Here is a 260,391-nt window from a genome sequence, read left to right as displayed (position 1 = left end):
ACAGTAATACTTCCGTCCATGGGAACTGAGTCAATGCCATTCTGAAATGGGCTTTAACCCTCAGTAAATAATGATCTGCAACACAGTAGATACTTAAAAAAAAAAATTTACACCAAAAGCATTAACAGCTTGATGATATTATTCAAGAAGTCCAACTGTACATGCTTTCAATATTTCTTTTTCAATTACATTCCAGTAATAAGCAATGACTTCCAAGAAGTTTTATGCTGCTCCAAAGAGCAGCAGTTCTGCTCTAAAGAGCAGAACTGCAGTGGGGAATGGGGAGGATGTGGCTGCTCTCGGCAGAGCTACGTGAGGCAGATACCTGCACGCAGGGATGCTGGCCCTGGCCCCTGGAGCAGGATTAGCCAGCGCTGGGAACATCACAGCCCTTCTTCCCCAAGCGCCCTCGTCATTCCCTGATGCCTCTTGCCAAGGGCCTGGTCCCTGATCCTGACTCAGTTTCAAGAATCCTGCAGCTTATAGCAAGTCTTTAAGCTGCTGTTAACGTGAAATCGGTTTAACTCCACATTAAAAAGTATAGTACTACTGCATGAAGTTTCCCTTAAGAAAATCAAAGTAGTCACAGCAGCTCATCTAAGCTGTCTAACAGTTCAGAAAGAGGATCTATTTCCTGGTGTCACTGTTGTGATTGACTGAAGAGAGATTTCGGTTAACCTCGATAAAGCATCGGACATCTGGACACACCAACAGATATATCTTCCTGATGGGGATGCAGAAGAGACCACAATTTTTCTGTTAAACAAAAAAGCAACATTTGAAGAAACATCCCCAAAAGGAAAGCAAATGCAGGGCTATTATTTTATTCCTAGGAACTTATCCTAATTTACATGTGAAAGAAGCATAAGGCACATGGCACGGGGCTGCCATCACCTAGCTTCTTCAAAGGTCTAAAATAGTCATCTAGTTTAGTGGGATGGTGGTGCTGTGCCTCACGTGGCCCCTCTTGCCCCCGACTCTGGCCACCCTGATTTCTGTAACCCAACGCACCAGCACTTCTGATCTCCACCAACTGTGAGATTTTCTTGGATTAAACTAAGGTAAAGAAAAAAGGGGATGGTTACACTTACTTCATGTTGTTAACAAGGCCATGCGAAACAGCATCCATATGGAAAAAACATTGTATTTCTCCTCAACCATCAAAAAAAAAAGCTGCTGTTTTCCTAACTGAACTGCATCTGTACGTGCTGCCCGTTAGAGCCGGAGCTCTCCACAGCGATGAAGTGGCACATCGAGCAGCAGGATGGGGTTGGACGCAAGCTAAAGCCAACCTTGAAATTAAATCTCAAGTTTTAGAACCATATGAATAACAGTAGGGGAAGAACTACTCATTAATGCCATTTATTTGTCTACATGTTACTAAAATAATAGCAATTTGACATTAAAATAATAGCAAACTGTCTCATCTTCCTGTCAGGAAACTGAGACAAACAAAAATGAGTTCTGTTCAAATGCCCTCATCCTAAAGGAGCATTAAGGCAGTTAAAATTTGCCTTTTAGGGTTCAAGATGCAAGAATTCAAATGACTGAGAATAGCACAGTTCAGCCTATTTTATTGAAACAGAAAGAAAATCTCTAGCACTGAAATACATATCCACTTCTTCTCAACCAATCCTTTTAGAGATTTTTTGTTAAAGTCAAAGTAAATTGAAGTGAATGGAGCTTGTTGTACAGATATTTGATACGCTGCTGCTCAGCAGTACTTACTTGTTAAAACAGTGCTACTAAAGAGTACTTGCCAAAACCGTGAGAAATGCACACAAACAAATGCTTTTGCAGACCACAGCTTTGATGTAATTCAATCTGAGCAGATCTGGTAAATCCATCAGAATTTTTCTTGTATGTCCCTGTGGTGATTTACTGATCAAATATGGCAATTCAGTTTAATGCAATACACGCTCAAATGAAAAAAAAAAGTTTATAATACAGGATTAATACCTTCCTGAGAACTTGATGCAGAAAAGCATGGACCATTCAGAGATACAGCCTTGTCTGAAGTCTGCGATAAGTGCTCAATACCAGGTAAAATTCGGTGCTAAACACTGTGAAATAACATAAGGTTTACGTAGCCATCCCACAGAGAGAATTAAATTAGTAAGCAGAAGATAGCAAGGTAGATTAGAAGTTGTCCTTCAAGGAGTACAGATACTTTCTTCCGTCTTTTTTCCTGAAGATATATTGACAAAACCGCCTCTGGAACAACTGAGACAACTAAAAAAGCTGAATTACAACAGAATATACAGGCTAGCAAGTTTGGACTCAGATATCTTACTGAAAATAACTCTAAAAATAAGGTGTAACAGTGAAACAGTTAAAAATGCAATTAAATTTCTCTTCATATTCTGACAGCCTATACACAGCACTGCAAAATAAAGCACCGTTTTTGGTCATCCAATCTTTCTGAAGCCTGAAGAAAATAAAAAGGAGCAGAACTAGTCCAATATGAAGTATGACCACACACTATGAATGATACTTCACAGAAGCTAGCAGCACTCCTCTACCAAATTACTCTGCTTTGATTTGTAAACCTCCATCCCTGCTTGGGAGGAAGGATGGAAGACACTGAAAGAAAGGGAAATCGCAAGCAAGCAATCCAAGCAGCACATCCCTACCTCTTGCTGAGCTGCCACCCTCAGGAGGGCTGGGTGTTCCTGCGTGTAGCTACAGAGCTGCCTAGCAAACAAATCCGCTCCTTCACAGGCAGAATACAGAGATGGCAAAACAGGAGTCTGCTGCTCACAGAGCCATAATGTCATTTAGAGCTTCCTTAATTAGACACTCTAGCAGGATGATGCCAATACTAATGTTAATTGCTGTGAACAGATTTAACTCGCTCGTTTGAAAAAAAATCTGCCCTAAAAGCTTACCGAGTCTGTTTTGAAAAACAACATGTCTCTCATTTTAAGCAAGATTTGGAAATAGAGAAGATAAATAGCTATGCATGGACTCCAGGTCCACACATGGGATTTCAAAACTGTTCATAGAAACAGAGACAAGCAGTGCAGAGAAGTTCAGTGTGCAACAGCCTCTGTCGCGAGGTGGCCAGCACCCACAGACCCACGTGTCGGCACCCCAGACGTCACTAAATTGCCAGGAAACAAGGAGATCAGTTCCCCCAAAACTGGGGCCTCTCTTTGGAAGGTCGTCAGACTTCACAGAAAGTACGCTGTCCTTTCAGTATTGGTCATCACTGGGATACTTTTTTAAGTGAGAAGAATTTGCAACATCCCGTAGGGATTTATGGTGTAACCAAACATTGCTCCTCGAGCCACTCGGTGGAGCTGGACACGCAGATCTCTCATTAAGAGCCCAAACGCCCCAGTCCTGATTCTGCATCTGTGCCTCCGATACGGGAAGAAGCCTTTTCCTCTCATTTCAGGACGCACTTGCTGATCAACACACAGACAATATGTGACCACAGAATAAAGTCAGAGTCTGCATGCAAATCCCAGCCTCAGCCTCACTGGAAAGTTGCAGGGTTTATTTGCTTTCCCTACTGAATAATTCGCAGAGATCCTGAACAGGCAGCAGATGCTTGACTACTACAAATGCTTTTAAAGCCGAAGTAAAAAGATTTTGATTTTCCATCGTTCACTTCTACCAGACAGGAGCCGCGAAGAGGGAGTTGGGCAACTCAGGTGTATGGAAAATGCTGGTGTCAAGGGAGAAGGCAGGTTGGGATGACTGAAACAAGCGGAGTATGGCCAAGGATGATAAACAAACTGCTACTGAAATGCATTTGCCTGGACTGATTACGTTAATTTCTCTGCTTGGAAGGTGCGGTGGCCAGTGCCCTCAGACCGAGCATTTCCAGTTGTATCTAATCCCGGCTGAGAGTCCCTGGCCCTGCACAGCTCCCACGTAACTGTACAGGAGAGGTGGGAGAGAGCATCTGTCCCTCACACCATTAAAAATTTGTTAAACAACTGATTTAAACAGCTAAGCACAGGAGATTGTCCTACAAAGGGATATTAGCATTTCCACAGAGACAGGCCGGTAAACAAATCAAGGCGAAAAGGTTAAAACTGCCCCTACTTAACCCGCTGTGGGAGGTTTGAATTCCTGTGATTCTCCCTCCTTCCCCCAAGGAGGAGAATATAAAAGCTTGTACAAAGTCTGGTATGCAAACTGGAGCAGGACAGAAAGACATTTCGGATTTTACCTGAGGATAAATACAGCAGCAGTTTTCTCTCTCTCTCTCTGAAACTTCAACTTTGAGGATTAGATTTTCCCTTTATTTGGTTAATCTGCCAGTGCCTCACATCAGTCCAGGTATAGTCTACTACATAACACCAGGATGCTCAACACCCCGGGAAATTTCTCTAGAATAAACCTAATTTGAACTGCCAGGAGGAGCAGTCAACATCAGCATATATGAAATAAAAACAAATGTATCAATAAAAGAAGAACAAAAGATCGAGAAACTTGCCCCTCGCATTGTGGTCACTGACTTTGTCACTTGCTTTACTAGAGCAAAATATAAATAAAGGAGTAGGAAAAAGATCTTCCAGAGCAGAAAATGGTCCCTGTGATGAATGATGGAAGAAAACGCACAGAATACATCAATTTTTAGCAGAAACTTAACAAAGGCACTCAGATTACAAATTTGTTTCAGTTAACCTTCCAGATCCAGAAGTAAAACCATGAAAATATCCCTTCAACGTCAAATGCAGAAAAAAATGTTTGAGAAAGTGAAATAAGTAGCTTCTTCAAAGGCAATCGATAAAAGAAACTGTGGGAGAATTGTGACTAACGAAGTTAGAAACCCCTTCGGGTATTGCTGCCGCCAGAGATAAGACCATAGGGGAACCAGTGTAATTCATCAGAAGGGGGTTGCTGGGGATCAAGTGGGTCAGAAACAGCAGGATTGGGGAATCATCCCCAGGAGACCGGCGAGTAGCGCATAACTGTGCTCCCGTGGGACAAAAGTACGGTGAGGGAGAGCCGTTCCCAGCACACCCGGAGGTATCCCTGCTGCTTAGCGGGAGGCCAGCAAGTGAAATGCTACTTGTTACTGGGGACGAAGGGCAAATACTAGGAAAAGAAAAAAATGCGTATGATTTAAGCTAAGTCTAGTGTTAAGAGATGCATAAACAGATGGAGCTGGCCAAGGGCCAGACAGGCAAAATATCAGAAATTTTCATATTAAAAGTTTTGAAACTGGATGTTAAGAATTATCGAAGTCTTCCAAAAATTGACAAATTTCTTGCTGAGACCAAAAAAAAGGGAGGGGCAGAATCAAAACTACACTTTTACTTGAAGAATTACTAGTTAGTTTCAACACAAAGCTTTTGCGATCTACTTCTGTACAATTCTGCCAAAGGTAAAACATGCTTCTAACTTAAACTGTCATTCGTCCTTGGACAGAGAGAATTACTGACCAGCACTTCCCCAAAAATGAGAGCAACTAAAAGCCCTGCTAATCTTCAGAAATCAAACTAAAAAGGGACTTGTTTCCATTTTGCTGAGTAACAGCAGTTACTAAGGGGTCCAACAGCTGCTAATCTTCACTCCAGCATCTTCTGCTCAGTCTTCTGCGATTGCCACCTCTGCTTTGGCTGCTAGCATTTACGATCCCTTTGGGGAACGTTGAAATATAAGCGGTTCAGATCAAAAGGCACCGGGGGCAAGGGGGTGGGAAACAGATGCAAGGATTAATGGCCCCAGCACACCCGAGTCTGCCCAGCCTCCAGGAACTGCACGTAAGAAGGGCTTTACTGACCACGACTGACCGAAACGAACACCTTGAGCAAGAACTGTGAGGCAGCAGTCGGTGTCTGGAGCGGAGGCGGCTGCACTTTTACGCATCAGCTAAGCCCCTGCTGGCTGCCCAGCCTCGTCGGATTGCAGAGCTCACCGGCTCGCTGCAGGCATCGAACTGAGAGGACGCTTACATGCAGTGTGATCTGGTTAAAATCCTCAAAAGAGTTCTCTCAAAGTGTTTTTTTTTTTTTTTTTTTTTTTTTTTTAATACTGCCAGATTGGTTAGTGTTGTCTGTGTATCCCATGGATGGTAATAAATTAAATTTAAATGAAAGGGAGGGAAAAGACCAATGGCATGCTGTGCTATGCCATCTTCTGAAAAACTCATCTTCTACATTTTTAATGGGTATTAATTATTATTTATTGTGTACTTTTATATACTTTACGTAGCAAACTGTGTGTGTCTGAGCCCAGATTCTTCTTACATATTCCATCTATTTATTTATTTGCATTAAAAAGATCCCTTTGGAGGTTTTGCTGACATTTCCGAAGGAATCAAGAGTAAAAGCAACTGCTGAGTTCACACCACCCCATCTGTGTTGGCAGCAGAGCACCTTGCCCCCGGGCAGCCGCAGCCCCACCGCACCGCAGGTACCCCACCGTGCCGCGCGCTGCCCGTCTTTACCTTCACTGCTGAGGGCACCTTCTGTAGTCCTTTCTCGGAGAAACCGTTGTGCTGAGTCAGTCTGTAACCTCCAGCCTTAACACTTCATTCTACGTGTCATCCTTTGCTTCTAAAAACGTTCACGACGAACAAAACTCAATTAATCCTCAGCTTGTTCAAATGTGCCTCCCAGTATTGCTCTCCAGATGCACGTTACATCCAGTCACCTCCTCCAGGAGTCCAGGAAACGACGTTATCCACAACAAAACACCAAAACCAACCAAGCTGCCCGTTTCCTTTCAAATTTTTCCTAAACGTTGACCGCCCTTGTCTACGTTGCAACAAGTCACCAGGTCGCCGCAGAGTTGGCTTCAAACCAGGCCACCAGTGGCAGAAACCCAGCTCGCCCTCCTGTCCGCGCTGAGGACAGCCTGCGCCTGCTCCCTCCTGCCTTGCCTGCCCGGATTAGTCGCGAGACCGCTAATCACAAAGCGCCGCAGGCAGAAGTTGCCTGCTGCAGGGCAGCTTGGGTCGGTGCTTGCAGCTGATCAAGCCTGGCAGCATCTCAGGCGACCCTGCTCGAATGAACGGGGGGCTCCGGGGAGCGGGAGCTTCCTGCCGCTGGGATCACGCAGGCGGCAGCCAGAGACAAGAAACAGAGCCAAGATGAAGGCGGATGAGGTCGGCAGTGCCGGAGGGCCCCTGCGTGCGTGCCCCGGCATGGCTGCTGCAGGCAGGGCGGGCAGCCCTGGCCCACGCTGCCCTGCCCCATCCCTGCGGCACCAGAACATCTCGCGCCGGGCTGCAGAAACCCTGCCTCCCGTCGCAGTACAGCTTCCCCCAGACAAAAGGCTTTTTCCTCCCGGGATCACGGCTCTCGCCCCGTCTCAGGTTACCCGTCTGTGAAGCAAGGCCCCGTGCACTGCACGAGCAGGGCAGGCTCTTAAACTTCGTTAAACATGAAGTGAATACTTGAATGAGTTCACTGCTGAGCATACCTGCACCGCCAGCTCCTTCCCACCCCACGTGTCCCGAGCCCCCGGCGGCCACGCTGCACGATCTCTGCACGCTTCATCACCCCTGCGCGCCGCCTTTCACGCCGCCCTTCCTCACACGTTCAGATCACAACGAGGATGAGATCTGAGTGCACGTTTCCTGCAGGCAGACTGCTGATTACTGAGGGATAATCAGAGGATTTATATATCTACTGCCAGCCTGTTGCAAGGCTTTATCACCATATTGTGTCCCCCAATACTAGGGCCATCTTTTTTCCTCTCCTCAGTACAAAGGAAAGATTTAACCTTGCCCTCCCAAATAAGAAACACGTATTAGACACTACAGCAAGTCTTAATGAGTCACTTGATTTCAGGAACAGCACTGAAGTAGAAAACTAAGTTCACTATTGTTAAAAAAACTAACACTTACTTTCATCTGCTTAGTCATATTATCTTTATATACTTGACAAGCATAAGGTTTTTCTTTGTAGACCAGCATTTTGAGGATATTCTCAACTTCAATTTGGAAATCATTGCTCAAGATTTTACAATTTGTAACCCAAATGTTCTGTTAAATTACATTTAACTTTGAAAATGTTTCGTTTGCTTGAATAGTACTGTGGAAAAGCAAGACATCAGGAGACAAGCTGAAAATCAAAGTGTCTAGTTGGTGACCTGAACTAACCCCTGTGAAACAGGCAGGGGCCCTTTCAGCTGTTTAGGAGGACTTCCAAAATTCTCATCTCTTATTAGAGAGACGTGCTCAAAGTGCAGCGACTCCATTGCTCCGATCAGCCTGTACATTTTACTTACAACTCCCCACGTGAAACACTAAAGAGCCAACAGCAAGAATCGCCTACTCCTCCTTCGACCTTCCCTCTGCAAACATGCAATGGACTGTCTTCTAGGGGAAGGCCGGCTGATCTGAGAGGCAAGGCTTTCTGAGCCCAGCACTGCAAGGTACTTTTATGTCCCAGTGTTCATTTCTGCGGCATAACACATGGCAGCAATTTTGGGTTTTTCTATGTGCAAATGTGCTGGCTACCATCCAGCCCTGCTAAAACGGGATCAAAAAGTAAAGTAACTGTCTCTCTCCAGCTGTTTCTGCCCCTTACATGACAAAATAGGAAGGGACTTTCCAAGGAGCCACACGGATCCTAACACTCGCCTCTGCCGACGTATCAGAACAGACCCTCACTGCACTGGAAGACGCCGCGCTGACGTGAACGTGCCTCAACACACCAGACCAAGGTACCAGGAGGAAGGAAATTGGCCACAAGCTACTCTCTCAGCCTAGGTGAGGTATGGGAAAGACAACTATTATTTCTAAACAGAAAGATAACATTCAACTATTTCTACGATAAGCCAAAATAAGCCCTGAAATACAGTTCTCAGGAGCATTTGCAAGAACTGCAGCTTAATGTGCTCTGTCAATAGTCTTGTAATGATGAACATCTGTAGGAGAAAAAACTGCAGGATTGCTGAACTGCACCTGAAAATATGCCAGTTTTGCATGTAACACAGGATACTCAACCTGAATCCTCATACCAGTTGCAATTCATTTGTTAAAGACAGCAACAATTAAAAAAAACTGCAGGATACAAGAAATCAGAAACAGCAGAGTATCACAAGTTTCCAACAGAAATTCAATTATCAGATGTCCATAAATGCAAAAGCAATGCTAAGCACAGTTAAAATGCTGCAAAATGAGGCTTCAGTCTATGTTCTGCGTATTCAAAAAAGCTAAACTTATGCTCTATATCATGATGCCCTACATTATATAGTGGATAAACAGAAAACGGAAAGCTATTTTTGCTTTCAAAACAGTTATTTTGGTATTATTTTTTTCCCCTCTGCTCTTACTGCTTTCCAGTGCAACACGTCTAATGAGAAACAGTGCGTGGAAATATAAACAAGTTTGCTAGGAAGACTCTGGGAGTTTTGATAGCTGAGTAGAGTATTTATTATTTATGCTATTTTTTATTGTTGCACTACAGGGGGAATGGAAAGTCCCAGCGGAATTTCTATTTGTATTATTTCTGCTTTCTAAGAAATATTAACATATAAGCATTGACTGTCCTACCCACACATTTCCTAATAGATCATAGGCTATAAAACTTAAGTCACTCAAAAAGAAAAAAAATTACCTAATTATTTTATATATTTTTAAATATAAACTGCACTGAACAAGTGCACTCAAGGTAAGAACCTGACCAGGTTCACAAAGTTTACGGAGAGGCAAGAGGGAAAAAAAAAAACCCACGTGTTTGTGCACACTGCCTAGTAAAATTACGTGGAAGTTAACTGTGTTACATAAATTCAAACAGATATTAGCATAGTACATTACTCAGCAGACAGATGGACAAGAAACCATTAATATCGCTCAAAGCAGTAATTTCAACCTGCACATTAAAAACCATCACGTTGACAGCCCAATTTCAAATGCTGGATCTGTGCAGGTGCACCGCTGCAAGACAGAGCACACCGAGCCCCGCACGGCACGCACAAGGGTGCTGCCGGCTGCGCCGCAGGACACGGGACGAACCGGGACAACCGTGAACAAAGTCTGGCGTGGCACTGCCCAGGCACTGCGGGCAGCAGCTCCGTTCATCGCCCATCCAGCCCTGCTTTCCACACGATAGTTCGGCACAAATTCACCGCTGCTCCTTTTGCCACTGTTACTGCGTAGTGCTGCAGCCAGCTACTTCTGCCATTTCATTACTGGAGCAAGCACAGAGCTTCAGGAGTCTATTTCATTCTACACTATTTTGCATGCAGATTTATCATACAGAACATTTAGCTTCATAGATGCCCATTATTCTGAGCGTTACTTCGTAAGAGTTCAATTCATCAATTCCCCCATACTAGAGTTTTACGAGGCGGGGGGGGAATCTATGAGCTGGGATGAGCTTCTATTTATTAGTCTGTTGTAGCAACACCCTCCAGGTTCAGGCTGCTGCTACAGTACAAGGCAGTCCTGGATTTACTGCTTCCCATAGAGCATCCTGGATGCCTTCAGAACTACAGGTAAATTGGACTTTCAGCCCCTCAGTGTTGATGCACCAGTGAGACCTGGCTGAGGCTCACTTTTACCAGCAACTGGTACCTAAAGACAGACTTAGAAATGGCGAGCCAAAGCAGTGGGAAGTGCAATCAATTTCCCCTCCAACGTAAGTGTAGATTGTTAGATTAAAGCAACATAAAAAAAAAAAACATTATAATCCTTCTTCTAGCACTCACCTTTTTCTTAGATCCTGTAAAAATCTGCATGCCTCTGGCAACTACCTCACACAATGGCCACTCACTGAAACTAAGATGAGGCCTGTTTCTCATCTGTGCAACTGCTTTCAGATAAGGCACCAAAAAACACCTTAGCAAATATTCCAACAGATGTTTCAGCGTGCCTGCAAAGATGTTTTCATCCTTGAATGTGTCTGAAACTCTGAAAGACATTTCTTGTGTGCTCACATGTGCTGCTGAACTCCAAATCTTAGAACAAACCTCAGTCCTTTCCTCAGTGTCTTTAAATAAATGGTGCTGAAAGTTAGTAACGAAGCATGCTGTACTAGTCAACAACTTGTACGGAAGTAAAGGTGAAAAATATAATTTGATTGCAAAAGATCTTTTTTGAATCAGTTAACAGTGTAAGTGCACCATGATCCTAAGATTAATTACCATCTTCCTTCAATCATATTTTTATTTTGTGAAACATCTCAACTCATCAAGCATGCATTTTCTGTGTACTCATATGCAATAATTAGTGTTTTTATAGTATCTCCTAGTCTGATGTAAACAGTTAAGATATTATACGGTGACTCCATTGAGATGAATGAAGGGGAATTTTATGCATGTTATTTCAATGAAAAAAATATTTTGTTTGTCTGACTCCAGAAGAGCCAAGAAAGGTAAGTGATAAAAGCACCAGCTTAAGACTTTTTTGAACATAAATTCAGGCATTTTAATGTATTTCTCAGTAAAGCTACATGAGTTTCCATGTAGGTTATTCATACATATTATGGCACTCAGACTCTAACAGGTATTTAGATACCTAGGATGTCTAGGTTTAAAAGAAGTTTGCTAAAACTAACTGTTTTTCTAAGAAAACACTTCTGCCCTCAGCCTTCAAAAACTCATCATTTTCCTTAAAGTTTGCACCAAAATACAATTGTTCATACTTCACATTATCTGAATAAGTTGTCCCGATGGCCACATTAACGTAAGTTTGGAATTCTAGTGATTTGTGAACACAGAAGGCAGCGTATTACCCACTTTCAACGAAACAAATTGTGTCCTGCGTCTTAGTAATTATAATATAGAAAATTAATACTTGTGTTGTCCATTCTTTTTTTGGACTAAAGTCTTTGAAGTAATTACACATGCTAGCTAGGAAAGAAGTCAAATTTAATTAAAGGAGGCTTACAATGGTAGCATTTTCTCCATGTAAGGCATTATTCTGACATCTACTGGCCTGGTACCCAACCATACATTTTAATACACAGCATTTGTTATTAAAAAGGAGCATATATATTAATCCAAAGATAAGAACAATTAAAGGAACACAAATGACATACATTTAAAACAGGCCCATATATCTTCATATAAATCTCACAGCCCTGCCAATATTTTGGTAGGTTTCTATTGCTTTCTTAACTCATCTGAACTACTGTATATCATGAGGCTTTAATACAAGCAGCTTTAGGGAAGAAAGTTACATTAGGGAAAGTTGTGACAAGTAAAAAAAAATCCAAGAAGTTTTTTTTTTTTAAAAAAAAAAACTTTTACTTGCAAAATTAAGCAGCATGCTATTTTATGATTTATATTTGAATTTAAAAAGACTAATTAGACTGAAATAAAAATAAAACCTAAAAATGGCAATTCTATAAATAATGAAAATTTTGATTTCACTAGACTTTAATGAAAAACATTTGGTAATTAAATACTTGCTACTGTTCATTATGTTGATGAACTTTATTAGGGTTAAAACTATAACAAAGTTCATCCTAAAACATTTTGCAATGCAAAATTATTTTCACTCAAGGAGTGTCTCGTAAATTGAATGCTAAGAATTACAAGCAACCTTCAGAAGCAGACACTCACATTCGTAAAACTTTATACATCTTTTGGAACTAAGATATTTATACTACTAAAATCAAACATGCATTACTTCCCATACATTCTGGTATCATGATTTATATTACATTATGTAACACCATTCTTCTAAACAGCAGCAGTTTTATCATACGTTTGCCCCATTTTCTTTGGATTTCTGATCTTTATCTTCATTCTTCACAACATCCTTTAAAAGAAAAAAAAAAAAGAGAGAGTAACAAAAGTTCCAGAAGTGAGATTTCTGATGCAAGATGTAAAGCAGTGTAAGGGTAAGGTAGTGTGCTGCATCTACTTTTGATACTGTGTGAACTGCCTTACTCAATTTAGTGTATCCCTAAAAAGCTAATGGGGCATACTATTAAATGCATCTTGTGAGCTTGTAAAGAGAAGTATAAAAAACATCCCCAGAAGTCTCACCTTGTATTCCTTTACAGGCTTTAAGGGAAAAATCAGATTTTTTTCCTGCAAAATCCACTATGCTAAGATAATATATAACAGAGCTAATACAAAACACACTTACGTTGATTGGTTAGCTCTCTGAAAACCCTAGGGTTACAAAAAAAATTCATCACCAAAATATCAGACAAAGGCTATTTATCTGAGCTAAGATCTTAGGAATAGGGGGTTATGTAGCACCTTCAGCAGCCAGTTCTGATGGAAGTGGCAAGTCCACAAGCTGCAGTGCAGCACAGGACTGACGACAAAGTCACTGACGACAATTAGATGGCTGCAAGGTATTTCTACATCAATTTAATAAGCTACTATGACTGATATGATGCTTCAGTTGTATCCTACAAGAAAAAAAAGAAGTCAAAGACTTGACAAGGATCCTAGTTTGGTTTTTGAGCCTCTGCAGAGTCTATTGTCTCCTCAAAATAAAGACAGACACAACTCCAGTTTGCCACTGAGTAGCCTCCAATAACCGACATCTATTCAAGCCTTATTTAACGGGGCTTCACAAAATTCCTGGGATATACACAAGTTATTTTCCATATAGCGAGAGACAGAATTAAGCAATTTGTTCAGGCTTGTTTTACTGGAATAAAAAACTGAAATACCTAAATTTTGCCTTGAAAAACAGAAGTCTTATTTCTAACTGAACAGAGGGGAATATAGAAAAGTTGCACTGAAAGGGTCCACTAAAATATTATGATGGCTTGGAATTTCTATTTAAAAAATACATAAAAGCTCAGCCAGGAACTTCTTATCTTCCAAGCTTAGAAAAGTATACTGTGTGCGTACATATGTATACACACTTCTTAAAAAAATTAGTACCTCATTTAGCATCTCATACAATGTAAGGTATTACTGATTCAAATTCACATAGAAATTTAATTCTGAAGTTTTTGTTCATATTTAGTTTACCTAAAAATTTAAATTTAGTTTACATAAAAGTTTACATACAATAATCAAAGACGGAATTACAAAAATTCTAACCTGCTTAAGAACACTGTGTATTTCATCCATAACAGTAGCTAAGTTTTTGATTGTCTTATTCAGCTGACTCTCAAATTGCAGATTTTTATCATCCGAGATCTTTAAATTTTCCTGTAGTTGGCCAAGATCCTTTTTGACCTCTTTGAGTTCCGTAGATAGATTTTTGTTAGAATTCTCCAGCTGAAGTATAGTCTTCTCATCCTCATCTAAAATTAAAGTCAAAGTCACTTCCTAGGCTATGTACTCTGTGTCTTAACATTCCATTTACACAACACCAAAATTATTAAAAGAACATTTAGAGTATATTGTGTTACCATTTGATAATATGCAATTCTGACTACATTTGAAAAGCAGTTTTATATTTAACTTGACTGAAAGAGATGAAAACGATTTCACTGTGTGCAACAACTGTACTCCAACTGTTGCTGGTGTGAAAGGGCTTCCAAGGGCTTGGGAAATAATAACAAAAAAAAACATATGACAGTGTGCAAATAACTAAGAACACTGGGTCACAAGTATTACACATTGTTTTATCTGCTAAAGAAGTCCTACAATTTTGCATTCATAGAAGTACTACCTTAAAAGCAGTGCCCCACCTGTTTTTTCTTCTAGTAACTGAAGCTTTTGTTCTATCTCTGCCCGCACTCTTTCACTTTTCTCCAGCTTCTGCAAAAGGCTCCCAACATCCACCATAGCTCCATTGTACACTATGAGGCCAACATTTTCCTCCAGCGTTTTTGATTCTTGCTTTATTGTAGGAGATGGTAACAGTAATCTGTTTCCTACAATTGATTAAGTAGTATTAAGAAATAATCATTATATCATTTTTCAGTTGCCTACAGTTAGTTCCAATGACCAACCTTAAGAACATCTTTCATTAGTTTAAAATAATACACCATACTAATTCAGGAGTCACACCTCTTTAACATTACAGAATCAAGATCTTAACATGGTTTCTTCATATGCGTGAAAGAAATACAGATTCACGAAGTTTGGTCTATCCCTCGCTTCTCTCCTCTTTCCTCCCTCTCAGTGCCCCTGCCCCCCCCCAAAGTATTATACTCTTCCATGACATTCTTGCATTCCTTCCTGCAGTAACTGTCTTCCAAGAATCAAGCAAGCTCCATTCTACTACCTGCAGGACCTGCATTGATCTTCATGACTGCAAAGATACTGTAAGAACATGTAACGTTGTTAATGAACATTCAAAATTAACCTCAGTCCCCCTTTTTGGTCCAAAAGATATTCTGAGAATTTATGCTATAAATATAATCCAGGACTTGCTGGAAGTCAGAAATATTGTAGTTCATGAACTGCTCAAGGTTTACTTTTCTCAAACAGGTAAATTCTCTGCAGACATCTCAAAACTCTCGTATCATTTGCACAGAAACAATTCTTCATGGATTCGTACAATCCAAAAAAAAAAAAAAAAATACTACCTAACATATCTTCCTGTAGTTCTTCAGACTCCTCTTGATTTTCTTCATCTTTAGAAGTATCTGTTAGTCTTCTGTAAAAGCAGGATTCTCTAAGTACTACTTTATTAAGTAGCTTTTTGACCTAAAACACAGCCATAGAAAGCAATACTATGTTACTCAAGTAATGCAATGAGTGCTAATGCAGAACAGTCAGCATACTACCTAAACAGGTGTTTTATTTTGAAACCCTACTTCAAGAAATAGCAAAGCATTATAACATATTGAGCTTAAAAACATAAATAAGCTAGGAAAAAGTTTTTTGAGACACTTAGCCTTATTAAGAACTGGAAACTGTATCTTTTCATCGTAAAACAATTCACAAAACATTAAACTAGAGCATCTTTGCAACTAGAAAGCAGGATACCTAGAAATTAAAGTATATAAGCAACAGCCTTCAGAACTGGTTTCTACCCACATCCTTAGAGCATTCCTTGTAGTATTTTCAAAGACATTTCTACTGCTATACAAAACCTGAGCACGTGACAGGTGTAGTCCAAGAGTGTACAGTATCTCCTCCATGTCCTTTTCCAGAAGATATCCACAGTGACTTTGATCAAAATAAACAAAAGCCATCAGAAGATCCCTATTAACAGTTATCATCTGCATCTTGTCTTTCTCCTACAAAACATTCATTGCGTGGCCATTAGGAAGTTACAGTATCATTTTTCCATTGCCTACTAGAAACGAGTAAACATTTAAGTTAATAAGGAAATCTTCCTCAGTTCTTGTTATCATTTTTTTCAGTTAAGTAATTAATACAACTAGTATTTATCTCCTGGGCACAAACATAACATAAGCAAAGCATTTAGGACAAAACTTACAAATATTTAACGGGACTAGAGCACAATGGACAACAACATCTGGCAGATATAGCTTCCTTTTGTTCAGATTAGCATGCCAAAAAGCCTGAAAAATTAACCTAACTTAAAAAAAAAATGAAGTTCCCATAGCTATGTAGTGAATGATCATCCAGGTCTAACAGCTGTGACCATTCTGTACTGCGTGTTTTGCCATTACTCATATTCCTACATTTCTTAATTTTTGAGAAACAAAAATAGTCAGAAACCTGTTTTTATTCTTGCACCTATAAAGTTTATGCATAACCAATCCTATTTATGCTCTTTCTTAATCTGAACTGTGAATGCAAGCTACTTTTCTGTCATGGTAAGGCGAAGGCACACATCTCCCTATAGGGAGATAGGTAAATGCTGCATAATGATTACATCCTTCTTCTTACAGGGATATGTAGAAATGCTACCTAATGATTCCAGGCATTATAATTGGCAAGCCAGTTTTCTTTAAATCAAGCTAAGCTTCTGCTTTTCTTACATAAGAACAGTCATTGAAGACTGGCTAAAATAATCATATTCACTGCCTCTCATGTGCACGTGCAGCCCTCAGATCTTTCCGACAAATCAGTATCTTCTAAGAAAGTTTCTCCAGCAACTTTCACTCAGCAGGCATTTAAACATAGTGAAAGTTGATTTTAAGAATCTTGCCCAAAGCTGTCACGTTCACTGATTTTTATATATGCAATGTTTCAGTCTAGAAGTGTTAAAGGAAACCAAGGAGTGAAAATAGATTCTATTATGAGAATAAAGGTCAGCTCTACTTAGGATATCTCTAACAAGGTTATAGGTAGTTGTTAAGAAACGTGCTAATTACTTTGTCTTTAGACGATCTCTCTTTACAGTGCCTATTCCCCTCTCTTCTGTCTTCTCGTTTGTTCATTTCCTCTTCATCCCGGTCTATAAAAAAGAAAGAAAATTAAACATATTCACAGCAAATGTTTCTACAGTTATTATCACAAAGATACATGTTTTCATTAAAAAAACCCAAACATCTGGAAATATAATATTTCCCCAAACAAAAGAAAGATCAAATGGCATTTTAAGTTAGTCTCGCTATAATTTCATTTTTCTCCTGTCTTACTTAAACATAAGAGACTTACTAATTTTACCGTGTAAAATCTTAAGTTTTCACACACAGGACAGAAGAGAAGAAATAAATGATTATGAGGTCAAAATAAGTTGTGCCAACATAGTATATTTAAGTGGTGCAAAAAATCACCCCAGTTCTCCCTAAAGGGGCTTGGTAGAGTCAGCATTCAGCTACGGTTGTTCCTATTAGGACAGAACTAATACTGTTTACTGTCAAATATTTTACATCATAAAAACTATATCAACCATGTAATTAAAAACATGTGTTTACGTTAACGTCTGAGCGAGATTTTTCATTACTGGTATATTTGATCCTAACTCTTAGATTCTTCAAATGTTAGTGATTACAGCACTTGTTAGATGTGAAGGACAAAAGTGTTTTGTTGTTTTCGTGTGTTTAAAAGCAGACAATACTAACTGCATCTAAAATGAAAAAGAAGACTCTGACAACTGCACAGATGAACTATGCCATGCAGCTCTGTGCCTTGTATATAAGTTTTTGGTCAGAGAATTATGTGCCAAATCAAGCTTCAAGAAACAGCTCACCTTTCTTGTGAGGAAAACTTTGAAAAAATCAGACACTGCAATATTTGTCTATTTTTGCCAACATGTTTCTGAGAACCACAAGCTTTTTCATGTACCTCCATGGCATGCTGGATATATTCTCACCAACTCTGACTGGAAATGGCACAAGGACAGCTTATGGGAAAGAGCAGCACTTGTACAGAAGAGAATAGCCCACAGAACTCGCGTAGGGGCCAGATAATAAGCAAATAAGAGTTATTTGGAAACCAGAGCACCAAGTTTTTAAGGTTGGTGCAGCTGAAACGCTGAAAACGTTAGCTAGAAATGATGGGACTGCAACTAAGCAGTTTAAAACCACATCTCCAGCAAAAATTGCCCCCTCCCCCCCCCCCCCCCAAAAAAAAGTACAAACTAAAAATCCCACAACATATCTTTAGTCCTTCCTGCATCTCTGAGCAGGGAAAAAGGGGAATTGCTGCTCCTTGGAGACAGCAAAGTTCCCCAGCCCCTTTTCCCATTTCCTTGGGCAAACAGAACTCCACCCAAACACAAACCAACTCCTCACAGCATCATTTAAGAAGAGTCCCACACTCTACATTCTAGCCTAATAAAAACAGGACGACATTAGGAATAGAAAGTCAGGCATTTAAAAAGTGGCTTGGTTTTTCAGAGGTGCTGAATACTCACATCTCCTACTGACTTCAATGGGAGTTGCGAGTGGTCTGCATTCTGAAAAAAATAAAACCACTTCTATATACATGCCTTACTTTGCATACTACAGCTACAGTTTATATAAACTATATTCATACAACGCCTAGCATAAAAGGCACTTAAATCTTAAGCAATCTTAAGCAGATCTGATCAGAATTAATTCAATAAGATTAGTAGTCTAATAATGAAATTTTAGATTTCTAGTTCTAGTGCATTCTCCACTTTGAAAGAACATTCAATGGCAATAAAAAGACTTATCTTTCCTTAAGACTTATCTTACCTTCATCTTCATCTTCAACATCTTCTGCCTCCATTGGATCATATTCTTCTTGATTATTATCATCTTCTGTTTCCTCTTCATCTTTAGAATCATCTTTCCTTTTATCTTCCCTCTGAAACAAAAATGAATCAAGCCAGAACTAAAAAAGCAAAAGCAGTCTCACTACATTCATTCAAAATTTGATTATGTTCATATTCAGTCACCAAATTAAAAAAGTATCTACAAGCCTTAAGTGATACATGTTAGTTAAAATATCCTAAAATAAATTAAACCTATAAATTTTTTTAATGACTATGACAGAAGCATATTTAAATAGATTAATGAGTCACAAATTAAGTAACACGACAGAAATAGCTTTAGAAAATAACAGTGAAAAACCCAGAAAACAGTTTAATCTTGATCCATGCAGGATAGTAGTTTATGTGAGCTAGCTGCAGACCTTCTTTTCATCTCTATCTTCTTTTTTATCTTTGTCATCTCCTGATTTTCTCCTCTTGGGTTTTGGTTCATCATTTTCATCATCTTTTTCTTCCTTTTTTTCTTTTCTCTCATCTTTTTTGCCTTTTTTGTCTTTTTTGTCCTCCCTCTCTGGGAGGGAAACCAGGGCCTTGTAAATTCTAACACCAAAATCCCTTTGAAGCATTTCATTAAAGAGTTCTGCAAACAATGAAACCTGTATACAAAGAGGAATGAAAAGGAGATAATGAAAAGATTTTTTTAGACTATATCTATATTACACATTTGTAACACTTAAAATTAAATAGCTACGAATTGCTGTCTTACCAAGTTTTCATCACATCAGTAACAAGTCTGACCCTCAATAAAATTTTATCTGGTTTGAACACAGATACCTTAAAGAACTTTATAAAATGCTTCTTTCTTGTACTGTAGTTTTTACGACCTAAACTAGCACCCATTTTACTGTATAAATTATAAACTCATTTCTGTATGTGAAAGCTTGCACATTTCTCCTGGGTGTCTTGCAGTGACAAAACTGCTGTTCTAAGCTATGTATCAAAGGCTAGGCTTTTTTTTTTTTTTTTTAATATGTATTGCATAAAAAAAATTTTACTTAGGTTTTATTTTGCCACACTATCATATACTGCTAGAATTTAAGAAAAGAGCAGTTACCATGCAGAATTAAAAGAACCAAAAAGTGGCTGAATTATAAGCTTAATATATTTAACTGGAAGGCATCAGCTTTTTCCTCAATGCAACACTCTAACATATAACTCACTAAAAAGTTGCTTTAATAGAGTACCATGACTGAAATACCTCAAAGGAATGCTCTTTATTATCTTCCAATCTATAGTCCAGAAGAACACTAAGAGACATAATGCTGCAATCAAACTTTCCACTCTTTGCTGCCCAGTTAGGATGTACAATGATCGCTGGCTCATCAGGCAAGATATATCTCCTCTCTCGCCGTTGACGTTCCATTTCCTCTTGTCGCTTTCTTTCCTCTTCCTAGAGGAGAGAGAGGAAAAAAAAAACAAAAAAACCCCACACATCATATTCCAGAGGTGAAATTTCAGCCTATGTATTAGCTTTAAGGACTCACTGTTTTGAAGAGAGTGAGGGAAAGCCTAAGCTGCTGAACACAGTGCAGATGACAGGCAACTTATGTGGTCAGAATTTCTAGAACACGTACTGCGTCCACTGCCTCACCTAAAAAGACTAGCAATCTGAGCAGCACAAACTGGGGCATGCATTGTGGTTTAACCCAAGCAGCAACAAGCACCTTCCAGCTATCTTACGGTGCTAAGCGCAGTGTGCTTACTCCATAGAGAAGGGAGCCAAACTAATTCATTTCAAGATCCAGTATACAAGTTAGCAAGAGGGTCAAGGGCTCTTTTCTGTTCGAGGTGTTTTGTGAGATGTGCAGGGAAATCTTACTTTATCTTAAGATAGGAACAGTAAAGGCTTCTTGCATCAGTTTCCCACAGATATGTTCAACACAGTTTTAACAATTACTAGATGAAAACTCACTCAGCTCTTTTGGTCATGAGAAATAGAACCTTTACAGATGCAACTGATGCAAATGAAACAAAAGGCTAAAAAAAAAGTAATACCTCAAGCAGCTTACTGATTACCTACCGAGACGGGAGCCTTAAGTGTTAGAGAATGTGTGTATTATAAAGCAGGGTTTTTTTTGTTTGGTTGGTTTTTTAAGAAAGCAAGCACCAAACAAACATCCCTACTTGCAGGGACACTGTGGCAAGGAACCCCAAGATAGTGCAGCCCTTCTAAGCTGCAGGAGAAGCTGGCAATTCACAAAAATAGCAAACACATGGCCTTTGCTCTCTCACCAAGGGAAAGGCTTACACAAGTAGATAAAATTTCAAATTCAATCATTATGATTAGCAGGTAAGATGACACAAAAGGCAAGTTTAAAACACACAATAACTTTTCTGTACATTCATGCCCCTTTTCTGCAGTTGGCTTCAACCTTATTGCATGTATCTTGTTTATCTTCATAATATAGTAAGCAAACACCAAAAAGCATTGAAACTACTAACTGCAAAACGTAAGGGGAAAAACAGCAATAAAAACCCTGCCTTTCAGTACATAGGGAGTTTATCAAGAGTGAAAATTAAAGTTTCATAATAAAGATAAACCTATGCAAACAATTAGCTACACAAAGTAATTGAACTGGTTGAGTCAGTATAACCTTTCACAGACTAAAACCAAACAAAATACACAAAACAACCCCCAAAACCACACTTTGGTAATTCACTAAGGCTTGTATGCTGCTAAATGCTAATACAATTAAGCAGCTGCCTTTCATAAAAGTTTAAAAAGTTAATCTTGTTAAATGTGTTCATCTATTCACAGTAAGTGTAGTTTTGTTTGGGGGTTTTGCTTTTTTTTTTTTTTTTTAATACGTTTACAGTCTGGTATTAATTCAGACATCCTTACAATTGCACATTTCAGTTGACTTTGTTGATATTCAAGATTTCACCCCAATTCAACAGTTCAGGTTATAGAAAATGTTCCCAGTCTAGTCAGCTAAGAACTACAAAAATCTCAATACAACTAGGAATAAATCCTGTGCTTTTTATATTTATTTAAACAATTTTTTATATGTAAGATTTTATGTATTCAGTAATAATTAAAACCAAACATGTCCAAAACCTAACCTCTTTGTCATCTTCAGACTTCCTATCCTCCTCCTCTTCCTCTTCTTTCTCAGACTTCTCTAGCTCCTTTTGCTCTTCTTTTTGTTCCTCTACTTTCAGCTGCTTTGTCAGTCGAGCTATCAGCTGAGATTTCAGTCCTTTAGAGCTAAGGGTTCGACTTTCTAATTCTTTGCGAAGGTCATTTACCTGGTAAATAAAAGCTCTGTAAGTGGTATCAACCAGTGACACTGCAAAACATCTGCAATTAGCAGAAAAGGTGAAGTAAAAATTAAGTAAGAGCACTGAAAGTCAACTGTATTTTTTTAAATCAGTTCTGAAAAAGTAGTATTTACTGATATAGTATATTTAAAGTTGTGTTCTTCTCAAAGAATCTGATTTTTGAAGGGCTTTTCCCTAGGGCAGGGAAAGGATTTGGTAATTTAATACTATTACTCCTTTCAAGGAAGCTTTTTAATATGTCTCCTAGCATACATTTTTGCATATTATTGTCTTTTTAAACTAACATTAAAGTATTTTAGACCCCACATTTTTGCATTTAAGTAGATATGGCCAGATTACTGCAGAACTTTCATTTTCCAGTTAAAAAAAAAGCTGTATCATATGTGATAGACTTAAGTTGTACAAAGCTCAAAAGCTCAGAAGAGTTTGTTAGCTATATTTGCTTATTTAAATCAGAAGTCACACTTGCATACTGCAATGCCACATCTAAGTCGCTTACCTATAAAATTAGCAAAGAAGATAAAACACTAACGAACACTCTTCTGCAGTCAAGGGAAATAAAACTGTATTTTGGATCCTGCCTTAAAAATGAACATGTACAATTGAATCAAAAAAGTAATTACCTTCATCGTTTTTGGATCCAGTTTAGACCAGTGTGTAGGCGTAGAGATCTCTTTAGCTTCTCCATCATCCTTTTCCTCTTCATCCTGACAAATAAAATTAAAAAATTATCATTCAGAAAGCTTGAAAGCTTTTCATTTACTTTTTAAATTCTGTTGCTGATCTGTGCAAGGTCACAACTGTTTCAGATAGTCTTCTCCTAAAGTTATCATTTAAACAAGTTCACACATACATTCTACCACTTTATAAATTATCACAGTGCCACTCAGCCAATACAAGCCAGATCTGTGGAACACAAAAGGGTGATAAGCAACACCACAAAGAATATTGGGGTTACACAGACACTGCTGGTCTCCATTAACCACACAGTGTGTGATCTTCCCCCAAATTTTAGAACCCCAAAGTTACTCTTTGTTCAGTCAGACCTTCCCTTATTCCAAGATGCTGATCAGTCACATGGCCTGAAATTCAGATTTTTCAGACTAACATTTATTCAATTTCAAGTATCACAATTAGAACTGGCCACAAGAGACAATTTAGAAATTTTAGAAAATGGCAAAATGTTTAGAGACAGCTATTCATAAACTGCATCTCACTCAACAACTGGTCCCAGATTCCAGCAACTACTTCTACGATAAAAGTTTTCTGCGCATCATAAGCACAATTTAATTCCATTTGTGTTATCAGCACACACATTTTAAATTAGTATACTAGCTGAAATAAAAATAAAAAACAACATTCACTACACTGCTGAAAGCTGGTTTACCAGTCATTGTTACCAGTTATGTTCCTCCTATGTATGTATGTTGTGTAGTATGTGGTGTGCATTTTGTGCCTGTGTTCCTGTGCCTGTGAGAAGCAGAAATAGAAAAAGGGATTAGCGTTCAGTGCCTGTTCTCCATCAGCCTCCTTGCGTTCACCCTGAAGCTTCTCGACCAGCTGCTGCTTGTATCCTCGGGAGAGGGTTTCCCACTCTGAGCGGGTGGGAAGGCAATGCCAAACATCCGGGAAAAATAAAACCACTGTCTCCACATGAGCTGGAACTGTACGCCCCTTGTGGGTCTCCTCAGGGCGATGGTAGCGAATCTCTGCAAAACGGTACCTGTTGCAAGGGAAGAAGCATGTTGGAAAAAAAATTCTACAATACATTTTAAAGAGCCTAGATCACTTGTAGCACATCAAGCAAAGAAACTTTGCTGCAAGACCTTGAAGTTTATCTAAAGAAAAAAATTATGGAAGCCATATTTTCTCTTTTGGCACATTTGTACAATCTATCACAATTTAAAAGAGGAATCAGTTACAAGCTCTTTGATGTAACTTGTTCTATAGCACAAGTAGGTTTAATGTGCAAATGAAGAGTTGAAGCACTTCAAATTTAGCATACAATATATTTTGCTTGCATTAGTAGAACTGCAGTAAGTGTTGACACAGGACAAATACTTATCAAGAGAAAATATGGCTATAACCAACAGCTAATTATTTATAACAAAAGAACAATGAAATGAAGTTCTCTTGACGATCTTCTCCAGCTATGCACAAAACAAAAAATATTTTCAACATACGTTCATTGAAAAAATTACAGAGTAACATGTCAAAATAAATTCAGAGTTTTTAATTAGTTCTTAATGCATTATTCAGCGCAGTTGGCACCAATCAAGCTTATTACAAAACAGAACATCCTCTGTGTAGTTTACCTGCTCTACCACAAGCAGCTGACAAAGAAAAGGTGTTTTCACTTTTTTTTAAAGCTTTTATAATAGACAAGTATCTCTACAGTGTACTTGGTTTTGCAGCACAGTACTTACCATTGTGTGCACACACTTAAGTCAATCCCTGTAAGAGCCTTGCAACAACGAATAGCCGTCTTTATCAGCACCGAAGGGTCCTTTTCTGGATCAGGTCCATCCAGTGATGGGGACCAGTGTCCTCCAATAGCCATAGCTTCATCTTTGCCTTTCATACCCACTAAAAACTAGACAAAAAGAGTCTTCTGAATGTTCCCCTGCTAGGGGGTAAAAAGTCACTTTCCCAAAGCGTAAAAAACATTTAATAGCACACACACTGAAATTCACCACTAAACTATTACATTATTTTGAATTTTGAAAACAAAAGTCAGTCAAGAAAGAGTTCAGTTTTTTTTTTTTCCACAGAGTATTTCAGAAATGGAATAGGTTTAAAACATCATCACTCATTCTTGTTCTGCAAGACTCTCCATCCAGTTTCTTTAGGTATATAGGCTTATTCTTTTGCAATTATAAGCTTAACAGAAGAGACAAACATATTAATTCAAATAGCATTTTAATTCTAGCAGATACATGTATAGATGTTCCTGCTTAAAAGTGATAAAAAGCAAAGCTACAAAAGATAAAAACCACAGAAGCGTTATCAGATCTGTAAGTTCAAGTACTTCCACTTGCTTTAAGACGATTAATTAGGAAAACAACAAATGTGTTGTCTTGAAACACTAAACACTGAAATTACAACAGTTTGTTCATTTTAATGAAACGGCTAAATTTCAATCAACATGATATTTAATTAACTGTTGCTTCATTTGTATTTTCTTCACAGCTGGGCTCTTACAGTCTATATGCTTGCAAGAAAGCCTAACAGAGTTAATTATACAATAGATTTATCTAAATATCCATAGTTTGACTAAGTTGAAGAAAGCAGTAAATATGAAAGCAATGATGATAAAGTGACATACAAACTAGATCTCCTCAGAGGAAAAATGAAGCTGTCATTTAGCCTACAAACTCCTTCCTTATCAAGAGGTATTTTAAAGCTTGTAACCAACCTTTATTGCCACGAGTATCTGGCACCGAAGCATATTTACCTTTACAAGTCTAGCAGGATGCTGAAATCCATCACGAAGTTCTTGGGGATCTTCAGCCAGAGCACATGACTTATGATAGAGATCCTCCATACTAGGACTAGCCATCAACATCACCTGTTGTGTAAGTCAGATCAGTCTTGTGAAGGTCTCCCACTATGACTGGTAAACAAAGCCCACAGCTTGCAAGCACTTACATACCAGTACTTTTCCTTAAGGCCACATAAACCAGCGAATTCAAAGGTTAAGAACACAGTTGTAGAACTGAGGCTTAAAATGCTAGTCAGAAAGATCTCTTTCCCTCCCTCACCATTCCAGATAAATGCAATGTATGATCTTATATAACAAGGGACTGAAAGTATATAAAAGCAGCATGCAAAACTACGATACTACTAAGCACATTATCACTGAATGTACTAAATAAAGAAGCACAGTGAGTACATTTCTGGTTTCAGCCATTGACTTCTTCCATTTTGCCACAATTACAAGGCCAGTTACTGGCCTACCACACCTCAGTCTCTTCTTAGCACCCCGTTAGTCTAGCCAAATCTAATAAAGTTGCTTTCTAACCTGACCAGCTTACTCTTATGAAACGGGCACGCTATTCCTCCATTAATGAAGATACTTTGAAGCTTAACTTTCAGAGAGTTCTTGCTAGATCGAATAAAGCAGTATATATCATACTTGAGCCACAGCTTCAAAATTTTTACAGGCAGAAGGCAAGAAGTAAATCTTTCGAACAGATTAAAGGCAGCTTTGTTTCTAAACATATCTTTGATGTTAAATACTTTTAAAAACAGATTGACCTAGAAATCTCAGACGTATTATACTGCAAAAGCTTTCAAATGGCACAGTTTTTAGAAGACTTTTTACACTGACGTCCTTTATGCTTCATTATGGCCCTTGATACAAAATTATATATTTGGATAGCTTAACATGCTCGATGTATTTTCATCAGGATACTAAAGACTGCGATGAATTTGAAGGGAGTAAACAAAACATCACTAAATGTGAGAACAAAAACTGAAGGGGGAAGAAGGAAAGGGCTACATTAACTGTTCAGTACATACTGCCTCAGGACTACGCTCAGATCCTGCCGGAGCTGGCTTTCTTGCCTATGATTAAATTAGTGCAACACGGTGCAGTGAATGCAAAAGAAACCTCAGTACAAAGAAGATGCAACAGAGAAACAAACCAAATTTCAATCATGGTTCTTCAAATTCTATTGAAAAGTTTAAAATGCTATTTTTGTTAGATCATTGTAGCATATTTTCAGCATAGTTGTAACCAGGTTTTTGCCTTATAGGTAGAAAAAATTTGTAATACAGGAGGCTGCACAAACCTTTGCACTGTACAGATGATCCGCATCAGGTGGATCAAGGACAGCAGCATTTTTATCTATAGGATCTACTTCTCTATGCATTACGTAGAAATTACAGTAGTTTCCGAGCTGAAATGGTCTAGACATAGGAAAAGCATCCACCCATGTAAACTGAGCATCAAAGAAATCACTCGGGATATACAAGTTCTGGTAACGCCGCCTCAGTTCCATCATATCACAGCTACGGCTGAAATAGACAACATTTTTGAAAGATATAGCAATTAAAGAAAACAAGAAAAGCACAGCATTAAGAGGAATATTCACTGGAAACACAACCACCTTATACCTAAACTAGAAGAGAACTATTTCGAACTGTAAAATCTTTAGACCAGGAACTACATGTGAAGCTGTGAAGAGCCACACATAGAAGACTTAAAATACTTGATAATTTTGATCATTTAAAGAGTCACGTATAAATTACTGAAGTCTGAAAATGACTAACTACTAAACACTCTTTAGTTAAGGTGTCGACATATTAGGGAATATTTAATAAACAGGATAATGAAAATATTTTGCAGAAGCACTCAAAGATAAGAAAGAACCTAGTAAATTTATTGTAAGGTTCTCTGTCATTTACATATTTGATTTTTCTTCGAAGTTCAGATCATTACCTAACATTCACTACACATTTGTGTTGGCACTGCTCACAGTAATCTGTATCCCCTAATAAAATGAGATCTTCTAAGTAAAAATCTGGCATAACAAACATACCAGTCCAATGAAAACTTGGAAAACTGAACCGTGTAACGTGGAACAACACGTCGCGGCCTTCGAGGCGATCTCTCCCTTTCTCGTCGAGGTGATCTCTCTCTGGAGCGTTTTCTTTGGGGTGATCTTTCCCGGGACCTACGTCTCTCTCGTTCTCTTTCACGACTTAAAAACGCATACAAGATGTATATATTTTTTGCAAGCTAGTAACAAAAAAAGCTTTCTAGAACGTTACAGCACAATAAAAGCTAGAACTGTCACAGATGATTCATAAATGAAAACGAGAAGTTCTGAGTAATTTGTTTCAGTACATTGTCTCTTCTTTAAAAGAGAAACTAAATATGTAGCTCTTCTGCTACAGACAGACAAGAACTCTTTACCAATACCTACTGGTAAAACTGCCTGTATCACTGACTTAATTTGGAGCAAAAAGCTCAGCTCTGTTAGAAGACTAAATAATAATCAAAGCATTCTATAGAGATCTGACATCAATAACGTACCTCCTGTCATCTTTTCGGTTTGGCATAGCATCTCCTCCTCTGTCATTCCTCCCAGAGAACCTGGACGGTGGGTCTAACCTTCGAGCTGGTTGAGGCTGTGAAACTATACGAACAGGAGGCTGTAACAAGCCAGCTGAAACAAAAATTTAAAAGATTAATACATAGCAGGGGGCAACTGTCTACTCCATATAATTAAAAGGATTGACTTTACAGTGGTTTTGAAAGATACCAGTGAAACAGCTGTTGAACAGCAAATAAATCACTAGCAAATAAATCTAGCCCACCTGCAGCAAACAGAGCCCTACACTCTTCCTGATAAAAACATAAACACTTTTCTAATTTCTTTTAAAATAAGTGAAATTTGTTTGAAGTATCTGAAGATGGAAATAATAGAATCTAAAAGGTTATTGCCTTCTTACAGCAAGAACTTATAATCATAAATATCTAACTCTTTATGGGAAATATAATTGTTTGAAGACAGATATACTACATACGAATTGAGCTAAAGTAAACCTAAAATTTATTTTTGAGGCTGCTAATAGGCAAAACCAACCAGCTTCTTTGTAAAAATTACTCTTGAATCAGTAGATTACATGACTGCATTAATCCCCCAAAACATACTTTTTGTCTTAAGACAGTAAACATTTAACTGACTAACTGTATATGGAGGAAACGTTACTAAATACTGCTGAACCTAGGACCAATTAGATTGTAATAAGCATTTATTCAGAACAGCTTTGCTCAGGTGGTAGTTTAAGAACCTCTCCCCTTACTTTTCTTGTAGGTAAGGAGTACTGTAGGTCTTATTAATCCTACTGCTTATTCTTCAGGCACACAAAAAGCAAGTGACACAACCACTTTAGGTTTTAATCTGTCATGTTCAGCAGCACCCATTCCCCTAAACACCAACTTGGCTAAAATAAAAAAAAAAATAACTAATAGAAATAATACATTTTTAAGAACAGCACTGTGGGAAACTCAATCTTGATGAACACTCCAAAAGATGCTGAAGAATTACTCCAACTAACATTTTAAACTCCTCAACTTGTCTGTTAAACTCTCAGAAAAAATAAAAATACACAATTTTGTTTTCAAATTATGAAATCCTATGAGAATAACAGGAAGCCACAGGAAGTTCACTAACCAGGTGATTCTTGAGCTATTACAGGTAACACAATTTGCATATCTAACTTCCCACAACTGTATTCAGACAGTCAATGATCCTCCCCTTCTATAGGACCCTAGTCACATAACTTCCCTTGTTACTTCAGTCTTCTGAAAACATCACACTAAGCACAGGGAGAAAAACTTTGTAAACTGAAGGAGCACCTTTCTGCTGCGGCTGCTGCAGTAACGGCTGAGGCTGTGTCTGAAGCAAAGGTGTGATTGAAGCAGCTGATATCTGTGCCTGCAACAAAGACTGCGGCTGCGGCTGTGCCTGAACACTGAATGCAGTCTGCTGTGCAATGGGCTGAAGTACTGCCGGAGGTGTCTTGAGTAAAGGCTGAGCTTGGGTCTGGTTCTAACAGAAGAAGAGGAAACAAGCTGTGAAAGAATTTAAACTGCAAGTAGTCTAGTATAAGTTAGACCGAGTAACCATCAATACCTGATTTGGAAGTGTCTGGATCCTTTGTGCATTCCATTTGAACGGCATGTTAGGATTATAGGTAGCTTCTACCAAAACTCTGTCGCCCACCTGAGGTGTCTTTCCTTTAACAGCACTGCAAATATTGCAAAAAGCGTATTGTGAGAGTCTTGCTGATCTACAGAAGTAGTTTTATATTTGAAAGTTGTGTTTGAAGTTGGGGGAAGTAGTGGTAATTCATAAGAAAAAGCTTATAGAAACAGCATCTACCCCCTGATTCAGTGAAACCACTATCTACTTCAGATAAAAATATGTACAGGAATTTAATTCCTGTCTTTGGTCCAAGATTATAAATTCCCAGATTGTACCGGATAAACACACACAGATAGAGAACTATATGCATTTCCCCATCTCAAACGCTTTAATTTTTATATTATAAGAACTTAGTATCTTCTCAGTCTCGTAGTTTTGGCTTTTACATGAAGAAAATTTATGTAAGAAACTTAGATCTAGAAGCTATTAATTTACTCAACCATCTGACTTTCAGTGTTCATAGAAAAACAATACTGACTGCAGACATTATTACTGGAACCACAGAATTAGACTGCAATAATCTAAAACCTTTTATTTAGTATCAGAGAATACATCTGCAAGCAAGTATTTACACCTTACCTCAGCTGGAAAAAGACATCTTCATCCACAAAACCAAATGTATCATGTAGCTTAGTAACTACCCCAGTGAAGACACGCTGCTTTTGTGGTTGAGTTTGCTGCTGACTTGACCGAGGTGCTGGATAAGAAACAGTTATCTGGGCTGCTGGTTGAGGAGTAGACAAGCTAAGACTGGTAGGCAGTGCAACAGCTGGCTGTAAGCAAAATAAAGCAAACCCTATAAATCTTATAATCTGCTGACATACCTACAAGGAACAGTTCCTTTACTCAAGTAGACAGGAGTTTAAAAACCTCCTCAAAGCAATTATTCTGAATGGAGATTTTCAGAACATGGAAGTCTATTTTAAGATGACTTTTTTTCTACTTGAAACGCAGACTGGCTTTTCTTATCCTTTTCTTTTTTTTTTTTTTTTTTTTAAATACATACTTTTCCCAAAATACATACTTTGTCTAGAGGAGGAAAAAAGAGAGAGAAAGAAGACTGCGTTATTATCTGCAGATTACCCATGCGATGAGTCTGAAGAGGGGATAAGCTCCTAGTTTTGCTAGGGATACATGCTTAGAGATCATTTTCAATTCACATACCAACTGTATTGTTATAAAGTCAGCAAAGGGATTGAGACTAACAAGAATCCTTCTTCTAACTTGAAAATTTATGTGCTTGCCTTACAAAAGCAGAATAAGGAGGCAGAACAAAAGTTTTACAGAGTAATATAATGAAATTAAGTAACCTATTTTTACTTCATACTTTTTTAAAAACACATTTGAAGATTAAGTGAAAACAGAATGTGAGCAATTTACAATGTGCTAAATGGCTGCGTGTTTTATGCCTGTCAAGCTCAGTAACATTATTTTCAAGCGTCTATATACACATATCGCAATACTGTTAACACAGGCAATTAAATTCCTCCTCAAAGGAGAGGAAGATTTTCCTAATTTGTTACTTACTGCAAAACATTGAACACCTAAAGTTCAAACCAAAAAAAGTAATCTAAACACCTATACCCTTTAAGTTCAAGGAAAAGTGTATGCTGCTCAGAAGTTATTAGAACCAAGGCAATGCATATTTTAACATCTGCATAAAATAAACCTGTACTAATAAAATATCCATTCATATTAGTTTATTTTACAGATTAAGCCATTCAAGAAGTCACAAAGTTTGCACTCTTGCATTATCTGTGTTTGGGGATGAAGACCAAACAATAAAACCAAACTAACCTGGGTTAAAATGGTCTGCTGAGGTTGCTGCAACTTAAAATAAATAAAAAGTTATAAATTAATTTTATATGCTTAAGGAAACTGTACAATTTTACCTCCTCTTTACAAGTAAGTTTTTGCTTAATCTGAGTCAGTTAATGGTCCTTTGGGGTTTGGTCATTTCAGTAGTTTGCATATCCATAAAAAATGTGTTTATGTGGTTAATTTTAGGATCACATGATCCAGGTTTATTCAGTTAGCAGAAATGCTCTTTTTCTTGTAACTGAAAAGTAATAGCAATATCAAAAAAGTTTTGGCAGCTGAAGAAGGTTAGGCCTGTAATTTTCATGTTCATTTCTTCTTTTTCAAAATCTGGTAAGCTCAAAGATGACAGTAAGATATGTAAAAGGGAACTTTTTTGGACAGCATCCCTCCAGCAGTTAAAATACATGGCCCTGTTTAGAGCAAAGTTTAGCAGGAATCGTGTACACATGGAATGGTATATTTTTAATGTCCTGTTTGCACGATGTTAAGCAGGCTCCCATTCTGGATACATCTCTCCATGTTTGTTAACTTCAAGATCTCTTTCACTATAAAAAAAATATTACTTAGTTTCTTTAACAATTTCCTATACAAGGTTGATTTTGGAGACAAATCCTGCAAGACCCACAACCAACATTATTTTTTAAAGTTATTTGCAATGTACACAGTAAGAATCAGACAAACCTGTTGCTGTACACTATAGAGAGTCTGCTGAGGTTGTGAATATTGCTGAAACAGATAAAAGCAAAATATCTCATAAACAGGAATTATTATTATCCTCAAAATGCCAAATACAAGTTATCTGTTAAGCATGTTTTAGATGGAAACTATTCACATTTAATAACTGTATTATAAAACACAACTAATACTATCAACATATATTACCCTTATAACAAATATTCTTAAGACTTTAGACTGGACATCTGATTTCCTCTTTCTAGAAAAAAAATTACTTTGGCAATTTTTGTTAAACCTGACACTTAAACAATACCTAGGATACAGCATGAAATCTTGTGAAATGCTATCAAGGTAACATATGGTGATCAGAGATGCTCAGAACTTTATAAACGTTCAGTTTAGTGGCAGCAGAACTTTTTCCTGAAATGCTCTCTGCAGCTAAGATTAAGCAGAAATTTTCCCACCTTCACAGATTAATACTACTATCGATAGCTCTAGACCTACAGTACTGCTGTTTTAACTTGGGTTTATACTGTAAAGGTAACATTATCCACTTGCTTTTCTCCTGGATACTTTAACTTCACACACACAAAAATCACTGTGTCTGTATTATTACAGTTCACACAGACAATAGCAAGTACTTCCTTCCTTACCTGCTGTAATGCAGCTGCTGCAGCTGCAGCTTGCTGCTGTAAAGCAGCTGTCTGAGTTAGCTGATAGTTAGTTGGTGTTTGGGTAGTCAGGCCCGCTGCAGCCAATGCCGTCTGCTGGGTGTATATTGTAGGAGAGGCTCCAAGCAATGATGGCTGCTGTACACCAAGAGCAGCTGAAAAGAGAATAAACACGTAAGCACTAAGAGTAACTTTAAATAAATAATGTTTCTGGCAGTTGCAGGATTGGAAGCAGGATGTGATGCTTCACTCCTAAGTTCATAAAGTAGATAAGCCCAATGCCAAAAATTAAGATAAAGCATTAAACCTTGCTAGCTTTTCTTCTAAATTTAGTTAGAATTAGTACACCACAGTAGAGGCACACAGACTGTTTGATTTCCTTCTGTCAAGTTGCTTATGATTTTACAGTTCTAGCAGTTGTGCTCCACATGCCATTGTTTCTGATCCAAAATGAAGCTGTCATTCGTGATCTGGGGAGGCAGCAGGAGACAGCTTTGTAGTTTGTAACCATCTTCATAAAATATACAAAGATGCTATAATCAACTCAACAGATCCTGAAGGAAATGACTCCCTCTGCCACATCATTCTTTCCAGTAAAGCACAGTTTTTAGAGAACAAGTTGATGGCATCGATCTTCTGGGAATTTCAAAATGAAACACGGTGAAAAAAAAAATCAGTAAGCAACTGTGTAAATAATCATTATGATCATGATGATCTGTATCAAGTATTGTCACATAAGCATTCTAGAAGGTAATACTATTTTAATAATGAAATCAGTAAGCATTTCATATTACAGCAATATTACAGTATTTCCAGTATTACAGGCCTTTTTTCCCTGGAAAATTCAAACTTGATTCACTTTGAAAGCTAAAGCAGCCAGTTATTTCTCCTATGACATGCCCTCCATTCCCCTAATCCTCTTCCTTACTCCTTCTCCCTCTATCAGTTCCTCTTTGAAAGTATACTTTAAATCATCTAGAACCACACTTTCACCTGGAACATCACCACAATTTAAACAATTCTTTAAGCCTAATAATAATAAGAAAAGCTTTGCTGCTGCATCCTAGGACAGCTTCCATTTTCTTGGCTGCATTACTTTCGCTAGCTCACTCAAGGCAAATAACAAGTGCGTTAATCTTTCTCCTCTTATTCTCAAATGCGGAACAGAAATTCCTATTGGCACACAAATTCACTTAATGCTATTACCTTTGAACCCATTTGACTACCCTAGCCATCATTATTCAGTCATGTGATTCTAATATTATATTGTATTGTGATGAAGATGGGAAACATTGTCATCAAGCTGGTTTCAGGAGCTTCTCCTACTTTTTGAAGGAAGGATACTCACAAAAATATTAATGTGCTTGGTCCCAAAACCAGATCTTTGGTTACTCTGCTCTGCCTTTTTGGTTACACTTGCCATTATGACAGTTTTCCTTCCAGCAGGACCCATAAGCATTTCTCAACCCACATTACTACTCTTATTCCATCTGCTCCATTTAAATAAAGATTTTGCCACCACTGCTGTCACTTTCTTAGCTTTCACTATTAACTGGGTGCCACGTTATCTACAGCACTGCATATCAACCTGCCAACAAAGAGCAAGGTCAGAAGGGTGTTTAGAACCCCCCAGACTACTATCTATTACTACAGATGTTTTTCAAACTGTTTTTCAAAGACATGTCCTCTTCCTACTGACTTGGGCTCAAGTATTTGAAGAGTTTAATCTGACCATCTTTTATTTACGTATCAACCAAATCGGTTCTGATAAAAATAAACAATCATGTTTGCCATACTAGTAAAAATAAATAAAAATTCCATAGCCAAAAACTGACTGCATGTAGCACTGACATCTGACTGCATATTATGACTACTGCCAGCAAACATCTTCAGTGACAAACAATAGCCTCTTAGGATTTGTAATTACTGCCCAGTAAGTACAGTGCCAGAAACACCTTCCTTCAAATTAAGTCTAGTAAACAATTTCCACTAGCACCAAACACTGCATGACATTGAAGTCAGGAAGGGCTTCAATACAGATCAAAGTCCTAGGCCACAGCATCCTTCCAGGTAAAAAGTTTCTGTTGCCCCAATTTCAGAAAAACAGAGTATTTAGTGGTCTCTCTCGATGCTTAATTCCAGAGACCCTTTAAGATACAGGAAACATCTTCAAAGAACATAGATATATCCTCATGGTAAATGATACAAATTTATTAGGATTATAATAAAGGAGTATCTATCCAGGGATTTGAGTGTTTTTCACAATTGTCAGGAATTGTGGGTTTGGGGTTGTTGGCTTCTTTTTGTTGTTGTTTGGTTTGATTTTGACTCCCCCCCCCCTTCAGACCTGCAAATTCAATTTTAGAGAGCAGATAGTCATTCAAAAGTAATATTGCCTTAAAAAAGTTTCTTCAAGAGTAACACACATGCAATCTAAATGCCATATAATCCTCTCTCAAAAAAATCCCACCAACAGAAGCCAGGCAGTGTATCATTACAGGACATCCCTTTACAGCAAGCCAAACTGCATCAGCTACTATTTCCTAGTAGATCTGAGAACCACAGTCCCAGAAGAGCCACAGGGAGTATTTTGGAGAAGCATCTCACTACATGCTTGTCCTATACTTAGGCTCTTCTTTAGAGATCTCATATAGGCCACCAGGAATAAGCTTCAGGGACTTTTTTTTCCCCCCATCAGGTGCACAGTTCTTTCATTCTAATGCAACAAAGTCTTGATCGAGTAAAGAAGATAATGCTAATTAATCAGAATTAGGCACAGCTAAGACTTTACTTTTACTAAAGAAAAGGTTTCAGAGTAAAATTAAAGTTCTATGAAAACGGGCTTCAGTATGCAACAATCAATCTTGAAGGTGGCGCATACTAAGCACAGAGATTCAAAACCAAAAGACATGTTGAAAATCAGCAGCTGAGAGAACAGAAGGGGCTTCTCCTTGAGGGGTGGGATGAGGAAACTACTCATCATCCTAAGTCTACAGATACACTGACAAAAGAAAAAAAAATCTATGTAGGGTTCAATTTTCTGTAGCAGGCATCATTTAATTTAATTTCTTCTTTTAACTATGCTTAACCAGCATAGCAGGGACTTTATCCTGTTTTTAATCATGTGATGCATGGAACTATTAGACAAAGTCTTGAGAAACAATTTCACTGTGTTGCAAGTAGGAGTCTCTCGTCATACAAAGATCTTTACTGACACCTGGAATTACCTGCCTGCCTTTTAATACTAGAGGCACAAAAGTAAATAGTAAGCTATCTCAAAGAGATTCCAGGAACCCCTCATCACATGCATATCACTCTACAACTATGTAGCACTGTTGCTCCTTACTAATTAAAGGCCCTAACTAGCAGAGTTACTTGTTCATCAGGGATTGCCAAGACAACATGCAAGTCAAAGTGAAAAAAATAACTGCCAATATTACCTTTTTGCAATTATAAAACTGAATTTACAACATTATCAGTAAAGATGAGTAAAACTAGTTCATCACTTGAATACAACTTAGGAAAGAGCTATATAGTATACTGCCAGTGTTATGAAAAAAATGAGACCCATTCTCCTCCATATGCGAACATCTGAGGCTTTGGAAAAGGAACCTGATGCTTGGATAAGCAGACACACATAAAGATATATATACACTTTTTTGCCAATTCTCTTAAAATATACCAATCTTTGGAAAGCATGCAAGTTTTTAAAATCAAGTTTACAAATATTCAAACTTACAAGAGCTTAACACAATGCACAATCTACAAAACAACTTCTTGGGCTTATCCGCAGGGAGAAGTAGTGCATGCTATTCAACATGCCTGAGCACTGACAGCATGTCTCCTTAACAGGCAAGTAACCTGGCAGGACAGACATACCTTCATGCGGAAAGGAGACTACTCAGCTGCAGCCGAGTGGCGTACACACTGCTCTTCAGCTCTCAGCAAGACCAAGGAACACTGTATTTTAAAAATAACGGCCACCTTCTCTCCTATGCACTAGCAATAAGCATTGCCTATAAAGGAGCAGGGGACAGAATACATGTATGGGTGCTGAAACAGGAACTGGGTGGCAGAATCCTGGGGACTGGACAGCATGGATGGGAAAAAAAAAGAAAGATGACAAACGAGCAATGGAGTATTGACTGCAGTAGCAAAAGGAAGGTACTGCAGAAACGAAAGCAAAGATCTAGTGGCCTTGCAGAGAAACTGTGGAGAATATACTGTAGCATGAAGAGGAAAGGTGGGACTACTGCAAGAGGAAGGCAAAACTGCAATCAAATGAGTCTTTAATGGCTCACGCATTTTAAGTCAGGTGCTATGGTATCAGATGCACAGCTAAAAATCCCTGGAGATACTGCCCTCACTGAGCTGGTGAAAAAACTCTCAGAGCAATTGATGCTGACTAGCCTTATCCCAATCAAATTTTGCATTTCATTTAATTTAAGAAGGCAGAGAAGTACACTAATCAAAGGCAGAGTCATATGTATAGCAAAGGTATAAAAAGATGTGAGTTTCTAGTGATCTACCTCTGCTTCCTCTTCTCCAGAGCCCCCTTCTGGTCCTAGTTCAGGGAGGTCTAAGATGGCTGCCAGCTCCTCCCCTTTAGCATTCCAGTAGCTTTCTCTCCAAAGAGGGACATGGAGTATGGAGTTGGCCCTCAGCTCAGCCTTGCACCACCACTTTTGGTGCACAGTCTTGAGAACTACCGCTGAGTCAGACACTGGAACCAAAAGCAAAGTTTGTCTCTCCCATGTTCACAATTCCTACTTTTTTCCTTCAGCTTGTTAAAGTTTTTTTTATAGAAAGACAGTAGTACCAGGGTATGCAGATGAGCCATCCAAGGAACAGGCACACTGGGACTGAGTACTATGAAACCTATTGTTAGGAGAGGGGAGGAAACCAGTTCCTTGAGGATATGCATTAAGACTGGATCAACATCCAAAGGAAAAAAGAGTAACTTAGGTAAAGAAAACTGAGTTTGGAGAAAGACTTGTGTTTCCCCCCCAAACACACACATACTCCACCCCTCCAAGGAGCATCAGGCAATCCCAAATTTTGCTAAGCTTCAGAAGTAAAATACTCACAAAGGAAGTATGACATTCAATTTCCTATCAGTCAAGAGTAAGATGCAAAAGACAACCACAAAAAGGACAACACTATAGAAAGACATCTCTTTAATAATGCTACTTCCCGTTCTCATATTCTGAGATCCTGAATCCTCAAAGTACCACAGCTTTCTCTAAGCCTTTCTGCATTAGACTATTGAACTACAGAAATTAGGAAATACTTCGAATTCAGAAGAAGAAAAGTAACCCAGCACTGGAAATGGAAGTACCAATATTCACTGTGTAGTAAGCTTCACATTGCTGTGTTAAAACCTTTTCCATTACAGAAGAATCCATGTGAAACATATACCAAGATGTAGTCAGCTAAGCCTTCAAATACACTAGCCTGTGATTCCACAAGACTACATAACTAAAACATAAAGGACACTATGATCAGCAGAGCAATGCCTCTGGTTGTAGTGATCTTTGAGTTCTAACTTGGCACAAAAACCATAATTGCTTCTTTTCCCCAAGAAGTAAATCTCAAAGACCTCTCCACTATGTGAAGCACGCCCAGTACATTAATAAAGGCAAAGTATTTTGTAAACATTGATTTAAGCTGCCCTGGGAATGAAACACAGGCACCACGTAAAAATATGTAATGCCTTATTAGTGCTATTGTTATTTAATCCACATGAGTGCATTCTGATGAAAAGTAATTCGATTTACACAACTTTGGATACAAGTAACTTAATTTTACTGATCAAGATACTCAAGGAAAATTCAGCTATGATTCTACTAATTACCCTACACAAGAAAATATACATAGTTAATCTTAATCAGTGATCTTTAATACCTTCATCATATAAGAAACATCCAGCATATACTCCTTCAATAGAATTTATCAATAAGTTAGCTGGCATGGAGCCACTCTTCACTGCATACCCAACTATGGAATCTCCAAATCTACTAGATGTCAGGGTTCAAACATCATGTTATATGTAAACTGACCTGGCTGAGATACTGCAGTGGCTGTAAACTGAGTAGCCCAAGGGGGATTCTTCTGTCCTCCAAACTGAGCCATCGTGAAAGGCAAAATCTCCTGGGTGTCTATCTTCTATAACTGCAATCTATTAAAATAAAGCAGCAGCTACAATCTTCAAAACATTTACCGTCGGCCTATTTTAATTCTGGGTCAAAAAAAAAAATCATGTTGAAAGATTATCTTCACTTCTCTAAACCTGGTTGGCAACATACATTCTTATTACAAGTGGCAGAAACAAAAAGTTGCAAGACAAGTTATGATATTTTCCTAAGAAGTGATCTCTACCCTCCCACTCCTAACAGTGAGACTAATGCTATTTAAATTCAAAAAAAAAAAAAAAGTATTGAAGTTTACAGTGAGACTGGCAGAAAGGTGACTCTGCAGAACGAAGGGTTTTTTTGTTTGTTTGTTTGTTTGGATGGTTTTTGGTTATGGTTGCTTCTGTATCGCCACTTAGAAGCGAAGCCGGTGGAAAAAAACACCACATGCTTTCGGCCATCACTCGGTTCCGAGCAAAGCGATTTCCTTGAACAAGGGCGAAAAAGCAACGCGAAAATGGCAGAACGCTCACCCAACTCCACAGCATACCCCCTCCCCCCTGAAAAAAACCGCCGGGGTCATCATCGCACCGCACGAGCCGGTCCTTTTCTTCAGTTTTTAATTTACTTTTTAAAAAAGAAAAAAAAAAAGAAAGAAAAAAAAGCCTAACCAGGACTAACCCTTTTTATTACGCGCGCGCAGCTAGAACACCGCCGGCTAAACCGGGCCTAGGCGCTTCAAAGCGAAAAAAAAAAACCACACATGTATCATGCAGGAAACACAGAGGGCCCGGCCGGGGGAGGCCGCGGGAGCGCCGGGGCGGGGGGAGGCCTACCTCACAGCTCCGCCGGGCCTTCCCCCGCGCCCCGCCGCGCCGCCAGCCAGCCAGCAGCGCGGGCCCCTTGGGGCCTGCTCGGCGGCGGAGCCGTTGGAGCCGTTGGAACCCCCCCCCCAGGCCTCCTCCCCCTCCTCGCTCGCGCGCGCGCGCGCACCCCCTCCGCCGCCGTCCCCGCCGCCGCCGCCGCCGCCAGTACCTGAGCGGCGCCACGCCGGGCCTGCCGGGAGCCATTTCAAAGCCCTCTGAGGCTCGCACACCGAGCGCGCCCCCACTGCGCAGGCGCCCCCCGCCCCCGCGCCCGCCGGCGGCCCGCGGCGCACACTGCTTACGTTCAAACGCGCGCCCGCCGCACGTGCCGCCGCCGCCGCCACGGCCCCGCACAGTGCGGACGGCCGGTAGCGCGCAGGCGCACAAGGAGGCTCGCGCGCCGCCGGGGGGGGGGGAGGGGCGGGGGTGTCCTGCGCGCGCGCCCGCCCCGCCGCCTGAGGAGAAGCGGCCGTTAGGCCAGGGGAGGCGCCTCGGCGCCATGTTGGCTTAGGCGCGCCGCCATGTTGCTGCGGGTGTGTGGGGCATGGTGGGGCGCCTCAGCCGCGGCAGTGCTATCCTGCGCCCACCCCCACCGCTGCGCTGGAGCTCTGCAGGGTGTGGGGGGAGAGAGGGGGAAGGCAGAGGGGCAGCCACTGCTCGGCCCTCCCCTCGGCCCTCCCCGCGCTCCTCGGGCGGCTCGGGCCAGAGCGTCGGCCGCAGCCGTTTTCTGGCGCCTCTCCCACGCCTCAGGGCGCCAGTGCCAAGAGCGGCGTGCAGCAGGGCTGCTGGTTTTTTTTGGGGTTTTTTTTGGTTTTTTTTTTTTTAATCGTATTTTCTCGGCCGAGGGGACAAAGGGAGCAGCGGCTCGCACACGTGCATGCAGGCAGCCTGGCTCGTCCCTGCGAGAACAGGCTCGTCAAAGCCCTGGGTGAGGTGCTTTGCCTCTGGAACAGCAGCCAGAAGCAAGAGCTTTTGCAGTGACAGCAGTGATCTCCCTTCCCTCACATTCCATAGATGCTCTAAAGTATTCCATATCTGACACGGTTTTTCACCAGAGTTTGCTTCGAGAGAAAATACACATGTAAGTTGTTACTCAGCAATTGAGTAGGAGTCAACAGGGCATGCTGTGTGCAGGAAAGTGGGCCTTCAGAGTGTTCACTTGATTAAAAAAAACCCAAGTTTGATGGAGTAAAATCTGTGCTTAATAGATGCATTGAAAGGCAACAACATCAAGCAGTTATTTTTTTCTCTCAAGGGTAAATTCAGGTCATTTGCTGCATTACCTTGTAGAAGGGCAACTAGAAAAAAAAATGGCCACCAGGTAAATATAAATTTATTTCAGTATTTTGTGTCCAGTACTACTTTGAGGTAGGTCTGCTGTAGAACCTCAAAGGATAGGGCAACTTAGGCTTAAGCCATAACCACTTACAGGGTTTAGATGTTTTACACTGGTAAGCATTGTTCTTAACTGAAAACAAAACAAAATACCATTTTAAGCCTTATTCATGTCTACTGCTAGCATTCCTCCATCATATTCTTCTTTAGACTATACAGAAGCTGTACTTGACCTGGAAATAGGATTTAGAGGCTAAAAACATAGCAGGGTTCTCTCCCATGCTATAAATTAGAAGGATGGGGCAAAACCGTTAAATACATTGCAGCAAATACCAGAATTTTGGAAAGTATCTTTGTTCTTCAGTCTTTTGTCTGAAGAAAAAAGCGCACGACTCTCATTGATGCTCATAGAGAAAACCTTAAAAGTTCATAGGAAACCAGAAGCCTGATTTCCTGTTACCTGAAGTAGTATATGACTTCATGTGCTCTTTTCCTCTCCACATATATTTTGCTCTCTTTAGCTGGCAAATGTTGCCGTTGCTATTTTTGGTATACAAATGACTCCTGTTGATTTCCATTCTCTTTTCAAGATAAACCACACTGTTGTGACATTGTTGTAATGAATAACAGTTGTAGTAGAAAGGCACTGCCAAATGAGTACATCTAGTCTCATTTCCTAAAACAAACAAACAAAAAATCCCATAGGCTTAAGTAATTGCTCTATTTCTCTCTCTTTTTTTTGCAATTCCTATGTATCTTTTAAGTACATTGGACAATTTCTACCAAAAATGGTAAAGGGGCAGAGGTGTAAATGGTATGAAATTTGTAGAAATTTGCTTAAAATAATCAGGCAAGTTGAGAAAAGAGAAAATTAGCAGGGAAGAACTGTAGAGCATGATCTTCATCCAGCCTCTCTGTAGTTAAGGGAGTTAAGGATAACCTGGGGATACTGTGGGGAGAAAATGTAATATAGAAGGAGTATAAACAAAGAACTTCATATGCTTTGTGGAACTGTTCGTATATTTAACAAAGATGAACAGCAAAGAGCAAAGAATAGAACTTTGGTATCAGGAAATTATACCTAGTAGTGAGATCTCATAGTGCAAATAGCTTCTATTTTGGATCTCTGGCCTTTGGAACTCAGCTGTCTGTGCTTTGCCCCCCAAGCCATTAAAGCTGATCTGTGGCACCTTCTGCAGTGGTGTAAATGTCCCTTATTACCACAATTTTTCTGAAATTAAAACAGCTATATTCTTTTGAACAAGGGCTCAGCTGGTACTTAATTAAATACTGCTTTTTTTAAAAAGAGTTTTAAACTTTTTTTTTTTTTTTAAGGTTGTGACTAAAAGAGCTCTCAGAAACACCACCACCTCTGTGTATACCACTGTTAACACAGTCATAGAAGTAAGTATATTTTCTACTACCACAACATCATCCAGCCTTACTGATCCAGCACTAACTAGTAGAACCAATAACTGATATACTGAGAAGTATAAACGCTTAATTAGCAGGTAGAAGCATGCTGTTCTTCATATTGGGTGTGGGTGGAATGCAGATTTAAAAGTGGTTATCATGGGTCTCTAATGAGCATACTGAGTAGCTGAAAAAGCCATTGTATGGCTTGCTTTGAGGCAAAGGAGCTTCTCCATTAGCTCAAGGAATATGAAATTGTACGTTTTCTGCAAATAGTATCAATTTTAGACTTGCACTGATGTTGACATATATCAACATTTGCCACATTGTGTTTAGTGTTTGGTGTAGTAACTCACTTTCAACTGAAAAAGGAAAAAAACCCCTAAAATTAATTATTGAAATAGCAACATTTGCCCTTAGTGAAGCTGACTGATGACTCCGACTTCAGATCCCCTAGATCTTGAAGGAGCAGAAAAATAATCACATTTATCATCAAACAAATCTTTACTATCTTCAAAATGCCCCTAAGGCATCTCATAACCATGATTGTATCATGAACTTACTTGTTGCTGTACAAAAGCATCACAAAACCAAGTGTTTGCCGCAGAAGTTTTACAATCTAAAAGGAATGACTGAGTGAGTATCAGCAGCAAATAGTAATTCTCATCGCTTTTAGAAATACATTGTATTTCACAGCATTGGAAAAGTAAAAGTCCCATTTTTCCAAATAAAGGGAAATACAAAAATGGTTATAATGTTTTATCTTTCTTTTGAAAATGAAGACATGGGTCAGGCTGTTCATAAGGACAAGATAAGGACCGTATGCTTCAGAGAGAAGTTTCCCGAGTGCCTGGCCTAGCGCAAATGCTTCAGTATTACTTTTTACTAAATCACTACACATTATTGACACTGCAGAGTTCCACATCATGATAAAGGTATTATGGCTGACCTGATTTATAGTGTCCTTCATACAAAAAAAATTAACAACCCCCTGTCACTATACACCAGCAACAGAGGCTCTGTGATAGTTTTGTGTATTATATTGAAAAAAAACTCTTCTCTGAAATACCTTAAGTACATGCTGTGAAAGAAAACTACTGAAGGAGGCATGTTAGAGGCTCTTTTTTGTTGGGGGGAGGGAAGCAAGTTTATCTGTATTAATACTGTGTGTTTGAACAAATTGCAGGGGGAATTATAATGTTCTAATAATATCTAATGACAATCTGTGCAATTGAGAAGACACAGCAATTAGTGTTTCACACCAAACATGAAATTACAGGGAAGAAAACTAGTAACAATCAGTAACTGGGCACATTATATCTGTCTAGCTAATATAAGACCTTTGCCAACTACAGAGAGATGGTTATTTCACTGAATTTTGATGGTGTAAACCATTATATTGCTTTTGTATTCTTGTTGAGAATAGATTATCGTGTGTGTGTCACGTTATTTCTGGAGCCTCTTCTTTGTAGCTGTTGATAGGTTTAGTTGCATACTTTCTTCAGAAAGTCAGCAAAGATCATTCAGAAATTCAAATATGCTTTTACCTTTCCAGATATCCAGTAATACCCGGAAAATCTGATGGCAATAGCTGTTCAGTCAGTGGCTTTTTTGATGCTTGAATTATAGGAGCCAAGAGTAGAATATAAGCTTCTGAACAGATTAACAGATTTTTTTTTCTTGCACGGAAATTTCTGTCTTAGTTCTTTTCTGAGATCTCACATGTACTGAAGCTTTCCATTCCCTAAGCACCTGAAACATTTTGTTCCATAAGTTTATTACATACTACTATACAAAGCATTTAACAAAAATATTTCTGAACTTGCTAGACTCCTCAAAAACACAGGAGGGATGTCATAGCAATCTACCTGAGGGGGTTTAGCAGATTGCAGATGTGTGACATGCGGAACGTTCACCCCTACCGCTATAAGCCCTTTAAAAAAAAAGGATAAAGATCTTATGTCATGGTCTGCTATGTCCAGGCAAAATCAAATGGGTTCAGAATGAACTTCTGACAAAGCCCGAGCTTGTTTAATTTATGCTAGAGGATTTATATTATTTTTATTTTTTTGATGCTAATATACACCAGGATTACAAGGGCTATCACGTACAATATAGTTAACTAACGAAGTTCTTGTCTTAGGGGATTGGCAATTATTCAGTAAAATAACTTTAAGACTGTGCTTTCAGGAAGCTCAGAGAAGAGAATTTTACCTCATGGTGAAATTCATTAGCACTTGCTGATGTTACAAAAGTATTGGAGATCTCACTCTGAACAACATCCCATTTATAGAACTTTTATGGAAGGGCTTTTACTGAATGAGTTCTTTGGGGATTTTAATTTAACCGTTGCTGTTCTGAGTTAAAAAATGGCATCTGTGCATCCCCTGAATTCCCAGATTTTCCCACATCCTTCATTTTATATGTCGTATGTTTTTAAGATTGGGTGCACTTGTGACTTTATTTCCTTAAATTTAAATTAAGAATGCCTGTATTTGATACAAGATTGGTCCTTCCTCAATTCAAATTTGAGCTTATGTGCTAGAAGGCTGAATCCCAGAATATTTTACAGTTCATCCCACAGCTGTCTGTTGCTATTCCACGTAGAGGTTGGACACAGTGAAACCATTAGGGGATTAATGTTGATGTAGCACATTTTACTGCCTTTCATACCAGTCACATCTCTGTACCAAGAATAAGGGTTTCTGCATTTTGCTGTAGTTTGTATAGATTAAATACAGTATTTAAAATCATACTGTGATCTCTGTAAATGGCTAAAGTGAGCTAAAGCAGCGCATAGAACCGTCAGCTAAAGCAATTGGAATATACAGTAGACCCAAGAAGAGAGGATATGTGTTTTTGCCAAAATAAGTAAATGAAGTTCGACATGTTTCAGCAAATAACGTAGATGGTATTCTGAGATAATAGAGGAGTGAACAGATTGACAGTATTGGACAGGTGAAATGTAGCCTGGACACCACCTCGGTGCCCTGTTACTGAGGCTACTGAACGCTTGGTGAGATAACTACTAAAAATATTTGTGTTTTAGTTCTAGAAATCAGCTGCAGATGCCTGCAGGGTCTGTGGTGTTTGCAGCTATTCTTCTGTCAAATCCCATGAAATGTTGGCTTTCTTTCAGCTGAAGCAATGCTTCTTTGCTTGAGTGCAGTTATTTTATGTAAGCAATTGGTTCTTGGTTCTCCTAACAAAATACTTACCAGACTTTCTTCCTGAGTACTCCCATTTGATACCTCAAAATTCCAAGAAAATACATTCTTATCATCAAAAACATTTATCAGAAGAAAGCTTCCATTTCAAAAAAAGTTTTTGAATAATCACAGTTAATTTTGAAGTTTCAGAGAAACACATCCTTGCAAAAGGGGGAAATCTCCGGTTGGAAAATATAACTGTGCCTTTAAAATTAATGTAATTTTTAAACTAAAATCAGATAGAATTGGTTTCAGATTTTGTGATTGTTTTGTTTTTGCATACAATTTCAACACTTTAATCACAAGTACTTACTGAGTCTTACAAGGTTCTTAGGGGAGTATAGGATATCTTATATCTAATTTTGGTTGAAGTAAAAAAACATTGTGAATATTAGCTTTGTGTGTGGCTTCCTGTCTAGGGAGAGCTGTAATACTTAGATCTTTCCTCATGATTTGTGGAAATGAAAAGAGGTACAATTTGTGTTGACCAAGGAGTATAGGGAAAGTTGCCCTGATCATATACAAGTTTTAAGGATTCCTTCCTTCTTACTCAAGCTGACATGTATTTGAGCACTTTGAGGAATCTTTTTTGCCAGTCTGTAGAAGCGCGCTAACTCTACCTTTCACAATAGCTAATTTACCACAAGATTATAAGAAGATACATGAGAAATCCCTTCTCACACACAAAATGGAATCTGATACCTCTAGAATAGGCTTTTCCTAAAGCACTCAAAGACAGATGGGAAGAAAAATCCTGATCACTTTTAAAGTCTTAGTTCCTTTGCTTGAAAAAGCAGGAGGTATTGAGAGCTGAGACCTAGTTTCCCATCTACTATTGCCTGCAATATGTAGTCTCTTTCTCGAGCAGAGCAAGAGCTGGAGGACAGGCAGATACAGCTCCCACCGCAGCGCAGCTGAACATAGGGATTCAGAGATTTCACTTGCTTTGGACCACGCAGGCTGCGACAACAGGAACAGCCTCAGAGCTCTGCATACCATAACGGCTCCTTCAGCATGAGAAGGCAACGGAAAACTCTACTCTTTAAACTCTACTTCCTACTCAATTTTCTCAGGCACAAAAGAAATTACACACACAGGAACTGCTTGCCTGTGCGCATTGGAGTGAAGTAGAGCCTGTGGCCCCTGCAAGGCTTGCTGGAGAGCACACTGTTCTGGGAAGCATTCTGCTTTTCCTGGCGTACGCTGGTCAGGCCTCGGAAGAGTTACAGCTTCAGGAGTGCTGTTAAGTAGTGGCGCACCTGAGCCACTCGCAGCTTCAGGATTTGCAACAGCCCAATTCATCTCATCCTTTCAAAATTTGTAGCAGCTGTGACACAGGTCAGTCCTTACAAGGCTCTTCTGCTAGCGTGGAAGGTAGTTAGGTCTATCATGGAAGTGCTCGCTGGATGAAACAAAGGATCAGTACTGAATTTTTCTGAAGGGCTTTCTCAAAGTGAATGGAGTTAAGGTCACCATTGTGCAAAAATGAAAGGCTACTTACAAACCAATGCCACAAGAAACTGAACTGCCAACTTGTTTTGCCATAGGAAGTAAAATTTTTACTATTCTGAAATGAAATATGAGGCTAAAGCTTGGTGCCTCCAGCCACAATTCTGGGCTACTTCAGGATCAAACAGGGGGAGAAGCATTACCCAATTTTGTTGTGAATAAAGAGAGATGTGTGCATGCTGCAGTGGAGATTATGAGTCAGTTTTGGCCTAGTGGAAGAAGACAAATTGAAATTTTAAAGAACTCAACTACTAAGAATTTCATATAAAAGCAAAACTGTATTCTGAAGTAAGTGTCCTGGACTGGAATTAGAGGCCCATTTTAAGAATCACAGTTCATCAAATGGTTATTGAAATAGCTGGCTTTAGATTTCCGTATTTTTAACACCTTTTTCAGCGTGCCTTAGATAAAAACACAAACAGATATTTATTTTAGACCATCTAGGCCATGTACTAAACCAAAACATGATTAATTGAAGCACTGTCTTGCTTGTGCTAAAATTAGTTTTGAATATCGAGCTCATTCTGATGTGGAGAATCCACAGAAAGTCCTATATATCAGGTAACATCCATTTTGAAGATAAAAGTTAAGTTTAGATGAAATAAAAGGCCTTTCAAAGATGAAACGTAAAAGGCTTTGCATGACCTCATGTGCATTGGGCAGCCTTCCTTTTTGTAATGAGTAATCCTACAGGGTTATCCAGAGGAATATTTGTAAGAAACGAAACGTAAGTCAGGCAGACAATAGTACATAACAGCAGAAACTGGCATTAGTATTATCTGACAGTTCTCAAACCCCGGTAAAATGCGCCGCCATTCTAATCTTTATCAGGTATTAGCGCACTGTTGAACAGTGTAATACAGCACCAGCGAGAGGTTTGTAAACTTGCAGTTTAAACTGTTGTAACAATTAATACAGTTTTTAACAGCTATTACAATTTGAAGTTCTACATCTTAAAAATGTAAAAGCAACCCAATGCGTTACATGAATATTCTATTACCTGTCTAGTTGATGATACAAAAATTCTAAGACATGAAAATGCCCTGGTTCTTGGGGTATAAGAGATAAATTAATATTTGGCAAACTTTCAGAGATGGTAGGGCCAATAACTTTGGTTTGGTTTTGCTCCTGCAAGTTATAGGTGAAGCCGTGTTTTAAAATCTCTGTATGTAATAATATACTCTATAGTACACGGAAAGATTTTATTAGAATAATGGCTAGTCAGAAATGGGGCTCTATCTGGGAATAGACTGGGCAGTGGGAACCTTGGGGAGGGCAAGATGCAGTTGGCTGCCAGTACCTCAAAGGGAGCTGGAAAACGCTGCTGCTTATAGGTGCCTCTCTGGAGACGATGCTCGTGGGTCTGCTCCCGACTCTTTCTAAGTGCCGTTCAGAAGCTGCAGCCTGTCTCAGACATCTGTGCTGTACGTTACCAACCCCAGTTGCAAGCCGTGGAACGTGCGCTTCCATCGAAAGCTGGTGTGGCTTAGAGAGGGCTTGGGGCGGGCTGGGAAATCAGTCGCTCTAAAACCCCTTCGTGATTAGCCTCTAAAAGAGCAGGGAGTGACAAAGAAGGGTAAAGGCTTTCCTGTTGGATTACCACATCTGGTTCCCAGGGGCTACGTGCACCATACTGCTTAAGTTATTTTATAATATAAGGAGTTATTAGAGCCTGAGGGTAGTAGCATTTTCCTGTCTTTTGGGAGATTCCTTTTTTTTTTTTTTTTTTTGGAAGATTATTGTAATAACAGCTTTTGCTTTTGCATTTACTGGAGACCAAATGTTTCCCTTCTTTCCCTCACATCTAACGAACATGAAATCTCTCTAGCATTCTTGTTCTGCACTAACATGTTAAATAGGAAAGCTGAGTAGAGCTGAGGACTGTTGTGTCTCCAGAAAAAAAAAGAATTACCCTCTCATTTGGAACAAATAAAATCTGGACTGCTTCCACCAGATGGGAATCAAAAGCCACATTCCTATAACCTTGCTCGGCCAGACAGGGTTTGTCGGAAGACACTTCATGTAAGAGTGTTCAGAAACGTTTTGCTCGAAAGAAAATGAAGCTCTGAATTTTTTGACTGCTTCTGTTGCCGTAGGCTCTGCCTGGGACAGTTCAGTCCCGCACACAAGCACAGGTAGACTGGTCACCCAGGGATCGGGCAGCTGAATGCTGTGTGCCCCCACCTGTTCCTGTCCACTGCAGAAATCTCACCGATCTGGTAAGCCCAAACTGCAGTCCTCTGGCACCGAGATAACTCATGAATGTATTTCTATATGTAGCACAGGTTATTAGTGATCAGAACATAAATGTTTGCAGAGGAAATGTTTCAAAAGCTGAAAATACCTTTATGAATACGTGTCTTACTCTTCCAAGACAACCTGTTTTACATACTACAGGGCAAACAACGTAAACATAGTACACAGAATCTACAGAATATAGTATTTTTTATTAGAATAACTTCTTGCTATTGTCAGAATCTCTTTGATGAGGTTTTCAGTGCCCTCAGCTATACTGCAAAATGAAACTATTTCTAGGTCTAGAATCACTAATTTTTTAACTCCCATCTAAAATTTAAAACAATGTAATGGTTTTAAATGGTCAGTACTAAGCTTTACTACATTTGTATGGCATCATATTGTGTATTATAAACCAGAGCAGTAACCTTGCTATAAACTGTATGGTACAGGCTTTGCTGGCCTAAATTTTCAGACCTAACTCTAGTTACTTCAGCGTGACTTTGTTTCAGGGGAATCCAATTTGTGTTGGGAAACAGCATTCTTTTATTTATGAAAGCATTTTACAACAAGGAAAATGCAGGAAAGAAAAATTAGACGACTAAGTGCAAAATAGAAGTATAAAATTTATTTAAAACCACCCACAAAGTTCTGTGTAATCAGGAATGATACAATTTGTAATAGTCTTTTTAAAAACTCATGACAAGATTTAAAATATATTTTCAATTACAGTATTCATTTAGCCTTATTCAGTTAGGACAATAAAAAATGAAAGTTTACGTTCTAAACAGATGAGACACACAAGAAAAAAAGAACAGAACAGACAATTTCCACAACAACAATTTTTACATGTATGTTTCAATACTAGTATCAACATTTCAATGCATCTTGCTACATAAACATGAAATCATGTACAACAACTGCTTGCACCAAAAAACATAGCTTAATTAGATCTTTCAAGTAACATGCAGTCACAACTCACAAGTCTTCAAGTACTGCTGGTAAGGGTTCCCTTGTCTGCAAAGAAGATTTTAAGGTTCAGTTCCTCAGCTAGTGTAACTCTTCATAGCTCCATCAGCCTTATGAAGCTATGCTCAGTTAGACCAGGAGAGAATCAGGCCCCAAATATTTTTCAAGAAAGGAAGTAACTTTTATACTTTCTCCTGTAAATACTGTGACATAATGAAGTGCTTTTTCTTTCTGATTTTTTTTCCTCCCTGTAAATAAAATTCTTTTGCCTTAAAAAGTTATTTTATGTTTCAGATCTAAATACAGTAGGTTGGTAACTGGAAATAATCCAAAACCTCAAATTCAGAGCTCAAAAATAAGTATCAATTGCATCCCAAGGAAAGAAGGAGAAAGGAAGAAAAGAGAGGAAGAAAAAAAGAAAATCCTGGCAATTTTCTTCTTGTTTGCTTTGGCATAATATTAATCTTTTAATTTTTTTATAGCAGGGAAAAATTCATTAGCCATAGCATTTTAGTACGGTGTGCCCTTACAAATTAATGTTCTTTCTTACGATACCAAGTTTTGAACAGCATTTATGACCTCGTGTAATACTGTCACATTATGACAAGCTGTCCTCTTCCAAACTGAACAAATACTCTTAGAATAATGAATTTTAAAGCCTGAAGTGTCTAAATGTTTGGATTAGTTAGAACCGGCTTTCTTTTAATGATATTGTGATATCAGGTTTGCTTTTCTAGCCTACAGTAATTTTTCATTTAGAGGACTAGAGATTCACAAAGTTCAGACACTGACTTTTGAGTTGCACGGATACACACAACTGGCATTCACAAAGTTAGTAAAAAAAACTCTCATTAGGCTCTGCAGTATCACTACAGTTTATAAAGTTAAGAATGAAAATACAGGATTTTGTTTCCTGTCAAAAATGTTATTTTCTCTTTTTTGAAAGAAAAAATACTTCATAATTGGAATATAGTGGGGCTTGATGCTCATTGGCAGCAAGGAAGCTTTGCATGACTCAAGCGTACAGAACAGGGCCACCTTTTTCACTGTCTAGTATCACCACAATTAAGGCAGGCAGACAGTGTTGGCTTTTAGCTACGTGTCTCAAAATTCACCCCACTGTGGCAGCATCTCACAGTACTGCACACCCTGTTCAGTCTTAAGTCAGCCAAGAATGCAGCTAAGTAGATTCTCACAATCCCATTTTATGTGATCAAGAAAAAGGGATCAGATGATGAAAAAAAGTAATTATTTGAAAAAAAAAATTCTCACAATTAATAATATTCACAATTCTGTTAATTTCTGACCAGGACGTTATTTTGAGGTACAAATCTTTTACCACATTCTCTTTGTAGACAAGGTTGGAAGAAGCACAGCCAATATAAATGAATACTTATAACCTGTTACAAAATAAACCAGACCAGTTTCTTTTCCACCTATATTTCTAAACTGGTAATAATTTGGATGTTACTGGCCAATACATGTGCAATAGGGATATCATGAAATTGATTTCTGATGATTGTACAAATCGGTCTTTTGGCAATGGTTCCCATTTACACTACTGACCTTTTATACCACAGTCAGTGTAACAGGATATTCCAAAGGACGTAAGCTAAACGGATATCCGTTTAAGGCCCCCTTTATCCTTTTAATGGGATACAAAGGCCAGTAGTATAAATGAGAATCAGGCCCTTTACTCTTTTAAAAAAAACACATTCAAACCCTTGACATTTTTCCATTACAATATTGTAATAAAAATACAGATATATGTGTAAAATATCTATCAATCATTCAATCACAAAACTTTCCACAACAGTAATTAAAATGTTCTGTGGCAACAACTGCAATACTGAACATCAGACTAACAGTTCCCTTGCTCCATTGCAACAGCGCTTCTTTGGAATACAGTTCATCTACTGTAACTGCCAACTCTGTAGATTAACTGCCACATCTGTCCTGCTTCTTACCGTGTACTTTTTTGAGGTCTACAACCTGCATCCTTCCACTTTATAAGGAAAGCTGCTAGGGTGTGCAAAATGTTGAGAATAGCATTGTCAACCTGTCACACCAAACAAGAGTAGGTCACCTTAACAAAACTCGTTTAGCACCACAATCTGGAATTCATTGCAACTACACTGTTGGAAGAGTCTAGCATTTTAATATAAATACGGATGGAAAAATGACGTGTACAATGGTCCAGTAGAAAAAAGAGAATAGATGCTGTTGTGGGAAGAATTAAGGATACAGCATTGAGAAGCATCTCGTGTCATTTAATGCCAAAGCCAAGAGTATGTGGTTAGACACTACAAACAACATTGGGATGAAATGGGAAATTAGAGTGAAAAAAGGATTCTTACATCTTTGCATCTCAGAAAGAGGAAAACAGTGATGCTGACACTCCTCTACCTTTTATAAAAGGCAGATCGTATTTAATTATTTTCTGCTCAAGCAGAATCAGTTCCGCTTGCTGCTACAGAGGAAGAACAGAAAACCCTCATTGCGCCACTCTTTTCCAAGCAGTTCAATGTCAGTTAGGGCATTTAACTTACGCAATACCCAGGCGTCTCACAAGGACTTTGGCTGATCTCTGCACAGGGATATAACCAGGAGATGCAAAGAAACACTTCTGCCCCTGTAATTGCGCATGGTCTACAGAGTCTTGTCTTATGTCAGGATTTGAACAGAACTGATAGAGTAATTCAAAAGAAGAGAGGGCATTACGGAGAGATGCTCGCGGCAGAAGCAACAATACTCAACTTTGGAGAGTCACACCTGTGAGCCGACAGTTTGCTAGTACTGCTAAGTGACTTTTGTTCAGCTACTTGCAGATAAGAGAGCGTAACAATTACATCAAGAGTTCAAAAAATTAATTGGAAATATTTTAATTGGACCTAGAAACAAGAAAACACTGGTAGCAAAAGATGATGAAATGTCCCTCTCTCAGAATGAAAAATCATCAAACTGCAATCAATATTCTAAGCTCCCTCTGGGAGAACATGAATTGAAATTGTTAAAAAACAAACAGACAAACTGCTATTTAAAAGAGAAAAGACGACTGAAAGAAATTTTGGAAGAGTCAAAGAAGAGTAAATTCTTATGGTATTCCTGAGATGAACATTAGCTGATTTACATAGAAAGCAGACAGTTTGGAGGAAAAAAAAATTCACAAGTGGGCTGACATCTATATTGCCACTGCTGAGTACTAAAGTAGATCTACAGAGAGTTACGGAAAACTTCTAGAGTACTTATAAGTGTTTGAAGCATTCAGCAGCAGGTTACAGTATAACCTAGCACTGACTGTCAAAGTAGCTAACCACAGAAGACGATCCCTAAGGACACCCAGCTGAGGAAGGTAGCTGTAGTATCACTGTCATCTCTGCGGATTAGAAAGCAATACTTGCTAACTGATGCTAGTAAATTTAAAAGTTCTTGAGGGAGATAATACAGCGCTATACTGAGAATTAAGACTTCATAATTTAGGAAACAAGTACATAAATGACAGTCTTAAACTAAAAATGGAACTCTCTTCTGAAATAACCAAAAATATTTAATATAGCGGCAAGAAAATAAACATGAAATATGTTTTAAAATCACTCTTTAGAAGAAATGCGATCTCTCTATATATATTGGTGCCTGATTAACTATTACTGTTAATAGTGTTGGGTCTTTGAGAAAAGTGTCAATGGACAGAAGTACTCTGGCAACCACAAATGTGTAGCAAGGCTGGCTCAAAAGCCAACTGTACCCTTCACAGCTTTTTAACTCGTTAATACTTTGTGACTGGTTAGTTTTCCACATTCTCCATCTTGATCCTGGGAAGAACGAGCAGACTGCTGATGATAGCAGTGCTTGCTACCTTGCCTACAGAGAGTAAAGAAAAGGTGACGACGTTTTTTTTGGTGTGTGTGTGTTGGGGGGGGGGGGGACAGTTAAGGAAAACAGTATATGCATGCAGAGAACAGAGGAAAGATTACTGTCCTCAAAGGAACTCAAGGAAACAGATGAATTTGTACATATATCCCTGGCTGTGTGACATGCTGACGCATCCTCAATGCTGAGAAACAATGCTGTAACACAGACGCTGTGGTCCGGTACCGTGGTGCCACAGTAACAGTGCGACATTTTCTCTACAGTGGAAAGCTACTCCCTCCACACTTCCTCCTAAAAGTTAGATTACATTCTGACAAAGTTAAGAAGAAAGCCCAGCAACGTTTCCACGTGTGATTGGACTGTTCCTCATCTCTGATTTTATTATTTAAGATCAGAAGATACATAGCATCATGGGTCACAGGCGGACTTCTTCCATATGTGAGAAGTAAAACACACTGACAATTTTATGGAAGATAAGTCACAAAGATCTTGCTGGTGAAGATGTTTAATGACCACCATGAAGCTGAAAGACCACCATCAAGCACTGCATGAATGCACTGCTGTTATGTATAAGAAGTGCGCAAGTGGACATGCAATTTAGTTTTTCATGTATTTAAGGGTGTAGTTATTTCTTCCTGTTTGCATAGAGATTACAGGATTTCTCTCAAAAATCGAGAAAAGTGTTATATAAAATCCATACATTAGAAAGCTGATGACCACTTGAAATAAGCTCATTTCAAAGAGAGATAATTTTCATAGGAGATTAAGGGCAGTATGAATCTTAAATTTTAAATATAAAACATGCAGATACAGTTTTAGTTGTATGTTACCATAAAATCTCTTTCTTGTTGAGCAACCCTACTGAATAAGAAAAACTAAAAAGGTGTCAAGAATATAAGCCTGAAATGGGTCTGGAATAGACCCAATGGTCTTGCATGCCTTCAAACTTGTAGGGAAGATATTACACCTTTCTACAGACCTTGAATCACTTATCATGGCTACCAGCAATATTACCCATGAACCTCTGTGTTTAACCAAAGTACAACAACTTCTATTCCAAATCTCCGTCCTTCTGTCCTTGCAAGCCCTATTAATTGTGGTAGGACTGCAAGGGTCTGAGTAGGCACAAACTTCAGTCAATAGTATCAGTATCCAGCCAGTTAAATATGAAAATTGCATGGAAGCTTGATAAATTAGCACATTGCAGTCAACAGGGCTGCAGCAATGTAAACAGGACCCAAATTTAACCCACTGAATTTAGCATAATACTGCAATGATGTTAAAAAGATCTTTTTTAAAAAAGTTTTATGTTACAAGTAATCCTAACTACTAAAGAAGTTGCCATTTACTCATGCTTAACATAAAATGTTGCTTAAGATAATAGTTATTTCCTGTTTTACATATAGAGAAGCACTGTCATAGCTCAGATAAGGACTTCTAACAGCAGTCACTCCTAAATAAGAGTTAGCTTAGGAAGTTCTTACAGAAAAATCTGAATACAACTGTTAGAGCTAGCAAGGCTCAAGAAATTGTGAGTTCTTTAAAAGCTTTTTGGATCTTGTGGCTAAAACATTTTATAGAAGTAATTTTTGTTGTTTTCTGTAATACAGATAGTGTGTTACGAATCAGTAAGAGCATAGAAACTGCATGCGTAAAAATCACTATTTAATTGGGTGCTAATGCAGTAATTTCAACAGGGACCCAGTGACTCAAACAGAACTGACTTCTGTAGACAGCGTTACTCCTTTCCTTCGAGCTGAAGATGGAGTGGCCGTGCTGGACTCGCTAGAGAAAGGGACTGGACATTTTTTTTCTGGGAAGTCAAAGGTCTCCCATGTTGGATCAGAACAGTTTTTGCTAGTGTACTATGAAAAATTACAAGGACAGCTATATCCCATGATCAGCCCACATCTGTATCCCCGTACTGGATTTTCACTGAGAGCACAATGCCAGCTGTTAGAAACCAAGTAAAATATCTTGCTCTGACCTAGCCCCTCGCAGCTACCTTAATTTTGGATCCAGCTTCTGACCTGGCCATCCTGGAAGGACTTAACATGTTAAGAGGTAAGAGCAAGTAACAGAGCAGTTGTGTGGGCCAGAAAGCAATAAACCCACAAATTCGCGACTGTTAAGAGACAAGTACTGTTACAAAATGATAACCTTACTAAAGAATATAATTTTGTTTACAAGACTGATAAATACTCTGAAATGTTACAATAAATAGCACACAGTTGTAGAAACAGTAAATAGTTGTATTTTCTTTACTGCAATACAGTAACAGAAAATACTAGCTTCCTGCTATGTGCCACACCAGGAGATGAAGTGGCCAGCTAACCTGCCTGTTAGATATACATTGAAAAAGTAGCTAGGTAAAAGACAGGGAGAGAGCACCGCAAATGATATTTTGTTGTACAGATGATGTATTTTTCTCATGTAAAGTATTCTTTAATAGAGCAGTATCTGTGAGCTTTAGCACCTACCAGTTAATAACATTACTATTACGTTAAAATTTTCTCTTCTAAAAATTCCATTTCAAATAAAGTAGATGTGGACTTACTGATGCAGTCACTCGAGAGGTGACTCGCCAGGGGCTATGTTTGGAGGTATCCGTTTATATGCACCTATTCCGTTTCTCAGTTCTTGGAGGGAAGCTGCTGGTTTTTCAATGGAACATTTTTATCTTGAAGGCTCCAGTCATACATATGTTAAAGATGGACCTTTACAGAGGAAGATTCAAGTAAAAATGATCCACTTCACTGCTTGGAACATCTTAACAGGTAAAGAGATGGCTCTGTGACTTATTAATCTTTTGTAGAAAAATTGTTATTCACATGGGAGTGCTGAATGGTACATGATTTTTCGGTCTGCATTATACAAGCTAAAGCTATCAGCACTATCAGTGAAAACAATAAACTATTCTTTTCTGTAAATGATTTATCATGATGTAGGACAAGGGGTTTCAGATAGTAAATACATTAATGGAAAAGCTAGAGAACGTACAGTACTACTTACCATATGGACAGCTGGAATTTTTACTAATCTTAGGCTCACCAAAAATATACAAGTTTTAAAATGGAAATCTAAGGCACACAAAATACCATAATGATTTGATGTATACTGTATATTACATAGTCAAGAAGCATAAAACTGCTGGTACAAAATGATGGCATAATATTGGTTTTGTTTTACTATTATTTACAATCCCTTCATATCCTCTATTTCAACTAATATTAAGCTTTGAACTAAAATTTGCAGCATACCCGGTTTTACAAATTTTACTTAAAATAGGTAAGATGCAAAGAACGGGTTTAATTCCGCCATCCTTTGCCATCAACATTTTTGTTAATTTTAACAGGAATCTGTAGAATTGAATCCAACGTCATTACATAATGGTTGCTATTCCAGACCTGACCTGGCTCCTGCAAACACTACGCTTGTATACATTTATTCAGGACAAAAATCTCATTGATCTACAGCCATATTTAAGCATTTGTAGCACCAAGGTCCTAACTGGCACTATGTGTTAAAAATACAACTCATCTCATTTTCGTACCGAAACTGTAAATGTAATGATTACAGTTCAGCTTCTCAAGAAAAAAGCACCTTGTCTAGGTTTTAAATAAAGCGGATCTAGGTATTTCATATTCCTTTGTTACAGCACCACTACATTATAATATTATCAAGTATATTATTAGTATATTTTCAAACTGGAAAACTCTAACCTCATTATACCTAAGGGTCACCCAGCCAGGGAGGATCCCGAGGCATAATTAAGGTACAGCTTCATCTCTGGGCCTGATCCTGCAGCTCTCAGTCACGAGAGGAGTCCCCACCCAAACAGGCCTCCGGGCTCCGACGGGACAGGTACGGTTAAGTAGAACGATTCTCATGGAAGAAGGTGCAGGATGAGGTCGGTCCTTAGCTAACGCTGTCATTTGGTAATTTGTTTAAATAAATAAGTTTAAAAAAGAAATACATAGGAGAAGAGAATCAGAAAGAAGAGTGGGATGCTACGGTATTTGAAAGTAATGGAGTGTCTGTTTTTCCTCTGGTTACACAAATATTAATTTTGTGATAGGTCACTTTTTCAACAGAAATGGAGAACATAACTGTCAGACGTTTGGAATGAATACAACAACCCTTTCTACATGAAATGTATAAATCACAAAACATTTCTGTAAAAACAATGGTTAAATTTAGAAAGTCTTAGCTGCTGAATATTACAGATGGGTTATTCTCAACTAAAAATTTGCCATTAAATGTTAGAAATTTCTTACTTTTCCAACACTTATTTTGTATTTTTTCCAAATTATTATTAATTATTTTTTTCAGAAGAGGATAAGGCAACTCTAGGGGGCATTTTTTTTTATCCCAAAAACAATTCTACCCCTGAGGCATTAGGAACATTTGGTTGTTGTGTAACTTAAAATGCTCCATATGAATGAGACTTAAACACTTATTGCTCAAATAAATCGTAAGAAATGCTGCCTTTGAAAAACAAATAATACTCCTAACTCCCAATAGCAACACATGTATTGATAAGATGTTTCTTAATTTCATATTTGTATTATCACTTAAAAATAATAACATTTTCTGTGTTTTATAATGGTTGTTTATATGTAACATAAAATCTTCAATGAAAAAGGGCAAGTCTAAAAACAATCATATATGCTATTAGCATACATACTGCAGCTGTAACAATATGGAACTCTACACAGCAAGAATAAAATGATTTCTTCTGTAGAGTATGCACAAACCTTAGACAATATGATCCTTATACTATACTATTTCAAGTTAATTTTAAAAATAGAAAGTGCTTTTAAAATATATATTTACAGCTTAAAAACAACTTCCAGCCATCATTACCAATAAGTTCATTTCATACATAATGACAAATCTAAACAGAAAAAAATTCATTGGTTTTCTAAAAGATTTATCTGCAATTTGGACTATATCGCAATGGTTGGAAGTTGTTAAAGCAATGGCACCATGAAGTAATAATTCAGCTTATTTATTTTTAACTGTTTGATGTGGTTAAGCACCAAGAGCTGTGTAGAGCTATTACTGTATAACTTGATTTAACACCATAAAATGTGAACCTGTTAAAATCCCTATAAATGATTTTTGTAGTAAACAGACTTGATTTAAAGCACCAAAATATAAATTCCTAAAGGTAATAAACTGAATGATTCAATCAAGGTTAATAACCTAAACAAAGTCTTTTTTTTTTAGAATGTATTAAAACTATACAACTTTTTCTTTTTTTTGCTTAAAATGTGCTTGAGCACCACCAAATGTTAAAGTCACAGTTTAAGAAGAAATCCCCCCCCCGCCTTTTTTTTTTTTTTTTTTTTTTTTTTACCTCAGCCTTAAAATGGTTGAGATGAACAAATAGTAAACGACACGAGACTTGTTCTTTAACAGCACCTTAAGGAAACTCTGTGTAACACTGCACCAAGAGGAGGCATTTGATACTAAAACCTATGCCCAATGGTTGTAAGGCCCTGCAACTCGTGTGAGGGCGTAAGAAGATACTGTTATTACATTATCTTTAGTTACTGTTAATGCTCTGCGTGATGGAATTTGGTTGAACTCATTGTCTTCATAAAAAATCTCTCTGTTTTCACTGGTTTGCTTTGTTTTCCTGCTGCTAGAGTTCAGTTCAGTGTTTTCCATTCCTAATCTTTCTGCTTCCTTTTCTTTTTCCTTTGCCCTCTCAGCCATCTTTGCTTCCCACATTGCTAAACCATGTTTTGGCTCATTTAAATTTTTGTGTTGGTAGAAAACTAAAGAAATTCGTGTGGGATGATTTCGGTTGGGCTTTTTAATAGGTGTGGTAGCATGGAGCTCCCGTCTTGCACATTCAATTAAGATAGAACCATGAGAAGGTGCCACAGCAACACCACCAATATCATCATCCAAAAAATTGTGCTCACTGTCTGACCACATTTCCTCAGCTTTTTCTTCAGAATCAGTCGGTTGTCCCAGTGCACTGTTTTGCTTTTCATCAACACAGTCAAAGTCACACATCTGTTCTTGATGGGAGCTACCCTTTTCCACGGGGCATCCATGAGAACAGTCAGCTTCGTTTCCGACTGCATCCTTTGCTGGAGAGTTTAGCGGTACTGACAAATCACAAGAGCTGATCATCTGTGAAGAAGGAGAATTGTCTAACTGAAGCTGACAATTCTGTTTGTCTGGCTGATGTTCAAGTATACTGGGCAGGGGTTCTTTATGGGCTGGGGGGCCTGAAGCAGTGACATCTGGAAGAATTGGTGGCACACCATTCATCTTATCATTCAGCAAAATTCCAGTATAATCTTTGACCGACACATCAAAGTTCTTACAATTAATATAAGGTGTCACGTGAGGTTGCTTACTACTGCATTCAAAATACCCGTAGGGAACTGAAAAATCTTGTTGAATATTTGTCACTGCTGTTATGTCAGGCTTATGTGCTAATGATGAATACGGATGTAAACTATCCACCTTAAAAGGGGAGGAAGCCGTATACTGTTTTAATAAAGAGCAATTTTTAGTAGTGTTTGAAGTATGTTTCATGGCATAGAGGTGATCGGAAGTCTCCATTTTTATTCCAGGTTTTAAAGCATCTGTTTTGCTCCCTAAAAGAAATGCACACCAAAGTGTAAGTACTTTTCCTCACCTAGGTAATAGAACATACCATTTACAACATTTTGTAATTGTTTTCTAATATGAGAGATAATGACAACTCTACATTCTTCAAAATGGTAATTTCCATATTTTTAAGGATATAAAATAGTATGTTAATTACCTTGCTGAATTAGTGCCTTAACCTTTTCCAGTCAGACTGCTCAGTGTTGGTATATAAAATAGAAAGGTATTTCACAGAGGGATTGATAAAATAAATAAAATCAAGTAAGTACTTGGTGCAAATTCACACAGCCCAGTGCTACCTAGATGCTTCCTACCAGCTGACTTCTCACCTTCAGCAATGCCCAAGCCAATAGGAAGCCCTAGCTAGAAGATGTTACATTAATTGCTGAAATTTAGGCTGTCTGAAATTAAGCCCACGAAACAATCAAAATTCTTGACTGTCTTACCCTGAATTATAATTGAAGAAAAAAACATTTATAGATCATATCCATCTCATCAAAAATACTTAATTACAAATTAATTATGCATTAGCAAGTAACTTCTCAGAATTAAAAAGTACTGGCAATGTACTCAAGGTAAATCCATCTTTACAAACCTGCAACATGTGATTTGGATGTGATTCCTGGAAACATACTTGGTTCAGTTTATGCCAGCTCCCTCACCAGTTTCTAGTGCTGGCAGCACGACAACTGTGTGCTTTTATGGAACGGTCTCCTCAAACAGAGCTAAGTTTCAGCTAGAGTCCACCGAAGTAACTGGAAAGAATTCCACTGACCCCAGACTGCCTTTGCATCAGGCCCTAAAATTGCTAAAATCTCTTTTGCTGGCAAACTAGCACCCTACAGAGAACTCTTACATATTCTCACAAAAGACTGCCCCTATCAGGGTTTCTTCTTTGTTCCATAAATACACAGGATGTTGAACTCTGTGAATTAATACTGAATATGGAAGAACTATTCTCTTTTGTATTCTCTCTTCTAGTAATATTATAAATACGTATGCATTAAAGAACATCCTTTCAATAGGAATAAGAAAAAAGCAAACATAAATTTTGGACACATAATACAATTACTATACAAATACTGAAATTGTGGAGGGACAGAAGAAAACTGCATCAACTCTTTTGAAGACCTCTTCTATGAAATCAAACACAAAATCAAGTAATTTAATTAAGGAAAGAAAAACCCAAACCAATGCCTTCTTCCTAAAAGGTTTGAAACGGCAATTGAAAATTGCATTTTCCATCATGTCTGAAAGAGAGACCTATATTCTCTGATAATAAGTCTTTATACAACCCACACCACTCTCACAATGGCTGTGGCTCCAGCACATTCCCCACCTCTTGCCAGAGGCAACTTGCTCCTTGGGGCGACAGAGCAGAGACCAGAGTGGGAGAACCGTGAGCAGAGAGAGGGGAGGAAGCGGGACAAGGATGCAGAGGCAGCAGGCGGAGGGAAGGAACTTTGGGGAGACTGTTTTAATTACATACACATAATTCACACTGCTGCTGAATCAGACTGGTTATAGTGCTGGTTTAACCTATAATCTGTGGATTATGAATGTGAAAATATGGTATCTGCCACTATAAAACTAAGAAGAGAAACAAATGTACATTTAAATCATGAATACATGTCCTCTTTTGAGAAAGAATTTCATATTGCTTTGCTGTTCTCAATCACTTGTCAGCACAGGCCAACTAAAGACCAGCCAAACACACTGAAACTACATTAAGTAGAAATTAACATTTTCTACCTATGTATGTATTAGAAAGATACAAATATATATCTGGTAAAAAGCTACACATTCCTTTAAAAATAAGATTAAACAAAAGCCAGAGAAAACTATGCTTATGATAAAATTATTACAGATGTTAATAAACAGAAGTTAATTCAAATACATGAGAGAAGAATGTGAGAGAAAGCAGCAGCAGTCAGGTAAGATGGCATCATTCCCCAGAATACCTCCTGTTCAAACGCAGCCTGGTGCAGCTCCGTCGGGATCTGGTCACTTGGGTACTACTCCGCTTTGGCCCAGCTGCTCAGTGGCCAGGTCAAAAACTGGCTCTAAGTTGGTGGCTCATTTCTGGTCTGTACAGGCCAAGAGCAACTGCCAGCCACATGGATCGAATTTTTAGGAAGACAAAAATAACCTTTCCATGTGTAAAGATTATTTGCCCAGAATAACGTGATTAATGACAGGTCTACCTAAGGAAGGATGTAAGGCCTCTACCTTTAATACATTTCATAGCAATTTAGGATTTCAAAGGCTCTCAGTATTACCACAAATGTAAGAATTAAAAGTATTGATAAAGGTGCATGACAAATAACCCTTTTTAATATCCAGTGTTCTACAGCGGACTTGACAGCCAGTACTCAAACCGTGCACCCACGTCTGACAAGCAGACTTAAATCTGTCTTCAGCACTAACACAGTCCTCCTCACCACCACCTCTGTGGCCATATAAAAACACAGGGCAGTCTTACCACTTCTCAATTTCCTGTTCTGAGTGCGAGGAAGACATGTGGGTCTGAGGATTCTTTTAAGGTTTTCAGGTTTCCCAGCTGGGGGATATAGTAATGGCTCTGAAGCAATGGTCAGGTGTCTTTCAAGAGAAGACACTAAAGCTACATGATGGTCAATGTGGAATAACCAGCCTTGTGATTCCTTCAGAATCCTCCTGGCCAACTCCAAGGAGCATGACCCAACGGCTAACGCAGGGCAGACTGTATCCCTTACATACAGCGGTCACCTTGGCTCTTAAAACTGTACATTCTCCACATGCTTCTTAGTATATAAAAAAGCAAAAGCAATACTCTGAAATCATCCTCATTAGTAAACTGAGTACTTACACATTGCTTTCACTGCACATCAGTGTTTCTTCCTTTCCAGTTGATGTGAAATCTATGTAGCTGAATATTCTTTTGTTCTTGTATTAGGAGAAAATTAATAGCAGTATCTGACTTAAATACAATTATTTAAATCAGTACCTCTATCAGTACTTTCTTTATTCATCACTTACCTAAACTATATAGCCAATATTTTTCTTCTTCCCCTAACAAGTTTTTCTTCCTTTATTTGTTTTCATTATCCATTTTTCAAACCCTTCTGTCTTTATTTTTCAGTGGTGTGACCAGAATTGATTGTCACTAATAATATGAAGGAATAGTGATTTAAATAATTGTTTCCCCCAGTTTACTTTCAAAAGTAACTACTGGATGGTTTTGTTTCACCTCCTCTATCTCACAAGCCTTTAGATTTTGTGTTCATATTGAGCCTAATCATTTTAGCTAGAGTAAAATTTTTAATTTCTCAGGATTAAAATGTTATCTGCCACTGACAGAATGGAAAGGACTGACCCACGACTCATCCCCTTCAACAGTAAAAAAGTTTGGACAAGTATAATGCTGTAGTGTTCCAGATCCGTTATTTACAGATCTTTATATTTTACTGTGAGTTAAGGTTTTGGGGACAGGGGCAGGGCAGCAGCAGTGTGCTGAGGGCTTTACAGTGACATCCAGGCGTTGTCCTGCAGGGCTGCAGTAAACACATGAAAGGTGTGTAGGAATACTTCATTATTTATCTCATGCACTGCACAACACCTGTTCCGAACCTGAATTTCTTCTGCTGCTGCTGCCCAGTTACTGAGGCCTCTTTAAAATTGTTTCCATAATTCTGTGGCCATTTGTGTCATCTGCAGATTTTCGGATAACAATGTTTACATGTTTTTTTCAAGTCAAAAATAAGGGCATCAATGCCGCATGATCACTTCAGCATCTTGAGGAATCCACTATCAAGATATCTGTGATACAACTACAAATATTTAGGGTTTTATCTTATTTCTTCATCTCTGAACAACTTTCTAACTCATGAGAGTATTTCTTTCCTCACTCTGTGACTTATTTTTACTAGCAGCCTTTAAAAATTACTTTACAAAAACATTTAAAGTCCAAATGAATTATATATGCTGGCTTGATAATGCAGTTATTTTATTATTTTTGCATGCTGCAGGAATTCTAAGATAAAGTCCTATGTTCCCAAAACATGTAACAAAACTCAGGATTTCATATTATTCCTTAAAGGCATGGTTTTCAAATACAGAAGCAGTGCTCATTTGTTAACTACCATATCATGTTCGGTAGGCAGTTCATAATTCTATTTCAGTTTTTTAGAAGAACTTTCTAATGAGATTACATGATGCCAGAATTCCTTCCCATGCCAGAGTCCTCTAATGATTCCAGGGCTTCCAGTTCTCCCTGGGCATAATGGAAGTTATTAATCATTTCTTCAGAGTTACTGTTGTATGTCTTCCTCAGCAGGGGGAGTGCTTTTATATTTGTTTCACAGCCTATACTATGTCTTCTAAACTTGCATACAGACTGAATGACCATCTCATTTCCTAAGGGTGTCAATAATACCACTTTCCTTGTTCTTACTCCATCTTGTACCCAAAGTTTATTTATTGCCCTGATACCTTTACTGAGTTAAGTGCTGAATACAAATTACAAAAATATATTTCAGATAGATTTTTTTGCAATATTGTGATTTCCCCTCCTAAAACGCAGGCATTCTTTTAAATTAATTTCTTCTCTTAAATCTGTCATGTATCTGGATATCTCTTAAGAAACAAAATTCAAAATTACAACATGTTGGCTGTCTGATTTTCCTCTTTTCTTTCCAAAAGGCACACTGTTTTAATTCCATTAATTTATTTTCTCCCCTCTAATCACAGTTTTTACTCCATAGCTTTGTCCTCCTCTTCTCCCTTTTCTACTTTTTATTGCTGCAAAGTCCCTCAGATGAGTTTTATCCTCTGTTCTGAAATTAATGGTCTAAAATTTGATCTCAGATACAATATCATGAATCTAAAGCAACTCTGAACAGCTCTGTCAAGTAATGACTATACATTGCAGAAAAAAGTAATTGTGGCATAAGACTGTGCCACAACCATCATCTTTTAACGCAGAAATATATGGCATACTTTTTACCCAGCTACTGTCAGATTTCACCTTTCTCTGCCTCACTTATAAATACTTCAAGGGAGAATTTGAGAAATATCATCATATTAGATAAAAACTTGCTTTTTGCAAATTGTTTGCTTTGCAGTGATATTCACGGCACTGAAGAATCGAAAGAAAACTGTCTTACTTCTCAGAAAGCCATTACTTTTCCTTGCAATTGGATAATACAGTTCTTGTACTTTCAAATGACAGAAATTCAAGTCTGCTAGTTAGAGAAATATTCCTACAATAGTATTTCAAGATCCTCCTACTGCCATTATTTATTAGAAGAAGAGAACTTGGAAATACTTCATTGCTGCACTGTTATTAATGTAACACCATGAACTTATTTTTGTGTGATGATTTGTTTTCTCCTGTGCCAAGAGAGAATAATGACCAGAATGACTTGTTCACTAGCTCCTGAAAAGCAGAATATGCAAATATTACATAAGAGTGAATATTGAGGAGTTTTTCCTTCCCTTCAGATGAGTAAAACACAGTACAGTGTCAGAAGAGAGTGGCAGAATTTAATAAGCACTACTCACCTAAACAATGCAGTGTGTTGCTAAGATTTTCTGGTGCTTCAGTTTTCAGCTTCACGGGTGTTGAATATTTTTTATCTATCAACATCTGCTTTTCGGTCAGGGTCCGCCTTGTGTCTGGTTTCTTTTTCTTGGTAGCTCTGAGAGGCTCAGCTAACATTCGTACTTCTCTGGGAAAAGCTTTAAGCACCTGTATTGCCCCAGCCTTTATCTTGGCTTCCAGTCCCTCTTCAGTGCCGAATTCATCTGTTTGTGAAATTTTGTAAAGAGGTAACACATGGAGCTGCTCATCACTTGGAATCACCCCCACTCTCCGGTTATCCTCCTTTGTTAATGTACAGACCTGGCAAAAACACAAACATTTACAAATACAGCCATATACATAAAACACAACAATTATTTAAATATTTAAGCATTTATCCCAGACTTAATTGCTGTCTCACATTTTATGGTCTGAATGTTATACATCTTTCAAACAGAAACATCTGACAAATATTTTGTTCGATTTACAATGCAGAAAATAACAACAGGTACCTCAAGAATAAAATCTAGGGATATATATTGGACAGATTCTTTGTTCAGGAAAAATGCAACTTTGGGTCAGCTCATACTATCTAAAAATATATGCCAGACTCAGTAAGTAATTTCAGCTGGAAATACAGTGGGAATTCCTAACCATTTTGATTTTTGGGTGTGTTTTAAAAAATATATTTGATGCTCAGATTAAGTTTTAAGAATTAAAAAAAACCTCCTGAAAAACAAATGAAAATATTTTATCTTGGGTTGAACAAGAAGTTTCCTGAGACATGGAATTATTATTTTTTCTGTTTTAGCAACCAAAAAGGAAAGAAAAATGTATTCACATTGCTCTATGTTTTAAGCAAATCTGAACTCTGACTCTGTCTCTCTATATACGCTTCTCTCTCAAGTTAGCACTCTTCCCCAACTCTGCCTGCCTGCTGTAATGAAATCATGAGGCTCAGTTTGGGCTCTCTTAGGCCACTGACCTACTTTCTTATGAAATTTTATGTTGCTGTAAGAGACTGCAGTTGAGAGGAGAAAGCTGGTTAGATCTGTTTTGATAAGGACACACCAGAAACGTGAATAAACATCAAAACTTTGACCTTTATTAATTCTTCTTTAAATGTTTCCAGATCACTGCTGGACCTTTATACTAGTGACGATTTTCAGAACTTCTAGAGGCCAAGCCATTACTAATATTAAACATTCACCTCAAAACAAGAGCTAAAAACATCAGTATGCTTGTTTCCTGGGGGCAAAATAACTTTCTTAAAACAGACAAAAGTTATCTGTTTCATACTGTGCTTTCCAAGGGATGGCTATGGTTTTCCATTATGATCAAATATATGAATAATCGCACCATTAATGGTTTTATTGATTATACTCAAAACAGACTACCAGTTCTCTCAAAAAGATACTACATTACTAGAAAACCCTAAATTATTATCATGGCTTAGTTCAGCTTCTCTTTCACAGGGAATTATTAACTACACACATACAGCAATTTGAGCACCATCCAAAGACAGAATGATCCCTAAATGGACACATTATCATTCCATCATTGTGTAGGTTGTATGTGATGCCGACCACGAAACAGTTAATCCAGTTTTCCAGACTCTTGTCACCATGCCTAACATTCCAGGGGAGAATAATAAGAATAATAATATAATTTAGAGAAAACATACATATTTTATTTTTCAGCATAGTTTTCACATAAAGGCATCACAAAATTATTTCCAGAATAATAGAACTATAAATCACAAACTAAAAATCCTAAATAAACAAGGTAGTTAAGGACTTATAAATAGCTGTATGCAAAGCTTGACAGTTGCAGAGCAGCAAAAGGAGAAAATTTAAGGGGCACGGACAAAGGAGAAGAGCTTTTCAGGTGGCATTTTAAAAAGGATCAAGAGAAAGGCTATCGGGAAAGTGAAGGGGCAGTTAGAAGCCAATGAGTAGCATTTACTGATGTGCTTGATCCATGCGTACTTACCTCTACTGGGCAGCCTTTTGACTATGAGGAGGATTTAGAAAAAACAACAGGTTGTTCCGTGAGCAGCAAATGAAGCCTGGTTTCCCATGGACTTCTCTGTCCCCACGCACCCCTCTCCCAGCCGGTACCGGTTGCTGCTCCCCTTCAGGCCCCGCTAACCAGCTCTGCCTGCCCCCTTCTCGGCAGGGGCCCTAGCTTCCATCCGTCTCCCACCCTCAGCAGCTCAATTTCACAAAACTTTCCAAGAGAGGTTACAATCTCCAGGGTAGTGAAGTTCCTACATTCTAGGGGTATCTGCTTGAAATTTGCCAGCAGACACCAAATCATTCAGAAAGGAGGGGAAAAGAGATTAGAACTGACAGGGAGTGCAGATACATAATGCTCATTTTCTTACAAAACCCAGCACATACTTCCCATCTGAATTAAATAACAGAAATAATAAAATAAGCATGTAAGCACTTAGCTCCTATGCTAATACCATTCTATAGAAATGGTATTACTCTCATCTTTAAAATACTATGTCCAAACTGTACATGGTTGGACTCGTGCACTACTCTAAAGAGAGGATCTGTGTGTTGAAGATTTAACCCATAATGCTTGTTAATTTTGAAAAATCAAGAGGCTTATCCAGTTTGCACCTGTGAATTTTCTCCCACTTTAAGGTATGAACAAGAAAACCTACTTTTGTACAGTTACTAGATCTATTCTTTTAAGTCAGAGATTTTCTCTTAAAAACTCACCACTTCTACTAATCTTTTCATCTGACATAATAAGGCAAAGCTAGACTAGCTCTACATTTTTGCAGTGCTTGACTCATTTGGAAAAATAGAAGCAGAGGGAGAAATACAGCTCCTATCAGTGGAAAGACAGCTTATTTTAATTCCAAGTGAGTATCTGTCAACATCACAAGACCGACATCCTCTTTAAAACAAGAAAGCCATAGAACTGTTCAGAGGAAGTAGAGATGATGACGCTTCTAGTATACTGGCAGAACTGAATGTGAAGGTAGAGTCATTCCAACACATAAAATGCATTAAATATTGAATTAAAATACATAAAATTGAGAAATTAGTGCATATTAAAAGTGCATGTTAAAACACTGAAAACTACTATACCTAAAGCCTAAATACCACAGTAGGAAATTTAATGTATGTACATTTTCAAGAAAATTGTAATATAAAAGGAAGGACCCAGTAACAAGTGGACAATTCAGAAGTTAATGTTAGAGAGAAATCAACTATAAATTGAGGCTCAACAGACGTGCTAGCAGTTTACAGTTGAATCAGAGTAATCTGCCAACTGTGAAACATTAGATTAAAAAGCCATTCATTAATATTGAAATCTGTGCAAAATACTCTGTAAGACCTACAGAAGCTATTGCTGAGAAATTAAAAGCAAGATTTTCCATTGGTATTGATACTGCGCTGCAAACTGCTCAAATGGAAAACTGGACAAGAGAAAATTGTGGACTATGTTAAGCCTGATTTTACAGCAAAGATGCATATCCTGCTACACAAAATTCTTTTTCCAGAACACACAGCTGAATCATCTAGGATGCTCAAGAGCCAAACGAAATGCTAGCCAAATGGTTTACTTGGATTTCCAGCATGCCTGGTGATCAATATCATTAGCTATTCTGAGTTCAGTGATGTCATGGTAAAACTTGCATATTCATGGAACCTTTCTTAATTGAAACTCGCCCACAAACTGAATGAAATTCCCTCCAGAAAAGTCCAAAGAAACATCTGTGGCCAAACAGCTCTGAATGCATGACCACAGAGCTCTTTGATCTGTCTCTGGCCTCTTGAACTTCTCATGTAGAAATGATGTAGCTTTTTCCGCTTTGTCAGAAGAACAGATGTTTTGAATTCCAGATGCAGCAAAGTAGTCAAAATGCACTTCTAAACTTGAAAGATGGAACTGAGTTTCTGATACACATCTTCGCTTTGCAAAAGCAGAATGGATATCCTTTGGGACTCATAAATGCTGTGTCAACATTTTGCTTACCATTACAAATATGAATGACTTCACTTTCTTTTCCTTTGCAGTTTTTGAGACAGTGCATGTAGTTTCATTGCCCCGTGACAGCCTGAATAAGCCTGCCTAAGTCTGAACAAGCTAGAGAAGGGAATCACAAGCATTTTCCTCAGATCGACTTATGGGTAACCGTGGCATCTCCTGGATACACAGACAGAGCAATTGGCATCAGGCATTTCTGTGCCACGTGCCGTGACATGGGTATGGGGCACAGATCACTGACTGGGAACTAACGGATTAAAGAGAATGAACTTCTAATGTCTCTCTTTTTTCGCAATATAAAGAAGAGTAACAAAAATTCTTCCTATACAGTGCTGCAAAGTTTACGTTTTCTCTTGTTTGATATAATCTGCACCAACTACTTAAGCATTAGTATTTCCACAGCTCACAAAGCAAGCTGCGGAAATCATCCACAATGGTATTTGCGCAGTTTGTAACCATCCACAGAGACATTCTGCCAATTACAGCCCAGGCCTCCAACTGCATGCAGTGACGACTTGCTAAGATATAACCTACACAAACACAGTATGTTATTGGAAGACCAGAGAATCTTATTTTGGCAAGAACAGTTCATTGACAGATTGCTGATTGACACTGACTCCTTAGTTTTGTCAATAATAAATTTTATATTGTAGCTGCCCTTGAAGCATATATTTATCTTGCTTCCCTTCCTTCTTCCACAGTCTCTGCTACAAACTGTGTGGCACTGACGACTACATGTAACTGAAGCCGGTCTCTCTCCTTCCTCCACCCCAGTGAGAAGGGCGATATGCCCTCCTGGACGAGAAATATCTACATATCTGCTACAAGACGTAGCCAAATTGTCATTAACCATTTTGTTCTAGTTAGTATAAAACCCCTTACTTCACTAGTTTAAATGGATTCACAGAGGCATAAAGAATGTGATCCTTTGCAGGTAATCCATTAAAGTAACAGAAATACATAAATTTTCCATTAACAACTATAAAGCCTTATTTGTACATTGCTCAGTTACAGTCTAGCTTCATATCCACAAGGAACACTGCATCCTAACTGTTGTTGTAATGAACATCAATGGTTCTTAGGAGAATGTTAAAAGATGACAAAAGAATCTGAGTAAAACTCGATGGTACACTTATTGACTTAAAGGTTCTTCAAAAACTGAATTCATAATCAGAAATTACTTTTGCTACTTTCAGATAAACATGTTAGTTTTAGACCTCTGTAGAATTTCCAAGCTTTTTCATTCTACCACAGAGCAAACAGGGAATATTCATTGTTATTGTTAGCTTTCCTACCAAATTACAGCTCTATTAAATTCAGGATGTGATTTTGCTAACCAGGAAAGATGTTCAGTAAAACAAATGGTAACATGGTAAACCTGATTTCTTGTAAGTTAAAATGTGTTAGTCTATCCTCAATCTACAAAATACATTTCTCAGATGGTATTACCTCCACTGCTAACAAAAATGACAATCTAATTTATTTGCAGAATCAAATACAAATAATTCAGTTGACCAAGTACCTATAGATCTGGAAAAATATAAAAATGCTTTTCTGAAATTCTGACAGACAGAGGTAATATTCAATGGCAGCTATTAGATAATACGTTCTTTTAAATATGTAGTAAACTCCATATTTCTCAAACTCATTTAAGTGCTTTGCTGAATTCCTATCTGCGTCTGGTTCCCTTTGCTGAATTCTATAGTTTGAATACATTCTGTTTCTCCGTTACTTTCTGTACCTTGTGTAGTATTCCATTCATATTTGTGCTGAAAGTGATTCACCAACAATTGACGGAAGAAAATAAAAAAGGTGTTGCTTATGCCATAAATAGTAGTGATAGATCTGGCAGCATTCACAAATATCATCCTGTAAGATACTTACTCTAACATTTCTAGTCGAGAAGAACTTTAGATTGATTAAATGAAGATTCTGCTTTGGCATAAGGAGGAAGGGAAGAAATCCTATCAACACTAATGAGATACAAGATGAAAAGTATGCTTCATATAAACTTTAAACTGAAAGTTTATAGTCTATATATAGTTTAATTATAGTCACACCTATATGAAAGGTGTGACTATAATTAAACAAACCCAATCACAAGCAAAATATGAGAGAAAAGTCGTCAATGAACTTACGGATGTTTGAGGTTTATAAGGCAGACAAATCATTCTCATTCTGTTTATTACTGCATTATCAGGAAAAAAAAACATATGGAAGCTAACAGTCACCTCAGATCTAATACATGCACATACTACATATTAAAACAAAAATAGGCCATATTTGAGATTTAAATGACTCCTCCATCCATTATTACCAGAGACCTACAGCAAAAGGTAATTTATCTTAAACTAAGTAGATAGCCAAAGTAGCTTCTGGAACTAGATGACAGTGCAGGGTGTGACCAGACAGATGCTAGAATCACATGTGGTGATTTCTTTATGTTTTTGGCATTAGCTTTTCTATTTGATTACCAATATGGTTGTAAACCAAAATTAAGAACCCTAATTTTGATCATCAACAAGCTGATCTAGATTCAAAAAAGCTCAGGGTGTTCTATTATTCAGTTTCTAAAATAACAAATTCTTTGCTTTAGGCTTCTGGTATGTATCACACGAGATATTCTAATATATAGCACACTATTTATCCTATACATCACACATTTTCTCATTGTAAAAATTAAGTTGCATTTAAATCAAACTATAATTCACCTTCTTGTTGAAAAGCACCAATTTTAGTATATAAACTAAGTGCTAATATTTGCAACTGTTTTGTATTTATATAGAGCCTTTTGTTTCAAGTATATTTCAAACCTAAATAAAGAGAATAAGTAGTGCCCAAAAGTTATTTGTATTAGTGAGACAAGGTATCTGATGAAAATCAGATTTAAAGGCATAATTTTCATGAGTTAATTGAATTTACAATGTTCTGCAGACTTAGATTTGGCAGGGCTTGACAGAAACAAAGCAATACATTCTACAGCCTGTTTAATGAGATAACTTACACAGGTCACAACTTCCCACACTTCCTTGATTTGGAATTACTTACACTCTATCTACAGTCCACAGAAAGAAAAAAATCAACACCAACAAGCATAATCTGAAGCTGAAATAACAGCAATGATTATAGATAAATACGTTCACACAACTATTCCTTAATACATTCATAAGAAAAGAACTAATTGTACCTCCAGCCATTTCTAGTCACATATTATGACTTTTCTAAGATGATACACCTCTTCTTTCTGGGATCCAATACTGCAGAACAACTAGTAGGCTCAGCTTCTGTTTCATTGTGTCTTTAAGTAACAGGCAATGTAGCACTTAACAAAATATTATTAATTTCAATATACCCACGGTAAATTTCATTAAAATGTGTAACACACAGCTTGTCATGAAATGAAAGTCTAATTTTAAAATTTAGGCTATTTAGAAGATCAGAATTACTATCCTTCAGAAGCTTTAACATGACTGTACTTACACATTAGCTTATTCATAGCAGCTTACTAATATTTTGCAAGATATGCTTCCAGCATTTTCTTATAAAATATCTCCATATGTGTGGCATTCACTGTTAGGAAAAAATATTAATCTATTCAGGACTGGCAGTCCTGGCAAATTCTTAGATTTGCTTCTGCACTTCAAAGACACAGACGTTTACCCAACAAGCAAGCACACAATTAACGTTAAACAAGTGTTCTAGTCACTTCATTGATGTTGCACACAAATGCTAATTATTATCTGTATGCTTAAATGCTATGTTTTATTGAATCATAGCAATGTATTAATTCAATCTTGATTTTTAAATTAAGAAAGATATTGTAAGAGGGCAGAGATTTTAGCTATGTATCTTTTTTGTGAATATACAGCCTTTGATAGAGCAATTATTCTTGAATCTTATTTCTAGTGATGTACAAGAAATCATCCTTGCTATTTAGAAAGCGTTTACAATTATTTTCCAAGTTATACCTATGCTCTACTACTAAAAAAACAGATTGACACAGGTCAGTTCTATTTTATCGTTTCTTTTTTGAGCCTGTCTCTCTTCATGACTCTCATTTTCTAAAGGATCATTTAACTGATCTTTTAGTCTTTTAGTAATTCCTGACTGATTTTCTCACTTGCAATCCAGTAAGGCATTTGTTGCAATGACCACACCAAAAATATGACTACTGTAGGTCTTTCTTTCATAGTGAGATACTCGGATGTAATTTCAAAGATCATAATAGTCACCTAACTTCATCACCTACCCCATGGTGACTTAACTCCATAATATTACACTATCTAATTTCTGACTAGTAACTATACTAATATGAAGCCTGTAAGTACACAGTGGAAGAAAAACAAGAGAGGTTGATGAATAATCAAACTGGGGGAAGTAATTTAATAGTCAGTTTATTTCTATAACCTCTTCTTCTGCAGATTTCTATACAACTCTTTGGTTAGATAACTTAATTATTTGACTTTGAACATCAGATCTTTATTCTGAAGAGCTCACCCGTCTTATGGCCAATCCTGTCCAAAAGGCATGGGTTTCTTAAAAGACTGAAGGTATTATTCTTATACCTTATACCTAAATGAAGATATCATTCTTAAAAGAATGAAGGCTTGCTCCCATACCTTTCTTTATCCGTCCTACAACAAGATGAATTTGTGCCTTCTGCAGACTAAATAAGAATAAATAGATGCAAATAACATGGGAATTTACAATTGGCAATATGCAATTAATTTCATAACACCTTAAAAAACTTCATGCAAATATATCCATTAAATTAAGAAGCGTTTTAAAATCTCAATAGTAAACAGCACAAATGAGAAAATCCTATGTACATACCACAGTGCTTCCATTGTGCATGTTATGTGTGTCCTTATGGGCATGGGCACAGAAATCTATGCAAGCCGTTACACCAGAGAAAGGCCTACCGTCCTTGGATCCGAGCCGACAGTCTGGGCCCATGTGTTCATTTTCCACCTAAAAGTAAAATAAACTACAGGTATTTCACACTGTAAAGGAGTGACTTAGCACCTCACGAGCCACAACTGCATTTCTGACTGAATAAAGTCGGTAACAATTACCAGAAAGTACATATTTTCCATTGAAACACGTAACACATTACTGGATGTCAAAGATATAATCAACTCAGCCAGAGTCCGATGTCTCTAAACAGTAAAACCTTTTATACTGCTTTTAATACTTTTATATGTGCATAGTCCAGGGCATAACTTGACTATCAGCTGAAGTAAGAAAAACATAGCGTTTTAAAACTAACCAAATGAAGCAACCAGAGTAAGCAAACAACAGGACTCACCCTATCTGTGAGCTCTATGGCCTTCTACACTTTAACATACTTTGGATTTTCAATTTGTGTTTTAACTAAGCTGACTGTTCAGAGCTACGGTTGCACTGAATCACACACCTACCTGATTCTGAAAAGCTTCTGGAGCAAGTTTTTTATAAACTGGAGCCACATCAGTAGCTAAAGTTTGCAAATTATTTTCAAGAAGTTCCTCCTGCAGATAAAGACAATATTTAGAGGGCTATAATTTACTTTAAAAGATAAGCTCTAATCCAGTCTCTAACACAAGTCAGCAAAACTAAAAAAGTCAACCTCTATCTTCCATTTTGTCAATCTGACTTCTATTATCTTTTGTCATTGGCTGCAAATAAACCTACTCTTCTGCATTATCAGAATTGATAAATTTAAGTAAACCAAGTAACAATGGGGATATGTGATAGGGCAAAGAAATCCAGAGTACAATTACCTACTTTCTGCATTATTTTCACCTTCAAATACATTTTCACCTTCAAATACAACAATTGAGGAAATAGGTTATGTTCCATGCAAAATAGAAAAGTAATGTCCATAAGAGAAAATATTTACTACATAGAGATGGAATCCCATGTCTTTTGATAATGTTTTTCTTATGGAAACTTAATTTATATCAATGTAGTTCCTGGTAAAAAATTCCTGGGTTTCTGCTTGCATTTTTTTTTTAAACTGATGAGTAACTTAAAACAGCATTTAACAGTATTTTCAGCTATTTAGAGGAACATTTAGTATTTTTTTCTTTGGAGGTGCAAAAATCTCAAGACTTTAGGGCCTACTAGACTTGGAAGTCATACTCAGTTCCTTGGGAAAAGCCTTTTAAACAAGGTACTAACTAGATGGGCTTCCATAGCAGTGTAACATTTAAGCTCTTATTTATGTAAACATAATCCCTAAATTCTGTTTTCCTAAATTTTTGCTTTGCCACGAAAATCACCAAACCAGCTGGAAAAGGAAAGATGACAAGCTGAATCTGGGATGACATATTCCCTAAGCTGCTTTCATTCAAGGGCCAAGGCTTTTGGAGACAATTGCAGCTTCTGTTTTGCATACTATACAGTGGCAAAAAATACGAGCTTATTTTGTTTTACAAAAAACTTCTCAGTATATTTATGTCCATGTATATAAATATAAAAGTACACTTTCACATTTTTCAATGTGACGTTATATTACAAAATGAAACTATACTTTAAAGCCATACTATATTCAGTTATTTTAACTGTTGATTGCTACCATATGTTCTGAATTGCACTGAAGGTAATGCATCTTTAATTATCTATCCTATATACTATTCTTACCTAGGTATATTACACCCTTAACCTCATCTCACTCCATCCAGTGCCTCAAATGATCAAACGATCCAAATCTTTCTGGACTTCAAATCTATCTTCTTAATTGCTATACCTCTAGCTTTATGTCATCTGCAAAATCATCAATATCCAGTATTTAGCTGAAAGAATTATCTGCTACTAAAATTAACGACAAAACCAAATGAAGAGAAAAGTTATTTACCATGAAATTCATTTCTTTGCGATGAATTGCCAACCTGCGCACCGAATGCAAATGCCCAAGCACCACCATCACCTAGAGCAGCAGGCTTTTGCACACTGGTACCCTAAAGCTGCACATGCTGCCCTCACAGGCAACCTACAGTTACGAAGTCGTGCATGCTATACGTCCCTCAACCTTTCTCAGCTGCAGAATCCAAGGAGGCTTTAAAACTTCCAAGAAAAAAAGGGGAGATAAGAGAATACATGCATAGATCAGACATCTAGAAAACGTCCAGCTACTGGTTAGGTAATCTTCTCTTTCAGGTGATGTTTATACACACTGCATCCCCTTTGACAAATCAGCTGGTTACCCATGAAGTAAACAGGCAACACCAAACAGCACCGATTAGCAGAGTGTCACTTCTAGATGCCTCTACAATGCTGTTGGGCCAGACTACGTGCCTGAATGGAGCTCAAGGTGGCCATTTCCCAGATGTTCAGGAAGTGAAGCCACCAACATAGCCTGCAGTATGGAGTGTATTTTGATCACCTGAGACAGATCTATTTTAGTGGTCTTACACTGCAAGAGTTCTGGACACAGCCTATTGTTTGCTGGACAAGGCACATGATGATTGCTGCCTTTGTTGATCTCCCAGCTAATGCAAAGCATTAGAAATCATCTGAAGTACATGATCATGAGATCATGCAGGTGGGTCAAGTTGACATCATCATTTAAAGATTATCTCTGCCTTACAGGTAAAGGGCCTAAGACAGACACCTGGTAAGTTAATTTCTTAATTTAGATGAAATTCATATACTACTTTGGGCAAGAATTTTTGTTGGCTCCTGAAATTCTACTTGGAGAGAAAAACAGATACAGAGAAAACCGCAAACAGGGCCTGGATCTTCTATCAGATACGAGAACTGCCATAAAAGCCACGTTCATGTTCAGGTGGAATAATGAGCAGGTTGCCATGAACTCAGACAGGTTGCCACATGAGCCATTACAGGTTCAAATCCTATTGAAAGATGGCTATGCACCAAAGGTTATTTGTTGATCAAACCACCCTGAATGGGAGGATGAGGGACAAAAAAGATTAGTCAAAAAATATATGTATAAAAAATCTGATCCATGTGTTCCCCACACAGGAGGAACAAACTCGTCCTAGCAATGGGATGAATAGAACTTCCAGGCAGTATGATAACGGGTACTGAAGCTAGAACAAAACAACTGTCCTAAGTACTGTGCTGGCAGATGTGGAAACACAGACACATCCCTGGGCTCCTCACAACTGGACTGGAAAGATCCTGAAACAAAAACCTACCCTATCTGAATGGGAGAAAGGTCTTTTGACAGGCTCATACAGTAAATAAGATAGCTGGAGCTGGACCATGCCATGTGAAGACTCCAGAATGGCTTTTTCTAGAAAAGACAGTCTATTAGGAACTGATGCAGCAGATCCACTAAAAACATATTTCCACCATTTTCTCTGTGTGCTGAGAAAACACACACAAAGAACGCGCCATGCACAGAATTATGCAGAATAAATACCAAAAACTCAGGATCACAGAGAACAGAAAAGGACAAAGGGGAAGGGATGAATGAATGCCCAATAAGCAAGCTTTTCTCTAAATGAAAATATATAGAAAATAAACTCCATCCTGAGATAAAGACATCTGAGATGAGCACAGCTATTTCCAGCTTATACTGCTTTAGCCATGTATGCACTGAGAAATAGGGGGCATGGGTGCACTATTCTTTTGATCTGGCAGAAGTCTCCCAAAGTGCTAGTGGCGTTTGTGAATATCTGCAGTGTAAGTAGACAGTACAGCTCAGAGGAGAATCAAGTTTTTGCAATTTGACTTCACTTTCTATTTTTCACAGTACTTTTTAACATATGATGGCTAAATTGATTGGTATTCATCTTCATCAGTATAAAAGATGCTAATCAACTCTCACAGGGTACAATTGTTATGAGGAGTGAATATTTATCTGCAGCAAAGTGAAATCTCTCTCTTCCAAGAAACAATGTCAAACCACACATGAAAAATGTAAGAATACTTCTGCTATTGTCTGGACTTCAACAAGCTAGGTCTTTTCTATCGCTGGCAGCTGTGGAGTTCAGGAGGTAAGAAAGACTGGCAGGGTAACCCAGAAGGAGAACTAGGTAACAGATCACCATATACTATATGCATCTTCATAACACTTTTTTTCTGGAAGTTCCATAGGGAAGTGGGATTAAGGACCTTTACAGTCAGAACAAAAGTGACTTTACTCTGCAGATTCTTCCTGCTCTATGGCCATCAGGCAGTTATCATTTTAAAACAAATTTTACGCTTCATAGAAGTATTTATAATGCAAAAAAAGTTAGTTCTTTTTTTTAAGAGGTCTACGTTACTTTGTATAATCCATCACTGTATTTTCTGTGCTAGCTTTATGTCATTGTTCGTGCTCATAAGCAGTAATTATAGTGTTCTTTGACTTCATCCTGTCTTGGTGCATTTATTCCCTCAGAGTGTTTTTAAAAAAAGGTTGTCCAAAGGAAAAAAAGTTTATTCTAGATGGCAGACAGAAGACAAGATTGTCAGCTGGTCAGAAAGCAGTGTGAGAGGAGTGAAATTCAAGGTACAAAATCTTCCATGATGAGGTAGAAAGACTGAATCTCTAAGGTACAGTCCTGTTACTAGTGCTTAGGAAAACCTTTAGCTGTGTTTTTTATTTACACAGAATTAACATTTCACACAGAGTTACACAGAGGAGCTAAATGTGCATTCAGAAAAGAATTTAAAAATAATTTTAGGATATTAAAATGCATAATAAGAGACTGAATTTTTATGCAGTGCAAAAAATTATAAACACCGAAGTTACAAAACATTTAGTTGGGTACATATAAACTATGTATGCATGGGTGAATATTTGTAGATTCCACTTTTAGTTCTGAAAATCATCAGAATGAATACTGGAGGAAAATGAAACAATAAAAAAAAAAAACTTACTTGTTTAGAGTCATCAGTCAGAAGCCTAAATTTCCTGGGGTTTTTGCTTCTGGCAAATTTACAGCCATTGAAATACATACTCCATGAACAACCAAATGAGAACGATGCTCCACAAGTTTCTGGATCAAGTCCTTGACATGCACACGTACGGCTACGAAAGAAAACAAAAATATGGCAAGGCAGCTGATAAAGCAGGGACGTTTGTTAGGTTGTCTTTTTTTTTTTTAAGACAATGCTATTTATTTCATAATGCATATCAAAGTAATGCAGAAATTTATAAAACGCAGAGTTTAACCAGTTTATTTGCCTTTAATGAGAAACTTAGGCGTAGAGGACTGGCTTATCTTTCTGAAAGACAAACTAAAATCCCTAAAGTCCCACTTCTAGGAAACAGATAACGCTGAGTTATATCCTTATAAATATATCCATGCTACTGAGACTGTGACTTCTCCAGTTGGATAAAATTATAAAAAGTACAAGAAAACACCACTCTTGCTGAAAGACACCCTAAACCCAATAATTTTACACAGCATATATTGGATATTAGATGTTTGTTATGTGTGAAGATGCCGTATCTCCAAATGGATCCAACTTTTTGAACGGAACAACCCTAATGACCCTTTAGAAATATGAACATTAGATTCAGGTCAACTGTACATCTATTAGAGGGACTGATTAGATGCAGGCCACACTAAAATCAGTGCACCAAGGCAGAAATGCTCCAGAGCCTCAGTTGCAACACATTAGCTGATTGATTAAATTAAATTCCTCACATTAGTTGGCTATTCCAGGCATAGAGAAGAAGATCCTAATTTAAAATGTTTAATCTCTCATTTATTTTTTAAAAAGTCAGGTGTTTGAATTATGACCCACTTTATCTGAAGCAGCATAATCCAAGTGTGGCAGTGAAGCTTCGGCCCACCCCTACTTAAAGACTGTAGTGACTGCTCAGTTTTGCTTTATTCTGGATACCTAAAGAACAGGCCACAAGATGAGAACTTGTCAGTGAGAACTTTCGCCGCTGCATTAAGAAATGCTTCCAGTAACATAGAGCATACTCAAAACAGCAGTCACTGCTAGATGCCAGACATGGTCATATGTGGTGATAGATGGGAAGAGTAGAAGGCTGTTACTTGGAACACAATAATGACTAACAATGAGAATCCCCTATTCTGAAACTTTTAAGAAAGGCTCCCACCCTCTCAGCACGAAAATTACACCTAGTGTTTTGCAGTTTAAAGTAAGCTTTTATACATTTACTATTACCAGTGCTAGTCTTGAATTCTCAATTTTTCTTCCATGCAGAACGACACTCAAACAGCAACACATCAAGTGCTATTAATGTAACTTACTCTTCATTTAACGCACATCTACGGCTTGTGGGACAGCCATATTTTCTGAGACTCTGTGTCAGTTCCTTGTACAGCGTATCAGCCAGAAGATGAGGGATCCCTTCCCAGGCCAATATAAGAATCACTATGACGGCAGTCTGACAGTGGTGTCCTGCACGCTGACGTACCAAGCACAGCAACTTTTCTTCATCACTACTTCTTCGTATCACCTGCAAAAATCATTTTTTTCATTCTTAGATTAATGGAGGAAACACTTGCAATATCTGGATGTCAGCTCTCTGCTCATCCACTCTCTTCTTTACTCATTACTGAGCAAATAAGTTGTTTTCAGATCCAAAAAGAAAAACAAATTGCTTAAATAAAACTAACTATTAAACTGCCCACATTACTTCCTCTGAAGTCACTTTTGGGATCTGTCAAATTAGCTTCAGTGGAAGAAGTTGTATCAATGGCAAAATTTATTCTACAATTAATAAATGGGGAGAATTAAGTATTTTGTTGGTGTTATTTCCCAAAAGTAATCAACTGACTTTTTGCTTGTTTGTATCTCAAATTCAATCATACTGAAATGTAATCGATTATTCTTCTCTTCCAGGCTGGGACATGCAAGATCCCCAAAAGTAAGAAATATTGTGCCCAAAGAGTCCACGCCAGGTGGCTAGAACAGCATCACACACTGGTCTCTGGTGCAGAATGTGATTTTGCATTGCATTTCTACCTGTAGAAGAAATGGCAGCATATTTTACAGAAGTAGAAATATTTTCACTGTCCCAGTCTATACAAAAAATAAAGAAGGTGGATAGGTGGATTAAGAAAATAATCATTCTGAGATGAAAGAGCCACTGAAAACCTAACAGCTGTCCTGAAACGATACCAAAAAAACAAACAAACAAACAAACAAAAAAAAAAAAAAAAACCCACACCCTGCAAAGCCAGAAGTCTGGTACATAAATGCACACCACACAAGCACATGTATGTGTGTGTTAGAATGGTTACCATGGTTACAAACTAGTAGACAAAAAGGTTCCCAGCTTGCGACTAAGAAGCTTCAAAGAAAGTGATGAAAATAAACTAACAGTGTTCTTGCTGCAGGAAGAAATGAGATTTTTCTTAACATCTGCTAATCTACATTGAAGATCTGAGCAAAGCTGTGAAGTTTTTTACTAAACTTTAGATATACAATGCAATCTTAGTCAACCTTATCCATACAACATACAAAAGACTGAACACAAAATGGAGCAGTACGATGCTTTTAACACAGCACTGAATAATAATAATAAAAAAGCCTGGTAGTCTAACTCCCATCTTCAGTAGGTTTATGTCATAATTTGAAACAAAGTTGCATTATATTAGCTAAGGAACCTAAAAAAAGAATTCATTAAAGCTAGATAATACTGGAACACAAACAAGCAAAACGAGCTTCCCAAGTCTTCCAGTACGTTTTGCACAGCGTGTGCATCTAACAAAAGTGTCAAGACCTCAATGCAAAACATCAACAACCACCTATTAGGCCTGGATCTCTCTTGCATGATTGAGGCCAAATTCTCCTCCGCAGTCCTACGGTATATAGGATGGGGATTAGCAAGTCTCTCTTCCTTGCTGCAGGTGGTCAGCCCTTACACTGCAGGAGATCTCTGGCAGGTCTCTCACTAAGCACTGGTTCAGGGCAAGCCGTGGCGCACTCTCGCTATCCACCCAACACCCCCTTCAGGTGGATATGGTAAAAACAACAGCCTATAAAAGCAGGAAAACAGAATTTCACCTATCCTTTGGATACCTTCAAATGTTTTCATGCAGATTCCCTGTCAGACTGATGTCAAAGTAACTCTGTTGCCAGACATGCAGCCAGCTGTCACATGCAACTCCTAGTCTGGTCCACTGTGACATCTAAACTATCTGAACTAATTAAAAGCAGAGACCAAAGTACCCTTGCAACTGATCTGCAAATGAAAAGATTTTCAATACACCAACAGTTTCAGTGGGAATCTGTGCAGATTTAGCAGGAAGAAGAAAGCTTTGAGTTAATTTCTGTCAAAAGAGAAAGTATCGCTCCTGTAAAGTTAATCATGCAATCTTACAATAAGCCTAAAACTTAATGAGAAAACAAATAAAAGCTTCTGAGATACCATTCCATAAAAATGAGTCTTGGTTGTGACTGACTAACCAGTACAGTATTTTCTATAAAGAAAGAAAAATAATGCTACTCATTTCCATTTGAGTGAGGTTTATAGAAAACCTATTATGGCTGATGCACAATACAGATTATTCATGTCAGTGTGAGTTTTACATTCTCTAGGCAGCACAGTTCCTCCAACTAAGAGAAAGAGGAATTCAGTGTTGTTACTCTGCATGAAGGGTGATGTTTAATTTCTTTCCCTCTTTGTTTTCCAGACTTCATAACTTCACTGCAGAAATCTAGCACCTCTTAGTTTCTCAATACAAAATCAAGTTGTCCTTTGTGAACACTCATGTATTTCTAAACTGGAAATATACAATCCAGGAAAAATGAGAAATGGAAAGGAAAGGAATTTATAGTTTCTTTAAACTAACATCCTACCTTCCTGCGCTTAAATACTGCTGGAATTTGTTTCCTTATCCATGCAGCGGATAATATTGGACTCCCCAAAATTTAGGATATGTTGTCTTGCAAGCACAAAGCTGGCTAACAGATTTATCATTTGTCGTATGGCTATCTGACTATTGCAGCTGGAGCTCCTCCTGGCCTTTCATTATCGAGGATAAGGTGTTTTTCTCAGCTGACTGTTCCTGTTTTTAGAACACCACTACTTGCACTACGTCTCCTCCCAGTCCGCTGCCAGCAATAGTGCAGACAGAGCTCTAGCCATATTGCTTCCCACATACACTGGTGATGCCCATTCATGATCTATAGCTAACGTTCTCAAAGCAGTACTTAACAGAGCCTCTCTTTAGTAATAACAGGAAATCCATGGCAGTATCATGCTTTAACATGCAGAAAAGTAAATGCAAGCAAGACAACTGGCTACAAAACAAATCCAGCAAATGGAAATGCCACGATTCTTTACAATTTAACAACGCTTTTAATGTGGAGAATTGCCACTGTACTCCTTGATTTACTTATTAACACTTTCTTACACTACACTGATGCAGTTCCATTAATTTCTAATTTATCATTTTTTCTATCCAATACGTTTCTGAACTCTGTAATAAATTGCGTATTAAATTAAAAAAGACTACATTTGTGCTTCTTACTAGACTTGTAGTTATGTGAAAACTAAGAAAAAAATGAGAAATTGTCTACTGCTTGTCAAGATTTTGTCCAATGTGCTTACAGACTGGATTTCTTATTGTTCTTCTAAGCAATGAGCCTAGTAAGGTTTTAACTAGTGAGATTTACCTGACCATTTCTTGGATCGTTCTTTTTATTTAGTTTAGAAGTCAGCAGTGTATTTTCTTCCATTAAATATACTGCAGTTTGAAATGATTAGGGATGACTGCAAAATCTGTTAACTCTTAAACAACACCAAACCATATGCACTTCTCACTGACAGCCACTCATCCCACTCACCCCTTGCCAATCTACTTTCTGGAAAACATACTTGTGTAAAATTCATACAATAGCAACATCATCTTGAAGTAGTCCTCAAGAGAGCAGCTTACATAGAATCTCTGTCTGCATTCTGGTTGGTGTATTTGATATAACCGAGATCCTTCTTGGTAAGGCAAATTAAATTAATATACTGTTTTATTAGCAATAGAGAATACAATACTTGTGCATTTATGAATCAATTCCTCATGCAACAGTTTAAAATGCAAACATACGTGCTATTGAAACTTGTAAACATAACTCCCAGTGCACTTATTGTTTACCTATGAAATACTGAGGTATAAAATACTAAATAAAATATCAACAAATACAGCATGTCACTGAATTTGTTTTTCTGACAGTAAACAATACAAAAATTAGTGGTAAAATCTATCTCCTATAGTTATCAATACGATTCATGATTTCTGTGATATAGTTAACAAAAATGATGATGTAGATAATCTAATACTTTAGTTTGTTTAATAATGGTCCTTAAAGGAGGAATAAGAAAAATATATATACACATTTGGAGAAATTTTAAACCTAGCTTTTTATAATGATGAAAAAAAAAATTTCTCCAACAAATTTTCCCCACCAAAAAAATCTTTTTGATGACTCTAATAGTGAAGTAATATAATCAACAAAATAGGCTTTTAATAAACTTGTAATATATTAAGTAACACTTTTAAGCTTTCTATGATAATCTTCTTGTGTGTAGGGGCAGATTACCACTGAGGTCATTTTAGCATGCAGTAACTGTCATCAGTACTAACTAATTATCCATCAAAAGTTTCCTATATTTACAATGAATAAACTGATTCACCTGCAACAGAGCACTTTTGGGAAGGCGCAGATCTGACAAACTCCCCTGCAATGTCTGACCCATCAGCCCTGTTCTGGACTCACAGTAACCGGGCGTGAAGTTACAGTTACAGTCCTTTGCCTTTTTCCCTAACATAACCATGTCTGGGACAACAGAAGAAACTGAACAGGGACAAATACCTCCTTCCAAATACCTCTTTTATGCACGTACATGTTAGGACTCGGGGCAGTACAAGTATCATACTTGCAGGGCACTGATTCGGGCAGGGTGCTTGTTTATTGTGGTTGTTTTCAAAAACAATTTTTGTACATCCCTCCTGTGTTGTAGTCCGTCACACGCTACTACCACTTTCTGCACCATGCCTGATCTCAATTATTATGGCTGTCCATGTGCTCTTATTTATACACCACATCTAACAGAAGATCATATTTTCTTTTGTTAGCTACCCCAGATGTTCTTGAATGGCAGGTTCAACTAATGTGAGCAAGCCAATAGGGCGAGCCCAAAGCCTGTCAGATAGGACAGAAATACAAACAGCAGCTATTGTGGTAACACACCACAGCTGAAATTGTCTTTCTACAAGCCACAAAGGTAGAAATAAACCCAATTTTCTTAACAGAGAGCATTAGCCAAGAATTAGAGTATGTTTATTAAAGAGATACCATAAGCAGAATTTGTTCCAGCATTTTACAACAAATTACAGAGTAAATAATAGGAAAAGCCAATTTGCCATTCCCCCATGCACAAGGATATCAAAGAGACAAAAAGGTATGATAAAAGCACTTCTCAGGGCTACTTTGCTGTATCTCATTTTGACTCAATTAACAGAATCTAAAAAAACCAGACCAGGTCAGACAAGCGGACTGCTTAATCTTACCATACTGACTCTGGTAAGGACTAGTAGCAGTTGCCTAGGGAGTAAGAAAGACACACAGATGTAGGTGACACTTCTCAAAAGCCACCAGCTAGGTTCCAACACCTGCAGGCAGCTCCAGAAACGCCTGGGACCATGCTGCTACCTCAGAGCTTTTTAAGGACTTGCCTTCTGTGCATTTGCCCAGTAGCTTCTAAACCTATGCAGAATTTTATCATACACAACATCTCAGGTCAACGACAGAAAAGCTTAACTCCACACTGTGTGAAAGAAAAAAAAACACCGCTTTGTTCATACTGAGCTCACCACCTGCTAGTGCCTCCTCATTCAGGTATAGGATGAGCGTGTGAATAACAGATTGCTGCTACTCATGTCCCCATGCTACTCATGGTTTTAGAGAACTCTGCCTTCCTCCTTCTCTCCCTGAAAGGCTGAGGAGTCTGTACCTGCACCTTTCCCAGTTCTGCTGCGCTCTTTTGAGCTGGGGGACTGGAACCGCAGACAGTATTCAAGATTTGGGTGCAGTATGTGTTCCCGCAATGACTTTTTTTTCTTGTTTTGTTCCTCCTTCCTTCCTAATAGTTCACAGCAGTGGTGTTTGTTATTTTCATCACTACTGAGCTCTGAAGCTGATGGCTAACAAAGTATCATTGCCCCAAGCAGTAACACTCAGCCTGGTGTTTGTAACTGTGTATAAAACTACAACACTCTGTCATTTGCATCCCTTTACACTTACAGTGACTTTCATTTACTGTTCTACTGACCATTCATTTCAGATCACAAGTTCTTACTACAGTTCATGACAGCTGGCCACCATCGTCACCATCCTGAACAACTTTGTTTCATCAATAGTTTTTCACCTCAGTGTTTCCCACTTTTCCCAAATCATTTCTGAATGTATTGAACAGCATCAGTAAAGTTATGCTATCAAAATCTACTTCAGCTGTCCAAATGCTTGAGTTCTACTTACTTGAATTATTTCTTTTAGATTGTTGAAGCAACTGTCTCAACCCTTGGCAGGAGCTCTGGAACAAGGAATAAGTTCACTGTGAATAAAAATTACTTGATGTCCCTAAACATAAGCCAGTCTATCTAAATTAGCACGTACATGACTTATGCAAGTAGCTAAGAGTCGGACTACAGTGCACCAGATGCTGAATTACCATATGGATGAGAAATTATTTTCCAACTTAGGATCATCAGAATAGATGTGTTAACTTTAATATGATATAAACCAGACACCTCTAACAAATAATTAGAGAACTTTAACTGTGAGTGAAATACAACCATGTTATCTATTACTGGACTACAAAATTAATGGAACAAACAAAAAGGTCTTTTTTTAGGCTTGTTTCATCTCCCTGGGGTTCCACTGTGATAACTCCTTCTAGTGCATTCTGAATTTCTCCTTTAAAATAGCAATGTTTCCTTTGCAGGATAGCAGTAGATTTTTTTAAAGGGAGAACATATCCTAACTGTTCACTATAATTTCCTGAAACAAGTGACTAATTTAGAAGGGTCTACCTCCACATTTTATGACAAGCAGATTTTCAGCTAATTTATCCAAAGAACTGGGAGCAATTCGTTTTTTTTTTTTTTCTCTCTCCTGCCTGCTTCCTCCACAGGACTAGATTATGTGCTAACTTGCAATTCCATAATAATCTACACCTGCACAAAGTGAGAGCACAAGGGCTGTTAAAAATTACTGCTGTTTTGGCAGGTGATACTGTGTTGCAGTGATAGCAGAAGAAATGTTCCTGTATACAGCAGAACTGAGTCTGCCCTCTTTTTTCCTAATTCATTCTTCCTCCCTAGTCATTAATCTACATTAAACTCTTTTTGCTCTGGAAAATGTTATATCCTTTTATTCTCAGCAGATATTAAAATAGAAATAAATTCTACTTCCCAAAATTCACTCTTCTCAAAAAAACTGGCAGACTACTACGAAGGAGTTAGCACAGAATGGTTACAAACAATAACAAAACCATGAAGTTACTTTACTATTTTCATAGGAATGCCACTAAAGTGTCTTACAAGAATTATCTGCCAATACCATTTCCAGCTTGCTACAAGAAGCAGTGTGGTGCATTTACAAATGAATAAATTGCAGTGCATGTAGGTTAAATGATTTAGCTATAATCATGCAACCCATACTGCAGAAATGAGGATAAAATTCAGGTCTCAACTCCCAGGACTCTCTTGCCCTTCTTACTCCCTCAAGCTTCCCTTCCTGTTATGTTATAGGTAAAGGTAAACCACGTTTTGTATGGTATGGATGACGTATCAGAACCTACACTCTCTCAGTGTGTTCAGATACCACAGTTTGTTTTAAAAGACGTAGTAATAATAGCAGCATCAGCCAGTGTTTGCTCTTTTATAATACTTAACTTAGTTTATCTTATCAATTTTTTTTTGCTTCATGCTTACTCTATTAAAATACTTAAATAGTTCTTCATATATAAAAAGTATTAGAACTTTTCTATTTATTACTTTGTAAACCATGTAAAAGTTTCTAATCATATTGAACCTCAAAGTACTGCAACACTTACCAGCTTTACTTTGGATGATAATAATACAGATATTTTTCATCCAAGACAAACTCCCCTAATTCTATATCTAACAAGTACACCTCCTAGCAAACAGTGAAAACAATGTCCACATAGCTGTGATACCTACTACACAAACCAGCTTTGGCATATTACAAAAGCATGGCAAGAAAGACCCACCCTGATACAAGGTTTTCCAAAAAGGCGAACAAGACTTCTCCCAAAATATATATACACACCACACCACGTGCCAGAAGTAATTTTATTTCCTTTGAGACCTCTCATGTGGAGATCAGCCTTTAATCAAAAAGATAGTTTGATAAATGAAATAACAAAGCTTGAAGGACAGACAGTTGTTTAAGCAGAATGGAGCTGCCCATTCTATTTCAATGGGCAGCCAGGAGACAATCACTCAAAGAGAATTTCCTTTAAAGCACTTTCAAATATATCTCAAAATCTATCATTTTCCAGATCAGATGATAGCTTCTGTCCCCTAATTATCAGTATGGTGCCAAACCTACTGTCCATTCCACTGCTGAGCTGAATAAAGAGAAATAAGCATCTGAAAACCAGCCTACAAGTATTCCACTTCTTGAGAAAAGGATCCTCTACCAGCTTGACTGATTAATAACAATGATCTGCTGTACAACAAAGTACCTTGCTCATCCATCAATTTATTTTAATTAACTAAACATCTCTTCCAATATTAACAATAATTTGTATGTTGGAGCAACTTCTCAGTTTTCTTGCTTTTTTGATACCCAAACAATTTTCAACTCAAGCTAATCTGGCAAACAGGAAAAAAAAAATCTGCATCTGCAAAGAACCTATTCTTATCAAAACTCAATAAGCACTCAACAGATTGTTGTTTCTGGCATTAAACTACAGACTCCTATCAGTTCAATGATCTATAAGATCTTGGTCGTAACTCTGAATTACCTAAGCACTACTTTTTGTTTTAAATTTGATTAATTTCAGTAACTAATTCTAGATTCAGGTCTTAACCACTTCAAATTTACACATATTTTAAAAGTATTTATAATCATTTATTCTTATCTATTTTAATTGGCCTTTTTTATTATTTATATATCCTACTTAACAGAAATACAGGGGGAAAAAAGGTCATAAGCTCTGACAGGTTTTAAATATGAAACCCAATAAAGCAGGCAATTCAAAACAAAGATAAAGGAGTTTGAGAAACAGCTTGAAAAAGGCATTAAAAGAAACACTTAATACTAAATTTTTCAATCAGATTAGGTTCATCAGGAGAGTATCGGAATCTGAGGGTCAACAGACCATTCAGGTGTAAAAGCTGAGCACAGAAGATAAGGCCAGCAATGCAAAAATCCAGGTGCTACTTCTGCTGTGTTTACTTTAACAAGGAGCTTGGAAAGACTGCCATGTGAGAACTGTCCTGCACAGGGCACACAGCCAAGTTTCCCCTCCATCTCCCCAGGTTAAAGCCTCAACAGAAGCAGTTATAGGGTAACAGTGACAAAAATAGCAGTAACAAACTGCTAGGATCAGATGGTACCCACCCAATAACTCCCAAGAAACTCAAGGATGAAACAGCTGAACTATTAAATGTGCTGTGGGCTGTCTTAATTTAAAATACAAATAATCTGCCAGTGCTCTGGCAGCTGATGTAAGAGGATACCAATTTGCAAAAAGATCTTGGGAGAAATATGGGGATTTAGTAATCACATTAGCCTGGTATCTGTGTGGGGCATATTTGTAGAAAATATTTTGAAGAACAGAACTAGTGGTCACACAAATAAATGTGATCCACACGGTGAAGTCAATGAAACTTCTGTGAAGCTAAGTCATGGCTCAGTCATACACCAATTCTTTCTGGATTTCCAAAAGCCATTCAGTAAGGTCCCTCACTAAAGGCTCTTAAAAAAACAAACAAACAAAAAAATCCACTAACCTGTCCCTGGATAAAGCAAAAGACCACACACGAAAAACTGGTGAAAAGACAAGAAACAAAGGCTGGTGTGTGTCTGCCGCAGTTCTGTAGAACAGTTCAGGCTCTTCAGCATGTTTGTTAAGGGCAAATAACAGGAGGACAGCATTTGTTGATGATACTAAGTAATTTAGAGTAGTGAAGGCAAGCACAATCTGCAAACAATGACAGAGTTCACACTGCTGAGTAGGCAGTAAAATGGCAGATAAAATCACTCTAGATACACAAATCTAATGAATGTGGAGAAAACACATTATCTTTTTACATAGAGATGGACTCTGATCTCACCATTACCACACAGGAATGAGAATTTGGCATAATGAGAGAAAGCTCTGAAATGCCAGATCACTGCTCAGCAATGGAGAAAAAAGAAAAGCAACTGCTAGGAATTACTGGGAATGAAGCATAAGGCTGAAAACATTACTATGCTGCTATTTTAATTCATACCTGTGAGGTACTAATTCTCCAACTCAAAAAGCCATAAATAACAGACCAGGAAAAGATATGGAAAAGAGCAGGGAGGAAAAAGATGACAACATTTATGAAAAGCAATTTAGCACAAAGACATCATCTCCAGTTCAGGAAACCTCAGAGCTGTGAATTACTAGAAACAGCAGGAGTCTTCTGCGATGCAACTGCTCTGCTCTTGCACCTTTCTGCTGTTGGTAGCAGGTCAGTCCTGGAGACAGGACATGGGCTCACAGGACCTCCGCCCTGACCTGGCCTACTTACTTGTTCTTATCTGTTGTCTTTATTCAGAGCTGGAGGAGACAGCCTTAAAAATTACATTTCAACTCTGAATAGAGACAACAGATAACAACGATAACTGATCCAAACCAATGTCCACTGAAAACAGCAGAAAGAACCAATAGGAAATGGGTTTAACCCAGAAGTTTTAAGGCCTGAAGCTGACCTCCCCAGGTCAGCTGACATACATGGTCAGCAGCATATACGTCTGACTTCAGGGAAATAAGGTGATGCCTAGAGTGAGCTACTTATGAACAACTCAAGAGATGATATAAATTCATAAACCATTTCACATAAATTACCTTAGGTAATCTTTATTTACCATCAGACACTTTGAGAGCAAAGAAAAATTAGCTATATTCATCATCAGCTAAAGCACTGACAAAACAATGGGACTGATATGAGTCACCTACCACTAGCTGGTTATAGGAGGCGCACAGTAAACTGAAACGGTTTCTATTACATGAATGGGCTACTAATGCAGAATGATAGGTCAGCAATACAAGCATTACACAACTTTTTTCCTTTTTTTTTTTAAAAAAAAAACAACTTTATTGTGTAGAAATCCGAAGTACTTAGATGAGGAAAAAGAAAGAAAAAAGAAATCTACAAAAAAAAGAAAGAAGAGTGTATCTATCCAGACAGGTTCCACAGAATGGTAAACTACTGCCGAATCATACAGTCAGCACCTACACACGTACCCACATATCTGAAATCTCAAAGTTATGATTTGGCAGCAGAAGACTGCAGACGAGACCGTGCAACTTCTGATGCATAAAAAGAGGTCAGGTAAAGAAGCTACTGAAAATCTCTGTCACTGAATGCAGCACAAAATAGCAAGTTCATCTTCACTGCAAACTGTTTAGTTCATGTGAGTGTCAAACTAATGTTCACAGATACAACTACAACAAGGTTTCAAACCCTAGCTAGTAATTACTGTTACTATTTAAGTTCAGTTAATAGGAGCACACTTGTTCACATCCAGAGGGACAAAATATCACCCCCAAATATTATATACTCAAAAAAATCTAGAAAATTTTATTTGTTCTCAAAAGAGAACTGAAAGGAAAATTATTTGGAAGTTTGTGGTGCCCTGAAATCTAAGGAAGAAATGTCAGCTCCTCTTAGGGAAAGGAGTCTATCTTGCTAAATATTTAATATACCAGGTACATGTTTGGAGCCATTTCAGTAAAAACAATTTAAGAGAAAATTAGAATTATGAAATGCAGTCACTAATGAAAGAATGTATGGACAGAGATATTTTACAAAGCCTCTTTTGATCCTAAATTGCTTCTTAACAAACTGACAGAAGAATAAAGTAACTAGTGGCAATAGGGCAAATTGGCGAAAAACAGTTAAATATGACCAACAGATAAATTCAATTCTTCCTTATCACATTTGCTTCAGCAGAGCTCCATCATGGTGCTCTCACCAGCAACTCTCAGCAGCCCTAAGGGCAAAAACACGACCATCTGCAAAGCAGAGACAAGTCTGTCCCGAAGTACACTGTAAACGAGTGACTGAAAGTATCTGTGCAATTGACAGAACCTTGTGACTGCAATTATCAGAAAGCACAGCAAACTTCTTCCATGTGTTTTAAAATAAATTTCATAATTGTGTTTCTTTGGTCATAGCCAAAACCCAAATATGCTCCATTTTAAGAATTTAAATTAGCACTGCCAATGAAAAGTCAACTCATACATGAAGTGTATGAACCAAAAACGTGAATTTTTGTATAGATGAAACAGTTCTACAGAGGAGATTTCAGCGATTTCCTTCCCTCTGTTATACTGAACAGTCACACAGTAACAGTTAATGTACTTGAAAAAGCATTCATCATCTTCAAGTCTGAACTTGCACACAAAAAGGTCACTGCTGCATAACACAAGATTGATACTTAGTTAAAGTTAAATTATCATTAAAATTACTCTCTCAAATGCTTTAAATATAGAAACTTAAAAACCAAACTGGAATACAGGTCCCCTATACCTTAAAACAGCCTTTTCTATATGTATTCCAGTGCTTTCTGACTGATGCGTTGTACACACATGTTCAAAACTAACAGCCATTCACATATACAATAAAATCTCTTGTTGTTTTACATAAAACACATTACATTAATAACGGCAACAGAGAAAATCAAGGTTAAGAGTTTCTAAGCTAAGATTTTTAACTCCTCTCCTTTGCTAAAATTGAATGTTTGGTTGAAATACTCAGAAAGATTAGTCTATTCTTTTTGAGTTAGAAGTCTGTTTATGAAATTTGTTATACCATCTTTTTGCTTGGCTACCAGTTTGTTATTAAAAATATCATCTGTAGCAACATGCAGAACACTTAGCATACAATATCATTCACAAACAATACATAATATCATTTTTTTGTTACAGAACTACAAACACTAGTCTATATGCTGTACATTATCTTCATCAAATTTTCAATTAAGTTTGAAATTCATAAATGTGTCAAAAAAAGAGAGCAATAACCATGTTCTTTTAATTCCCAAAACTCAATTTACATGATTCTCTATCTACTTTTACCTCGACTTTTACCTATTTTTTTTATTGGTTTCAGCAAAACATAAGGACAACCAATTGCTTCCAAACTCTTTCCTGGATCTTGTCTCATTTCCTGCCTCCTATGAGGCAGTGTGAGACAGACTTTAGTAAAAACTATCTCTGTAACATCTGCACTTCTAAATACTGAGTTCAGTTCCTCAATGATAATAATGAATTCAATCGTATTTGATATTGAATTTCCTTAATACTTCCATCATACTCTTTTCTTCAGGTGTCCGTGCAACCAAGAAGGGTTTGAAAAAATGTTACTGCCTAATTACCCAACTCTCCCAGGCAATCACCCCTTCTTTTCTCTTTCACGCTTCTCAGTAACTTAGTTCACAAGACATGGTAACTTTGAGACACTTTCAGGATTCTCTTACCCTTAATTTAGTCCTTTCTGCTAGCTCTGTTAAGCACCTTTTTCACACTCTTATTTAAACTACAGCACAACATACAGTACTACAGAATGAAAATGTTTTCCTCAGCTTCATCATTCAGGGACTTTCATTAAAGACCACATTATAAAGATTATACACATCATTTGAAATTTAAAAGCCACACAAAACAATTTTACTACTGTAACATAAAAACTTACCCACTTGGCAATTGGACACCCCTGAGAGCTTTTTCCTTCCTTTCCTGTATAAACCACTACCTCTATTCTTACAGCGCTTCCTTTTGCTCCATACCTGAATTAAAAAAATTTTTGTGAGTACAACTAAAACTGTTGTAGAGCATTTTAGAATAGGGAACACTTTCAATAAAACAAGAATAACTATTTTATTTTTATTTTACTGAGAGCACAACAGAAACAAAGTATCTATAATGTCCAATTATAGATAAAATAAATAAATTTAAAATCCTATTTGTATGAGTCAATTTGAAATCTCTCTTCTGTTAACTACTACTTCTTCTACTAAGGAGACATTATTTGGGAAGAAAATGTCACTGCATGTAAATCCCAATGTACTTAAGTCACTCAGGTGACCTTTCCATTCAATTTGTCACAGCTGGTTACATGCAGGACACTGGATAACGCAATCCTGTGAGGTGCTTATCTCTGTCATTTGACATTCAATATTGACTGACATTCGTATTGACTTCAATAGCACCTAAGAGCACACTGCACTTAGTGAAATCGGACACTAAAGCTGCTGGAGCTCAGAAAAGACAAGTGAGTTTGGAAATGGAATGCTAGCGTTCATCTCCTGCACATCTGAGCAGAAAAATGTTTTACAAATGAGTACAGCAAGAAGTGTTTTTTTTTTTTTAAAAAGAAAACATAGCACCTGACTTCATAGCTCATCTTCTTTCCTGTTTATACATTCAAAAATTCTGTTAGCATTAAATGCTGAATTTTCCTCACCTGTTCTCCATTATTTCTCTCACAGCAGCAACACTTGGTCCTGTCCCGAGGTGTGTGTAATAAGGGCCTTCATCTTTCTCTATAATTTGTTCTGTAAGGAGGTTGAGAAAATCAAGTTTGCACATGCAAAAATTTATACCATTAGAAGTAACTTTAAAATAGTTTACAGAAGCATTCTCCAAATTAAATACATAAAATCTTAACCTAAATGTAACAAATAACGTATCGACAAACATTTCTCCTTAGAGTCATCAAAATTATTTCATACCTGAAATAACTCCTATTAATCTGATACTGGATCTTCTATGACATTGTAAAGTAGTCCTAACTATATTAATATTTTGCATTCTTCAGCAATTTTCACTACAGGACCTGGTATATATTAATTAGGCAAGCCTCCCAATGTCCTTGTAAGTATGGAAGTATTTTAGACAAGAGAGAATTGAAGAAAAAAAAACAACTTGTGGTCATATACTACATAACAGAGAACGTAATCCAGATCTCTCAACTAGTGGCTTGTTGGTTCAGAACATTAAATCGAAAAGAAAAAAAAAATCTGCTCGCATATGCTTTGTTGTTCAGTGTTTGACTTGTTTTTCCATCTACATGGTTTGATAGTCTGAATACAAAACATGTCCAAAACCGTCAATTAAGTTGAACTTGCAAAATTTCGAACACCCAGTTTGGTGTGACACTCCATCCCTCAACGTAAGTTATTACGTCTCTGACTTTATCACTTGAACTCTACCTAACCTCTCATCTCTCCAATAAGAGACACTTAAAAGCCTTTGACACGTACTCTTTCAAGTCTAAATCACATCTCTCCCAAGGACCAATGCTGACGGTAACAAGACTGCCCACAACTATGCCCTTCCACCTGTTTAACAGTATTTAATTTAGGCAACAGTTAAAAGGTATTGGGAGATCTGTCCAGTATATCTCAAGCAAAAATTACTTCTAGACCATGAAAATCATAATCTAATATATTGCAGATAAACTCACATGGAGTACAAGTCACCAATAACAAAATAAGTCGAAAAACTCCTTTTCTTCTACTTGCATTTAAATACCGGAGAATTTAAACCTGCCAGTTGCAAGGCCAAAAATATTAGAACCTGCTGTGTTTTGCAGGACCGAAGACCTCAAAAAAGTTACAGAAAAGGGGAAAAAACAAAAAAACACTTTCTCCTCCCAAAACACAGGGCAAAACACTGAGCTTCTGCAATGCCGAAATAACTGTCCAATGCACTTCCTCACATTAAAGGAAGCAATATTAACTCAAATCTATTTGAAAGGTATACGCAAAAATTAGCAAAAGGACTTACCAACACAGTCACAAGTTGGCAGTTCAGACTGTCCTTTTTTCGTAGGTGTATCTATTAAATTTTTTGTAGGGGTGTCAAGAAACTTCATAGGTGATTCAAGAAAACTGCTGAGTGTGTTCTTTGCCGGAGAGCACCCCGAGTCCCCTGCGCTCTGCGGCTGGTCCGAACCAAAACTCGTTGCCGTCAGAATGGTAACTTCACCTGCACACTCAATATTCCTGAGAGCTTCAGCGGCCCCTGGCACGCGGACCCCACCACAGGGAACAGGCCGCAGCTGCGACTTTGCATCCCCTTGCTCGACAGCATCCCGCTGAAAACAGGATTTGTTGTCACTCTGTGTTTCATTCGCTCTCAGATTAGACTGGCTAAGAGTCTGGCGCAAAGGATGTGTCTGACCAACACTTGCTGCTTGCTGTACCTGAGAAGTACTTTTTTCTGTAAACATCTGTACATTTTCACTAGGTCTGTTTAATGAGGATGCTGTTTTCAGCTGTGGAATGGCCACAGAATTACGGGAGGGCAGGTCACTGTACTGGTTACACGTAATACCATCATTTTTCAGTGGATCAATACATAGAGGGTCACCAGATTCTGCAGCTTTGATCTGCTCGTTCACCATTTCGCAGCCAAACAACCTGTCTTTTGTTTTCTCCTGTGGTACCTCAGGTAAGCATCTATGGAACTTTATCTGAGTTTGTGGGAGAAATAATCTAGTTTTTTCTTGTGATGATGATGTATTTTGATTCAGTGCTTTCTGTACTTTGGTTCTAGGAGATTTCTTTTCTGATGCAGCTATTCTGGAGTCCTGTGGCATGGTTTGACCAAGCCTGTGCAGTTTTGATGATATCCAAATGTCCTGTAACTCACTATGCTGGCATGGCAACAGCTCAAGCTGGTTTTGATTATTTTGTTGATAGCGTGTTTCTTGAGGCTTCTTTTTGTGTCTTGGTCTCCATGGTACAGCATTTCCTTTTTTATTTGTTGACTGTTTTTGCTTTAACAGTAAGGAACTGTAATTATGCCTAAGAAATACAGTTTCTTTCTTCTGCAACAGGCACTGATCCTGGTTATGTTTTGGCTGCCGCTCATGTGATATTAGATTGAGTAGCGATGCCTTAATGTCATTCTTCTGATCCGGATTTGTCTGGTTTGACTCAATTAATGCTGCGAGTTGAGTTAGTTGAGTAGCTACATCCTCTTCATCCTGACTATGAATTCCTCCTTCTTTAATTGAAGAATTAGTTTTCAAGTTCAAATCATTACAGGTTGGCTTTTGCTCTACTTGGGCAAGAATTTCCAAGTTGTTACTTGTTTGCTGGACGTTACACGAAGCATTGCAATACCGGGCAAAGGTGACTTGATCATACATACAATTATTCTTGGTAGTATGACCTGAAAATGGTTTTGCATTGGATGTTACATCAGATAAGGTTTTGGTACCTTGTGAGGATAACTGTAATTTATACATCTCACCAGGAGGCTCATCATGCAATTCAGAAATCAAACTTTGTCCATTGTACAACACTGCCTTACTAGGGAGCTGCTTCTGCAAGGCAGCACAGTGAGACAAGAGCTGCTGTTCATTCTGCAAGTAAGTGTCTTTGATTTCCTTCAATGTAGGGGACGTAAAGGAGGATGAAATATCCCTTTTGTAACTCTGGAGCAAGCTGGAAGTTGTTTCTTCTGTATACTCAATACTTTCAGTTTTAGCTGGTGAAGTTGTTTCTAAAGGGGCTTCAGATAATTGCGTTAAAGCTTCAATAGCTACAACCTGCTCTACAGTTAAATTTCTGTTTTTAATCAGAGACAAGAAAGTGGGCTGCAGTGAAGAATTCTCTTGCTGTGTCTCTTGGTCTGGTGTTTTAACGCCATCCTTCTCTGCAGGGGCTTCCGCTTCAGGCAGTGGAGGACAACAGAAACTGTCTTGCAGATCCGAAATAGAACCAGTTTGCAAAAACGACTTACCAGAATCTTGAAGGACCACACAAGTGCAGTTTTCCTGTTTCATAAAAACATTTTCCTGTTTTTCTGTGTGAACACAACTAGCACCAGTTGTCAGGGTGTTTACAACATTATTCAGATTATTAGCCTTTGTCCAATGTGTATGGGAGTTGCTTGTCAAATCCGTTCTTTCCTCTACGGATACCTTTTTCAGGGAAACAACTGATTCTGGAGGTGAGTAATGTAAGGTTTTTATGCCATTTCTGATGGTTTGTGCAAATGACTTTTTTGGCTCAGTTAACTGACTAGGAGATACTGCTCTTTCACTTTCTTCAGTATTTTTCAAGTGTTCGTTCCCTGTCACAGTTCCATGGATATCTCCATTGACATGGACACCAAAAGATGGCTTCTCGTTATGTGCCCAATTCTCTGCTTCTAAGCCTGTCATTCTGTCTTTCTCCTTAGACTGTACATTTTCAAAGGGTAGTGTTTGGTTTGTTTTCACCCTGTATTTTTCACCATGACCACATATACTGCATTCCATGAGTTCTGGTCTGCGGCCATTTACTGGTTTGTTTTCTAAATTTGCCTATAAAACAATAAAAAAAATTGTAACAGCTGCTTAAAAAGAAAGAAAAAGAAGCATAAGCTTTATGGCAACTAAGTCCTACTTTGACAGATATAAAGAATACCCTAATTAAACACAGGCACAGATGCTGACCAAAAAAAAATTCAGGAAGTCATAAAAAAAAAAAATCTGAAGCCTGAAGACCTGATTCATATTTACAGTCAGTTCTTTTTCACTGTTCTGGAGGAAAGAAAGGAAAAGAAAGAAAAAGGAAAGCATGTGGCAGTGGTGGAGACTTACTATGAATGTAAAGATAAAGGATTTCAGCTCTTAGAATCAGATCTAAGGATTCAATTTCACAATCAATTTGCAAAAGTAGCTGAAAGTCTCCCTTGAGCTCAACTCAGCACTGAAATCTAAAGGCTTGCTTTGCAAGAAGTTTACTAGTAACTTGGTATAATTATACCTAAGTGGCTAGACCAATAAAGTGATACAGTGCTTCATTAGGCATTCTAATAAGAATGGCTATTTTGCAGCTTAGTTTCAATTCCTTCAACAGCAGGACAACAGAATCAAGGACAACAAAATCTAAATGGATAGTAAGCCAAAATAAGACTGTCCAAATAAAGCGCTATGTTTCTAAAACTGTTTTATACATAAGCTCTTTGACATCATCAATGAGTTGCTGCAAACAGTGGCGACCATAGCCCCTGTGATAATTTACACCACAACAATGACAATTTGTTTCAAGTTAAGAGTTTGTCTCACATTCAGGTATTAAGGCAACAGTACAAATGCAAGACAAACTTGAAGCAACACTGAACTGTATTTTAGAATTTGCAAGCCCATCACGTGGTATTAACTCTTTGAGATGTGCTGCATTGTAATAGAGGCCTGAGGCGCCAGCATCTGACTCCCTGCTGCTTCACCTTGGAGGTACTCCTAAAAATAATCCTGAAGTGAACAAGAAGAGCAATTACAAGAAGGGAAGCAGGGAGCTGTGATAGTTTCTGATGGCTTCTGCCAGAACACCGTGCACAGCACCAGCAGAGAGCACCAAAGGCTGCTGTGGAGGCTCTTTTAAAGAAGTGCAAATTTCACCACATTTAATGCCACGGGGCACCACAAAAAAGCCCTGTAGGTGGCAAATGACAGGGACCTTTAGTACAAAAGTATTAAATTCATAAATACGCACAACAATGTTCAGCTTGTGTATTTAGTTGGTAACTTTCACATGTCTGAACAATCTATTAACTGAGCTATCATGATTACCAGTATTTTAGTGAACTCTTTAATATTTAAATGTAGTGTTCATCCTCCATGATATAATTCATATAGTCAAAACTTCAAAAATTAGATAGTACCAGAATATGTTATCCTGGAAAGAATACTCATGTAGGTCTCATTTTAAATAGTATTAGAGCTATGAAGCAAGGAGCTATGTAATTAAACAGTGTGTGTGTTTATGTGTGCATCCAGACTCAGGAGGGAACAAGAATAAAGACAGAAATCCAATTTTTATTAAGTTAAAATTTATTTCTATTTCTATTAAATTTTATTTTAAAAAAATGAAATCACAACAGACAGTGCGGGTACCTAAATTTATTATAATCTCTAAGAATTAAAGTGTTCTGTAGCCCTAAGCTCTACTTAGCAAGTAAAACAGTACTGCTTTTTAAATTAGATATAAGCAATACAACTTGTTAATTAAACTATACCCTGGCACAGTAGAGCTGAGAAATATGCAGAAAATAGCATGCAATGTAATTGAAAATATTTAAATCAAACATGTTTTAATGGTCATACCAACAAAAATGCACAGACTTCTCTAAGAAAATAACTAAAATGCACTAACGTAAAATAAACTCTTAATTAATCACAATCATCAAGACATTACTGCCAGAAACCTCCAGGCAAAAGGAAGAATATGGACCCCAACTTTTGAAGAATACGGACCCCAACTTCAGATAGTATTCACCCTACAATCACTAACTGATTTAAAAAAAATAAATAAAATTTTAATAAATAAATAATACAAAGGAATCCAAAATACATCCTAGATTTTATCAGCAGCTTCATAATCTTTCATGGATCTGCTATGGAAAAAATGTAACCAGCACCTATGCAGTAAATTCAAACCTGTGGAATTTACATTAAGAAAGAAAGATAGCTTATATTAATGGTCTTTATTTACGCTAATTTAATTACACTGATCCTAACCAATGGTCTGTGAGCCTGAACTTATCTGAATCCTGGTGATTTTCAATGATCCACAGACCTGAAGCATCACTGAGCAATTTCTAAGGGTTCCACAAAAGCAATTAAGCAAGTCAACTGTGAGCAGAGGTAAATGTATTACATGAGTATGTGCAACTCTATCAGAAAATATTTTAAGGGTACATCACTGAAAAGTTAAAACCCACAACTCTTATCTACCCAAAAGCTGCATTTAAATTAACTACTCCCCCTCCCTCCCCGAGTTTAATAGAACTAGGACATGAAACTTCAGGGTTTTTTTTTTTTTCCAACAAAAAGTTTATCTAAGACCCTCCCCCCAGGATTACAGGCAAAAAAAAGTAATGCAAATTACCCTACTTGCTGCAGAATATTTCATCAAGGAATGCACTATCTGCTTACTAATAAACAAAGAAGTGGCCATGGATGGATTTAACTGAGTTCACACACTCACATAAACATGTATTTGGAACAGATGATCTGGAACAAAACTGTGACCCCTCTGAGGTCACTAAAAAAAAAATGAATAAAACAATACAGCACTGCCATTTCAACTGTAGTGTCTGAGCCCCTGGCACTGCTTTAAGAAGCAACAACAGGAGCCACTTCCGCAGAAAAAGAAATGCAGAAATACATCCCTTCTAAGGTTGAAATCTTGAAGCACAAACTATCACTCCAGAAGTCATCTGAACAAAGCAAAATTGCTACTGGAAATTTAATTAAAAAAGAAACAGGAGCAACTATATTAAAATAAATTCCCAGCATTTATAGGTTTTCAACATAGAAGAGGAATGGGGGGGGGAGAGGGAAGGAGGAAGAAGGTTCCTCCATGATCAGAGACAAGAACCAACAGAGTCCACTAACACAGCTCAAAGTCCACTGACAGAGCTCAAAGTACAAATATGTCAGCACACTTTCTCAGCTATGCTGTTCCTCAGTGAAATACTTTTACCAGACCAAAAAGCACTGCTGCATTTGAAAATACTCAAGAATTTTCCCTAGCCTGTTAGGCATAGGTGTAGCGCTGTGCTCACACAAGACACCAGTGATCTCAGCAGTAAAGAAGTATTATTTTGAAAATAAAACTATTCCTCATACATAATTTCCACTAACATTACTGAAAGTTTCACACAAAAAGGAAAAAAAAAAGCAGATGAATCATATCACTGGCATTGTTTGATTCATGTTTTATTTTTCCATATATTTTATATTTCCAGTATAAAAATCATAAGAAATTCATTTTCTAGAATCAAACTCTCTTCCTTTTCAGCACTGTGTTGCTTTTTCTCTTTTGCTATTGACCTGCATGAATCCTAAAAAACATCCATTTTCCTTCCTTCCTTAACAGAAAGGTTTAACATGCAAAGTTATTGTCTCCCGGGATAAAAAGCAATGCAGACCCACTAGTGGGGGTGGAGCTTCTTTGATTTTTCTTCTCACTCTAAGTCTGGTACACCAAAAGTAACAGCTCAGCAAAACCTTTTTGCAGCTGAACAACCTAGCAGCAATCTATCTTCAAGTCCTGAATCAAAGCACTTGAAACAGCAGTCAAGGACACCACACTTCCACATAACAGTCTCAAAATTCACGGACGTTGAGCACAGAAGACTGATCAGATTGATTTCTAAGTTTTCACACAAGTGTAAGCGAAAGCTAAAGAACAAAGTGGATCAATAACAGTAATTTCCTCTCTTCCTTGTTAATGGGAGCACTCCTCTACTGGGAGATGCAAACCACTAACAAATCATGCTAAAGCTTAAGCTCTGCATGGACAGGAATCACCAGAGTAATAGCCTGCTGTAGCCATTGCTAAAGTACTTAAACTTGAATCCAACATCACAGGTGGTATCTGAGCAAATTATTCTGAAAAGGAGCAGACTTTAATATTAATTTTTTAACATAAGATGCTTATCTGCCTCTGAAGTAATGCAAAAAATTCACCAATTCAATGAAAATACAATGATTAAGCTACCCTAAAGACACTTCCATGTTTTCTGTATAACAAAGAGCAGGCCATGGGTTTATGATTCACTTTTCAACTCTCTACAGGTGGTACCAAAGCTCATTGTACCAAAGGATACAGCCAGAACAACTGCTGCTATACTGCAGAAATAACAGCTAATGCCCAGAATCAGCCACTGATGAAATGGCTCAAAAGAAAAGAGCAAATCATGACAAGTTACCTAATAATCAACAGCAAGTCTCCAGGACTAGCCCTCCACATAGGCTTCTGCTCATATACCCATTAGGATACAGCTCACAACAGATCGAGAAATACTTGCACCTACCACCTTGGGCCAATCAATGACGGCGATGGTCTGGAAGGCAACCCTTCCCAGGGACACAACACTCCTCAACGTGAAAGGAAGAGCAAGCGAGGAGGGCTTGTGCTCTGTCCCTCCTATCCACCGCAGCCTGGATGCTGACGCAGTGCTTGCAGCCATGTAGCTAGCCCAGCATGCCCGTTCACGCTGGTACAGAGCTGGTAGCACCTCAGAGCTCAGCTCCATTTACCATGTTTACTCAAATGCAGTAAGAGAAATGTTCTTTCAGAAAAGCTGCTTGGGGAAAAAAGAAAAATAAGAACTTCCTCTAATATTTGAAAATGGTGTTTCAATCACGATCCAACTGTTAGATTCCACTGCCTCACCAAAAAATAAGAAAACACCAGTCAACCAACAGCAATTTGTTCTCTAGTGCCTGCTCCCCAGGACACACACACACACGCTCAGAGGAAACCAGGACCTGCACTGTCCAGTGGAAATGCAAGTACTGGACCAACACATATGGATAGGGAGATAAGATATGGATAGGATAGGTGATATAATCAGGGAGCTGGACAGTACAGGCTTGGGGAAACGGTCACACATGCTGAGTGAAGACAGAGCTACCTGGAAAGCTGTGGGCTGTTTATAGGAGAGAAAAATATGGGATAAGATGCTGAAGAAGGCATAGGGCAACCTTCAATGGCCAAACTTTTAGCATTCAAAAGAAATTACATATACATGAATATATTTAGTGATAATCTATTTAGAATGACACTGTTACGAGTAAAAATAAATAAATACTTGACTGCAATAACACAGATTATAGCAATGTGCTACAGGCTGCTACCAAAGGCTGAGGGCCATGCAGGATTTCTGAGCAGACAACCAGTATAGAGACGAAAAAAGTGAGTAGCTCATTCCCATTAACATCACCAAAAGCTTAAAGCAATTATTACCCTATGTAATGACAACCACCACGAAACAGTATGCCTCTTTCAGTATACTGCTCTTCTACAGCAGCTCGCACAAAGCACATCTTCCATACGTCTTTTTGCAAAGACATTGCATTGGTAATATAATTACTAATATAAAAAAGCCTGCATGTGCAGAGGTTTTGTTCCTCAAGAGAACAAATATAAATGATGAAATCTCCCTTAGAATAGAAAAGTCTGGCGAAGTATTTTCTAGCCTTTATCTTCCCACTTACTGCAATCCCAGTCATTCTTCCCTGCACACTGGGCCAGGTAACAGCCCTTGGTAGCTCCTCCCTTCACGTAGGTCCCAAATGCCTCCCAACTCCCGAGTCCTCTCTGCATAAACTGACATAATCCAGTGATCTAGACCACATTTACCGGAAATGTTCAGGGTTGCACACAAGAGTGATGTCGTAAAGCAGTGCAGCACACCTTAACCTGAACCACAACTCAAATGAGACATAGAAAGTTTATCTTATCAGCCAATCAAGAAAAGTAACATACAAAAATACCTTGGCTCACAGGTAATCAGTTTGTATATAGGATTTGCCATGAGCAATCTTCGGGGAGAAGCACTCAACTGTATTGCATTATACACCCCAATATTACTAATATACCACAGGTGTCCCTTGAAACACACAAGGAAAAAATCAGATTTGTTCCCCCCTCACCCAGTGCACCTGCATACATCGTCAGCTATTTATGTTGTCAAAATCCATCAACTGAAAAATATCAAAATATTATTTCTTCTTTTTCTTCCCTTCTAGTTCGAACTCTGAAGTAAAATATTGCAATAGTATTTCAGATCTAGCACCTTTTCCCTTTAAAGTATTGCTGTAGTGGAAGTGGAAATCAGTAGAAAAAATGCCCAAAGCACTCCAAATGATACAAGCACTAGAAAATCACAGATGCTAGTTTCATCTCTTCAGCAGATATCCCTTTATATGGGGTTGCATTAGAAGAAATCTTTTCCAAATTGTAAGAATTCCACTCCAATTGGGAATTTTCTTGAGTTAATGCCAATGATCATTCATTTTTCATCTTTTCTCTTTCTCTCTCTTTTTTTTTTTTTTTGGGGGGGGGGGGGGGAGGCAGGTTTGTTTTGAACTAATTCATCTTCCATAGCAGGTGCAGAGAGTGAAATGGAGAAAAGGAGGAATGAAGGAACCCAACGATGTGCAAATTAGGAAAGAACACTGGATTCTGAAATGGAGACTCCCAGGAAGACCACCAGAGTAAAGTAAACAGTTTAGCTTTGTTCTACTATAGTGTCTGCATTCCTCAAACTCAAGAAAATGACTTAGAAAAATAACAAACAAACTTGGTCACTTTTCAAAAAAGAAACAATTTTCTGATTTATAAGCAAAACTTTTCACCTCTATTTTATGAATAATCAAAATTTGAAAACAGTGGCTATACTAAATTCTTTGCTTTAAAGCTCCCACTTTAAAGACTCTTTGTTTCCTTATTTTCAGCCAAAAAGTGTCTGGGAATAAGTGGAATAGCAATAGGAGATACAGAATATATATGGAATAGCAGTAGCAAAACAGAAATTTCAAGATGTGATCAATATTAATCCCAAGTCTGAATTCAAGAAATGTTGGAATGGAAACATCACTCCTGATAACTTACTATGAATATCTTAAAGACTATAATGCATCTTTCTCCTTGATTCTTCCTCTTCCTTCTGCATGGCCAATTATATTCTTCATTAACTACAGGTATGACCTTCATCAAATCACTTTTCTCTCAATTTCTGAGGTCAATTAATCTTTTATTTGCCTTCACAGTATTGTGCAGATTAACACCACATTTCTGCCAAATCTCTTACTGAAACTTCTGCAGGTTTTGACTCTCTAAACTCCAAATTTGTCCTCAACAGAGTGGACTCATCCCACTCTTATTTGGACAGGTGGGACACACAGTCAATTGCCAGGAGTCTTGATTAGCTTCCTATTTATTGCGGAGTTCAGCATACACCCCCACATACGAGCTCTCTCTCCTTCTCATTTCAGTTTCATCTCCATTTTATCTACCTTTGTATCCTCTTGGCTACCCTCTTCAAACGCTAGGCAGCTCTTCCACTACAGAAGTTCCTCATCTTGTCTGTCTATGCAGAGTTAGCATACTATGCCCTTAAAGTCTTTTTCTCTCTTCATTCTCCCACACCATTAACACAATCCTCCTACCTATGCTGTATAATAGCTTCAGTAAGACCACCTTGTAAGTACAGGTAAGAGCTACTTTATCAGATCTTAAAGGATGGCACTTATTAGCAGTGTTGAAGATAGAGGACACTAATCAAGGGTCTGTATGTGTCAAATGGTGATTCCTAGAGAAACATATTTACTAGATCACCACTTGGAAACATGCTTTCTGAGCCACAAACTCAATTTACTGTTTCGGTTAACTCTGAGCTCCAGGTTGTGGAAGCTCCAGACAGAAGCATAACAAGAAATACACAGTAAATGCACCATTCCCCTATACAGGCACCCAAAATTGGGACGGGTTACAGAACAAAGAAAAGCCGTTACACTTCTTTTCCGTGCAACAAAAGCCAGTACAAACTAGTATCATGCCTGGCTTTTACTGTTGTTTTGAACTACTCAATTTCTTCAACACTGAAATACAGGACTTGGATACCGGCAGCTCTGAAAAATATAGCGCTCACCCCAAAAAAGAAAAATGGTATGATCAGCAGCAACATGTATTCTGCAACATAAACTTCCTCTAATGCGCTTTAACTCAAATTTAGAGATGAAAGACATTCAGGCTTTGAATTTATACATCCTAATGTCTCTTGTGGTCTACTCATTTATGCATCCATTGCCATAGTATTAAGAAAGTATTGCCTGGCCTATAACTGTAAATGGAGAATGACAGAGTGTTCATAATGAGGTCTTCAGGGAACATATCACAGCGATATAACATTTTTAGCAATGACCTGGAAGAAAAGGTGAAATTAATACTGATAAAAACATAGCAAATTATCAAAAGAACAGACACTGTTTCCTGAATTGACTGGAAGGGAGCAGTAAGCAAACGCTTTGGTATAGCTACAGTTACGTATTTAGAAACAGACTTCAGGTTGTATTTACAAAATACACGGTTCTACCTAGAAAAAAATGACCTTAAGAGATCAATGTGGTCAATAAGCAAATACATAGTAGTCACAGAAACTCCTATTGAAACTATATGCCCAAAAGGGCCAGTGAGATTTTTTGACGCATAAATAACAAAATTGATTGGGAAAAGGCATGTTATTTTATATACTGTATTTGACACTCTGCATCTGCTAATGTAATAGCATGTCCAGTTCTGACATACATAATTCAAGCAAGACACTGATACGCTGTAGAGAGCTTGGGGGACCACAAGAATGACAAAGTATTGAAGTATCTTAATGTGAAAGACCCAGGGAGTTCACTCTACCGTTTACCACAGAAAAAGAAATCTGAAGGGCCACAAGCTATGTCCATATCTACGTGGAACAGAAATCTGATAACAGAACGCTCCTTGTTCTAGCAGCCAGAAGTGTAATAAGACTCTGACCAACTTAAGGCCAGAGAAATCTGGACTGGAACTACAGGAAGGGGAGAGGGAGCTTTGGAAGCATCTTTATTAGAGGTTTTGATGTATTCTTCATCCATGGGCATTTTCAAATCCAAGCTTTCGGAGGTACCTTTAAAACACGATGCTTCAATACAAAAATAAATTAATTCAGTCTCACAGCCTCCCTATACCAGAACAGATGATTTCAATCATCTTGCCTGGCTTTATGACATGCAAACCAAACTGACACAACTTAATAATTTTCCCTCAGTTTCAGTTCAGTAAAGATCTGAACTGCTGCCCAGGATAACACCATATTCCAGTTCCTACAATCTAGCCAGGAAGATATTCAGCTCCTTAATTTAGGATCTAGTTTAAGTTTCTACATTCTGTGATACAATCAATTGTATTATTTACAAGTTGCAACATGCTGGTAGCAGCTCTCAGTCCAAATCTGCTACAGACACAAAACAGAAGTCAACAAGTTAATCAGCCCTCACACACACATACCCTTTCCCACTACTTCTAAAAGAAACAGAAAAAGATAAGAAAAAAAACAGCAAGAGATCCCAAAATACACATTGTAGTAAGCCACGCTCAAGTCTTTTCCAAAAGTAAACGCCTATTTTAGGGTATACTCCTGCCCGGTTTTAAAGGTGATGATAGGCAACGAAACAAAAAGGAACAATTCATATGCTTCAGCAATGAGAAAGTCAGTGAAAGGTAAGTCAGAAGACCAGCTAAACGTAATTCATTCAGATACAAGAAATATAAACAGTCATGGGGCAAGCAAGGTGTGCCCCCCATGGTGTGGCCCACTTAGGCCACCTAACTACAAGCAAGGCTGCAGGACTATTGAGGATTTTGCATTTATGTTTTGTCTAGTCTCATGAGGTAAGTATCTAAAAAAGGCAAATACTGTTTCTCTGCTATGTCTGTATCAGCTAGCACACTTTGCTTTTAAATAAAGCTTGAAAAGGAATAAATACTGTATGCAAGTTCTATTTTCTCTTTAGAGGAATACCAACTTTCACTCAGGTACTGGAACAACAGCCATGTTGTTCTGGAGAAGTATGGCAACAGCAGCAAAGTTTGGGTTGCAAAATTCAGGCAATGATCATCTGTTACAAAAGTAAATGCTACAAATTCTTAAACTCTTCCCATTCACAAGCTCAGTTAAACCTTTACAAGAATGAATTTTAAAGACAGATTTTACAGCCGAGAACCAATTAACTTGTAGCACAATATGGACAACACCAAAAAAGACCAATTAAGAAGGAATTCACAATTAAATGTGTGACACAAACTACTGAATTTTAATTTGGCCCTGAAAAATCTTAATATTTTTTTCCAGAATGCTTAATATTAATGCTGTTAGGAAAAAAAGGGCAGTCATATATATTCTATATACTAGTTGTACGTAAGTTAATGATAAGTGATTCCAGTTAGTCTCTTGTAATGTCCTGCTCCTTTTTTCTTGATATTGTTTAAAATTCAGAAATTCAATATTTAAAAAGGAAACACCTTTATAAGTACATATGGATTCTTTTTACTTCCCAAATGAAATCCTACAGTTAAATTCATTTTAGTAGGAATGAAATCTTTTGGTCTCTGCAAAGACAAGGCTCTTACTAAAGTCAGTGGGAAAAAAACTGGAGTATTATCTGAAAGATGAATATTCATTAACATCATGTGTAAAATCTAATTGTAACACCAGAGGAAAAAAGACAGAGATATTTAAATCTAGTCCCATTCAATTAACCTGGGGCTTCTCATCAGTTTTTTTCTGTCACTGAAGGCAATAAACAAACTTGCTTAGTAATATAAGAGTCTGAACAACTTGTTAGTGCCCATTTTCAAAGTATTTTCTAGATACTATTATAATTTATCAACATATGGACATCATAAATAGTAAAGACTGACAACTGATTTACGGAATTTGCAAAGCTATCTGAAGTACTGAAATACTTATGTTACATACAGCAAGTACAAATATTCAATAAAAGCTGATCATGTGGTAATGAATACAAATGGTATGAAAAAACCAGCATATCTGGATTAAGAAAACAGTGTTTGTTTTGTAATGCTACAACTTCATTATGAACATCTCAACAATATATAAATATACTTACTACTCTGGCATCTGACCTGCATCCATACAAGGACATGTTTTCCTTCTTTCCCACAAACTATCTTACTTTATTTAGTATTTGAAGACAGTTTTGATCATAATCACATTTTCTACTATTTTAATAAGTTCTTCCATTACAGTGGATGCTCAAACACTGCACTAAAACACACAGTGATGGGTAGGATTTACAAAAGCATAGTGATTCAAACCACAGGCAAAACTCCAAAACCCACCAAAATCACCAAGTTCAATCTGGCCTTATTCCACATCTCCCAGCCTCACTGTATCTTTGCCTGCAAGGTCCCCCAAGGATGAGCAAGAGTGGCACTACTCTCACAACTTTTCTGCTATGCAATAAATGAGACACAGAAAAAAAAAAAAAAAAAAAAAAAACAGAAAACCTGACTTCTCCCTGTTCTCTGCTCAATTGACAGCATCTCTTTCTTCCCCTAGCATTTTTTTGAGATAGGCTGAAGGAGGGAAAAAAAAAAAAAAAAAAAGAGTAGCAGCAAGACGATGCTATTCGGCAAGTAGCATAGCAGCCTCAAGAAGGATGAGGGAGAGAGAGCAGCACTGAAGGGAGCTCTGCAGAAACAACGGGAACAAGGGAAGAAGAGCATCTCTGCATCCTACCCATCTCAGGCTGCACCGCAGAGAGCCCCACAGGGTGAAGTATACAGGGCCTCAGCTCTCCCCAAAACTAGCTCAAAGTAGCATCTCGGACAGAATTATCCATAGGCCCCCCCAACACTCCATCCAAATGATCTAGCAGTATCACAACTCTTACTCAGAACAATTTTTTTGATTCTATTCATGATCACATTTAAAAATTAAGGATGATAAAGTTACTGAAGTAGGATTAATAAGTTACAGGCCTTTGTAAAGGCCTTCTTTGTTTGGACTCCATTTGAAAATGCCTACATACATAGGAAGTCTTAGCAGTACCATACAAATGAAATGTACATGCTCATGTGGAAGTGCTGGAAAGACTGCACAAGGAAGCATGGAACCATGCCTGCTCGTTTCAACTGAGCTGCCTTTAAAGAGCAAAAACACTAAAAAAATTGAGATGAACAATCAGCTTCAAAAATAGGATATTAAAAAAATCTTAAAAAAAATGTTATCTAGCTTTCTAACTAAGTTACCTAAGTAACTCCTCACTTATCTTTAAAAATAAAGTTGGGCCACTCACATATCAAAAACAAACTTTTCCCTATTAAAAAAAAAAAAAAAAAAAAAAAAAAAAGGAAAGTACAAAAGAAACAGGTAGACATTTTCAACCAGTACTCAAATCAATTTTAATTGATATTTTTAAATGGATATATTTCAAGGTGATAATAATGCCTTAATAAAGATAAAATGCAAGATAGGTATTCCCTGGACAACATCCTTTCCAACTCATATTACACCATTCTGTCTTCTTCGTCTATAAAATTCCACTGTAGTGTGATTCCATCCATTGACTTGTTGATATCTCATTTTAAAAGGAAAATAATAATAATAAAAATGAATTATTTCCAGCTAAGTATTCTGGCAGACATTTTGTACTGAAAAACATACACTACTATATATCTTAAATTACAATAAATGTTCAAAATCAGTTCAATTCATGCTTGCTGAAAGCACAATCAAGGACATTAGCAGCTGCTTTTCTTAACTCATATGTTAGCACATATATGAGCTTTAAAAAGTGCGTTTTAAATTTCTTTAATCCACACAACTAAAACCTCAATGAAAGAGCTAACAGCACATCTGCCACACCGACTTCATATTTGAAAATTGTTTTTGATGAGAAATACTACATTTTATATGCATAGACGGAAAAAATTAAGTACTCAGTTATGAAAGTATTCATAACTTTCATAGAAATATGACTTTTACTAGTTATTAATATGATGTATTTGTTTACAAATAACCCCAAAGTTCTATGTATCAAGTCATCCTTGGCTTCTGGCTTGGCTGAAACTGAACTGATTTTTACTGAGTTTAGCAGGCACCTTTTGCACTTTCTTGGCACACACGATTACCATTACGGTGCTTATGCATAAATGCACAAACAGAAATACTCAAAGAACAAAGAATGTATATGCATTTAAAATACTCACTTAACACTGCATATATTATTGTGGATCTATCACAATCTCTCTCTCTCTTTTTTTTGTTTTTAATCTCCATCAGTGCAGCAAACATCTGCAGCCATTCAAATGGTAGCCTTGGCTTTGCAGAACCTAGTAGGAAGACCATGGACTGTACTGCTTCATCAGCTGTATCTTGATCTGTGGGAGCTTTCCTTAGTGGTTCCACTGCTAGCTGTACTCAATAACTGTAGATTTCCCTGATAATATGTTGCCATGTTCGACAGTCTTGTTCTTCTGAGTTCAGTGTTATAAACTTGCATGCGATTGCAAACATTTCCTCACAGTTAAGGAGAGGTGCACTGCACTGCCCAAACTGAGTGAGAGAATTTGCTAAGTAGCTAAAGAGAAAATAGTATTATTATGTAAGTGAAGCAGAGTGTGTATGCCTTTTGAAATGCAGGTAACTGAATTTTAATTTACCAATCTGTTCAAATAGATTTTCCATTATCAGGAATAAAGCAGAAGAGCTGTCTGCTTAACTGAGGAAGGCATACAAGGTTAGCAAGATAAACTACAAGTATTCTTTCCTTATTATCCATTTCCATGAACTCACACTGCTTCTTTCTGCAGTGAGCATCTGCTTGCTAGAAATGATGAGTATTTCAGATGTTGATTCAAAATAAACATGGAGAACCTAATAGGGTATTTATGGCACAGAAGAATTTCCTAAATGACTCCTCTTACAATAACCAATAAGGAGAAGTAAAACAAAAACATGGAAAATGACATATAATAAACAAAAATCACAGAGTTAACAGTATGTATCACATCTAGTCTTAATATTTATATCAGCCCAACTCATTTTCAACAGTAAAGCATTGCTTATTTTCTCTCTGCACAGAAGATTTTGTGAACATGCTGGTTCTATACAAGTAAAACCTGAAAGATATCCTAGCTACACACATAAATGAATATGTATCTACAAAAATCTAGGACAACTAGAGAAATTAAATACATTTATTATTAGAGTACTACAAATCTTCCCGTAAGAAAGTTTACACTGGTGGTAAAATACAATGCAAAAAGCCATTAAATGCAAATATTCTGTTTAATTTTTCAGCACGTTACTGGCTGGATTTACTCAACCACTACTGATCATTAAATCAGAGGCTGGAGTTGTAATTCAACAGGTATTATTACAATACTACTTTACATACTGATCCCACACATAAAAAAAAAGGCAGGTTAGAAAAAAAATACACTAGTGTTGTATTTCTGAAATGCCCTTGTGAAGAAGTCTGTATATTATGTAGCTTTTCTGTAAGTTTGTAAGTTTATAACAGCTGACAGAGAGACACAGCCCAATTTAAGTGACCAAGTTTTCCCCAAAACAATGTAAAATCCTAGCACCTCCAACCTACACACTTCCACGAAATTCCTTCGGAATACGACATCCTTCTTGGTATATGCAAGTGAAGAACTCTTACCAAATACAATTCAGCACCACAAAACAAAGACAAAATACTCCAAGACACAAACTACAGTATCTAAAACCAAAGAGGAAACACTGTACAGTCAATTCATCAAAAGAAAAGTCAAAACAAAAATAAACAAAAGTCCGAGGACTAACATGATAGTACGCATATGCACAAAAACAGACAAGCCTTTCCATCTAAGGGTCAAGAAAAAAAAATGTTCAAAAAGTTTTTGGGAATGGAGAGAAACAACAGCATCATATTACATAGCAACCTGTCCTGCCATCAAATCAGAAACAGTGGTAAAATGAACTCAAGTGAGAAAACTGGAGACACTATGAACTCATACTATAACACATCTACTTATGGACAAAAAAGAAAAAAAACCCACACATTTCAACGCAAGTGTGATACACATTACAAAACTAAATGACTCCTTACAAAAAGACCTTCTTTTGCACATTAGTATCAACTGCCCAAAATAATAAACAAATGCTAAAGCTTCAACTACGCCCATGCGCTGCGCTACAAAAGCAGCAGTAATTCAAATAAATAATTAAAAGCATATCCATGACAATGAAACATGCTATATTTTTAATAAATTAATTTATTTGATGAAAGAAAGACAGTGCACTTGCTAGTGTTGTATTACCACAGTTACTCCTAACACACAAAGAGGTGTTTTGCACAACTACTACCATATCAAAAGAGAGACAGAGACACTCCTGAGACTGGATATACTTTCAAGTCAAATACACTTACTTGTTCTTTCCTTAATCTCAACGTTTAACTTAATTTTGCCTTACTGGGTAAGTTATAAATCTTTTAAGCAAGTTTTGTAATGTTCAGTAGTGGAAACAAACTGTTAAGAACTGGGATGTTTTTGAAACAAATGACACTACAGATACTCATTTATCAAATCTACCATGTCCAAAAACATTTTGAAACCATTTAGCTGTACTTGATATAAAAAATAGTTCTGTAAAATAAAAGTTTAAACATAACATTTTTTTCTTATTTTCTTCAGCTTCATTTTACAGTAAGTTTGCACTATCCACCCTGCAACATTTTAGTTCTGAAAGAAGTCATGACTTATTTCTATTTAAAATATCCTGATGAACTGAAAATGCAGTATGTATTACTAGTTATTAAAAAAAAAAAGCCATAAATGCAATAATACTGTTTTGTTATTAAAAAAGTGTTTTAATTTGAAATACACATCTTTTGTTATCATGAAAGATAACCAGCTTAAAAATCTCAAAGAAAGGTATTGCCATGTGAAACTGAAGACTGCCATAAGTTTTTGAAATTTTCAGTTTCACTTTAGGTATTGCAAAGCTTAAAGAAAAAAGGAAACTGCAAGTACAGTTATGTAGGCAGGAAATTTCCAATTTCATTAACTTGGTTTATGAACACTGACATCTTGTACTTAATTTCAGATGCCTTAAAACCTGTATACTAAGAAAAAAGAAACAACAAAAAAATCAACTATTACCTTTGGAAGGAATAAACTAGGAATAGAAGAAGCTAAAACGGATCTTCAATACAATGGAAGGCAAACTTTTTAGTCTGCAGACTCGTACAGAAAGATCCAAATATGTATACAACATGCTGGAGAGAAAGAGGGAAAAAAAAGAAAATGTTCTGTGCTTTTAAAATTAGCTAATCTCCTGAATAGCTGGAAAACACTGCTTCCCAGAAGTTAACCCTTTGATTTCCTATTCTATAGGACAAGAGAATACTGCTTAAAATGGGAGGGGATAAATAGCAAAGCAATTATTGGTTACCTTTAAAACTCTTTGCTTCCTCCTCTGAGGTCTTTTGTTTTCAGTTAGAACCTAAAAAAACATCAAATTGCAGAATAAGTTGCGGTCACAAAGGCAGGCATCTCCAATTTTATTATTAAACTGCAACATTTTTAAATACCCAGAATGCTTTACGTGCAGCACGTTAACGGGCTGTCGGGGCCCAAGGCGCCCCCCCGCTGCCGCCCCGACTCGCAGCGCCGCCGCCGAGGGCCGAGGGGAGAGGCCCGGCCGCCCCCCCGGAGCCGGCCTCGCTGGTGCCCCGCATTCCTCACAGCGGCGCCCACGAGGCGGCCATCTTGCTTCCTGCCGCAGCGGCGCCCTCCGCGCCGTCGCCCTCCTCCAGGCGGCGTCGCGGGCGCGCGCCTCGTGCGGCTCCGCGGCGGGCGGGCGCGCGCCCGCCCCCGCCTCACCCCGCCCCGCCCCAGGCGCGCGCGCGCGCGCGGCGACGCGCCGGGCATACCGCCCGCCACAGGAGCCGCGGGCGGCCCCAGCCAATGGGGAGGCGCGGCGCGCGGCGCCCCCCGCCCCGCACTCGCGCCGGCCCTGCCCAAACAAAGGGTCTCCTGTACGGGCGCCGCAGCGGCCGCCCGCAAGCTACGGCATGGACTCCGCGGAGCCGGCCCCGCCGCGCGCGCGGCCCCGCACTCACGGGCGCGTGCACGCCGGGGCCCGGCCCGGCCCGGCCCGGCCCGCCGGCGGCGGCAGCGCGCCCACCCACTCAGCTCTGTAAGGGCAGGCTGCATGCAGGGTCAGGCGAGGACACAGCCCGAGAACACCCGCCTCTGGGCACGCACACGCGTGCACACGCTAAGCCTGGGCGCACGCTGCTGTGCACCTGCACACACCCCTGCGCCAGGCCAGGCACGCGCTTGGCAGGTGGCCCCCACATCCCGCGGTGGGCGGAGGTGCACTGGGGCCTCGGCACCCGCTCCAGCGAGGCTGCCTGCAGCCAAGGCCCTGCCGCACGCACCCCCAGGGAGATGCTGCTACCGCAGCTCACCCGCGGCGGCTGCAGGGGCAGGGCAGCCCAGAGCTGGGGGTCCTGCAACCTCCATGGCCCCACAGCTGGTGCTGCCAGGTGCCAGCGACCTGCCAGGGAGGGCTCGCGCAGCCCTGCCATGGCCATCAGTGCCGCCTGCACAGCTGGCCCAGTGCACGGTGCCCGCAGCTGCCCTGCTGCAAGGGAAGACTCATTTTTTGCTCTCTTTTTACAGCATCTACTAGAGAAAGTATCTGTCCTAAACCAATTACGATGTAGAGAGAATACCAATGCAAACAATCTTATTTTCTCATGTCACCACCTGTGTGAGGTGTTGAATGGGACAGAGAGGTAGTAACTTCATCCCAAAGTGATAAACCTACTTGCTAACATGAGACAACAAATTGCAAAGTACCTACCTTAGCCTATTACTATTCACTGAAATGCTTAATAAGGCAATTTTCAGTTGATATCTCAAAGAGAAAGTCAACTGTATCCATGCACCATACGTGCTGACAGAAGAGCATCTCTTCAGCTTTGCAGCTACAAATTGCAATTTAAAACTGTTTTCTGTATCTACTGTTGAATCCTACGTGCAATTCCAGTTTCGTTATTGGTGCACATTAGGCAAGTAGTGCAAACACGCAGATTTGGACCCACAACTAATTCTGTACCATATCAACTAAACGATATCAATTCAATGAGAGAAAGCTGTTGCCTTTTTTTTTTTTTTTTTTTTTGTCTGACACTACTTAATATTTAAACTCCTCATCTGTTGTACTAGAGTTTCATACAGAGGTAATATGATTTAGGTCCAGGTAAAATAAAACAATGCTTTCCTAAAATACCACAAGTTTATAAGGGTTTTCAGCCATAATAAAAACAAAAGAGGTGCCTACACTCAGTGATCTGATTTTTCTTTGCAGCTTTGGATACCTAAGATATTTTACAGTTCAGAAAAAAAAATACCCAAACTATTTTATTTGCTTAGGAACATAAAGCCAAAAACTGTTCAGCATACTCATTCAGGCCCTGATGAGCACCTTAGTGCACTTAGGCACTAAGCAGCAGCCGTAAGAAGCACCAGAAGTTACAACAAAAATTACCAAGTAGCACTTAATATTATTACAATAAAAGTGCACCAATTTAGTCCCCAATCTGCCTGCTATGTGCATTGGACACTACTTAGGCTGTAGTTTCAGATTTCCTTGTTACTCAGTTTTCCCTCTTTAGACGGATCCTTAATATAAGAAAGGAGAGAAATATTTTTTTCCCTTCAAATAAGAAAAATGTCACCGTAAAAGACAGGAAACTAGCACAGGAACTTAGGAGCAGGGTTCAGTGAGGAAGCAACTTTTTAAACACACACTCTAAAGCTAACTAGATCCCAAATTAATTCACTACCCTTAATTTAATCCTTAATATAGTCCACACCCAGCATCACAGAGAATGCCAAGGTGTAAAAATTACTTTACACACACACATGCTGTACGCCAAAGAAAGAGCAAACCGCACCGCTCCAACTCCTAGCCTTGCATCCATTGGGTATTTCACATATAATTTTGCTCATTTTGGCTGTACATGTTACCAAACTTCACCAGTCCTCACACTACTTCCCTGCAAAACTATGAAGTATCATTTTCAAGAGGAATGGCTTTGTGCACCCTTATTTTAAAATTTAACAGACTTCAGTACTTCTGCAATCTGCTGTAAAATACCACAGAAAGTCTGAATTTCTTGATTATAACTACATCTGGCTAGAAAACATGAATCCGTTTGACTTTATTTTTGGAGTTTTCAACAATTGGTTGGGTTCCAAAGCAGAACCAACCTTCCAAAAATTCAACCAGACACAGATGGGATGTGGAAGACCAAAGTTCAAGCCATCAGGCTCCATCAGGCAATTGCCCTAGCCATCAAATTAATCTAATTATTCTGTCTTCTACCTCACCTCCTTAAAAAAAAAAAAAAAAAAAAAAAAGCAGAAATTTTGTTTTAGATCTGAGAAACTTTCCCAAAAGAGTTTGATCAGAACAGATAATACCTGTGAAAGCTTTCTGTTAAATCACTGTTTTCTATTCAAAAATAGTTCATTGAAAAGTTCCTAACCAACTTCAATTATAGTATCCTTTTTAAACATGCCTGGGTTTTAGGCAGCACATTAAAAACCCACAATTAAGCAAGCCTTATTGTTACTTAGTATTTCCATGTTACTCAGATTACAACTATTAAATAAGATGCTTTGACATACTTGGGTAAACCCAGGGAACTTATACTCTGTGCCTTGATTTTTTTTTCCAACTTGTTTACTTTAGGTCCTGCTAATTCTCATTTCGTCTGTTGTCAAATATGAACTCTAGTGTTTGCTGGTCACCTCTAAGCAAAATATTTTCTTGCACAGATGCAACTCTTCATGGTAATAAAAACAGTGCCAAGGATGAGGGGGCAGAGCAGCAGACCTAGAGGCAGAGGGCTGGCCTGAAGGGCAGCCTGAGGAAGCAGAAGCCCAGGACAGCAGGTAGGTGGGGAAGCGAAGGGGAGCCACTCTCCTTGCCCAGCACTTCCTGCCTGCAAAGCATCTTGGCATTCAGCTGTTCCAGCTCCTGCCCGAGCAGGACCTGCAAACTCCATGCAAGCGGCCCTGGCCCTTTCTGGAGGGAGGCTGCAACCGCAGTCAGCTGGGGCTCCTGCCGGCTGCTCGCAGCATCCGCTAACACCTTCAGCCACTACACACAACCGACCCACCTGCCTCCAGAAGGGTCAGGTGCTCTCCAAAACACCCCATCTTCCACAGCCTCCAGGGGAGCTGGGAGCTCTCCAGAAAGCCTTGTCGCCTGCAGGCTGTGGGGTGGGTGAGGTGGCAACCTCTGCCATGTAGAAAGGGGCCTTCCAAGATCAGAACTCCTGGCAAGAGCCAGTTTCACCATGGCTCTAAAGCAGCCCTGTGTGTTACAGGCTTTTGGCAAGAGGAGCACCGGTGGCATGTTATGAAACTCTGCAAGTTCACCTCAGGAACAACCTAGGCTGCGCAGCTTGGTGCCTTTGTGGTCTAGGGCTATGCCTAGGGAGTCCTGGCCAGCTGGGAGGCAGACAAGAGAGCCACAGTCCTCGGCACAGTCACAAAGTACAACTACTGTGCACCACGGCCAGCTCATATTATACCCCATTAGGCCTGCAAGCACTCAAGAGACAGCACTTTAATCCTGAGAGCATGCTGCTCCATCTGCAAAATCTGTGCAAAACTGAAATCCTTTTCTTTCAAAAAAGATAATAAAATTAATTATGGCCTCCTTTCCTATCTAACGCTAGCTTTGAAATCTGAATTCTACCCTGCATTGCAGCAGATCCAGACAAACCAGACATACCTGATGACTCAAGAGCAACAAAAAAGACCACTTTTTGAAATCAACAGGCTTTTTGGTGAAAAAAAAAAAAAAAAAAAAAAAAAAAAAAACCAAACTGTGAAATACCCTTCAGTAACTACTGTATTATTTCAGAAAACAACAGTCTCAGAAAGACAAGACAAAATACAGAAGTTTCACATTCATGTACATATGTGAACTTCTCAAAACTCTTTTTACTGTAAAATGTTCTTCTATTATTCACTGTGAGAGGGATGGTAATTGAATATAAAACCTTTTTCCTCTTTTGTTCAAAGCTTACTTGCACTTTTTACTTACTTACTGTACTTCTCTTTTAAAAATCAGTAAGCCTATTTTTTTCCCTATATATTTTAGGATTCTTTCTTAATTTTTACCAACTCCTAATAAAACAGCCATGACATGAATCCTTCAGGAAGAAGAGCACTTCATAAAACAACGTTGCTATACACATGGGCTATGAACTACAGCCCACAATGCTTTATCCAGACTTTCATGATGTCATGTCACTGCAAAACCCATTACATTCAGCAATGTAAGTATCACTGAACATTTATGTGAATGTTATTTTTAAGTGATATTTTCAAGCCCAATATAGTTTTCCAATCTTTAGCTGGATTATGTGTGAATTAGTGAAAGTAACAGTAACTTAACTCCAAACCAGCTCCAAACATGCAACCAATACTCTCTTAGGGTAGAATGCTTGTGCACGTGTGTTGGAACATACACTTCAAACTACATTCATGGATGCTACCAACCAGGCCTTGCTCTAACAGTAAATCCATGTAAGATCTCTCTTTTAAAGGCACTAAAAAAAAAAAAAAAAAAAAAAAAAAAAAAAAACCAGTGTGTAAGAACTACCAACTCCTATACCAGAGTTCTCACAGACTTGAATTGAGCTTTGCACTGTTCAGTTAAAAAAAGAAGGGATAATTCCCTTTAAGGCAAAACATCAGTGTTTAAACTGTGCTCATTCAGAGAACATCTATCCCCTACACCCTCCTCCCAGTGAATCACCTCCAAAAAATGCTTACATTCCACCAACATGAGAGAGGAAGAGACACAGGACTCTTTCAAACAAGGAATGTACTGAAGCCAACCTAATTTCTCTTAATTATTATGTTCACTTTCTATACCATGGACAGAGACCTCCAGTTTTTTCCCAGTTGCCCTCTGTTTGAAACAAGTTACCGTCACAGAGGTTCCAATCGTTGCAGTCAAAGCCTAGAAGTTTAGGAAAACACCATGGAAATTCTCTTCTGGACTGCTACAATTTTACCTGAAGGACAGCTTCTGAACAGAGCAATACAGAGTTTTCCAGCCCCCACTACCTCCCCTGTACCTCAGCATCTTTAAAGAGTACTCATATCACATCTACATCATAGACATACTTTTCTCTTTCATTTTCTCAGAGCAGTTCCCAAGGAGTACAAACAAGACAAAGACTTGTTTATAAAAATATCAGAAAAGGCACCAGGTTTCATTTAAATATAATTTCATGAGAAAATACTTGACATATTCTTAAACATCAAGAATACTCCATTTCCTCCACATAATACTCTGAAGCATAGGATGAAATTTAATGAGAAAAGGAGGAGGCCTCTGGTGCAGCTCTAAAGGCATTGTATAAAATATGACCATTTTTATAAAATAAAAGCACACATGAAATAAGCTGCCACTGAAAGGAACATAAGCAAGAATTCTCTCATAAAGAAAGCAAAAGGAGTGCCTAAAGAGGAAAGAGGTGAAGGGGCAAAGCTAATCTGCAAGGAGAAGGTCAGCTTGAGATACAAGAAAAGAAATAAGTATGTTTAGCCTGGAAAACAAAGGTTGACAGAAAAGCTGGAGTGTTTCCTTTCACCGACCCTGCCAAAGCCCTTTTTTCATGGCTTTTAAATCACTTGCTATCTCCACTCCACCAATTCTCTTCATGAGCTTCTTCAGTCCCACTGGCTAAATATAAGGACATAATGTCACTATTATGCCCCTCTCTTGCTGTAAATGCCAGGATCAGCTTCTATAACCTTTATTGCTGTATTATGCATCTGCAAGTCACATTTTAATTGCCCCTTCCTTCACTTTTTTTTTTTAGGGTATTCAGGTGCTGTAAAAGCAAAAACAATTTCAATGAACCTTAGGCCAAGCTGTTTAAACCTATTCCCCCAAGCACTATCATTTAAAATATACTTCCCCTATAAACACAATCATATCCCCTCACTAATGTTAGATTTTTCTTTTTGCTTGCTTGCTTTCAAAACAGGATCGATGTGTCTGCAAATTCTGGTAAGTTACAGGACAGAATAGTAAAAGCATAGACCTCCTGAATCTACGTAGCTAACTGGGATTTCTACCTGTTACAAGCACAAGCCACTTTAACAAAATTTTTACTGAGAAAAGTTTTATAGGTGCATTCTCTCCAGTATGAGCTGTTCCACTTCGAGTACATACTGGAGCAGAGATTTGAACCTGACTTTCCCACATCCCAAAGTAAACGTCCCCGTGGCTTAACTACGGAGACAGCATCTCCCTGACTCAGACGCTCTTGGTTGACAAAAAGCGTAACACTCCCAACAAAAGACAGCAACACAGAGGATAACTCTGTAGCTCAGAGATTAGGAAACTTAGTTGGGATGTGGGAAAACTATGTTCAATTCCCTACTTACCTGATTTAAAGCCTGATCTTGAACTGAAATCTCTCAGGTGGTCAGTGCTGTTATCACAGGGGCATACAGACTGTCTTTTTCCCTCCTCTCTGTTCCAATAGTAATGACCTGGGTTATAAAAGGCTGATGGATCAGAAAAATGAGTAAAAAACACACAGAAAAGAAACTATGTACGTGGGGTGTGGTGAAAGAAATAAGGAAAGATGCAGGAGAAGAGAAGTGAGAGAAATAGAAGAATAGACAATTAGAAAGGCAGAGAGAGGTGAAAGGGGAAAACGCAGCTACAATTTGAGCCTAAAGGTTATATACGTAAATTTCACCAAATGTGGACCATCACAAGCAAATTATTTTCACTCTAGTTAAAGAGCGAGCAGCCTTATCTTGCCTTTTAACCTAGGGTATTTTGAAATACACTCTTTCCCTAAGAATTTACCATTTCTTAAGTGACTATCCTCATTTCCCTCCTCCCCCTTGCCATTCTGCACTTATACCCTTCTAACTCCTTCATGTCTTCAATGACTTGTTCTGGCCAATACATCAAGATCTGGAACAAAGAGTTAAAGCCAAACTCACCTCTGGTTTTATGCATTTACACAGCCAGAAGAATAACAACACTAGTGCGGCTTATTCAGAACTTGTATAGATAACTAAAGAAAGCTACTATTCAGTGTTCTATGTCCAACAGTAACCATAAGTTGCCTAAAGCCATACAATAACCAACATTTCCCTTTATAGCATCGTTTTATATGTACCTGAAGCTTCACAAGCATGACTTAATTTACAACTTTGTTGGCTTACCTCAAAAGGTAGCATTATTGGTGGTGGTGGTTTTTTCAGTTCTTCGCATTTTCTCTTTTTACATATCCGGTGACTAGTTTTGCGTTTCCTGCAACAGCTGCATTCTTCACAATTTGTTTTCCGCAGACAAGGTTCACAGACTCCACAACGCCTTCGTTTCTTTTTTTCTAGCATAGGGAGCAAAGACGAATATGGAACAGGGTAATCACAAGCTGGATTTGTAAGAGAGGATGGCCCTGAGGCCTCTACTGCTTCAGTGCTGCCACTCGCATTGTCCTGAACCAAATTCAAGTTTATTCCAACACTCTCCAGCTGTGATGAATAATCATTATGCTGCAGTCTTGAGTCAGCTGGCAAATCTACATTTATGGCTTTCTCAGAGGCAAAAGCAGAGATTTCTGTGCTTGAAGGCAACACTGAAACAAAACCTTCAGAGAATTGTCCAGAACTTTCATTGAAGATTTTATCCACTGTGCTTTTTTCCTCATCAGATGATGAAGTGGGGACATTACCTGAATTCGAAATTGAAGTTTCTGCATCAATACATTTAACAAGCTGTTCAATTTCCTCCACTTCAATATTGTTTAAAGAGGTATTGGAAGCTGGTTCACATACGGAAAGTATGTTTTTTGCGTCAGATTCTGAAGTCTCCCTTGTACAGCTCAGATCAGAATCCAAGTCAAGTTCTTTGTGAACAGGTACAAAATCCATAACCAATTTTATGTGTGATTCTATAAATGAACTTGAGCATTCAAAATGCAAAAGTGAATTTGATTCAGTGGCAGCAACAGAGTTGGAATTTGAAACAGGTTCTTTATTCACAGACTCTAAATCCCAGTCTATTTTTGAGTAGGATTCTGCAAGTGAGTCTGAATATTCTAAATGTTCTTGTGAGTTCAGTTCAGAGGTAAATATAGATGTAGAATTCAAATTATGTTCTTTATCAGCTAGCACCAGATCCAACTCTGTTTGGACATGGGATTCAGCATGTGGGCCCAACTCTTCTATTGGTACTGCTGAACTGAGGTCTGAGGTATTGACAGAGTTGGACTTGAAATCAGGTTCTTCACTGTTAGGCACTGGATCAAAGGGAGTCTCTAAAAGTACCTTTGAGTTTGATTCAGAGGTGATTATAGAATCAGAAGGAGAAGATGGAAGCACAAGCACAGCATTTTCAACAAATGCTTCGACTGAACTACCCGTATTGAGATGGCTGGGTGTCTGCTCACAGGGCAGCTCTTCTTGCTTATACTCCACTTCTGACACTTCTGCATTGTCATCAGCTACCCGACTCTTTGGAATGGAGTCATTTGTTTCAGGTATTTCTCTCTCTCTGTCTTGACTATCACATTTGGTGGCAGGCTCTTTATCTGCACTGCATGGCATATCGTCTCCAAGAAGAGGAGCTAATTCATTCTGTACTAAATCTTGTTTCAAAATGCTTTCGCCTGCTTCAACATTTTTTTCTTCTATTATTGCCAGGGCTTCTTGTTCATGTTTTTCTTTTGTTTCTAGCCTTTTCTGTGCTGAAGTTTTCTTGGGTTTTGCAATTGTTGGAGTTTGGACCAATCTACGGGAGAATGATCTGTTACGGAGAGACATTGTAAAGCCATTGATGTTGAAAGAATCCTGGCTGTGAAAGAGAATATTGTCGGCTTTCTCCAAACTCACCCAAGATGCTCCAGACAAGGTTCTGGTTACACTGCTCCTGAGAAGTCTACCTGATGAGCTCATGATTGGTTTCTTTTCTTGCTGTTTTTTCTTAACATCTTTTTCTTGTGCTGTCTTTTTGCATTTTCCAGAAGTAACAGCTTTTGTGGAAGTCTTTTTGTTTTTTTTCCTCACTTGGCCAGATTTCTTTTTGCCTTGGTTAGTTTTCCTTTTGCCTAACTCTTCCTTTTTGACTAATCTGGAAGGCCTTGCGTGATGAGCCATGGCTGTTGAATGTAGAAATGTTAAGAGGGGCGATGGAAAATATCATGAGCTCTTGAGAGAACTTTTCAATAGAAAACTGTACACTCCCATTGCTGGTCTCTGTAGTGGTACAGAGTTAACTCTGAAACAGAAAAAGGTATAAAATAATATTAATGTAATCCTAATAAACCAAGGAAGCACTTGTTAAGCTGACTATTTTAAAACAATATTTAAAGCTACACAGGTAAAAGTAGAAATATTTGCATCAGACTTTAGGTTTAATTAACACAGAAGCTTTGAAAATACTAGTAGTAGATTACAAAACAGAAAAGTTGCATTTGTGTCTTCAACACAAATGAAAAAGTGAACAAAGCTCAAATGATCAGGCAACATCACATATTTATTGTTTTACATTAATTCTGAGAAGCTTGATTTTTTTCGATCTTATTAAGGGTTCGTTAACTCCACTCCACTTCATTAAGAACAAGTCAGATTATGTCCATGAACACACTATTGAACATGAAACTGACACCTATCACTATAATGACCATGCAAGAGAAAGAGTAAAATTGAGTTTATCTAGTATTCATGCACATTCACACACCCTCACAAGAGGGTCTCTCATTCTTTTGCCATCCGCAGCCTGCCCACCATGGTGCTACTCCAGGTAAAACGAAAGAAGTAACTAGCTCCATGAAGATGGTTAATTCACACTTTGAGCACTGCTCAAAGAAGAACAGGACCACAAAAGAATAGCTCTTCCAAATGTCATCACCTGGGTAATGTATCCGAACAATATGTATCACAAGCCTTGGTCCTGCTCTGTCTGGTTATACCAAAGAAATGTATTATGTAAGCAATTGTCTTTGCTCCATCATTATGACTACTGTCATATTTTGCTGCAACAAAATAATACAAAGTCTGTCCGATGTATTTGTCCCAAAACATGACTGCAATGCATAAGTCCCCAAATTTCCTAAACACAAACTGTATATCTCAAAGAATACAGTGAATACCCACATTCCTCTTGCTCCTGAGTAATTTATTTCAAAGTGAATACCCACATTCTTCTTCCTCCTGAGTAATTTATTTCAAAGTAGGGGATATTTTTTTACATGTAAAGCAATTCTCTTAAGTATATAGTTTCTACATGTCTGCTTTTAAGTATCTACGGAAGGCTTTTGGAGCTTTGTCTATTTGAATAAACCAGACAGGAAGACAAGGGGCACCCTAAAAATGGGAGTTGGCAGATCCTGATCAAGACTCTCTATAGTCTGAGACAGGAGGGTACCTCACCTTCCTCACCGTTCCTGTGAATTCCTTATATCCAAAGCAAGTTGCCTACAGCTCACTTGCACCCCATTGCTGGAAGAGGGAAGACAGGAAGAGAAAGAAAGAGAGAACAGGGAAGAGGATGATGTCTGAAACACTAACTTTGGGAGGAAGTGGAAAAGAGAAGAAGCATGCTGCTGTGTTCCAGGCAACACCACCTCAGATGGCTGGTGAGCCAGAGTACACTCCCCTTCCCCTGTTCTCAATTCCATCTTGAAGCCAGCAGGGTAATCTCACAGAGGCCACACTTACCCAGAGTCTGGTCTGGGATTTTGCTGAAGGCTGAGAGAACTACACCGGTACTCCAGAAACGACAGCTGCTTGATGTTACTACATTGGCCAGGTCCGGCTGACAGAGCAAATGAAAACGCACAGAGCATGCAAAAAGCAGCTCTGCAAGCAGAACAGACCCCCGGACTACAGAAACACATCTCTAGCACAAGCGGTGCTAACAGCTTAGGACCGTCCACACTGAACAGCACTGCGCTGCACCCAGATAAGCTCATCAGCCTGCCGCCAGGCTGGTCTGGCGCAGCCTCTGCAGAGCCGCATGCTGCTGCAGTGCTCTACACTAGCACAGCGGCAGCTCACTCATGCTGAGCAACAGTAAAGAACAGCAAATCCAGGGAAAGTCGAGTCCATGCTTCTGACTTTCTCATAGCCTTAAGCAGGCTGCCCATCACTTCACCACTGTATTTCACAGACAGCAGAGTACAGCCTAAGGCTAACAATACTCCCCAAACTCTTTTAGAACAGCTTATTTAAAGCTTTCTTGCAGCCTAGTTCTTTCTTCTTCAGCAGCAGTAAGCTCACTGAGCTTGTATACTACAACATATAAATGAAATCTCACCTAAACATGCTCTAATTATTCTACACTATACATTCATGTTACATAAGCCTATCAGACTAACATTATTACTGAGACAGCAGTTGTCACATATTGGAGCAAATACCATTTCAGATAGAAAAGGTTCAACATGCTTCTAACGTCAGATCAGAAAATATTGCTCACCACACACACGATAAGCAAACTAGTAACACCCCTGTTCCATCACAGCAAAATATCCAGCCTGCTGAGACTAAATATACATACACTGCTAACTGTGCATAATACTTCAGAGGCCATAGAAGGACCTGAACAGCTCCCCACAAGAATGTTCTGTAACACCCGGACCAGACACTGAAATAGCAAAATAAATACAAAGTTGAAATTAAGGTAATCTGAGTGCTTTCCTCCTCCTTTTCTGGCATGGGGGGAGGAAGACATCGTCATTACTGGTCATTTCATGAACTGAGTATCAAGGAGGGTACCAGATTCATGCCAACAGGTCCATGAAGTATCTGTTGGCGGTCTGCAAAAAGCTGCCCAGTTTCTTGCTGTTCTGATGAGACTAGGCTCTTCATTCCAAAGAATAGCCTGGAGGCCTGTAAAACCAGTTGGAAACAAGCAGCAGGCAATGTTATCTGTAGCCATTAGTGGCCTGTGCTACATAACAGTAGTAAGAGAGGAAATGCAAGCTACTTTCAGAGACTACAGCCAGTAAAGCAAGGAAGAAAGAAACTAAACAAGAAGGCCAGCCAAAATGCGAATGTGTGCATGAGGAGGGGTCCAAAAAAAGAGGAGATAAAGCTTTTCATCTTTATCAACCTTGAAACAGAAGTGCAGTGATAAGAGAAAACATGAGATCAGTGGAAAGTGACTGAATTTTTGAAGATACTAAGTGTGTATTAGTCTTTTTCTTACTACTTTTCTACATAAACAGTTGCCACTGCTATTGTGGAAATTTGGGAATCATGATCTTCAAAACGATTTATAACTTAATCTTGTAAAAATTAATGCTTTATTTTTCTGTCATTATTACTATGTGATAATAAGTCTTTACTTGCATTTAGAAGCTGAAACATGATGACTTCAGGACTGAAGTTAATACGTCAGACTTTTTTTTTTTAAGAAAAAAGGGGGAGAGGGGCAGAGGGGGAGAGGGGGAGAGGGGGAGAGGGGGAGAGGGGGAGAGGGGGAGAGGGGGAGCGAATGATCTGCCCGGCAAAGAGGTAGAAAAGTAACAAAGCCAAAGTGTTGCTTCTTTTCAGGGCCTAAAATTAGATGCTGGTTGAAGACTTCTTTTTCTTGGTAAACAAATAATGCTGATATTTGTAGGAAATTGCCAATCATTTAAACAGTGTTTTAGACAAGGTGGTAAAGGCTGTTAGCATCTCTTGCTCAGAAATGACAATAATAGCTGCTTTACCTGTTTTGTTTCAATTTCAACACTGAAGAATTCCTGTTTTTCACAAGAGATCTGGGCAATGGACCTCTAAATGATTTTTTTTTTCTTTTATAAATACTGGCTTTCAGTTTTATTTATCTGGGATTCTGAGTACCTGACTTCCAAGGTATTTCTGAGCTCTTGGGAGAACTGCCTGTTCGCAAGGCTTCTCTTAAAGCAAACCCATAGTCATGATGAATGCTGGTCTATCACAAAGCTTTAACTGCTGGGTAAAAAAAAAGTCTTACATTTTTTAATAAAACTTTCTAATATAACTCAATTACATTGTTACTTCTTTGCTTAGTCTTCCACATTTAGGAACACAGTATCAGGTAGCTACATGCTCAATATTCAAGTTTTGTTTTCCAAAATATGAAGATATATTTTACCCTCCCTTTTCCATTTAAAGGACTGGTAATGAACTCAATGTAGACACTTGCAGCAGTTGCAAGTTGTCTTATGTCACTTTCTAAGGACAACCAATAGCTCTACCACTATAGTCACATTTCATAACAAGAAATTTATTATATTCCCAGAATATTTATGTTGACATAGCAAGGCTACTAAATATAAACTTCATGGGTCAGTGTAATAATTTGTCAGTTCTTATCATTCTGCAGAGAAACATAAACTTACTTCAATCCTCTCATCTTAAAGTCAAATCAGTTGGGACCTACAAAATACTTCTTGAGAGCAGAGTAAGACGAGCGTCTCTATGAAGTAAAACAGGTACTAGGTACAGGAAGGTTTTGGAAGGAACTGCCTCAGACAGTAACAGCGCATGCTGAAGTTGTTTGTTACTTGAGCTGAATCCTCTCTTCTAATTAATGTGCAAAATCAAAAGCTGGTTGTAAAGCCAGTTGGTGAAGTTTTGCTCGTTCACAGTAATAAATTTGAAACAATCCCATTGACTGCTTTAGTCCTCAACAAATACTGCTAAAAAGCAAACAAAGGGCTAAATCTTTTTTAGTCTTTGTCAAAACTCCAAACAAATAAAATGAGAATTTTGCCCTCAAAATAATTGCAGAATTTAACCCCATATTACTGGTATGTCTCTAGAAAAAAAAAATTTTTTGCTTCTCTTATTTACTTTCATTTTCTTTACACACAAAAAAGCAAACTTTCCTTTTATAAGTAGTGTTCATGAAATTTCTGTTTCATAACTAGATTTTTGTTGGAAGATGGGAAAAAAAGATTCAAAGATGTGTTCTCATAAAATGGTGGCAGTCTTATGAGAGAAAGCAAGTGACCTCTGAAAATAACAGAGCTACACAGGAAAAATCTCAAAGCTAGGACTAACATAGCCTGGTTTCACTACAGTCAGATGCACTAATTTCAAAACATTTAGTTTCAGTGTTTAGGTATCTTTCAAAAAGTCATTTAAGACCTGCCCAGTGGGGAAAATAGACCTGGAAGCTTTCATAAAAGCCACTTAAAAGTAATTTACAGGTCCCAAGCAATATGGGCCACACTTAGATTTAGGACCTGTCATAACACCTCTACAATCTTTAAATGAAAAGCATCTTGACTTCCAGCAGCAAATGCTCTCCAGGAAGATCCAAGAGACACCACAGGAAACAGAAATCAGAAAGTCTGACCTTTACACTAGATACAAAACCACCTATAAATATATACTATTTTCATAGTCTTTTTAGAATTACATCATATCATTTGGATATTCTTCTCAGCTTTATCAGTGTCAATCTGCTTTTCAGTCTTGCTAAATACCCTGCACCAACTGATCGCCTTGTATAACACTGTATATGAAAAGAAGGTAAACAGGTTAAGAGGGGGAAATAACTTTAATTTTCTTTATGTATCATTTTTAATCCATTTGTTTTTGGTTAGGAAATAAAAATTAAACTTGTCTGCCTTCTCAGTACCATGAATTATTTTACACACTGTCTTGTAAAGAGGCCTCTCTCCCTTTCTAAAGCCAGCAGCCCATCTCCTCCAGTTGCCTTGGCAGAGGCACCCTCTCTGGTTCCCTGTCACTCACCACCATGCAGCCTTTCCGAGCTCCTTCTGCAGTGCTCTTTCTGAAGTGGTGTTTCTATAATGTCACGCAGTGTTCAAAACGACTGTTCTCTATTTTACTATGCTTGTGTTTTCTATTTTACTTTCCAGGATTACAGCACTGTTAAGGTAAGCAAGCACATTTTATCCACTTGTATTAAATCTGGACTTAGAGCAGAACCTTTCACTAGTGTAATTGCAATTCTGGGACAGGCATTGCAGGATGCCTGCTCAGCTTCTCAAAAAGGTGTACACTCAAAGCATAACCCTTTTCCTGCTGAAATTGTTAACACAAGATGATGTCAGCAGATCAGGCACCCACACCTTCATCCTAATTTTTATCCTTCCTGGATAGAGAAGGCTACTTCTGGGCTTGAAGGGTATGTCTGGATGAGGCAGGGCTGCCACCACATCATACTTTCTTCAAACGCATGAGCAGCTGGGGACTGCTGTGAAACATGCATTCTCAGTTGCACTGAATTAAGAGATACCAATATTTATCAATTTGCAAAGTTGTGACTTCAGCATACACCTTGGAGCCCGCACAGTGGATAAACCAGATAAAACACTGAAAAGAAAAAAAGACCCCTTCATCCTCATTTAGGGAAAGCTCATTAAAATGATTAAAAAAAATAGCAAGGAATCACACATACTTGAGCCACAAAAACAGATTAAAGCTCAAAAACACTGGCACCAAAAATCCATTTAAAAGAGTCATACCACTTGAGCAAGTACCATCCATCCTACTCAGACGGGAGTATGAGTCTGTTTTAACTTCTGTTCAGTGCAGCCAAACACAGCTCTTACCATGGGAAAATGCTAAAAAATAATAAAAAAAATACTAAGTAATTTCTAAGTGCTCACCAGCTGAAACCCATCCCATCAGAACACTCCACGTACTCTGAATTAGAAACAGTAAAATAAAACAAAAACACACACACACAAAAATCAGCTAATCATAGTTGCCTAGTCTTCTCTAATTCTCTACTGATGCTGTTTTAAACCTTGAATTTCTTTCTGACAATATTTGACCCCATTGTTTAGGGGCTTTGCCTTTTCTTAACAACAACAAAAAAAAGTAACCAAATCACCTTATCTCAAACTCAATTAAATGAAGGGGGAGGTGGAGGGAAGAACCTTCAGGCAAAGATTAAGCCCGGAAAATTTCAGCCTGAAAGGTGTTTTGAAATGTAAGTAACTGAAAACACAAAGCAGGATGGAAATGCTTAGGCCAGTTTTAACAACCAGGGGTAATATGCCAGCCATAATAAAACATTATCAGTAGGGACTGTGAATTATTACATTTTGAAGATTTAAGTCTCACAGAAATCATAAATATCAGAAAGTTATTTGGCACATCTCACCTTGAATTCTTCCCTGATCACCTGCTTCATGTAACTGAGTCCATTCTTGTTGACCAGCTCCACAATCTCCTGTCTAGGAGAACTAAGCCTCGTTCCGAGAGCAAATCACCACTACCCTTGTGCTGCTAAAGAAACTACTTCTGAAAAGCATAAACCAGTCGTTTCCTTTACATTCAGGGCTGACCATGCTACCTGTCCAATTTTGCCCACACAGATAATAAACTCCATCTGTACTCTCAGTTTGCGTTGACTGACGTTAATAAGAATGAGGTGACCATTGCATGGAAGAGCCTTCCGCCTCTCCTCAAGAGTACCTTAAAAAGAGTACTGAGTGACAGTAACGGCTATCACGTGGAAGATTGTTTTTATTATTACTATTTTCACGGGTTTCTCTATTGCCTTTAAAATTTAAAGAGGTACTCTTGACCTATATGCCATTCTTTTAAGTCTGCTTTGCCATGTTTCATATATCTAATGCTGCAAGTGCACCTTTGTCCAGTTCTACCATAGTTGTATCAATGCTTCTGGAAACAGAGCTCTCCGGTCAGATCCCTACCGGTACAGCTCCCTGGCCTGAGTGTTTACAGGGGCTAACACACACATGGGTGCACACTGACATCAGTGTGCTCCTGCCCTGCTCTGGGTGCCCATTCGTGCACTTCCTTCTCCCCCTTAAAGGAGGAGCATCTCACCTCGTTGGGCAGCTGTTTGGCTGGCAGAGATGCAAGTGATGTGGCCTGCATCGCTCTTTAAATATTGTTGGGGCACCCAACAGGTTGGGCGTACGACAGACTGGGAGCAACTCCGTTGACTACTGCTGCGTCAGATCCCTTTGCAAGCACAGCATGCCCTGCTGCTCCTCGGTGCCACAGGCCATACCTGTGACCACTAACTGCTCCTGCTCCCCAGCAGGCCCCTTGCCCCTTACCCATCCCACTAGGCAAACCGCATCCTCCTCCCCAGGCTCCTGGGCCGTGTGCCAGGGACGACCACCCTCAGCTTGTCTCCAGCACCAAATCTCCAGGCTCCACAAGACACCAGGCCGCCGCGCGGGGGAGGGGGACATGGGGGGCAGCGACGCCTCGTGGCCCGACCCGGCCGCCCCCGGCCGCAGCGGGTCGGGGGCGGACAATGGGGCCGCCCCGCGGCACGGCACGGCGGTGCCGGGCAGCGCGGCCTCGGCGGTGGCCATGGGGCTCAGCGGGGGCGGCCGCCGCGCCGCCCCGCTCCGCTCCTCCCTTTGTGGCCGCCCGGGCCTAGGCTGCCGGCCGGTGCCTGGAGGCGCGGAGGCTGCCGGCCCGGCGGTTCCTGCAGGCAGGCTCTGCCGCCGCGGCGCAAGCACGCACCAGCGTGGCCAGGGAGCGGACTTCCTTGAGCTTTCAGCCAACACGCTGCGTTTTGCAAGTGAATGCCCGCAGCCCGCCCGCCGGCTTGTCTCCCCGCCGCGGAGCAGCCCTACCCAGCGGGCACGGAGCCCAGACTGCCGCTCGCCAGCGGGCTGCGGGGGTGCCCCTGCCTCCCCTTCCCGCCTCCCTTCCCGCCCTGCACCTCAACTTCGCAGACAGCCAAGCACTCTAAGAAAGGGGGGGGGGGGAGCCAAAGCGCAAGCAGAAGGGCGCCCGAACGAGCAGAGGGGCTTTGTCCCCTCCCGCCCCGCGCCCCGACCCCAGGGACGTACCAGGGCTGCGGCACCGCCAGCCAGATGCGAGCACGCAGGGGCGACGCTGGCATGGCTCTGCGACCCGCGCTCGGAGGGCGGCGAGGCTCGGCTCATGGCCCGCTCGGGCGGCGTGCCCCGGCGGGCGGGCGGGCGGCGTGCCCCGGCGGTGCCGCTGGCGAAGCGAGCCCGGCGCGGGAGAGGAGCGCGGTGGCGCCGCGCCGCGCCTCGTGCTCTCGGCCGAGCTTCGTGTCGCCCCGGCCGGACCCGCCGGGGGGCAGTGCGGGGGGGGGGGCGGCTCGGCGGGGCGCTCCCCGGGACGGGCCCTCCCGGCAGGCGGCAAAACGCGCGCTGGATCCCCGCGGCTGGAGCGGGATTCCCCGCCCGGCCGGCCGCCCCCCGCGCCGCGGGCGCGCCCGGCGGCGGCAGCGCCGCGCGCTGCCAGGGCTGGCCCGGCCCCGGGGGGAGCGGCGCCTGCCCACGTCGCCGGGAAAGAGAGGCGAAGAGCCGCGGGGAGCTCCCCGGCCCGCCTCCTCGGCTGCCCCCCGAGAGCTCCAGTCGTCGTGTGAGGCTGTTAGTGCTGGAAATTTTTACAAAATAATAAAAAGGGCAAAATATTCTGTTCCTTCTGGACGTTGTAGTCTCAAGCTACATGTCTTGCAACTAGCAACGGAGGTGACACCCTGTGAAATCATTCCTTTTCTTAGACTACAGGAGTGAAAGCTGCTAAGCCCTGCCCGTCATAGGGTGACTGGTTCGCTGGGGGGAGGGGGTTGTAGGTGGGAGAGGGGCTAAAGCCCCCCGTTTTGTGCATTTGTGACTAGGCGGGGGGAGCGTGCGCCTAGGCCCACCGAACTGAGACGCTCATCTGCACCGCCCCCAGCAACAAGGACACCCTGCGGCTGCCCCCAGCCTGCCGTGCTCATGAGAGGAGGAAGAGGGAGAGTGCTCTGGCCATCCAGTGGAGGAGAAACAAATGTGCTAAGGAATCTGGGGAAATGCTAATTAGAGGAAGAAGAGCTGCTGAGCCTTCCCCCTCCCTTCTGCAAAGAGAAAAATAGGTCTTGCTCTCCCCATCCCCCAACCTCATCCATTAAAAGCTCCTACTAATATTTTCTGCTCCTTCCCAGAGGGGAATGGATGAGCAAAATATTATAATACGAGGAAAAATTGGTCCAGCCTTTTACATGATTCATTAGTATTACAGCATTTTGTCAAAGTGAAAAACAGGCTAGTAATTCTCATGTTGCTTCAAACTGGAAAACAGATGCTGAAAATAGGATCTATGAGACAATATAACCTAGCAGAACTTAAAAACAAACAAACAAAAAAAAACCCTTCTCAATCTATTACTTAGTCTCTAGTTGTTATACCATAAGGCATTTAAAATGTGAACCAAACTACTCAAATACGAGTCTGTAGAAGCTTTCCTAACACATGCAAGAGAAGCAGTGCTGTCCATGCTCTGTTTTAGATTCTAGTGTTTTGCTATTTTAATTCATGTGTAAAAAGAGGCAGTGGCACAGACCTGCACAGTTTACTGTTAGCTACCTCATCACCAATTTGTAAGCCCATTCTCTCTTCTCTTTGTTCACTTCCTTATAGTCAAAGGAGAATACAGTTGAGGAATCTTGGCCAAGCTCATAGACTTTTCAGCTCTAACAAGGTGAACCAAGCAGCACATATACTTGAATTTTGAATATTTCCCTGATAAACTTTCAGTGGCAGTTAATTTTGGCAATACACACAGATGGGTTGTTTTGTGGGTGTAAGCATACTGTCTCCTCCTGACAGTTTGCTGAAAAGATTGCTGGGGGGGGGGGAGATAAGACACCCAAGACTTCTGTCATTTAAAAGATCTGCACTGTTAAACAAAGGAGTACTACAAGCTATTTCTGTAAAACCAATGATTTGAGAAGTAAAAGTAGTATTGTTCCTCCAGAGTACTGTGCACGGTATGAATAGGTAGAAGGGAGCTGGAACTTGATGATATAGCCGTATCACAAGATAAGAGTATGTTTCTCAGGAAAATGGGAACATATCAGAAATTAGCCTTGAACAAAAAGCAGAATGAAAAGTTAATACCTTGGAGGAGAGCATCAACCAGGAGGACTAGGTCTTGTTTAGAATAAACAATGCAATAGTGAGGAGCACACAAACAATAACATGCACAGTCATTGCTCCATTAATAACTTTACTAAAACCTAGGAAACAAGAATTAACTGCCGGTCTTTTTCCACAGTAAAGATCAACGGAGTCACCCACAGGCATATGTGTTTGTGATCCATCTTTTTCAACAGTCATAAACAGTCTAGAAGGTGAGTAGTATAAGGTGACAGTCTTTCTTGACAGGGCTAAGATATTCATGCTAGTAAAACTAAAGTTGAGTGTAAAGGTTTGTAGAAAGATCTCATAGTAATGACTGACTGAGGAATAAAATGGTGGATGAAATTCTTTTACCAAATGCAAAGTGAAGCACAAGTGTAAAACACAGAAATCATGGTCTTTGAATTAGTTACTAGCATGCAAAACAGATCCTGGTACTATGACAGATACTTATGTGAAACTGTTCTGTGCACTCAGACTTTCAGAAACCATTAACAAAGGAGGAGAGGATAAAACAGAAAACATCACTATACCATCATTATTTAGTCCAGATCTATAATTTGCTTGCATCCTGAATATTAATGTGCAGTTCTGATCTCCATAGCTTGTAAGGAAGAAAATAGAATCTAAAAAGATATGGAGAAGGACAGTAGGAACGGTCAAAGGTACAAAAGCATCCGAATATGCTAAGATTCTTCACTTTGGAAGAAAGGCTAACTTGTGGGAAATGCCAACTAGTATTACAAAGTCAGTGGCACAGGAAGCAGTTATTCACTGTTTCTCAATAGAAACAGAGGACATCAAGTCATGGATATCAAAATACAAGATAGCTACTTTTTCATTAAAAGCATTGTTAAACCGTGGAACTCCACTGCAGCACATTACAGATGCCCAAAGCTTTTGTGTGTTTAAGTTTTAGATGAGTTACAAGAAAAAACTTCAGTCAAGAATTACTTGACACAAGAATACTGTTGTAGCTACAGATTACTGGACGAATACACTGGGGAAATATTCTCTGTATTATACTTCAGCTTTCTTTTGTATAGGTACGCTACTGGCTACTACCAGAGATAGAGTTTTAAGTTTGTGGACCTTTGGTCTGACATAGTACCATAGTACTACTGTTCTCATGCTTTTATCAAAAAAAAAAAAAAAAAAAAAAAAAAAAAAACAAACTCGTAGAGACTTGCAAAGTAGATAAAATTAGACAACATAGTACTAGGTGTACAGTGCACAAATATGTAAGCTACTCAACCCCAGTTGGTACTGGGCATTAGCGAGCTTTGAGGAGCTGCTGTTCCTTAAGGAATAGGGAACAGAGCACAATACCCTGGCATAGCAGGTACTTTCCAGACAGAATCCAGCCCCACAGTACCCAAGCAAGGCAAGCAGAGCTAGTCTGAGGACTAGCTGACTTCAACTAGAAGTCCACATCATCAGATAATATCTTGGCAATGAAGAAAGTCAAACCAGGAATCAATCCACAAATCAGAGACAAGACCAGGTCTACTGAAGGTAGCCAGAGTCAGACAGCAATTACAAGGCAGATCCTACAACACCACTCAGGCAGGGAGTGGAGGCCCATGTCTGAGCTTAAATAGAGCACCTGGGCCCTGTGGCCAGAGGATGTGGGTGGAGGCTCCAGGTGAGGCTGGTCAGGGCCATTAAGGCCTGTTAGCACCTTCAGGGCCTGATACTGAGAACAGAACTATTCAGATATGTTGTCCCTAAATGGACTCCTGCAGAGTCATCTGCATGAGGCACATGGGCATTTGCAGTGGGCACATCATCAGTCTAGGCTAGGGAAAGTTTATAGAAGCACAACATTAGAGGTCACTGATGCTGAACCTGAGTTAAGCCCGCCAGAAACCAAAAACCCTAGGTGCAAAGACACCAATCCTCTTTTTGGTAGGGAAAGGATTGGATCTAAGCTTGCCTGTCTTAATTCTAGCTGTGCCACATGCCCAGAATGGAAACATGATGCTGAAACACTGGAGCTGGCTCCTCCTGTGATTACAAAGCATAGTTTAAAACATCTACCTTGCAAAGCCTTCCTCACATTTATTAGACTCTAGTTTGCTAAACTGACTAGCCTGCTCCCTGACCAGACTTGGAAGCTAGGCACTGGATTTGCATGGTGCTATGCCTGTAAACCTAGCTGAATCCAAGACTAATGTCTTTGTATCTGTAAGACAGATAATCAGAATTGTGAGTTGGCAGTATTTGAAAGAGAAAAGTCTATGATTTTTATGTAGAAACATCTGAATTCTAATTGTGGTTTTAACAATGACTTCCTCATGCAGTCTTTCTTGGCCCTAGTTCTTTAGATACTATCTACCTGCCTGATAGGCACTGAAAGTAAGTTACTGTTTGTAAGCATGCTGAACATGGACAGTTTAAGTGTTAATACTATTTTATGAGAACTAAGGCCAGAAAGGACTACGAAGCCATATCCTTACTCCCAATATGATAGAGGCCCATTGTATTTAATCTAAATTTTTGTCAGATATTCTTGACTTGTGGCCTAGAGATTACATGCAGTCTATTAAAGTTTTCCAGCCATGGCCCAGGTTTGCCATAACCCTTGCAAAAGGACAATCCGATAGTAGGCTGTAAACCAGACATAATGTCCTCACTGTGGTAGTAATTTGCTTCCATTTTTCATTTTTTTAGGTGGGAAAACTTGGCCCTTTGTTCACTGCATGATTGTGCATGAAGAATATGAGTATAGAATGACTGTGCTACATCTGGCCAGTAAAAATAGACACTCTGGCAGTAAACACACACTTGTGAAGACACTGGCTAATTTTTATGCACAAACCTGGCACTGGATGCTGCCTTTATGCAGTAGGCTCATCATGTGACAGCAGAGGGCCAGAAGTGTACACCTCCTCCCTGCTCCTGAAAGAAAAAGGGCTTACTTAGGTAGAGAAATTTGGTACCACTGTATTTACAAGCTCCAGGACTTAGGAAAGTCAGATATTTCAGTTCCTGAAAAACATCATCTACATACTACAAGTAGGCATTGTCAGGGTCCTGGGTGATCTTAATGGCCCAGGTCAGCCTCACCTGGAGGAGCACCCACCCACTCACACTGCCATTGGTCCAGGAATACTATTTAAGCTCAGGCCTGGGCACCCTCTTCTTATCTGAGCTATGTTGTAGATATGCTTGTTTCCAGTCCTGACTCTGAGTTAAGGGTGTTTTTTTTTTTGAGTTGTTTTTGTTTAGCCCTTTGGACCTACACTGTAGTTATCTAATATCTAAGCTTGTCTCCTGGAAGGTCTTTAGACCTGTTTCCAGTCTAGTCTTGGGCCCCATCTCCTGCTGTTCCTGACTGGACTACTAGGATGGACCTTGGACCTGCTTCATCCCCTTGCTGCATCTGGGGCTACTAGTAGACTGTATCACCAGCATCTTGCTCTGCCTCCTCTGCTCAAGTGATGGAGGACTATGCCCTATTGGAGAGGGCACTGCCTGCACTATGGCCATCCTTAGTTCCTGGCTTGTCTCACCTGATTAAGTAGCCCCACCTGGTCTGTTCCCTCATAGCAGGAAAAAAAAAAGAGACTAGGAAGGCCCAGTGGCGGGAAACAGATACGCACAAATATTTCTAACTTACAAACCATACTTCCTGCTGCTGTGAAAAGAAAAACCACTTAAAGTTCCTGTTAGTCTTACATGGGAAAAATTCTGGCTTTTCAACAGATTTGGTTATGTTTTTTTCTGCAAATGAACAGTCAACTAGACAGATCACTCGGATGACTAACAAGTGAAGACTACAAGTAAGTATAAAAGATGGGGGTGGTGGTGGGGATCTTCATTACCCCTAAAGCCTGGAGGCATGACATTTTATAATGCATCTTACAATTGTCTCAGCACAGAGCCAGAAGTGCTGTCAGCATGCTAGGAACAATGCAAGTGATCTTTTGAGAAACAACTGCTGTAAGACTAGCTTATGTAACTGTAGTCTTAACTTATTTGAATGGATAAATGTTTAAGACATCTTTTACAAAGAAATATTCAAACAAAAGAGAAACTCAGTCAAAAACAAATAATAGTTGTAAATAAAAATACCTACTTGAAGTTTTTCTTCCAGTTAGATACTTGAGTATTGTGACTTGAATGTCTTTCTCTGTTGTATTGTGAAATTTGCCAATAAAGGATTGCATAATGTCAGGCATGGGTGTAACCTAAGCAACACTAAAAAAAGATACTGACTTGTAAGGATGGGTCATAAAAAGCTTGCCATTCTGCAGAAGGCATAAACTCTTCAAGGTAAAAAATGAATTGACAGTGGTGAGAATGGGAAGGTTTGAAGATGCAAATAATGAACTACTGCAGTAGGTAGCAAAGAAAATGGAATTCCAGAGTACTTAAATGGCTAATAACATTAAAGTATAAAACCAAGAATGATAGTGGTTTTGGATTTTTTTTATATATTTATATATATTATATATATAAAATAGCAAATTTTGTGGCTAAGTTCCATCAGGTGTTACTGCATCTCTGAGAAAGTGTGTTGAATTCTGTAATTAAAGATGTCTGTGCCTTCCTTCAAAAAAAAAAAATGCTGTACACTCTCCCCCTCCAAGTTATAAGAGTTGACAAAGTATCTTCCTGAAACACCTGACTTTTCCAAATGAAATAACAGGCCATTTATGCAGCTATCAGTTTTCTCTAATTGTTGATGAAACTCCAAAAATTAGAAGACTTTCAGCTGTTAATATAGTTTGAACATTTTTGTGTGAAATCTTATCTAGAGATAAAGAATGAATTTGGAGCTGTTAGTGTATTACGATCATGCCTCAGCCAGGCCTTTTGCTGAACAGAATCCCAAAAGAACGCAAGTTGGTTGGGGAAAAACTACATTCTGATCATCAGTGAATCTGCAAATCTGGATACTTGCTTAAATAGCTCATTCAAAGAACAACTGATTGTACATTATAAACTTAACCATCAGGATGACCTGAACAAAATTATGAATTTCCCAGGTATTTTCAAAAACGAAAAAAGGCTTGGGAGTTTTTTGCTATACAGGACACGTTCTTACAATCTTGAGCAAGAGAAATCTCTGTACACTTGCTGTGTTTATTACAATATGCATTTTTTAATAACAGCTATTCCCCAAATAGCAATTCCCAATGGCATCATAAGCAAGCAGAGCAAAATAGTTTCCTGGCTGTTGAAGAAAAATTAATGGTGTTTTAAGGAATGTAACCTGTTAGAGGAAACAATGAGTAATTTCTGTTGAAGGCAGTTTGACACAAGCAGAGAGAAAAATGTTCCAGTAATTTTTTTTTGAAATGGGTTTGTTTTACTAGTGTATGCGCTTAGATATGTTTGCTGTTTTCTTCTGAAAAACTGACTTACAAATGTGTATTTTGACATAACACTTGAAGCTCAGTTCAAGACATTTGTGGCAAAAAGTATGTAAAATACGGATAACTGGAAAATCTACTGAAAATACTAACAGTATGTTCTCACCTGAGTAATCTGGTACCAGGTTGCCTATAACATCTGCCAGTGTTCAGAACTTGTTCAGTTTATTTTGAAAAGTTGTTAATAGGGTTAATTTGGGTTAAATGCCTTCTTGAAAGCCCTATGTATTTTGCTCAGCAAAGATGTTGAAAAAACCACAAAAACTTTTTTTTGACGTTTACAGAGGTGATACTGTTAGATCATTCTAAGAGACAGAACGAGTTATTTTTTTTGCCACATCTACTTAATGTCCTGACGCACTCTGAAATTTAAAGATGAATAAAATAGTGAATCTTTTAAGATTTTTCTGTAAGATACAGAATTACAGTTTTAGACAGAAGAGACATTTGATGCCACAGCGCAGAAGTATCTACTTAAATGCTTAAAGAGTTCAGTGCTATATATATACCGGGAGTGTAAGGGCCTAGTGCAGATTAAATCTCTTTGACCTTGGTTTTGACAGCGTTTGTTTACAGCTCTGAAAATTCGTATTCGCCGAGATGAAGTATCGGCGAGCGTTGGTAACTCGCAGAGAGTGGCCAGAGCCACCGAACCTCGCGCTGCCGGCGGGGACCAGCCGAGCAGCTGAACCCTAGCGCCCCTACCTCAGCGCCTACGCCCCCGGCCATTGCTCCTCGAGAACAAGTCGTGACGGACCGCGTCGGGAGACGACAGCGGCGCGGCGGACGCGACGGGAGCCTCGCACCGCAGTAACGGTTGTAACGGTCGTAACGGGCAGCGGCGCGCGGGAGCGCCCCACCCCCCCGCGCCTCAGCAGCGGCACTGCCGGCGTCGCGCGCAGCCCTCTCCCCCCCCCCACCCGCCCAGCGAAGCCCTGCGTGCGGCTGGGGCGAGGCGAGGCGAGGGGCGGGCCGAGCCGCCGCCGCTGCCGCCGCCTCTGACGCGATCCGCAGGCGCCGCAGCGCGGCCGCGGCCCCGGCGCGGCTCAGCGCGGCGCGGGGCCGCAGTGACGGCGCGGCTGCCCCGCGCTCCGCCCCTGCGCCGCGGCGGCGGCGCCGCCCGGCGCCATGCGCTGCCCGCGCTGCCCGCTCGCCGCCTGAGGCAGCAGCAGCAGCAGCCGCCGCCGCCCGCCCTGCCCCATGGCCACCCCGGCGGCGGCGGGGCCCGGCGCCGCGCTGCCCCCGGGCGCGGCGCGCCGCGACTTCTACTGGCTGCGCTCCTTCATCGCCGGAGGTGGGTGCCCGGCGGGCAGGGGGCGGCGGCTCCCGGGGGCAGGTGCCGGCAGCCCCGCGTGGTTGCCAGCCGAGCGCTCGCGGCCCCCGCCGCCCGGCCGCGAGCCTTGGGGGAGCCGCCGCTTTGTGGCGGCGGCCCGGGCAGCGAGCCAAGCCGAGCCGAGCCGTGCCGTGCGCCGCCGGAGCGGCGGCCCCGCTCGGCGCTCGCGAGGCGGCGGGAGGGCGTCCGGCTCGCTGCGCTCTGCGGGCGCGCAGCGCGTCCCTGCGCCGCGGCCAGCCGGCGCCGGGCGCCCGCGGGAGCGGCGGAGGAAGTGAGCTGGAAAGCTACCAGCAACTCTCTCCGAAAACTTTGCTGTGACTTCAGCGGCCGAGAGGGGTGGTGCTTCTCGATTTCGTAATCGTGCAAAAGTAGCTTATACTGACTTCCAGTAAGGCTCTAAGGAGTCGGTGTTACATTTTTGATGGCAGCTATCTATACTTTTCTCCCCACATATTCCACTTAAAAGTACATTAGAAAATTTCTTTACTTATCTGTTGATACTTAAGAGTTTTTACATTTTTATTCTTGGAAAGGTGTTGCAGGATGTTGTGCCAAAACAACTATTGCACCACTGGATCGAGTAAAGATTTTGCTGCAAGCTCATAACCACCATTACAAACATCTAGGTAAGATGGCTACTGTATATATTATCTTTGTTCTTAAGAGTAATGCTTATGATTTACGAGCGTAGATTTGCTCACCTAAGCAACTGTATGAAGAAGGATACTAATCAAGCAGAAGGATGTTTCCATCTGGTCAGTTTGATGGGCTCTGTGCCATGCTTTGTGAGTGTAAAAACGCAGAACAAAAAAAAATTATGTAAAATGCGTCAAGCTTGTACCATTAATTCCTATATTGATGCGTTAGAAACTGAGATGTCAGAATGATCCTCAGTAAGGCATAGGAAGGAGGGCTTGATCCTCTTACTGAAGTCAGCAGCTTGGTAATCACTGGTTTGACTCGTGGGTCATTGATATAAAAACTGTCACTGCTGGTAGCTCTATTACTGTCTTAACTACTATGCTAATGCCAGTTTCCAGGAGTTGTGGAAATTGGTACTTTTCAGAGTTGGTAGCTTTTAGAAAGGGGCTGGTGATCAAGAGACCAGTGACAGCTGAATCCTGTGCGACTCACGTGCGTCTGCATTCCCAGACAGTAGTGTGACTGATACGAATTGGCAATACAAGTGAATTTGTGCTTAATGCAAGGTGCAGGTGAGGTATGTTTGGCCTCAGTATCGATCCCGTCAAGGTGAGAAAATAATTACCAGTGAATTCAGAACCATTTTCTGTGTGGTTGTAATAGCGCCCTCTTGTGCATAATATTTTATATCATGTTTTTAAACATTTTAAAATGTCACAATGTATGTTCAGAAATTCAAATGTATTAGAGTTCTCAAAAAAATTTGAGTTGGTTAATTAAATCAAATTAAGAAGAGATTTTAATTTAGGAATTTGAGATTTTTAGCTTAGAAAATGAAGATCATTTATAAAAAGATCTAGGGTGTAAAAATAAATTTTAAAACAATGTTCAGGTGATGTGTATTCATTTCACTGTACCAAAAAAGAGAAACATAAAATGCTTGACAGCTGAGTACCACAGTCACATAAGTATGCATTCAAATTTGCAGTCTAACAGTTAGAGGCTCAAATAATGGGTTTGACTAATATTTTAAATCTCTCTTTTTTTTTTCTTTAGTTTTTATTGTGCCGTAATTGGTATGTAAAGTATTACATTCTTCTCTGTTTAGATTGTAAGATATGATTCTGATTGGAACATGTGTTACTGTTAGATATAGGCAAAAAAAGATTATTTTGTAGGTGGGATATCAGTAAGTGCAGAGGCACAATGGTTTCATTCATCAGAGTCCTCACAGTACTTCTACTGCCCTTGTTTTGTAAAGTTCATGACATGTGGATCTTAGAGCATGTATTCTAAGAAATAAAAACAATTACTCATCATTGTAGGGCAGAGAGGAGAAATTCTAATCACAGCATTAAGTATCTTCATGGGTACATTAAAAAGATGACGTATTTTAAAATAGATTTAATATTCTATTCTTAGCACTCTGGAAACTACTGTTTGTTTGATTTAATCCCTAAATATAAGTTTGTCAACTGTGATTCTCTTTTCTGTTTTCTTTCTGTAAGGATAAATGTTGTAAGCCTTTTTCAGATTCAGCTCTTACATCATTGATTCAATAGTTGCATTTGAATGTAGAAACTATTTAACAGTTAAAATTAAACAAAAGAGCTGTCATGCATTATTCCATCGCTTTAAAAATGTTATTTGAGAATTTGATAGCAATTGTGTATGTCTTACAATGTGTTTGTAATGAAGCTATAGGTTTTGCCCGAACTTTGTGTGATTTTTGCACCGTTTCCCTCCTGTTAGAGTAGAATAGTGTTGCTTCTTCTCAAAACATGTCTCTGGAATAGAAAGCCTAAAATGTTTAGGTCATAAGTAATAAGTCTTAAACTTATTTACTTTATTTCCTTAATGATGGCATTTAATCTCTAATTAAGCATGTGGCAATGATAGTTTTGTTGTGATTTTAGATTAAAAAAAAAATCTTAATTCACTGGAATGCAAGTCAGTGCGTTCCTTTCCTTCTGTTACTAATTTTCCGTGGATGGGTAGTCTCCTTACAGTCCAGGCAAATCATGGGGCCTGAAACACTTGAGTTCATAAGGAGCTTCACAGGATCTGAAAGGCAAGAAAGCTGATAAAACCTTAAACCTCCTCCTGTCAATATTTGGGCCTTGAAAATAGATTTTTTTTTCCCACCCTCTGTAGTTATATGAGCAGTGTGGTCAGGCCTTAGTTCTTCACATACTGTCTTACTTCAGTAATAACTGCTTGATTTTTTTTCTTGTGACTGTTAAATATCTCTTTTTGTATTGCTGACAGGAGTGTTTTCTACGTTGCGTGCAGTCCCGAAAAAGGAGGGTTACCTTGGGCTATATAAAGGAAATGGGGCAATGATGATTAGAATCTTTCCCTATGGTGCAATTCAATTTATGGCATTTGACCAATACAAAAAGGTAGTATAACTTCTTTTTTTCTTTCTTTTTTTTGTTGTTGTTGTGTGTCTACAATGCATACAGGTTCTTTAAAGTACCAAAACAAACACTGAAACTTTTGTGCCCTGTTAGCTGCACATCTTTTCTCAGATTGGTTAATTTATTGATTATTTTTCTCAGATTGGTTAATACCTGAATTTGCTCATTGAAAATGTCAGGGAAAGAGTGAAACTCTTTGCAGCATTGCTTAAGGAGAAAAAATTCTTACCAATTTTAGTGCTTTTCTATTGCTGTGAATATTTTTTTTGTTTGTTTGTTTTAAATAAGGTACCTGGAGACTGCTGCTAGTCATTTTAATAAAAATGGAGCGCTTTGTTTGCAAATAGTGTAGGAATAAAATGTAAAATATAACCTCTTTATTGTATTGGGAGTCTTATTACTTAAATTTGAAAGTCTAGATTTATGACCATCATATTTGACATATCGCATGGCTATGTCACCTTTTAGGTAAAAATAGTGTGCAGGAGAAAATGCATGTTTCAGGGTTTTACAGGTTCTGTGAATTCCTTTCTACTTTCATGCATTTATTCTTTCATAATAAATTCCAAATAATACTTGCAACACCTTTTGGAGGTTAGGTGTTAGCATGAGCTTGTTTTTAAGTATTACTTAAGATCAAAAATATAATCTTACTGTTAGCCATAAGGAATTTCTTTTCTGGAAGGTCAGACGTAGTTCTCACTGAAGTAAATTGCATGATCTTTACTGAAGACAGTGGAACTCAAATTGCAATCCCTTTCTAAAGAGCAAGTTACAGATGCTTCGTTGTATTGGTTCTAAAAAGAACAAATTAAACTTTTTTCAATGGTGTAGTCATAAATGCTGTTGATCAAAACATCATGGTTGTTTTATGTTGTGTCAAATAAGAGTGCATACCATGCTTTAACGTAATGATTTATGAATCTACAAATTTCAAGGAACAATTTAACATCATAATGCTTTCTTTTAACTTATGATTGACAGCAGATATTACAGATGCTTTGCAGAAGCGTGTAAAGGAAAAAAAAACCCCACAGTTCTCCTAGAAGGAAGATGTGAAATGATGTTTTTTATACCAGAAGTTGCTTATTAAAATTTCTCAGTTATTTGCTATAAGTCTGGAACTTCTAATTTTCTTCCAGGACTTAGATTTAGGAATTTTATTTGTTTAGGAATTTAGGAAGCTTATTCTATTGAATACTCATCCAGTCTGGCATATGTGCGCGCGCGCTTTCTCTCTCTAATTATTTTTTAAATTTGACTAAGCATATGGTCTTAAGGATATATTTATAGGAATAAGTTTCACATGCTGTGTGTGGGAAAATAATTTCCTCAGTTTCGAACATCTCACTTTTCAACTTTGCTCAGTGTCCTTTGCTCTCTATCATTCAGGAAGGATAGTATTCAGTTTGCCTTGATTGACACACATTGAAGATAACTAAACAAATAATTAATCTGGCTTCTTAAGTAAATAGTACTAATACTTTCAACTAGTTGTTCTGTTTTATTAATAGCAATTTTAGTATTTAGGTGTTGTTAATAAATTTGTTAATTATTTTTCAGGAAATTCTTTTAATGATAATTAATTGCTCTGGTTTGAATTTTTAATGTTGTGAACTTCTTAAACAGCTACAGGGTTTGCAAACATGCTAGTAAACTGTAATGTGTTTCTCCATATTTTCTGATATATGACTATTGTAAATACAATAAATTGTATTGTTTGATATTTCATAGGTAATAAAGAAGCAACTTGGGATTTCAGGGCATGTACATCAATTAATGGCTGGATCTATGGCAGGTATAGTTTTATACTTGCATTTCAGACATCTGTTTTGCTGAAAAGCTGGTGTGTGTTTAGAAGATGATTTAATGTGTTTTCAGGTCAAACTGTGCTGTAAACTTGTATTAAGAAAAAAGGCTAGTAAATGTTTTAATATAATGCATAGTTGCTTAATTGAAAAGTTTGTCTAAAAGTATTCTTTAAAGCATTAAATTCAAACATTGAATTCATACTGTGTTGTCAAGCATAGTTATTACAGTGTTTATTATGATATAAAAAAGAAAAATCCAGTGTCATTAAGATCAAACATAAAAATAAAAGTTTTAGCAGAATAGGCTCATCAGCCTGTCTGCCGTTGTGACCATGTTGAATGTATGTTCTGAGAAGTAGAGAACTGTAGCTGCTGAAATGGTGGATTCTTTAGATGTCTTTGAAATGTCTAGACTTACAACGTACAATGTGGAATTTTTCATGATACTCTTTGTAGCATACATATGAACATCATTTGACAATTAGTAAAATAGCAGTAGAATAAAGTACTTTTAAACTGTCAGTATAAAATATGATTATACATACCTGTTTTCCTTGTCAGTCACTTGTCCAAAAGTAGCTAAGGAAAAATAGGGGAAGGTAAGTAATAGTAGACTTGGTTTTAATCAGAGGTTCTTTGTGTGTGTTTTTACCATTTAAAACAGGCTTAATACCGTCTATTGGCAGTCCTTATATAGTTACAAGATGAATATTAATATGTAGCCTCTTCTGAAATAAAAATACAGTGGATTATTAATGCTATCTTTAGTTAAACTAGAAAGACCTCATGAAAATACTGTTTCTTGCATGCAATCAGAAAGAAGGGAAAGAGAATGAAAAGAAACTGCTCAGAAATCCCCCCCCCCCCCCAAAAAAAAGAAAAAGTAAACCTATTTGGTAAGATATTCCAGAACTTGTCTGGCTTTCTGTCTGGAAAAAAAAGTGGAAAAAATGTGCATATATATATATATATATATATATATATATATATATATGTATGTATATATACACACATACATACACACACACACGTGTGTGTATACATATACATATATATATATATAGTCCTGCCTTTAAGTGCACTAAAGAATGCTTTTTATTATTTCCAAAAGCTTACTATTATTTTTTTCAGGAGCCTTCTCAGAGAGCACTGTATAAACATTAAAATATCAATTTAACTCCAGTAATGTTGGATATGGTGGCATTCTTTGTGTAACTAAATTAGTAACATCTGTCATCATTTTTAAGCACCTTACTGGTTGAATCTTCTTCATAGAGTAATGGAAATAAATTTCATATATGGTATTATCTGGAAAGCACAATCAGCTGCAATGCTTAGTGTGGTACATTTAAGTACAGTACAAAGGAAGTTTCTGGTGTGGAGAACCCCCAAACTAAGTACATAAGCTAGACTTAAGTGTGCAGTGAAATGAATGTTGTACTAGTATATTGATAGTATGACATTTTAGAATCTTGTTGTTTACTAGATGATGTTAACTACTTTTGGGGGTCTTAATTAGATAAATGGTAAGGGAGGGGTGCTTGTACTGAGGATAGTAAGAGGAAGGAGGCACCAAGGAGAACACAGAGTTTGGAATATGAACACAGAGTTTGGAATCTGAAATTGCAAATGTGAGAAAAGACCCTTAGGGAAACCCCTCATATTCCTAGCTCTAGCTCCTCCGGCTTAGTCTCTTTCTGGCTCCGCTAAGGGGTATTCTTCTGCTGCTTCCACATTTAAATAGCTGCAGGAGACATGCACCCTTGTGTTGGTGCAAAGGGGTCTTCACAGTTTCTTGGAACCCAGTACTATGCAGATGAAGATGGGTAGCCGTTGTTTCGCTTTCCCCTTTGTCCCATTTCTGTCATCCAGCCACACAGCCATCTGTATTCACTTCAGTGTATGCTATTGATACTTAAATCCTGCTTATGCCAGAGTTTCCAACTTTGCTAACACTGAACAGACCTAAATCAGCTTCAAAATGGTGGGCAACTTTTGAATATCTTCTGTAACAGATGAACAGGATCAAAGGCATGTCCACAGTGAAGAGAAAAGCAGTGAGGATGGGGGTAGTGGAGTGAGAGAAAAGAAAAACCTATTGTAATGCATATATTTAAGGAGGCCAAGTTAAAGTTACTGTGGAAACTTTAACTCTGAATTTCCTGAGTCTTGTGTGATTCAAATTTCAGTTGTAACACCTCATTAACAGATAAGTGCCTTATAACTTCCTTTAAGGAAAGACAGCTGGGGGAAAGGAAAAATCACAGATATTAATGTGGTTTGGGAAACCAAATGATCAAACAATATCTATATATATTTTTCTTCACAGGGCAATTTTGAAAATACAAGCGTTTTTGAGTTTTCTTAATGAAAAAAATCTGAATTAAAACACAAACAAGTGCATTTTCTTATCTGCACTTGATTAACTCAAAAGCAGCCACAAAAGAGCAGAAATTACCACAATAAACTCAAGTTCCTTGAAACAAGTACAGAAGACACTTTTTTTTTTTCCTAACTAAAAGCAATTGGAAAATAACATGGATTTAGGTGGATACTACTGTTCCATCTTTAAATAAGACTTAATTAAGACTTATCTAATTGAGTAAACATAAAAGAATCTGTGCTGTTTATTTCTTTAGGTGCAATTCAGAAAGAAATACAATTATAAGTTACAGGTCTAGAAATATTAAGACCTGTGAACTTTTCAGTTCTTTAGCTTGCCTTTTTTTCCCTCATCAGCTATTTATCTCTATAAATAGTCTATGAAGTTTTTTGGGGGGGCAGATGCCTGCTTGATAAATTAATCTGCTTTTTTATATTAGTGAAGGAGCACATCTCTTGCAGTTGAAGGCTGTGGCCTGTGCTCATTTTTGTGACTCTATACCTCTGAATCATCTGGTAGTTCTGCTTTTGATCTAGGTCAGTTGTGGACAAGTTACCTAGAACACAATATAGAAATCAGAAAAACTTGTTTATCTGGCTGATTTTTTTTACCTGATTTTTATTTAAAAAAAAGAAATTGTTTATTTTTGTTTTCAAAGAAAGATGATGCCTAAGAATGGAAGAATAATAGGGAAACTGGGAGACAAGGTAGATGCCCATACAGCTAGTCTCATTAATAACTCCCAAAGCTTGGGAAGTAATTAGAGACACGCTGATGATTCCATTCTTGTTGCGCTTCATTTACGCTTAGTCTGTGTAAACCAGTTTCTTGTCTCTAAGAATGCTCAAAGATGCTTGAAGAAAACATTATAAGCAAAAAAAAAGATTTTTCCCTGACTTCAGTGCCGTAGGGACTTACGAAGTCCTCATTTGCAACAAAAAGTTCTGCTATATTAGAAGTGGTTCCTTTGAGGGAGGAAAAAAAATCCAAACATTGACATATTCTTTCAGATCTCATACAGGAAAATTGCAGTATATGTCTCTTAGTTGGAGATACATTTTCAATTCTGTCATGTTTAAACAGCCATGAGAGCAATTTTTGGCCCAGCTCCAGTTAACTGAAAGAGACCTTACTCCCTCAAGACAGGGGATCAGCCTTAAGATGTTGTGGTCTGAGCTTTGACAAGTCATAATATTTAGGGAGTAGAAATGAGATTAATGTTTCTGTAGGCTCTCCCACTGGTTTTCACTGTCAAAAAGCTGGCCTCCATTCCTCCCGGAAAAGATATTGTTCCTTCTGAGCTCAGAGGAAATCTTGATCCTTCCTAATGCGCATTTTGCTCAGATGAACAACAGTAAGAAGAAAGAGCAACATGCCTGTCCCAGTCTCTTCAAGAAAACGTATTTTGTGGCTCACAGTAGCTTATTGAGCTGCTAATGCTAGAAATCCTCCTTTTTTTTTTCTCCTCAGAATTCATGGCTAGCAGATTTTAATGTACAGTTAAAAAAAAAAAATCTAAAGCCTTATTACATTTTTTTTTTCCAATTAAAAATGCTATTTTGGAGCTTGGTGTTGACAGCTTAGTACAGTCACCAAACTCTTGTTGGTCTATTTGCTACTCTTTGTTCAGAAAGTATTCCTGGATAGTTATCAGTGCATTATTGGTAAGAGCAGGGATAAAGTTGTTTTCTGAAGTAAGATTACTTTCCTGTGAATTCTGTAGAAGCTTCCCTGCTTGTTTTTCAAAAATTGTCTGAATTAATCCATTTTGCAATATTTCTGGATGTTCCGAAATTGAGGGATTGCATTTAATAATGTAGTTCAGTGGAAACAGTCCTTAAATTGCTTTGGTGTTTTGCAGCTTCTAACTTTGCAACTGGAGATGTCTGCTTTTCAGAGGCATAGTCCAAAATCTCTGGAAGAGATGTTTTTCTCTTCTAAAATGAAAGTTACTGGTAGGATATTCCAGAATACAACAACTTTTATTCTTAGCATGAACAAGCTATCCAAAAAAGCTGAGATTGATCAGCTGTCAATTATGTTCTTTCTCCATCTAATCATGGTATTCCTGTCTGATCTTGATCCCCCCTACCCCCCGATGCTGTTTTCTTTTGGCTTTCTGGGAAAGGTGGGAAATGTACATACAAAACCAGATATCAGAGAGTACTCAAGCATAAGAGGAAGTGTCAGTTTCCTGCCAGTGTGCAATAGTGTGCACATCCTCCGTAGGACCAATTTTTAGGTATGGTGTTTAGCTAAAGCAGAGTGATTTCTAAGGAACAGAATCCAAATTACAAATATTTTTGCTTCCTTTTTTTTTCCCACTTTTTTTTTGTTTTAGTGGCAATAATATACTATGAGGAAAAAAGCTCTCTTTTTAATAAAGTTTTAACTCCCCCCCCCCCAAACATTTGTCAGTGATGTGAGTGGTTTACCTCAAAGGCTAGCAGTAGGAAAGAACTTGTTATTCAGCTGACTGTATTACAGCAGTTGTTTTTACATTGGAGTTTCATTTGTGATCTGTTTACAAAATTACAAGTTGGTCAGCATCTAAAGAGTTTTGAAGTAGCTCATAAATGGATGAATCCTAAGATACTGGTTTCCTAGCAGCTTGTGAAATCTATAAATAACTTTCTTTGTTCAGAAACTTAAAACAGAAGTGCTGGTATAACATGAACTGTAAAAATGCAGTAATTCTTGGTTAGATTCTTTGGACTGTAGCTATATATAAGATACCTTGCACAAGAATGGCAGCATATAAAGCTACATGTATATTTAGGAGTTGCAGAATCTAGTTCTGTTTATTTACCTGTATGATTCAGAGTTGAAGTGTGAAATTTGACAGTTTGGGATTTGTTTGTTTAAACTCAGTACTCTTCGTTAGTAGGATCTTGACTTTATCTTAATGTTATCAGAATGTATCTGGTATTTTCAGATACAGTAGACACATACATGTATGCAGATCCAGTAATCATGTATTCAAATTCTGATAGAGGTTTTTGGAATTAACCATGTAAATTTGGTGGTTTGACCTCTTAGGCATGACAGGATTTTTATGGCCACAATCCAGTAAAAACTGAAGCACTTGGTTGGTCTGATGCTTATGAGCCATGGACTTAAGAGAACTGTTCGTATGAATACAGTTAGGCCTATACATTTTTGGAGAATCAGGGCTTAGGTGTGCAGCTTCAGCGTATACCACGTATAAACATAAATTCTTTGTGTGCTGCTGAAGCTAGAGTTTCTATGTGCTGAGTATAAGTGATTTTTTAAAAAATGTTTCATTAACAAAATTATTTGTATAAATTGTTATATTTTCTGCCACGAAAGGAAATTCTGTTTTTCAAAATAATCTTAGAACCAGATAAGGTGTAGGTGAGTTTTGTTTGCTTGTTTTGTTTTTGTTTTTAATAAAGGTATTACAGCAGTGATTTGTACTTACCCTCTTGATATGGTTAGAGTTCGTCTGGCGTTCCAAGTAAAAGGGGAACACAAGTACATGGGAATTATCCATGCATTCAAGATGATTTACACAAAGGTATATATTTTTTAATCTTCAGTCCTGTCAAAGCAAAATGTGCTTTTTAAATAATGTTGCACAGCATTGAAAATAGTGAGTCGGTGAAAAATACACACATGAATTCATTGTGTGTGCATTGAACCTTTTAATGTAAAAAATTACCTTGACACTTCGGTGCTAAGAAATAGCTCAGACTGGAAGTGGACAGTCAAAAACAAACAACAGAAAAGTTTGCTTTCAAGAATAAGTAGTAGTGACAGCAAAAAATATGGGGAGGAGGGATGTGTGTAATTCAGAAACGTCTCCTAGGTTCTGAGTTTGAATGTTTTTTGTTTTTTGTTTTTTTCCTCCTTGTTCATTTTTTTTCCCCTTCTTTATCTCATTTGGAGCCAGGCAGTTCTCCCCTCAGTTCTTCAGGCACAAGAAATTCAACTTGATTTATAGATTCTTGTTGCTAGATGATGCTAGTTAGATTGTTGTTGGGTGAATTTGTATGAACAGGTGTAAAATTTCCTAACACATTTGTTACATTTCTTGCTACAAATTTGCTTATATTTTTCTTTCAAAGGAAGGTGGTTTTCCTGGGTTCTACAGAGGTCTGATGCCAACAGTTGTAGGAATGGCTCCATATGCAGGTACGTAAAAAACAGAATATGCTAATCTTTTGGCAGGTATGCTAAGTTTGCGTAGTACATTTGCACACTTAATTAGGCTTCTATTAAAGTGAAGGATTCTGTCTTTATTAAGACTGAGCTGAGTGGAAGACCATGGGAAGCATTTGCAACTCTTTAACCTTACTCTAGAACTGATTTCTGTGTGTTAGAATATCCAAAACATGCAAAATCCAACTTTTTTGAGACTTGGAGCTGAGGAGGAGATAGATAAAGTGGTGGTTTTCTTTCTGTTCTGCTTCCTAATTTTCCCACAAGAGTAGGGCCCTCTCTCAGACAACTGAATCAGTAAGGCCAGGAGTCCTCTGTAGATGGAGACTGGAGCCTCCACACTGGCTCCATCTCCTGGTTACTTCTGTGTAAGTAATTAAACTGAAGTGATTGCTGACATGGCATGGAGGAGCATCAGAACTGCGTACTGAACTGCCTATCTGAACTACTCTCATTTAAAAGATGTGTTTTACTAATTTCTTAATTTAAGTAGATCTTAGCAGTTGCTCTTAACAGTACTCCAGTGATTTAAAAATCACAGTCTAGCTTATTTGAAGAGTTCTTTTAACATTAACTTTAAATGTCAGTTCGTTTGTGCAGAAGTTATTGTAAAAGTACAAAGCATTGTATGTCTATTCTATTTCTTTGTGCTTAAGGAAAACATCTAATAGAATTGGAAAATAATTTCATTTTCTAAATGCAGCTTTGTGTTTATAACAATACATACATCAACAAGTTTGCTGTTTTGTGAAAGTCTATATAAAATTAAATTTCCTTTTAGGTTTTTCATTTTTTACCTTTGGTACCTTAAAGAGCATTGGACTTGCTCAAGCACCTAACTTGCTTGGACGGCCTTCATTAGATAATCCTGATGTCTTAGTTTTGAAAACGCATGTAAATCTGCTGTGTGGTGGCATAGCTGGAGCGATAGCTCAGACAATATCGTAAGTTCGGAGCATTGTTTATTTTTGTTTTCTGTATAGCTGTTCATTCTAATGAAATGATTTTTACCTGAGAATAGGATGTTTTGCAAGTCTGATTATTAGTAAGTTCTTTTAACCAGGTTAATCTGACTCTGGAACTCACTTATTTCATAGTGTTCCACATACTACATACATACTTAGTCTTCAGAGGTTTTGAAGGTGTATGTATTGAACAAATGTAGACAAAACTCCTACTAAAATCAGTTGGAATATTCTTTGTTAAGCTGCAAAATTTGTCCCATAAATAAACTTGCAGAGTTTTATTGTTCCAATTTAAGTTTAAAACGATATCATTTGCAAAGCCATGGAATACTGAAATAGATTTCTAAGATACTGTATTTGGCATCAGTCTGTTTTTACTTTGCCTGCTCTCCCCAGTCTCATAATGTCCTTGTTATATTTTGGTTTTGGCCATAAAATAATTTGCACTGATTTGGCATCATTTTTTGTCACTAAATTACTGCATTACAAATGTCACACATGTTTTCTATTAATCTTTAAATGGATAATTTTATTTTTAATTCAGGTATCTTCTCCCTCCAGCATTTTACACAACTGTTTTATACTCTTATCTGATCTTCATGTGTCTCCTTTACTTGTGCCAAATGGAACGTGCTAAGAGATCTGATTTGCTGGTTTTGATTTTATAGAGGAAGTCTCCTTTTCTGGAGAACTTTCAGCTGAGAATCTGAGTTGGATTCCTGACTCTCTTAAAAGGAGCTTGGAGGTTTCACATAGAATTTATATTCATTTTTTAACAATATTCATGTAGTCATCATGCATCTGGTTGAACTGTTGTTCAAATATCTCCTCTGTAGATATCCACTTGATGTAACTCGTAGGCGAATGCAGTTAGGAGCAGTTCTCCCAGACTCTGACAAGTGCCTGTAAGTTCGTCTTTACACAGTTAATGACACTTTATTGCTAATGCTAGATTTTTGTGAGCAAACTTTTATTTGCATTTCAACTGATTTTGCAGTGGCTTTCTATAATATCAGTAGGATGCTTAAGAAGAGAGGCTGTTCTACTGAAGTGAGGTATTTGTGAGATTTTTAATGGTACAGAATCTGTTCTGTAAGATAACTTTGTGTAATGTCTCTCACACACATTGTAGTTGAGGTTCTCAGACCTAATGCCTCCAGGCTTTCAGGTTTTTAGTACTTCACTTTAGTCTAGTAGATGTGGAAGTACCATAATAACATTAAAATCAGAGAATGAAATCACTTTGCCCCTTACATCTTAAAAAAAAAAGAAAAAAAAAGAAAAAAAAAAAAAAACACTTTCCTGGTACTGAATTTGGTTGGGGCAATTTGAAATCGAGTGATTATCTTGGTTGCTTTGAACTTGGTTGAAATGTGGTTCTCTGAATCTAGTTTGACTCAGTATTAACTTATATGGCAAATCTGATCCTACTAACAGTAGTCTGTCTTTTAGTTGCCTTTCGAAAACACCCTAGAAATGTTTACTGTGAAAATTGCTGTTCTGTTCTCCTTAGCAGCATCAATTTTTAGCTTAACTATTTTTCACTTCAGGTTCTTTTAAAATAAAAACATGTTAATTGTTCTGGGGCTTCTGTTATTTATGCTTCTGAGAACTAATACCTTTAGAAACATTAGGCTTCTTAAACAGTTTGGTGCAATTGTAGAGAGCTATGCCTAGAAGGACAGTAGACATTTATGTCTTTAGAGAATAGGAAGATGAAACAAACAAGCAAACAAGAAATCTTGAATCTTTGAGGTATATGGAAGATGTTCTCAAAGGATAATGTCTGTATTAGCTTGGAAATACTGAGCACCTTCTAGAATTTTACTCGAGGGCTTTGGATTTTAGTGTCTATTCGCTTTGTTTCAATTTAGGTACACGAGGAAAATCATTCCGCCTGCATGCATACTTCAAATTCTGTTTTAGTAAGGCTGAATGTCATACCACAAATACTAGTATTCCTGTTTTGAGAAAAAAGGTCTTCTGAAAAAAAAAAGGTATACATGTGCAAGGTGTGAAATATAGGACTAAACATAAATTTTACAGGACTAAATGCAAACATAAGCACAAGCCCTTCCTTCTAAAGAAAAAGAATGGGATTCAAGCCTTTTTTTTTTTTCTCTGTAATTCAAAATTGGATGTTATACTGGGAAAAATATTTTCCTGTTGCTTGTATCACACTTGTAAGATAAAAATGGTGCTTCTCAACTCCCTCCTGCCAGATAAGACGACAACACATGCAACTATTCTGGTGTAAATTTTTTTAAAATCTGTCGTTTATTATCAGCCTGAAAAAACCTTCCTTCTTTAGATGAGACTGCACTGTCCTTCTGTCCCTTTACAGAAAGCAGTCGCTTCAGTCCAGGCAGACAATCCCCATTTGTCCACACCTGAATCCTTTCTTCTTTGCAATTCCCAGTCTTTGTGCTTAAATTTCTTGCAGAAGTTCAGACTCTCTTCTAAGTCCTAGAAGTACCTTCATGCTCCACTTTGTGGAGTCACATGCCTTTTTCCTTTAGATCTCTTAAGATCCAAATTTAATAAGTGAAGAAAGTGATTTTGACTACTGAATGTGTGCATTCAATAATGATTTGAGTTCTTATTTTTTCAGTACAATGGTGCAGACACTGAAATACGTGTATCAACAACATGGAATAAGAAGAGGATTATACCGTGGTTTATCTTTAAATTACATTCGTTGTATTCCTTCGCAGGCTGTGGCTTTTACCACATATGAACTTATGAAACAATTCTTGCACCTCAATTGAAATATTTTTTAAACTTTACTGTAAAACTACACTATCTGTCTTCAAACTATATTTGTGAGTAAATTACTTGAAATTTTAAAACTATCTGTTACTGTGGAACTGCTGTTGTCTAACAACTTAATTTTATTTGCCAAAACATGGTTAATTTTCTGGAATCAAACCAGGACACAGATCAAAATGAACAGTAGTTAGCTATAAACATTTTTTTGCACTTGATCTTGTAAGCTTCCTTAGATTAATGTTAAGAATTACACAGTTTTACAATTATGCCCAGATTTTATATGGGTTTTAAGCTGTTAGTTATTTAGCTTTATCACCATTCCAGGAATTATACTCGTGGTTATATTGCTTTTTAAGCTAGTAGTTAGGCATCTATTCTTTAAAAATTAATTTGAATAAGCTGATTTGAATAATACATAATTTTCAAATCCAAATAATTGTCAGTCTTGTAGAAGCTGAATTCAGTAGACGACAATTTAAGCATCTTTTCATTTTTTTTGTACAAGTTTTCTGTACGTAAGAACAATGCATTTATCTTCAGATGGGTACATTTGAAAGTCGTTTCAACCATTTCAATAGATAATGACAATGAGATGTATTTAACGTTATTAGCAGTCTTGCAATTAGGAAATCAGTTTCTTTGTGCACTCCCTAATCTAAAAAAAATCTGTATCTATCTACACAAATAAAAACAGGACTGGGGCAATATTAGTTTTACTACAACAAGTGTTAGAAGAAGTCTGTTAAACAGAGTTAGTATGAGCCTGCCCTTGCAAGGCCTTTATGTACCTTTTAAGTACTTATGGTGCTGAATATTCTCAAATCAGTTTACTGAAAGCTGAGAATATTATGTACTTTCCACTACTGGCTCCTACAAACAGGTTTGTCCTAACTTAAAACATGGTGACAAACATGACTGCATGCTGCTGCGTTTACTTATTTGGGCATATGGATAACAGTCAACCTCTTGACCCCCCCCCCCAAAAAAAAAAAAAAAAAGGAAAAAGAAAAAGAAAAAAGAAAATGAAGATTGGATTGTATTGGAGTCTGTAGATGTGTGTATGTACTGTCTCTATGATATGCAATAGATTATTACACTTTCTCCTGCAATTTCTTTTGTAAAGGAATTACTTTGCAGACTTGTTATATATACACACATATATATATATATATAATTTGCATAGGTACTCTTGTGTTCACTTGATTCAGGAAACTGTAAAGCATTTACTTCAAGTGATGTAAGTTATTTATTTATTGTAAATATTTTAGCAGTGTCCTTTAAGATTTGGTAATGGTCATGTTAATTAAACTGGTGGTTGGTAAGATCAATTTGCTTAATTCTGACAAATTTGACAAACTAGACTTTGAATTGTATATTCAGAAATTCTTGTGGCTTATTTTTTCCCATTTTCTTAAAAGTATATATTTCTTTGATATTTAACAATATAGTTACAGAAAATGAGATATATTTGAATTTATTTTATTAAAAACCTTGAAGTAATATCTGTGTGTGATTTATAAGTGTTGCAGACCAAAAAAAAAAAAAGCATGCTTCTGGAATTATCTGTATGTTTCCCCATGTAGGTAAACTTGCATAAAACTGTCATTCTTAATTAAAAGAGACAACAATTCAGCTCTTGGTCTGATCTTTAGTTTCCTTTGAAGGAAAATTATTATCACAGTGAACGTTTATCATTAAAAGTCCTTATGGGAGGGTTAAACCCACTATTTAGAGATGAGAGATGTGCCATTTTTATTTCTTCGTTGTTTTATGCTACAAACAAAATAACTGACTTGTCAATTTTTTTCATCATTTCTGAAACTCAATTGCCTGTCGTTTTAATACTGTTATGGATGTTTTTTCTGCAGAAAGGAGAAATGTTCAAGGAGGGAGAAAGCAGTAAAAACTGTCCCCAAAACAATCAAGTAGAATACTGAATGTAAGAAGTAGAACTACTGTATGAAACAGTATTGTATTTTCAGCATTAGTTTTTTTTCGGAACAGAATTTATTTTTTTAACAAAAAAACAAAACCAGAAGTATTGGAATACTTCAGAAAGGCTTATGAAAGAAACATACTTGTGCTCAGGGGCTAGTTTGGAGAAGACTTGAGCTTCCTTCTAAGTTTTTGGGAAGATATTTCCAAAATTTTCTGAAAGGGTTAGCTATTCTTACTCAGTTAAAACGCAGAATTTATTATGAATATCTGACTGCTATAGGCAGGAGAGAGAAACATGGAAACCTAGTTGTCTGCCCTATTGTTTTTTCACCATAGCCCTACAAAAATTGCTTTTCATTCTGAACCATTTTTTTTCCCAACATCTTTCTTGTCTGTCTTTTCTATTTCTAGCATATTGAATTGACAAATCTTATTTTCAGTCAATGGAAAGTAAAATAAAGCAGACTCCAGCCAAACTCACTTCTTTACATGTCTTGCACTTTTAAATTATTCATTTTTTAATTTAATTTTTAACAAATAGAAATTCTGTAGAACGTTTGAATTTTTGTTATTCAACTTACTATTATTAAGTTTAATTCTGAGAGTGAGGTCTCCATAAATTCATGATAGTGAGAAGAACACACCTGAATCCTGGAATTTTAGTTGTATTTTTTTAACTGCTGTCAGTTATGCTTTTATATACATCAGCAGAGGCTATATTTTCAAGAGTAGACTTTTAAGACTTTCAAGAGTAGCTTGACTTCAGGTGCATGTTTCATGTTTAAAATACATACCTATATATACCCATACACACATAGTTGCATCTATTCTAGCCCATGGTTTTCTGTATATGTATGATTAGCATTTGAAACAAAATTGCAGAGTTTTTAATTGCTGTTAGACATGCACATTTTTCATTTGTCAAGCTGTTTGATACAAATTAATCTTAAATTTAAGTTGTTTGTTCTTTGGGAAGTGAAGTTACCTTGTTAACTACCCTCTTACAACTTTAAAAAGTTATGGTTGATCAATAACTTAATTTTAAGGGAACCAGAGATCTTTGAATTACAGATGTATTTTCAAACTACACTGACAAATGTTTTATGGTATTATTAGTTAGCAATAACTTACATGTTTTTACAGCTCCTTTCTAGAAACTTTAAAAGCTATTACAAACTGGTGGTTAGGTAGGTTCTTTATTGCTTTAGTTAGTTCAAAATGATTTTGAAGATTTTTTTTTTCCTTGTGGATAAAGTTAGTATCTTTTAGTAAACTTCCAGGATAATTCCAAGGTTTTACAGTTTTCTTTTTTATTGTTTGCTTGACAGCAAAATAATAGATCACAACCCTAAATGACAGTTCTACTGAATGAAGAGGTCAGAATATCCAGAAGTTGTTGCTTTTGTTTCTTAAAAATCCATATCATAATCTCATAATTGCTAGTTCTACCCAGTGGAAAAATATGTGTGTGTATATAGATATATATTTGAGAATTAATGTAACCTTCAATAATATTTTTAACTGTGTTGTACCAGCTATTTCCAATGCTTTTTTACATAAAGAGAGAGCCTCAGCTTTACAGGATTCTTTCAGCTGACACATGATCCCGTACAGGTTAATCTATGGTATGTCTTGAAAATCTCAATTTATATGGGTTCTGTTTCCAGTGATTAAACATTGTGTCTTTAAAACAATCACTGTATTTCATCTCTACTTCTTCATAGCAGAAAATGTTGTGTGTGCTAAGGTATTTGTCCATGAGCAGCATTGTGGTTTTGCAATCATTACACAGAACAGCTGAATGAATTAGAGCCTTCTTTTTGTACTGATAAAATTCCAATCTCTTTGCATTTATTTCATTATTAATACCTTCCAGATATTTTGCTCTTTAAATGAACTGAAGTCTTAAGATAGACAAGTTCTATCAATACTTTTTAACTTCCTCCTCAACCCTGAAAAATGAGAATTATGCAAGATACAAGAAAATAGATCTTGGTCTTTTGAGTCACAGAATAGATTCTCCAAAATAATTTTATTTCCTAGAGGGACAAACTGTGTGTTAAGTACCATTTAATCTCTGAAATACATTCTTTATGCTTTATTTCTTTGTTTCCTGAAACAGGAATTCTGTAGCTCAGCTGTTTAAAAACTGGATTTTTTTAGTTTTCAGTCATTCTGTTTATTTGGAACGAGTTAGCACCTGTAATTAGCCTTGTAATATGCTTGTGACTCAAAGCAATTACATTATTTCAGTTCAAATGGAGATAAAACCAGATATCTCTGTGCTTGATCATTAACTATGTATTTATTCTGTGCAAGTCTCTTCAGCTCAGAGGTCTCTGCCTCAGTGATGGCGGTGACAGAGAGCTGCCTCTTGAGTGTGCTTGGAGTGGATACTGTGATACTTGAAGCTGATCTGAGTTGGGTGTGCTGTAATCTTGCTATCCTTTCCGCTCCCATCTGCAGGATCTGACCTATTCTCTTACCATAGAGCTAGCACAATTGCACAGTAAGGCAGTTCAGGAAGCTGACAGTTTTGCAGCTAGTTTAATGCTGGTTTATTCTGCTGTAAAACTGCATCCTTAGATGCTGTTTGATACTTGCCTTGCCCAGTGTAATGAATTAGGTGTAATGGCACTTCCACTGATCTGATTAAAGACTAACACACCAAAAGAAAGGAATAGGTTTTAATGGCAGGAGCTCACTGAACCAACTCACTATGTGACTGCACACCTGCTAGATACGACAAAAATGAAACGGTGGGTATGTGCTGTAGGACAGTCCTTCGCAGCGCCAGCCCGCAGATACACTTGTGATAGATGTAATGTTAAATTACACCGCTCTGTTTCTTTTCCTCAGTTAAACAAGCAGTTCTTTGCACATATTTATGTAATGTGTTAAACCGATACTAAATTACATGACAGCACCTTTAAAAGGAGATACCTAGCCATTCAATTACAAATAAGCTTGTATTAGAGGTCCCACAATGGAAAGACATGTAAATGTAGTCTACTGCATGTATTTCAGGATATTCCCAAAGAAAGGTAAAGGAGCGCACTGAAGTGTGCTGTCACCCTTTAAAATTAAAGCTCTGGCCTTCCTGATAAGGTTCCCAACCATGGGCCAAAGCTTAGTGGTTTTTTGGAGGGACTGGAGATTGATACTTTTGGCAATATAAAAGAGATGCAAGGCCAACCAAGCTCTACACCATTCTTGTCATTTTAACGTCAGAACCGTGGTACGGATTTATTGGGGAATAGGTTTAGTCCCTAGGTCAGTTCAGTCCTTACAGAACCAGAATGCTTTCCAAAGTAGTGGCCAAAAATAAGAAAGAAAGTACGTATACCTGAAACTTCTGCTTCGCATCAGAACACCTCCGTCTGCTGCCAGCTAACGGCACCGAATGTATGGCAAGTTTTCTGCAGAGGAAAAGCACTCTTAAGCTGTCAGGGTGAGATTTGCCCTTAATTACTCGAGAGGGAAGGGCACGTCTAGCTATTTTTCTTAATTTTTTTCATTTGTTGCTACTGCAGCGCTTCCAGAAGAGGTGCCACAGCTGTCCCAGCGGTTAACGCTGTGGCAGTAAAGGACAGCTGCACTATCGGACCAGCGTCCTCAGTACAGACCTGGCCGAGGAGAGCGTTAGGCTCCCTCGCAGCGCTGCCCCTCCCCCCGCGGCTGGCGGCTGTGAGGAGCCGCGCGCCAGCCCGCGCCCAACTGCTCTGCCCGCGCGCGGGAAGCGCGGCCGCCCCGCCGCAGCCGGCAACCGCCCCGCTGGCAGCTCCCATTGGCTGCGCCGGCGGCCTGTGGGCGGGGCAGGGGCGGGGTTTCATGCGGGGTGGGCGGGGACAGCGGCGCTTAGCCGCGGCGCCGGGGAGCGCGGCGCTACTGCGCCTGCGCGCTAGTCGTGAGGCGCGGGGCTCGGCGGGGGTTCCTCACCTGCCCGTGCGCTCGCCTCGGCGTCGGGGCTGCGGGCCGCGCTCGGTGCGGCGGCGGCGGCGGGAAGAGCCGCGTGCGGGAGCGGGCTCTGGTCATGGCGGAGAGGTATCGGCCGAGCGGCGGGAGGAAGGGGGTGGAGGCGGCCGCCTCACGCGGCTGCGGGCGCGCCGGGTCTGCAGTTTAAAGCGCGGCGCGCGGCCGCGCTCGGCGCCGTTGCCCCGCGCGCCCTTCCCCGCCCTCGTCGGGCGCCTCAGGGGGGCGGGAGGCGGCCGCGGAGCCGCTGCGGGGCGGCCTTACGGCCACTTGCAGCGGTGAATCAGCGAGAGGAGGCTGCTCCCCGCGGCCGGCCGGCCGGCTGCCCGCCCGCTGTGTGAGCGCCCTTGGCTTCCTCTTTGCGCCTGCCGGCTTCCCTGCGCTCCGGCAGGCGCATCCCGAGGCAGGCGGGCGTCTGGCTGCGGCGCCGCGTCTGAGGTCGCGGCTGTTGGCCGCGTGAGAGCCGAGCTTCGGAGCTCGGCCTTCTTCCTCCGTTTGTGCTGAGGTTAAGGGGAGTAAAAGTGGCTCTCTGTGCTCCAGGTAGTGGGGTGGTTCAAACTTTCTTTTTAAGTGCGTTGCACTTGCAAAATGATTCTGCTGAGCGTTAAGTAAATATGGATATACAGACACCACAATAAAGTAATAACTGCAGTAAGCAGCAACTTCTTTGCTGTTTATATCTCTTTCCTTTGTTATATCTGTCCAAACGCTAGTCTTTCATCCTTGATGTCTGAAGAGGTAATTTGAGGAAAAAACAGCAGGGAAAAATTCCCTCTCTTCTGTCCATATAAAACTCAGTGTGTCCCTTAGAAAATTAATGGGAGTTGAAGCTGGGTTTACATTTGAAACTTGTACTCCTCTTGTCTGTGGACTGTGTGTGTCATGTCTTTGACTGCGTTAATGAATTGTTACTTCAGTTTTCAGAGGGAAGTGACTGACTTCTCTGATGCAGTACTTAAGAATGGTTTGAACAACAGATACCGTGTGTTGGAAGTCAGCATAATACAGAGAAATGGGATGGACTCAGAGAAACACCTGACGCTTACGTCATCGCCGTCGCTGGAAGATACAGAACTATGCATTCTAAGGAATGGCTGGTAATCCATGAAGAAACATAGACTGAAAAGTCATATTTTCATATCTGAAAAGGGGTAGTGGGTTGTTATTAACCCCATAGTTATTAACTATGTTTTCTTTATGTTGCCTCTGAAATGAGCTTTTATCTGTTTAAAATGATAAGAAATGTTATATTTGAGCAAGCTTTCTTTGGTATAGTGTTGTCAATATGTTAGTATAACAGATATTTATCCTGAGGGCAGCTGATGTCATATTTATTTGTATCAAGTAAGTACTGGTACCTGAAAGGTTTAGGAAATTCAGACCTGTATTCATACTAATGAACAGCAAGGCAGTAAACTCAAAGCAGAGTGTTTTTTTTTGTTTTTTGCATGTTGTCTGGCAACAACTAAAAGTGTTATTTTTAAATGATGTACAAAGACGTGTCTAGACATGTCTATAAAACATGAAGTTTTGTACAGTCTGGTAAGATCACCTTAGCTTAAGCTCCACTGCAAAAGACTTCTTTCAAGTGTAGATGTTTGTGTTGCATAGTATTTTACAGAAGAAATGACTGGTTCAGTCTTTTGGAATGCATGAACATGCACTAGATACTTGGTACTGCTTTTCATTTTATACGGGAGTCTGAAAGACGGGAAAAAAGTCTAAGACTCCATCTCTTAGACGAGGAAGTATAAATTATTTTGAACCTTGAAACTTGCAAGTTAGTAAAAATATTCTTCTGGCCTTATACAAGCAGAGTAGCTAAGTAAAAAGGTAGTTCTCATGTAATGTGGAAGAGCAGTATGCCGATATAAAATGTTGAAATGTTCAACAGATGGGGCTGGAATAATCTGACATCTACCAGATTTACCTACGTGCAAGTTGTTCTGACACATTATCTGGTACTCAAAATTAAGCATGTTTTATCAGTAAGAAGTTCTATATTGATTTTCAGAATTTAAGTGAACTTTTTATAAATATTAGAAAAAGAAAGCTATTTCAGAGGATGTTGAATCTGTGAAATATGCTAATAAGCTTAGAATGTTTGGTGTCTTTAGCTTACAAGTGGTTGTTCAAATGTATTATTTCATAGGGATTCTGTTCCAGTTGTTCCAGGAGATATCCTTCATTTAGAAGGGGAGTGTAGCTCTGGTACCTGGATAATAAATGAGCAGTCTGGATACCTGGTTCTTTACCCAGACTTGTTGCTTTCTGGCACTACAATATCAAGTAGTATTCGATGTATGAGAAGAGCGGTGCTGAGTGAAAAATTTAGGGTGAGTGTTAATTATAGAGCTTCACATGTTTTAATGTGATTAGTTTCCATTTCACTTATTGAGATAGGTGGTTTTGCCTGATATTAAAACCATCTGAGACACTATTGCAAATGTAGTTATTAGCTGTTTATGATGTTTACAAAACAGAATAATATAGAATGAAATCTTTGTTCGTCTTTGTCTCAGCTACCTGTGATTTTTTTGAGATTTTTCTGCTGTCTTGTATCCTTACTAGGGCTTAAAAAAATAAAATCTACCCGCTTAAATTCTGGCAACTTTTTTGGTAATTTTTGTATTTAGCCCCATCTTCCATGGATATGAATCCTTTATGAGGGATGTGCTTCTTATTGGCCATATGAAAAACATAACCACATTTGGCCAAGTTTAAAGCCTTTGAAAAATCAGCCTGGTTTTTTTTTGGGGGGGGGGGGAAGTATCTACTCTAATACCTAGGAGGAGCATTCTTTAGCTGATTAAGCGGAATGTACCTGAAAATCGAGCAGAAATATACCTGTACTGTAATCAGGGCTGGTGTGGGCTGTCTGGAATCCAAACTCGTGTATTAGAAGCTGAAAAGAAGAAAGATTTCTTGTGGTAGGCAACATCTACCAGTTTTAGCTAAAACCCTTCTAGACACAGTGGGAATATAAATCTAAATGGGGGAAGGAAACTGGAATGGAGTAGGAAACAAGCTGGCTGAGAGACCATGGCCGGAATGAAAAACTAAAGTACAGGGAGTTAAGACTGTTAGAGGAGATGGTGACAGGAGGCCTTCATTAGAGAAGTGATGGGAATAAGCTGAGAATCATTCGTGACAGACAGTGTAGAGGATCCTGATTCCAGGATCACAACACCTTCCAGATGCTGGAGTGAAACCAGTATTTGCCAGATCCATAGAAGATGTCAATAAGTACTTGCAAAACATACTGTTAGTTATCTGATCACGTACTGGTGGCTTGTGCTGAGGCGGTAACTTACTAAGTTCTTATGAATCTACAGAGTCTAAATTTGGTGATGGTGAGACAGATTTCTGAGGCAAAGTAGTGTTGGAAATATTTTGTGTGACTTGTTAAAATGCAGGAAATGTGTGTTTTTTTTTTTTTTTTTGTAGTGATGTGGATGCTATTCATCATGTACAGCAAATGAAAACAAAATTTTCTATAAAAGTTGCATTGAGTGAACATAAAGTTTCATTTTATGTTGTGTGACTCATGTATTTTGTATGACTTCTGTTCTAGCGCTCTGAGTCTGGCTCCCGGCAAATGCTCGTTGGTACAATTCTTCATGAAATTTTTCAGCAAGCAGTAACAAATAACTTGACCCAAGACAAAGTAGAAGAACTAGCAAATAAAATTGTCTCTGGACAGAAGTATCTTAAAGAAATGTAAGTAGCACTGCAGGTATCCTTTTTTAAAGTAGCAGATAAATTTCTACTTAAAGTGTAGTACTACAGTCTGGAGAGTATTCTGCCAAATGACCTTGTTTCATTAAACTGATATCTCTTATTTCATAATGTAATTTAATTGACCTTCCTTGCTGAGCTACTCTTATAAATTTGAATTATGTTTCTCAAGGAACTACAGCTGTGTTTTTTTTTTTTTTTCTTTTTTTTTTCTCTTCTCAGCAGGAAGCAGGGGTTGGGTTTTGTGTCTTTAACATTAGATTTCCATGCATTTCTCAAAGCTGAGTTAAATGTGACAAACATAATGATGATCCTCAGGAAATGAAACAAACTTCTGACTGACCAAGCACTGAGTTATATTATTTTTTTCATTATTGGGTTGCTTAAAGGCCCATACATCTAGGGACTTCTAACTTATTTTCTGCACAAAGCTGGTAGGAATGCTAGTCAAATAGTCTTTTTACTTTTACTGCAGACTTGATTAAAATTAAGTTCAATTAATGTAAAAATCCTCTTAACTTCAGCATTGCAACTTGGGAAACATTAGTGGCACTTAGCCCCTGAAGAACTGAAAGTTAAAATTGTAACAAAATGTTACTCTAGTTTGTAAATTTTTTTTCTTTTCTATTTTTTTTTAAATTGTAACTTTTAAGATTACTTAAAGGCTTTTGTATCTTACTGGCCTCTGTGTTTGAAACTATTGATTGCAATTCCTCTTTGCACATGTTAGAACTGAAAAGTGAATTATAAAAAGATCAGATGCCTGGAATCTTTTGCACTTGTATGGATTTTCTTGGTGTAAAGCCCCCTTCCATTTCTCTGCTGCCAAAGAATAGTGCCTTTATTTCCAGTGACTATTAGCACTGAACCACTATCTACTGCCTACATGATTAGGTTCTGTTAAAGGCATTTCTGCTTTTCTGTGTCTGTAACTGTAGTGATGCCTTGAAGAGGATCGTATTCCTTCACAGTTAAAATGGTTTAGAGCCTGTCAAAAAGTATATGAAAGACAATTAGTAGACCAGTGTATTTGGACAGAAACTGAATACAATCAAATGGGGGGTAGGGGTGGGGTGGGGGGTGGGGTGGGGGGAGAGGAAGGTGCACTTTGTTTTTTATTTTGTTTTTTTTTGTTTTGTTTTGTTTAAATTTTCTCAATCTTGCATAAAGCCTAGGAATAGCCAGTTTTAAATGCAGTTTTACTATGTCTTGTTTCATCAGTTCTACCTTGCTGATGTTTACATGTGGGGTTTTTTTTTGGTGGTTGTTGTTATGCCCATTGCTCCAAATGGGTTATATCAGAAATGAATAGAATGTGTGCTGTCTCTCTTAATAGATGCTCAGTTACAGTTTTAACAATTGGTAAGTCAAGTTAAACCTTAATGAATCAGTCTTTTCTGTGCTTTATTGATGGTTCTTCCATCATGGTTATTTCCATAAATTTTGCTAGGACTTGAATGCCAGAGACAAAGCTAATATTCCAGTCTTGTTAATGGGTGTGATTTTGTTTCTCTTAGGTATCTTTTAAATCTGAAACAAAAGGAAATAATGCAGGAAGTAGAAGAATATTTGCCATCATTTCTTAAATGGGCAGAAGACTTCATGCACAATCCAGCTAACCAAAATAAAATGCAACTAAAACTGTAAGAAGCCTGATTTCAAAGTTAAAATCATTCTATGTTGTTTTTCTACCCTTAGGAAAAGCTAATTAAAACTTCTTGGTGTATTATGTTTGGCACCATTTCTTATTTTTAAGGAAATGTTTTTGTGATTCTGTTCAATGATGTAAATGATGGCCTCGTTGCCTAAACAATAATCCTTGAGCTGCATGTTTAATTGTCATTGCAAGTACTTAGAAAGACATTAAGAATGGTTATTATCAGACAGAGGAAGAGCTGACAAATCTTATTGGTCTTATTGTTTGTAAACAATGTCATACAGAGTAGAAATGTTAGTAATTAGAAGAACGAGCATGTTTGACCTGCTGACTGACACAAAAGATACTGTTGATGTGTGTAAACTGCAACATGAAACTATTAATCGAATGCAATTCTTTATTGAGATAAGTTTTGGTGAGCAGTTTTTTCACTCATTTGTTGCAGAGCTCCTCCTGCCTATGGCTTTTTGTTGTCAATTGTAATAGTCATAGAGTGGTTTTGAGTTTCATGAACCAGTGTATCAGAATCAAACTTGTCTGCTACCTTCCAGTATGTGTCACTAAACCTTTCGAAGAAACTAAGCGTTTCAGGATGTTTTTATTTGGAAAAGACCCAAAACTAGTAAAAATAGTTTCAGATTCTTTTTTATCTTAGTTTGAAATTGAAGTGAATAGCAAAACTATGTTGCAGTGTGGTATTTTAAAATAACTTTCTGATGTGGTGCTTCATTTATAGAAGGATAGTTTGAGCAAGTTTCTCCTTCCAAAATTAGTGTTTAAAGATTGTCTATAACGCAGAAGTCATTGATTACAACACTTGTAATACTACAATATTAAGGGGAAATATTAAGGGAAATGGGTAATTTCTGACTTGCTTTTTTTTTTTCTTCCTAGGTCAAGTGATGGAAAAGTAGATGATTTATCTTCTAAGATAGAAATTTTAGATATCCTGGACATTGAAGAGACTATCTGGTCTCCCAGGTTTGGGCTGAAAGGGAAGATTGATGTTACAGCCAGTGTGAAAATCCATTGTCAGTCTGGAGTGCAGTCTAGGATAATGCCGTTAGAACTCAAGTCTGGCAAAGAGTCTAACTCTGTAGAACACAGAAGTCAGGTACAAATAATATATTGTGATTTAACTATGTTGGTGACTGCGTATAAACTTTTATTTTAGATGACCTTTTTTGTTATGAGTGTGAAACTTCTTGTGCATGTATGATGTAATTTAAAATCAGGGATGGCCAATCGCAGCAGCCCAAAGCTGCAGTTGTAAAATGAAAATGAACTGATATATGGGAATTATATACATTTACTGCTTTAAAACACGTTTGTTTTTTATCGTCTCCTGTTACTACGTTCAGTTATTGTACTGAGTCAAATTGCTTCAAGCGAGAATGCCTTTTTCCAGACCATTGACCCAACCTGAAGATGGTAGGTTTGTATTAGCTTTTGCTAAGGAAGATAGCTTTTAATTGAAGTCCTTGGTTAGATGTTTACTGCTTTTGCTTTCTAGATTACTTGTGATAGCAATGACTGCTTAATTAGATAAATTATGGAAGTGGAACTTATAATGTACTTTCAACTTATTACCATGTATTACAAATATTATATATTTTCAGGTTATTCTGTATACATTACTGAATTTAGAACGGAGAGTAGATCCTGAAGCTGGATTTCTTCTTTATCTTAAAACTGGTACTATGTATCCTGTTTCTGGAACTCGCATGGATAGAAGAGGTAAAGTTGTTCACTAGCCCCAGAAACCATGCTTCACTATCTTAATTACAGTGAAACATTTTAGGAGGAGTTATAGATGTATGCTTTGCTCTTGACCATATGTGTATTTACAGATGTACCACTTATCATAGTTTTACTCATTGCAATAAGCTTGTATTAAAAACTTAGATTAGTTGAAGTATACTTTAATACATTTTTAGGACTTCTTCCTATATAAATACCTACTTCTTATCTGGCTAATAAAAAGTTGATGCCTGATTGCTTCTGAGTTAGAAATGATTATAAACAAACCCCAGAATACCAGCTTAGTTTGTTCTTTTCTCCACAGAATTAATTAAGTTAAGAAACCAGCTGGCCTTCTACTTAATGCACAGTACATGTAAATCTGCTGTGGGAAGAAAACAAACACAGCTTGCTGCTTTGCCTCCTATAATTGATGATACTGAAGCCTGTAAATACTGCTCCCAAATGCACAATTGCTTTCTATATAGCAGGTAAAAAAAAAATTAAAAAGATAGTTTGACTCTTTAAGCTTGAATTCCAACTTTTGATTCTGTGTTTTGTTTTGTTTTTTTTTTTTTTTTTTTTTTTTTTTTTTCTGGTGCATAGTTTTGTATTTTTATGTGATGACTTTCACCCTCAAATAATGTTCCATAGACTCCTATGCAATTTTTACAGTGTAAGTGAGTAAGTGTCTGGTTCTGTGGAGAGTTAATTGTTTATTCAGATGTATTTTCAGCAGAACAAAATTTGAGATATGTCTTACAATAACAGTTAATAAAGTTAACAAATTTCCATTGTACCAAAGTTAAGAATTACATTAATAAAGTTATATCCTTGCAACTCTCCAAACGGGCAATTTTTTGAGGGAATAGAACTGAGTTATGGCTGGTTAACAATTCTTTCCCTTTTACTTTCCCTGTAATTCTGTGCACAGTGTTTTTTTTTTTTTTTGTCTAAAGTAGGCCAGTTTGTGTGGAATACTGCCTCTAATATTCATCTGATATGGCAATAGGATTATTCTTAACAGAGTAGCTTTTTTTCCACTTTCTTAGAGCTAACTTTTCTTTCCTCTTGAAGATTGTAATTTATGTACATGATATAATGTCTATGGATGTCTTGTTTTGAGATGAACTGCCTAGAAGAACTGAATTGACTGTTTATTAACTGTAGAATTCCCTTGACTTAGTTAAATCTCAGTATGGTAGTCATTTTACCAAAAAGTGGAGTAAGAGATCAAATATCTAAATATATTCAGTGCTATCCTTGAAATACTACAAGTGGCCTTTTATAACTTTGTCTTTAATCACTCAAAATCATGGAGATGACTGAGTTATTACTATGAGATTGTTCATATGAATGAATGATACAAATTCCACTTTATTTCAAAGATGACAGATTAATCTGATGTTTTTCTGTGTTACGATATATGTTTAGATTTGCTTTATGTATGTGTAGATTTGCAAGAAAAAAGGTACAAGTTAACTCTTTTTGTGTTTGGGTCTACTTGTAGAGCTGTAGAACAAAAGATGGCCAGTGTGTGTCTTCCTCCTGTTATGATACCTGTTATTGAAAAGGAGTCCCAGCATCTGAAACCCTCCCACTTGGAATATTTCAGCCTGTGGTATCTAATGTTAACCTTGGAGCTGCAAAGTGGAGAGAGTAAAAATGGATCTAAAAACATATGGATGATGCCTTCTGTGGAAAGGTAAGAGGTAATTTTTAACCTGGTACAAATAATGCCCCCTCCAGTAACTGGAACTAAGGCATTATATGCTTGTAGTGTTTTCCATACAAGGGAAACTAGTTGTGTTTTCCACTCCTTTTAGAAATATTCAAAAATGCTTCCTTGCATATGCCTTTTTTTATATATTCTCTTCCCTCAACCCCCCTTCTGTGAGACATGACCTTATGAAAGGCAGTGGTCTACTAGAATTACCGGTTTTGTATTTGAAATATGGTACTTGGCTTTTAGTTTATTTCTGAAGTTCCACATAGGAATCAGTGAATTGCAACCTCAGCCTTCAGAAGTAAAAGTTGTGTAGTTCTGTTCTGTTTCTGAGGGCTGAGGCTGCCTGTTGATTGCAAGCCCATCTCATTGCACTGCTTTCCTGCAGGTTTATTTGACAAGTAATGATATCTATTTGGACTATATTCCTAGGCATGGCATACAATCTCTTCTGAAATCAAAATAGCTGTTTTAAAGTAATATTTTAATTTAATCTTCCTGGTTCTTGTGTGTTTTTTTTTTTCCTTTTAGAATATTTATTTCACTGAGATGAGATTATACTTATATATTAATCTCTTCACAGAGAGAAGGCTGGAAATTGTGTTGGAAACATGATCAGAATTGGTCAAGTGCAGGAAATTTATGAGGGACAATATCTACATTTTTTCCAACGTAAAAATGGTGTGATACCTATAAAAAACCTTCTGGTTGGTGATAGAGTGATTGTGAGTGGAGAGGAAAATGGTTTACTTGGTTTGGCTGCTGGCTACGTTAGAGAAATCACTGTCACAAATGTCTCCTGTTTGTTGGGCAGGTAATAGAGGAAAAAGTCTCTTTGAGGGTGTTAAAATACTGACGTCAGGAAGGGTACTTCTAGGCCCTCAGAAAGCTCTGACATGGGTCTGATTAATCTTGCTGGATTGGGGAAGTATGCCTCCAGAATTCTTGCAATGCTGGGCTTCAGTCCTTATCTGTGTATTTAACAAGGTTGTTTAATTTAAGTAGGCTTGCAAATTCCATTTACTTATGATTCTAACATGATATTGTGTGGATTACTGTGTAAATAGCAACTTTCAGTATTCAGACTATATTGTCTTTAAATTAGGCTTTGGCCATGTTTTACCTCAGATGAGTTACCAGGTTGGGGTATTTCTTCCAAGTATTGTTTCCATCTGAGACTTTATGGAGGTTTCACCTAAAGATCTAGTAATAAGTGTTAATCATCAGTGTGGTCCTTACCAACAAAATTATTTTGTCCATGGTACTGTCATCCTTCAGGAATTTGTCAAAGCTCCCAAAGAACACTGTGTTTAGGCTGGATCACGAAGAAGGAGACTTCGGTATAGGTGTCCCCCTTGAAAATCTTTCCAAATTGATGGAAGACTCTCCAGTCAGGTATCAAAAAAACAAACAAAAAAACCCCTCACTTTTAATGCCTCAGGTAGAGTTTCTCAACTGATAACTTTGTTTTTTTGTTTCTCCTTCCACAGTGAAAAGCTTCGCAACTTGATAATTGACTTCCACAAACCGCGGTTTATTCAGCATTTGAGCTCTGTCCTTCCTCCTGAAGCAAAGGAAACTGTTGCAAATATTTTAAAAGGTATGAAGTCTGTGTTTTCCTGCCCCTCCTCCGAACTCCTCTGTGTAGGAGTAAACCTCTATTGCCAAAGCATTTATCACATTAAGTAGAAAGGTTTTCCTGTTTTGAGATCCAATTAAAGTTTTTGCTTAAAGATAAAAACATTTTTTTTCCCTATGATGAAATTCATATGCTAGTTGGAAGAATGGATAAATGTTTCTTTAGATTTCTAATTTTACTTTTGTTAGTTTCTGTAGCTTAGTTTCAGAGTACCATATGACTACATCTCCAACTTGCAAAAAAATCAGGGGCAGGGAAGCCTCTTGGGACAGGAGAAATGGACTGTGAGGGAGTGGAAGCAACAGGGCTTTGGTGTGAGCACCTTGTATTGGCATTCTTGCTGACCTATTGGATACAGTGTAGTGTTAGGATGCTTTGTGTGACTTACATAAAATAATTTTGTTTTACAGCTGTGGAAGTGTTATTCATTCACTGAAAATACTCCATTGCTCTCTGAGTTTTCTTATGAAAACAGGTTTAACTGAATTTTCTTAGAGCAAATAGAAGTTTTGTAAAAACTTAGTCTGAAGGCAAAGATGTGTCATGTTGCTTTGAGGTCTACTTTAAATAAGAATTTTGCCCTGCCTCCTGTTTAAGGGATAGGAAATTAAGGAGAAAGTACATTCTGAAATTCAAGACTAACAGATTATCAAGTGTTCTGGAAGAGCTACAGAACAGTACCCTCCCATGGAAAGAGTACTTGTAAGCCATATGTTTTGTTTGCACAGTAAATTTAAGGGCACGTTTTATTTTATTTTAACTTGAGCTTTGCCTAGTTCAAATAGCTGGAATGCACTGTTGGTCTGCACCAGACTCTGGAAAAGTCTCTGATACAGTATTTCTTGCTTTCAAGATGATGCTGTTTGTGCAGTTTATTTCCCTTTGTAGAAGATACATGTTTGAACAGGAAAATGGGTATGATAGAGTAGAAGTTTCCTTACAAGACATCTTATGGAGATGGTCATTGAGGATGTTGGAAAAATTACAAAAGGCCTGTGAAGAAGAGCGTCTTCAGTGACTGACTTCTAGGGCTATAGGGTAGACCTGTACTGCTTGTCTTTGTGCTGTGGTGTTTAGCATCATTACTTCCTCAGAATCCATAGGCTTACTTTGCTCAGCCTTTCTCCTTAATGGTTTAGCAGAGGAAGAAACTCGGATCCTTTTGTTTTATTAAATACGAATTATTATAGCTAACTATAGACATTTCACTTTTTCTTTAAAGGTCTAAATAAGCCTCAGAAACAGGCAATGAAACAAGTGCTACTTTCAAAGGACTACACACTTATTGTGGGTATGCCTGGAACGGGAAAAACTACTACGATATGTGCTCTAGTAAGATTATGTAACTTGAAGTTGGAAATTATCACGAGATTTGGAAGAGAGTATTAAACTGCATAATGCATACTTTTCTAAAACAATTGTGATTACTTAGTCAACTATTTGCATAACTTCAAAGAAAATACATGTTTTTTTCTACCTAAGAATTTACATTTGGTAGAACTAAAACATATATATGGGAGGGAGGAGACTGAATTGTGATATTTAACCATTTTGATTTAGAAATCAAATAATCTCATTTTGATGTTAAAATTCATCATCCTCATAAATGAGCAAGTCTTCAAATCCCAAATTACAGATCAAAAACCTGACTCCTTGGGGAAGTCTGCAGCTAGCCCATTAAAAACTATAAATGGTGCTGAAGCCATGTGCAGCCTGCTGGCCAACTGCTCTAGCTCGTGATCCTGTTCCTCCAGGAATGTCCTGTAGGAGCATACTGGATTATGGCTGTGGACTGAATGAGTTGTTCTTGAAATAGCAGCAACATCTTACCTGCAGCTGTCATCTTTCCTGAAGAATGTTTTGCCCTTTTCCTTCTATGCTGCACAACAAAATTGACGAGGAAAGAGGATGATAGAGAGCAGACAGCTGTTGCTATCAACAGATCAGCTCGCTCTACTGAATCCCTCTGTGTGCTACTGTATTTTCCTGGAGTAAAGCATTTCTGGGAATCGACAGCAGAACTTGTTCTAACAGTGGGGGCCTGCCTTCTTCCCAGAGCAGGGATGCTCTTATCTCTCACTATATGCAACATGTATAGTAAGCCTGTTGTTCATGGGAACCATCATGTCTATATAGCGAAGCAGCAGATCTGGCCAGAAAGGCTGATGTAAATGATGTCATACTTGTAATTGATTCTCCCTGAGATTTATTGGCTTTTAATCCAGCTTGGAATTGCTTATTCTTATATATGGACTTAACTTTTTCTGTTCTTTTTCTGCACCAATAATTAGGTGAGAATTCTTTCTGCTTGTGGCTTCAGTGTTCTTCTGACCAGTTTTACACACACTGCTGTAGACAATATCCTGCTGAAGCTAGCCAAATTCAAAGTAGGATTCTTGCGCTTGGGGCGAGCTCAGAAGGTTCATCCAGATATACAGAAGTTTACAGAAGAAGAAATTTGCAGGTCCAAATCAATTAAATCTGTAACTGATTTGGAAGAGCTCTATAACAGTCAGGTGAGAAAAGAATTAAAATGCTATAGTTAATTAAGTTAGTGTTCTAGTTGTTCAGATACTGCAGAGAAGGAACCTATCCCAATGGTGTGTTACTATACAAGGAATCTGAGCTGAAAAAAATACTCAATTTCTGTATCATTACAATTTATTTATAGCCAGTAATGACAAAAAAAAAATCTGAAAGTGGAAAAACATTTTTATGTCTACACAAAATAACTAATTACCATAAGTAATGGTTCCCAAAGATGCAAGATCTTGTTTCATGGTATGGTTTACATATGTATCCTCTCCTGACATGGTCTTGTGTCAGATAGATTAATATGTGGTTCCATGGCAGCTTAATCTCAGTAAAGGAAAGGTGATGTAACTGCAACCTCCTCCTCTATCCTTATTCATGCTGTTGTTTGTCCTTCCTTCCCTCCCACTTGTGCAGATTGTGGCTTTTTGCAGTCAGAGGGTGGGGAAGGCAGAAAGTTGCACTGTTGAGCTGATCTGACCAAAAACCAATTTTTAAAAGCTTAGTTCTGCTTTGCATTAGTGCAAAGGACAGTCCTGAGAGCTGGGGAAACTGAGCCAGTGGCAGCTTTAAATCAGATTGGTTTAAAGACAGAAGTTTCGTGGTAGCTGGAGTAAATGCTAGCATAGCAAGGCCCCCTTATTTACTTTTCTGTTAACAGATGTTGCAGGGAAATGATTAAGTCATTTCCCTTATGACTTCAACGATTGGTGTTTTAGTCGCTTCAGATTGAAGTTGAAACACAGGAGTGGTGTGCTGCTGTTTTATTTTCTCTGCAATTTTTTTTTCCTCCCTCATGAATTTTCTAAGGTAGACACTTCACCATATTCCAATATACGTGCAAGATGTGAACTGGTCTGATTCAAGGATTAATGATTTGATTTCTTGAATTCTGCCTTTTTAATTCGTAAGATTGGAAATACTTTATATATTTGAAACTTTTTTCTTATTTTATTCTGCAAAATGTAGTGTTAATGGATATAAGATGTCTCTTATCCTTAAAGTGCGTCTCAATTTTCAGCCAGTGGTTGCAACATCTTGCATGGGAGTAAATCACCCCATCTTTGTTCGGAAGCAGTTTGATTTCTGTATAGTTGATGAAGCTTCTCAAATAAGCCAGCCCATCTGTCTGGGACCACTCTTCTCCTCAAAAAGGTTTGTTCTGGTGGGGGATCATCAGCAACTGCCTCCACTTGTACAAAATGCAGAAGCAAGGTAAGATTGAATGCTGCAGGACAAATATCAGTAATATGAGCTTTGGGAAGCTTGCAATGTTTTGACTAATGCATCTGTGTGGGTTTTCTGTTTGTTGTTTTCTAACAGAGATCTTGGCATGAGTGAAAGCCTATTTAAGAGGCTGGAACAAAACCAAAATGCTGTTGTCCAGTTAACTGTGCAGTACAGAATGAATAGGTATTAAAACTTCCATTTGTTACATGAGGATTTTTAATGTGCAATTTAAACTGCAATACTTGACACTGTTCCTTGTCTTTAAATCCTTAGTAAAATTATGTCACTGAGTAACATGTTAGTGTATGAAGGCAAACTGGAATGTGGCTCAGAGAAGGTGTCAAAAGCCACTGTGAACTTGCCAAACCTGAAACAGTTGAAGCTGGAACTTGCAGGTTCTTCAAAAACATGGTTGAAAGAAGTACTTGAACCAGATACACCTGTGTGTTTTCTAAACACAGAGAAGGTAAAGTTTATTATACTCTTCAAAATTGTTTTCATAAATTTTCAATACAATTAGTGTGTAAGAATTTGTAAAACTTAAAGATAGGCTAAAATACATAGCTTTAAAAAATGGTCATGTAGTTATACGTAAAATGTGCAGTGTGCAGTTGTATTTAATATAGCTGATGAATTGTGATGTGTCTGCTGCTAGAAACATTTCATCTCAAAGCAGTTGAAAAGTTTAATTCAGATTGCCAGTATTACAGGAACTGTTGGGTACACTATAAAATTTGTCCTGATGTAAAGAATGTAGCTCAAAGTCTGTAGCTACACTGATGCCCTTGCAGCTATGGAATGCTGTCATTTCCAGCAGCTGAGAGTCAGTGGTGTCTAAGCTGTGTGCCACTGGCAGGAGTAGTTCTAATCCCCTGTTGAATTTTGCAGAAGTTTTACATGTTGAAGTATGAGGGAGGAGTAAGTTGCTTTAGGTGTATGCCTTCATGGGGTCTCACAAAGAAATTCTTGTCAGAAGAATAAAACTGAAGTGCAACAAGGATTACACAAAGAAACTGACCTCTAGGTAAAATAAAAGAGTTTAAATGCATATGGGGGGGGGGAAGATGACTAAATTAACATGCTCTTGTAGTTTCTGGTACCTTATGTCCCTAGTTACTTACTAGGTTCTAAGGATTTGAGTCCATCTTCCTCTCTAACAGACTCTCTTTTGAATCCGCTTGACACTGGATATTGCCAGTAACTGTTGCAACTGAAGATCTTTAGGCTGACCCGAGCCTTAAGACAGCACCCTGGGAAGAAGTCTCCAGTCTATTTCTGTGGTCTCCAGCATGTCCTATAGGATTCATCTTTATAGCAGAATTCTAATAGAATCACTTAAATGACTTAAAAGGTGGTTCTTTGCTGGTTTTGAGTAATTTCTGAAAATGCCTAAACTTAATAGTTTATGGGACCTAGGGGACCGTTTCCAGGAATGCCTCAATAGCTGCTGTCCCTTTCACAGAAAAGCAGCTGGTCACCGGGAAGTTTTGTCCCAGTAGGAAATGTGCTAACACGCTGTTCCTCTGTTGATCAGACCAAAATTAGCAATGTGAAAATTAGAGCTTTGATTTTATTTCTATTTTTTTCCTTCCTAGCTCGAGAGTAAGACACTTGTTTGATTCTACAAATGTCAAATCTTTTTGGATTTTCTGTCAAAACTATGTACTATGGCAGCAATGGTTTAAACAAACAAAAATTTTGTATTCCTTGTTTAAAAATCGAGCAGTTAATTTAGTGAGTTTGAGTATCTCCAGTCCAAAGCTTTTTCGTTACTATGCTAATGTAATGCATAAGTATAAATGCAAACATAGATTCTGAATGTTAGATTGCAGTAACGATAGCCTTTTTCACCTAAAATTTTTATTTTTTCTATTGTTTTTGGCTATGTTGATGTTAATATAGACAGAAACCAAGCATTCACTAAAACACTGCATTTTTGCTCTATGGGAATTTAGTGCATGTGAGTTTGGAGGCCTCTAAGGTAGACTGTGAGACTAGTGAATAAAAAAAAAAATTAGAGCTCCCATTACAGTAAACTCAACTCAGTTATGCCATGACAGGTCTTAGCAACAGATAGACTGAATCCATGATGACGGTAGTGTCCCCCCCCCCCCAAAAAAAGCAAGTTTATAGTGAGCATTAAGCTATGTAGTCATTAAGGCACAAGGTATAGAGAAACATATGGGAAAAGAACAACAGAATCTTCTGATGTGAAGGAAAACTATTTTCTGCCTCTATAATCTATACAGTGTACTGAAAAGGACACTGTCATATAAAACGTTTGGAGGAAATGTTGCAGAAATGAGATTCTTGGTGAAATGTGTAGTGCCCTATTTAAGGAGTAGAACGAAGATTACCTTTTTGCATGTGACTGGAATCCTAAAATCTACTATTAATCTACTATTAATATTTAAGAATAGAAATCTACTATTAATATTTAAGTCACATCAGGAAGAGAACATTACTGCAGCAGCATATAGCTATATATGGGTTTTTGCTCTCTGAACTTCTGTTCACTTGCAGTGCTTTAATATATTAGATAATGAACATAGATTATACTTAAACTACTCAGCTGAGTTCCATTGTGTACCGTTAGATTCTGTATGTGTACACTGGTAGTGCTCAAGTGGGCAGAGACTACTTTCCTGCAATACTCATACAGATAAGAACCATGTGTTACTCTACCAACCAGGAAACTTTATAAAAAAAAAATCCTTGCAATTTTAACTCCTCAAATAATATTGAGGAAACAGCTGTTGTTCATTGAATTAAAGCCAGTTGTAATAGAACATGGATATATCATCGTATTAGGTCAGACTATGCCATTTTAATGACTGTACTACCATTTTAGTTGGTAATATTGCGTCATAAAAGATGAGAAAGAAAACTAAACAAAATGGTATCAGACAAAGTTTATGGATGTCACTATAAGAAGCGATGCAATGAGTGGCATGGACAGGAGTCCTGACTTTCATAAGGTAGGGTACAAACAAATGAAATTCAAAGCCAGAAGGCAGAGGCAGATTCAGTATATGCTCAGTTTCAGACTATTCTTGAATCAGGAAGTTTGCTACTGGATCCCAGTCACTTAAGGGTGTGCTAGGTGACCAGAAAGTTAACGTAATGTCAGGGAGATGGATTAATCACTGTTAGTGATACTGCTTACGCTTTAAAGGAGGCAATCATGAGCCAAGAGGATAAACTGTAAAAATGTGGTTACCAAGATAGCAAGAGTATGAATTCTTGTCAGCCGGTTCCTGGAAATCTGGTCTCATTCATACATGATACGGAAAAGGGTGTTATTAGTTAAGAAACTAAAATGAGTGAATACCTCTTTTTCTTTGAACTTTGGAAGTTCAGTTCAGTACTGCCATTCTGGATAGATCTTTCTGTAGTTCTAAATCTAGGCTCTCAAAAATAAATAAATAAATGTTGTTTGCTTTCAGTTTCCCTGTGGAAATGGGAGAAATTTTGCTGTGAACATAATTTTATGGACAATCTTAACACAGTCACATGTGAAATGTCTAGCTCTTTCACCTTGTCAAGCTGGGAGACAACCATTTTTCATATGGCTTGTACAACATGAATGTACAGACAGATGATTGAGCTGTGGCTATTAGTTAAGATAACTTGCTGTTGCTGGCAACTCATCTTAGCAGATCATTTCAGCTTATTTTGTAAATATAGCATTCTAAATATAGTTTTTTATTCTGTAAAACTTAGCATACAGCCTTATCTTTGGTTAAAACTTCCTGTAAAAAAAAAAAAAAAAAAAAAAAACAGTGATTTAGTGATCAGAATACACTGTGCTGTTGTAGACAGCAAGAGTCATTATTTTAATTTGTATTTTTAAAGGTCCCAGCACCAGAACATGCAGAAAAAGGTGGTGTAAGTAACGTGACAGAAGCCAAAATAGTACTCTTCCTCACATCCTTATTTATTAAGGTATCTTCTTTAAAGTGTTGTTTGGAGGGACAGCTCTATAATAATTTTTACTTTGCTATATGAATCACAACTACGCTTAGATAATTACTCTTTGAGGGACAGCTGTAATGGTAAGCTGGAGATTAGATGCAAGTCAGTATAGTGAGAGGTCTGAGATGTGCATTCAGTACCCTGTCCCTTGCCTGGTCTCATCCTGGGTGCAATAAAAGCAGGATGCCAAATTGTTTAAAAGAAGAGGAATTTTCTTTTTTGTAAGGGGGGGGGGAAGGGAGCTGCCTTTCTTATTTCATCTAGTCAGTGTCAGTGGTAGTACAGAATAATCTTAAGAGTTCTGAATGCTCTTCTTGCATCTTGAGGAAGAAAGAACAACAAGGATTCTGAGTATTTCTGTGTTTGTCCTGAGTAAAGACAAAGTTTGGTATTTTGCAATAATTAATTCGTTAGTTAATACCAATTATGCTTAGATTTCCATAGTGTCTCTACACTGAAAGAAGTCTATCTTGTAGCACTGTAAAAATCATTGGGGATGTTTTGACTGTAAAGTATATCTCAAGATAAATGCAGTGACAAATTTTTCTTCTGTTTCTTCTTTTTTTCAGGCTGGCTGTAAACCTTCAGACATTGGTATTATATCACCATACAGACATCAATTAAAAACAATCACAGACTTGATGGCAAGATTAAAAGAGAGTAGAGTGGAAGTCAATACTGTAGATAAATACCAAGGAAGAGACAAAAGTATCATAATTGTGTCTTTTGTTAGGAACAGCAGTGATGAAAACGTGAGTTGGTCATGTTATCTTGACTTTTTCAGTCAAGTTAGAAACCCTGAGCCTTAAACTTAAAATTATACTATTTTCAAAATGTGTTTATGGACACTAAATTCTGAAATTTAGGTGGGAAAAATAAAGCAATTTACACTTATTTAACAGCTTGGCACCCTTCTGAAGGACTGGCGACGTCTTAATGTTGCTATCACAAGAGCCAAGCACAAACTAATTATGGTCGGTTGCGTTCCGTCTCTGTGCCGCTATCCTCCTCTAGAGAAGTTACTCTGCCATTTACAGTCTGAGGCCATGATATCCTTTTTTTTCTTTTTTCCATGCAGTTTTATGAAAGGGGGAAGGTAAGTTTGACTTCTTGAGCTGGGATGGAAGGATGGGAAGAACTTTTTTTTTAAGGTTTTATTTATAATACTGCTTGACAACACACTACAAAATATGCCTGAATTGCCAAAAATACTTCTACATCAAGGTCATAGATCTGGAATTTTCCCTCTGTCTGCAAAGGTAGACATAAAAATCCATCTTGACTTGCAAGTTAACTGATGTAATCTTTTTTTAATCTCAAATTTGAGACACCTTATTTTTGCAATTTTTTGTTTGAAATTTTTTTCTTGATTATCTTAGTCTCTTGGTATCTTTAGTGTCAGTGTGATCACCCTTCTTTGGAAGGAGCATGCATTTAAACATCCATTAACAGAATGCTTCATGAATAAGGTTGCTAGAATAGAAAATAGCATAACTTTCACATACTTTGTTAGATTATTTTTTTTTTCTTCCTGGCATTGTAGCAAATCTGCTGTAGTTATGGCTACTTACATCTCACTTAAATAGGAAAGGTGATAAGGCTTTGTTGGTTGCTTTCTTTGCAAGCACTAATATACAAACAGGTTTTATGTTTTTGTGAAGTGATAAATTATAAAAATACTTGAGTAACATTTCCTTTGAATAATATTTCCTTAACTTGTTTACATCTTCAATCTTCCAGCAGGAGCTCACGAAAGTATCCAGAAATGTAACATTTTGTGAGCAGTTTGATGGACATACATACTTTTCTGTGTGTGCTGCTCAATGTAAATAACTCGTCAGTGGGGTATGAGTGCTGATGTGCACCATTTAATCTGAGTCAAGCCAAACTGAAATCACATCTAATTATTTTAAAGCTTGCCTTTCAGTAAGAATGATGATCTATATTCCTTTCTTTAATAAGCTGCTTGTTAAACTGGTGATTTTACTGTGAGCATATTTGTAACAAATCAAAAGAGTGAAATATCCTGTTTCTTCAGGTACTGGACAGCTACTTCTTTATTCACTTTTATCTTGATAGACAGTTCTCTGTGTAAGTGAAAGAAAAACACAGGAGGAGGGGATAAATCAGTGCTGCTTTGAATCACTTTTCTAGGCTCGTTTTGGTTTTAAAGACTTTAAAATATAGTTTACATACAGCAGTTTCTTTTATTAGCGCTCCTGATTAAGGTACCCTGATTCTGTGCAGTTTGGAGGTGGGAGGGAATTCCTTCTTCAGAGCCTCATGTTCCTATTTAAAGATTACGTCTACTTTGTAAATACTGGACTTTTATATAAAATATATATATAATGTAATTAATATTTCATGAAGGTCCCTTGATGGCTTATCTAAACCATTTTGCATAAATCTGTGAGAAATGTGATGCTAATTTACTTAACTACTTTCTATGAACTAAAGCATTCAGAAGAAAAATCTCAAAGTGAGATTGTGCTCATTGAAGATCATAGTTAGCTCTGCTGGTTTCACTGTATTTTTGGCCTCTACTCTTTTTGTCAAAAAAAAAAAAAAAGGAAGACAGTTAAGAAGGTTACATGCTCAAATTCTGTTTTTAAGAAAGGCTAGCATATGTGCAATACAAAGAATCCTTTACTTGATGGATCCATTTTAGTTTCCTTATGCTACCTCATATTGTACAGTCTTACTGAGCATTTTCTTCAAAGATCATTGGAGGGAACATCAATTTTATTTTTTTGACTCTTTAAAAATCATTAGTACTTAAGGGATGTTTTCTCTTGGATCAGTGTCAAGTAGTTAAGCACCTGGTTATAGACAAATTTCTAGATGTTAAGTGCTCACATTTTCCAGAACACTTTTTAACCTGTTTAGACTTTTGTAATGTTTGTGATGAAATAAAAATTTGGTGTTTGTTTTGTTATGTTTTGATGTTTTGCATAAATATTTTGAATAACACAAAATAATTTGAATAGTTAACAGGATATCCTGTCTTCAGGTTAAAATATGTACTTAGTCAGCAACTGTGTGAATTCTGTGGGTCCTTCAAAAGGTTAAATTAATTATGAAGGGGAATTGCTCCTAAAATATAGCTCTATTACAGTAGTGTTGTTTCAATATTACGGTAGTTTTAGAATAATATATCCTTGTGTAGCATAGTTTTCTATGCTTGGAATCAAAATGTACAAAAATCTTAACTTCCTGGATGAGCTAAATCTTATCTGTGCTATCAAAAATTATAGGTATTGTTATCCTGCCACAAAATTGCGTGAGAGTCAGGCACAAGGACAGCCTAATGATTCCTTATCTGTTTGTAAAATACATCATTCCTTCTCGTTGTGTGGTTAAAAATTGGACTAAATGAAGAGATCTGTAAGTTAATGAAATGGAGATGTGATTCATAAAACTCTTGCATTCCAATGAATATCAAAAGAAAATATTGTAAAATGAATCATTTATTCACTGCCTTTTAAACCATGGCTTTCTAACGCAGAAATAGTTGCTGATATTATTTCATACTGATGGAAAGATAACAGAGAGATTGAGCACTGTCTTAGTGATGAAGATGTTGCTTGGATTCGTGAAAATAACGTAGGAATTTGTTTTATGCCAGACTAATACGATTAGAGCCTGAATTAGGACTGTTCAATATTGAAGCTTATAGGTTCTGTTTCTCTTAAGACGGGTGGGAGTCATAGCGTATTAGGCTGTAAGACGACGCTGGGTTTAGAGATCTTATTTTTCCTTTTTTCGCTGTAGTCCCTGAAATAGGATGAGGAGGGGCGAGGTGAACATACACTGTTCTACTGCAAGTGGTAGAACAACTTTTCTCAAAAAGACTAGAGGTAAGGTTTGTTTTTTTTTTTAATAGTAATTAATCAAATCATATGTGAAGTATAGTGCAAGTGTCTGGTGCAGTCAGCAGGAGGTAAGATTCCATCTCTGCGGCTCATCTTTTGCATGACAAATGTTTGATCTTGAACTTTAAGACCTGTGGGGCTGTAGGTTTATTTATTTATTTTTTCTCCTAGTGAGAGTTTTTTAAAGAAAGAAAAAAAAAAAAAGTAATTCTGAGATGTCTGAGCTTTTTGCCTTTTTCAAGCACATTATTCTTAGATGTTTTACAGCTTTCAAGTAAGGGTTCTCCAAAGCTCAGTGTCAGGGCTTCACACTCTTGTTGCACAAAAGTCTCGGGCTGCCTCTAAGCTGAAAAGCACTAACTAAACAGAGGGGGCAACATCACTGTGAAAATAAATGTACCCTTTTTTTTGCTACTGTGCTTATGAAAACGCGCGCTCCGCTGCCGTTGGCCTTCTCCAGCAGCGTTTTCAGGGAAGGACGGCGGTCAAGGCCGTGGGAAGCGTGGAACAACACGCGTGGAAAAACAGCGTGTGTGTGCGCGGGGGGGAACCCTCAACACGCCCTAAACTGTGCGAGGCCTGCCCACCCCCGGCCCCCCCTGCCGCCGCCGCCGCCGCCTGTCCTCCCGCCGCCGGGGGCGCCGTGGGGCGCGGGGGGCCGGGCCGGCGCCGCTGCAGCGGGGAGGAGCCGCGCGGCGCGCAGGGAGCGGCCGCGCCGCCGCCGCCTCCCGCGCTCCAGCCATGGGTAAGCGGGGCCGGGGGGCCGCGCCGCGCCGCGCCGCGCCGCGGGGGAAGGGGCCAGCGGAGCGGGGGCCGCCCGAGCCGCGGCCCCGCCGCAGGCAGAGCCCCGCCGCGACCGACGGCGGCGAGCGGCGCGGCGGCGGTTGGGGGCCGCGGGCTGGGGGCTGCGGGCGGCTGCGTCACGGCGGGGCGCGACCGTTAGAGCGGCGGCGGCGGGTTTTCCCTCAGTGAGGCGGTGCCGGCAGGGCGGCGTAAAGAAACCTCGCTACGGTCTGCAGATACGGTGACTGCGCATTTCCCCCTCTTGCTTGCTTATTTTTCTTTTTATTATTATTTTAAATGATGAGTTTTGGGTTGCTTATCTAGGCTGGAAGAAGAATATCTCTTAGGTCGAGCCCTGCCAGTCTGACTCTGGCAAGGTTCCTGGAATCACTGTTACCTACGAATAGTCTCATCAGCTGCTATTATTTTGGGTGAGAAGAGCTGTTCCCGGTCCATTTTGCTGCCTGAGCCTACCCCCCTCAGATTCTTGAGCAGCAGTTCTAGAAAACACGCCTGTAAAATCCTAAACCTCGTGGGTTTTTTTTTTTTATTTTTTTATTTTTCTTAAAGAAGCAGGCAGAGCTCAGTGCAGCTATATTGCATTTTGCGGTGGACCTGAAGCGCAGTTCTGGCTTGCAAAGACCAGGCGAGAGAGCTGCCAGCCAAAAGCATGGCTGATGTGGAACTGTGTCTTTGGGAGGATCAATCCCAAAAGTCAAAGCTAGGTTACTCAAAGTGAAAGGAATTTGTAAGATGCCTTTGGGGAAATAGACTGTGGATATATAGTGAAGGAGAGCAATCCCACCTGAAATCTGAACCAAACAGGACTTTAACTGTGACGAAGTTTGAGCTGAGTACTGTTGCTACCAAACCTAATAAAAAGGGAAGCCAATGTGAACTTTACTAATAGAAATACTCTTTCTGCAAGCCTTCTCTGTTCCAGAAAGGGGCTACTGAGGCTGTGTTTTTTAGGGGTGATTCGGTTCCCTCTGTGTGAGCGAGGAAGGAGGTCAGGGAATAGGTTGGGGGATTGTGACAGCTGACTGGGTAAACATTTGCCAAAGCACTCTCTCTAGTTGTCTCCTCATCGTCTGACACTTTTTAATGTTTTCTGCTGAAGTACTGGTAAATTGTGAGAAAATAAAATTAAATTTTAAGGCTGTCTTGGATACATCATCATAGTATTTTTTTTTTCCTAGAAAACTAAGATAGATTAGGTAATGTAGTAATTTGATATTTGACAGGTGGTTAGAAAATTATAAAAAAAGTCTGGATTTCTAATACCTGATACCCAAATACCTAAAGCTTTGATATGCAAGAAATCAGACAAATTTCTTTTTTTTGCTGTTTGGGGAATATATTCAGGATAAGACTATCTGTTACAGTGATTGTTTGTTTTTTTTTTTTTTTTTTTTTTTGTTTGTTTTGTTGTTTTTTTTTCTTTAATGTATACACAATATTCCAGGCTCTTTGTGCTTCCAGATGTCCAAGATTAAGGCATATGCCCATGCTTGAATTTGTAGAGGAAGGGACTCACAGTTTTCCTCAAACACAAATATGTTTTGCACATGTGCACATGTTTTGACATCTGTGGCTCAGTGCATTAAAAAAAAAAATGTATTCTTCACTTACTTATTTGCACTTCATCTGTTTTGTTTTAACCGCAATAGCGGAAAACAGTAAATCTTAACTTTCTCTGCTTCTTTCCAGGTTGCTTTGATGAATAAACAGAAGGTTGCTTTGTTTCTGTTTCAGCTTGGCAAACTAGAGGATGCCTTGAATTAAAAAGCTTTATTAAAAAATGAAAGTAAACTGTTAACCTCTTGAACGCTTTGGGTTCAGTAGTTGGAGCTCTAAGAAGAGGAACCCTGTCCATCTTGTCAGATTAGAAAGCTTTAAAAAATCTGGAGTTTTACTGATCAGATCTACGTATCTAGATCTTTTATTGTAGCATTTTGTAAACTTACTAGAAGTGTGTTTAAGTGGAACTTTCAAAGCAACGCCTTTTGGTATTCTTAAACTTCCCTGCGTAGAAAATATTTTGTAATTATATGAAGACCTTAAATCTCAGTTCTTAAAACAAGAAAGAAAAAAAAAGTGCATGTGTGCTGTTTTCCTGGACCTACTCCAGTTTTTCTCATTGAGACTATTTACAACATAAAAAGGGAATACGCGTTTATGTCACGGTGAAATTAGGATCACTGTAGAAACTGATTATATATAAAAGAGAAGTACGATGTGATAAGTATGAATGCAGCTTTGATGTCGTGGTAATGGTGCTGATTCCTGTTATGCAGCTGAGCTTTTGAGCATAGCATTGATGCCGATTTTAAGTTAATTCTCAGTTACTGACCACTAAAAATATGAACTAACATTAAGAACTAACATTACCAGCCTCATTTGTTCACTTATCTATTAAAACAGTGTAAGAACTGTAAGAGTGTTTGCTCTGGAGTGTTCTGTTGTTCTGTAACATAGATCTTTGTAGCATTTACTCAATTATTCCTTTGAGTTCATCTACATTAAGATAAAATAGTTTTTATTTGAACAAGGTGGCTATGAATCGTTTTATTATTCTGTTTGTCTTCTAAAACTTGAACCATAACTATTTTTCTTTTCTTCTAGCTGTAAAAGACCCTACAGCCGTGGAAAGAGCAAATTTACTAAACATGGCTAAATTGAGTATCAAAGGACTCATTGAGTCAGCTTTGAGCTTTGGTCGTACTCTGGATTCTGACTACCCTCCTTTGCAGCAGTTCTTTGTTGTCATGGAACACTGCCTGAAGCATGGCCTTAAAGGTGTGATGACTGTTCTAGCTGCATGGTTCTCATATCGTACTTAATGTTTTTCCTTCTTACAACGTTTTTCCTTTGTTCTTTCTTGTATGAGATAAAATCATAGTGCCTTATATGGCTTTAAAAAGTAAATAAAATATGAAAATGTCAACTTTTATAATCAATATCATAATTTTTAGTACTTTACAACGTACATTTGCCAACTTTTGTAAACCATTTGTTATTTTAAATAATCCAGGGGTTACAAGAACTGCACGTATGTAACTTACGTTTTGAGTTTGTCACACTTCTTGTATTGTGTTCTAACAGCAGCAGTTTTATGGTCATGGCAAAGTAATTTCTAAGATAACTTCTGACAATGATGAATTGACTGCCTATTTTGAAGGAAGCTGCTCCAGGAACTTAATTTAACTCAGATACTGTATTTCCTTTTGCCAGTAAGAAAATCATTTCTAAGTTACAATAAAACTATCTGGGGTCCTCTGGAACTTGTGGAGAAGTTATATCCAGAAGCTGAGGAAATAGGTGCAAGTGTCAGAGATTTGCCTGGCCTCAAGTAAGTTGTAATGGTAAAATATAGCAAGAAAACATAGAGCGCTGTTCGGAATCTACAGCTTTCTATGAATTTAATTTCACAGTAATGAAGCCTTTGAATAGCTAATGTACAGTATTGGGGGAAAGTATAGGCGATGTGATTTACAGAAAACAGGTAAAAAAAAGTAAGATGCTTGGTTTTCTTATATCTGTGGGAGAATAGTTTTCTGAACTTTGGATGCTGTATAAAGGAATGGGTTATGTAAGGAGCACCTCGGAGTCTAGAACTGTGGTAAACATGCGAGTCCAGTCAGCTAAGGCTGTATAAAAACAAAAGGTATAATAGTGAAAGAATTGGGCAGCTCTTCAGATGCTTGTGGTAGGATTCTGCAGTGTAGGATCCTTCTCAAATGTAAATTTCTGCTGTAGACTGCAATCTCCTTACATCCCTCTGCACTCCGCTTTTGTATTTAGCGTTATAATTGACTGTACATTAAATTCCAGAAGGGTTTGGTTACATTGTGATCAGTTATGACAGTGTAGAAGATTATTTATTTACTGCTTTAGACTTTGTCTGAAGTGCAAAGGTACATAAATTATTACCTACTCTTGTGTTAGGCTGGCTGAAATAAGACTATTAGCAAAGTATCACTCTTCCTGTCTTGATATAAAATGTTTCTTTTGTATTTATGTGCTTGCTACACTTTGAACGTACAAGCCCTAGAAGAGGAGGCTGTAAATATTTGAGTTTAAATTGTTGGATATTAATGTTAGCCAGTTCAATATGTTCTCATCCTTCTTGAAGTGTCTTTCTAAGATATCACTGAATTTGTAAAGAGATATGAATTAAAGCTACAATTCAGTATGTGTGGACCCAGAGAAGTGAAGTGGGTGGACAAGCTTTCCAAGTAAGACATTTTGGTTACTTTTCTCATAGTTCCTCTGAAGACTGTAATGGAGAAGGCAGTCTGAATTGTTGTAGACGCTTTACTTCGGCTAGATGCTGAAGATCAGCTTTATGGGCACTGTCAGGTTAAGAGCATGTTTGTAGGGTAAAAGCACCACGCTAAAGATTTTTTTTCATGCTGCTAACAATACGTTGTGTGAAAACAAAGTACATTTACATCAACAGTGCATACAAAGTTAAATGTTCTTACTGTCCAGGCAAAGCAGTTAATTTTGCTGACAGGGTCATGCACTTTCTCTCCACCAGTTCTTTCTGGGGTCTGCTCCCAAGCTCAGCGCCCCCCCCCCCCTTTTTTCTTTCTTAAAAAAAAAAAATCTGAAAGTTTTGAATTGTAGCCTAGAATTACATCTTCACTGACTGTAGTTAATTAATAGCTTAAAATAACTTTTTAGAAATCTCAATTGCTTGATTAATAGACTGATAAAGGTGATTAAGACAGTAAATTAATATATTGTTGGTTTTGGACTGTTAATCTTTTCCGTCTCCCCTTTTCAGAACACCCCTGGGCCGTGCCCGTGCCTGGTTACGGTTAGCACTAATGCAAAAGAAAATGGCTGACTATCTTCGCTGCTTAATCATTCAGAGAGATCTTCTCAGGTAAACAATTAAGCAGATTTTTGTTTAGAGTTTTATTTTAGAGGGATGGTCTCCTGAACAAATGTTACTATATTCTATTTGCTACTTTTTAATGTATCCATAGTGTAGCAAGATCCAGTTTTTGGCCTGTGGGCTGATTTTCTCCAGTGCTCAGGGCAGAGGGACCAAACGCTGCTGGCTCGTCAAGACTGAGGAACAGCTGATAGGTGAAGAGATGATGTTCTGAGGGAAACCGCATCATGGTAGAGAGCCCTTCTGCAACACGCCTGACCCTTCTTTCATAGGTGAAGGGTGGTGGAGAAATGCTTCCTTTTAATTCCTTGGCCGTGCAGAACGGTGACTAGGAACCTCTGGAGAGGTGAAGAATTCACCCCTACCATATGCATAGTTTACTCCCAAGCAACCATTGCATGGAGAACTAGTGCCTTGAAATTTCCTCTCCTTTCACTATCCCAAAACTGTCTTTGCTCTAGCTTACTCAGCCTCACAGAATGTTATGCTCTGTGTAACTTCTTTGTGGTGGGGTAGTTGAAGCAAAAATGGAAAAAGGACCTGTCGTCTTCATCTCAGTCCCATAACCCGTACGTATTTAATCTCTTACCTGGTTTATTTAAAGTCCAGAACCTTTTTTGCACATGAAGTAAAAAATTCAATAATTTTTTAATTTTTTTTCAGTGTATTCTAGCATTTCTTAACAGCATAAGAATGACCTGACTTGGTTTGGCCAAACATCCATCTAACTGAGTATACTATCCAAGACTGGCTAATAGTAAATATATAGAGAAGAGTGTTTTTTGTGGTGGGGGAAAGAAGAGGAGGACAAGATGAGTCTTACCCCCGAATTGCCCAGCCCTCCAGCAGCTTGTTGCTCAGCTTTCTTGAGGCAAAGCTGGTGTCTTTGTTCTTAATAGCCTCTGAGACAGACCGTTTACTTTCTAGTTTTAAATATTCATGGTGAAGTCAAGATATGGACAGAGCTAGTTAATCTTTAAGATAATTGGAGTAAGGCTAAAATTAGAGAAACAATTCAGATTTGGATGTTACTTTCTATTAATTTATTACATGCAAATGTAATAAGTTCCACAAATTAACTGTTTGATGTAATTCTTATTTAACAGTGAATTTTATGAGTACCATGCACTAATGATGGAGGAAGAAGGAGCAGTTATTGTTGGGCTGTTAGTTGGGTTAAATGTGATAGATGCTAACCTGTGTGTGAAGGGGGAAGACCTAGATTCACAAGTAAGTCAGTACAGGTAATAAAAATGTACATGTGGTCTGTAAGATTTTTATGTGCAGTACTTCTTGTTACTTCCACAGTTGTGAGAGACTAAAACTTCTAGCAGAGGCTTTTTACAAAAACTTGCTTTGAGAGGGAGGGCTGTGAGAGAGTGTCTGCTTTCAGTATACAAAACAAGATTTGTTTCAATAAAATTCTCCTTCCTTTGCAAACTGTTTTGACTTTGAACTTTGTTCAAAAGTAAAACTTGTTTTCAGAAGGTAGTAGTGACTGTTCAGGTTAGTTTTTACAGTAATTCTGTCTGTGAAAAGTAGTGTAATTAAGGCATGTTCCTTAAAGAAGCCAGAGGAATCAAGCTGTAGTGAGCAAAAAGGGAGACTTCGGAAGGGTAGTAGAAAATGGATGGACCACATCCAGGAACATAGATTTAGTGTGTTGGAAAAAAATCTGTTTGCTGGAGAAATGTGTATATGCATACATGGAAGATAATATATAAAAGCTTTTGGAAGAAAGATTTCTTAGAAAAGATTTGGAAAGAATAGTTTAAAAAAAAAAAAAAAAGGGGGGGGGGAATGAAACAACAGAGACACACAAGCCAAGGGAGCTCAAGAAGGAAATGGATAGATTAGAGAAACTTAAACACATTTATGAAGAAGCTATTAGAGACCAAAAGGAACAGTTTCAGTAAAGCAAGCAAGGTTAAGGGTGTTAGTAGAGGTTCGTGAATAGAAGGTGGAGCAGAATTCGTAGTAGTGTTATTTATAGCCTATATGATTCAATACAAATCTTCCTGTAAGTTCTTGACTAAGCTCAGTCAAATGCAAGTCGTCATTTCTTAGTACTGAAAGGAGTTCAGTTTGTTGCATGTTGTTCGTTTTGTTTCAAAGGTAAAAATTTTTAGTTAGAATGTGAGACTGTACCTTTCTTTAAAGAATCTTTAAAATATCACTGTTCAATTTTTATGCTTCAATTAAATATGCCGAAAATGGATCAGTCTGAGAAAAGTTAGCAGAACTGAGATTTTAGTAACTATGTAAATACAAAATCATGAATAACAACAGCAGTTACTTGTCTGATATGAAGTTTTGAATGAATTGTTCTCTCCTAGGTTGGGGTGATTGATTTCTCTATGTATTTAAAGAGTGATGATGAGATTGGAGGTAAAGAAAGGTATGTTCTCCCCAAATACCTCGAATTTTGTTTATTAACAAATGATTTATTGGATGATGTCCTCTTCTTTGTAGAGATAAGTCAGGTTCCCAAGAGATGAAGTTTGTTCATCTCACAGTCTTGAGCAAGATTATGCAGTACATTGTTTTGTATTACTGTCTACTGGCAGAATATTTGTACTCCATAGCAAGCAGAAGCAATGTTACCTACTTCCTTTACCTGGTGGCTAATACTGGAGATTTCGAAATGGCTATGTAAAGCCATCTTGCTAAAGATACAAAGAAGCTATCAAAAAAAAAAAAAAAAAAAAAGTAAAACTGAAAAAAGCCAAAGAACCTGCTAACATTTAAGCCCTCAGATTGGGTGGGTAGTTAGTGCTTCAAAGAACTAAAATTATAGTAAGGTAAATGAATGTACTTTTTATTTTGAGACTTTGAATATTCTTAATGTTTTATGTATAATAAATGTTTGTCATCACAGCATTGGGTATTTTGTCTCTCTGTTATCTGTGGCAGAAGTTACTGACTTCATAGTAGCAAGATGAAGTTGCTTCCTTTTAAACACATTTAATGTGGACGTTGTATATGATAGATATATCTTTTTTCAGTACATAATTGATAATGTCATTTGTTAAAGCTCATTTTGTAATATTCTTGCTTTAGAAATGTCCAGATTGCTGCAATTTTGGACCAAAAAAATTATGTTGAAGAACTAAACAGACAACTAAAGTAAGTATTACTTTGAAGTACGCACGTCAGTCCAGGTTTCTGGGTAAAACACCTCTGCTTCCTTTTATACCATGACTTTGTGAGCAAGAACTTCAGGGAAACAGGTGAAAATTCTTTGAGGATGCAGCAATGTTGGAATGGATACACTCTTTTCTGGAGAGAGGGGGAGGAAATCTCAATTTTCATGTTTTTATTTTTAGTAGTTGGAACATTTAGACTGAAAAATACCAGACCAAAACTGTCAAATGTAGTTTAGATTCAGAGCTTTGCAGGAACAAGCTAGTTGTGAATATATTGTCAGAAATATGATTTTAACTGCATTCCACTCAGAAGTTTAGAGCAAGTATTACTGAATGTTCTGGATGAATTCATATTTTTGTTTCTTTATCTTTCATAATATTTTAGTTTGTAGCTTTAATGGTTAGGGCCACAGCTAAATAGATTCACCAGTTGCTGGAAACTATTTACATGTTGTAGGTTGCGATTCTCATAGAAACATAAGCTTCAGGAAAGCAGTGCTAGCTGCTAATACGCTATTGTAAATGAAAGAAGTCAGTGTACTGAGATGCCCTTTTCCTTCTGCTTCCTGCTTGCTTTGGTGGGTGGAGTAAACCTAGTCCACTAGCATGTTTGTTACTGTACAAATTGAAGTGATAGTGATTGTAAGTGAAGGATATTGTATGAGAGGGAATAATGCAAATAGTTAGAGAAATACAAGAACTGCTTCTGTAGGATTTGTGGTATAGCTGATCTTCCTGGTTCCGTTTTGAAACAAAGTATTTTTTTCATTTTTAATGTTGATAATCTTGATTATTGATTACTATATGGCTGCTGTGGTGGTACAGGTACTCTGATTTGGAATTGTACCAGTCACTGAACGGAAACCTCCAACAGGACACAGTATCAGTTATACAGTAGTACATCAAATATGAGCCAAATGGAAATAAGTTAAGGAGGAGAAAAGAGCTGTCACAAGCAAGAATAGTGGTGGTTGTGTAATGTACTATTAGCTATCCATATCTCTGTGAGCCTGTGTTTATTCAGTATGTTCTTGTACTCTGGTTTGTGCATGGAACCGTTGCAAACAAACAGCTGAACAATTTTACTCTTTTATTTCAGATCAGCTGCTCCTCTCTACACATTATAAACTGCATTAATCTCGTATACCTAGCCATTCTTAATGAACTGTTAACTTCCTGAGGGCACCACAGTAGTAATAGGGGAAAAGGGAAATGTTGTTACAGAACACATTGTTTTTTCTGTGCATAAAGGTCAGCATAGAAGAATGTGCTTACAGGAAAAAAGGGCAGTCAGGTAGTGGAGGAGGTTTGGCCAAAGGATGTTGTTTAATAAGATTAAAAAAAAAACATACAAAAAAAGAGAATAAAACTGAACAGTCTTAAAAGTGAAAACCAAAGGCAGCAAAAAAGAGGGTGCCTGAGAATAAATATTAAAAAATCTGGAGAAGCAGAAGATTTTATCAAAGAAAATGGATTTCGGAGGAAAGGGTGATGTAGCAGACATATGGAACAGGGCTGAGAATCTGGATAAAGGTTTTTGTTATATGGGGGTGGAGAACTAGGAAGGCTGCAAGCTCTTTTGAGAGAACTTGAGTGTGTGGATACATTATAGATGTGAGGATAGAGGGAGAAATGTAAGATCACACCCAACCATGGGCTAAGTGACAGGGATGACATTGGGAGTTGGGAAGAAGCATATAAATATTCAACAAAGGTGACTAATTTTCTTATATCAGGAAAATCTCAAACAATGCCCACAAACCTGTTACCACTTATCATTGATTGCTGTACTTGGTATTAAAGCTTTTGAGCTTTGACTAAATTTTAATATAATTTAGAATAATAATTTCTTTCTTTTTTTCTTTCAGTAGCACAGTTAACAGTCTACATGCAAGAGTTGATTCGCTGGAGAAATCAAACACTAAACTAATTGAAGAGGTATTGTTTACAATACATCTACAATAAATTACATTTATTAGAAATGTATAGTACCTACATTATTTACTCTCAAACACTGTTTTTATAAAATATTTAAGTTATTTTAATCTACATAAATACTGCGTATGTTCAGATACCCTTTAATTTGGTTTGAAGAAAAGGTGCAGTAGTTGCAGCGATTTGAAGTCAGCTTTCCTTGGAACATGCAGCATTAGTAAATGCATTCTGCAGAATATCGCAATCTCTCATTGGCAACTCAAACAGAAAAGAAGGCTTTCTTAATACCAGGCATCCGTCCAGTTTTGTACAGTTGACTAGTCCATAATGGATAACACCAGCTACTACACAGAGAGGAAGGCAGCTGAACAAGCAATTTCTGTTGGTTCTCAGCTTTAACCGAGGAGTATTTACTTCTTCATTTACTGTATGCTTATATGCAGTTTTTAGATTTGTCTAACTCTGTTTTTATATTTATATCCCAGATTTTCATGTATATTTGACGCTAGACTAGATTTTATTGTACTTAGTTTTATGAGATCACTTTTTTCTTTTAACACAAGCTATTTGAGTAGTACCTAATTGGATTGTCCTAATTCAGCTGTTGATGAGATAGCTAGCTTACTCTGGTTATTAATGTATCCAGATAGAGGAAAACTTTTTGAATATTAATTCTCAAAGTTTTCTGGTTCTTTTGCAAGTCTTCATCTCCAACTGTCCATGTATTTTGATCAGCTGCCTTATAATCCTGAGAACACAGTGTATATTACAGGGCTCAGCTATAATGTTTCCTTTCCTGTACTTTTTTAATCTATGAGGGCTTTGCTTATGTAAATTACTGTATATGATATATTAAGATGTCCAAAAAGAGCAAAACTAGATACATTTGAATCCAAATAAAAAGAAAAGCTTTTAAGATGACAAAAGGGGATTGAGGGTCTTTAATCCATAATGAAGCAATGAAAAGAAAGCATATACTTCCTTATCAGACATAATATAATGAAGTATCTTAGATGTACATACTGCTGTGTAGTAAGAAATTGCCATTTCTAAAAGCAGATTTTTTTTTAAAAAAAAAAAAAGAGAATAAAACCTTTATTTAGTAAACTGTGAGACTAAGAGAACATTTTGGTTTTGCATAATATTTTTATTTTTTCTACAGAAAAGTGATCATACTTCCTTTTTTTTTCCCCTTCTTCTCCCCCTCCCCCTCCACTAGTTAGCAATAGCCAAAAACAATATAATTAAACTTCAGGAAGAAAACCATCAATTAAGAAGTGAAAATACGCTTATTTTAATGAAAACACAGCATCATCTAGAGGTATGCCAGTTTTACTGTATTTAGCGTGATTCGTTGTCATTTGAATGTTCTTACATAGCAGCTTTAAGCCAGTAGTAGCTGGGCCAAACCTAAAGCAAGGTGTATGGGGAAGGACATGCTAGATTTGGAAAGTTTATAATGGTATAAATATATAGAAGTTATGTAAGCCCAGTTTATTTTATTACCATATGCAATTTTACAGCATTTTTCCTTATTTTCTTTCTTTCTTTCTTTCTTTCTTTCTTTGTTGTCCTTCTTGCTTTAAACTGTCAGCTATGCCTAAGGGCGTTTAAGGCTAATATATATAAATTTTGTAAATAATGTTTTCTTTTTAAGCTATAAATTGTAGTTCCTTCTATAACTTCCTGTTTATTTTACAGGATAATTGCTAAAGCACAGGTTAAGTAGATGTTTGGATTACTTGGATTTGTTGTATATTAAAGCGAGGAGGACTATACTGCAGAATAGTTGTTTCTTTTGCTAGGTGCACTCAGTGAATTCTTATTGTAAAACTGGTAGGCACATAGCAGAAACAGAAGCTCCTTCTCTGTTTGCATGGTGCTTGGAGACTGTATGTTTAAGTGGTTTTTTTGCACTAGTGTTAAATTTATTTATCGTGAATTTCTAAACTTGAAATTAAAAAGATAAATTCTTCATATCTTCATAGGTAACTAAAGTGGATGTTGAAGCAGAGCTTCAGACATACAAACACTCCAGACAGGGTTTAGATGAAATGTACAATGAAGCACGTAGACAACTTAGAGAAGAATCACAGCTTCGACAAGTGAGTACTAATTTCTAGGAGTATTGAGCATTTCGAGAAGATTATGTTTGAAAAGAGTCAATTTATAAATAATTCTAATTTAGCTTTTACTCTAATTAGATCCTGCCCTTAATCCAGATTATTTCTTTAACTGCATGTTATAAAAAGATTTTTCAAACATAGCAACCAAATATTAATATTTCTGTAACAGTATAGTTAAAAGCATAGAAAACACAGTTTGAGAACATTATGGATATGTTCTTAACAGTACTGTAAGCGTGGTTTTGTATGTTTGCATGTTAAATATTTCTTGCAAAAACAAATACTTTAGTTCTATTTTTGTAATTAATAATTAGCCAACTCTTTATGCAACACTGTCAGAATAATTTCTTTTAATGTGAGGTATCTTCTTCCAAGGTGAAAAAAAGAAAAAGCAACAGTCACTAAATACATGAGTGTAATGTTTCTGTAGTGCGTGTGTGTGAGGGGGGTTTGCATAATTGCAGGGGGAAGTAGAGTTTCTGTGGTGGTGAAATAGATACTGATGCAGCCCTGTTAGTTTAGCTTTTGTCTTTTAAGTAGTAGATAAAATATTGTGTAATTGTTTAAAGATTCTGCATTGCGTTGTGTTTCTGTGTTTTAATAGGATATGGAGAATGAGCTAATGGTTCAAGTTAGTATGAAACATGAGATAGAACTTGCCATGAAGTTACTGGAGAAGGACATCCATGAGAAACAGGATACTCTTATAGGCCTTCGACAGCAGCTTGATGAAGTTAAAGCAATTAACATGGAAATGTACCAAAAACTGCAGGTAAAGAAACAGTCTGTTGTTAACTGATGAAATGACTTTGATGGAAGAATGAGACGCATTAATCTTTAGTTTAATTAAACACTGCTGTTTACTTAATTTTTAGATTATTTCTAATTCTTAGGTAAACTTCCCATTTCAGAACATTCCTGATGCAAATGTGACTTCACACAAACCAGTTCTTAAAGCAGTTACTTAATGTTATAGGGATTCTAGAAGAAAAGAGCATAAGCATAACAGCATGGCCTGTTGACATCTCCCATGAAATAGGGAAAGTAATGCTTTATCTAATGACTTTTGTGCCTGTGTTGTACAAAAAATAGCAAGAGAACTATAAAAAAAAGGCAGGCAGGTAGTGGGGTGTTAAAGAGAAGATCTAAGCCTGCAATGTAAAGGAAAACATTTGAGAAACAAGCTTTTTTTTTTTTTTAATTAAAAAAGCCAGTTAGAGCTTTTCAACAATCTATTAACAGATTAAGATTTGTTTCAATGTAATGCTAAAAAAAAACAAAAAAAGTCTTTGGGAGACTATGGATCACAGAGACCCACAATACAGTTAGCAAATGACTAAATGCCATGGAAGATTAGTGGTGAATTATTCATGTAGGAGATAATTTTGATTTATGGAAAAAGCTTTCAAAAGCAGCACCAGGAAACAGTCAAATCTGTGGCACAGTGAAGGGAAAAAGGTACAGTGCTGCTGCAGAGGGGTAAGTAAGATTGAGAACAAGGACACCTCTAACTGATATGTGAGAAAACTGGACTAGGAGAAGAGAAATAGAAAGACAACTAGAAAGAAAAGAGAGAGAAGGGATTGTTCTTAGATATGTTATGCTCTGTAGTTTTTTGGATTTCCCCCCCCCCCATTTAAAGCTGTACATTTGCTGACTGTAGGTAACACTGGTTTCACTTAATGACATTCAAATCTACTTCCTGGATAATCGAATGACTGAGGTAGGAGAGAGTGAGAATGATTAACCTATATAGGGACCAGTTTATAATGTTGGCCTGTACAGCAAGGCCAATGCTGTACCTTTAGTTAGACCTATAGCTCTGCAAGCAACTAAAACTGTGAAATGCATTAGTAAAATTCTTAAAATATTTTTCAGGCACAGATGTGAGATCTGATAAGAGTTGGAAAAATTTAATAATTTCCAGGACTGGGCACCTTAGTTCTTTTTGGTAAGATAAGAGGTAATCTGAGATACCTGAAAGATACCTTTCTGATAAAAAGATAATCAGTGAATTTATGTTGAGTTACAAAATGAGTAACTAAGGAAGAAAACTAAAATGAAAATTGTGTTCTTGTTAAATAGTGTATACATTTGCAAAGTACAAAACTACAAATAAGCTTTAGGCTTGACATTTTGTTTAGATGTTCTTTGTCAGTTACATTTTTTTTAAACTGGAATGTTTAAAAAGAATCAAAACTTGAAGACATTTTAACATTTTTTTTCTTCAGACGTTGAAGAAAAACCTCCATGAACTGACAGTGTAATATGAACCTATCTTAATGTTAACTTTTTTGTAATACAGGTTACTGAAGATGCTATGAAAGAAAAGAATGAAATAATTAGTCGATTAGAGGATAAGACCAATCAAATTAATGCAACTATGAAACAACTAGAACAAAGGTACAGGTTCATCTTTGTTTTTCTTCATTCATTTCTCCATCTCTTTCCCTTACTGGGTTCTTATACAGTTACCACTGAAAGGTAAATTTCAAGTTGGAAATTGAAAAGGAAAGTTTCTGAAACAGCCACTAGTGCTTTACTCTTTTTCTTTTTTTCTTGTAATAAATAGATCTATTTTAATTGGAAACTTAAACTTTTATTTTTCTTCCTCCACCATCTTTCCTCTGATCTTAATTTTTTGTGCTGATATCAACAGCTGTTTTTAAGCTGTTTCAAAATTCTGATTCATTATCTTCTCTTTTTTTCCCCCCTCATCTGAATGAAATGCAAAAGAAACCAAAGCATTAAGCTCATGTATACTTAAGCATGTGTTTAATATAAATATTTAATACCTTTGTGGATCACTTCTGTATTTGCTGAAGGTATTAAAATTGTCAGTTGCTTTAAAAATACTGTTATCTTCAGTGACATAATGAGTTTTTACACTGAAAGTTGGTGAAGTGAAACACTAAAATTCCTGTATGTGAATTTACATTATGGTTAGAGTACATCTTTTACATAATATTAAAATGTCATTCATATGTATAATTTAGGGACCTATATGCAACATCGATCTTTTAAATTCTAAAATGTAGCATATCCATAAGCCCTGTCATGTTGGTGTTCGACATGTCGTTTTTTCTTTTAAAATTGATTATGAAAAACATGGTTATGTATTAAAAGATTTAGTGACATGAATATTCTTTTATTGACATCCTTTTCCCCTCTTTTTTCTTTTTACCCTTTATCCTTTATCCCAATTTTTGTTTTTACTATTTTGCTGCCTTCATCCATCTTTGATTTTTGTCCGCTGTGTTCATGAAGTGACAAAGATCTGTTAACTCAAACTAGGACTATTGCAATGTCATTCATCAAATGTGCCAGCAGTGAAGCTCAGCACCAATATAAACTTGTCAAAGATATATCATTCTGAAAGCTCCTCCAGACCTGTTGTGTTTAAAAAAATTACTGTTAAAATAAAACTTAAATTTAAAATTACAGTTTTAAATACAAAGTGGTATTAGAAATCTTGCACTGTAACTGACCGTAGCTGGGTTCTGTTGTTTTCTGAAGGAATATCATCTCCCATCTCTCTTTATTCCTCAAAAAAAAAAAAAAAAAGGCACTTTTAAGCAAATAGATGCTAGTTTTCTTATGAGCAAATAGATGCTAGTTTTCTTATAGTAGTTAACCACTTTTTAATTTTCAAAGTTTATTTTAAAAGGTTAGCTGTCTTTGAGTTCACATTGTTACAATCTTTGTTTCTGAACTAGTGATTTTTCTTTTTTATTGTACTAATAGATTTAAAAAGCAACTCTTTTGACCAATGTTTCCCTTCTCTCCTGCTTATTTCTTTAACTTTTAGGCTGTCTTTATCTTGGGATAAAGGGGGTTGTTTTTTTTGTTGTACCTAGCACTGTTTTCATAAACAGCGTGGGTTTTTTTAAGTGTTACACCGGAATGATACATTAAGAAAAAGGGGGGGGAGGCTAAAAATATATGCTCTGTATGTACAGTGCAAGGATTACAGGGTTTTGGGATAAAACATCTAAAGCACAATTCTGTTTTGCTGATGTGGAGTAAAATATTTTCACAGAGGTACATAGTGTTTGGAGACTAGACTTGGATAGGACTCCAGGCAGGAAGGGTTGTGCACGCTGGCAAATTTTGTAGCTGTAATTCCTACTTAGAGCAGCTGTGTTGGAGTAGCTATAGTTGGAATTGTAGTAATAGACAGGATTTGCATTTAGGGCTAGATCCTGAGCTTTTCTAAGTTGTTTGTCAGCTGAGTGTCTTGCCTGTATCTGTGTGTGTCTACACTGTAGTCATAACCCATGGCTTTGCCCAACCTGTTTTTCCTCCTTCCACCCCTCATTAAGCAGGCTTTACAAATCTTATTACTGGTTCGACTTGCTGCTTGCATGCACTGCTGAAATAGGTGTACTTTATCTGGACATTTAATCTGCAAGCAGTAGATGCATGCAGATGACAGAACGTAGTTGCCCTTGATGTGCTTCCCACTGTTTCCCCTGAAGTGTGGAGGGGAAGTTGGTTGGGAGAGAAATCTTAGAGTTTCAGTAGAAGGGTTTGCAGAGGTGGAGGTGAAACACAGCAATATAGGAAGGGCTTCTGCTCTATGGTTAGATGTTACTTTATTCTTTGGTTTGGAATCAGAAAGAGCCTTTAACACAGGATGGCTTTTTTTTGGAGGGGCAGGCAGAATCCCTTATCTTCAAAGAAAGATCCAGAACAGAAACACCCAGCAAAACAGCAGAGTAGACCATAGCAGAAATGAGTGTGTTAACCACCTCATAGTCAATCTATGCAAACAAGTATCTGCCTCAGTATCATCTCAACAGCAAAACCTGCTGTGCAGTCAGCACAACGCTGTGTTTGTCTGAATTATAGCTGTGCAGTTTGCCCTGGTGCTTTTCTAGAGGCTGATGCTGTAGCCTGGGTTGGCTAGCCTATTTCTCAGGTAACAAGAGAAAGATCCCTGTCTATGTTGGTTGTGGAAACTGTAGTACAGTTTCTTTTGTAGTTTAGAGAGGGCTTTAACTTACTTTAGTTGTTCTGTCTTGTGTAGCTTCCTTCAGCCTCTTTTACAGTATGAATGGACCCTACTTTTCCACAATATTCTCTTTGCTATCCATCTATTTTGGCCCTCTTTGCACTACAATTACAAATATGACTGGGGATATTGTTAAAACAGCTGATAAATTGCAGTCTTTTATCACTTGTTTACTGGCAGTTTTTGGAAACTCCCACTGGTGCAACTTCATCAGTAGAAGCACAAATGTAGACAGACTGCTGACTCTTTGTTTTTTTCTTTAAACTGACTTGGGAGTTGCAAGTTACTCTCCATTCAGCTAGCTGCTAGGAAGCAAGAGCTGAAGCACTGAGAGTGAGTGTCTCGGATTTCTAACCACGTACCTGAGTGTGTGTTTTTATATGCAAGATGCTTCAGGTGGGGCCATTGAGTAGTATTTTACAGGCTCTTTTCATGGTAACACAAGTTCCATTTTAGTACCCTTACCTTTGTTACATTACATCCATCTTTTTCTGAAATAAAGGGATGGTCAAACAGAGAGAAACTACAATGAATTAATGGATTTCAAGAGCTAGGAGAGCGCTAGCTGAAGCAGAAACCCCCTTAGAGTTCTAAAAGAAAAGATTAAATTTAAAAAAATCTACTTGATTAATGTTTTGTTTATTTTGTCTATGTTATGGAGCTATTTTAACCAGTGTATGAATGCATTATTTTTAATACAGATTATTTAAACTTAATAATGTGATGTAGTTGAGGTAGTTTTCTGAACGTAGTGGGACCCTTCAGGCTGTGTCTTACTTTATTAGGATAGTTATGTTTTTGCTGTTTGATTGCAGTGCTGTTTGATTGCAGTGCTCTATATTCAGCCTGAATTGTTTTGAGCTCTTTTTGCACAACACACGCTCTGCCCTGTCTCAATGAGTGGTTAGTACAAACCAAGTACTTCTACAGGCTTTATTTAAAACAAAACAAAACAAACTTCCCCAAATAATTCATGAACATGTGCTAAAAATAAAAAGCATTAAGGTATATGCTTCGATTCTAAAATATGTATCATCGTGCTTTGACATCTGTTACTCATCAGCATAAAATAAAAAAGTATCAAGATTTTCAGTGATTACTCTCTTATGTATGAAAAACAGGAGCTACTTCTCTAGGCATTGTGTGGATTTCTCGTTTGAGTTTGTGAGTTCCCCCCAAACTTTATTTTCATTTAGAAATGTTTCTATTTCCCCATTTTTCTTTTATTTGTCTTCTTCACCCTCTACACCCTAGTTCTAGCCTCAGTTTTACCCAAAGTTGATTTGAATTACACCAGATTGCAGCAAACAGAGAAGGCTCAAGTGGAAGCTGAGAATGAGGATGAGAAACTTAAAGAGGAATATGTGAATAAATCTGAAAGACTGCAGAAAGAATTCTCCCAGAAGGAGAAACAGCTGTAAGTACATCTTTCCCCTTTGGAAAAATACGCAGCAGTAAACATTCTGCAATACGTCTTGTTACAGGCCCAGCCAGTACAAGCTGGTTGTTGGTAAATGACCTTGAACAGAATGTGAATACTAAAGATGTTGATATTAGGTACTGGCAACGTGGAAGAAAATACGCCATTCCAAGAAAGTTGCATTATCTTTGGGCACTTAAAAAAAAAAATGGTGTATTGCAAGAAATGAGAGAACAGCAGCAGTATTTTTTTGGCTGAAAGTACCAGCTTAACTTGCTAGGAAATTATTATAAGAGGGGGAAATATGTAATACAGTAATAGTAATTCACACTTCTATCAAAACCCAGAAATAAGTAACAATATAAACTTAAATGGTATAAGAATAGTATAACTGCTCAGGCTTATGAATAAGGTAAAAATCCTCAGGAGTGGTTTAAGTAACCACTATGCAGCAAATAATTTTAAAAAATCCACTAGAATTATAAATATAAAAATGTGAAATAAAAGCCAATTACGCCCTTTCTTCTGCTAAATCCTTAAACAAGATTTAACCCAGAGTGTCCATCCAGCTACCTGTTTGAGGAAGCTGTCAGGAATAAAAGCAGTTAACATAGATGTGCTGATTTAAATAAATAACTACCCCTACCAGGAGCTTTTTACTTTAGATGTTTTCCCTATTTGGAAAGATAACAAGTAAGACATTTAAGACGGTGCAAATCTATGGCACTGCAAGGACTGGGGCTTAAAAATTAGTAGCTTCCAATTATGATTAGCTCACCCTGCCTCTCTCATAACTCTGAATGTTAATAAGTTTGTTTAACTGCCATGACAAATGTTTACTTTACTACCACAGTCATCTTCATAGATTTTGGCAAAAGAACAGTTCAGACCCCAACTTCAGAATTCTGCAATTCTGAAACCTCAAGGTCATGTTCACTTCTGATCTTTTCCAACCAGATGCTGAGGTAGTGTCCCAAAATGTCTCTCCTTTAAAAGTGATTTTGGTTTTAAAACAGGAAAACTAAGTGTGATTCTCCACCAAAACCCGTGCATGTCTACTCTCAAATTTTTTCCTCCTTTATTGTATTGGCTGGATTTAGATCTAGAAGATGGAAAAGTGTGCTCCCATCCTTGTTTTCTCTGTGATGTTCTAAAGTCTGACTCTTCCAAGTGAAATTGCAGCTGGAGTGAGTCTTCCATCAGAGTAGCCCTAGTTCCTTTAACTGGACTCAAACAGATATAACAGCAGAATTTAGATTACTCTTTATATTGAATCTCACTAAACAATCCTCCCTACAAGTTCTATTCAAATTTTCATAAGCCTTAGTCTAAAATAGAAGATTCACACCTAAAGATAGAATACTAAATAACTTTTATGAACACAAGAGATGAATATAGTCATTCACTGCATCACCAGTGGCAAGGTAGTTTGTTTGTATTTATTTTGGAAACAAGCTGTGTAAATTGAAAGGTGGGGGCTTTCTGTTATTCATATTTGAAAAGATACATTAGGATTTTGTGTTTTATCTATTCTTGGTCATATTACAAAGGTCAGCTCTTCAAAATGTGTAAAAGCCTCGATCTTTTGAAATGCACTTCTTTTTTTTTCAAAGCACTTTTTAAATGACACGGTTGTGTTTTCTCTATTTATTACTCACATTTACAGTGTTACAACATTGCTGCATTATTTCATTTTTTTTAAAAAAGTCAACTGATCAGCTGCTTATGCTAATAGTATATTTTACCTGGAAATAAACTCATTTTTAATTTTAAAAAAAGTTACTCTTGTATACAGTGACTGGTTTTTGTTTTGCAATTCTAGGCTTCAGCTGGAAACAGATTTGAAAATAGAAAAAGAGTGGCGGCAAACCTTAGAAGATGATCTTCAAAAGGAAAAAGAAACTATATCTCAGCTCAGAATAGAAACTCAAGAAATAATTAACCTTAAAAAAGTAAATTCTGCAGTAAAACTTGAATGTTTTTAGAATTTTTAGAAAAACTTAGAAATTGACTGCAAAGCTTATTTGTGGATTTAGGCGTGGTATTTTTAAGATTTTCTACAAGTAGGTAAGAAAAATTAGATTAATCTATTCTGACAAGTTTGTGAAGAACATATGTTCGGGGAAAGAATTGTTTCTGTTTTTACTCTGTGTCTGGTCTTCAGATCAGAACTCTGTCCTGAGGAAAAATGAAATACTTATTTTTCATTCTCAGTTGTATTGAAGACTCTGTCGTCTTATGGTGGGCCAGAAAATGCTTCAGATTCTCTCTGACATGGCATACGTGGCTATGTAGTGTTGCTTTGTTGCTTTCTCTGCAATCAATCGTTTTTGCTCCCTTCCTGGAGAAGACTGAAGAAGCAAAAATGCTTCGTCTTTTACGGTCTAAGAGAAATTGTTGGTTTGTTACTATTAGAATTAGATTTAGAATCTTAATAGAAGATAGTGTGATGGACCAATTAATCTTGCTTTTTCAGTAAGATCAGCTTTGGTTAGGAATAGTTTTCTAGGCTGTAGGCATATACAATATTGTTACTTTTTGTGATTATTTTCTTCTTTTAAGGAGTTCCTTAACCTTCAGGAGAAGAACAGACAACTGAAAAGGGTATGTCAAGACCAAGAAGCAGCTCTTCAAGAACTGGCATCTAAGCTTAGCGAGTAATTTCATTTTTCATGATGATTATATTTGTCATATAAAACTGAATTAAGAAAAATTATGGCAGTCATGTGAATTAGACTGTATAGGACAATATTATATGGCCAGTAATCTAAAAGAAGAAAAAATAGGTCTAGCTAGGTCAGGTCTGTTTATGTGAGTTTTTGTCTTTGGCTGATGGGCTGGCTGTGAGGTCATGTGCAATTACAGGGTTCTGAACAGAAAATCCTAGTTAAAAAGGGCCTGGAAGCATTAGGAGATGTTTTGCATATCTCATGAAGAACCTTCAGAGACTTATGGAACAGAAATTGTTGGCTCAAGTCTTGGTGAGCTTGCCTAAAGAACCCATGTAGAAGATAGCAGCTCTGGCTTCAGCAGGATAGTGCTTATCTTACTGTAAGGATTGCCTGCTCATAGTTTCCTGTCTTTTAGTGATGGAGATTCTCTATAAGATAATCTCATACCATTGTTTGCTGCAAACTCTTGAGACTTAGAGATTATTTTATCAAAAATTCTTCAGACTACAGTGAGCAGGAAGCTCTGAGCACAGCTCTGTTGTTGCCCTCCACCAGTGTTGTTAAAGTTTCATTTAATGGTCTTCAAAATAGTTTTGCCATAATCAGTGTAGGCTTTCTATGCTCTATAGAATAGCTTAGTATGTATACACCATAGCCCCATCAGTTCTGAGTGGGTGGGCACTGGCTGGTTGCGGGGAGCTTAGCTTCTCCGTGAAGCCATATTATGGTCTTGTATGAGCCCAAGAGCTTCAGTTCCTGTTTTATACCAGTGCTGAGTGCTAGCTTTAGGTATATGCACAGTTATGCTGGTGCAAGCTTCTGTCATGCATATAACCCCAAGCACTTTTACAGCCATTCAGAAAGAGGTAACTTTGTATAGTGCCCAGTACAGTGGACAGTAGTGTTGATTGCATCTCCTGGATGCTGCTTTAATATAAAACACTAGCTAAAAGTTCACAATTCTCTGTTTTTAAGTTTTTAAATAGCTCCTGCTTTTAAAGTTGTTAGACTATAATTTACAATATAAAAGTTTGAAATAGCATACTGTTATTTTTTTAGATCAAAGCTGAAAATAGAAGATATAAAAGAAGCAAACAAAGTCTTGCAGGTTGGTAGATTTGGAGGAAGAAGAAACTTTTTTTCCCCCTTCTCTTTATCACATATATATTTCTAGCATATTTAATTATCTCTTCGTTCTGTTGTGTTAGACTTTATCAGATACACGTATTTACTCTTGATTTTTCTCCAGGGACAGGTTTGGTTGAAGGACAAAGAAGCTACACACTGCAAATTATGTGAAAAGGAATTTTCACTTTCCAAAAGGAAGGTAATTCTCCAAAAAGATTTCTTCCAACTTGTTTATATGTATTATGAGAAAAATGTTAAGTGTCTTGGAGATGCAGAGCAGAATGTCAACCTTGAGATGAATGCATAGATATTTTTGAGGTGTCTTTCTATTTCTTTGATTTGTTTGAGATTGACTTGAGCACAGTTGGGTCCTAATCTTAAGTGAAATGCTGCTTTTTGGTGCAGTGCCACAGAAGAACATACTTAAAACTTATTCAGCCTACTTTGTGGAATCGTTGTCTGAAGCACTTGTCAGCTCTGGCTGTTAATTTCTGTGCTTAATTAATGCATGCAAGAATCTTTATTTTACCTACATTTTATGTTAAATCTCAGTAGCTGCTTGACAGAATCATCCATTCTCTACCAAATATCATTGGTTATATGGTATTTTTATTTGACAAGATATGTTAGTTCTTCTTAAACAAGGGGTTGAAAACAGTCTGCAAAAGTCATGTATGGTCTGTCTAGGATTGCATTATAGACTGGTACTTAGATTCTTTTGAAAAATGATACTACACGCAGCACAAAGAAATGGAAGGAATTGGATTTCAGTTTGCTTTGTATATTATAGTCTAGCAGAATCTGATTATCAAGTAGATTTCTAATGTGAATTCTGTTTTTTTTCTTGATCTCTTTTTCTTCTTTCCCTTTTCTCCATTATTTAGCATCATTGTAGAAACTGTGGTGAGATCTTCTGTAATGCCTGCTCTGACAACGAACTGCCTCTGCCTTCCTCGCCAAAACCTGTTCGTGTCTGCGATTCCTGCCATGCGATACTTATACAGAGGTGCTCTTTTAACGTGCCATAAAAATCCTTTTACAAAATGTTTATCAACTTTTGCTATTTAGCTAATTCTGTTTAAAAAATAATAATAATAAAGATGTATACAGAACTATTTCTGGAATTTCAGGTAAACAATCTAGAGTTGCGTTTTTCAAGGTACCATAAAGGAGCTGCTTCCTGTTGAAACAAATTGAGTAAATGGGACTCAAACACCCTTTTGGCTCTGGCAAGGATACCATCCTGAATTACTTCTTTGCTATGCCTAGGAGACTGCTTAGGAAACGCATATGATCTAGTTCTAATATGCGAAATATTTCATATTGATGCTTTTCTTTAGCAAATTCTTTGGTCAAATTTAGGACATGAGACACTGAGGAAATGTTGGAAAGCAATCTGTTCCTTTTCCTCCAAAACATGCAGTCAGTAGGATTGTATTTGGATGTAAAAGGTACAAAAGGTAGCAAATTATTAGTGTAGATAACATAATGTAGATAACATATATGGAAACAAAGTAATGTAGTATTAAGTATATTTACACAGCTCTTGCTATTAGCAACTCATTTTGAAATGGCTGATTTTGTTTGGTTATGTTTCTTAAAAAGGCAATATTAGCTTATATCAGCAATTTCCAGTGAGGTCTGTGGGAATTACATATGAAATCAATGGTAGCATTTAAGCTTTGGGTATTCTTAAATGTATATTACCTTAATGGAACAAATCAAAAAATGCTGCAAAAGTGCAACACCAGTAATTTCAGAGTAGTGTTTTTCTTTTAATATTTATAATTAAAATTTTCAGAATTCCGAGAGAACTGGAATATCTTTGTTACATTGAAAAAATAGTACCTTTAGGAGGATGAGTTACTCCTTTGAAAGATGAGATATATTAATTTTGTTAGCTTGTAGTTACTGTGAGAAGGAAAATATTCCTTCGTTTCCTTTTCATCGTTCATTGGAAGAAATAAAATATCTAAAACATTTTAGCTTTGTAGTATATCTTCTAACATTCCACTTTATGTTTTATGTTATTTACTGATAGCATTAATCCCAAGATTTCAAAAAGGGATATATCAATTGTCTTGAAAGCAAGAAAGAAGCAGAAGCCTGCATTGACTTTGATAAGCAGCCTCTGGAGAGGGAAAAAAAAAAAAAAAAAAAAGGATGAATTTTGAGTTATTTTGGCTTTCAGATTCTTAGAATGTAGTTGTTCTGTGTTTCCCTCAAGATTTTCCCAAGAAAGTAAAAGATGTGAAACTGTGCTCTTACATTTGAGACTTAGGCAGACTTCTTTCTGAGATCTGTTCTGATCTTTCAGATGGAGAACTTTCTTGAGTTCTGACTCCTACATATTTGTATGTATTCTTTTTGCAGTGACAGTGGTCTCAGTGTCTTATGTACAGTTTTGTAATTGTAAAACCCTCTAACTTTTTTGAATTTAATAGTGAAGTTTTTATTCTGATTTTAACTGGGAATAGGTAGAGTTTTACAACGGTGACAAAAAATACACCAGCTAACTCCTTTCTTCTCCCCCATCACTTCATCGTGTGGGAGCTTAATCAAGAGATAAGATCTGAACAGTATTGCTGTTAAATTCAGAAAATCTTTTTTTTCCAAAGCAGAAGTTTTACTTCACCGTCTGGATTAGTATAGTTGCACTGATACTGAAGTATTAAACTGTAGTTATTACTGGAATGTATTGCTTATTAGGAGAAGCATTCTGAATTTGTAGATGTAGCTACATTCATCAGAGTAAGAGGTCCCTTAAAATACAAACAGGAAATGCCCTTTTCTTGCTGTAAAGCGACCCTTTGCATCAACGTCAAACTAGAGTTTCCGCTGAGCTACAGCCCTTTCAGTTTCAGTCCACTCGCACAGTGAGGCCATAAACCTCAGGGCAGGTATAAAAGCTGTGCATCATTGCCTCTGGTTTAAGGAGAGAGTCAGAGCACCTTACCTCTCTCCCTGTCTGAACAGCATGTCTAGGAAGAGACAGAAACTCGACAGTGACAGCAAGGTTTCTGTCATTTGCATCATCGGAGACTGGCTGTGTCACAGAGAAGAAACAACAGCCTTGGCACTTAGGGGCCTTCTGTTAATTTTGTGTGACACTGTTTGCCCAGATTGTGTGCCGTGTACTTGGCAGAGCTAAAAAGCTGGCTCTGCATTCGTGAGGGTAAACTTGAAGTGAAATCTTCCAAACAGAAATACGTACTTACTGATTGATTTGGTTACTGTTTTGAATGCCACAGACACTGATAAACTGTTCATATTTAAATGATGCACAGCACCAAAGATCAAAAATACATGCATTAAAAATGCACATGACTGTCAATCCAGTATGTGACTTCAGAAGCTCTTTTGGAGGAAGGGAGGGCAATTTATGAAGGAGATTCAGTGTTAATATGTATTTGAAGAATGTCTTAGGCATTATGATGATCTTGAAGAAGATGATACTTAACTGCTTTTACAGGGTGGTCTACAACAAATCAGACCTAATTCTGCTGCAGAGTTTGCTTGTGAATACACTATTGTGAAGCTGAACTGTGGTAGCTGGTTTTAAATTTAAAAAGGAATATCTGTGACTTAAGTTTAACACAATTAATCCAGGTTGTCCAGTAAGTGGTTCCTAATTACATTTGTTTCTACTTCCCCTCATTTTCAAGATTTGATACATCAGAAATTATTGTACTGACAGCTTTGTTTTCTATACTCACAAGTGGAGGGAAATTTTGTCAGGTAGGTAAGAAGTAGATGGAATCTATTCCTATCAATAGATGGAATGTGTATTTTTCTGAATTATTTTGTAAAAATTACAAATGTGCTTATCCAGGTTTCCATTAAGAGAAAGATGTCCATCAGAAAGTTGTTGCCTCACAGTGTCTGTAACCTCAAATGTCTTTACATTATTTCCATTTATATCGTAGGGTTTTTTTTGTTAATTTTTTTTTGTTTGTTTTTTTTTAATCTTGTATGGGCAGTCACAGTATGCTGAAAGTGTGGTTTCAGAAGCTGAGTGATTTTGCTGCCAAGAGACACTAGGATTGAATACTAGGGACCACAGATCCTTTCTCTGCTGCTTGTGTTGGACAGGAAGGTTCTTTTGTCACCTTCGTTTGTCACCATCTTTCGTAAACTTAGAGTTCGTTCCTAAACTTCATTTATTCCCCTCCCCTGCGCACCGAGAGCTTTTGAGCAGGTATGGGCTAGTTCCGACACATCTCACCGCTCTTTTTCATTGTTTCATGGTAACTTCTGCTGGAACTTAAATCCTTTGTCTTCCAGTAGATAGATAAAGATACATCCTTTAATAAACTCTATTTAGTATTGACTTCATTGCATAGAACGAATCTTCCTTGTTTTTATATCTGTTTTTATTAGGTCCAAAAATGGAACCTCCCTGCTTTAAGCTGTACCGTTTAAGATTAAGCAGGATTACCTACCCAAATAGTTTCTTCATCCAGGGATTTGGAAATGTTTACTAACAGGAGCAAGGTAGCATTGAAGCAGATCTTTTAACTAGGCTATGTAAATCATTCTTGCACATTGTTTAGCTTAGCTGTATCATTTGAGGGTAGTTACATAGTTAATATTATTAAACTATCACAACTGCTCTTTTAACACATAAAAATGTAGTTGCTTATGTAGCTTTTGTAAAGAAAAATGTTTTTAAAATTACGTAATGTAACTTTTTGTATAGTACAAACATTTGTAAATCTGTAAATAATTTTTGAAAAAAATAAATACCATTGATCTGCAACTTAACTATGGGAATAATGTCACTTTATTTAAATTTATAATTTAGAATGTATTGAGTATTTTGTTGTGACTTGTTCAAGTTGCCTAGAAAGCCTTTGTGTATTTTGGGGAAGGAGGAGCTAATTGCCAATTACATAATAAACTAAACATTTCTCACTTGCCTCCTGAAAGTATTCTGAAAATGTTTTCAGGTGGGGTTTATGTGAGGGTAGGTGTGATGGGAACAGGGTTTGATTTAGGATAGAGATGATGCTCAGCTGTACTGCTTTAATAAGAAACTTTTTGAAAATGTTGCAGTGAACAAAAATAATTTGAAATTAGCATTCTTTTAAAATACGAACATAGTGCAGTCATTACCAATGCTGACTTTTCTGTAACAAATAGCTACAGTAAACTAAATTCCATTACCTTAATCTTTTCTTCTCTATGCCCCTAGATCAGTGTGGGAAAATGTCGCTGAAGTATTGTGTAATGTATTTTAGATGGCTTTTACATACTCTGAAAGTAAAATTTCTGCCCTCACCTGAAGGGTGAATACTGTATAACGTTCTTCTCAGTCTTACTTCCATCAGTATCAAACTACGTAGATGGCCTGCTTTTAGCAGGTTTTTGTACCAGACTGTCATCGATCCATTAATTCCATGATTTTTTCTACAAAAGCCTCTTCCTTTGACACTATCATCTTGTGATTCTAAATCATCTTTCTCACGCTGAGTAAATGATCTGTGGAGTACATAATCCATTCCTTAAAAGAAACTGTGTGTTTACATAGTATCAGAGCTGCCTGTATTACATTTATCTTGGGAAATGGCCTCTGACGTAAATATGAGTGTTATTAGCAAGTATACGAAAAATACGCTCATGCTTCTGCCCGTGAAGTGATTGTGCTGGCTGCACCTACCTTCTTGCAAAGGTAGTTAAAGTTGGTATCAGTATAATTTTACCTACTTCTCTGAAGTAAAAGGGAAATCCTAGCTGATTTTCTACCTTGATATCTAGCTGTTCTAAATACTTTCAGATATTTCTAGGCCAGGGTCCTGCGCTTACAGCGTTGCATTGAAAAACAAAGATGCTGTTTTCCTACTCCACCTTTTCAACTACGATAGAGCACGTGTGTGTTACTGTCTTCTCAGTTACGTAATTTTTTAGGGAGGGTAATATAAAACTATGCTACATAAAATTTTCAAACACTAAATACCACTATTTTTTTTCTACCTCTAGCAGGTTATAGGCTCTTCACATTCCAGTGAAGGAAAACTATGATCGTATAAAGGACTGCCAGTATTATTGTAGAGAAATGACCAGTTGCTTTTTTTTTTCAGCCCGTGGATAAATGAAGCTACAGTATTCAGACTCTTTAAATACTTGAGCATTCTGTGCAAACTTTACCACTGTAAAGAAAGACTTTCAGTTGCTCCAGTAGAAGAGTGGGTGGTTGCAGCTGATCTTTGCTGCCCTCCTCTTCTTTCTGTTCCCTAGGAAGCTCATTCTTGCAGGAGGTGGCAGTCATCATACACCTGCAGCAAGACAGTGCTTCCAGGAACCAGTTCTTAGCACTGTACCCTTTACAGCAAAGACTGAAATAAAACTTCATATACGATGATTAAATCTAAAATGAAGGCTTTCTTACTGAGGAAGCTTGTTTCATAAGCTGTTTTCTTGCAAAACAACTTCTCTGCTATTTAAATATTGCTTAAGATGGTTAAAAAAATTCGAAGCTGAACGCTGTTCTTTTTAAAAGGTGAACCAACTGAAGCACAGGCTCCACTTTCATTTAAACACAGAAGTAACAGGGCTTAGGAAGAAGCACAGCATGATTTCACTATTTGAGACTCAAAGGTAGCGAACTGCTTGCAACCTACTTGGCTATACGGAGTAGTTTGAGGCTTAACTCAAAAGGTAAGTCTTAACTACGGACATGTTTCTTCTCATGAACTAGAAGGCAAAATATAAGTGAAGGTATATTGCAGAGCTATTTTTGGATGGCTTTATGCTATGCTTCTGTAGAAAAAATATTACAGCTTCCATCAAGTACAGATACCCTCTTCCTCACTCTTAAGATACCTTTTTCATGCAACTTAACTCCTGCCGTTTTACGATTTTAGTTTTACGTAAGATGTAAGCCTCTTCAGCAACTGACCAAAATATCCACTGGTTACTGTTAATGCCCTGCACAATCATTGACATAGTAATCACAAGTCAGTTTTCCCTCCCCTTCTTATTCAAGAAAAAACAGCTACTCCAACACTTAGAAATCTGCTTTCTATTCCACATGACTGTTTCAGCTATTTATTCTTCCTTTTCCACTTTGACAAAAGAGCACATTATCTAGTAAAATAAACTCCATTCTACTCTCCCACAGTAAGACATTTATTACATATATAACACAGTACTAGCAAAACAGGTGACAGACTTTTAGTACCCAGGATCACATTTGACATTGCAAGGAGGCATTGAGGACAAGCAGTTAATTTGGGAGATCACACCAGCTCAGAATAAATATGAAATACCTTTTTTCATTACACAGCAGGTATGTTAAGTGTCTTCAAACAGTCTTTCTCACATATCTTACATGTCATAAATGCACAAAAACTTTATCAGTGTTTTGGGTTGCATGTTTTAATTATTTAGTATTAGGCTTACATCCATTTTTATTTTAGAGGCATTCTTGCTCACCCATGTAATGGCTTTGTTCAAAGCTTGCCAAGAAAACTGTCAGCTGTGTGGAGCGAGAAAATTGTTTAAATACAGTGGTTTATAAAGGGGAAAAAAATAATCTAACCTGCTTAGAAATTCCCCAATCTTCCCAGAAGCAGTGCTTTTTTCAAAGGAAGTATCAAGTAGATCATTTCAAATTAACTAGTACTTGACCTATTTTATGCTAACTAAAAGATGAGCTGTGCTAATAATGCTTTAGTTTGATTGATAAGCAACTGATTTGCACATTTATGAATGTGAAGACGTGAAATGCAGTTTCTAGAATTCTACAGCAAACTGAAAAATATAACATTGTTGCTCAGTTTTGTGGATGCACAGAACTTGGTCACTACCCATTTACGTACTTGTATGTTTAAAGATCACAGTAGATTCCGATACTAAAAGAAAGGAAGCTGAAACTACAACTTTTAGTCTCCATACCTTTTTTTAACTTAATGCTGTGTTAGGAGGTTACTACACACAACTTATCAAAAGAATTTAGGAGAGGTTGTAACCAAATCAACTAATCTATTCAACTACCTTTCTCCTTTAAACAAGTCAAGTTTTCAACTCATTCACTACACCAAGATTACACAGAACTAAATCAGTGTTTTTAAGAGTCACAGTACAACCACCTTTATTGAACCAAGAGTAGTACAACATCTTAAACCAACTGTATTCTTGAATATGTAATACATCCTTAGGAGTAACTAGTATAAAAAGTATCAACATCAGTGGTTTGAATATAAAAATTTATTTAAAGTCAGAGTATGCAACAAATAAAACCTACAGAAAACAGATTTTCCCATCACAATCTGTTGCTTACCAAATAATATTGTGAAAACACATTCCTTCAGTCATTATAAAGTTCTTAAAATACAAAAGAAATTAAATTTTGTAAGAAAGTCTAGTAGACCAGAGACTGTTTCTTCCAGGGTATTTTGAAGAAGCAAGGCCATCCTTCAATACATTCCACGCCATCCTCCTCCACCCATACTGCCTTGCCCATAGTATCCTCCACTATTTCCGCTGCCACGACCTGCAAACAATTGACAGAAGGTCACGTATACATACCTTAAAGAAAAGAAAAGATTTGATCGGTGATACAAAAACAGTTGATTTGGCACCAGCTTAAGTCAAACAAGAATAACAGTATTTTAGCAGTACTTTTCTAAACAAGCATTTACTGTAGTTGACAAATGCATAGGCAAACTGGAAGTAATATAGATTTAAATTAAACAATACTCCCCCTCCCCTTGCTCAAAGCACAAATATCCTGTATCCTAAGAAAACCCACCCTTCCGATCATGTCAGGAGTTAATACAGCAACACAGCCACCAAATATGTAATAAAACTTTTACTTACTATATCCACCTAAGCCATCAGGAGTTCCGTACCCTCCACTGTAATTGCTACCCATTCCCATTCTACCAACTGCGCCATAACCTTGATCTGAGAAAGAGAATGTGCATGATTACAAACTTGGAACTCACTAAATTTGGCAAAAATCAGCTAAGACTGAAATACATGCATACCCATTCCATCTCGGCCATAGCCTCCCATTCCAGAACCACCTCCAGCAGTTGAATTCAGGAACAGCTCGATATATCGATGCTCTGCAAGAAACAAAAAGAATTACCCACGTTTCAATTCAAAAACTGAAAACAGAGATAAAAATCAAAAAAACTTCTTAGACAGCATCTTCACTATCCTGAAGTCTGCAAAGAGTGAGTTTGAAATACCATCCATCCCCAGTGATTCTGAGGGACAGCAAAAAGTCTTATAATTTGCGTATTTAGTGCTTAACAACTTAAATGATAGCGTTTAAACTCTTTTACTTAACATACTCTTACATACCCAACTAAAGAATCATCAATGAAAATCTCATGTAAACACAACACTCACGCATGTGATTTTTATCCTTGGACATGGCAGCTACTGCATCCTCATGTGTTACAAACTCCACATCTGCTTCTCCAGTCGCTCTTCCGTCTGCTCCAATGTCAATGTGAACTCTTATAGGATTCAACGGTGAAAAAAACTAAGGACAAAATAAAAATCTCATGAACTTATGAATTCAAGCCGGAGATGACATCTGCTATCCCAGTAGTTAGGTGAGCTCTATATTTTTCTCTCTATCCTTATCACATCTAGTTAGTTACTTCCTAAGTATTAGTGACATCGTACCATAACATTAGAAGCCACTTAGAATTTACTATTACACAATTTTGAAAAGCTCTAGCAACAGAGATTAAGGAGAATTCTTCAGAAAGATACAAACAAAAATACCCGCCCAGGCAGGGTGCTTTAAGCAACAGGTTCTAGTATGAAGCCTTCCTGGAAAAGGAAGATCATTATTTTTTCTCCCTTCTTTCTGGAGTAGTAGAGCTAAATAGAGTCTTCAAAGTACGCTTGTACTCATGAAATTAAAGAATGGTGTCTATCAATCAAATTTATTTTCATTGCTCCAGCAGTTAAAACTCAAAGCACCAAAAAGAAACAGTGGTACTTCTGATTAACAGCCATTTCAGCAAATAGTATGTGCAAACAAACCTGTGATAACATTACTGAATACTATTCATCAAGCTTTCAACTTGCAGTAACATACTCTCAATTAAAGCCTGAAGCTTCTGCACTCAAGACTAAAGAAAACAGTGGCTTCTGCACTCAGACTAAAGGAAACAGTCAAAGTGATAAAAGAAAATACAGCTGAAAATAATAGTAGAATAGCACATCCAGAAAAATAAAGTCATAGACACAGGTAATACAGATGCAGTTAATAAAGACGGTGCCCCCTCCCCCTCTTCTGTTGTAGAGGCTGTGCTCACATCAGGCCTCCTATCCCAGGAAAAAGCTTCTTCCCCTACACAGGGCAGCTCCAGACTACCAGAAATCTGCCACTCTGATCTCTTACAGGTAATATGACCTCTCCCTACTCCCCTCAAATGAACATTGCTCTCTAAAGTTCTCCCACTCTGTCCCTCTTAGAAAAAAATCTCACATGAATATATTAATCTGCAAACTGAAAATCAGTTTCACATCTGCCACTCTTATGGAAGTCTGACTTCTGAAAACATTATAAAATGAGGATGCTGAAAGCAACAACCAACTCTCCAATTAATTTTTATGGAAACAAATAAGCAGAGAGCATCGAGATTAATGTTAAATAGAATCTGGCTAACTTCTTCAATGATCTTACCTCAAGTATTAACTTTATAAAAGACTCATTTACTATTCAGCTTTGTAGCACTCACATAAATGGCCATGAATTTAATTATCAGACACATTAGACCTATCAATCACTTAACTGAGAACTGTAACTAAGTTTGAAACAGAATAAATAAAAACAAGAGAACTCCTGATATTAGAAGGCTCTTAATAGGATACTTACATTAGCAATATCATTTTCTGTTGCTCGAAAAGGCAGTCCTCTCATGTGAACAAAATGACCACCACCATGGAAACCTGAACCTGCATCTCCAGCTCCACCATAGCCATGTCCTCCCATCCCTATTAAAAAATCAGAACAAAAAATTACCCATAAAAACTGAAAAGCCAGAAAAGCTATTACTAATACTTTTCCTGTGTGCCACTAGGCAATTGAATGTTAGATGTTTACAATTCCAATGTTATTAACCAAAAACACTCAACTGAAAGATCTCTTAAACAGTACAATTTCCAGAGATTCCCCTTCCCCCAAAGAACATTTTTTAAAGAAAACAGCTTAATAAATCATTATTTCTATTTTGAAAATTACTATGTCAAACTGAAATGATACACAGATTTCTTCAAACAAACCATTTTTTTTACCTCTCCCATCTCTCATTCTGTCATCATAGCCATCATTTCCATAGCCATAGTTATTATAGCCACCATAATCATCAAAGCCACCGTATCCTGTACAATTAACAGAAAAAAAAGTGATTACCTTGTAATATTCATGAAGTAATGCACAAGAGAAATTTCTGTTTTTGGGCAACCAAAAATCTGCAGCTGCCTCTACAGACTGCTAAATTTGGATTTCGCAACAGACTGGAAGTGTAAAATTCCATTTTACAGTAAAAAGGCTGAAGCATGCGGGTAAGATTTTCAACTGTGCTGAAAAGAGTTTTCTTATTACTTCCATAACTCTTAAATACTAAACTGTAATATTTTGATACGTTACTTGTAATAATCCCTTTTAGAGAAGTTTTCAAACCTAGCAGGTATTGAAGCAACTGCCATTTCTTTATTTCTCGACAAAGGTGTCAGAAACACAAAACTGACAACAGAACCTCCATTCATTAGATACACATACCACCGTCATATCCACCACCTCCTCGACGCATTCTGTCATACATACTTCCACGCCCAGCTCCATAATAACCCCCTCTTCCTCCTAATGGTCTATCATATGGTCCAGGTCGTTGTTGTCCCATCATTCTTCTTGGTGGGTCATAGAATCCTCTGATTTCACTCTTACTACTTTTGAAGATTTCAATATATCTAAATAAAAGAGCATTATCAAGGTACAAATAAGAATACATGCATAAGCTGTCTGAATATCACAAAAGGCCATACTAAATTATTTTCTATAACTAAATGCACAATCCAATAAAAATGACTAAAGATGCCATACAACTTAAATTTCTCCTCAAAACCTTAAGATTCTTAAGCGTATCAAAGAAAAGCTTTTACATTAGTAAAATTTACTATGTGCAAATTCTAACTGTACAAATTAAACATAAAAGATTCTTTCCAGTATGGAAAACATACTGTTGAAAAAGCATCTGGCTATAGTGGCATTTATCACAAATTACCCTACACAAAAACAATCGAAACAGAATTCTGATTTTAGCAAACTACACAGAGTATTACTGTCTCCCCCACCCCCCCAAATCTACTATATTTCCCAAGTTAACTTAGGATCAATTATAAAAATTCTTAAAAAAAATAGCCAGTCCAATATTATGGTCCCCAACCCCCCCAAAAGCATTACTGACCCACAACCCCCAAAAATAAAGATTTAACACCATCCCAAACTCTCCATCCCCACCTGTGCCCTATTCTTTCCTTGTGTTTCCCCAGAGCATTTTCTGCTATCTCCTTTGAAGCAAACTGCACGAAGGCCTCCCCTGTGCTTCTCCCCTGGTAGTCCAGCGTCAATGTTATCCCATTTGGCACGATTTCCAACCCTTTAACCCAAGGACAAATAACCCCATCAAGGGGAACAGTGTTAAAGGCTGAAACATTCCCATCTGTAGCAAATACTTAAAGCATATCTAAACAACAACAACGAAAAACACCTTAAATATCCCCCATCACCCAACAATACAAGCCAATGATCTTTCATTAAACATTTACGGATTTAGCCATACTTGTTTTCTGTTTAAACTATGCAAAAACAAACAAACAAACAAAAAAATCAACTACCTAAGTTAAATGAAAAAAGCATAACTACCAAACAAGTAATTTAACTGCTCCAAATGCTAACATACAGATTATTTCAAAACACATAATACATTTACCACCTTGACAAAATTAAATACATACTCAGCTTTACTACATCTACTGTTATTTGTACTTTAATTACTGGGCATAAATCTTATTTAGAGAAAAATAAGCTAGTCTAGTATCATCCCTCCCACCCACCCCATTAATGGGTATTACAAGTTAAACTGTGTGAAACACTATACGATAGATACAAGAAAACTCAGTTACTATACTTCGACTATACTAGAGATACCTTGGAAAAACTGAACAATCTCTTCTTTGCTGCAACCAAATGGCAGACCTCGAAGTCGTACTACTGTTCCATCATTAGCTGTATCATTTGGCCCATTATGTTTTCCACTCCAGTCCATCCTTTCAATCAAACCCTAAAAAAAAAAAAAAAAAAGAGAGAGAGAGAGAGCATTTACGTACGTTAAAGTCCCTCCTCGCAAAAAAAAAAAAGTTATTTTTTTCAGAAAAATCACGTTATGATTACCTTTGTTTTTGTACTTAAAAGATACTTAAAACGCGCATACATACATACCTACTATACTAAACTTCAACACTGAACTCAGTTTGCAGAGCGTAACACGCACGTACGTGCAGCACAAAGCTCGCTACTGGCTCCGACTACAGGGAGTAGCTACAACCCCGCCAAGTGCACTTCCCCACCCCCCAAAAAAGAAAGACAGACACAAAACAAAAAACGTGGGACATTTCCAGAAGGGACAGGAAGCACAGCGTGTTGCAAGCTCTTCCTTTGTCTGCCCACCGAGCGCCACGGGCCACGCTCCCGTTTGTTTTCTTCCCAACGTTTCCCCAGAAATACCGACCATGCTTTCCCTCAAAGAAAAGGGGCAGGTGCCGGGGCAGCGGCTCAAAGCGGGCCGCGCCGCCGCCGCGCCGCGAAGGCGAAGAGCGGCGATGCCGCCGCCACCTCCCTCCCCCCCCCCCCCGCCGCCCTTCCAGGCTGCGGCGTCGACTACCGCCAAAATCGCGCCCCTAGCCCGCCGCCATTTACCGCGCGCCGCCCCAGGGCCGCCCCTCCGCCCCGCCCCGCCTCCGCGGCCGCCGCCGCCGCCACCGCCGCCTCTCCGCCTCGCGGGGGCCGCCCGGCCGCCGCCGGCCCTCGGCAGCCCCTCGGGAGCCCCTCACCGCCGCGCGCGCCCCGGCTCTCCTGGGGCCGCCGCCGCCGCCGCCCTCGGCTCCACCACTCAAAATGGCGGCGACGCTCGGGAACGAGGCTCCGCGCCGCGCCGCGCCGCCCCCTCTCCTCTCCTCTCCTCTCGTCACCTCTCCCTCCCCCGCCGCCGCACGCACGCACACCAGCGGAAGCCGGGCCCTCCGCCGCCCTCCGCACTCACCAGCGGACCCTCACGCGCTCCTCGACGAGCCCCGGCAGGAGCCTCCGCCCGGAAGGCTCCGCTCCCCGCTCGCAGCCGGCCGGCGCGTTAGCAACCTACGCAACCCCGGCGGGCAGGATGGCGTCTCCGCCGCGCAAGTATCGCGATAGCCACGCCGCGCTGCTCAGCACCCGCCGGGACCGAGGGGCGCATGCGCGCCCTCGGGCACGGGCCGCTACGCGCATGCGCGGCGCGGCGGCGGCGGGAGGTGCGCCCCGCCTACCGACTCCTTTCCTGGATAGCGCTGTGCCCCCCCCTTCCCCGCCCGAGGCGCATGCGTCCTGGGCGCCACCGTCAAGCGGGGCCCTGCTCTTGCTTGGCGCCAAAAGGGGCGCGCGTGCGGTGGGGGTGGGTTGTGTGAGCGCTGCGCGTGCGCGGCTGTCTCCTGTCAGAGCTGCGTGGGTGCGGCGTCGCGTCGTGCCGCGCCGCGCGGGCGTCGGCCGTTGGCCGTGGCCGTTGGGGGCGCCCCTGGCGCGCGCCGCTCGGTGTTTCCAGCTCTTTCTCGGCTGCCTTGGGAGGGAGGAGGGGGAAAGCCGCGCGGCCTGGGCGCACGCAGTGGTGGCGCGGGTCTGATCGGCTTTAGCGCTGTAGTAAAGCGAGGGCAGGCCAGGCTGGAGAACCTCTCAGTGCCTCTCGTGAATGTGAGCGTAACTGGTATAGGTAGCCAGCGCTGCAAGACGGAGGTGAAGATCTGCTGTAAATCAGTAAAACCAGCCAGGTGTCGAGCGCTAAGGGCATGAAAGGGGGGTTGAGTGTGTGTGGCCGGAGATGACCAGGCGGGGAGCCGTCGGCTCCTCCTGCTGTTAGGGGAAACATTAACTTCAGAGCTGTGCTGTCGTTTGGAGAGAGAGTGGCAAGTACAGTGTTGAAAACAACGCTGAACAGGCGAAAAAGAGAATGCAAATTCCCATTTTTACGGTTGATGCGTTTACAAGCCGGTCGTTTTCTGGAAATCCTGCAGCAGTTTGTCTGCTTGAAAATGTAAGTTTAAAAAGTTGTTTTATAAGGGCAGCTAAAACGGCATTTACCTTTCTGTGCTTGAACTGAGCCTGAACACTAAAGACTGAGTGGCACTTTGTTTTCTTTACTCTCCGGAGTTCAGCTTGCAAGCAGTTTGCTGTTGCTCCAGAGTACTTCTGCAGGGGAATGAGCACAGCAGTGCATTTTTCAGTCAGGATGGCTCTTCGTATAAGACACGTATTCTCTGTGCTTTTACGGTAGGCTAATCTTATCCTAAATGAGTTAAGCCAAAAAGAAATATTGAGGATTCAAAGTGAAATGCCTGAAAGGAAATGCCATGACATTATAGACAATACTAGATAGTTTTATTATTATTATTATTTATTTTCACCACAGAAGGCAAGAGAGACACTATAGACCTGGATCTGAGTTTTCCACCTTTTTGTATCTGGTTGGACTTTAGCCGGGTTTAGACAAACAAGTCTTTAATCACCTGAACACTGCATGATAGTTCAAGTTCAGTTGACAGTAGTCGATGTTCTGAACAATTTTTGTTCTAATTGGTACACTGTTGACAACTTCAACCAAGAGGTATTTGTTAAACTGGATTAGATAATTTGTTAGCCTTCTATTATTTGCTTGGTATCACTTGATGAAAATTATAAGTATGAAAATACAAGTACAGCAGTCAGTAGTAGCTCTTATTGACAATCTTATCTAACTGTTCTGTCACACAATACAGCATACTTGAAAGCTCATTGGTAGTTAAGATTGAGAACATACCACTTTAGGGGTATTTCTCAGCCTCTAAAGTTTAAATGCTCCCTCTCAGAATGAAGTTCTTCTAAAACTATGAACTTTTAATTACATTTTATATATTTTTTTACATATTATATAAATTTTATTATATGTTTAATATATATTATGTATTTTACATTTTATATATTAAATTAACTTTATTACATTACTATATATTTGCCATGAGGGTGTGCATGCTGCCTTTGGAGTGTTTACGTTCTGCATTTTAAAATTTTCTCCACAGTGCTTAGAGTTAGAGGCTTCAGTTTTGTATAAAAGCTGAGATTCTGACTGATTATTTTATTCTAAGCTCTAAGAAAGTATGATGCAACTGACAGCAAAATTTCTCCTCAGTTCCCTTCAAAGTCTCAGCAGATGCTTTACAAAAGTTATTGAGAGTAGTGCAAGAAAGACAAACCATTTCTGCACTTCAGAAGTGCCACAGGATGGCAGTGTTTCAATACAGTTCTGGTATTTTTAATAATGCTTTGGCTGGCCTTTGTTTTGGATTGGTGTCTTTGGAAGTAGTTGACAGACAGAACCATTGTCCTGGACAAAACAAGACCGACTGTAAAAGGCTAGGATGTTGTTTCATGGTGTAGAAAGCACTGTGCAAATAGATGTCTATTATACCAATCAGTAATTGTTTCATATCTGTTGTTTAAGATCACTAACTAAAGCCGATTGAAGTTAGCGAGGATGATAAATAAAACTAGCAGGGCAAATCTTAATCTATCAGATATTGCACCTGACCAGCTTATCTTGGTACTTTGTTTCATTTGTGTTGTAATACTTTAAAGACCTCAAGTTTGGCCTATCAGTTGTCAGCAGAATAGTTTGGAAAGCGGTGGAACAAGGGTGAAATGGAATTTTATGCAGTCACTGTAACTCATGTATTTGGGGATCAATATTCACTGGCTTATATCAGCAGGTAGTTAGAGCAGAATGTAGCGAGCTTCAGCATTCATTTTTTTTTAGGTTTATCTCCTCTGAACTTTTGCTGGTTTATCATCTTGCTCACATCTTTCAAACAATAGTGTCGAGGGTACACCAGTAAGTGCTAGTCAGCCATCTTAACTGTTAGCCATTGCAACATACCACTAGCTGGCAAGGAAGATCTGGATGGAGTTTTCAGAGTTGCAAAAGGAATGCTATTTAATTTCAGGTGATGTTAGTAATGACATGTCAGTGTGATTTTCATCATAACTTTGAAAATGATTTCTGTTCATGGACAAACTGAGTTTAGACTAATACTTTTTTGTGATTTTATTCAACATGTGTTACAAGAATTTGTAAATTCCTGGGACAGATACTTAGAGATGCAGGTGTACCACAATAATGAAAATAATTATCCCATTTCATACTTAAAGATTTAATTTTATTCTCAGAAATTATTTTCAACTGAAAATAAAATTGTGATTTATTATAACAGAAAATGAAATGACAGTATATACTTGATAAAGTTTGATTCTGCTTCTTACAGTCTGATTTTCATTGGGTTTGTTGTTTCAACATTAGGACTTAAGTGAAGATTTGCACCAAAAAATTGCAACGGAAATGAACCTCTCAGAAACGGCCTTCATCAGAAAACTGCACTCCATGGATGACTTTACCAAAAGTGAGTCATTCTGTTTACTCAGCAAAATCTCTTACGAAGAAGTAGGAAGACACTACGGGTGCTGGTCTTAAGGCGTGGTGCTAATTTATAAGACACCAAAAGCAAAATCTTGAAGTTGTCATGTATCTTTTGCACATATTTTCTTAAAAATGTTTGTGTTGCATATCAAATGAATTTTACAATATATGAACCTTTATTTTTCATAAAGTAGGCAATGTACTTTAGTACATTTAGTAAATTAACAAGTTACCTAAAGAAAATGTATACTTAAAATGCTGTGCCAAGGTGCTTCAGTTAATACTTCCATTATAACTAATACTTCCTGGAGATAATTCCTTATTACATAAGTAGAAGAATAGAGACGGAAAGAATATTCTGATTCTATAACGTGCTGTTACATCACCCTTGTGCATTACAATATTGTAAGTTAGATTACATTTCTCTGAAACTGAGGTAACTGTAACGTGTTATTTGAGCTGAGTTGTCACAAACTTTCATAAGCTGTCTGTAGAGCCAGTACTGAAACAAGCAGGCTTCCAACAAAATGGAGGAATTGAAATTGCCCAAAACAAACACATTAGGCTGCTCAAACATTTGATTAGTGTGAGCGACAGAGGGGCTCACTGGTATTCTTTGATAAGGGAGGATGAAAAAGGAAGACATTGAAGAAGACAAAAGACGTCATATAAAATTGAATCCAATCAAAATTGCTCTGTGTAATAGTTTTCAGCTACACCAATTTGCTGATTCTGCTCACTTCGCAGTTGTTCAAATGGTACTGGTGGCATAAGTAAGGGACTGGAACCTTACTAGCCTGGAGTTAGATTCCAAGTTAAGGTGCCATATTGCCATACTTTCAGGTTTGATATGACATGGTAGAAGAGACAGAAAAATAGGGCTTTGGAGTTGTGGATTGTCTGAAAGAGGGACTAAAAAAGCAAGCAAAGAAATTGTTCCATATCATTTGATTGCTCTTTTGTTGAGGAAGCAGGATTTTGTACAGTCTTTGTAATTAAAGAGAATTCTCTTGAAACAGTAACTGTTGTAACTTGCTCCTATTGTTAATAAATTGGAATTTTGTTTCAGGGTTAGACTAGATACTTCAATCAAGCAGTTAAATATTTTTTATTTTTCATGGTAATGTTTTTCGTGCTAACACCCTATACATTTAATAAACTTAGTTATTTTCAAATCTTCTGTATCCAACAGCATATAAAATGCCAGCTTCTACCTCATTAAAGTGCTTTTGGTATTAATGGGACTAATGTTTGTGAGGTCAGACCTATGCAGTTTCAGTGCAGGGGCAGAATTTTTTTAAAAAACTAGGTCACTGAGTGATACCTAAGCATGTTTGAGGTATGGTGGAAGCAGGAGGAATCTGAGCACAATGTGTCAGGAACATCAGGATATTGCTTATGAGCCCATCACCTGCTTCTGGAATGTAGGATGATTTAGTAAGGGCTCCTGGATAAACAGTATGTTTCTGTAGGTGTTTAGGATCAGTGCATTTCATGTAATGCTCATTAATAAAAATTTGCAGTATTTCAGAGAGACGTTAATTTATGAGAGGAAGAACAGCTTCTTAACCTGAGTACAGCTTGCTCTCAGTCATCCTGTGAGGTGTTCTCGGTCACAGTTTGCTTGTCTGTCTCCAGTTTGTTGTGACTGACTCCATTTTCCTCCTGCTTTCAGCCATGATTTCTACTTGGGGGAGCGCAACCACAGCAGGGTTGGCTGACAACTGTCTTCCATGTCTGCCCTATTTCAAATTGCTTCTCTGTGATTTTCTTCAGTTTCAACCACTAGGTTTTGTGGTGATTCTATCTGTTTTCATTAGATAGGGGACTCTGACTTTAATGTGCTAATTTTTCACAATGATAATAAAAAAAATTGATTATATGAAATCTCTTTTTGTACCTTTTCATTGTATTTGTATGGTAGTTACTCATTTGAAATATATTTTCATGAGCCTTTTTTAAATTACCATAGTGCAAGAACTCTGCAAAGTTTACAGGAAACCAAAGATAGTGCACTTGGCTCTGTCTTTTTAAACAACAAATAGAAATAGGACTTTTAGTGAAATTAACGGTAAATATACATTAGGGGCTTCTACCAGTGTTGGTGTTTTAAGCAAAATAATTATTAACTGACTTAGCTCTGGCATAGATTCCATTATACTAGCAAAGCTATCTTCACTGGTTTATCTTGTTTCATTCATGGGGAGAGAAAATGGTTTCACTATAGTGATTGAAGAAAAGTATTGTTTTACTAGTAGGCAGCTCCTTTGCTCTTGTAACAAACTAGCTTTCCTATATTAATAATATGCTGGCTCAGAGAAGAGACCTGACTCAAAAGGAACAGGTATTCCAAAAAATCAGTCCAGAACAGATTCTTAAAAATGTGTTTATGACAGACTGATTATAACATGCATTTTTGATTGACTAAAATGTCATCAGTTTGTATAAAGTTCTGAAATAAATTTAAGAAAAGACTCTTCCAAATAATAAAATTTCTTTTCAAGGTTCCTGCTTTGGACTGAGATGGTTCACTCCAACCAATGAAGTTCCTCTCTGTGGTCATGCTACACTTGCAGCAGCTGCTGTGTTGTTTCACATACAAAGTAACATATTTTTACAAGCTATTTGTTATAGTAACTTTTATAAAATTTCTTTCCAGTTAAGAAAATCTCCCTTTATTATTTTCTAGAGCAAACACTGTCATTTCTTAGTATATTTATAGAATACTTGCAAAAACCTTAGACACTGTCTTTTATAACCGCTCTGTAATTCTACACTCAAACTCCCATGCCCCAGTATCATTCTTGTTAAAAAAAAGAAGAGTCTCAATATGCAAATTTCATTTGACAGAGATACAGTAGAGTTTGATAAATACAGAATATTGACCCTTCTGTTAAAAACTCCTATACATTCTGGGGATATGCAGGAAGCGTTCACTGGTAATTGCTGTGTTCATTAGCCTCAGCAGCTTGCTTATCGAGTCAGCTGGGAATTTTGTCTTAGAACACAGTTTTGCTGTAGTTATATTTTAGATGTATAACTAACTTTCTGAATATATTGGGCTACTCTAGGAGCTATAATAATTTAAATTCAATTCTTGGGTTAAATATACAATGGATGTTGCAATGCTGTCTTTCTAGAAAACACAAATTCAGTTCTCACTTTTGTGACTCTGAGTGGTGAATTAAAAGCTAGACAAGCAGAAGATCATATTGTCCTGGACTTACCGCTCTACTTAACCTACCCACAGGTCAGTGAAAATTTTACTTGTAAAAGGCTTTCAAGAAAAATATGTGTCTACATATACCCCTGAATATATTTACGTATATTTTTTTTTCTCTAGGTATTTCGGGAAGTTGAAGAATTAATAAAGGTAAAATTAGGGTCTGCATGTGATGTTCAAAGCACTTTTATAATAACTATACTTACTTTTGTTTGTATGCACTCCTGTAGAGTATGAGGTCTGACTACTACAGTTCAGAAAATGTAGTTCAAACTGCTGTGAATGAACTTTGGTCTTTCACTACTACTGACAGGAATGTCAGTATTTGTTTGACATCTTTCAGCCTATTTTATGCATGTGAGGTGAAGTCTCATGTCCTTGCCCTTGCCTTGGTTCCTGAATTTCCTTCTAAGTTGCTGTATGCAGAGCTGTTACGTGTACCCAACTCATTCTACATGCAGTTAGTGCATTTGCTTTTCTTGCTTCTCCGTACTTGAGGGCTGCATGAAAGACCTTGCTTATGGGAATCTGTTCTAATAAAAGTTTTAAGGATGTAATATTTTATATTCAAATGACTTTGTTTTTCCTTTGTTTCCTTTAATTTCTGCACCAGGCAGCCGTAGGTGACATGGTTGTTCAAGATCTCCGTTATTCTCCTGACACAAAGAAGCTCCTAGTACGCCTCAGTGATGCTTATGAAAGGTGTTTAACACTTTTTTTTTCCTGAATCAAGCATGTTGAAATTGTGTTCTCTTGTTTAACCGCTATCCCTGACATAATAGGTTCTTTTATCTATTTTTAAAGCAGGTGGAGATTAAAAATTCTTTAAACTCTCATGTTAAGTGTCTGTACAATCTTCCCATGTGAGCTTATTGAAACTGACAAGCTAAACAAGATCAATCTGAAACCTATCTTGAAAAAAGGAGGTATTGGAAACAGTTTTAACAAGAGTGTATTTTTCCCCATCCCTGTGAGTCAGAAATGATCCTGTAACCTAGCAGGAAATTGGGAGGCCCAGTTCTTAGGAGGGAAAAAAAAAAAAAAAAAAAAAAAAAAAAAGAGAGAGAGAGAGAGAAATAATGGCTTCATAGCTATAGAGTTCCACTCACAGGACAGGCACGCTGTCAGGATGGCATGTATTCATACTCCTATTTGATCATAATCTGCTTACACATACTTTACAGCATCATAAGTAGCTTTGTAGAGAAAATTCCATTTCAGATGATTCCAAAACACTTTAAAATGCAACTCTCTATGAGATTAAATTGTGAGTGAAATGTGATTTAAATATATATTGTCCAAATCTGAACTCTGTAATCAGGCCAAATTACTATTGATTTTACTGGAAGCTTGATTTAACTGTTGGTTTAAAGATTGAGCTAGTGGGAGATGGAAATATTCCCAGCTGACTACTCAGTGTTTTTACTTTTCAGACTTCATTTTGTAGGGAGATTTCTGCAAATTCACAGAATTGAGACTGTATTTTAAGATCCTATAAGGATCTCAGTGCTGGTATTTGCTTTTTCTGAAAATAGGTGGAGTGCTTACTCTTCGCATTCAGTAGTGCAAAAATAATTTTTCCAGAGATAAAAAAAAAAAAACCTTAAATATGCATTTTTGTAGCTTATATTCCACAGTACTCAGTTTTCAGAAATATAGATAAAAATACATGGTTTGAATTTTTCTTTGCTCACTAGGAGTACTTTATATTCAACGCAGTCTTCTCAAATGATGTTGGCAGGACAACACTCACTCTTACTCTCCTCTACCCTTTACCATACCTGTTTCGAGATTGTGGAGAAGACTATTTTGTAGTTGATGTCTGATACTTTTCAGTATGTAACTGATATAAAATAAAGAATATGGATTATTAAAATACTGTAATTAAATTTAAGATCCGTGTTGGAAGAACTGCAAGTAAGTGCACAAGATTTTCTGTCAGCTGAAAAGACGGGGAAGGTGAAAGGACTCATACTAACTCTGAAGGGAGATTCCAGTGGAAAATGTGAAGGCTATGATTTCTACTCCAGATACTTTGCACCTTGGAATGGAGTTCTGGAAGACCCCGTTACAGGTGTGTGTTTGCATGATAAGGCTCTTTTGTCTCAGTTCATTTGAAAAGGTCTTGTTAAACTTTGTAAGTCAGCTTTTGTACTTTGGATTCATTCTTCTTAAAATGATGATTTTATATGGATAGCAGGAATTTGCTCATTAAGGTGAAAACTTCTATGACCAGTGCCAAACTCATTCAGAAAGAATCAGCTTCCTGCTGTCATCAAGCCAGATATTCCTGCCCCCTTTTCAGCCCTTTTCTCTGTAAATATTCTAATTAGAGAAAAAACAGAGACTAGTTAGGTAATGAGTGAATATTGCAGAAGAAATACCCATTTCTGTCAGTGAATGTCTGTCAATTTAGTTTTTGGTGCTTCAGCTGAGATACTGTGTAGTTTCATGATACTTTACTGTGGATATTCTCAGCCCTATGAGTAACGTGAATTCAGCTAGTTAGATGTTCAGAGGCAGGAAGGCTAGTTTTCTGCTTCCTGTGCTGCACTCCTCAGTGAGTGTGATAATATTGCTGCAGAAAGGTGAAAGTAATGTTATTTGCTTCATTACCAGCTAATCACAGGATAATCATTAGTCAGCTGAGAGCTTGGTCAAAACCTTTCATTAAATATTTTATTAAAAAACAAAGCTGATCAGACAACCCAAACTTTCTTAATTAGAATAGTACAAGTAATTCATCGCTTTAGCAGAAAGAAAGATTTACAAGAAATATAAGCCAAGTGTTTCAGTTGTTTATTAAGCTTCCTATCCTGCTTCCTCTTAAGAACCAGAGGATAGTCTGGTGGATGTATCTCTTCCCAGAGTCATTCTTGATGATCTGTGGGAAGACTGGCATTGATAGGTAGAAAAAGTATTGCTTACCTTTCATCTGTAAGTGGCTTTTCTTTCACAGAAAGACATGTTTTGAATATATTGCAGAATTATACTTTTAGTAGTGTTATGACTTTGGCTTATCTTTCTTCATAATGATTTCTCAGTAATGCTACGTGGTTTTGTGCCTTTGAGCACTGATAATTAAAGTTACTTTGCAGCAAGGTTTACAGCAGAGCTTACTTGCCACTAGCAGCTGATACAGACAGAAACAGCATGTCTGCCTATGGATCTGAGAAGTCATCTTTAGTTTTTAAACTGTCTGCCAATAAGAAAACAAGCTTGTTCCAAGATAGCCTTTTATTTTCCAGAGGCTGTAGTGAGACCTTAAAGCTCTCTTTGTGTCAAATCCTGATGCTTACTGACGTTCAAGAGGTTTCTACCTTATGTCCAAGAGTGAAAGAAAACTGAATTTCTGATGTGAAAACTGTTAGGAGAGGGGATTTTTTCCTTTCAGGCAGCCTCTTAAGTCCACCTATTCCTAATCTTAACAAAATATTCGAAGAACCAAAAAAAATCTGTTTGGATTTTTTTTGTGGGTAGATGTTTATATTTCAGTGAGTAACGTATCTTGATGAGTAAAATTTTGATTTTGACTTTAGTATTTTAAGATTTTGTTGTTAGGAAATTTCATTTTTTGTTCTAAAAAAAAAGAGTAGTTTGGCTGAAGTATTTTAAACTGTACTATTAGTTATTATTGCCAACTGTGGCTTATCATGAAGTCCCAAAATTTCCAGTGAAGTCATAAGATGAGAAAGTAAGGTAGCTTGATCATGAATGAATGAAATTCTAAAGTTTTTAAGTTCTGTTTGCTTTGCAAACTCTTAGGAATTTTTACTCTAAACATACTCATGTAGCACTTAATTTGTTTAACAGCATTTACATTTTGAATATGATTGCTTTATAAAATAGTGATTCTACTTATTTTTGTACTTTATCTTCTCATTTCTTTTAAGGGTCTGCCCATGCTGTTTTAAGCAGCTACTGGTCAAAGCAGCTGGGGAAAAAAGAAATGCTTGGTAAGAACTGTTTGTTGCAAAGCTGCCTGTTTGTGTGCAAGCTAACCACTAGAAAAATAAATGGTTTATGTTATTACTACAGTCCAAACTCTAATACCACATATCTTTTTATTAAGCTACTGCATATGCAGTACAGTGTGGGATACTGACTATTCTCCCTATCCATTTTCTTAATCTTAGTAGAATAATACGTGATATTTTGTGTGAGGTAATCTGTAAGAAATTACTTTCTTCCTCTTGTACCAACATGACAGACAGTGCCTGCAGGGAAACTGATGTTTTGGTTTCTGGATCTTAACCCTCTGAAGTTATTTCTTTATGTCAGTTTTTGGATTTTACTTCTCACTACCTTTCAGCATAGCTCAAGCTTGGTGAATGTTGATTTCTTCATTTTGACTGAATTTGGATTGCTTCTTGTTCTTTATGGTTTGCATTTTGGGTATCAGGGAAAAGGTAGTCTGTCAATATTTTTATTCATAATGTGTGCTATTCCGTGCAATTTGGACACTGGAATGTTAGCTGGCAGCATTTTCCTTCCTTTCATACCTATATGAAGGTGAGGCTGAAAAATATATGGATATTTTGCTATTTTGATATCTGATCAAGAGAAGAGTTCTGCAGTGTTATAACTACAGCTTTCATGTTCTCCAGTTAATCTTGGCATATAGACTGATAGAATTTACTGTCTCTTTTAATAAATACTCTTTCACTAGGGCTACCTCAGGTTTATATACCAAGTGTAACATTTCTGCCAAAGGAGAGGTGTTTCTTTCCATCAGTCACTAGGTGTCCATCTTCTTTCCTAAGTATAAAAAAAAGTCTTGGAAATCTTAAGCTTCACTTAAGTGATATACAATAACTACCTAAAAAAAGACTTTTTCATTAATCCTTTCATGGAGATTAGAAATTCAACCTAAATAATAACTTTTAAAAATGTGTATTTTTATAAGAATGGCAGTTGTTTTTGACTGGATGTCATTATCATGACATCATGGAGAAAAATCTTAAGTCTTCAAATTCTGTAACCAGCAGTCATTTAGATGTACCTAGTCTAATAAGAAACTGCTTGACACAGCAGTTTAGCGTTAGTTCAAGGTCACCAACCTCCTTCATCAACACTTTTGTTTGTCGGCAAGAAATGATCAAGAACCTTTTTCAACTTAGATAAAGTTTTCTTATGTGTGTGTTTTTCCTTTTTCATTTGGTGGTTTCTTAAAAATAAAATGGCATGATATAAAAATAATCTCAGTAATCTTGCCATGAAATGGACAGCAGTAGTTCCATAGTTTAATAAATAAATAAATAAAGAGACCAAACTTCTGAGGATTTGAAATAATTTTCCCCTTTTCTTTAACTCTGCTGTTACGGGAGTGTGGGAGTGCTTGGTGGTGGATCTGCATATGGCAATAATAGTTCATCAAATTTAGCATGGTCTGGTTCTTTAGAAGTCTAAAGTGTTCCAATTTAAAAAAAATATTAGTGCATATGTAGATATTGTTGTCATAAGTTAAAAACAGTAACTAGCATGTCTATAAATGGAGAAGAACAGAAAGTATCAATGTCGATCTTTATATAGCTCCAGTTCATATTGTTTTGGAGAGTTTTGTCTCAGAATCTGATAGCCTGTTTTCTTGTTAGCTGCAGTTACGAAATTGTTCTGAAGTGTACTATATATACACCATCTGTTAGAGGTTCTGTACTCTGTTGGGATCTGAATACAATCTCCATCATGTTTATAAATTGCCATTTTCTAACAGGAAGGAAAATATATATACTCTGTAGCTTCAAACAACTTTTATAATGGAAATTCAGAGAGTAATAAGGTTGTGAACATCAATGGTTCATTGGACATTTACCATCTTTTACAAAAAGAAAGTGTTTGTAAGCTTTGCCAAATGTCATCTTAATCAGGCCATTTTCTGATCAACAAGTTACACAACTAAAACTGGACTCCTGAAAGAAGACTGCAGACTCAACATGCGAAGAGAACGTTTTCTTCCTACTTAAATACAATGAAACAGTTTAGGCAAAAACTTAGCTTTGTAATTACTTACAAGTGGAAGGCTATTTCTACTCAAAATTTTATCCAGATGGGTTAAATGATATAGTCAGCATTATACAAAACAATATCCTTTCCTTTATTTAGGAATTTGGTCTTACTTTGTGATAGCTGAAGCAGTATCTATATCATTTTGAAGATCTTTTCCACTCTCTACTTGAGTTTGATTTACACATTGACTAAACATACTCTTTGAACCTAGTACCTAGCTCAGGTGCTCAATACCAGTAAAGTGGTTCTCCATTCTCATCAAGTTAATACGCTGTGTTCTTTTTTCTTACCTATGGAAACTGTCTAACCAATGAGTGGGAGAATTCGACACATTCAGATATACAAAGGAAACTTGGTTACATCACAAAAATATATTCTCATATATTCATTACATGTATTAGCTAATATTTTTGTCACGCTCAATACACAAGTCAAGTTCCAGTCTGAGATATACCTTCAACTAATTTTTACCTGTAAAAACAATTCATCCAGGGTATCCCTGGGAAAGAGCTTGCCTCAGTGCCGCTTGCTTTCTAGGGAGAAAGAAGGCTAATTTCCCTGAGTTTTCATGAACTCTGGCTGTTTTGTTTGTTTGTTTGTTTAAAATAATTTGTAATAGATACTAGAATTGTAACTTGTGGATTCTTGTTTTCATTTAGCCTTTCAATGTTCTCACCGTGGAGGAGAATTGAAGATTTCACTACGTAATGATGGAAGAGTTGACATTGCGGGGCAAATTGCTATTGTATTAAAAGGAAATCTGTCTTTCTGAAGAAATTTACACTAGTAGTTTAATCACCCATACCTAAGTTTATTCATATTATGCTAATTTCTTCTTAGTTATAGGTGGTAGATCACCACTGTCTTCAAAAACCTTTGATTGCTTAATGTCTGTTTAACACTTGCTTGAAAATGTTCCTTCTGATCTTCAGGATCTTTGATTTTATCTTCTTCACTTTTTTTTTTTCTCACAACTTGATGTGTATGCTGATCTCAGAAATTGTCCAAGGACTTTCCATTCTCAACTGACTTTTTTTCTTTACGTTTAAATCCCAGTTAAAAGCCATTTCTCCTTCCTAGATTTGTTGTAAAGTTCTCTGACCCATCTGTGTTAATTAATTTACTTGAATTAAACCATGGAAAAAAACAGAAGAAGTTTAGAAAAATGCCTTCTGTTTTTTTTTATGAATGGGATTTTCAGAGATGGCTGGTATTATGGTAGCTTATGGTACTATAGCTTTGTCGTTACTTTTAATTAAAATTTTAGCAGAAAGATTTAGGAAATTAACACTGATACCCTTAAAATCTGAGAGAAAACATTATTGGTTACAGTAACAGATATTACTTTTCAAAGACTGAAATTTTACTCTTAGATTTAAGTCTTTGTAGAGCATTCTGCTTCAGATTTTATCATTTTTTTTCCTTTACTATTCTCTTCTTGCTTTTCTCTAGGTTCATTAGGAATATTGAACTGTTCCAGTTACTCAGGCTAAAACTCTGTTTCTTTCTTATCACTTCGTTCCTAAACGTTGCTTTTATTTTTCTTCTTTGAGATCTTTCAGGATAGCGTATTTTGAATTCAAAGGCATTATCATACTGTGGAAACAGCTGGATGTGATATAAACCTTTATAAATGACAAGGAACTCTGCTGTGCCAAAATCCCCTGTTGCCAGCTTTTGCAAATTTTATCACAACTCATAATAGCTGATGTTTTAAATAAGCTGAAGCAGCTGGAGGCAGGTGACAATGTGAGACTCCTAGGATTCATTTAGCCTAAAAGTTTCTAGCTCCTGTGGCTACATAGAACATATTGAAAATGTGATCTAATTGCACCACAAAACTCCAGAGCTGGGTGACAAACAGAAGGAATCTCCAAATTGAAATGCATATTCTTTTTCACTATTCAGTCTTTTTGAACTTCTGAGACCTGACATATGATATGTAAACATGGGATTATCAGATGCAAGACATGACTGTGGAGGCAGTTCTCAACAGCAGTGTTGCAATGTCATATTTTGTGGCTACCTTGACCTTGCCTTTTCTTTAGCCTATTTGCAGCCTTTCTTCCTAGTGACTTGGACCTTCCTGAGGAGGAGTATTGTAGGCTTCTTTAGCTGCATTTGTCACACTATACTGGCTTATGCAAGGAGTGAATCTGGTCTATAATCTAGGATACTTAACAAAACAAAACAAAAAACCCAAACCTCCAACATTTAAAAACATAAATGAACAAAAGAAGCAACTATTGTTCACCTGTCCAGATTTAACAAATAGACAGTACAATTTTCTTACCCAAGGGAACTAATAATCAACAAAGCTCAATAAATTTTAAATGTACCTGCTATCTAAGTTTCCTCACCAAATCTATATACTTGCTGTTTGCTTCTTCTTCTTTTTAAGTTTTGCAACTACTTAGTCTCTATTTTTGTTCAGTATAGAAAAATCACCAGAGCTCAGGTGGGAGACTATGCAGTAATATGTTTGTAATCAACAGATCAGTTAATCAGCCATGATTTATTAATGATGAATTAATTATACCTGATTGTGCAGTTCTGCTGCCTAAATGGAGCTTTAAAGGCATTATTTTATTAATCATCACTGTGCTAATTGCAGACACTTACAGAAGGATCACTAATTAAACATGCAACCATATGCAAAACAAGCAAGGCTGCTGAGAGTGGCACTAATTTTTTGAATAACAAACTTTATTCTTCCTGAAATATTGTGTAATTGACCTGGTGATGTTAAGACTTATGCATTGCACATTTTCAGTCAGCAATAAATAAAATGTTGGGACATATTCTGTCTTTCCTAGTATAAAAAACATACATTTTGTGAAGAACTTCAAACTGGGTTACTTAGAGTTTGTGTAGCCTTGTTCACATTTTCATGCAAAGGATTTACCTATTAGTTTTATTGGTTGTATATACAACTAATTATAGATACATATATTATATAACTAATTGTAGTTTGATTAACTATAATCAAACTTTATAACCTACTGAAAGATACTGAAAGTTGCTAGCTAGTTGCAGAGTTACCTTAGGACTAAATAAAATGTCCAATTACGTTTGAAATGAGAACTCAGACTGATTGTTTAGTCTCAAAACTGTACGTTTCATTTCAAAAAGAGGAACACGTTGTTGTTCAAATTTAGTAAAGCTAACTTCTAAGAGCCAATTTAGTGTGGAAAATGGAGAAAGGAAACGATATTAAAGGTAGATTTCTGTGAAGAGAATATTAAAATTTAAATACAAATTAGTATAATTTGACCTTCAGTTTGTGCAGCACAATTTTTAGGTCTTTATAATGCTAATAATGTCTAAATGTTACAGAATGTCATTTAATGCAGGTATGCAGGCATTAGCATCATGGACTTTCATGGATTTTTTTTTCATGCAGGTTGTTAGGCCATCTGCATTAATTAAATAAACCTTTCAGAGAGACTTTTCTGAAACTGCTTGTGTAAAGTTGTTAATAGTAATATGGAATTCAGTGTTATTTTAGCAAAAGAGTTTACAGCTCTTGTTTTGATTAAAATGTTGTATTAATAATTAAATTAAGATACAAACTGGAAAGTTGGAGAACTGTAATGTCTCTTTATCTAGGGCTTCTGGTACAGGAAATTGGCAAACTAGTCTTCGCTACTCGTAAGAGCATTCATATAGCACAGGGATGTATTGAAGCAAAAGCTTTAGGTCAGAAGGAACAAATTATGGGAAGGGAGTGTACATCTGAAAATTCCTATGCATTTGAGTATTATTTACCATGAGTGTGTCTTACAGAAGATTGTTCTAAGCCACTGTAAGTTTTGAGTTAATCTATTGCTAGATCCGGCAACCAAGATGTGAAAATTCAAATGTACATTTACTCATGTTACTTCTTTTGCATGTGCCTCTACAGAGGCACAGCCCAAGTAGGAGCCGGAAGAAAGCACATAACCAAGAGAAAAGACATGAAGAGACAAAAAAAAAAAAAAAAAAAAAAAAAAAAAAAAAAAAAAAATCCCTGAGCAACATAGACCATTAAGTTTGTTGCTACAGAAATTAAAGTACAGCTAAAAGTGAGAGAAAATAAAATGAGAAGCAGTTTTTATATACAAGAAGCAATTTAACAGATTTGCATAGTATTCATGAAAATCCTATGCATTTATTCCTTGCCATTTATATGAGGATAGACAAGAAGCATTCGTGGCAAGTTATTACCAAAATTGGAAAGTATTGCAAAAAGTCAAAATAAAAGATTTCACAAATGTGGACGCAGCAAGAGGTCATAGAAAGGAGCCATGTGTACCATAAGGGATAGAAGGAAAATTAGCAACAGATGAGGTAGTTTTTTCGGGGACTGAAAGATTTCTTTGTCTTGGCATTCATCAGAGTGACAGGGAAACATGCCAGAAACAGAGGGAACCTTCCCAGGAGTAAAAAAATGAAAAGGGTGATGTCAAATCAGGTAAAGATTAAACCAGTTCAACTGAAAACTGAGACGCTGCCAAACAGCAGTTTGAATCTGAATTCTTTTTTTGCAGAGGAATAGATTTGCTGTTGAAATAATTCTCAGATTTATACAAAAAGATGGAACACAAGATTTTTCATAATTGCTGAGTAACTGTCCTTATTTAATTTCCTAAAAGTTATTACAAACAATAACTCAAGTTTCAGAAGAATGGGGAAATAAGATAAATGAAGAAATAACAGAAAACTGTGAAAGAAAAGTGATTAGATGTCAGCTTAGTCTAAGACCTTTATTTTGGTCTTAACATCTAAAACTGTATGAAAAAATGAATTAAAACATTTCTGAATTTCTTAATTTCTTTAGTGATTCACTTAGCCATTGTGTTTTTGCCTTACTAACTGGCAAAAGGGGACATTGCCTGGTTTTAGCTCCGTGAATCATGTAAGTATACAAATTAGTTTTATCCACTTTACAGTGTACTGTAATGTTTTTGGTGATACTCCCCACCGCCTGATTCCCAAACCAAACCCACTTTTCCGTAAGTAATTTTTACCCTGTAAAAAAAGAATTACTGAGTGGATTAAATACATTGAGCAAAGCCAAGAAAAATTTTCAAGAACGTTTCTAAAGTAGTGAAGAGGAAGGAATTTGAAAGAGAGGGGAGTAAGTAGGCTTGTGAGAAGATGAGGATGTGCATTGCCTGTGTGAAGACTTTGGAATCTGTAACCAGTTTAAGCGCATGTTTCTTTTGCTAGTTGATGATACAGTGACAATTTACATGATCTGGGGATCAGAATGAGAGATGCTCAACTAGGCAGAGCTGGAGTGTGCAGTGAGAGAAAGTCAGGAACCCAAACTAGAATCCAAATGTAAGCTCTACTAACCTTTTGTTACGCTTTGGATATGAAGCAAAGGAGACTTACCCTGAATGCCCACCCTGCCAAGCTCAGTTCAGGTGGGAAATTCCAGCTGGCATTTGTGCAATTATTTTGGTCTCAGAAAGCCTCCTTTCTCCAAAAACGTTTAGGGGTGTAAACAGAAATAAATAATAATCTTGATTATGATAATTTCAGGCAACCACATTCATAAAGAAATGGCTCCTTTCTGAACAAAATCATTCATTTTTAAAAACAGCCTTCTGGTTTGCCTAATACACTTAATTAATATGTTTATTTGCAGCAGTTTTCTAAAGATGTATATGATTGACTTATGTATTTAGCATCACAGCCTCTGTTTTAGTCTTTATTTTTAATCAGCATGCTTACTACAGCTTTCGGAAACCTTTCGGCAGTTCACATTTAATAGCTGCAATAGACAAAGTACTCATTTAACAACAAGCTGCAGGCATTTTCTCAATAAAGTTACAATTTCAGCAGAAAAAAAATGTAGATTAAAAGCAAACACCTGCTCCTGTAAATTACTCTGCTGCAGGTACCAACCCAGGAGACACTGCAGATGGTTCTGTATTTGCAAACCTGACCTCAACACCCCATCATCAATCTTTGCCTGATTGATTCTCCCCAAAGCAGAGCACACCATATCCCAGGGTACTAGAAGACACCTTTGAATTAGTCCCAGATAGAATGCCAATTAATTGGCACTTTCGTTTTGTTTTAAAAGTTCTTAACAAAAGGTTCAACTATGTCATCAAGCACAGGCACTGGCTAAAAGGTGGTACAATCACACAGTCCCAGGAAAAGGTCCAAAGGGTATTGGACTTCAGGAGACATAATCTTTGCTAGATTTCCATGCTACCTGAGAGCGTGGGTAAATTGCACTATGCTCTAGAGTTGTGAGATGGATAAAAATAAGGTGAAATCATGATCCTTAGACCGGTGCAATATGAATTCATTACTTCAGTTAGCCTTCCCTTCCAGCCAAGAAAAACTGGAAGGTAGATCATAAGCTCAGTGTGTTCATTTTCACCTGCTTTCGGATATCTTACTTCTGTTACAGAGACTTGAGACTGATTATACTGATCTTTTCATAACTGAGACAAACCTTTTTGTGCTTCCTTCAGTATGTACCCATGCAAAAGCCTTGTACAATTTCTTGAGATCAATCTAATCAAGACATCATTTCTCTAACTAGTATAATTCGTTAAACTAGTTCTAGGTTCTAGGAAAAAGAAACCTTACTAGATGCTTGCTTTTATTCTCTATGCAGTCTTGCCTATTTGTATTTTATCACTTGTACTACTCAAAATTAATAGGAAGACACTGAGTGATACAGTGGTGTGTTTTGTGCTTCAGTGACATCACTAAAATATTTGAATTTTTTCCTTTTCATTGAATGTTTTGAATTTTAGGGCTGCATTATTCTCTGAATGCTTGAGCTGCATTGAGTAGCTTCCACTCACCTTAAAGGAGAAATCTGCTTTCCGTAATGCCAGAATACTTTGTAGTTTCAGTAACTTACTAGATCTCTGTCTTGGATAGATAACTGTGGTAGCCTTGTTCGTTTTCTGGATGCGTATATATGTGGCAGTCATCTAAGCTGGTATCACAGGCTGTAAGCTGTGTGCTGAAGTGAATACCTTGTGATTTGGGTGTAGTAGAAAGAGATCCAAACTTAGTGTAAAACTGTAAGCTTGTGGAAACTCTGTTACATTACTTGGTATGATATCTATGAAACATTTGGATTTTATTTTGAAAATATGTCCTGTATTTCCAGTTCATGTCTTTCTAACTTTATCTTCCAGCTATTGGATCTTCTTATGGCTCTCTCTTACATTAAATAACCTCTACTGTAAAGCTCTCATTCTTGGTTTCTTGGTGCTATAGAATTTGGGCTGGAAGTTTTCCTGATGTTTAACTCTAAAATTATTGCTGATTCTTTAAATTGATAGTACCTTAATTCAAGGCACATTTTTCAGACAGTCTGAATTACAAAAATGTAGTTATGACCATACTCAGACACTCTTATTCTTAAGCTATAAAGAAAAATGAAGTAGTACCTATCCTCTTGCTTCTCAAGGGTGTATGAAGACGACCAGCTGCATTAGAAATATAGCTGCAGTATGGCATTTTTTGCATTAGGGATTAAGAGCTGTGTGTAGATGATGACATTAACCAAATATATATATAGTTAATTGAGCAAGATTGTGTAATTTATTTTGGGTATTTAAAAACAGATCTGTTCAACAGAAGTGGATGAAATATTGCAGTAAAAAAACTTTTTATTTGAAATTTCAGTTATGATGTTAGTTATGATGTTATCTGAGATTCTTGATATCTCTAAAGTAATAAGCCATGAAAAGAAACAGCTAGCTTCATGGGAGAAAAATACTCGAAACAAACAAGTTTTTTGATAATAAAGATTTGGTTCTTTTATATATATATATTGGGTGAAGTAAAGTTTCTGCTTTTATTCTATTCATATTTTGTCAATTTTCATTCTCTTGTACCTAATGGGAAACACTATCCATTGTGCATTCTAAATCCATCATTATCCATGACCAATCACTACATTAAGTGTGTCTTTATTCACAGCCAGCATTACTGGTAGCTTTTAGAATATATCTGTCACATCTAATTCGTTATAGTTTGTCAATGTGGCCCTTGGGAGCTTTGAAAATCTGATACATCGAATGTTGTCCTGTGCCTAACATGAACATCTTAATCTTTTGGAATTGCATTTCTTTTGATGGAGAAACCTCTGTGGCGTCCTGCTGTCCATTTGGACAAAGGAGCAGATGTGTCATATGCATGTGTACATGTGTGCTTGTCTGTCTATGGCAAGGTGCAAACCAATCAAGCCACTAAGGTTCCTAGTTAATTTGGAATGCATTGATTACAACAACATCAGTCTTTACAGTTAACAGTGTGAACTTTTGCTTAAACTGAGTGTGGATTACTTAATTTGCACAACAGTTTAATTATAAAGTCAAAATGTAATGGTAAAGTACCACAAAAATGATGTATGTGTGCGTGTATATATACATTCATTTTCTTTTAATTCTTCCTTTTCTTACATTTTTAATCCTTTCCATTTTTCAAAATTTCAGCATGAGAACCTTATTGTACTCTTTTTTTTTTTTTTAGTAATTAAAAATATGCTTATGGAAAATAGATTTAATGCATGCCTTTCCAAAAAGGTTAATGCTACTCTTTCATTAGACAAATCACTCTCTAGTTCACACTAAAAACATTATGAATTGAGGTCCTGGACCACCAAAACTTACAGCTATTTTTAAATTTACACACTTGGTTACTCCCATTATATAAACATATAGCATCACATAAACGTGAGGTTAGCATGTATGTATGATTAGCATGTATGTAAAATATGGAACATCTAATTAGTATTCTCATTTTCATTACTAACAGGATTTTTGTAGGACAGCTCCTCACATTTTGAAACATATTAATGGAGTATCTAGGTATTTTTAAAAACTGAAGAACTTCGATCTGCAGTAGTGTATTTTAAAATACATGTCATTTTTATGGAAATAGAATATTTAAATTTTTTTGAGAGGGTTTTGAATTTACAAGACTTGGTACATTAAATCTGGAATAATATATATCAAACATTCAATTAATTATTTAAATAATTTAGCTGATTTTTAAAATATTTTTACCTCATTGAGAAGGTAATTTAGCCAAATTTAAAAATATATTATTAAATAAGAAAATTCTTCGATCTCAGTTTTAAGAAACACCATGTGACAGTTCAGATCCTTGAAAATATTACTGAAAATACTATAACTTCTTATAGGTACGTGTTTTTTTGAATGATCTTTGGATGAGCATATGTATTTATTATATTTTTTTAGTGCAAAAGTGAAAGTTAAAAATAATTCCAAATAAATATCTGGACTGCGTTGCTTTTACCCCAGAAATGCTGTTGTGAAATACTTCGAAAATTGATGGTGAGTACATTCATGTAACAGTTTTGCAAGTACATAAACCTAAGAATAATAAACAAAAGTCTCATTTATGTAACAGCTTTGACCATTAGGAGCTTTTAAATCATGCATCACTGACTTCAGAGTTGCCTTTGTCAAGCTACTTACAGATCCTAGTTAAATCAGGCATTTCTTCTTTTTGCCCTCATTCGCTTTTGTTTACCAGCAGGAGACAAAATATTTAATTAGTTTTGGGGCATTTATAATCTCCTCTGGGCCAGCTCCAGCCACAATGCTGGACGCCACTTCTGAGTTAATTCCAGTCAGGTTGGCCCCTCTAGTACAACATATGGGTAACCTATAAGCCTGTAGCAAAAGTTGCAACAGCAACTATTAGAGGGGTAGGACCTCCCTGCTGGGAAAATACTGTGCAACAAAGCAAAAAGGGGCCAGCGTCACTAGTGAGGTCAAGGCAACACTTAGACCAAACAGCATCTGGCAAACTGTGCCAAGTGGAAATCAATGAGAAGCAGAGCAGTGGGTAGTAATTTTATGCCTGTTTGCACAAGAAAATAACTCCTCTTGAATTAAAAAAAAAAAAAGCTTACAGAATTATTTGACATCACCTTCTCTATTGCTGTTTTTTTCTTCCAGTCAATAGATTATATTGCACAATTTATCCATGATTTTGTTTTGGGTAGGCAACCTTTATTGTAGCATTGATAATAATTTGGAAAATGTGGAGTTTTGAGGGTTTTCTTCCTCGTTGGTTAGGCACCAGATATGCAACTATAATTCATTTCCAAGGTGCATTACATTCTCCTCTTCATTTTATAACAACAATGAGCTGAAGGATTTGAAAAGAAAGAAAAAGAGAAAATTCCTAATGTTATAGGCACTAGATCACAGCCACTGTAAGTTGGTGTAGCCCATTGGTGTAAGCCTCAGCCCAGCTTAATCCTTCCCTTATTTTTCCTCTTCTTTTTATTCTCACTTTCTATTCTTCATATCTCATCTTATGTCCCTTCTTGTTTTATCCCCTTGTCTTTGCTTTTTCCCTGAAATTCCATATGGTCATGTTTATCTTAAGTATTGTAAACAGAGTGCCATGGACTTTAGTGGGAGTACTTAGAGCATAAAATTAAACATACTCAAGTCTTTACAAGATTATGGCATAAATCTTCATATTTTATCCCTTACTGAGCCTCTTTCTCATGCTGTTTATTGCTCCTCAGAACAGACACCCTTCCCCATATTTTTCTTTTTTATAGTTTCTTTTTCAAGATGTATTTTTATTTTCTAAATTTTCAGCAGTCATTTTTATACTTAAACTGACTTATATTAGAGCGTGGTGCTAATAGTGCCAAGGTCACGAGTTCGATCCCTGTATGGGCCACTCACTTGAGGGTTGGACTAGATGATCTCCAGAGGTCCCTTCCAACCTTACCAGTTCTGTGATTCTATGATTTTCCTGCACATGAATTCTTATCATACATTGAGAGAAGCAGGTTGCAAACTGTAAAGTCTTTATAGATACCTATAGTATAGGTACCTGTATAGGTACCCATTCAGTTTTTAAGTCTAAGAATTTTTGTAGTTTTTGTTCTGAATTCTAAAGAAAAAAATCATTTTAATGGCTAAGTTGTGAATGGTCCTGGTATTCTTTTTCTAACAGAAAATAATTATTTATTTAGGACAACTAAACCAAATTATTTTCAAAACAGCAATTAATTTGTTTCCAAAAACATTAGTGTGTTTCCTATGATGCAGATGGTACAGTTTTGTTAGGAAATACGTAAGATAGGAATTATAGGATAATATAGCAGTCATATGTATTATGTATGTGGGCGTTCCATTACGTGATTCAAATGTGCAAATCTAATAGCTTTCTGTAGCCATAAAGGGAAGATCATGCCTCCTTCGCAGTCCTACAGCTCCCAGCCAGGTGGTCCCACCTGTGCACCTAGACCCATTGACTGACCACACAGTGAGTTGATTCAACTTCTTAACCTAGCAGAAAACCAATGCTTGACAAAATATTTCTGCTCGGTTTGAGAATTGAAAATACCTTACTGTACAGTCAGATAAGCATCAGCATGTACAGTGTGGGAGGGTAGCCAGGAAAGAAAAAAGGAGGAATGGAGTAGAGAGCGGGAAAGTAGCAGTAGCAAGCTGTAGAGCCTGGCTGAGTTCCTTACCATCTTTTCCAGACTGAGGAGTCTATTTTTATTTAGCTGTTCCTTTGACAAAACCCATTCCATACTTGTGATTATATTTACTGTTCTTCTCTTGCATCATCCTTGCCTGCTCTTTGTAAGATTCCTTTCTTTTTATATCATTTTGTTAAAGCAGTCAGTTGGAATTACCTTTTTATGTAGGTGTCTGTCTCAGGCTGAATTTGTTTGGAAAGTTTAGCTAAAATATAGCAGATTCAACTGACACAGTAAGCTGATTTGCTTTACTTTCATTCAGCGGAATAAAAGAGAATCCACAATCAGTTATTGTATCTCAGACTGTGGTTTAAGTTACACCTGATCTGTATAACTGTATAGTGTACCCTGAAACGCGTGCCCATACTCTCTGCTCCATTCCTTCTTTTCTGCAGCCACATTTCCTTTGCATTGAATCAAGTAATCATGTGATTGTCAGTTAAATCAATTCAGTAGACTGAAATGATGGAAAACTATACCACCTTGCAAGAAAGTGCTTTTTCACTGGGTTGGCTTAGGGAGCTGACTTACCTTATGGCTGGCTGTAAGACAACCAGTCTGGCCGGGGTTTGGGAGGAAGCAAACAGGGATAGGAAAGGAGCAGGACTATCTCCTTTGGTGAAAACCTAAATTTTCAGCAAATAATATGTAAAATCAGATCATACCCTCTACGGAGATGAGATGACATCCTAAACTGCAGTATCTTTGTTGCTTGAGGTTGTCTGACCATATCTTTTAATTAAGGAAGAATACCCTGACCTGATTTTTCCATTAAGAATTTGTAGTTCATCCATTCTTTGTAGCAGTGTTTGGATTGTGGGGGGGGGGAGTGTTTTCGTTGCAACACCAGGGTTGTTTCAGTATCAGGGATCTCATTAACATTTTTTTCTGTTTATAAACTTCTGAAAATAAGTAAATTAACATATACCAGTTCATGAATTGTTGAGTTGTAGCTGCTACCAAATCTCTGCAGGACCCCCTTGGAACAAACACCTTTGGCTTGAGGTTAAAAAGACTGTCTATGTTTTTGCAGGGCTGTGGGCACAGGAGGTGAAGCATAGGAATTTATCTGCCTGTAATCTCAAAAATTCCCGTATATATGCAGAGGTGACTGTGATGTACATGGGAGAGAAATGGGCAGGATAAGAAGTGGATGAGAAACACTGGGAAAACTTAAGAGTGTGAGGGACAGTAATAGAAGGAAGTCAGGACCAAGAGATAAATAACCCTGAGAGTACTGCTCCCTCCAAAACCTGAAAATGAATCCAATAATCATGAGACTGTACATTCCTCTTCTGTGAGGAAGTATGGTCATATCAGCTGGTGAAATATGTCCCACTGGCCTACTTCGTCTTTCCAGTCCTGAGGTACCTTGTATATGAAAAGATAATAATTTACCATTTGTGTTACTAGTTATTTTTTTAGAGTTTCTTCAGAACAGGTTAGAAGAACGTTTATCAGAGATGATAATAGTAGAGTAGTTCCTATCTTGAGGCAGCAGGGTAGACTTGATGCTTTCTCAGTGCTCCTTCCCTAATCTATTTCTCAGTGTATAGCGTGGATAGTGCTTTGTTATGGAGTCAGGCTATATAATATATAAATGCTGTATAAATGAAGTTTTTCTCTGGAAGACTTCTGCTGCACTGAAATTGGAAAGAGAGGAAAAGAAAAGATGGTTAAAGAAGCTGAATAACATCCTAAAGAGCTAGATTCTATTCTTGCACATGTCCTAATGCCTCTGTAATGCTAAGCAAGTTACTTTGTTTTTTCTGAAGTGATTGCTGGGGGCATGTGTATACTGCCCAGCGCTACTGAAGCTCGTGCTGAACAAGTTAATTCATGGTTGGAATATGGGTGGAGTCTCAGTGTTCTGCCCAGCCTAGTTAGCTCATCGAACAAAACTCACGCAGCAGTACTGCTTCCCATATCCAAGCTTTCTTGTACAAAGCTAGCTGAACTGTGAACAGAAGCTCCACTGTGCCAAGTAGATGTGTCCCAATTGTGTAGTTCCTATGGGCTCCCTTTGTGAAAAACTTCAGGCCAGCTTTTGCAGATTGCTGAACACTCACAAGTGGAACTGACGTTAATAGATACTTTATTTTAAGCATACCAGAATTGTATGATGCCAAGCACTCAGAAAATGCCCCAGCTTTGTAATGGTACGTGTCAAAGCTCTTTTTGCTGTCTTAGGTAGTGTGAAAAGTTGCAATACAATTCTAAGTGAACGGAAACATTTTTCTTTTTATGAAATGTTGTGTGTATATGTATATAGAGGTAATAATAATCATATTCAACACATAACATAGGTGAGAAACATTTTAAAGGTTCAAAACAAGTTCCTCTAAGTACTATGACAAAATAAGCTCTTTCTCATTATTCATCTTTTTAGGTGGTTTTAAATCTGTTGTAGAAGCATGCTTTAAAGCAAAGTTACATTGCAAGATTGTTCTGTGCAGGATCACTGAGGAAAGTTATGCTTTAGGAGTGTCACCTGGGAGAAAGCTACTTGAGAAAGAGCATATGGAACCAAAAAGGGGTGACTGGTAGGGAGAAAGTGGTAAATTGAGAAGAGAGAATAGTGAGGGAGCAGTATGGCAAGTAGGCCCTTAAGTGTGGTTGAGAGACTTCTTGTTGAAGTATTAGAAAGAAAAGCTTACCCCAGGTAGCCCCTAGAGCAAATGAAGTGTTGTAAGACCTCTGTAGAACAAAGTCTTCAGAATAAGGCTAGGAGGCACTAGGCAAAATTATTGTGTATACACTTTACTGCTGTAGAAAGCTATTTAACTTCCTGTAAGAGTTAGAAATTCCCCTTCAATTCAGGATACAGCATTCACTTGTTAGTTGTTCTGTTTGCTAATTGTCCTATACCTGTGATAGATTTACAACAATGTAAATAACCAAGAAAGAAAAATACATTATTCCCCACAGCGCACGTTTCTAGCCTGTATCATGAGCTGAGTCAAATATTACTAGAGATTGGGCCCTTAAGGCCAGTCATATTTTGGTAGTTACCCACCTGCTATTAATTAAGCAGCATACGGTATGCCGATCTTTCAGCTCTACTCCGTATAAACTACCTTTGAGGCTCCCAGAGTGGTGAGAAGTCTTGATGAGGCTTTTGGAAAGGATCTGCCTAAGAAAGTGAGTCCTGCCTAGGAGGAAGAGGTAAGATTCTTGCTTTGATCTATTGCTCATATATGTTATTTTTAGTATAGCTGGAGGAGAGAGGGTGTTGAGGAATTAGATTTCAACTAGAAATGTTTTCTGTCACTTGCTTTTAAAATTAGTGCTTGGTCACTGTCATTCCACTAGAAAAGTAATTAGACTGTGTTTTCCATAGTAATGCAGGTGGGAAGGTATTGAAATCCTCCTGATGGGTGTTGGTATAATCAGCATGTGAGTTATTAACTTGGATATTTAGCAGACAATTTTTAATATATTTTTGTATGAAGTTGTAAAACCTGAAACTAGTCCATTTCTTTAATTAAACTGAAATTCTCTCTCATTTTCCTAATATTAATGGTGACTCTGAGATGATATAGTAATTTGGTTTATGACTGAAAAAGCATTCTTACCTGTCTATCTTGTTTTCCTCAGAGAAAAACATAGTATTTTGATTAAAGATATCAATTTAGCAAATGTTTATCAAATGTGTATCAAAAATAACACTGCTGGGGCCATGGAATAGCTCTGAATTTGTACCTGCATAAATAGAGGAAAGACTGAAATCTGAGTGGTTGAATAGATGTAGAAATTGTTTTGGGTAATTATAATGTTTTTTTCTGTTTTGAAATTATATATTGACATAATAAAATAAGATTAAAAGGGAAATTCTTAAGAAATGACTGACCTATAATAAAGATGAGGCAAGTATAAGTTGGGGTCTTTAAAAGAAATGTAGCCACTGTAGCAGTATGTCACACCAGCATATCTTAATACTCCTTGGAAAATTAATGTCATAAAAATCTTAAGAAGCTTTAGAAAATCTATTTAAATGATAAAGCATTGAAGAAATGACTAAAAATAAATAGAGAAGGAAATAAGATCACATAAGCAGTACCTGAGGCAAGCTGAAATATTAGGGAAATAAAGCAAGATAAAGCAAACCTGGGAAGATTTCACAGATATGCTTTCTATTATTGACTGAGCAACGAATCAGTTTATTTTTTAGCTTGAGATAACTCATTTTCATATGACTACTGGGCTATGCAAATGAACTGAATTTATTATGTAATGGATAAGACCTTAATAATCACTTTTCTGTGCAAAAATCAGACAGCTTTTCCAAATAAGGCTGAAGTGATTCTTTTTTTCTTGCGCACATCATCAAGCATGAAGAATTGTATGCCCAAATAGTAAATGTGTTTATCTACCAAAAGCAGAAGCTTTTAAAAAGAAAAATGAAGTCATATGAAGAACAAGCATTTTGTTCTGCCAACAATTTTTACTCTGACCTATAAGCTGTAAAATCTTGTTATCAATCTAGACAGATTTTGTCCTTTATCTTGTGGTATGGTAGTAGATCATTTCAGGAGCGGTTACCACTCATGCAGTAAGAGGTCTAAAATCTTAGTCTCCCTGTTGAGATTATATTAATGTATTACTCAAAGCATGATAATGGTGATGAATCGATCAGGATGGGAGAAAATTTAAAGCAGTGTCGTGTGCTATCTCGCTATTCATTAATGGAGTCAAATACAGAGTTCTTGGGAGCTGTGATTTTCAGTATATTTGAAGTCTTCATTATAATTCATACTCGTATAACACATTAAGTTAGAGAGGAAAACTGCTGATGAATGAAAAAATACGGCATTGTACCGTATGATATTTTAAAGGGGCACTTTCCATATTCTGGTATAAAATTGACAGCATTGTTTTAACATTAGGAGTGATTAATTATCTGAATTGAGTATTTACTGTCTCATGAGAATGCAATTCTATGCAAGATATTTATTAACTTAGGAAACACCTTTAATTTTATTTTTCTCTTTTATGTGAAAAACCCCTTGAGATTCATTTTAAGAGAGTACGTACTCAACTAGCACTTTTATTTGGCCATAATAAGAAGTAACACTAAAATGTGCTCCAACAATAGCATGAAGATCATAGGTATATATATACATATATATATTTTCTCTCTGCTGCACATGCAATGCTTCCCATGAAGTATCTTTAGAAACGAATGTCTCTAAATTTCTAATTGCTGATCCTTCTGTGAAAGCCATATGGTGATGTGATTTTCTGAAAGGTGCTGTTTCAACACTCTCTCACACAAAAATAATCTGATATTGTCATTAAGAAAGTAACATTTTTCATGCAGGGTAGTAGTCCTTTATGTTTGGGAGAATAGGTCAGTGCACACAGATAAGAATGTTGAACACTGTAATGAAGTGTGGCAAAGTTGTACTTTAAAAATTGAAGATGTGGCATACATTTTGATAATGGAATAAAGTAGACTCCCTACCCCAACTATCATCTCTGTTCAAGACCATTAGGATTCAGAATATTAAGAGCAGAGCAACTGGGCGTAACAGCCTACGTTCAACATCTGTCATACGGGAGTCCATTAGTGTTCAATTGCATCCTATTGTTTTTGGATTATTCAACCTCCTTTCATTGTCATTGCTTCTGCTAAGGATTAATCAGCTGTTTACAACTAGACCAAGTTTTGGAGTCATAATGAAAACAATTGAACTATAGTTCTAAATAAATATACAGTATTCAGTCCCTAATGAAAAAAATTACTAATTTATGAATGCTGGTAACAATTTAATTAAGTTTGAAATCAATACAGATAATAAATCATTATGTGGCAGATTTTTTTTTAAGGTTTTGTGTATCTTGTAAAATAATTATATGATGTTTTCTTGTACATTTATGTAGATGATAGTCTTTACTCATATGAGTATAGTGAAACAAGGATGTTTTGATTATGTTAAGTGTGTGTCTGGTGGCTTCTCTGTCATTGTAAGTGGTAGCAGAAATGATTTCTTATTGCCAGCAAGCAAATTTCTTTTCATGTTTAACTTGATCTTGTTTTCACATCCTCTTTTACTCTCTTTACTTATTTTGGGATATTCCTAGGAAGAGACATTTTATATTTAGTTTTACATAAATATACATATATACTACATGTTAACATTTTCACACATAGTATATTTAAAAATGAGCTGTTTTAAGACTATTTATATACACACATGTTCTTACATCTATAACTGAGCCTCTTCAATTAATTTTACAATTATTTTACTAGATAAATCTACAGCCACGTTTTTACTGTTCAAATATATTTCAGATTATTTTCATAACATTGTATTTTCTTGTCATGTAAACATACAATCCCCCTTTTTCTCAAGCCACTGTTCTCTGCAATGTCATATATATTTAATTCAACATTAAAATTCTGAGTCCTAAAGAATTTCTAATGATACTGCTTGTTTCAGTATTGTATAATCCAAAACTGTAGTATGCTGTGCCATATAGCATTAAGCTAATTCTCTTCTATTTCATTATAACAGTTATTTTTTCTACCCCTAATACTGTCTAACCAGAATCTTCATATTTTTAATATATAAAAATACTACAATGCACAGAGGCTTTTTTTTTTTCCTGAGTTGCAACAGATTACCCGTTGAAAAGATCTTTTGCTTAACTACCTTGTGGGGCCAGCCAGACACTACTCCAGATGGCAAGTTGTTAGGGCTGGACAGAATGGCTTTGGAAGACTTCTCAACAGATGAAGGCTGCAATGTTCGTTTTTCACTGTTTGGTAGTTTTTTTTTTTTTTTTTTTTTTTTTCCTTCCCCCCCCCCCCTTGTTGTTCCCAGGGTGAGAAGGTACTGGGATGGAAGCAGAGTGCCGCCCGCCCACCTGCTACCACCTGTTCAGCTTCAGCAGCTTCTATAAAGCCTCTTCTTGTCTATAAGATGCGCTCATTGCTTGCCAGCAGGAGTCAAGAAAGGAGAGATCTTTCTTTCTGTTGCAAAGTTACATCTTTGGATTGCAACAGTTTATCATTTCAAAAAAATTTCTTCAGAACTGAATCAGAACCTCTTTCACTTGAAATAGCCATTGGAATTGATGTGTTTTTAATCCATTAAGATCATCTCTGGATTACGTGGATTCTTTTTCTTCAGAAATTGACATTTTAAGAACAGAGTTTTCATTGTTTTCTACCTCTTTGAGGTTAAAGAAACAAAAAGAATGAATGCGTTGAACATTGCAAACTACTTATTCTTTTATTAAACAATAATAAGCAATTTTCAGACGATTCTGGAGGAACGTACGATTTTTTTCCCTTTTTTTCTTCTTTTTTTTTTCTTACAAGATGCTATAAAAATAATCCTGTCTGATATCTGGAAAGAAACCTGAGAGGTACACAGGCTGCTCATAGAACTGCTTTCCCTCTCACTTTTCACATAATTCTTTTTAAAAAAGTGGTTTGTGTGTGTGCGCGTGCAAAACTAAAGCTGCATCAAATATGAAAACCTGCAAGTCCAGTCATTTGGATTCAGGTTTAGAATCGAATGTTCAGTGCAGAAGTGGACCAGGCTGTGTTGTGAAATGCGGCTCAGAAAGGATGGAGAACGCTGCAAAGAGAAGACTGGCTGCCAATGCCAGGGAGAGGAGGCGGATGCAAGGACTGAACACAGCCTTTGATCGTTTGAGAAAGGTAGTTCCACAGTGGGGTCAAGATAAAAAACTCTCCAAGTATGAGACCCTTCAGATGGCTTTAAGTTATATCATGGCTCTCACTAGAATACTTGCTGAAGCAGAAAGATACAGTACAGAAAGAGAATGGATTAATCTTCACTGTGAGCACTTTCATCCAGAGAGCTACCACCAGTATATGGGACAAAAAATGGCAACGGAAGGTGATTCTTATGCGCAGAGACTATTCAGCTATCATCCTGAACACTTTCAGATAGCTAATTAGAATTTATTTTAAACTAAATATATTCAGGAGGCTAGATGTGTAATCTAATAATTGGAAAGAATTAATCTGCTTGAATAAGGTAATATTGGCATTATAATAGCTCATTCTTTTTCACATCTTATAGTGATTTGACAAAATAAATTTACTTCGAAAACTTTAAATCAATATGCACTTAAGGAGGTTGAATTTATTTGTTTTTACTGACAGAAAACTTGTAGTTTTAATGCCAAATATTTCTGACAATGCCTTCCTAGTTCATTTGATTCTTTTATTAAATAACGCTTTTTTTAATGTGATGAATCAGGACAATATTTTACAGATCATGGGCCAAGTTGGCCCATGGTATAACTAGATGAGATAGTACAGGCTACTCTTTTTTTTGTTTTTTTTATGTCAGCTTTAAAGTTGTGTTGTGTTTTGTTTTGTTTTCACATTAATCACTCCCATGGAAAAAAGTTTTATAGTGTATTGGAGTTCTAATCCTCAGAGAACCAACTTTCTTAAACTTTGTAAGTTTGACTTATGGGTTCCAGGCAAAGTTGTGTAGGTTTGCTTTAATCCAGTTTATGGTATCTCTTGTATGCTCAAAACAGAGCTAACCTCAAAACATGTACAGAATATTATTTTAAATGGCTGTAAGAGCAAATGTGATTATATGCTGTAAATGAGAATGCTTGTGTGAAAATAGGCTAAGCTTGGTTTTTGTAGGCTTTACTAACAATGTTTGTGGGGCTTTTAGTTCTTGGTTTTTAAGTTTTATGTTATCTGGAAACAATAATAGATTTTGCAAAGCATAAATAAAGTGTTTGCTGTGAAATGTTGTTACTGAATACCTAAAATTCCTGCTCTGGGAATTGCTTATTGGTGGCTTTCCTGCACTGAGTGTTACCCTAATTCCATCAGGGTCCTGGCAATTTTATGTAGAAAAAAATGAACGAGCAAATATTCCTTGCTGCTCATTTAGAGAAGGAAATTTATTTTCTGTCACTCCACGAACAGTCTTAAAAGACAGTGTTTGGTCTACAAATAAAAAAGTGAGAAAGCAATCTTGCAAAGCAGTGGAGTTCAATTCAGCCCTGATGGTGCCCTGGATTTTTTTGAGTTTTTGTTTCTTTTGTATGTGGAATATCAGAGGGATCTGAGTAGGACTGGCAGAAGAGGAAAGGAGGCTGGTTAAGAAAGTAGTGAGTAGGAGCAGGACAGCTGGAGAGGCAGCTGGGTTTGTAGCAGGATGTAGAGTCCACAAATTCCAAATGCAGGCATCTGTTGTGATGGCAGCAGGCTGTAAAGCTGAAGGCCACTTCTGCTGGTGCTACTGTCAGGCATTTCCAGAAACCCGCTCCTTGCTAGTCCTAGCTGTGTGGGAGCAGGAGAACAAGAACTGCTGTCCCGAAGCAGCTGTTGGTGGGCTTTCAACAGGGAAGGCTGGCAGGTTCCCCACTGGCTCCTGCCATATCTTGTATTCTAGAATTCATTCAAATGAGTATCTTTAAGAGGAGTGCTTTTCAGCGATTAAGCAGCCTTCAATGAAAAACAAAAGTGCCGATAAAAACTAAGCTTTGTTCTGAGGCAGAGAAGAGCAAGAACGGTTATATATGAAACCCTGACCTTGTTGTCTGTCTTGTCTCAGAAACCATCTTGACGTTTTGCCCTTAGTCACCGTCCTGCAGACTAGTGCATTTCCTAAATCAGGAGCTGGATCGTTCCCGGAACAAAAGCTGCGGGGACAGGCATTCAGGTCTAGGTTAAACACACATTTTAGAGGCACAAAGAGGCATTGTATTTTGTGAGCAAGGTTCTTCTTCAAGCGCTAGTATTCTGCCACCTTTTTTAATGTTGCTGTATGTTCCATACTCTCTACATCTAGGAATTAATGGAGTTAATAATTAAAATGTAGACTTCTTATGATTTTTATTATCACTTAACTGGCAAATGGGGAGTGTCTTTTGGTTCTGTGTGTGTGGATTAAACCTTGGAAGATGAAATCACACACTGATTTCATTACCGAGGCTTACATAGAACAGAATTAGTTTTTGTCCATCACATGGTCAACTTTATTCTATGTTTAACAAAGAGCATAAAGTGTGTAAAAAAACACTCATCGTTAAGTGAGGAGTTTAGGCAAGTAATACAATCCTTAATTAATTAATTGATGTGCCATCTTATATTAATTCATTAGCTTAAACTTTTGGCATTGTGAGTAGTAGTGTGTTTTTTTTTTTTTAATTATCATTATTTTTATCCTGAAAGGGGAATGTGATACAAGTAAATCGTGCTATTACGTAACATGCAAAACTTGGCTTAGTGAAAAAATAGCCTTCTAAACCTTACGTGGAAGAGGAAAGACAATACAAAAGTGGAAGTACCAGATTAATGTGTAAGAACAGTACCAATGTGTTTGTGCACTACAGGCATATAATTTGATCTTATGGGACATGGCATTGCAGTTTATATATGATGTACATAATTATATAACGTGTCTACATATATTTCTCCCAGTTTTGTTTCTTTCCTGCAGCATTGTAATTCACCTTCTACTGCAAATGATGATAGATATAAGTAAATAGTGGATTAACACCCAGTGAATGACCAAATGATAATAAGCTCACGTAACGTAAAGAAGAGCAATTCAACAGAAGTTAAAAAAACTATGATCATATTACCAAAAATTACCAAGAATTGAAAATGAAGTCCTAGAAAAGGCTTTAGGAGAGTGAGTAGCTTGTTAATACATTGTAAAATAGTCCATTGTGTCCACCTCTAAAACCCTCATCCTCTTAGACTCGGTTGTGCTCGTGTGAGTTAAATGTTTCATTGGTCTGTTTGACTGTGGTGGAATCAATGTGTGATAATTAGTAGGGCAAACACAGTTATTGTGCATAATGTTCTAGTTCTTTTTTCCTAGGGGGGTGGTGTTTGTGTGCACAGTTAGGCTGAAAGCTGAGATTTTAATTTACTGCACTGGTGATAGCAGACTACATTCTTTTTCTATAACATTTGGATACTGCATTGGATTTCTATAACATTTGCATCTGTTTGTCAGTTATCTGTCAAAGCTTTTTGACCTCATCTTTTTGGCAGTAGGAAGAAATTTAGACATTGATAATATTTTCTGAAGGCAGTGTGAAAATTGAATAGTCTACTCCGATCTGGACTTCTCAAACTCAATGACTATTCAGAAAATCGTGGGTTTCTTTGCTTGGCTTTCCTTACAAATATTTTAGTGACATTTTTTGAGTTTGATTATCACTCCCAAGTATTTGTTCCACATGGGCTGTTTAATGCTTGTCAGATAACAGTAGTGACCCTGGTTCTGTACCAGACTATACAGATGTGGGCTTTTGAAACCTCCTTCCTCCGAATAACTTTTACTTCCAGTGGGGCTTCAAATTAAGTAAAAGCTTAAATGCACAGAGCTTGATGTTTCATCAGAACCTGAGTTTTAAGTACTCAGAGATTTTTGTCCCACTGAAACAGTGCACAGCTGAGATCCTTTTATCTATAGTATCAGTACACAGAAATTCTTGAACCATATTATTGTGGAAACACTGAGGATGAGAAATGCTTGTTTCACGGAATATTTGTTGCGTGTGTACATGTTTTACTATTGAAATTCAGTGTGAAATTCTAATGAGCTATTTGTGGGAAGTTAACCTTTATTCTTC

At 37.8% G+C, this 260,391-nt stretch overlaps 8 protein-coding genes and 1 non-coding gene across 26 annotated transcripts; 5 read left to right on the top strand and 4 right to left on the bottom strand.

Moving 5' to 3' along the window:
* Window positions 1–11,765: 11,765 nt before the first annotated feature.
* On the bottom strand, window positions 11,766–40,462 carry CCAR1 (cell division cycle and apoptosis regulator 1). 5 transcript variants are annotated; one of them, XM_062580286.1, is made up of 26 exons: window positions 40,407–40,462; window positions 39,167–39,285; window positions 33,090–33,262; window positions 32,443–32,487; window positions 31,738–31,770; window positions 30,520–30,713; window positions 29,869–29,983; window positions 29,592–29,784; window positions 28,263–28,395; window positions 27,766–27,927; window positions 27,016–27,241; window positions 25,677–25,790; window positions 24,649–24,815; window positions 23,735–23,945; window positions 22,846–22,929; window positions 22,004–22,189; window positions 20,139–20,330; window positions 19,303–19,536; window positions 18,864–18,975; window positions 18,560–18,601; window positions 17,073–17,155; window positions 15,879–16,025; window positions 15,369–15,489; window positions 14,526–14,711; window positions 13,930–14,135; window positions 11,766–12,679 (listed from the first exon to the last, which is right to left on the bottom strand). In XM_062580286.1, the coding sequence occupies exons 2-26, from the start codon at window positions 39,237–39,239 to the stop codon at window positions 12,620–12,622; spliced, it is 3,492 nt and encodes a 1,163-aa protein (XP_062436270.1). In that variant the 5' UTR covers window positions 39,240–39,285; window positions 40,407–40,462; the 3' UTR covers window positions 11,766–12,619. The 5 variants fall into 5 exon arrangements, with proteins under 5 accessions (XP_062436270.1, XP_062436268.1, XP_062436272.1 ...); XM_062580284.1 differs by lacking the exon at window positions 40,407–40,462 and adding an exon at window positions 40,274–40,327; XM_062580288.1 differs by lacking the exons at window positions 18,560–18,601; window positions 40,407–40,462 and adding an exon at window positions 40,274–40,327.
* LOC134143106 (small nucleolar RNA SNORD98) lies at window positions 24,968–25,033 on the bottom strand. Its single transcript, XR_009959039.1, has one exon. It is a non-coding gene; the product is annotated as a small nucleolar RNA SNORD98 (small nucleolar RNA).
* A 19,510-nt stretch (window positions 40,463–59,972) lies between the features above and the next one.
* TET1 (tet methylcytosine dioxygenase 1) lies at window positions 59,973–143,413 on the bottom strand. Of its 4 annotated transcripts, none has more exons than XM_062579570.1 (12): window positions 143,378–143,413; window positions 124,636–126,691; window positions 116,795–116,845; window positions 97,787–100,316; window positions 96,462–96,552; window positions 95,691–95,784; window positions 82,017–82,225; window positions 80,665–80,815; window positions 76,272–76,361; window positions 75,685–75,822; window positions 66,822–67,161; window positions 59,973–61,267 (listed from the first exon to the last, which is right to left on the bottom strand). In XM_062579570.1, exons 2-12 carry the CDS (start codon window positions 126,568–126,570, stop codon window positions 60,126–60,128), a joined length of 6,771 nt encoding a protein of 2,256 aa, XP_062435554.1. In that variant the 5' UTR covers window positions 126,571–126,691; window positions 143,378–143,413; the 3' UTR covers window positions 59,973–60,125. The 4 variants fall into 4 exon arrangements, with proteins under 4 accessions (XP_062435554.1, XP_062435555.1, XP_062435556.1 ...); XM_062579571.1 differs by lacking the exon at window positions 143,378–143,413 and adding an exon at window positions 135,207–135,266; XM_062579572.1 differs by having other exon boundaries at window positions 60,699–60,794.
* Window positions 143,414–143,842: 429 nt separating this feature from the next.
* On the top strand, window positions 143,843–162,809 carry SLC25A16 (solute carrier family 25 member 16). Its single transcript, XM_062580420.1, has 9 exons — window positions 143,843–143,966; window positions 144,539–144,631; window positions 146,916–147,049; window positions 148,802–148,865; window positions 154,678–154,799; window positions 155,350–155,416; window positions 156,225–156,387; window positions 157,245–157,313; window positions 159,020–162,809. The coding sequence occupies exons 1-9, from the start codon at window positions 143,873–143,875 to the stop codon at window positions 159,174–159,176; spliced, it is 963 nt and encodes a 320-aa protein (XP_062436404.1). The 5' UTR covers window positions 143,843–143,872; the 3' UTR covers window positions 159,177–162,809.
* A 3,178-nt stretch (window positions 162,810–165,987) lies between these two features.
* Window positions 165,988–185,687, top strand: DNA2 (DNA replication helicase/nuclease 2). The gene is made up of 20 exons (XM_062580469.1): window positions 165,988–166,184; window positions 167,240–167,423; window positions 168,662–168,807; window positions 170,343–170,468; window positions 171,377–171,596; window positions 172,102–172,219; window positions 172,548–172,713; window positions 173,733–173,927; window positions 174,532–174,762; window positions 175,227–175,343; window positions 175,439–175,548; window positions 176,810–176,919; window positions 177,879–178,103; window positions 179,141–179,334; window positions 179,443–179,532; window positions 179,623–179,815; window positions 183,205–183,294; window positions 183,894–184,076; window positions 184,227–184,373; window positions 185,049–185,687. Exons 1-20 carry the CDS (start codon window positions 165,988–165,990, stop codon window positions 185,103–185,105), a joined length of 3,099 nt encoding a protein of 1,032 aa, XP_062436453.1. The 3' UTR covers window positions 185,106–185,687.
* A 2,195-nt stretch (window positions 185,688–187,882) lies between these two features.
* On the top strand, window positions 187,883–215,090 carry RUFY2 (RUN and FYVE domain containing 2). Of its 6 annotated transcripts, none has more exons than XM_062579962.1 (18): window positions 187,883–187,941; window positions 190,605–190,778; window positions 191,214–191,331; window positions 192,772–192,873; window positions 193,992–194,115; window positions 195,222–195,283; window positions 195,946–196,011; window positions 197,903–197,969; window positions 199,186–199,287; window positions 199,955–200,071; window positions 200,697–200,864; window positions 202,398–202,495; window positions 206,404–206,523; window positions 208,349–208,478; window positions 209,089–209,183; window positions 210,258–210,306; window positions 210,448–210,525; window positions 211,211–215,090. In XM_062579962.1, exons 1-18 carry the CDS (start codon window positions 187,938–187,940, stop codon window positions 211,352–211,354), a joined length of 1,818 nt encoding a protein of 605 aa, XP_062435946.1. In that variant the 5' UTR covers window positions 187,883–187,937; the 3' UTR covers window positions 211,355–215,090. The 6 variants fall into 6 exon arrangements, with proteins under 6 accessions (XP_062435946.1, XP_062435945.1, XP_062435949.1 ...); XM_062579961.1 differs by having other exon boundaries at window positions 197,900–197,969; XM_062579965.1 differs by having other exon boundaries at window positions 197,900–197,969; window positions 209,089–209,130; window positions 211,211–211,296.
* Window positions 215,091–217,430: 2,340 nt separating this feature from the next.
* On the bottom strand, window positions 217,431–224,766 carry HNRNPH3 (heterogeneous nuclear ribonucleoprotein H3). Of its 5 annotated transcripts, none has more exons than XM_062579996.1 (10): window positions 224,618–224,765; window positions 223,507–223,639; window positions 222,817–222,955; window positions 222,079–222,266; window positions 221,592–221,678; window positions 221,173–221,291; window positions 219,687–219,822; window positions 219,317–219,397; window positions 219,147–219,233; window positions 217,431–218,820 (listed from the first exon to the last, which is right to left on the bottom strand). In XM_062579996.1, the coding sequence occupies exons 2-10, from the start codon at window positions 223,622–223,624 to the stop codon at window positions 218,744–218,746; spliced, it is 1,032 nt and encodes a 343-aa protein (XP_062435980.1). In that variant the 5' UTR covers window positions 223,625–223,639; window positions 224,618–224,765; the 3' UTR covers window positions 217,431–218,743. The 5 variants fall into 5 exon arrangements, with proteins under 5 accessions (XP_062435980.1, XP_062435982.1, XP_062435981.1 ...); XM_062579998.1 differs by having other exon boundaries at window positions 222,124–222,266; XM_062579997.1 differs by lacking the exon at window positions 224,618–224,765 and adding an exon at window positions 224,409–224,484.
* Window positions 224,767–225,107: 341 nt separating this feature from the next.
* PBLD (phenazine biosynthesis like protein domain containing) lies at window positions 225,108–245,090 on the top strand. 2 transcript variants are annotated; one of them, XM_062580363.1, is made up of 9 exons: window positions 225,108–225,637; window positions 227,933–228,032; window positions 230,554–230,652; window positions 231,190–231,299; window positions 231,393–231,422; window positions 231,886–231,974; window positions 233,168–233,346; window positions 235,166–235,228; window positions 237,938–245,090. In XM_062580363.1, exons 1-9 carry the CDS (start codon window positions 225,554–225,556, stop codon window positions 238,048–238,050), a joined length of 867 nt encoding a protein of 288 aa, XP_062436347.1. In that variant the 5' UTR covers window positions 225,108–225,553; the 3' UTR covers window positions 238,051–245,090. The 2 variants fall into 2 exon arrangements, with proteins under 2 accessions (XP_062436347.1, XP_062436348.1); XM_062580364.1 differs by lacking the exon at window positions 225,108–225,637 and adding an exon at window positions 227,549–227,579.
* An 11,180-nt stretch (window positions 245,091–256,270) lies between these two features.
* On the top strand, window positions 256,271–256,726 carry ATOH7 (atonal bHLH transcription factor 7). Its single transcript, XM_062580584.1, has one exon. It carries the CDS (start codon window positions 256,271–256,273, stop codon window positions 256,724–256,726), a length of 456 nt encoding a protein of 151 aa, XP_062436568.1.
* The last annotated feature ends 3,665 nt before the right edge of the window (window positions 256,727–260,391 follow it).

The sequence above is a fragment of the Rhea pennata genome, chromosome 7, assembly GCF_028389875.1.
Source record: "Rhea pennata isolate bPtePen1 chromosome 7, bPtePen1.pri, whole genome shotgun sequence".
NCBI classification, from domain to species: Eukaryota; Metazoa; Chordata; class Aves; order Rheiformes; family Rheidae; genus Rhea; species Rhea pennata.
Note: the sequence above shows the minus strand (reverse complement) of the source record. Positions and strands in the feature narration are given on the sequence as shown.

What these genes read in the sequence shown, in the direction of transcription:
- CCAR1 (XM_062580286.1), bottom strand. Translation starts at nt 39,239, where the DNA reads ATGGCTCAGTTTGGAGGACAGAAGAATCCCCCTTGGGCTACTCAGTTT. An exon ending in AGCAGACCATTTTAACCCAG is followed by an intron (nt 30,714 to 31,737) that starts GTTAGTTTGGTT and finishes TTTTGCTTACAG; the next exon opens with CCAGCTGTTGCACTGCCTAC. An exon ending in TCCAGACACTTCCAAATCAG is followed by an intron (nt 29,785 to 29,868) that starts GTATTGATGGTT and finishes TTCTTCTGTTAG; the next exon opens with AACCAGACCCAAGCTCAGCC.
- TET1 (XM_062579570.1), bottom strand. Translation starts at nt 126,570, where the DNA reads ATGGCTCATCACGCAAGGCCTTCCAGATTAGTCAAAAAGGAAGAGTTA. An exon ending in GGAAGCAAAGAGTTTTAAAG is followed by an intron (nt 100,317 to 116,794) that starts GTAACCAATAAT and finishes ATTGTTTTATAG; the next exon opens with GCAAATTTAGAAAACAAACC. An exon ending in TGACTGATGACTCTAAACAA is followed by an intron (nt 76,362 to 80,664) that starts GTAAGTTTTTTT and finishes CTTTATCTGCAG; the next exon opens with GAGGAACTTCTTGAAAATAA.
- SLC25A16 (XM_062580420.1), top strand. Translation starts at nt 143,873, where the DNA reads ATGGCCACCCCGGCGGCGGCGGGGCCCGGCGCCGCGCTGCCCCCGGGC. An exon ending in CATTTGACCAATACAAAAAG is followed by an intron (nt 147,050 to 148,801) that starts GTAGTATAACTT and finishes GATATTTCATAG; the next exon opens with GTAATAAAGAAGCAACTTGG. An exon ending in CCAGACTCTGACAAGTGCCT is followed by an intron (nt 157,314 to 159,019) that starts GTAAGTTCGTCT and finishes TTATTTTTTCAG; the next exon opens with TACAATGGTGCAGACACTGA.
- DNA2 (XM_062580469.1), top strand. Translation starts at nt 165,988, where the DNA reads ATGAATTGTTACTTCAGTTTTCAGAGGGAAGTGACTGACTTCTCTGAT. An exon ending in CTGTAGAACACAGAAGTCAG is followed by an intron (nt 171,597 to 172,101) that starts GTACAAATAATA and finishes ATATATTTTCAG; the next exon opens with GTTATTCTGTATACATTACT. An exon ending in GTGCAGTACAGAATGAATAG is followed by an intron (nt 179,533 to 179,622) that starts GTATTAAAACTT and finishes TTAAATCCTTAG; the next exon opens with TAAAATTATGTCACTGAGTA.
- RUFY2 (XM_062579961.1), top strand. An exon ending in AAATGTACCAAAAACTGCAG is followed by an intron (nt 200,865 to 202,397) that starts GTAAAGAAACAG and finishes TTTGTAATACAG; the next exon opens with GTTACTGAAGATGCTATGAA. An exon ending in AAATAATTAACCTTAAAAAA is followed by an intron (nt 208,479 to 209,088) that starts GTAAATTCTGCA and finishes TCTTCTTTTAAG; the next exon opens with GAGTTCCTTAACCTTCAGGA.
- HNRNPH3 (XM_062579996.1), bottom strand. Translation starts at nt 223,624, where the DNA reads ATGGACTGGAGTGGAAAACATAATGGGCCAAATGATACAGCTAATGAT. An exon ending in GATTGTTCAGTTTTTCCAAG is followed by an intron (nt 222,956 to 223,506) that starts GTATCTCTAGTA and finishes CTTGGGTTAAAG; the next exon opens with GGTTGGAAATCGTGCCAAAT. An exon ending in AGGTGGTGGATATGACGGTG is followed by an intron (nt 221,679 to 222,078) that starts GTATGTGTATCT and finishes TTAATTGTACAG; the next exon opens with GATACGGTGGCTTTGATGAT.
- PBLD (XM_062580363.1), top strand. Translation starts at nt 225,554, where the DNA reads ATGCAAATTCCCATTTTTACGGTTGATGCGTTTACAAGCCGGTCGTTT. An exon ending in TGTGTTGTTTCACATACAAA is followed by an intron (nt 230,653 to 231,189) that starts GTAACATATTTT and finishes CTGTCTTTCTAG; the next exon opens with AAAACACAAATTCAGTTCTC. An exon ending in TCTGGAAGACCCCGTTACAG is followed by an intron (nt 233,347 to 235,165) that starts GTGTGTGTTTGC and finishes ATTTCTTTTAAG; the next exon opens with GGTCTGCCCATGCTGTTTTA.
- ATOH7 (XM_062580584.1), top strand. Translation starts at nt 256,271, where the DNA reads ATGAAAACCTGCAAGTCCAGTCATTTGGATTCAGGTTTAGAATCGAAT.